The sequence below is a fragment of the Carica papaya genome, chromosome 7 (genome assembly GCF_054855325.1).
Source record: "Carica papaya isolate Zhongbai chromosome 7, ASM5485532v1, whole genome shotgun sequence".
NCBI classification, from domain to species: domain Eukaryota; kingdom Viridiplantae; phylum Streptophyta; class Magnoliopsida; order Brassicales; family Caricaceae; genus Carica; species Carica papaya.
This window is the reverse complement of record NC_142315.1, coordinates 19,413,193-19,701,550: the sequence shown is the minus strand read 5'-3', so window position 1 is coordinate 19,701,550 and position 288,358 is coordinate 19,413,193. Positions and strand designations below refer to the sequence as shown.

At 36.3% G+C, this 288,358-nt stretch overlaps 10 protein-coding genes and 3 long non-coding RNA genes across 27 annotated transcripts; 6 read left to right on the top strand and 7 right to left on the bottom strand.

Moving 5' to 3' along the window:
* Positions 1–59,798: 59,798 nt before the first annotated feature.
* LOC148253042 (uncharacterized) lies at positions 59,799–62,819 on the bottom strand. Its single transcript, XR_015813514.1, has 2 exons — positions 62,603–62,819; positions 59,799–60,236 (listed from the first exon to the last, which is right to left on the bottom strand). It is a non-coding gene; the product is annotated as an uncharacterized LOC148253042 (long non-coding RNA).
* Positions 62,820–72,337: 9,518 nt separating this feature from the next.
* Positions 72,338–73,378, top strand: LOC110808262 (uncharacterized). The gene has a single exon (XM_022033697.2). The coding sequence runs from the start codon at positions 72,479–72,481 to the stop codon at positions 73,184–73,186; it is 708 nt and encodes a 235-aa protein (XP_021889389.2). The 5' UTR covers positions 72,338–72,478; the 3' UTR covers positions 73,187–73,378.
* A 94-nt stretch (positions 73,379–73,472) lies between these two features.
* LOC110808263 (putative transporter C405.03c) lies at positions 73,473–86,338 on the bottom strand. Of its 2 annotated transcripts, none has more exons than XM_088208090.1 (8): positions 85,805–86,338; positions 76,216–76,584; positions 75,242–75,456; positions 74,793–74,857; positions 74,562–74,660; positions 74,140–74,257; positions 73,847–73,982; positions 73,473–73,692 (listed from the first exon to the last, which is right to left on the bottom strand). In XM_088208090.1, the coding sequence occupies exons 1-8, from the start codon at positions 85,883–85,885 to the stop codon at positions 73,648–73,650; spliced, it is 1,128 nt and encodes a 375-aa protein (XP_088064216.1). In that variant the 5' UTR covers positions 85,886–86,338; the 3' UTR covers positions 73,473–73,647. The 2 variants fall into 2 exon arrangements, with proteins under 2 accessions (XP_088064216.1, XP_021889390.2); XM_022033698.2 differs by having other exon boundaries at positions 74,793–74,863; positions 85,805–86,337.
* LOC110808264 (uncharacterized) lies at positions 79,525–81,252 on the top strand. 3 transcript variants are annotated; one of them, XR_015813629.1, is made up of 3 exons: positions 79,525–79,636; positions 79,745–79,876; positions 81,021–81,252. It is a non-coding gene; the product is annotated as an uncharacterized LOC110808264 (long non-coding RNA). The 3 variants fall into 3 exon arrangements; XR_015813630.1 differs by having other exon boundaries at positions 79,531–79,636; positions 79,739–79,876; XR_015813631.1 differs by having other exon boundaries at positions 79,549–79,636; positions 79,719–79,876.
* A 536-nt stretch (positions 86,339–86,874) lies between the features above and the next one.
* On the bottom strand, positions 86,875–91,321 carry MGD1 (monogalactosyl diacylglycerol synthase 1). The gene is made up of 8 exons (XM_088207827.1): positions 90,548–91,321; positions 89,972–90,144; positions 88,836–88,997; positions 88,608–88,749; positions 88,283–88,507; positions 87,840–87,902; positions 87,671–87,745; positions 86,875–87,264 (listed from the first exon to the last, which is right to left on the bottom strand). The coding sequence occupies exons 1-8, from the start codon at positions 91,061–91,063 to the stop codon at positions 87,028–87,030; spliced, it is 1,593 nt and encodes a 530-aa protein (XP_088063953.1). The 5' UTR covers positions 91,064–91,321; the 3' UTR covers positions 86,875–87,027.
* An 8,456-nt stretch (positions 91,322–99,777) lies between these two features.
* LOC110808255 (VQ motif-containing protein 33-like) lies at positions 99,778–100,692 on the bottom strand. The gene has a single exon (XM_022033690.2). The coding sequence runs from the start codon at positions 100,547–100,549 to the stop codon at positions 100,025–100,027; it is 525 nt and encodes a 174-aa protein (XP_021889382.2). The 5' UTR covers positions 100,550–100,692; the 3' UTR covers positions 99,778–100,024.
* A 17,199-nt stretch (positions 100,693–117,891) lies between these two features.
* LOC110808270 (DnaJ/Hsp40 cysteine-rich domain superfamily protein) lies at positions 117,892–119,969 on the top strand. The gene is made up of 3 exons (XM_022033710.2): positions 117,892–118,261; positions 119,345–119,494; positions 119,602–119,969. Exons 1-3 carry the CDS (start codon positions 118,043–118,045, stop codon positions 119,677–119,679), a joined length of 447 nt encoding a protein of 148 aa, XP_021889402.2. The 5' UTR covers positions 117,892–118,042; the 3' UTR covers positions 119,680–119,969.
* A 713-nt stretch (positions 119,970–120,682) lies between these two features.
* LOC110808268 (spindle/kinetochore-associated protein) lies at positions 120,683–122,756 on the bottom strand. Of its 5 annotated transcripts, none has more exons than XR_002538602.2 (5): positions 122,458–122,756; positions 122,266–122,361; positions 121,757–121,882; positions 121,397–121,652; positions 120,683–121,100 (listed from the first exon to the last, which is right to left on the bottom strand). XR_002538602.2 is itself a non-coding variant. In XM_022033702.2 (5 exons), the coding sequence occupies exons 1-5, from the start codon at positions 122,593–122,595 to the stop codon at positions 121,106–121,108; spliced, it is 483 nt and encodes a 160-aa protein (XP_021889394.1). In that variant the 5' UTR covers positions 122,596–122,756; the 3' UTR covers positions 120,683–121,105. The 5 variants fall into 5 exon arrangements, 4 of the variants coding, with proteins under 4 accessions (XP_021889394.1, XP_021889395.1, XP_021889398.1 ...); XM_022033702.2 differs by having other exon boundaries at positions 120,683–121,182; positions 121,391–121,436; XM_022033703.2 differs by having other exon boundaries at positions 121,391–121,436.
* Positions 122,757–122,805: 49 nt separating this feature from the next.
* On the top strand, positions 122,806–125,964 carry LOC110808266 (zinc finger (CCCH-type) family protein / D111/G-patch domain-containing protein). The gene is made up of 4 exons (XM_022033700.2): positions 122,806–123,039; positions 123,785–124,099; positions 124,550–124,610; positions 124,841–125,964. Exons 1-4 carry the CDS (start codon positions 122,878–122,880, stop codon positions 125,842–125,844), a joined length of 1,542 nt encoding a protein of 513 aa, XP_021889392.1. The 5' UTR covers positions 122,806–122,877; the 3' UTR covers positions 125,845–125,964.
* A 170-nt stretch (positions 125,965–126,134) lies between these two features.
* TIC55-II (translocon at the inner envelope membrane of chloroplasts 55-II) lies at positions 126,135–130,043 on the bottom strand. Its single transcript, XM_088207113.1, has 3 exons — positions 129,486–130,043; positions 127,795–127,897; positions 126,135–127,431 (listed from the first exon to the last, which is right to left on the bottom strand). The coding sequence occupies exons 1-3, from the start codon at positions 129,929–129,931 to the stop codon at positions 126,310–126,312; spliced, it is 1,671 nt and encodes a 556-aa protein (XP_088063239.1). The 5' UTR covers positions 129,932–130,043; the 3' UTR covers positions 126,135–126,309.
* A 6,259-nt stretch (positions 130,044–136,302) lies between these two features.
* DBR1 (debranching enzyme 1) lies at positions 136,303–163,607 on the top strand. Of its 7 annotated transcripts, XR_015813513.1 has the most exons (11): positions 136,304–136,521; positions 136,644–136,810; positions 137,021–137,142; positions 137,432–137,625; positions 138,203–138,385; positions 138,472–138,590; positions 145,763–145,902; positions 155,603–155,722; positions 162,421–162,639; positions 162,963–163,082; positions 163,189–163,607. XR_015813513.1 is itself a non-coding variant. In XM_022044439.2 (10 exons), the coding sequence occupies exons 1-9, from the start codon at positions 136,399–136,401 to the stop codon at positions 163,070–163,072; spliced, it is 1,278 nt and encodes a 425-aa protein (XP_021900131.1). In that variant the 5' UTR covers positions 136,304–136,398; the 3' UTR covers positions 163,073–163,082; positions 163,189–163,607. The 7 variants fall into 7 exon arrangements, 5 of the variants coding, with proteins under 5 accessions (XP_021900133.1, XP_021900134.1, XP_021900131.1 ...); XR_002540014.2 differs by having other exon boundaries at positions 162,963–163,607; XM_022044439.2 differs by lacking the exon at positions 162,421–162,639.
* An 11,618-nt stretch (positions 163,608–175,225) lies between these two features.
* LOC148253041 (Pentatricopeptide repeat (PPR) superfamily protein) lies at positions 175,226–178,740 on the top strand. 2 transcript variants are annotated; one of them, XM_088208137.1, is made up of 2 exons: positions 175,226–176,063; positions 176,240–178,740. In XM_088208137.1, exon 2 carries the CDS (start codon positions 176,366–176,368, stop codon positions 178,292–178,294), a length of 1,929 nt encoding a protein of 642 aa, XP_088064263.1. In that variant the 5' UTR covers positions 175,226–176,063; positions 176,240–176,365; the 3' UTR covers positions 178,295–178,740. The 2 variants fall into 2 exon arrangements, with proteins under 2 accessions (XP_088064263.1, XP_088064262.1); XM_088208136.1 differs by having other exon boundaries at positions 175,226–178,740.
* Positions 178,741–242,318: 63,578 nt separating this feature from the next.
* LOC110816268 (uncharacterized) lies at positions 242,319–250,377 on the bottom strand. The gene is made up of 2 exons (XR_015813337.1): positions 248,917–250,377; positions 242,319–244,864 (listed from the first exon to the last, which is right to left on the bottom strand). It is a non-coding gene; the product is annotated as an uncharacterized LOC110816268 (long non-coding RNA).
* Between the last annotated feature and the right edge of the window lie 37,981 nt (positions 250,378–288,358).

Sequence of the window (288,358 nt, the reverse complement as noted above, 5' to 3'; positions counted from 1 at the left end):
AATTCATAAGATTTTAATTTAATTTAATAGAAATAAAAATAATAATAATAATAAAATAAGGTAAAATTATTTTTGGGATTTAATTGAAATTAATTTCGAAAAAAAAAGGTGAAAATTTGGATTATGGATGTGTTTTTGAAAGAAAATCGAAAATCGGGTGTTAAAACGTAATTTTAAAAAATAGTGCCACATCAGCAGCTGTGTCAGCAGCTCCGGCCAACCAGGACACACTGCATGGCAGGGATGCTGACGTGGGAAGCCACGTGGGACGGAGACACGTGGGCGATCCATGTGCGCGCGATCGGACGGCCCAGATCCGTTTCCGCGTGCACGGACGACCCAGATCAAAAGTGCGCATGGACAGCCCAGATTTGATCACGCACGTACAGTCCAGATCACATCGCGATGGACGACCAGATTTATTTTTAGTTTAATCGCGATCGGACGGTTCAGATTAAATCATGATGGACGGCTCAGATTAAAAAGGGAAGGTTATAAATAATCGCATCCACACCCAACCTCAAACCCTAGCTGCCAGAACCCTCGTCGGAGAAGACGACCCAGCCACCGGAGGAACCGGCCGCCGCCACCCGCCGCCGCACCGGAAGATTTTTCGGCCGCCAAACGAGGTAAAATTTCTCCCATTCGCTTGTTTTTCGATGTTGAACCTCCATGTGGTCAAATCGGAGCCAAACCACCGGTCAATTGGTCGAAAAATACCGCCGAAGTCAAGCAGCACCACCGTGGGTTTCCTCAATTTTTGCCTCCGATGAGGCCCTTCCTGGTTCCTGTTCGATGTAATTTTTATACTACTGTGACCACCGTCCTTTTCTCTACAGGTTGACCGGAGTAAAACACCAAATTGCAACTCACGCCGGAGGAGCTGCCGCACCCGAGAGCTTCGCCGTTGGTAAGTCTCGGTTTTCTGGAATTTTTTTTCCCACCGAGGGCCCTAGAGGTGTTTTATCACAGGAACTAATGCAAGTTTGGCCGACTTTGGCCGAAAGCGGCTAGAAACGGCCAACCCGAGGCGGATCGCCGCCGTGGGCGGTAGCACCGTCGCCGGAGCACTGCGGAGCCGCTGCGCCAGAATTCTGAAATTGGCCGAAAAGGCCCTGGGTCTGATTTGAGGTTTTTTGGGGACATGTGCAGGTACCAAAAGTGTGTTTCAGTTTCCGAAAAAAAAATTCAAGAAATCTAGGGTTTGCCCGTAGGCACAGTGCGAGTCCGATTTCAGACTCTGAAATAAGTAAAGATCTCCCACCCTATTTTCTATTACGGCATTAAAGCTTAATAAATGATAAAACGGTATTTATGAATTAATAGATATGTATAATTAATTAAGGTTGCTAATGGAGCCCGAATCTGATGTATTTTTCGGTCAGTTGTTGTTTGATTTATTTTACAGTTTTAAATGCAATATAGTGCCTGATGTATTTATTCTATGGTCTCGTATGCATGAATCACGGTTTCGTTTATTATGGTTTGAATTATTGTGAACCCGATGTTGTGTTGCCTTATTTGGTGTCCATTATTGGTTTACGTGTTTATGTTTGATTGGATAATTGAGATTAAGAAAAATAGAAAAAGGTATATGAATTGGTAAATAGATAATGTCGATAGCCTAACTAGATATTCTGGGACATGGTGGACAGATCGGGTTCATAGGGAACCCTACCGAGAATGTGGTCTCTCATATCGGATGGGGTATGGAGACTTTATGTGTTTTGGCGCCCATACCGGACAAGGTATGGGGATGACCCATTTCACCCTCATACCAGACGGGGTATTGAGGTTTATGGTTTTGGCGCCCATACCGGACGGGGTATAGGGACGGCCCTGGAATTAAGTTATTAATGTGAATGGTTCACGTGTAGCGGGGACCCCCTATGGATCTTCATGGATACTAGTAGGCTGATAAAAGAGGAAATTTGTTGCCTGATGATTGAAATACAAAAGCATGATATGTGTTATGTTACAGAGTGTGCATGATCTTATGATGTTTATGATGTTATTGTTTCTCATAAGTTGTTTTCATGAATCTCACTGAGGTAAGTGGACAGTAAATGTTTTTACTATTGATAAATGAGTTTGTTATAAAGTATGCTCCATTGGTCGTTTTTATTTTCTACCAACCTTTACTTCTGTGACAGTGAGATAGTGTGATATCTTTACTGGGCTAGTGTAGCTCATTCCTTACTTAACCATTTCAGATAAGGAGGACTTGGTTCCCGAGCCCGTTCTGCAAGAAGACGGCGAGTAGAAGCCTAAGAATTTATTAGTTTTCCTTATAGTATTCATTCATAGTATTTCCTTTAGTAGTTTATTCTTTCATACGTTTAATTCGTTTTGGTTATTGTATAAGGGATGTTAATCATAATCTATTTTATTTCGATTTCGCACTTAGAATAAATTTATACATTTTCTTTTAATTTCCAGGGCCGTTACAGTTGGTATCAGAGTTGCGTTCCTCGGACCTGTCCCTTACACAATAATACTTAGAGGAATACCAAACTGAGAATTATTACTCAACCCTTCCTTGTAAAATGCAGGTGTAGAGAGATGAGGAGAGGGAGACCCCCACTAAACCGAGCAGCCCGAGATGATTCGCTTCGGAAAGATGTTGACAGAATATTTGAGATGCTCGAAAGGATCATTGCTGCTTAGCAAGGTCGAGAGGAGAGAAGGGAATTACCCAATCCTCCCCCACTACCACAGTTTGAGCCACCACTGTAGCGAGCGGATCCCAAGCCACCCCGGCAAGAGCCCGCTTGTAACGGCTCCAGAAATTAAAAGAAAATGTATATATTTCTTCTAAGTGCGGAAGCGAAATAAAATAGATTATGATTAACATCCCTTACACAATAACCAAAACGAATTAAACGTATGAAAGAATAAACTAACTAAAGGAAATACTATGAATGAATACTATAAAGAAAACTAATCAATTCTTATGCTTTTACTCGCCGTCTTCCTGCAGAACGGGCTCGGGAACCAAGTCCTCCTTTTCTAGAATGGTTAAGTAAGGAATGAGCTACACTAACCCAGTAAAGATATCACACTATCTCACTGTCACAGAAGTAAAGGTTGGTAGAAAACAAAAACGATCAATTGAGCATAATTTATAACAAACTCATTTATCAATAATAAAAACCTTTACTGTCCACTTACCTCAGTGAGATTCATAAAAACAACTTATAAGAAACAATAACATCATAAATATCATGAATTTATACATAATCTGTATCGTAGTACATGTCATACTTTTATATTTCAATCATCAGACAATAAATTCCCTCTTTTATCAACCTACTAGTATCCATGGGGATCCATAGGGGGTCCTTGCTACACATGAATCATTCACATTAATAACTTAATTCTAGGGCCGTCCCCATACCCCGTTCAGTATGGGCGCCAAAACCATAAACCTCAATACCCCGTCCAGTATGAGGGTGAAACGGGCCGTCCCCATACCCCGTCCGGTATGAGCGCCAAAATACATAAAGTCTCCATACCCCGTCTAATATGAGAGACCACGTTCCCGGTAGGGTTCCTTATGGACCCGGTCCATCCACCATCTTCTAGGATATCTAGTGAGGCTGTCGACTTATCCACTTATAAATTCACATACCATCCTTATTTTTCTTAGTCTCAAATACCCAATCAACATAAATATGTAAACTAGCAATGGACACCAAACAAGGCAACACAACATCGGGTTCACAATAATTCAAACAATAATTCATGCATACAAAACCATAGAATAAACACATCAAGCACCATACTGCATTTAGACTGTAAAATACATCAAACAAAAACAGACCGATAAATAAAAACGGCGGCAATCCGCTTCGGGTTGGCCATTTCTGGTCGTTTTCAGTCGTATTCGGCCAAACTTGCATTGTTTCCAGTGATAAAATACCCCTAGGGCCCTCGGTGGGCCAAAAAATTCCAGAAAATCGAGATTTATCGGCGGCGAAGCTCTCAGGTACGACGGCTCCTCCAGCACGAGTTGCGATTTGGTGTTTTGCTCCGGTCAACCTGTAGAGAAAAGGACGCTGGTCACAGTGGTATAAAATTACATCGAACGGGAACCAGAAAGGGCCTCATTAGAGACAAAAATCGAAGAAACCCGCGGCGGCACCGCTGAACTTCAGAGGTATTTTTTGGCCAATCGACTGGTGGTTTGGCTCCGATTTAGCCACAGGGAGGTTCAGCATCGAAAAACGAGCTAAGAGGAGAAATTTTACCTCGTTTGGTGGCCGAAAAATCCTCCGGTGCGGCGGCAGGTGGTGGCGGCCGGTTACTCCGGTGGCTGGGTCGTCTTCTCTGGCGAGGGTTCTGGCGGCTAGGGTTTGGGGTTGGGTGTGGATGCGATTATTTATAACATTTTCCTTTTAATCTGAGCCATCTATCATGATTTAATCTTGGCCGTCCGATCGCGATTAAATTAGAAATAAATCTAGACCGTCCATCACGGTGCGATCTGGGTCGTCCGTGCGTGATCAAATCTAGACCGTCCGCACGTGTGAGATCTGGGCCGTCCATGCGCGCTTTTGATCTAGGTCGTCCGTGCGCGATCAAATCTGGACTGTCCGCACGCGCGCACGCGGATCACCCACATGTCTCCGTCCCGCGTGGCTTCCCGCGTTAGTGTCCCTGCCACGCAGCATGTCCTGGTTGGCCGGGACTGCTGACTGGGCTGCTGACGCGGCTGCTGACGTGGCGCTATTTTTTTAAATTGCGTTTTTACCCCCAATTTTTGATTTTCTTTTCAAAAACACCCCCATAATCTAAATTTTCACCCCTTTTTCCCAAAATCAATTTCAATTAAATCCCAAAAATAATTTTACCCCATGTTATTATTATTATTATTTTTATTTCTATTAAATTAAATTAAATTAAATTAAAACCTTATAAATTAATTATTAAAATAAAATAAAATAAACAAAATTCCAAAATAAAATAAAATAAAATAAAATAAAAATAAAATAATAAAAGAAATTTTTTTTTTGGGTGTTACACTACTCCTCCACAGTACCACCCGACACCACCACCGCAGTATAATCCGGTGCCTCAGCCACATTATTGCCCGGCACCGCCACAGTATTGCCCGACACCGCCACAGTATGATCTGGTGCCCCCACTATATCAGCAGGTGCCACCACAGGGCCCCCCAGTCTATCCTCAGCCCGGCCCAGTTCCTCTTCCACAGGACCCAGCTCCTTCCCTAATTGACCCGGGCTACGTAGAGAGGTATAGGAAACTAAACCCTTCCACTTTTGCAGGGGAGTCCTCTTTCGAAGATGCCCAGTACTGGTTGGCGGAGACAGAGAAGGCTTTTAAGATCTTAGGAGTGGTTCCTGAGCAGAGGGTTACTCTTGCTTCCTACATGTTGGGGGGGAAACAGATCATTGGTGGGAGCTTAAGCAGACCACTCTGCCTATGCCAGTCACTTGGGAGCAGTTCTTAGCAGCCTTTCATGCGGAGTACCTCCCCGAGCACATCCGACATTTAAAGGAGACGGACTTTGTTCAGTTGGTTCAGAGAAACATGACGGTGTCGGAATATGCTCGTAAGTTCCTAGAGCTGGGCCGATACTCCCTTGAGACATTGATAGATGAGGGCAGAAAGGCCAGGAGGTTTCGGTGGGGCCTCTGCCCAGAGAGCAAGCAACACTTATTGGTACTAGAGCTCAAGACATATTGATAGATGAGGGCAGAAAGGCTAGGAGGTTTTGGTGGGGCCTCTGCCCAGAGATCAAGCAACACTTATTGGTACTAGAGCTCAAGACATATTCAGCCGTTCTATCAAAGACGCAAATAGTGGAGAGAAGTTTCAACACCCTTTCTCAGTCAGTAGGGAGTCACAGACCCTCAGCTCCACGCCACAGACCAGCACCCACTGCGCCTGTCCAGCAAAATAAGAGGCCCAGATCGATGATCCAGGTTCCCCTTCAGGCTCCAGGGGCAGCACGTAGCAAGATCTGTCAGCACTGCGGCAGGGATCACGGGGACCAACCATGCTATTGCCTCAACAACACCTGTCGCATATGTGGTAGTGCCCAGCACTATGCGAGGGAATGCCCGAGAAACTAGAACCAAGGAAGACCTCCTTTTCAGGGCAGGGTTTACAACCTCACACAGTAGGATACCGATGCCGACCCGGATGTGGTACAGGGTATGTATACTATCTGTGACCATATTGCTCATATTTTATTTGACATTGGTGCATCGCATTCATTTGTTTCACATGTTTTTGCATCTAAACTTAATGTATCACCTGATAAACTTAATTAAATGTTGTTTGTATCTACTGCTGGGGGTGAAACACTATTAGAAAAAGTTGTCTACAGGGCTTGTGCCGTAGAGATAACAAATAGGAAACTAAGTGTAGACCTAATAGGGTTAGACACGGGGGATTTTGATGTAATTTTAGGGATGAATTAGCTAGCGGCGTATCACGCCACCATAGATTGCTTTAACAAGAAGGTTGTATTTAATCCTCCTAATGATGAGCCATTTACAAATTAATAAAATCATTTGATACTTATTCCTTGATGGCAAGTTTCCTTAATTTTCAAGTACTTTAACCTTGCTATTTTCTCTAATTAGGCAAGCCCAAGAAGGAAATTTGTATCCAAGAGATTTCGGTAGTCTAAGACTTTTCAGATGTGTTTCCGGACGAACTGCCCGGATTGCCAGTGGATAGGAAAGTTGAGTTCACTATAGACCTACAACCAAGCACCCAACCCATTTCGGTTGCTCTTTACCGCATGAGCCGCATTGAGATGGAAGAGCTGAGGAAACAGATCACTGAATTACAAGATAGTGGTTTTATTAGACACAGTGTGTCTCCTTGGGGTGCCGAAGTCACGTTTGCTAGAAAGGGAGATGGAACTTTGAGACTGTGTATTGATTACAGAGGATTGAATAAGGTCACAATCAAGAACAAATATCCCCTTCTTAGAATTGATGACCTCTTCGATCAGCTGCAGGGTGCGCAGGTCTTCTCTAAAATAGACTTGCGATCAGGTTACCATCAGGTGAAAATAAGAACAGAAGACATCCCCAAAACGGCCTTTCGAACCAAGTACGGATACTATGAGTTCCTGGTCATGCCATTTGGCCTAACCAATGCCCCAACCATCTTTATGGATATGATGAATAGGGTCTTTAGAGAATTCTTGGATCAATTTGTTATTGTGTTCATCGATGACATCTTGGTATACTCAAAAAGTAGAGAAGAACATACTCACCATCTAACCCAAGTTTTGTAGGTCCTAAAAAAAAAGAAGCTATATGCAAAGTTAATTAAGTGTGGATTCTGGCTTGAGCAGACCGCCTTCCTAGGACACATCATATCGAAGGAAGGAGTATCAGTGAATCCCGAAAAGGTTGAAGTGGTACTTGGCTAGGAAAAGTTGACATCAGTTAAGGAGATCCATAGTTTCCTGGGAATGGCAGGTTATTATCGCAGGTTCGTCAAAGGATTCTCTAGTCTAGCAGCTCCCCTAACCTGACTCACAAAAAAAAATGCCAAGTTTGAGTAGAATGAGGACTGTGAGAGAAGTTTTTCAGAATTAAAGGAGCGGCTGACCACTGCACCTGTACTGGTTTTACCGATTGGATCGGGGGGATATATAGTTTACAGTGATACCTTCTATCTAGACCTGGGTTGTGTCCTGATGCAGCATGGAAATGTCATAGCCTATGGGTCTAAACAGTTACAAAATCATGAGAAGAATTACCCCACCCATGACTTGGAACTTACTGCAATCATACACGCATTGAAAACTTGGTACCATTATTTATACGGAGAGACCTTTCAGATCTATACCGATCATAAAAGTTTGAAACACATATTCACCCAAAAGGATCTCAACATGCGTAAGAGAAGATGGATGGAACTCCTTAAAGACTATGACTGTGATATCTTTTATTATCCGGGTAAGGACAACGTGGTGGCAGATGCCCTCAGCAGGAAAAGTGCAGGTATCTTAGCCCATTTAATGGTTTTAGAACACAGACAAATTGGGGCCACACAACAGGTTCGGCTTTAGAACCTGAAGAGAGTTGCATGTTTGGGCCGTCTGACCGTCCAGCCCGAGTTAATACAGAGAATAAGGGAAGTCCAGTCATTCGACCCTGCCCTGGTAGCCCGCAAGAATGATGCAGAACAGGGAGTGAGCTCAGAATTTTGAATATCTGCTAATGGGATTCTCCGATTCCAGGACAAGGTGTGTGTTCCAGACGACAGTGAGTTGAAGAGAGACATCATGACAGAATCCCACAGCTCGAAGTTTTCCATGCATCCCGGAAGCACCAAAATGTACCAAAGCATGCGACTCCGATTTTGGTGGAATGGGATGAAGAGGGACATAACTGACTTTGTATCTAAATGCTTGGTATGTCAGCAGGTCAAGGCAGAGCATCAATGCGCAGGCGGGTTACTTCAGCCCTTACCGATCCTGGAGTGGAAGTGGGAACATATCGCCATGGACTTCGTAACGGGATTACCCAAGGCATGTTCAGGACATGACGCCATCTGGGTAATTGTTGACCGGCTTACCAAGTCTTCCCACTTCCTAGCCATCAGGATGACCGATCCCTTTGAAAAGTTGGCAAAAATGTATATCTATGAAATAGTCAGATTGCATAGAGTTCCAGTGACAGTGGTATCCGACAGGGACCCCAGATTCACTTCTCGGTTTTGGAGTAGCTTTCAGCAGGCCATGGGAACAAAGCTGTCTCTCAGTATTGCTTTCCATCCTCAGACTGATGGACAATCAGAAAGGACAATTCGTACACTTGAGGATATGCTTTGGGCTTGCATCCTTGACTCTGGGGGCCATTGGAACGACCATCTACCCCTGATAGAATTTGCCTACAACAAGAGCTACCAAGCGAGCATTGGCATGGTTCCGTATTAGGCATTATATGGGTGCCCATGCAGATCACCGATTTGTTGGGAAGATGTGGACGACAGAAAATTGTTCGGCGTGGATTGGTGGAGGAGACCATGTCTAAAATAGTTAAAAATCAGAAAGAACATTCAGACGGCTCAGAGCAGGCAGAAGAGTTATGCGGACACCCGGAAGAGAGATTTAGCGTTTGAACAAGGCAACCGGGTGTTCCTTAAGGTCACTCATTTCAAAGGAATTAGTAGGTTCGGTAGGATGGGAAAACTGAACCCCCGATTTATTGGACCATATGAAGTGTTATTAGTACTGCTGCCTACAGACTAGCACTGCCTCCAGAGCTCTCCAAGGTCTACAATGTATTCTATGTATCCATGCTACGTAAGTACAACCTGGACCCCTCTCATGTCTTGGCTCATGAACTGCTTCCAATCAAAGAGGACTTATCTTATGAGGAAGTACCGGTTGGTATCACGGACCGAAAGAGTAGAATACTTCGCAACCTGAAAATATCATTTGTAAAGGTAATGTGGCAGAACCACTCGCCAAGGGAGGCTACCTGGGAGCTAGAATCAGACTTTAGAGCCCAGTATCCCTATTTGTTCGACAAAGAGTAAGAGATAAATTTGGGGGACCAAATTTCTTTAAGAGGGAGGAGAGTTGTAACACCCAATTTTTTTTTAATTTTTATTGGAATTTTGTTTAATTTTATTTTATTTTTGATAATTAATTCATAAGGTTTTAATTTAATTTAATAGAAATAATAATAATAATAAAATGGGGTAAAATTATTTTTGGGATTTAATTGAAATTGATTTTGGAAAAAAGGGGTGAAAATTTGGATTCTGGGAGTGTTTTTGAAAAGAAAATTGAAAATCGAGGGTCAAAACGCAATTTAGAAAAATAGCACCACGTCAGCAGCCCGGTCAGCAGTCCCGACCAACTAGGACACGCCGCGTGGCAGGGATGCTAACGCGGGAAGCCACGCTGGACGGAGACACGTGGGCGATTCGCGTGAGCCCGATCGGACGGCCCAGATCTCACTCGTGCGGACAGTTCATATTTGATCACGCACGGACGGCCCAAATCGCATCATGATGGACGGCTCAGATTTATTTTGAATTTAATCACGATAGGACGGTCCAGATTAAATCATGATGGACGGCTCAGATTAAAAGGAGAAGGTTATAAATAATCGCATCCACACCCAACCCCAAACCCTAGCCGCTAGAACCCTCGCCGGAGAAGATGACCCAGTCACTGGAGGAACCTGCTGCCGCCACCCGCCGCCGCACCGGAGGATTTTTCGGCCGCCAAACGAGGTAAAATTTCTCCCTTTGGCTCGTTTTTTGATGCTGAACCTCCCTGTGTCCAAATTGGAGCCAAACCACTGGCCAATTGGCCGAAAAACACTGCTGAAGTCCAGCGGCGCCGCCGCAAATTTCCTTAGTTTTTGTCTCCGATGAGGCCATTCCCGGTTCCTGTTCGGTGTAATTTTTATACCACTGTGATCACCGTCCTTTTCTCTACAGGTTGACTGGAGCAAAACACCAAATTGTAACTTGCGCTGGAGGAGTTGTCACACCTGAGAGCTTCGCCGCTAGTAAGTCTCAGTTTTCTGGAATTTTTTGGCTCACCGAGGGCCTTAGGGGTGTTTTATCACATTAACCAATGCAAGTTTGGCTGAATTCGGCCAAAAACGGCCAACCTGAGGCGGATCACCGTTGTGGGTGGTGGTGCCGTCGCCGGAGCACGACGGAGCCACCGTGTCGGAATTCTGAAATTGGTCGAAAAGGCCCTAGGTTTGCTTTGGGGTTTTTTGGGGATATGTGCAGGTACCGGAAGTGTGTTTCAGTTTCCAGAAAAAAATTCAGGAAATCTAGGGACTGCCCGTGGGCACAGTGAGAACCCGATTTTAGACTCCGAAACAAGTAAGGATCTCTCACCCTATTTCCTATTACGGCACGGTGGCTCTGCTGGACTTCGACGGTGTTTTTCAGCCCATTGGCCGGTGGTTTGGCTCTGATTTGGCCATAGGCGGATTCAGCATCGAAAAACGAGCCAAGAGGAAAAAATTTACCTCATTTGGTGGTCGAAAAATCCTCCGGTGCGGCGGCGAATGGCGGCGGCCGGCTCCTCCGGTGACTGGTTCTTCTTCTCTAGCAAGGGTACTGGCGGCTAGGGTTCGGGGTCGAGTGTGGGTGAGATTATTTATAACCTTCTCCTTTTAATCTCAGCCGTACATCACTATTTAATCTGGGTCATCCGATCGAGATTAAAATGGGAATAAATTTGGGCTGTCCATCGCGATGCGATCTGGGCCGTCCGTGCGCGTGAGATCTGGACAGTTTGATCGCGTGCACGCGGATCGCCCACTTGGCTCTGTCCCACGTGGCCTCCTGCGTCAGTGTTCTTGCCACGCGGCGTGTTCTGGTTGGCTGGGGCTACTGACTGGGCTGCTGACGTGGCCGCTAACGTGGCACAACTTTTCTAAATTATGTTTTGACCCCCGATTTTCGATTTTCTTTTTAAAAACACCCCCAGAATCTAAATTTTTACTCCTTTTTCCTAAAATCAATTTCAATTAAATCCCTAAAATAATTTTACCCTATTTTATTATTATTATTATTTTTATTTCTATTAAATTAAATTAAATTAAATTAAAACCTTATAAATTAAATATTGAAATAGAATAAAAATTAAACAAAAAATTTTAATATAAATTAAAATAAATTAAAAAAAATAAAAATACAAATTTTGAGTGTTACAACTCTCCCCCCCTTAAAGAAATTTGGTCTCACAAATTTGCCTCTTAGTCTTGGTCGAACAAATGGGGATACTGGGCTCTAAAATCTGATTCTAGCTTTCATGTAGCCTCCCTTAGCAAGTGGTTCTGCCACACTACCTTTATAAATGATATTTTGCGGTTGCGGAGTATTCTGCTCTTTCGGTCCGTGATACCGACTGGGACCTTCTCGTAAGATAAGTCCCCTTGGAGTGGGAGCAGTTCATGAGCCAAGACATGAGAGGCGTCCGGGTTGTACTTACGTAACATGGATACATGGAACACATTGTGGACCTTGGAGAGCTCTAGAGGCAGTGCTAGTCTGTAGGCAGCAGTACCAATCCTGTCTAAGATTTCAAAAGGTCCAATAAATCGGGGGTTCAGTTTTCCCCTCCTTCCGAACTTACTAATTCCCTTGAAAGGAGTGACCTTAAGGAACACCCGGTCGCCTTTCTCAAACGCTAGATTTCTCTTTCAGGTGTCCACATAACTCTTCTGCCTGCTCTGAGCCGTCTGAATGTTTTTTCTGATTTTAACTATTTTAGACGTGGTCTCCTCTGCCAAGTCCAGGCCGAATAATCTTCTATTGCCCTCTTCTTCCCAACAAATAGGTGATCTGCATGGGTGCCCATATAACGCCTCATATGGAGCCATGCCGATGCTTGCTTGGTAGCTGTTGTTGTAGGCAAACCCTATCAGGAGTAAATGGTCGTCCCAATGGCCCCCAGAGTCAAGGACACATGCTTGGAGCATATCCTCAAGTGTACGAATTGTCCTTTCTGATTGTCCATCAGTTTGAGGATGGAAGGCAGTACTGAGAGACAACTTTGTTCCCATGGTTTGCTGAAAGCTACTCCAAAACCGAGAAGTGAACCTGGGGTCTCTATCGGATACTACTGTTACCGGAACTCTGTGCAATCTGACTATTTTTCGAGTATACATTCTTGCCAACTTGTTCAAGGGATCGGTCATTCTGATGGCCAAGAAGTGGGAAGATTTGGTAAGCCGATCAACGATTACCCAGATGACGTCATGTCCTGAACGTGCCTTGGGTAATCCCGTTACGAAGTCCATGGTGATGTGTTCCCACTTCCACTTCAGAATCGGTAACGGCTGAAGTAGCCCACCTGGGCGCTGATGCTCTGCCTTTACCTGTTGACATACCAAGCACTTAGATATAAAGTCGACTATGTCTCTCTTCATCCCATTCCACCAAAACTGGGGTCGCATGCCTTGGTACATTTTGGTGCTTCCGGGATGCATGGCAAACTTTGAGCTATGGGACTCTGTCATGATGTCTCTCTTTAACTCACTATCGTCTGGGACACACACCCTGTCTTAGAAACGGAGTAACCCATCGGTAGAGATTCAGAATTCTGAGCTCACTCCCTGTTCTGCATCATTCTTACGGGCTACAAAGGCGGGGTCGACTGACTGGGCTTCCTTTATTCTCTGGATTAACTCGGGCTGGACTGTCAGGCGACCCAAACATGTGACTCTCCTCAGGTCCTGAAGTCGAACCTGTTCTGTGGCCCCAATTTGCCTGCATTCTGAAACCATCAAATGGGCTAAGATACCTGTACTTTTCCTGCTGAGAGCGTCTACTACCACGTTGCCCTTACTTGGATGGTATAAGATATCACAATCATAGTTTTTAAGAAGTTCTATCCACCTTCTCTGATGCATGTTGAGATCCTTCTGAGTGAATATGTGTTTCAAATTCTTATGATCGGTATAAATCTGAAAGGTCTCTCCGTATAAGTAGTGGCGCCAGGTTTTTAAGGCGTGTATGATTGCAGCAAGTTCCAATTCATAGGTGGGATAATTCTTCTCATGATTCTTTGACTGTCTGGACCCATATGCTATGACCTTTCCATGCTGCATCAGGACACAACCCAGGCCTAGATAGGAGGCATCACTATAAACTGTATATCCCCTCGATCCACTCGGTAAAGCCAGTACGGGTGCAGTAGTCAACCACTTCTTTAATTCTGAAAAACTTCTCTCGCAGTCCTCATTCCACTCAAACTTGGCATTCTTCTTTGCTAGTCGGGTTGGAGGAGCTGCTAGGCTAGAGAATCCTTCAACGAACCTGCGGTAATAACCTGTCATCCCTAGAAAACTCTGGATTTCCTTAACTGATGTCAACTTCTCCCAGCCAAGTACCGTTTCAACCTTTTTGGAATTCACTGATACTCCTTCCTTTGATATGATGTGTCCTAAGAAGGCGGTCTGCTCAAGCCAGAATCCACACTTACTCAACTTTGCATATAACTTCTTTTTTCTGAGGACTTACAAAACTTGGGCTAGATGGTGAACATGCTCTTCTCTGCTTTTTGAGTAGACCAAGATATCATCGATGAACACAATAACAAATTGATCCAAGAATTCTCTGAAGATCTTGTTCATCAGATCCATAAAGATGGCCGGGGCATTGGTTAGCCCAAATGGCATGACCAGGAATTCATAGTGCCCGTACCTAGTTCGAAAGGCCGTTTTGGGGATGTCTTCTGTTCTTATTTTCACCTGATGGTAACCTGATTGCAGGTCTATTTTGGAGAAGACCTGCGCACCCTGTAGCTGATCGAAGAGGTCGTCAATTCTGGGAAGGGGATATTTGTTCTTGATCATGACCTTATTCAATCCTCTGAAATCAATACACAGTCTCAACGTTCCATCTCCCTTTCTGGCAAACGTGACTCCGGCACCCCAAGGAGACACACTGTGTCTAATAAAACCACTGTCTTGTAATTCAGTGATCTGTTTCCTCAGCTCTTCCATCTCAACGCAGCTCATGCGGTAAGGAGCAACCGAAATGGGTTGGGTGCTTGGTTGTAGGTCTATAGTGAACTCAACTTTCCTGTCCACTGGAAGTCCGGGCAGTTCGTCTGAAAATACATCTGGAAAGTCTCGGACTACCGAAATCTCTTGGATACAAATTTTCTTCTTGGGCTTGCTCTGTACCACGTCCGGGTCGGCATCGGCATCCTGCTGTGTGAGGTTGTAAACCCTACCCTGAAAAGGAGGTCTTCCTTGGTTCTAGTTCCTCGGGAACTCTCTCGCATAGTGCTGGGCACTACCACATATGCGACAGGTGTTGTTGAGGCGATAGCAGGGTCGGTCCCCGTGATCTCTGTCGCAGTGCTGATAGATCTTGCCACGTGCTGCCCTTGGAGCCTGAGGGGGAACCTGGATCACCGGTCTGGGCCTCTTATTTGGTTGGACCGGCACACTAGGTGCTGGTCTGCAGGGTGGAGCTGAGGGTCGGTGACTCCTTGCTGATTGAGAACGGGTGTTGAAACTCCTCTCCACAATCTGTGCCTTTACTAGGACGGCTGAGTATGTCTTGAGCTCCAGTACCAATAAGTGTTGCTTGATCTCTAGGCAGAGGCCCCACTAGAATATCTTGGCCTTCCTGCCCTCATCCATCAATGTCTCTGGGGAGTATCGGTCCAGTTCTAGGAACTTAATAGCATATTCCGATACCGTCATGTTTTCCTGGACCAGTTGAACAAACTCCATCTCCTTCAGGTATCGGATGTGCTCAGGGAGATACTCCGCATAGAAGGCTGATAAGAACTGCTCCCAAGTGGCTGGTGTAGGCAGGGTGGTCTGCTTGTGCTCCCACCAACGACCTGCTTCCCCTACCAGCATGTAGGAAGCAAGGGCAGCTCTCTATTCGGGAACCACTCCCAAGGTCTTGAAATCTCTCTCAGTCTCCACCAACCAGTACTGGGCATCTTCGAAAGAGGATCCCCTTGCAATAGTAGAAGGGTTCAGTCTCCTGTATCTCTCTATATAGCCTGAATCGATCAAGGAAGGAGCTGGGTCCCGTGGAAGAGGGACTAGGCCCGGCTGGGGATAGACTGGGGGGCCCTGTGGTGGCACCTGATGATATAGTGGGGGCATCAGATTGTACTGTGGCGGTGCCGGGTAGTACTGGGGCTAGGGCACCGGTTCACACTGCGGCGGTGGTGCCGGGTGGTACTGTGGTGGAGCAGGCTCGTGCCAGGGTGGCTGGGGATCCGCTTGCTGTAGCGGTGGCTCAACCTATGGCAGTGGGGGAGGTTCGGGTAACTCCCTTCTCTCCTCTCGACCTTGCTAGACAGCCATGATCCTTTCCAGCATTTCAAATATTCTGTCCACATCTTTCCGAATTGAATCATCTCGGGCTGCTCAGTTTAGTGGGGGTCTTCCTCTCCTCATTTCTCTGCACCTGCATTTCACAAGGAAGAGTTGAGTAACGATTTATCAGTGGGTATTTCTCTAAGCATTATTGTGTAAAGGATGAGTCCAAGGAACGCAACTCTGATACCGACTGTAATAGCCCCAGAAATTTAAAAGAAAATGTATGTATTAAAAGTTCTAAGTGCAGAAGCGAAATAAAAATTCTGATTAACATCTCTTACACAATAACCAAAAATGTATTCAACGTATGAAAGAATAAACTAACTGAGGTAAATACTAGTAATGAATGCTATAAATAAAACTATGAAATCCTTAGACGTCTAATCGCCGTCTTCCTGCAGGACGGGCTCGGGAACCAAATCCTCTTGATCTGAAGTGGTTAAATAAGGAATGAGCTACACTAGCTCTGTAAAGACATCACACTATCTCACTGTCACAAAAGTAAAGGTTGGTAGAAAACAAAAACGACCAATGGAGCATAACTTATAACAAACTCATATATTAATAATAAAAATCTTTACTGTCCACTTACCTCGGTGAGATTCATGAAAATATCATATGAAAACAATAACATTATAACCATCATAAAATCATATACACTTTGTAACATAACACATGTTATACTTTTGTACTTCAATAATCATACAATAATTCTCCTCTTTTACCAGCCTACTAGTATCCATGGGGATTCATAGGGGGTCCTTGCTACACGTGAACCATTAACATTAATAACCTGATTCAGGGCCATCCCCATACCCCGTTCGGTATGGGCGCTAAATCGTAAAGTCTCCATACCCCATCTGGTATGAGAGACCACGTTCCCGGTGGGGTTCCCTATGGACCCGGTCCGTCCACCATCTCCTAGGATATATAGTCAGGCTGTCCACATTATCCATTTATCAATTCACATAACTTTTTTCCATTTTCCTTGGTCTAAATTATCAAATCACACATAAACACGTAAACCAGTAATGAACACCAAACAAACAACACAACATCGGGTTCACCATAATTTAAACCATAATAAATGAAACCGTGATTCATGCATACGAAACCATAAAATAACCACATCAAGTACCATACTGCATTTAAAACTGTAAAATAGATCAAACAATAACTGACCGAAAAATACATCAGATTCGGGCTCCATTAGCAACCTTAATTAATTATACACAATTCATGAAATACTGTTTTATCATTTATTGAGCTTTAATACCGTGATAGAAAATAGGGTGAGAAATCATTACTTGTTTCGGGGTCTGAAATCAGGTTCTCACTGTGCCTACGAGCTGTTCCTAAATTCCCTGAATTTTTTCTGAGAAACTGAAACACACTACCAGTACCTGCACGTGTCCCAAAAAAACCCCAAATTAGACCCAGACCCCTTTTTGACTAATATTAGAATTCTGGCATAGCGGCTCCGCTGTGCTCCGGCGACGACACCGCCGCACCCGGCGGCGATCCGCCTCTAGTTGGCCGTTTTCGGCCGAATTCGGCCAAACTTGCATTGGTTCCTGCGATAAAACAACTCTAGGGCCCTCGGTGGGCCAAAAATCATAAAAATTGAGACTTACCGGCGGCGGAGCTCTCGGGTGCGGCGGCTTCTCCTGCGCGAGTCGCGATGCTGCGGTCAACCTGTAGAGAAAAGGACGGTGATCACAGTAGTGTAAAAATTGCATCGAACGGGAACCAGGAAGGGCCTCATAGGAGGCAAAAGTCGAGGGAAGCCGCGGCGGCGTCGCTGGACTTCGGTGGTGTTTTCCGACCGATTAGTCGATGGTTTGGCTCCGATTTGGCCATAGGCGGATTCATCATCAAAAAACGAGCCAAAGGGAGAAAATTTACCTCGTTTGGCTGTCGAAGAATCCTCCAGTGCGGCGGTGGGTGGCGGCGGCCGGCTCTTCCGGTGACTGGTTCTTCTTCTCTTGCGAGGGTACTGGCGGCTAGGGTTTGGGGTCGGGTGTGGGTGAGATTATTTATAACCTTCCCCTTTTAATCTCAGCTTTCCATCACGATTTAATCTGGACCGTCCGATCGCGATTAAAATGGAAATAAATCTGGACCGTCCATTGCGATGCGATCTGGGCCGTCCGTGCGTGATTCAATCTGGGCCATCCGCACGCGTGAGATCTAGGCCGTCCGTGCGCGTGAGATCTGGACCGTTCGATCGCGTGCACGCGGATCACCTATGTGGCTCCATCCAGCGTGGCCTCCCGCGTCAGCATTCTTGCCACGCGGCGTGTTCTAGTTGGTCGAGGCTGCTGACTGGGCTGGTGACGTGGCACAACTTTTTTAAATTACGTTTTGACCTCCGGTTTTCGATTTTCTTTTCAAAAATACCCACAGAATCTAAATTTTCACATCTTTTTCCTAAAATCAATTTCAATTAAATCCTTAAAATAATTTTACCCTATTTTATTATTATTATTATTATTTATATTAAATTAAATTAAAACCTTATAAATTAAATATTGAAATAAAATAAAAATTAAACAAAAAATTCTAATATAAATTAAAATAAATTAAAAAAATAAAAATACAAATTTTGGGTGTTACATTTGTAACATATAAATATAAAATAATTTAATATAATTTATTTATTTTTTAAATTATATTATAAATTAAAATTAAAATTTAAAATATATTTAATAACAAATTATTAAATTAAAATTATTTAAAAATATAAATATTTTATACGTATCTACGCCAAAATCGATACTTACTAATTAATTTTTTGATTAACGAAACACACAAATAAATTAATAATATTTGTGTTAAAAATTTCTCATTAAATTTTAATAAAAAAAAATTCTCTTTTTTTTTAGTGTGCTGCTAAGTTTTTTCTTCTCTTCTGTTAATTTTTGCAATCCTCACTGGCGTGTGTGTGTGTGTATATATATATACATAAGTGATAGTTATTAATTCCTATTTAAACTTTTTTCCCTACAATTCCAAACTAATTTGGACTTTTTTTTTTCAGTACCCAATTATATATATATATATCCCATGTATAAAATCCAAGCACAACTTCCTGTATCCGTCCAAATCAATTTGGACTCGTAACATTTTTTTTTCTTTTTAACACCCAATTATATATATATATATATATCTCATATATATATATGTATATAATACCTGAATAATTATAAAAAATATATATATATAAATATAATTTTAAAATTTATAAATTTTTATTTTATGTAAAATTAGAAAAAAAATAAATTGATGATGAAATTAAAAATAATTTTAAAAAAATAAGTAAAAATTTAGGTTCAAATAGTATTTTTGAAAGAAAAATAAGAAACTGAGGTTAAAATACAATTAAAAAAATGCATCACGTAAGACCGCCCAGTCAGCAGCCCCGACGAATCGGAGCGCGTTGCATGACAAGACACGCTGATTTGGTGCCACGCGGGAGGCAAAGTTGACAATCCACATGCCCGCGATCGGACAGCTCAGATGCGTTCCCGTGCGCGTGGACGATCTGAATCCGTTTCCTCCTCAGGCGCGATCAGACGGTCGTGATTAAACGTGATGAACGGTCCAAATTTATTTTATCTTTAAACGCGATTGTACGGATGAGATCAAATCGTGATGAACGATCCAAATTCATTTTCTCTTTAAACGCGATCGGACAGTCGAGATCAAACGTGATGAATGACCCAGATTTAAGGAAGATAGATATAAATATCTTACATCACCCCGAATTCAAACCCTAGCCGCTAGCCTCCCGCTGGAGAAGAAGAACCAGTCGCCAAAGAAGAGAGCTGACCACCGCCCGCTGCTGCGTTGGAGCCACCTCCAACTGCCAAGAAAGGTAAAAATTCTCCTATCCACTTGTAGTTTGATTCCGACCACCCCCATGGCCAAATCAGAGTAAAAGGAATGACGGATGAGCCCGAAACTGCGGGTAAAGTTCGACATCACTGCCGCGGGTAAAGTCCGGTAGCACTGTTGCGAGAAAAACCTAAAATCACCTCCGATGAGCCCCTTCCCGTTTCCTGTTTTGTGCGATTTTTCCACAATTATATTCAGCATTCTGTTTTCTACAAGTTGACTAAAGAAAAATGCTCAGCCGCGAAAGTGAGCCGGTAGAGTCGCCACACCGGAAAATTTTACTGCCGGTAAGTTTTTGTTTTTTGACTTTTTTCAGCACACCGATGCCCCTTAATGTCTTTTCTTGCAAGGATGGGTATAAAATCGGCCGAAATCAGCCAAAATTGGCCAAAAACGGTTAGGTTGAAGTAAACCGCCGCCGTGGACGGTGGTGATGTTGCCGGAGCACGGTGGTGCTGGCGTGCCAGAATTCTGAAATATGCCAAAAAAGGATTTTAACACCAATTTTGAGTTTTTTGGGGTATTTTTAAGTACATGAAGTGTGTTTTAATCTCCACAGAAAAATTCAGAAAACACGGAGACAGCTAGTAGGTGCAGTAGAAAGTTCGGTATTTCGGACACCGCCTCAAGTAAAAATTCTTCACCTTATTTTCTGTTATGGAATTGAAGTTTAATTATCAATAATACAATATTTTGCATAATTTAAAAAACTTTAAGAATTAATTACAAGTTACTAATGGAGGCAGAACCGGTTATTTATTATTGTTTGTACTATTTAACCGATTTTTTGATTTTACAACTTTAAATGCATGATAATATACTGGAATTGGTAAAATGATTCAGTTGTATTTTCTTGATGCATATATTGTTTGTCTTGCGTTGATTTACGGTTAAATTATGAAACTGAAAATTAAATGCAAACGAAAAATTGATTAGTTAAGTGAATAAATGAATGGTAGCCTTACTGGATCCTGGGAGATGGTGGACAGACCGGGTATATAGGGAACCTTACCGTGAACGTCGTATCATATCGAACGAGATATCAAAAATTGGTATTTTTGATGCTCATACTGGACGGGGTATGGGGACGGCTCGTTTCACCATCATACCAGACGGGGTATGGGGATGGCTCGTTTCACCATCATACCAGACGGAGTATCGAGGATTGGTATTTTTGGCCCTCATACCGGATGGGGTATGTGGACGACCTGTTTCACCCTCATACTAGACAGGGTATTGAGGGATGATATTTTTTAAACTTATATCGGACGGAGAATAGGGATGACCGGTTAGTTGAAATGATTAGAAGTTGGTTCACGCGTAGTGGGACATCCCTATGGACCCCTATGGATACCAGTAGACAAATAAAAAGAGAAAGTTGTTATTTTCACTTACTCGAATATGAGATTATGATATTGTTGAGCTATTGTCTCTATAGGTCGGTTTTAGAAATCTTGCAACAATAAATATGTAATAAATGATTTTACTTATTATAAATGAAGTTACTTAAATTAAGAGCTCAATTGGTTGTTTTCATTATTTTTACCAACCTTCAGTTTCTGTATCGGTGAGTAGTGTGATATTCTTACTAGACTATGTAGCTCACCCATTCATTAACTATTTCAGATCAAGAGGACCAAGATCCAGATCCCAATCAATAAGGGGGTTGTGAATAGTTCACCACCTGAACTCCTTCAAAAGCTAGTGAAGGTCGTCCTAGGATGCTCAGTTATTTACTTTTCATTTATTTCTTTGATTTTTGTTTGTTCTTTTAGAAGGGACATTCTCGTAGCCCAATTGGGTATTTTAAACTATTGTGCAAGGAATGTAAACTTTAACTCTATTATTCTACTTCAGTATTCAATTTATAATTTTATGTCCTTTTAAGTTTTGGGTCTTCACAGTTAGTATCAGAGTCGTGTTTCTCGGAACCATTCCTTACAAAAAGATTTAAAAATACCAAATATGAACTATCATCCAACCATTCCTTGTGAAAAATAAGTACAAAGACATGAGGGGATGAGGTCCCTTACTGAACAGGGCAGCCCAAGATGGGTCGCTTCGAAAGATATCAATCAGTTCTTCGAGATTTTAGAGAAACTCATCTCTGCCTAATAGGTTAGGGAAGAGAGGAGGGAACTGTTTGACCATCTACCACTTTCACAATATGAGCCACCCCTACAACGAGAGGATCTAACGCCACCTCGATGCAACTCTACTCCTCCGTCATATCATCCGACACCGTAACAATATAATTCAGAGCCCCCCACCGTATCATCCGACACCGTTACAGGGCCACCCGGTCTCTCCTAAGCAACATCTAGCCCTTCTTCCACGGGACTCAGTTTTACCCATGATGGACCTGATAGAGATTGACAAGGGAGACCCTGATGTTTTTCTAAGAATGAACTGGTTAGTGATGTATCAGGCCACCGTAGATTGTTTTCATGAGAAAGATTGTATTTAAGCCTCCTAACGAAGAGTCATTTACAAGCTAATAAAAGTTTCGAATATTATTCTCCCATAGCAAATTCCTTAGTACACAGCGCTTTAACTCGGTTATTTTCTCTACAATATACAAACTTAAAAAAGAAATTTGTATTCAAGAGATCGCAGTAGTCCGAGACTTTTTGAATGTGTTTCTTGATGAACTTCCAAGACCACTAGTGGACATGGAAGTTGATTTTACTATAGACCATCAGCCTGGCACGTAATCGATCTCAGTTTTTTCTTACCGTATGAGTCATGTAGAAACGGAAGAGTTAAGGAAATAGATCAAGAAATTACAAGACAGTGGGTTCATCCGACATTGTGTTTCTCCTTGGAGTGCTGGAGTCCCATTTATAAGGAAGGGAAGATGGGACGTTAAAGTTATCTATTGACTACAAGGGATTAAACAGGGTCACAATCAAGAACAAGTACCTTCTCTAGGATCGATGACCTTTTTGATTAGTTGCAGAGTACCTAAGTCTTCTCCAAAATAGACCTATGTTTAGGTTACTATCAGGTAAAGATCAAGGCAAAAGACATTCCCAAAATGACTTTCTGAACTAGGTATGGAAACTATGAGTTTTTGGTTATGCCATTTTGACTAACCAATGCACCAGCCATCTTCATGGATTTAATGAACAGGGTTTTTAGAAAATTTTTAGATCAGTTTGTTATTCTATTTATCAATGATAACCTGATCTATTTCAAAAGCAGAGAGGAACACGCTCACCATCTGACTCAGGTTCCGCAGGTTTTTAGAGAAAAAAAGTTGTATACAAAGTTGAGTAAGTGTGGATTCTGACTCGAGTAGACTACCTTCATAGGGCATATTGTATCAAGAGATGGAGTGTTAGTGAGTCCCGAAAAAGTTGAGGTAGTGCTCGGTTGGGAGAAATTGACATTGGTCAAGAAAATTCGTAGCTTTCTGAGGATGACAGGTTATTACTGTAGGTTTGTGGAAGAATTTTCTAGCCTAACTGCTCCTTTAACTCGGCTCACAAAGAAGAATGTCAAGTTTGAGTGGAATGAGAATTGTGAAAGGAGTTTTTTAGAACTAAAGAAGTGGTTGAGTAGTACACTTGTGTTGGTCTTGTCGAGCGGGACATATGGATATACAGTTTATAGTGATGGCTCATACCTGAGGTTGGGTTGTGTTTTAATGTATCATGGGAAGGTTATAGCCTATGGGTACAGACAGGTGAAGAGTCATGATAAAAACTACCCCACCCATAACTTAGAACTTCTCACGATTATCCACACATTGAAGACTTGGCACCAATACTCATATGGGGAAACTTTTCAGATCTATACTGACCATAAGAGCTTGAAACACATATTCACTCAAAAGGATCTCAACATGCGTCAGAGACGATGGATAGAACTCCTCAAGGGCTATGATTGCAACATCTTGTATCACTCAGGTAAGGGCAACGTGGTAGCCGATGCACTCAGGAGAAAAAATGCAGGTATATTAGCTCACATAATGGTTTTAGAATGCAGGATAATAGGGGCCGCACAATAGATACTACTTCAGGACTTGAAGAGAGTTATATGCTAGCCCACTTATCTGTTTAACCTGAGTTAATCTAGAGAATAAAGGAAGTCCAATTCGTCGATTCCACCCTAGCAGCCCTCAGGAAAGATGTAGAACAAGGAGTAAATTAAGAATTTCGAGTCTCTACCAATGGGTTGCTCAGATTTCAGGACATGGTGTATCTTCTATGTGTCTTTAACACCCAAAAATTTTTATTTTATTTTAATTTTTCTTGGAATTTTGTTTAATTTTATTCTATTTTAATAATTAATTTATAATGTTTTAATTTAATTTAATTTAATTTAATAGAAATAAAAATAATAATAAAATAGAATAAAATTATTTTTGAAATTTAATTGAAATTGATTTTGGAAAAAAAGGGTAAAATTTTGGATTATGGAGGTGTTTTTTGAGAAGAAAATCGAAAACCGGGGGTCAAAATACAATTTAGAAAAATAGTGCCACGTCAGCAGCCCCAGCCAACCAGGACACGCCGCGTGACGGGGATGTTGACGATGGAAGCCACGCGGGATGGAGACACGTGGGCGATCCCCGTGCGCGAGATCGGAGGGCCCAGATCCGTTCCCGCGCGCAAGGATGGCCCAGATCTCACGCGTGCGGACGGTTCAGATTTGATCACGCACGGACGGCCCAGATTGCATCGCGATGGACCGTCCAGATTTATTTTTAATTTAATCGCAATCGGACGGTCCAGATTAAATCATGATGGACGGCTAAGATTAAAAGGGGAAGGTTATAAATAATCGCATCCACACCCAACCCCAAACCCTAGCTGCCAGAACCCTCGCCGGAGAAGACAACCCAGCCACCGGAGGAACCGACTGCCGCCACCCGCCGTCGTACCGGAGGATTTTTCGGCTGCCAAACAAGGTTAAATTTATCCCCTTGGCTCATTTTTCGATACTGAACCTCCCTGTGGCCAAATCAGAGCCAAACCACCGGCCAATTGGCCGAAAAACACCATCGAAGTCCATCGGCGCTGCCGTGGGTTTCCTCAATTTTTACCTCCGATGAGGCCCTTCCTGATTCCCTTTCGATGTAATTTTTATACTACTGGGACCATCGTCCTTTTCTCTACAGGTTGACCGGAGCAAAACACCAAATCGCAACTTGTGCCGAAGGAGCCGTCGCACCCAAGAGCTTCATCGCTGGTAAGTCTCGATTTTCTTGAATTTTTTGGCCCACCAAGGGCCCTAGGGGTGTTTTATCACAGGAACCAATGCAAGTTTGGCCGAATTCGGCCGAAAACGGCTGGAAACGACCAACTCGAGGCGGATCGCCACCGTGGGCGGCGGCACCGTCGCCGGAGCAAGGTGGAGCCGCCGTGCCGGAATTCCAAAATTGGCCGAAAGGGCTCTGGGTCTGATTTGGGATTTTTTGAGGACATATGCAGGTACTGGAAGTGTGTTTCAGTTTTCGAAAAAAAATTCAGGAAATCTAGGGACTGCCCGTAGGTGCAGTGAGAACCCAATTTCAGACTCCGAAATAAGTAAGGATCTCTCTCCCTATTTTCTATTTCGGCATTAAAGCTTAATAAATGATAAAATGGTATGTTGTGAATTAATAGATACGTATAATTAATTAAGGTTGCTAATGGAGCCCGAATTTGATGTATTTTTCGGTCAGTTGTTGTTTAATTTATTTTGCAGTTTTAAATGCAGTATGGTGCCTGATGTGTTTATTCTATGGTTTTGTATACATGAATCATGGTTTCATTTATTATGATTTGAATTATTGTGAACCCGATGTTGTGTTGCCTTGTTTGGTCTCCATTACTGGTTTACGTGTTTATGTTTAATTAGATAATTGAAATTAAGAGAAATGAAAAAAGGTATGTGAATTGATAAATGGATAATGTCGACAGCCTAACTTGATATCCTAAGAGATGGTGGACGGACCGGGTCCATAGGGAACCCTACCGGAAACGTGGTCTCTCATATCAGACGGGGTATAGAGACTTTATGTGTTTTGGCACCCATACCGGACGGGGTATGGGGACGACCCTGGAATTAAGTTATTAATGTGAATGGTTCACGTGTAGCGGAGACCCCTTATGGATCCCCATGGATACTAGTAAGCTGATAAAAGAGGAAATTTGTTACCTGATGATTGAAATACAAAAATATGATATGTGTTATGTTAAAGAGTGTGCATGATCTTATGATGTTTATGATGTTATGGTTTCTCATAAGTTGTTTTCATAAATCTCACCGACGTAACTGGACAGTAGAGGTTTTTATTATTGATAAATGAGTTTGCTATAAATTATACTCCATTGGTCGTTTTTATTTTCTACCAACCTTTACTTCTGTGACAGTGAGATAGTGTGATGTCTTTACTGGGCTAGTGTAGCTCATTCCTTACTTAACCATTTCAGATCAGGAGGACTTAGTTCCCGAGCCCGTTCTGCAGGAAGACGGCGAGTAGAAGCCTAAGAATTTATTAGTTTTCCTTATAGTATTCATTCATAGTATTTTCTTTTGTAAGTTTATTCTTTCATACGTTTAATTCATTTTGGTTATTGTGTAAGGGATGCTAATCATAATCTATTTTATTTCACTTCCGTATTTAGAATAAATTTATACATTTCCTTTTAATTTCTGGAGTCGTTACAGTGTCAGTGAGCTAAAAAGGGACATCATGACAGAGGCTCATAACTCAAAGTTTATCATGCATCCCGGAAGCACTAAGATGTATCAAAGTATACGATCCTAGTTTTGGTGGAACGGGATGAAAGAGAGGTGTTCGACTTTGTTTCCAAGTGTCTGTTGTGTTAGCAAGTCAAGGCAGAATATCAATGCCTAGACAGACTACTTTAGCCATTACCGATTCCGAAGTCGAAGTGGGAACACATCACAATAGATTTCGTGACAGGATTGCCTAGGGTACGCTCGGGACATGATGCCATTTTGGTAATTATTGACCGGCTCACCAAGTCTTCCCACTTCTTGGCTATTAAGATGACTAACCCCTTGGACAAGGTAATAAGAATGTATATCCGATAGATAGTCAGGTTACATTGAGTGCTAGCAACAGTAGTATCCGACAGGGACCCCAACCTAACTTCTCCGTTTTGGTCTAGTTTTCAGCAAGACATGGAAACAAAACTGTCCCTTAATATCGCATCCCAACCTCAGACCGATAGACAATTAGAAAGGACGATTCGTACACTGGAGGATATGCTCCGAACTTGTGTTCTTGACTTCGGAGGCCATTGGGATGATTATTACCTCTAATAGAGTTCACCTACAATAACAGATACTAAACAAGTATCAGCATGGCTCCGTACGAGGCGTTATATGGCTGCCCATGTAGATCACAAATCTGTTAGGAAGAGGTGGGTGATAGATAATTGTTCAGCCTAGATTTTGTGGAGGAGATTACAGCCAAAATAGTTATGATCATGAAGAATATCAAGACGACTCAGAGCATGCAGAAGAGTTATGCGGACACTGCGAAGAAGGGATTTATAATTTGAGAAAGGTGATTGAGTGTTCCTTAAGATCACTTCTTTCAAGGAAATCAGTAGGTTTGACAAGAGAGCGAAACTAAATTCTCGATTTATTAGGCTATTTGAAATCTTAAAAAAAATTGGTACCGCCGCCTACAGACTGGCACTACCTCAAGAAGTATGCAGGATCCATAATGTGTTTCATGTATCCATGTTATGCAAGTACAATCTGGACCCCTCTCACATCTTGGCCCACGAGCTCCTTTCACTCTAGGAGGATCTATCATATGAGGAGGTACTAGTGGGTATTGTGGACCGAAAGAGCAGAGTATTCCGTAACCAGAAAATTCCATTCGTTAAGGTTCTATGGCAGAATCACAGACATTGAGAAGCTACATGAGAGCTAGAATCAAACTTCAGAGCCCAGTATCTCCGATTATTTGATTTAGTGAGAGAGAGACAAATTTGAGGGACCAAATTTCTTTTAAGGGGGGAAGAGTTGTAATACCCGGTCTCACAATTTGGCCAAAGATTAATTTTAAAATTTAAAAAATATATATAAATATAATTTTAAAATTTATAAATTTTTAATATGAAATTAGGAAAAAAATAGGTTGAGGATGAAATTAAAAATAATTTTGGAAAAAAATGGTGAAAATTTAGGTTCAGAGAGTATTTTTGAAAGAGAAGTAAGAAATTTGAGGTTAAAACGCAATTAAAAAAATTGCGGCACGTAGGACTGCCCAGTCAACAGCCCCGACGAATCGGAGTGTGTCGCGTGACAAGGCACGCTAACTTGGTGCCACGTGGGAGGCCACGCTGGTAATCTGCGTGCCTGCGATCGGACGGCCCGGATGGTTTCCGCATACGTAGATGATATGAATTTATTCCCTCATCAGGTGCGATCGGACGATCGCAATTAAATGCAATGAATAGTCTAGATTCGTTTCTTCTTTAAATGCGATCGTACGGTCGAGATCAAATCGTGATGAACGATCCAGATTCATTTCTACTTTAAACGTAATCGGACGGTCGAGATCAAACGCGATGAACGGTCCAGATTTAAGGGAGATAGATATAAATATCTCACATTATATCAAACCTAAACCCTAGCTGCTAGCCTCCCGCTAGAGAAGAAGAATTAGTCACCAGAGAAGAGAACTGACTGCCGCCCGCTGCTGCGCTGGAGCCATCTCCGACTGCCAAAAAAAGTAAAAATTCTCCTATCTGCTCGAAATTTGATTCCGAGCAACTCCATGGCTAAATCGAAATAAAAGGAATAGCGGATGAGCTGAAAATCAGGGGTAAAGCCCGACGGTACTGCCGCGAGAAAAATTCAAAATCGCCTCCGATGAGCCCCTTCCCATTTTCCGTTTCATGCAATTTTTTAACAATTGTGTTCATCATTATATTTTCTACATGTTGACCGAAGAAAAATGTCCAGCTGCGAAGGTGAGCTGGCGGAGCTGCCGCATCGAAAAATTTCGCCAGTAAGTTTTTGTTTTTTGACTTTTTTTGGCCAACTAAGGCCCCATAACGTGTTTCTCGCAGGGATGAGAATAAAACGGGCCAAAATTGACCAAAACTGGCTGAAAATAGCCAGGCCGAGGCAAACCTCTGCCACGAGCGGTGGTGTCGTCGCTGAAGCATGACGGTACCGCCATGTTGGAATTCTAAAATTGGCAAAAAAAGATTTTTAATATCGATTTTGAGTTTTTTGTGGTATTTTTAAGTACGTGAAACGTATTTTAATCTTCGCAAGAAAATTCAGGAAATCCAAGAATCGCCAGTAGGTATAGTAGAAAGTTCGGTATTTCAGAGATCGATTGGACTAAGAATCCCTCACCTTATTCTATATTATGGAATTGAAGCTTAATAATCCATAATATGGTATTTTGTTTAATTTAAAAAATTTTGAGAATAATTATAGGTTACTAATGGAGATAGAACCAGTTAGTTATTTATTTGTCATGTTTAACTGATTGTTGAATTTACAACTTCAAATATATGATGATATACTGGAATGGTTAAATGATTCAATTGTGCTTTCTTGATATATATATATATATATATATATATATATTGCTTGTCTTGCGTGATTTACGATTGATTTGTGAAATTGAAAATTAATATGCAAACGAAAAATTATTTAGTCATGTGAATTAATGAATGTTAGCCTTATTGGATATTTTGGGAAGTGGTGAATGGATTGGGTACATAAGGAACCCTACCATGAACGTTGCCTCATATCGAACGGGGTATCGAGAAATGATATTTTTTGCGCTCATACCGGATAGGGTATGAAGACTGCCCGATTTACTCTCATATTGGACGAGGTATTGAGGGATAGTATTTTTGGCACTCATATCGGATGAGGTATAGGGACGACCGGTTAGTTAACAATGTTGAATATTGGTTCACGCGTAATGAGACATCCCTATGGGTCCTGAAGGATACTAGTAGACAAATAAAACGGCAAAGTTGTTGTTCTTGCTCACTTGAATATGATATTAGAATGTTATTTGAGTTATTGTCTCTATATGTCAATTTTAAAAATCTCGCAATGGTAAATATATGCAATAAATAGTTTTCCTTATGATAAATGAATTTACTTAAATCAAGAGCTCAATTGGTTGTTTTTATGATTTTTACCAACCTTCAGTTTCTGTATCGGTAAGTAGTATGATATTCTTATTGGGCTAGTGTAGCTCATCCTTTCATTAACTATTTTAGATTAAGAGGACGAAGACCTATATCCTGATCAACAAGAGGGTTGTGTATATTTCACCACCCGGACTTCCTTCAAAAGCTAGTGAAAGTCGTCCTAGAAGGCTCAGTATATTACTTTTTGTTTATTTCTTTGATTTTCGTTTGTTTTTTTAGAATAGACATTCTCATAGGCCTATTGGGCATTTTAAATTATTGTATAAGGAATGTAAAGCCTAAACTCTATTATTTCACTTCCTCATTTAATTTATGACTTTATTTCCTTTTAAATTCCGGATCTTTACAAATTCAATTTTAAATTAGATTTTATAATAATCTCTATTATTATAAGAACCACATATATTATATTATTATACTAATAATATAATAATAAAAACATATAAATATTAATTTCCTATTTCTAAAATAAAAATTTTAATTTGTCTCCAATATTAATTATATCATCTGTGCTATAAAAAAATATAATAGTATTTTACTTAGATTAAAAATTTTATTTATTTGATTAAATTAAATTTTTTAATTTAATTATCAAATAATTAAAATAATTAATCCATTTAATAAAAGTCAAAACATTCATTAATGTGCGAACTATAAGTTCAATACTAAAGGAGTAACAAATTAGTTAAACTCATTTATTAATCAAGGGTGGTGTCTAACAATTGTAACACCCCGAAAATCTTTGCGCTTAATTTGTAATTGTGAACCCTATTTATTTGGGCTCTAAGGCCGCTTAAACTCTTTAATTATTTAATAATTTTAATTTTTAAAAAAATATTGTATTTTGTAATTTAAATTCATATTTTCAATTTATTTAAATAATTTTTAAAATTTATATTTTTATTATTTATCACAGAAAATTTTATTTTTATCATTATTATTTTTTAAAATAAATTTTTAGAAAAGAAAGACGGAGAAAAGGCATAATAATCAGATAATAAGATAATAAATATGATTATAAAAATTTATTACTATATATTAAAATAAATTGTCAAATAATCATGTATTCAGTATATTACATGAATAATTAGATATTAAACATAACAATTATATCCTTAACATAAATTTAGTGGGTTTTTTTTATAGTGATTACAAATTTTTAGTAGTTTAACTTTATTGTTCTTTGTCTATATATTTAGTTTTAGCTGATGTATTTATTATGATTTTCTCATAACACCGATAAATATTTTCTAGTATTTTATTCACATACTAATGCTCTATAAACTTCCTTTATTCCTTATATTTGTTTTATGGTATCAGAGCCAAGTTCTGGCACTTTGGTAATTTTTTCTTTCTTCTTACATATCAAGTTATTTGTCTTGTTGGAGGAGATTAAAAGTTGTGAAGGTAAAGCCCATTTATATGCAGTATGGAGTTAGCAAATAGGGGAAATAGCTCAGGTGCACAATATGCTGTTAAGAACCTTGTAGGGACAAACTACAAGTACTGGAGAATGTGTGGACGCCTATCTTTTAGGTTAAGACCTCTGAGAATTTGTTGTTGGTGTGGATGCAACAATTTCTGCTAATATTCTAGAAAATGTTGAACCATGGAGGAAATAGAAGATTAAATGTAGCAAAACTCTTTTTCCTTTGAGGACTTGAATAAGCAAAGATTTTATTACCATGTTCATGATGTTACTTCACAAAAAGAAGCTTAGAAGACACCAAAGAGGTTGTTTTCGCAAAAGAATACCAGTCAGGTTACAATTATTGGAGAATGAATTGACAATGCTAACACATGGAGGCATGTCTATTTCTGAATATTTTTTATGAATTAAAATGATTTGTGCTGAACTTTTAGAATTAGAAGATCAATGAAGCACGACTATGATGTTATCTCATTTGAGGATTGAAGGAGTACACCTTTCGACTTCCATCAAGGGATGGGTCAATCACTTCAATATAAGAGTTTGAAAATTTATTTTCCAACCAAGAGGCTTTAACAAAGCAAATGGAAAAGAGTTTTGATTCAGATGTTGCCCTCTTCTCAAATGGGAAAAAACATAAGAAAAATTCAGCAGTTGGAAACAAACACAACGAGAAAGGATCAAGGGATGAATAATCTACTAGTGAGAGCTCACAAAATCACAAATCTATCAAGTGCTATAGATGTGGAAAAATTGGGCATATTAAAAAGAATTCTAGGGTGAAGCTTTCTAAAGCAAAAATTGCAAGTGAAGACAATGAATCACTGAATTGGGAGCAATGCTTCACCACTGAAGTAGTTGAAGAGAGGAAAAACGTTGTTGCTAAACCAGACATTGCTCAAGCTCTTTGCAACCATGAAAGCTACAAGCAAGAGTGGATTATTGATTCTGACTACTCTCATCATGTCACCAGAAATTATTCAACATGATATAGAGAGAGTTATAATAATACTGACAACTCTACTTATCTAGTAGTGAATGATGGAGTTGTGAAGATTGGTGTTGATGATACAAACATCAAACTAGATTATATTTATCATATTCCAGGTTTGAAGATAAATTTAGTTTCAGTCTCTCAAATTAAAAATTTTAGAAAGTATGACTTATTTGGGTCAAATGATATGAAGGTAATTGACAATGTGAAAAATATTTATGCTAATGTTATTTTAACTAGTGAGAAAAAAAAAATCTTTATTTGTCATGTCAACATGTGAAACTTATGTGAAAAAAAAAAACAAGCCAAATAGATAATATCGCAAGTTGACATGCTCGGTTGGGTCATTTGGGATATCAAATGTTGCATCAAAATTTTTCAAAAAGGTTATATAAATGACATACCAATCTTAATTAATGTATATGAACATGTGATTTGTCAAAGCTATCAATATGGCAAATCACATTGTCTTCCATTAAAAAAATTCATCCAGTTGTAGATCAGTTCCATTTAAATTGGTGCACACTGACAAGATAGGACCAACAAGAATGGCAAGTTACAGTGGCTATCAATATGCAATGGTAAGGGTATATGACTTCTCCAAATTCACTTGGGTGTATTTTCTGATATGGAAAAATGAAGAACTTTCCAAGTTCATTCAGTTACACAACAACGTAAAAAAGGAATTTGGCCAAAAAAATGAAGTGCTTAAGGAATGACAATGGTGATGAATTTATATCAACAAATTTCTTTCAATATTTTAGAAGAATGACATTCAAACACAAACATGTCCCAATACCCGTAAGCACAATGGAGTTGCAGAAAGGAAGTTGGCACATCTCTCTTCAACAGGTCTTACATAGTTACATGATAAAAATCTTCTTTAAGAGCTTTGGGCTGAAGCTTTTCAATGTGCTCCATGTCCAGGTAAAGAAAATTCCCCTTTCTAGATTTTATACAATATAAAGACAAATGTAAATTACTTTCAAGTATTTGGTTTAATTTACTATGTTCATATTACAAAATTTAATCAAACTAAACTTGATCTGAAAATAAAAAAAAAGTGTATTTTTGTTGGCTATGATTCATGTAAAAAAGGATGAAGGTGTATGGATACAAAAACCAAGAAGTTTATTACTTATAGAGATGTTATCTTTAATGAAATATGACCCCATTATTCAGCCCAAAAATCTTCAGTTCAAGAAGTCATTCTTGGTGGTGATCTAGAAAATTTACAACTGGTTCCTAACAGTATATTAAAAAATTCAAACACTAATTAATCTCCAACTCAAAGCAACACAAATGATGGTGAAGAACAAGTTAAACCGAGGCCTGCATAAGAGGGAAGACAACAAATTACCTCAAGATTATGAAGTTCAGGTTGATCATTGCACCATTACTTCATGTTTCTTTAATCATTGAATGAAGAGCCAGTAAGCTATGAAAAAGCCAAAAGAGATCCAAAATGGGTAGTAGTCATGCAAGAAATTGAACTTTTAAACAAAAATCAGAAAATGAGAGTTAGTTGGTACCAAAACCAAAAAATTGCAAGTCTAACACCTACAAATGAGTTTATTAGTTGAAGAAAATTGACTTGTTGCATGTGGTTTCTCTCAAAGCTATAGGCTGAAATATGAGGAGACATTCAACCTAGTTGTAAAAATGATAATAATAAAAACCATTTTTTTTTTCTTTTGTAGCATTTAAAAATTAGAAATTGTGGTAAATTGATTTAAAGAATGTCTTTCTTTATGGAGAATTAGATTGTAAAGTATATATGGAATAACCCAAAGGATATATTTTGAAGCAATATCCTCACTATGTTTGTCGACTTAAGGAGGCATTATATGGCCTTAAGCGAGTACCATGTGTTTGGTATAGCAAAGTTGCCTAATACTTTATCTTTTATGGCTTTAAAATTTCTCCCGTAAATTCTAGCTTATTTACTAAATTAGAATCAAATATACACTTAATGGTCTTATTATATGTAGATGATATGATAATTACTAGAGATAATGAAGCATAAATTTTCAGTCTAAAAATTTAACTTTCTATTCTATTTGAGATGAAAAATTTATGGAAGCCAGCTACTTCCTTGGTATGGAAATTGAGTAATCAAATTAAGGGATTTTATTTCTCAGAAAAAGCTATGTGAGGAAGCTTTTACAACATTTTGGCATAAGGAAGTCAAAAGAGAAAGCCACTCAAATGGAACCATATCTTAAATTGGTGAAAGATAAAAATGAGCCATTAAAGGATGTTAGAAAATTTTAACAACTTGTTGGTAATTTGTTTTGGAGTTTTTCTATGTGAAAAAAACTTGAGTTTTCTGTGACTTAAAAATTACTAACTTAATGCATTTTTAAATAGGTTTACACATAAATTAATCTTTTAAATAAGTTACCATCAACTAAATGATATCTAAAAGATAAACATAAACTAAAACTCCCAAAAGATAAATTTCATTAAATAAAATATACACATTGATCAAATCTAATTAAAAGATAAATTATATTCGAACTCAAACTAAAAAATAAAATAAATTATAATTTGTACATTAATCTTTAGTACTCTTCCCAAATATAGAAATTACAATATCAAATTTGTCTTGTTGGAGCACCTCTTTCCAATATGTCTTACTTAGTCTTCATATTTTACATGACTTCTCTTCAATTATTGATGCACTTCTCACAAATCTCTAAATATTAATGCACTTCCATCAATCTTCAATTAATTCTATTAAATTTTTCTTCATTTTGACTTTCAGTTGAGTCACAGTTAGATAAGGTGGCAATGGCAGAAGTTCACCATATTTTCAACTAAATCCCATAAATCAAAGGAATGTAGATATTTTTTTTTATTTTCACAATCCATAATTGATCATTTTTCCAGTGAAAATGAGAGGTGAAGTAAAAAAAATTGTTTGAGGTCATATTTATGATAAGAAACTCACTTATTTTCTCTTTATCTTTTTTTTCCCTCATAGATCCATGAACGTGAAAGGCTATAATACTATTTGTTAGAGTTTTTCTAGGTAAAGAAAATTTGAACTTCTATCAACTTAAAAATTAACAAATTAATATGTATTTAAAAAAACTTACACATAAACTAATCTACTAAAAATAATCTACCACTAACTAAATGATATCTAAAAGATAAATATGAAGTAAATCTCCTAAAAAATAAACTCCTATTAACAAAAAGATAAATATGGATCAAATCTGTAACGACCCCGGAAATCCAAAAGGAAATATATAATAATTTAAGTGCGGAAGCGAAAAAAAAAGTTAATGTTTACATCCCTTACACAATAACTTAAAAGTACTAAACAAACATCACAGAATGAATTCTCTGAAAGAAACATTAGAAATGAGAAAAGTAAAGGAAAATATAAGGTATCTAGCATCTACTCGCAGTCTTCTTGCGGATCAGGCTCGGGAATCAGGTCCTCTTGATCTGAAATAGTTAAATAAGGAATGAACTACACCAGCCCAGTAAGAATATCATACTATATTACCGGCACAGAAGCAAATGTTAGTAGAAAATCCAACCCCGTCCAGTATGAGACAACGTTCACGATAGGGTTCCCTATGAACCCAGTCCGTCCACCATCTCTCAGGATAGCTAGTGAGGCTGTCATCTTATTTATTTATCAGATCACACTCCTTTCCTATTTTACCTTAGTCTCCGTTGCCAAATCAAACATAAATACATAAATAAATAAACATGCATTCGACAATGTAATCATATCTTAGATTCCCAAAATAAAACAGTGGTCAAGTAAAACAGTAATACATGCATTTAAACCATACAATATATAAACTAGATACCATCATGCTTTTGGACTGTAAAATAAATCAACAGAAATCAATAGGAAACAATTTTCGGTTCGGGCTCCATTAGCAATCCGTGATTAATTATGCACATCTATTTAATTTGTACAAAATACAGTATTATCATTCATTCAAACTTCAAATCCATGATAGGAAATAGGGTGAGGGGTCCTTACTGGGCTGGTGTAACTCATTCCTTATTTAACTATTTCAGATCAAAAGGACCTGATTCCCGAGCCCGATCCGTAAGAAGACTGCGAGTAGATGCTATATACCATATATTTTCATTTGCTTTTCTCATTTCTCGTATTTTTTTCAGAGAATTCATTCCGTGATGTTTGTTTAGTACTTTTAAGTTATTGTGTAAAGGATGTAAATCTTAACTTTTTATTTCACTTTCGTACTTAAATTATTATATATTTTCTTTTGGATTTCCGGGGTCGTTACAGTTGGTATCAGAGCCGCGTTCTTCAGACCCGTCCCTTAGATAATAATACTTAGAGAAACACCAAAACAATGAATTATCACTCAATCCTTCTTTGTGAAATACAGGTACAGAGAGATGAGAAGAGGAAAACCCCCACTAAACCGAGCAGCCCGGGATGGTTTGCTTAGGAAAGATATTGACAGGATATTTGAGATGTTAGAGAGACTCATTGCTGCCCATCAAGGCCGAGAGGAGAGGAGGGAGCTACCTGACCCTCCCCCGCTGCTACAGGTTGAGCCACCACTGCAGGGAGAGGATCCTGAACCAACCCGGTACGACCGTGCTCCTCCACAGTACCGCCCAGCACTACCACAGTACAATCCGGTGCCCCCACCCTATCAGCAAGTACCACCACAGGGACCCCCCAGTCTACCCTCAGCCTGGCCCAGTCCCTTTTTCACAGGATCCAATTCCTCCCATAATTGACTCGAGCTAGATAGAGAGGTACAAGAGACTAAACCCATCCACTTTTGTGGGAGAATCCTCTTTTAAAGATGCCGAGTACTAGTTGGTAAGACAGAGAAGACCTTCAAGACCTTAGGGGTGACTTCTGAGCAGAAGGTCACCCTTACTACCTACAAACTAGTGGGAGAAGCAGACCGCTGGTGGGAACTCAAACAGACCACCCTGCCTGTTCTGGTTACTTGGGAACAGTTTCTAGCAGCCTTTCATGTAAAGTACCTCCCAGAGCATCTCCGACATCTGAAGGAGATGAAGTTCGTCCATTTGGTCCTGGAGAACATGACTGTGTTAGAATATACTCATAAGTTCCTGGATTTGGGCCGATACTCCCTTAAGACGTTGTTGGATGAGGGTAGGAAGGCTAGGAGGTTCTAGTGGGGCCTCCGCCCAGATATCAGGCAACATTTGTTCGTGTTGGAGCTCAAGACCTATTTGGTCGTTCTAGCCAAGGCACTGCTGGTGGAGAGGAGCTTCCACACCCTCCCTCAAGCAACAGGGAACCTCAGACCCTCAGCTCCACCCCATAGACTAGCACCTACTGTGTTTGTCCAACTGAACAAGAGGCCCAGGCCGGTAATCCAGGCTCCCCCTCAGGCTCCAGTGGTAAGATCTGTCAGCATTGTGGTAGGGATCACGGGGACCGACCCTGCTACCGCCTCAACAACACCTGTCACATATGTGGTAGTACCCAACATTATGCGAGAGAGTGCCCAAGGAACTAGAATTAGGGTAGGACTTACAATCTTATCCAGTAGGATGCTGAAGCCAACCCAGACGTAGTACAGGATATGTACACTATCTGTAACTATCTTGCTCATATTTTGATTAACACTAGTGCATCGCATTCATTTGTTTCACCTGTTTTTGCATCCAAATTTAATGTATTACCTGATAAACTTGGTTCTATATTGTTTGTGTCTACTGTTGGGAGTATGACACTATTGGGAGAAGTTGTCTACAGGGCTTGTGTCGTAGAGATAGCAGATAGAAATTGAGTGTGGACCTAATAGAATTAGACACGGGGGATTTTGATATAATTTTAGGAATGAATTGGCTAGCGGCGTATCACGCCACCGTAGATTATTTTAGCAAGAAGGTTGTATTCAATCCTCCTAATGAGGAGCCATTTACAAATTAATAAAATCATTTAATACTTATTCCTTGATGGCAAGTTTTCTTATTCGTTGAGTACTTTAACCCTACTATTTTCTTTAACTAGACAAACCCAAGAAAGAGAATTGTATTCAAGAGATTTCAGTAGTCCGAGACTTTCTAGATGTATCTCCGGATGAACTACCCGGACTGACAGTGGACAGGAAAGTCGAATTCACCATATACCTACAGCTAAGGGCCCAGCCTATTTCGAATGCTCATTACCGCATGAGCCGCGTCGAGATGGAGGAATTGAGAAAACATATCACTAAATTGCAGGACATTGGTTTTATCAGATATAGTGTGTCCCCTTGGAGTGCTGAAGTCAATTTTGCCAGAAAGGGAGATGGAACGTTGAGACTATGTATTGATTACAGAGGATTGAACAGAGTCACAATCAAGAACAAGTATCTCATTCCCAGAATTGATGACCTATTCGATCAATTGCAGGGTGCGCAAGTCTTCTCCAAAATAGACCTATGTTTAGGTTACCATCAAGTGAAATTAGGACAAAAGACATCCTCAAGACAATTTTTCGAACCAGATACGAACATTATGAGTTCCTAGTCATGCAATTTGGGCTAACCAATGCTCAAGTCATCTTCATGGATCTAATGAATAAGGTCTTCAGACAATTCTTAGATCAATTTGTTATCGTGTTCATCGATGACATCCTAATTTATTCAAAAAGTAGAGAGGAACATGCTCACCATCTAGCTCAGGTTTTGCAGGTTCTTAGAAGAAAGAAGTTGTATGCAAAGTTGAGTAAGTGTGGATTTTAACTTGAGCAGACCACCTTCCTATGATACATCATATCTAAGGATGGAGTATCAGTAAACCCTGAAAAGGTTGAAGCGGTGCTCGGCTGGGAGAAATTGACATCAGTTAAAGAGATCCGTAGCTTTCTGGAAATGGACAGGGTATAGGGTCAGCTATGTAATTAAGACTGTTAAGAAAAATGGTTCACGTGTAGCGGGGACACCGCTATGGATCTCCATGGATACTAGTACGCTAGTGAAACAAGAAACGATTATGATTTCATTTATTGTTAATAAATGTGAATTTATGATATGTTTTATGTTGCTGGTTGTCCATGAAGTTATGATCTGTACGATATTATTACTTTATAATTTGTTTTCATAAGTTTCCCAATGGTAAGAAAAATGGTAAATGGTTTTATTTTAAATAAATGTATTGGTTTAAATCTAATGCTCCATTGGTTGTTTTGAATTTTCTACCAACTTTTACTTCTGTACTGGTGATATAGTGTGATGTCCTTACTGGGCTAAGCTCATTCCTCATTTAACTATTTTAGATCAAGATGACCTGATTCCCGATCCCGATCCGCAAGAAAACTGCGAGTAGATGCTAGATACCTTATATTTTTCTTTACTTTTCTCATTTCTCGTATTTCTTTCAGAGAATTCATTCTGTGATGTTTGTTTAGTACTTTTAAGTTATTGTGTAAGAGATGTAAACATTAACTTTTTATTTTACTTCCGCACTTAAATTATTATATATTTCCTTTTAGATTTCCGAGGTCGTTACAAAACCTAATTAAAAGATAAATCCTATGAATTAAAACTAACTAATAAAATAAATTATAATTTATGTATTAATTTTTTACAGGTTAATCTATTTAGTTATCACAATACATGAGATTGCTTATTTTATTAGTGTAGTTTTCTAATTCATGCAGTGTCTAAGCAGTTCTCACTTAGCAGTAGCAAAAAGAATTCTTCGTTATGTAAAACACACGTTTAATTATGATCTTATATATAAAAGGCATGAAAAATCCTTACTAAGTGGTTTTATTGATGTAGACTGTGCTGGAGATGAAGATGATAGACATTCAATTTCAGGCTATTGTTTTAATTCAAGTTCAATAATGATGTCCTAGTGCAGTAAAAAGCAATTGGTTGTCACTTTATCTAGCACTAAAACCGAATATGTGACAAAAACTATAGCTGCATAAGAATGTATGTGGTTAAAGAGATTAATAGGAGACATGGTATCCAATACATCATCCAAATTAAATGTGATAATGAAAGTGTTATTAAGTGATGTGAGCATGGACATGAACCATAAAGAGAAGGTTCAATCTAAATAAATGGGAGGGAATATGCCAAAAATGAGATCTTATAGTCGACCCTAAATTTCTATATGTCTCCTTATTAATTTGACCACAATCTCTTTTAATTGAAGGAGGAGGCTCAATCTATCTTATATAGAAAATTAGCCTTTAATTTTTAATTTATTTTCATATGTTTTCCTCTTAATTTGGCCAAAATTTTTTTAATTAAAGAAGAATACTAAATCTCTCTTAGTTAGTAAATTAGTCTTTAATTTTTAATTTTTAATTTATTTTTTATGTAACTGCAAATTAAATTAAGAGATTTTATTTCCTTTTTATTTACTTAACTTAGCCTATAAATAAGCTATCAAGTCTTTATTATAAAGCATTCAGAAATTATCTCAATAATATTAAGAGTATTTTTTTTTAAGAGAGGTTCTTCCACCATTTTATTAAGTAATGAATGAATCTACTTATCAAGGTACTACCTTGTGATGTTTTTTCATTCTATTTCTTTCATTTCCAATAACTTTAGTTCTTATCATTTTTTATAGTGGGTTAAGTAGGAAGAGTTTCTATAGGATCAATTCTTTTGATGTCTTTAAATAAAATTGTGTGAGTTCCTGATCATGTTGATTGATATTGAGTTCCGCATCATTAAACTTGCATCGAATCTAGGTTTTCATTGTCAGATCATATTGAAGTACGTCATCACTACATTCAAGAAAAAGTATTAGACCAAGAAATTGATCAAAATAGAATTTCCACTGGTGATCAAGTTATAGACATATTTATAAAGGTTTTGGTAAAGGTTATGTTTGAAAGTTTTAGGGCTACACTTAGAGTTCTTGTTCATAAACATGCGCTAAGCGAGAGTGTCAAAAAGTAGTGCATCTTATTTATTTTTTTATATTTTATCAGGTTAAATAAATTAGTTCCTATTTTATAGAAACATGAAATCAGAATATGAAGTATCAGTTATAGATTTAATTGGGATTTTTTTGTAGTGTTTACATATTTTTAAGGGTTTAACTTATGTTGTTCTTTAATTATACATTTAGTTTGCTCTGATGTACTTTTTTGTATTTTTTTAAAGAAAAACAATAAATATTCTCTAATACTTCATTCTCATACTATTACTCTATAAACTTCATATGTTATTTTTATTTGTTTTATTACACATGTTGGTAAAGGGGATTTAAATGAAGTCAACATTGTTGCAACAAACAAACAAGTGAGTAATAGAGATATTGTGAGACTTAATAGCATTCCCAAAATCATTGTGAGTTATAGGAATGTAAATTTTCTTAGTCATTTTTAAAGAGTTGTGGGGTAAATTAGAAACAAAATTGTTATTTTTTATTGTACGCCACCTCAGACAAATGATCAAACTAAGGTAGTTAATAAGACACTAGGATCTTTGTTAAGAGCTATAATTGTCTGAAACTTAAAAACATGAGAGGATTGTCTCCCTGTAGTAGAATTTGTATACAATCGCAATATTCATGCCTCCATGAGATATTCACCTTGTGAAGTTATTTATGGTTTTAATTCTTTGACTCTTTTAAATTTTACGTCTTTGCCTTTGCAGAAAATCAAGAATACAAATGGTCATTGAAGAGCAAAAATAATCAAAACCATACACGAGAAGGTCATGCAGCATATCCAGAAGCAAAATGAGTCCTGTGAAGGAAATGTCAACACATGTAGCGAAGGAAAATACAGCAAACAAGTGAAGGCCATAAAAAATAAAGATTTAATATAAGCGGATCTTAATCAAACATGTAGTGAACGTGAATTACTACTAGAATTTTGGTATATATTAGCTTATTTATTCATTGACTAAAAAATACCTTTGTATAGGCTTTATAAAGCAACTGAAAGGAATAAAATAACAAAATAATCCGACATTAAATCTAAGTGCTACCATTACTAATAAGAAGTCATAAATTTACGAAAAAAAATATCTCAATAAATTAAGAATCAATCAAATACCCAGCTAGAAATTTTGAATCAATCTTTAACACTCCTCATTGATTCAAAATTGCAAATACCAAACAGATTTTTGAATTAGATATACTTGTCACGTGGGAGAGATTTTGTGAAAATGACAGCCACTTGTGTATTTGAACTACAGTAGTCTAATTTGACTAAACTATCCACCACAAGATCTTTGATATAATGGACTTGAATATATGCAAGTTTTGTTATTTCATGGTATACCAGATTTTTTGTCATAGAAATTGCAGTATGGTTGTCACATAAAATTTCAGTTGCTCCAATCTGTTCTTGACAAAGATCAACAAGAATTCTTCTTAGACATACTCACTCACATGCTGATAACATAGCAACTACATATTCAACATTTGATGTAACACCCAAAATACTTTTTTCTATTTTATTTTTTTTTTATTTAATTTAATTTAAATTAATTTTTGTGAATATAAAAATATTAATAATGATAAAATTGGGTAAAAATATTATTTGGATTTAATTGAAATTGATTTTGAAAAAAAAGGGGTGAAAATTTGGATTCTGGGGGTATTTTTGAAAAGAAAATCGAAAACCGGGGGTCAAAACGTAATTTAGAAAAATTGTGCCCCGTCAGCGCCACGTCAGCAGCCACGTCAGCGTCCCAGTCAGCAGCCCTGGCCAACCAAGACCTGCCGCGTGGCAAGGCCACGTCGACCCGGGAACAGGCCACGTGGGCGATCCGCGTGCGCGCGATCGGATGGCCCAGATGCGTCCCCGCGCGCACGGACGACCCAGATTTAATCGCGATGGACGACCCATATTTAATCCAAATTAAATCGCGATCGAACGGTTCAGATTAAATCAAGATGGATGGTTGTGATTAAAATGCAAAGGGTATAAATAAACCCCCCACACCTGACCACAAAAACCCTAGCCGCCAGCCCTCGCCGGAGAAGACGAACCAGACGCCGGAGGAGCCGGCTGCCGCCACCCGCCGCCGCACCGGGGAGTGTTCTGACCGCCGATCGAGGTAAATTTCATACCCCCAGCTCGTTTTCAATGCTGAGTTCCCCTGTGGCCAAATCGGAGCCAAACTCCCAGAAAACACGGCCGAAACCCAGCGGCCCCGCCGCGCCCCGCCGCGCCCCTCCTCGGTTTTTGCCTCCGATGAGGCCCTTCCCAGCCTCTGTTTGATACAATTTTTATATCACCGTGATCACCATTCTTTTCTCTACAGGTTGATCGGAGCCAAATCACCAAAACACGAACCACACCGGAGAGCCGCCGCACGCGGGAGCACCGCTGCTGGTAAGCTTCGATTTTTCATAATTTTTTGGCCCCCCGAGGGCCCTAGGGTTGTTTTATCACAGGGACCGATGTAAGTGTGGCCGAATTCGGCCGAAAACGGCCAACCCAAGGCGAATCGCCGCCACAGGAGCACGGCAGAGCCACGGTGCCGGAATTGCGATATTGGCCGAAAGGGGCCCTAGGTCTGATTCTGAGATTTTTGGGACACGTGCAGGTACCGGTAGCGTGTTTCAGTTTTTCGAAAAAAAAATTAGGAAATTTAGAGATAACCCGCATGCGCTCGGAAAGCCTATTTCGGGTCCCGAAAACAAGTAAGGATTCCTCACCCTATTTCTTATCACGGTATTAAAGTGCAATAAATGATAAAATGGTATTTTATGAATCAATAGCTGTGTAAAATTGTTTAAGGTTGCTAATGGAGCCCGAGTCTAGTGTATTTGTCGGTCAGTTGTTGTTTGTTCTATTTTACAGTTTTAAATGCAGTATGATGTCTGATGTTTTTATTTCATAGTTTCGTGTGCATGTATCACTGTTTCATTGATTATGGACTGAATGACTGAGAACCCGATGTTGTGTGTTGTCTTGTTGGTATGAACTACTGGTTTGCATGTTTGTGTGTGACTTGATGATGGTGACTAAAGAAAAAGGGATAAAAGGTTATGTGAATTGGCAAATGGATAATGTGGACAGCCTGACTAGTTATCTTGAGAGATGGTGGACAGACCGGGTCCGTAGGGAACCCTACCGGGAATGTGGTCTCTCATACCGGACGGGGTATGGAGACCTTATGTGTTTTGGCGCCCATACCGGACGGGGTATTGAGGTTCATAGTTTTGGCGCCCATACCGGACGGGGTATGGGGACGCCCCTAGAATCAGGTTATAAATGTTAAGGGTTCACGGGTAGCGGGACCCCTATGGATCCCCATGGATACTAGTAGGCTGGTAAAAAGGAATTATGCTGTTTAAAGATTGAAATGCAAACGCGTGATAAATGTTGTATTATAAAGTCTATGTGATAACGTGATGATGATAATGTGTTGCTCGTGTATTGTTTTATGGATCTCACCCAGGTAAATGGAAAGTAAACGTTTTTATGAACAAATGGGTTTATTACAAATTATGCTCAATTGGTCGTTTTTGTTTTCTACCCACCCTTACTCCTGTGGCAGTGAGGTAGAGTGATGTCTTTACTGGGCTAGTGTAGCTCACTCCTTACTTAACCATTTCAGATCAGGAAGACGTGGTTCCCGAGCCCGTTCCGCAGGAAGACGGCAAAGGGGACTCCTAAAGATCCCATAGTTATAATTGTAGTTCTTACTTTCGAGCATTTATTTTAATTAGTTTATTCCCTCATTTGTTGAACACGTTTTGGTATTGCGTAAGGGATGTTAATTGCAATGTTTAATACACTTTCGCAAATTCAGATTATTTATCTATATATATGCCTTTCCAATATTAAATTTTTTCGGGGCCGTTACATTTGATATAGATAAGGCTGTTGTTGTTTACTTCTTCGAGCTCCAACAATAGTAACTGATCAAAGATTAAAAACATAACTAGATGTGCTCTTTTGACCCTCCAAACATCTAGCCCAATTGGTGTTAGAGTAACCAGCCAATTTAAACTTTGAAACACGACCATACCATAACCCAAAATTAAGTATTCCAGCAACATATCATAGTACTCGTTTCGCAGCTCCAAAGTGATGCTTTGATGGACAATGCATAAATCTGGAAATAACTCTAACTGAAAAAGTAATATCAAGTCGAGTATGAGTAAGTAAATTAAGCCACCAACCAGACTATTAAAATATCTTGCATTTGCTTTATGAGTACTATTATCAACCTGCAACTTCTCATTCAAATTCATTGGTGTGGCTGCAATTTTGCAATTCAACATGTTACATTTTTTGAGTAAATTAGTAACATTTTTTTTTGTGATATAAAGATATCATCTTTAACTTGTTTCACTTCAAGCCCAAGAAAATAGTCCAATTTTTCTAAGTGTAACATTTCAATTTTTTCCCTCATGCAAGCTTTTAAATTCATTGATGAAAGAAAAAGAAGACCCCATATAAACCATATCATCTACATAAAGGCAAATAAACAAATATCATTTTTACCTTACTTTTTCACATAAATGTTATGGTCATTTTTACTTATCTTAAAGTCCTTATTAAGAAATAGTTTATTTTGTCATAATATGCTTGTGGAGCCTACTTCAACCCATAGAATCCTTTTTGCGGCTTATATTGTAAAGACCCCAGAATTTTAAAGGGAAATGTATATATAAGAAAAATTCTAAGTGCGGCACCGGAATAAAAATTTTGATTAATATCCCTTACACAATAATCCAAACGTACTAAACGTATGAAAGAATAAACTAAATAAAGTAAATACTAAAGATGAATGTTATAAATAAAACTATGAAATCTTTAAACATCTACTCGCCGTCTTCCTGCAGGACGGGTTCAGGAACCAATTCTTCATGATTTGAAATGGTTAAGTAAGGAATGAGCTACACTAGCCCAGTAAAGACATCATACTATCTCACTGTTACAGAAGTAAAGGTTGGTAGAAAACAAAAACGACCAATGGAGCATAATTTATAACAAACTCATTTATCAATAATAAAAACCTTTATTGTCCACTTACCTCAATGAGATTCATGAAAACAACTTATGAGAAACAATAACATTATAAACATCATAAGATCATGCACACTCTGTAATATAACACGTATCATACTTTTTCATTTCAATCATCAGGCAATAAATTTTCTCTTTTATCAGCCTACTAGTATCCATGGGGATCCATAAGGGGTCCCCGCTACATGTGAACTATTCACATTAATAACTTGATTCCAGGGCAGTCCCCATACCCCATCCGGTATGGGCGCTAAAACTATAAACCTCAATACCCCGTCCGGTATGAGGGTGAAACAGGCCGTCCCCATACCCCGTCCGGTATGAGCGTAAAAACACATAAAGTCTCCATACCTTATCCGATATGAGAGACCAAGTTCCTCGTATAGGGAACCGGTCCGTCTACCACCTCCCAGGATATCTAGTTAGACTGTCGACATTATCCATTTATCAATTCACATACCTTTTTCTATTTTTCTTAGTCTCAATTATCCGATCAAACATAAACACATAAACCAGTAATGGACACCAAACAAGGCAACACAACATCAGGTTCACAATAATTCAAAGCATAATAAATGAAACCGTGATTCATGCATACAAAACCATAGAATAAACACATCAGGCACCATACTGCATTCAAAACTGTAAAATAAATCAAACAACACCTGACCGAAAGATACATAAGATCCGGGCTCCATTAGCAACCTTAATTAATTATACATATCTATTAATTCATAACATACCATTTTATCATTTATTAAGCTTTAATGCCGTAACAAGAAATAGGGTGAGAGATTCTTACTTATTTCGGAGTCTGAAATCGGGTTCTCACTGCGCCTACGGGCAGTCCCTAGATTCTCTGAATTTTTCTCCAGAAACTGAAGCACACTTCCGGTACCTGCACATGTCCCCAAAAAATCCCAAATCAGACCGAGGGCCTTTTTGGCCAATTTTAAAATTTCAGCACGGCAGCAATCTGGCTCGGGTTGGCCGTTTTCGGCCGAATTCGGCCAAACTTGCAATGGTTCCTTTGATAAAACACCCCTAAGGCCCTCGGTGGGCCAAAAAATTACAAAAAACTGAGACTTACCAGCGGTGGAGCTCTCGGGTGCGGCAGCTTCTCCGGCACGAGTCGCGATTTGGTGTTTTCCTCTGGTCAACCTGTAAAGAAAATGACGGTGGTCACAGTGGTATAAAAATTACATCGAACGGGAACCGGGAAGGGTCTCATCGGAGGCAAAAACTGAGAAAACCCGCAGCGGCGTCGTTGGACTTCAGGGGTATTTTTCGACTAATTGGCTGGTGGTTTGTCTCTGATTTTGTAACAGGGAGGTTCAGCATCGAAAAACGAGCCAAGTGGAGAAATTTTACGTCGTTTCATGGCTGAAAAATCCTCTGGTGTGGCGGCGAGTGGCTAGGTCGTTTTCTCCGGCGAGGGTTCTGGCAGCTAGAGTTTGGGGTTGGGTCTGGATGTGATTATTTATAACCTTCCTCTTTTAATCTGAGTCGTCCATCACGATTTAATCTGGACCATCTTATCGTAATTAAATTTAAAATAAATCTGGGTCGTCCATCGCGATGCGATCTGGACCGTCCGTGCGTGATCAAATCTGGACCGTCCGCACGCATGAGATCTGGACCGTCCATTCACGCTTTTGATCTGGGCCGTCTGTGTGCTCATGAATGGATCTGGACTGTCCGATCGCGCGCACGCGGATCGCCCACATGTCTCTGTCCTGCGTGGCTTCCCTCGTCAGCGTCCCTGTCACGCAGCGTGTCCTGGTTGGCCGGGGCTGCTGACGTGGCTGTTGACGTGGCGTAATTTTTTAAAATTGTACTTTGACCCCTGGTTTTTGATTTTCTTTTCAAAAACACCCCCATAATCTAAATTTTTACCCCCTTTTTCCAAAATCAATTTCAATTAAATCTCAAAAATAATTTTGCCCTATTTTATCATTATTATTATTTTTATTTCTATTAAATTAAATTAAAACATATTATTATAAAATAAATTAATTATTAAAATGAAATAAACCAAAATAATTCCAATAAAAAATAATAATAATAATAATAATGGTTTGGGTGTTACAACTCTCCTCCCCTTAAGAAATTTGGTCCCCCAAATTTATCTCTTACTCTTGGTTGAACAAATGGGGATACTGGGCTCTAAAGTCTGATTCTAGCTCCCAGGTAGTCTCTCTTGGCGAGTGGTTCTGCCACACTACCTTTACAAATGATATTTTTCGGTTACGGAGTATCCTGCTCTTTCAGTCCGTGATACCGACTAGTACTTCATCATAAGATAAGTCCTCTTGGAGTGGAAGCGGTTCATGAGCCAAGACATAAGAGGGGTCCGGGTTGTGCTTACGTAGCATGGATACATGGAACACATTGTGGACTTAGGAGAGCTCTAGAGGCAGTGCTAGTCTGTAGGCGGTAGTAACAATCCTGTCTAAGACTTCAAATGGTCCAATAAATCGGAGGTTCAGTTTTTCTCTCCTGCCGAACCTACTAATTCGCTTGAAATGAGTGACCTTAAGTAACACCTGGTCGCCTTGCTCAAATGCTAAATCTCTCCTCCGGGTGTCCGCATAACTCTTCTGCCTGCTCTGAGCCGTCTGAATGTTCTTTATAATTTTAACTATTTTAGACGTGGTCTCCTCCACCAACTCCGGACCGAATAATTTTCTGTCGCCCACTTCTTCCCAACAAATCGGCGATCTACATGGGCGCCCATATAACGCCTCATACGGAGCCATACCAATGCTCACTTGATAGCTGTTGTTGTAGGCAGATTCTATCAGGGATAGATGGTCGTCCTAATGGCCCCTAGAGTCAAGGACACAAGCTCGAAGCATATCTTCAAGTGTACAGATTGTCCTTTCTGATTGTCCATCAGTCTGAGGATGGAAGACAGTACTGAGAGACATCTTTGTTCCCATGGCCTGCTGAAAGCTACTCCAAAACGAGAAGTGAATCTGGGGTCCCTGTCGGATACCACTGTCACTGGAACTCCATGCAATCTGACTATTTCCTGGATATACATTCTTGCCAACTCGTTCAAGGGATCGGTTATCCTGATGGCTAAGAAGTGTGAAGACTTGGTACGCCGATCAATAATTACCCAGATGGCGTCATGTCCTGAACGTGCCTTGGGTAATCTCGTTATAAAGTCTAAGGCGATATGTTCCCACTTCCACTCCGGGATTGGTAAGGGCTGAAGTAACCCGCCTGACGTTGATGCTCTGCCTTGACCTGCTGCATACCAAGCATTTAGATACAAAGTCAGCTATGTCCCTCTTCATCCCATTCCACCAAAATCGTGGTCGCATGCTTTGGTACATTTTGGTACTTCTAGGATGCATGGCAAACTTCGAGCTGTGGGATTTTGTCATGATGTTTCTCTTTAACTCACTATCGTCTGGGACACACACCCTATCCTGGAATTGGAGTAACCCATCGGCAGAGATTCGGAATTCTGAACTCACTCCCTATTCTGCATCATTCTTGCAGGCTACTAGGGCGGGGTCGACTGACTGGGCTTCTCTTATTCTCTGTATTAACTCGGGCTGGACGGTCAGATGGCCCAAACATGCGACTCTCTTCAGGTCCTGAAGTTGATCCTGTTGTGTGGCCCCAATTTGCCTGCGTTCTGAAACCATTAAATGGGGTAAGATACCTGCACTTTTCCTGCTGAGGGCATCTGCCACCACGTTGCCCTTACCTGGATGATACAAGATATCACAATCATAATCTTTAAGGAGTTCCATCTATCTTCTCTGACGCATGTTGAGCTCCTTTTAGGTGAATGTGTGTTTCAAACTCTTATGATCGGTATAGATCTAAAAGGTCTTTCCGTATAAATAATGGCGCCAGGTTTTCAAGGCGTGTATGATTGCGGCCAGTTCCAAGTCATGGGTGGGGTAATTCTTCTCATGATTCTTTAACTATCTGGACCCATAAGCTATGACCTTCCCATGCTGCATCAGGACACAACCCAGGTCTAGATAGGAGGCATCACTATAAACTGTATATCCCCCCGATCCACTCGGTAAAGCCAGTACGGGTGCAGTGGTCAGCCGCTCCTTTAATTCTGAAAAACTCCTCTCACAGTCCTCATTCCACTCAAACTTGGCATTCTTCTTTGTGAGTCGGGTTAGGGGAGCCGCTAGACTAGAGAATCCTTCGACGAACCTGCGGTAATAACCTACTATTCCTAGGAAGCTATGGATCTCCTTAACTGATGTCAACTTCTCCCAGCCAAGTACCGCTTCAACCTTTTCGGGGTTCACCGATACTCCTTCCTTCGATATGATGTGTCCTAGGAAGGCGGTCTGCTCAAGCCAGAATCCACACTTACTCAACTTTGCATATAGCTTCTTTTTTCTGAGGACCTGCAAAACTTAGGCTAGATGGTGAACATGCTCTTCTCTGCTTTTTGAGTAGACTAAGATTTCATCGATGAACACAATAACAAATTGATCCAAGAATTCTCTGAAGACCCTGTTCATCAGATCCATAAAGATGGTCAGGGCGTTGGTTAGCCCAAATGGCATGACTAGGAACTCATAGTGTCCGTACCTGGTTCGAAAGACTGTTTTGGGGATGTCTTCTATTCTTATTTTCACCTGATGGTAACCTGATCGCAGGTCTATTTTGGAGAAGACCTGCACACCCTGCAGCTGATTGAAGAGGTCGTCAATTCTGGGAAGGGGATATTTATTCTTGATTGTGACCTTATTCAATCCTCTGTAATCAATACACAGTCTCAACGTTCCATCTCCCTTTCTGGCAAACGTGACTCCGGTACCCCAAGGAGACACACTGTATCTAATAAAACCACTGTCTTGCAATTCAGTGATCTATTTCCTCAGCTCTTCCATCTCAATGCGGCTCATGCGATAAGGAGCAACCGAAATGGGCTGGGTACCTGGTTGTCGTCTATAGTGAACTTAACTTCGATGTTCACTGGCAGTCCAGGCAGTTCATCCGAAAATACATCTGAAAAGTCTCGGACTACCAGAATCTCTTGGATACAAATTTTCTTCTTGGGCTTGCCTAGTTAGAGAAAATAGCAAGGTTAAAGTACTTGAAAATTAAGGAAACTTGCCATTAAGGAATAAGTATCAAATGATTTTATTAATTTGTAAATGGCTCCTCATTAGGAGGATTAAATACAACCTTCTTATTAAAATAATCTATGGTGGCGTGATACGCCGCTAGCCAATCCATCCCTAAAATTATAACAAAATCCCTCGTGTCTAACCCTATTAGGTCTACACTCAGTTTTCTATTTGTTATCTCCACTGCACAAGCCCTGTAGACAACTTTCCCTAATAGTATTTCACCCCCAACAGTAGACACAAACAATATTGAATCAAGTTTATCAGCTGATACATTAAGTTTGGATGCAAAAACATGTGAAACAAATGAATGCGATGCACCGGTATCAAATAAAATATGAACAATATGATCACAGATAGTGTACATACCCTGTACCACGTTCGGATTGGCATCGGCATCCTACTGTGTGAGGTTGTAAACCTTGCCCTGAAAATGAGGTCTTTCTTGGTTCTAGTTCCTCGGGCACTCTCTCGCATAGTGCTAGGCACTACCACATATGCGATAGGTGCTGTTGAAGCGATAGCATGGTCGGTCCCCGTGATCCCTGCCGCAGTGCTGACAGATCTTGCCACATGCTACCCTTGGAGCCTGAGGGGGAACCTGGATCACCAGTCTGGGCCTCTTATTTTGTTGGACAGGCGCAGTAGGTGATGGTCTGTGGGGTGGAGCTGAGGGTCTGTGACTCCCTGCTGACTAAGAAAGGGTGTTGAAACTCCTATCCACGATCTGCACTTTTGCTAGGACGGCTGAATATGTCTTGAGCTCTAGTACCAATAAGTGCTACTTGATCTCTAGGCGGAGGCCCCACTAGAATCTCCTGACCTTTCTACCCTCATCCATCAATGTCTCAAGGGAGTATCGGCCCAGCTCTAGGAACTTACGAGCATATTCTGATACCGTCATATTTTCCTGGACCAGCTGAATAAACTCCGTCTCCTTTAAATGTCGGATGTGCTCAGGGAGGTACTCCGCATAAAAGGCTGCTAAGAACTGCTCCCAAGTGATTGGCGTAGGCAGGGTGGTCTGCTTGAGCTCCCACTAACGATCTGCTTCCCCCACCAGCATGTAGAAAGCAAGAGTAACCCTATGCTTAGGAACCACTCCTAAGGTCTTGAAAGCCTTCTCTGTCTCCACCAACCAGTACTGGGCATCTTCGAAAGAGGACTCCCCTGTAAAAGTAGAAGGGTTTAGTCTCCTGTACCTCTCTACATAGCCCGGGTCAATCAGGGAAAGAGCTGGGTCCCGTGGAAGAGGGACTGGGCCGGGCTGAGGATAGACTAGGGGGCCCTGTGGTGGCACCTGTTGATATAGTGGGGGCACCGGATTATACTGTGGCAGTGCCGGGCAATACTGTTGTTGAGGCACCAGATTATACTACGGCGGTGGTGCCGGGTGGTACTGTGGAGGAGCAGGCTCTTGCCGGGGTGGCTCAGGATCCGCTCGCTGCAGCGGTGGCTCAACCTGTAGTAGTGGGGGAGGGTCGGGTAATTCCCTTCTCTCCTCTTAACATTGCTTAGCAACAATGATCCTTTCGAGCATCTCAAATGTTCTGTCAACATCTTCCCGAAGCGAATCATCCCGGGCTGCTCGGTTTAGTGGGGGTCTCCCTCTCCTCATCTCTCTGCACCTGCATTTCACAAAGAACGGTTGAGTAATGATTCTCAGTTTGGTATTCCTCTAAGTATTATTGTGTACGGGACGGGTCCGAGGAACGCGGCTCTGATACCAACTGTAAAGACCCCGAAATTTTAAAGAGAAATGTATATATAAGAAAAATTCTAAGTGCAGAAGCGGGATAAAAATTTTGATTAATATCCCTTACACAATAATCCAAACGTACTAAACGTATGAAAGAATAAACTAAATAAAGTAAATACTAGATATGAATGTTATAAATAAAACTATGAAATCTTTAGACATCTACTCGCCATCTTCCTGCAGGACGGGCTCGGGAACCAAGTCTTCCTGATATGAAATGGTTAAGTAAGGAATGAGCTACACTAGCCCAGTAAAGACATCACACTATCTCACTGCTACAGAAGTAAAGGTTGGTAGAAAACAAAAACGACTAATGGAGCATAATTTATAACAAACTCATTTATCAATAATAAAAACCGTTAGATTCATGAAAACAACTTATGAGAAACAATAACATTATAAACATCATAAGATCATGCACACTCTGTAACATAACACATATCATACTTTTGCATTTCAATCATCAAGCAACAAATTTTCTCTTTTATCAGCCTACTACTATCCATGAGGATCCATAGGGGGTTCCCGCTACACGTGAACCATTTACATTAATAACTTGATTCCAGGGCCGTCCCCATACCCCGTCCGGTGTGGGCGCCAAAACCATAAACTTCAATATCCCGTCCGGTATTAGGGTGAAACGGGCCGACCCCCATACCCCGTCCGGTATGGGTGCAAAAACACATAAAGTCTCCATACCCTGTCCGATATGAGAGACCACGTCCCGGTAGGGTTCCCTATGGACCTGGTCCATCTACCATCTCCCAGGATATCTAGTTAGGCTATTGACATTATCCATTTATCAATTCACATACCTTTTTCTATTTTTCTTAGTCTCAATTATCCGATCAAACATAAACACGTAAACCAGTAATGGACACCAAACAATGCAACACAATATCAGGTTCACAATAATTCAAACCATAATAAATGAAACCGTGATTCATGCATACAAAACCATAGAATAAACACATCAGGCACTATACTGCATTCAAAACTGTAAAATAAATCAAACAACACCTGACCGAAGGATACATCAGATTCGGACTCCATTAGCAACCTTAATTAATTATACATATCTATTAATTCATAACATACCATTTTATCATTTATTAAGCTTTAATGCCGTAATAGAAAATAGAGTGAGAGATCCTTACTTGTTTCGGAGTCTGAAATTGGGTTCTCACTGCGCCTACGGGCAGTCCCTAGATTTCCTGAATTTTTCTCTAGAAACTGAAACACACTTCCGGTACCTGCACATGTCCCCAAAAAATCCCAAATCAGACCCAAGGCCTTTTTAACCAATTTCAAAATTTTGGCACGGCAGCTCTGCCATGCTCCGGCGGCGGCGATCAGCCTCGGGTTGGCCGTTTTAGGCCGGATTCGGAAAAACTTGCATTGGTTCCTGTGATAAAATACCCCTAGGGTCCTTGGTGGGCCAAAAAATTATAGAAAATCAAGACTTACCGGTGGCGGAGTTCTCGGGTGCGACGGCTCCTCCAGTGCGAGTCGCGATTTGGTGTTTTATTCCGGTCAACCTGTAGAGAAAAGGACGGTGGTCACAGTGGTATAAAAATTACATCGAACGGGAACCGAGAAGGGCCTCATCAGATGCAAAAATTGAGGAAAGTAGCGGCAACACCGTTGGACTTCGGCGGTATTTTTCGACCAATTGGCCGGTAGTTTGGCTCCGATTTGGCCACAGGGAGGTTCAGCATAGAAAAACGAGCAAATGGGAGAAATTTTACCTCGTTTGGCGGCCGACAAATCCTCTGATACAGCGGCGGGTGGCGGCGACCGGTTCCTCTGGTGGCTGGGTCGTCTTCTCCAGCGAGGGTTCTGGCGACTAAGGTTTGGGGTTGGGTGTGGATGCGATTATTTATAACCTTCCCCTTTTAATCCAAGCCGTCCATCACGATTTAATCTGAGCCGTCCGATCGCGATTAAATTAGAAATAAATCTGGATTGTCTATCGCGATGCAATCTGGACCGTTCGTGCGTGATCAAATCTGAACCGTCCACATGCGTGAGATCTGGGTCGTTCATGCGCGCTTTTGATCTAGGCCGTCCGTGCACGCGGGAACGGATCTGGGCCGTCCGATCGCGCACACGCGGATCGCCCACGTGTCTCTGTCCCGCGTGGCTTTCCGCATCAGCGTCCCTACCACGCGGCGAGTCCTGGTTGGCCGGGGCTGCTGACGTGGCGCAATTTTTTTAAATTACGTTTTGACCTCCGGTTTTCGATTTTCTTTTCAAAAACACCCTAAAATCTAAATTTTTACCATTTTTTTCTAAAATCAATTTCAATTAAATCCCAAAAATAATTTTACCCCATTTTATTATTATTATTATTTTTATTTCTATTAAATTAAATTAAAACATATTATTACAAAATAAATCAATTGTTAAAATGAAATAAACCAAAATAATTCCAATAAAAAAAATAATAATAATAAAGGTTTAGGTATTACATATATGTTTTTACCTCATTACCTTCAACTATGAATCCTTCAAGTTGGGTGACATATATCTCTTCTTGTACGTTACCAATTTAAAAATATAGATTTAACATCAAACTAAAATACTGGTCATTGTAATTGTGCAGCCAATGCTAGAATGGTCTTTACCATCTCAAATCATGCTTTGGACAAAATGTGTCATTATAATCTGCACCTTATTGTTGCGACTAGCCTTTCACTGTAAGTCATGCTTTATGTCTTTGTATGTTATCATTTGCTTGACATTTTGTTCTCAAGATCCATTTAACTCTAATGACTTTTTTGTCTTTAAAAAGATCCACAAATTCCCAAGTATTATTCTTTCGAATTGCTGCAAGTTCCTTTTTCATTGCATTTCACCATTCTTCTTTTTTTTATCACTTCTTCAAAGGTTGTTGGATCAGCAACAAAGCTTGTGCGGACTCATAAAGTTTAGTCAATGACTTGAATTTTCTTGGAGGAGTTTCATCTTCAGATGAACTTTTCTTTCTGGAATTTGATGGGTGGAGCTTGGTGAAGTTGATGAAGATGAGCTAGGTGTATTAGGAGGAATTGGTTATTGTCAACAGTTGGTAGAGCTTCATTTTTTATTGGTATTTACAACTGAATGTCATCTAATTTCTCATGCGAACTCCAACTTACTTCTTCAATAAATACAACATTACTGCTAATAATCATATTACCATTCATAGGATTGTAAAACTTATATGCTTTGGATTGAGTATCGTAACAAAAAAAAAAACTACATTTTACAGATTTTTCATCATGCGATTATGTGAATCTACTAAAAAATATGCAAAACAACAAAATATTTTCAAATGGCTTACCCAGGGTCTTCTACCACTCCAAGCTTCAAATGGTGTTTGGTTTTGAATTGCGTTTTTAGAAGACAAATTTAGCAACACTTGATGCGGAACCTCAGATCAAAAACACAATCCAAAGTTCCATATATACATTAGCAATTAGAAACTCAAAATCTTAAGTAAACCCTCCCTATTTGACATGCACTCAATAGAAAAATGAAAATTTCGATAAGTGATTTTAAAACCAAGTACAACAAGTCGTTCGAAAACTCAATCACTCGCTCTTGAAAGCTTGAAAGTTTAAATAAAAAATACTTGAATTTTATTAATAATCTGAATTGTCTTTACATAAGAGGGTGATGGCCTTTATTTATAGAGTTGACCATCCTTATTTAACTCAAACTATGAAATAAGAATTCTAATATAATTCTTAATCCTAATTCAAATTAAAAATTAAATTTTAATTAAAAATAAAACTGAAACTCTTAACTAAAAATTGCTTTAAAATTTTAGAATTAAACATAAACTAAAAGTTCTCCTCTTTGGTGGCTTCAGACTTCTTTTTGGATTCCGATTCTGTTATGTATTAGGACACCATAATGGTTGCAGCTTGTTGGACAATTCTACAGATGCTCATAATGGTTGCAGCATTATTTCTTTTGGTTTTATGTCTTTCTTCTCTTAGATTTATGTCTTCTTTCTTCTGGTTTTCTTGTGTCTGAGTTAAAGTCTTCCAGCCCACTAAAGATAATCAAGCTTGACTTTCTTAAGTTGGTGCAATTACCACGTGGGTTATCGGGAATTCTCCTCCGTTCTCTCGGCCTTGAGTCTCCCAAATTAGAACTAGGTATGGCCGAGGTTCTTCTTGCTTTCTTGGACCTGTTCTTGTTGTTTCTTGGACCTTAAAATCAGCTTCTTGGCTAATCCATCTTGGACAAGGAGATTGAAGGCCTTTTGAAGGTTATTGGCTTGTGCTCAAGTAATGGGGCCTTCCAGAACTTGAACCTTTCTTCCTAATTCTCTCGAGCCATTTTTTTAGTGAATCTTGATGCCTTCTTGATCTTCCAGGAAAGTGTCCTTCCTTGTATTTCTTGTGTCTAGGTGTACATCAACACATTTAGCTCAAAAATAATTTGACTGTCCTTTTGTTTTCAATAAGCTTCTCGTCATTTTAACTATTAGCCACTTCATTTTGATCGGGTATATATAGTGTTATTAATTATTTGTGCAGGTCTTGTTCTTTACAAAATTGATTAAATTCATGAGACACAAACTCTCCTCCTCTCTCAGAGCGAAATACCTTTATTCTTTTTCTATTTTGCTACTTAATGAGTGCCTTAAGCTTCTTGAAGGTTTCAAAAGTCTCTGACTTGGATTGAAGAAAGTAGACTCAGCTGGTGCTACTAAAATCATCTGTAAACAACAAAAAATAATGACTCCCGCCCCAACGATTATGTTTTTATGGGACCGCATGAATCAACGTGCACAAATTCAAGACACTCAGATGTCCTTCTAGATTGTCCCATGAAAAATGATGTATATATTGTTTCCAATATATACATCATTCACACCAATCTAATGAGTCAATTCTAGGCAGCTTAAATTTCATTTCCTTTTTATTTTTCCAATAATCTTGATTATTGCATTACCAATATGAACTTACCTAATAAGTTAATTCTGATTTCTTGATTCAATAAGATTTTTGAAAGCTCCTTATCTTGAAAAACTTGAAAAACACTCATAGGAACCAAAGTCCTTGAATTGTAATTTAATTCAAAGATTTAGTTTTATTGATATCTTGAATTGTGATTACAACCTAAGGACTAAAGTATTTATATAAATTTTTATTTTTTTAATTCGACTCATAGTAAAATTATATAATTATACTTTGAAATCTTAAACATTAATTTAAATAAAATTCTTACTGTAAATTAATTACATAAAAGAATCTTAATCTAAAAATTCAAGTAAATTAATAAAATAATTAATTTAAGTTTAACTAAAATTCTTCTTCTCTCTTAGTCAGTCTTTCCCTTGCTTTTTATGCTAAAAATTACTTGGAATTTGAGTATAATTTTGTCATGGAGTTTAAAAACAAAAAAGAAGCAAGAAAGGGAGTCCAACTCAGACTCAATGGGCGCGGACAGGCTATCTACATGAATCTGGCACACAAGTGCCTGCTGGTTGCGTACGCCAGGCACACAGAAGCTTTCCTTGTGCATGTGGGGGATGCGTGCGTACGGCTGTCTCCTCTCGCTCATGTGCGTGCCCCTGCGTGTGGCAGTCTGGGGCATGTGTGCGCGTATGCGTGCTTTTGTGACGTGCGGATGCTGCTGACCCGTATGCTCCGCATGCTGTTTCCATGTGGGTAAGGTCCCCGCATATACGGGTGATCCTTCCCCCTCACGTGGCTATCCACACGTGCCAAAGGAGGGTTACATACGCGACACATACTAGCCATAGATCTTTTAGGCTAGATATCTTCCTTTGGGCCTTTTCTTAGGCTTGGCATGCGATCTTGTTGCTCACCCACTCTTGGACCACAAGATTAAAAGTGTTTTAAAATCTTTTGGCCCGACTTCTTGTAATTGGTCCCAGGGACAGGTGAATTTGGCTGCCTAATTGCCCCAGTCCATCATGTGCACTGATAACTGATGCAAACAAGCCTAAAAATACTAAAGATACTCAAAAAGCATCAGAAGATGACTTGGAGCAAATTTAAAATGATGTAAAAACAAATATAGTTCCAAACCTGAAAAGTTTTAACGGACCAGTAACAAGATCAAAGGCAAAGAAGCTTAAAGAGTTGCTCCAAATTTTTACTCAAAAACATGTGGATGATGGGCTGGCCAATTGTGGAAAGTTCAAATATGAGCTTTTTGAACAGACCAAATTCGTAACTTTAATTGGATTTAAGTGATTTGGGATAATTTGGGCTTGTTTGAGTCTTATTAATAATGGATGAATAAGTCTTGTGTATGGACTGGATTAGTTGAGTTGTTTTAAATATTTTACATTGTTTTATTTTAGTTTAAGTTAATTAAACCCATATAGTTAAGTATAACTCATTTTGGGCTTAAATCTTGTCTTAGTGCTATTACAAAAATGAGCTCATAACTATATGGTGCCACAAATAATTAGTGGTGTTGGTTAAGAAGATTAGAGTTACATAATAATTACATGCCTATAATTAGCCTATTTATTATTAGAGTTACAATTGTAATTACCACATAATTAATCTAGTTATTGTGGAAATTACAATTATAGTTATTGTATTGTAACTTATCATTGATTTTTTTGGCTATAAATACCAAAGGAACTCTTCTTTGTGGACATCAAGAGTTGTAATCAAACGTTTCAGAATTGAGTTGAGAATGTTTTGACTTTCTTTTCATTTTATGCACAAGGTGTTGATTTGGAATACAATTGTTATCACTTGTATTTCAATTTTGATTTCCTATTTCAATTGTTTTTTGTGCTTATTTGGATTGGGTTCAAGAGATATCATTTATTTTTCTTGGGTTCTCTTTAACTTCTACCATTTGGGTGATTGAACAAATTTGATTCCTTTTTTTCTTATGATCTAAATTCCGTTCTAAACCGATTGAAAAGTTCTAAGATTCAAGCAAAGGTCTTGGTTCCGCATCAATGACTTTTCTTTTCTGAGATGGAACATGAAATAATGGTGGTTTGCTTGTTGTTTCTCCTTCATCATTCCCTCGTTCGTCACCGTGAGCCTTTGTAGTGTTTGGTATCACATCATCCTCCCTTCTTCGAAAAGATTCACCATCGAATCTTCACCTGCATCAAAAGGAGAAATGTCAGAAATAGTAAAAGTAGCAGACACTCCATCACCTAATTCCTCTAGGATCTAATTTAGATTTCAGTTTCTTAAGAAATCTTTCTTTTCTCATATGAACTCAAACGCAATCTCTTAATTGAAACATAACTCGTTTTCTTTCTTTATTAACACTTCAAGCATATGACTCATTTTGTTTATGAATATCATGTCGTGTTTTCTCATATATGGTTTTAATGAATTCAACTCTCAGCTGACCTTTTGTCATATATTAGTGGAGCATTGAAAACAAATGTCAAATCATTCAATTCAAATTTTTCCGTAGACATCCTGCTTCATGAGATATCTACTCCAAACATGTGTAAATTCATAATATGTGTTAATAAAAAGGCAATTTGTAGCAATTGTTATACAATCCCTTTCTACTTCTGCTTTACAAATAGTAACTCTGAACTTGTAAACAAGCTAAATTACTTGTCAACAATAACTGCTAAGTCTGCACACATTCTGAATGATGGTCGAGTTCTGGAACCTCTTGGTTTTGGTCCTGTTTAACTGCCTCTGTAATATAATAAAAAGATGAGCTACAGAGCCCAGTAAGAACGATTTAGAACTAAAAACCAACGTACTGAAATAAGAGTAAATAAATTTCTATTTTCCTCAAAACCCCTCTGCATCCATAATCCACATGCCCCCTTCTATTCTCACTCATTTCAGGCCTGTCCTTTCCTCCATTTCCTGCTAAGATCCATCCGGAAACCCTCACAGTACCCCTTTTTATTTCCTCCTGTAATCTACCCAGAAAATCACAACAACATCTGTTGTGTTCCACACCAAGTTTTACCCAGAATCCACATCAACTTCCATTTTATTTCACCCACCATTTATTTTACCCCAAACCTCCTTACACTCAAGCTATTACCCAGGCCAATTTCTTCCCATTTCGCCCTTGATTTCCTCATTCCCATAACTGATATATCTCTCTAGAGTTCCCCATCCCAATAAGCTCTTCCTCTCTTACCTGCACCTGTTTTCAGTTATTTATTTAATATCTATTTTCCCAAGTCATTCACCTATCCAGCCTGTTCAGAGCAGCAGTAAAAATAATTTGGTCTCTCTTGGTTAAAATTTATCATAACAGCCCCTAGTTTGTGTTGGATTACTTATTTCACTGTCACCCTGTTTTAACTCTCCTTTTTATTTTATTTTTCATCCTACAACCACTCAACAACTCTATAAAGTACAGGTTCACTCATATCCCTCTATCTCCAGTCACACAATTTTCTTTTTACTCCCTTGACTCCCAGATCTGTAAATCTGATTTAATAGCTTATGGGAATTGATTATTTTTTCTTTTATTTCTCTAGACTCCGATTTATTCACTTCGACACCTCCTTCAAACTCTCACACCATCTAATATCCTCACTACTTCTACTTTTTCCATTTAACTCTCTGTTATTCCCCAATCCTCACTGAGAACAATTATCTAGCCCCATCTAATTTTAATTCTTTGTAGCTACCGTTCACCTCTGTTACTTATCTCTCTCACTCCAACGATTCATACACAGTACTCTTCAGAAGCCCTCATATCCATGTATCCTATTTATCTCACAGAACCCCATTTTATTCTAAACCTTACCATGCACACGTTCTGTATTCATAAATCCATGATACATAGCTCATGTTCAACAAATACTTGTCCATTCCAGCAACATCATATAGCCATAACATACACATAAGGAGAGAAAAGAGAAACAGACACGACACTCATCATATTACATGCAGTTATACGCACACACGCCACAAACGGGTCATCACAGTACACGCAGCAAAATTTGCTGCACCATCAACCCAGGTTACACAATGACTCAATCACACAGCCTCATAACCGGCCACTCACACGCATTTTCGCATGACACAAGCACCACCCTGCTTATATTATTGCTAGATGCATAATTCCCCTTTAATAGTTATGATTTTTCTTTAGATCTCCTTCAAATCTAAAATTAACGCCAACTTTTACTGTTTTATTTATATCTCCACATGGTATTCCCGATCTGGTTATATTAGCTTAAATAAGCTCCTAGTCTCCTCTACCTGAACTTTTCCTACCGGTTAGATCTCTAATAGCTCCATTCGGTTCATAATGATCTCTCCTTCGTCACCTCCTATCTCCACTATATCTGTCCCTCATCCATCCTCTACGCTAAACTGCTTCAATATGTACGTCACCTCGTATTTTCACTCCATTAATTTTATTTACATGCAAAATACAACATTAAACTTACAATCATTTCCACTATTAACGACATAGACATTTATTCACATCTATTTCAAAATCTGGGTTTTGAAGAGCAAATCGTTTTACCTCCTTGTTCTTGAGAGACGGTGATGATGCAGTCGGCAAAATCCCTCACTATCGTCCACCGATCGGCCCTGGAAGTGGACGATCCTCTCTTTCTTCACCGATTCTTCACCAGTAGCTCGAGTCCTTCCTCTCCCCTCCAATGTAACTCGACTTCTGCTCTTTTTAAGGCCGCTGGTGAAATGATCCTGACCGTTGCCTGTTTTGGCAAATCTGAACCATCCACATTTGAACTTACTAAATCAGCATTGTGCGATTCGCCCCGTCCGTATCACGTGGCATCATCCGACCCGTCCTTCCTTCCACCACTACATTCTGATGTCTTTGGAACACTTGTCCTAAGCTGATTGGTTCGCTAGAATTTGGTTGCTGATTCACCCATATCTATAAAATTTACATTTTTGCTCCCTTTTCCTGTTCATGCTTTTTATCTAAGCCCCTCCCTTTTATGGTTTGCTGGCCAGGTTTTCTAATTCCTACTAAAAGGTCTCCTTGCATCTTATCCTATTGAAAACCAGAATTCACTAAGACATTCGATTATATTGAAATGAGATTTTCTTCTCCATTGATACATTACTTCTTTTCGCTTGAACTAAAAAGAAAGAAAAGAACTCATTATACATATATATATATATTTAGGCTGTTATACATTTTGTATTCTTAATGTTATTGTACAACCTCCCGATTGAAATACAACTCGTTTTCTTTCTTTATTAGCATTTCGGGCATATGACTCGTTTTGTTTTTAAATATATTGTCATAGTTTCTCATATATGGTTTTAATGAGTTCAACGCTCCGCTGACCTTTTGTATCATTAATTTCCTGTGATAGAATAGGTGTAAGATCTAACGGCTTTAATGAATTAAAACTATAAATTATTTCGAAATGTGAAAACTCAGTGGAAGTGTGAATGTCACGGTTATAGACAAACTCCACCATAGGTAGACAATTTTTCCAAGCTTTCAAATTTCAACTAACCACAATTCTTAAGGTGTGTTTGGATGACTTTGATGATGGTTCATTAATATATGATATTGTATTGTAATGACAAAATTACACTATATTTAGAAAGATTGTGTATTAATGTATAATAATAACAGTTATTTTTATTTGAATTGATAGAATGATAAGATTGTATATTTAATCAAACTATTTATTTTGTTCATGTCTTATTGTATATAATCATAAACAAAAAAATAAAAAGAAAAAATATAAAAATAAATATAATTATATAAATATGTATATTTAATTATATTATATATATATATGTATATATATAATTATAAATATAGATATATGTATATATAATTAAATATATTATGTACATATATCTATATAGTTAAATATACATATATATGTATATATATAATAAAATAAATAATTTTTTTTAAAAAAATCAAGTGCAATACGGTATACATATATATATGTACAATTAAATAAAAGAAATTTAAGAAAAAAAAGATATTTCATTTATATTCATATTATATATACATAATAATGATGAGGATATAAATGTAAATAACAAAAAAGAATAAAGGTTAAATGGAAAAAAAATCATCCAAACCACGTAAAACCATTAATTCATTGGTTTGAAAGAATAGGAAAAATGCTAGTTTTGATAACCACGCAACAAGTATAAAAAAACTATATTATGTGCCTAGAAATGCAAACAGACAAAGTAAAATCATAAAATTATCATACCATATATTAATAAACCATCGTCCAAACATACATTTAATAGAGAACTTAAGATTTTATCTACTACCTCAATTTGACCATTGGTTTATGGCTTTTTTTACTAGCAGTGAAAAAAAATAGTTTTGTTCCTAAATTGCCCCATAATACACGTTAAAAATGGCTAATGAACTTGACGTTCCTATTGCTTACTATGGTTTTAGACATACCATGAAGTCCACAACATCGTTAAAAAATAATTTGTAATATTTGTTACATCACCAGTCTTATGGCATACAATAAAATATGTCATTTTATTAAATAGGTCAACTACAATAAATATTTTATCATTACTCCTCTTGACCCTAGGCAATCCTAACAATCCTAACACAAAATTTATGGAAATATTTATCCGGAGTGTCATAGGTACAGGTAAAGGCGTATAAAAATCATGAGGTAAAACCCTATATTTGGTCTCTCTACATACAATACACTGACTATAGATGCATTCAACATCTTTTTTTTTATGTTTGGCTAATAAAAAATATTCCTATAGGATGTCTAGGGTTTTAGCTAACAAAAAATGTCCTGTAAGTCTCCCACTATATGTTTCTCACACTAACAATTCCGTAATAAAACAATTTGGTACACATAGTTTACCTTTCTTAAGAAGGAAACCATAATACCTATGATATTTCTGGAACGCATAATGTTCACATGCACGACAAACAGAGAAAAAGTCCTCTTCACTGCATACATCTCCTTGAATATGCTCAAAACCTAAGAACTTAAAATCTATAGTGGTAATTAAAGTGTACTTCCGAGATAATACATTAGTAACAATATTATCTCTGTCTTGTTTATACTTGATCACATATGAAAAATATTCTATGAACTTTACCCACTTACTATGATAATAGTTTAGTTTATCTTTACTTTTTAGATACTTTAGAGATTCATGATCGATATGAATCACAAATTCCTTTAGTAATAGGTAATGTTGTCATACTTCCAATGATCTTATTAAGGCCTACAATTTCTTATCGTAGGTCGAGTAGTTTAATGGTTCTTTTCTAAGCGTTTTGTTTAAATAAGTTAACAGGTTCCCTTCCTGCATGAGAATTGATCCTATACCTACTCCTAAGACATCATATTCAAGTTCAAAAGTTTTGTTAAACTTAGGTGAAGTAAGAATAGGTGTAGAACATAACTTTTTAAAAAAAAAGATAAAAACAATTTCCTGTTTTTCAATCCATATAAACTTTACGTCCTTGTTAACCAACTTATTTAAGGATGCTGCAATGGTACTAAAATCCTTAACAAACTTGCAGTAAGAACTAGCCAACCCATGAAAACTCCTTAACTCACTGGCAGTTATCGGTATAGGTCATTCCCTAATGGCTTTTACCTTTTCCTCATTTACCTTAATGTCTTGAGCACTTACTATAATTCCTAGAAAAATCAACTTATCAGTATAAAAAGTTCATTTCTTGGCACTAGTGTATAACCTTTCATTCATAAGAACCTCGAGAATATAATAGATATGTTGGAAGTGGTCTTCCAAGTTTTTGTTGTAGATCAAGATATCATCAAAGTACATTATCATAAACTCCCCCAAGAATGGGTGTAGGACATGATTCATAAGCCTTATAAAGGTTCTAGGGGCATTAGAAACTCCAAAGGGTATTACTAACCACTCGTACATGTCATACTTTGTTTGGAATGTTGTTTTCAATTCATCTCCAGAATTCATCCTAATTTGCTGATACCCACTTTTAAGATCTATTTGGTGAATATGGTAGCTCAATTAAGTTCATCCAGTATGTCATTTAACTTAAGAATAGAGTGCCTATATTTTACTGCAATTTTGTTGATGGCTCGACAGTTAACATAAATCCTTCAGGAACCATCCATTTTGTGCACTAGTAAGACAAGAACAACACAAGTTCTCAACTTTTTCCTAACATGTACCTTTTCTAACAACTCCTCCACTTGTCGTTGGAGCTCCTTTGTTTCTTCTAGATTACTTCTATAAGCAGGTCAATTATGAATTATGGCTCCGGGGATAAAATCAATTTGGTGGTCGATCCCTCAAATAAGTGGAAGGTCATTCGGGATCTCTTTTAAAAGGACATCCTCGAACTCTTGTAAAAGAGAGACAATACTACTAGGTAAAGATGGGTCGAGGTCAACTATATTTAAATAAACCTCTCTATATCGAAGTACGACTAGATTTTTCTTCTTACAGATCATTTGCCTCACCTATTTCTCTCTCGTATAAAGACTTTTTTCTTTTTCTCTTTTTCCTTTTCTCTATCTGAATACATATTAAAGGCTCTATTGAATTTAATCTAATCCTCATGTACCTCTCAAGGTGATAGAAGCATAGAAACATGCACCAAGTCGTCCTTCCATAATGAATAGTAGTTGATGTGACCATTGTGTTGAACTTGTTTATCAAAATGCTAAGGTCTGCCAAAAATCACATGACTAGTAGCATAAACACAACATCACAACATACATTTTCTTTATATTTACTGATGGAGAAGGGTACCATAACTTGTTGGGTTACCTTTACTTCCCCCCATTCATTCAACCACTGCAATCGGTAAAGGTTGGAATGGTTTATGCACGTCAATCCCATTCTTTCCACGAGCATGGTGCTTGCCATGTTGACACAATTTCCTCCATCGATGATCATACTACACACTTTGTCTTTGACTAGACATCATGTGTGGAATATGTTCTCCCTTTACTCTTGATCCTCACTCTTGACTTGTAAGTTAAGAGCTCTTCAGACAACCAGAATATTACTCGTATTTGGAGTACCTTTAATAGCCTGAGACTTAATGAAGTACCAGCAAGGGAAATGTGAGTGGAAACAAATAAATTCTCTCCCTCATCTTTACGCGAGTTTACCTCACAATCTCTCACACTACAGCTTCTTCGGTCAAGTTAAGCGTCTTAAATTTGAATCCACTCAATTGGATTTACACGTTTAATCCCAATGGTATGATAAAGGACAAACAGGTGTTTCATTTTTAAGAGGCTTGGATTAAGCACTGAAAGAAGGAATGGTGGTGCTTGAAACAACGTAGTTGCAATACATAAAATTATACATGAAACATGATTTTCACTCACTAAATGTGAGTTAATCGTCCTTTGCTTATGCAATATAATACAATAAAAGTTTTCGCGTACACCTGATAAGTAATGTAATCTTCATTTGATAAATCAAAGGTTTTGGCCACACTGATAAACGGTTAATCTTCTTTTGTTTTAGGTTTTAATGGAAATAAAGTGTCAATCTCCTTATCATGTGCAATTGAGAAATTTTTAGTTTTTAATTTTTTTTACTAATGGAAGATAACAACGATCACTTGAATTATAAAATATAGTACGAACTCAAGTGAGATACAAATAAACAAATTAGCAATAAGATGATTTAATTGCTAATTTATGCAGAAATAAGAATGTTAAAGCAATTTTAACATAACACACTCACTAGGAGTTTAGCTCTGATACCAACTCACGTGGGAGAGACTTGGAAGGATCGTAATACTCTCGAAGCCTCACACCACATATGATCAGAGGACTTTAACCACCTAATTCACCATCACTACTTGATAATTTCACCTACTAATATGGAATGCAATAATCAAGATAATTGAAAAAATAAAAAGAAAAAGGAATGACGTCACAGCTTACCCGATAAGTCAATTATGATTTCTTACTTCAACAAGATTTCTAAAAATTCTCTAACTTGAAGAAATTGAAGAACACTCACATAAATTATTGATCTCTTATCAAAGCTAAAGATTTAATTCTGTTGATATCTTGAATTGTGATTATAACATAAAGGAATAAGGTCCTTATATAAATTTTTATTTTCTAATCCGACTTATAGTAGGATTACATACTTCTACATGAAATCTTAAACATGAATTTAAATAAAACTGTGGTTGTAAATTAATTAAATAAAAGAATCTTAATCTAAAAATTATAAAAAAATTAATAAAATAATTAATTTAAGTTTAACTAAAATTCTTCTTCTCTTTGTCGATCTTCCCTTGCTTTGTATGTTAAAAATTGCTTGGATTTTGAGTAGAATTCTATCATGGAGATATAAAGCAAAAAAGGAAGCAAAAAAGGGAGCTAATTCCAACTCAATGGGTGTGGATACATTATCCACGTGCGTTTGACACATGTGTGCCTACGGGTTGCATATGCAAAGCATGCGGAAGCTTTTGCTGCACGCATGAGGGATACGCGTATGCGGTTATCTCCTCTCATTCATGCCCATTCCCCTGCATATGGCTTCATGGGCGTGTGTGCGCACACGTGCTCTTCTGTGGCACGCAAATGCTACTAGCCTGCACACCTCGCTTGTTGTTTTCATGTGGGCAACATCCCTACATCTACAGATGATCCTTCCCCCTCACGTGGTTGTCGGCACATGTGCAAAAAGAGGGTCACTTGTGTGATACATACTGGCCATGGATCTTTTGGGATGGATATCTTCCCGTAAGCTTTTTCGGAGGCTTCGCAAGTGATCTTGTTGCTCACACACTATTGGACCAAAAAATTAAAAGTGTTTTGAAATCTCTTAGTCCGACTTCTTATAATTGGTTTGGAGGCAATTGAATTTGGTTGTTTAATTTCCCAAGTCCATCTTGTGGACTGATGACTTTTCTTTCTTTGAGATAGAACGAGAAATAATGGTGGTTTGGTTGTTATTTCTCCTTCGTCAATCCCTCGTTCGTTACTGTGAATCTTTGTAGTGCCTAGATCACATCACATTTAAATGCTCATAATATAAATGCCACAATCTAGACTCACTACCTTTACTAACAACAAGGCCATGAGTTTTAGAACAAGACACCTAAAGTGAAAAAAGTTTATTTGGTGCCATGTGTACATTAACAATAACATGATCTGATTTTTTTTATTTGTAATCATACATGAACTATTATCAAACATTATAACGTGTTTACTGTCTACTATCTATAATAAAGGAATTTTACGTTACTTCAACCTTTATTTATTGCCACTGTGCCTTTGCCTTCAACTTGCACTTGTCATCACCAAGGCTTACTTTTATCTTATATGACTCGTCAAGCTCTTTAAATGAAGATTTTATTTTAGTCATAACATATATTGTCCAAAAACTAGATATCACTTGAAGTTGTAATGTCATCTTTATAGGTCATAAATAGCTTAACCTCTTTATTATCTTCTACATAATTTACATGCATTTTTTCTCTAGCAGTCTGCCTTTACATGTCCATACCTCTTGCAATTGTGACATTGAATATTGTTGTTGTGATTTTTCTACTTGTAAGTCGTATGCATTTATTCATCTTGTCCACCATTTTTCCTCTTTCTCTACCACCTTTACCATGATGTCCTCCTCTACCACATTCGCTGTTTGATGCCTTCCTCAAGTCATCTTGTTGTTTAAATGACTCCTCCATCACTTGAAAGGGCTTTTTATCACTCTTTTCATTTGCTCTATTCAATCTTGCCTTATGGCTTTATAAGGATCTCATTAGTTCATAAAATGAATATATGGTCAAGTCTTTGGACTCTTCTATAGCAACAACTACATTTTTAAAATTTTAGAGTTAAATTCCATAATACCTTTACAATAATTGTCTCATCAGTTACAACTTCTGAATAAGACCTCATCTGATTAACAATTGCAACTATTCTAGATAAAAAAAAAAAATTGCATTGATTCTCCACCTTTCATTTGCAAAGTTTTGAGATCACGACAAAAATGTTGAATTTTACCTTTGAGGAGCCTTCATATGTTGTTTGTAGGGTTGTCCATGCTTCTTTGGTTGTATTTATTGCTGTAATTTTAGAACAAAAAAAATGGATTCGTGCACAATTTGTTGAATGAAAATAGTGCGTTGGAATTTTTTTTTTGTTTTTAAAAAATATCTTTTAACCTGGTCTCTTCATCCGAATCATAATACTCATTCTCAACCAAATGTCACAAATCTTGAGAATTAAATAAAGTCTTTATTTTGATGTTCCAAAATTCGTAGCATTCACCTTCGAATATTGGGATTGATGGTTGAGTAATGGTCATTGCATTGTGCGTTGGTTTCCACGAGCCATATGATCAATCTAAAATGAATGTAGCTCTGATACCTTTTTTGTTGGTGAAGGCGGCTTAGAGGAAACTGTTGCCGTAACTTTGCTGCAACTGTAAGGAAAATACAACAAACAACAAGTGAATGCAGTAGAAAAATAAAGATTTAATATACGAAGACTTTAAGGAAACATGTAGTGAATATGAATTTTCTCACACATCAATTTGTTTATTCATCAACCAGAAAATGCTTTTAAATAAGTTTTACAAAGCAACTGAAAATAATGACATAGCACAATAATCTATCATTAAATCAAAGTGCTACCAAGCTAGAAATTTATCAGAGAAAATATTTCAACAACTTAAGACCCAGTCAAATACCCAGCTAGAAATTTCGACTTAATTTTTAATAAAAAACACGTCATGTATATATCGCCAACATGCATGCATCCACCTCCAATTGCTAGCAGCCTCCTTGGCTCTGAATCTGCTTGTTCTGGTCTCCTTGTCGTGCATCAAACTCTCTCTTCCTCCTTTCTCTCTATTGGTGCATGTATATATACACTGTTATTTTTGTTTTTCTAACCACAAATTTAATATATTTTTTTAATCTGTGTGTTTAAAAGTACAAATCTTATCATTTTTTTAAAAAAAAATCTCTTATGTATATATAAATACATACATATATATATATATATCTAAAGGAGAAGGAAGGTGAGTTATGTTTTTGACATATATGGTGCATCCATCCAAGTGTCAAAGTTAGCTGAAAATATAAAGGGTGAAAAGTTGGTGTATATAGTACATATATAAATACATACACGCACTACTCATATACATATATATATATATATACCCAACAATTTGTCGGGTATATTGTTATGCGCATCATCAACATATCGACTGTGTGCATATATATATATGTATACATACATAATAAAAAATATTACATATTATATAAAAAAATATAATATATCTTATATTTTATTTGTAAATTTATTATATTAGCATAATGTATAATAGTTCTAATAACATATATCTATATCTATATATAATATACATTACTTTTATATATATACGCAATAATAGATATACTAATATATATAATTTAATATTTATGTATACATATATTATATTTATATATAAATCTGTTTTATATATACATAAATTATATTAAACTAATTCAATTTCTATAACATTTTAATTAAACACACAGTTTGTGTTTTTTGCTTTTTTTTTTCTTTCTTTTTATATCATTTTTAGTAATAATTATTTTCAGTAAACATATAGTTTTAATTTTTTTAAAAAAAAATAACAACAAATTCTGTCAAACATTAAACAACTTTTGATTAAAAACCTTTTTAGTAGATAACTATTTTAATAAAATTTTTAAAAACAAACATCTCAAATTATAATCGTTTCAAACATTCACTAAAATGATCGAAAACATAATTTCATTCTCATCAAAATTAGGATGATAATTATTGGGGTGAAATCACTAAATTACATGAGGTAAAATCTTTTGTTATAAATGATGCATTGCACAAAAATCTACAATTAGAATGAATAAGACTTAAAAATAAGAAAGAACTTTTTTTTTTTTTTGGTAAAGTCATCTAGTAATTTACATATATCAATTATAATATAATATAAATAATTTTTAAACAATGACACGTATAAAAGTATAATATGACTACAACATACAATCTTCTATCCAAAAATATATATATATATATATTAATTATTACTTTATGCATAATAATGTACCAAGTCTTTTACATTTAACAATAATCATTAATTTTTAGTGAAAGTTCTAAAAGAGAGTACGGATGATAGAGATATATATCTCGAAAAGTTTTAATTTTAAAAATTAAAAAAGTAAAATTCTCAACAAAATATAAAATTTGAAAAAAGAATAATATATATAAATTATATCTTCTTCTTATTTTTTATGGACATGGATTACTTTTAAACTTTTTTAAGTAGGGAAGAAGGGACGCGCAAGGGTACCCGAATCCTGAACCGTTAAGGTTTCGGACCAATTTCCTGTTTCCTTAACAGGTCATTCGGTTTCGAAAATCTCAAGGCGCCAAACACATCCACAATGGAAAACGATATCAGGATCTTCAAGAAACCCGAGGTTCTGCAACTATTCGTTCGCTTACTCCACGGCAAAACCGCAGTTCTAACATTCACGGCTCCGCACGCGTTCGGTTACCAGATCAAGCAGCTAATCTTTGAGGCTACCAAGATTCCCACCGACGTTCAGCGTCTCATATGTGCCGGCTACCAGGTCGGCGACAGGGCGGTGATTTCACTCCCTGATTCTACAATTCACCTCTTGCTGAGGCTGCGAGGCGGAAAGGGCGGATTCGGATCTCTTCTGCGCGGCTCGGCCATCAGGCCTGGGCAAAAGAAGACGAACAACTTTGAATCTTGCAGAGATATTAATGGGCGGAGGCTGAGGCAGGTGAATATGGAGAAGAGACTAGAGGAGTGGAAGATGGAGGAGGAGGAGAGGAAACTGGAGAAGATCGCTGAAGAGTTCATAAAGAAGAAGACAATGAAGGGCGAGGCGGGGCAGAAGTATTTGGAGGAATACAGAGAAGAGTCGGCCAGGTGCGTGAAGGAGGTGATTTTGGCGGTCCAAGAGGCCTGTGGGAGTGGGAAGAGGAAGGCCAAGGCTGCGAGAGGGCCAGCTGAGGCTAAAAGATTGAAGATTTGGATGGGAAATAGAGAATTAGCAGAGAGTAATGATGATTCAGACGAGAGTAGCAGCGATGATGAGAAAGAAATCTGTCGTCTTAGATAATTGATAGAATCATAGGCTTAGTTTGTTTAGATAATTGATAGAAGCAGCAAGCAGATGATGTTCCTTTGTTGAAATTGTTACATCAATTGTGATAATTTGATGAAGATGATTCCACTTTCAGATAGATATACATACACATGTATATATTCATTTTAAAACAACAAAAAAACAAAAGAACTTCCACATTCCAAATGAATAGCTTTGTGCTTAGATTTGATTCTCTGTTATCTTTTACGCTAAAATATATTATGCAATACTGATATAAAATCTGTCAAAACAGGAAAACAACACAACTGTACAAGAAGCATAAGTTTATGAGTCACAGTGGCTAATACATTGCACAGTTTGTCAGTCACATTTTCCATTGCCTGGTGAGATACAACACAAGGGAGAGTCTACATGGTTCCCAATTTCACTTCTCTATTCATTCTACAATACCTACCAACTTTCACTTTCTTAACTCAAAGCTTGTCCGATATATTCGCTATAACGAAACCTGCAAAAACCTGAGCTCGCAAAACACATGTTATGAGATTCATAATACTAAGCATCTAGATAGTGGAAAGTCATTCGAAATTCAAAAGCCTCTTCGAGGTGGTTGAGTTGTGTAAACAACTCAATTATATATTGAGTTCAAGATAGAATGAAAAGTGAACATACTTGAATGCAACCAAAGATGTAGGTTGCTGAGTAGTGACGGCCATGTAAAACCATATCGGCTAACATTGCAAGGGGTATTGTCAACGATACACCCAGTGTTGCAACCAACGGAGTTGTCCAAACCACAGAAACAGCCCTGTTCATTTCACCAATATTATACTGAAAACACATAATAAATACTGAATCTATTGAGAATTTAATCTACTTGGACATGGAGGTCACAAGCCAAAACAAGGTTCAAACCCTTGTGTCCCAAGTGAGTGAGTTTATAATTTATCTCTATGACTACATACCAAATGTAGTCTGAGAAGACACTTCCCACAACCCCATTAAACAGCACAACTTCACCTACAGAAGCTGAATGTGGAAATCTGAACGGAGGTTCAATCCCTATGGTACTCAATGGCCATGCTGCATGCAAAATCAAATTTTAATCAAATGTGAACTTAACCAACAAAATAAAGAGAAAGCAGGCTGCACTCTTTCGATCACTGGTTTCAAAACCTAATTCACTTTAACATACTTTTACTTCTAAATTAGTTTATCTCCATTTTCTCTACTTATGCTGCCATAGTTAATACTTTTGACTCAGAAAGACCTAAGGATGATTTTACAGGTTGGTTTATCTGCTTTTTGAGCTTCAAAAGTCTACAAACCAGCTATTTTCTTTATATTTCAGTGAAAGTTTGATCGTGGAGGGAAAAAATCCGCTTACCAAGCCACCAAAGGCCAAAAAGAGCGAAGAGACCTATGTATCCAAAGAACTTCTGCACATCAGCCTTGTCTCCAGATCCAGCAGATTTCTTCAGGAGCACTGCAATAAAAGAGATCAATAGTTAATAATCAAGCAGGAGAACTTGAAGCAAGCTAGGCCATTTTATTTTATCAGTTCAATTGTTGGATTTGCATTCAACTGAACATTTGAAATCCTGTTAGAGAAGTCTACCTGTAAATAAGCCAGATGTCATTGCTGAAATAAGACCAAAAATGTCCCCCATGATGGAATGCTGTCTACTCCTAGGGAAAAAGAACAAGGCAAGTTTCACATCATGAAATAAATTACTAAAACTTACAGGGCAGATGAATTTTTTTGCAAAAGCAATAACTTGGATAAGAAAAGCCAAAGCAATTATCTCTTAACATAATTGTTGTTTATATCTAGTTGGATCCCCATTGTCCAAGTTGCATCTCAGCTGTAGCATAATTTTGACTTTTCCAGTTGGGCACTAGTAAGGAAAATTACCAGGACAACATTTGTTGAGCTGTCAAAAATCCTATTTTATCTGATATCATGCATTGCCCACATGCCCACATTACTTGGCATAAGAAGCAAGTGAATAACTGTTTCTTGCAGCAAACAACTAGCAAAAGAAGTTATATGAAAAGTTCACATACTCGGAGATGTTCAGCATTTCATCGGATGCCCAAGTTTTTCCAAAAGCAGTCATTGCAACACCAGCCATGCTGATAAAAACAGCAACCACCTTGCCAAAATTGATGGAGTCATGACCAAGAAGAGCTCCGAAGAAAAGTGTAAAGAGTCCTGATGTAGAAGTCAGGACAGTTGTACTTGCAACACTAGTATTTGCCAAAGCAGAGTTTGAAAAAAACTGCATGATTGAAAGTAAGTAAGCTAGAAAAATAATAACATAATTAGTAGAAAACCATTGATTGCTATGATCTTATTGAATTAGAAAGTACAAGCTTCTTATTCCTTACTCCTTGAAACTGAATAAATAGACATGAAAACCAGTTAAATGGATGAAGGTTTCCTAAGTAGTGAAAAACACTACCAAATGTATGAAAGAAGTTTTTACAAAAATAAAAATTTAATAATATAATTCAAATTATAATGTCAGTTAAATACCTCACAAAGAAATAACCTCTGCTAAATGGTAAGCATGTGCATGAAAAAGAAGTAGCAGAAATGATTATGACCTGACATCCTTAAGATAGACGGTGCCTTTCCATAAATAACAAACCTTAGTGTGGTTGCAGGAGAAAATTTCTAGTCTCTTCTCCAGTGAAAAATTAAAGTTAACATTATGGTCTCAATGGGGAATTGTCTATATGGTGAAAGTGAAACTCTATACTTGTGTTCATAGAGCCGAGCACTCATCCATTATGAAAGACCCACGTTGACGCAAGTGCATCATAATAATTCAATAACACCAAAATAGTGATCAACACTTAAAATGCATCAAACAAAATACTGATGCTATTCAAAGCCTGACTATACAAGTCCTCATCATAGTTTTTCAAGATCCTAACATCTATTCCTCATGCTGCTTGACAATACGAGAAACAAATTAAGATATGATCCAAAAGCAATGAAAGTCATCTTCCTAAGCATGAATGTAATCAACTACCTCTGTTGTAAACCATATGGGAGCAAGATAAAAACTGCACTTGGCAATTTCCCAGGAATTGGGTTCAACGTCATATTCAAGCAACTGAGGCTCATCTTCCTCATTTCTGGAGTTGAAAGGCTGCCCTTCTTCTCTTTCCCTCAGATCCTTGTCAGAAGTTGGGCCTTGCTGCAACTCATTTATTCTAAAAGGAACATCAAGGTCACTTGAAGAGATCATGATAGAGTCATTGTCGCAAAGTTTGAGTAAATCCTTGTTCAGGAAGCTGCAAATCCAATTTTTCAAAATTGCTATGGGCAGATAAACGACCATTAGGGACACACCAAGATAAGTTATTGCAAAAGGCTGTTTATACTCCATGAAAATTCTCTGCAAGAAATGAAGAATTTTAATTTCGTAACTGCTTTTTCCAGTTCAAGAAAAAGATCCATTTCCATTTCCAATTCTGTAAGTTGAAAATGAAAAGAAGAACCTTCCAATGAGTTAAAGTTTGAAAGGAATGAAGGATTCATGACCAACAGAACTCCTTCCTCTTTATTAGAAGAATTGCACTATTTGAGACCTCATAGGAAATGAAACTCCTTTATTCAAATAAGTGCACCAACATTTAGGTCAAAGAAAAAAAAACAAGAATATGTTAGCTTCCCATTCACTTCTCTGTTTTATCAGGAATTAAACACAGGAACATAAATGCAAGAAGATATTACAGCTTATGTTATTATTGATCCTCAGGAAAAATTGGGGTTCAATTAAATAGCCAGGATAGAAATTGTGAGGGATGAGCAACATGAAGCATTGAAAGAAATACTACCATCAATCTCATAATCATACAGAAATTACTTACAAGAGTCAATATCACCATCAAAGGGTAGATTTTGATAGATATATTTAGGAATGAGAAAGAATATATAGAAACTTAACTTTGGGGTTTATATAATAAAGAAGATACATGCATATGGTAAACCATACATACATGTGCTTACATGTATTTCAAAATTCATGTATCAAACTAAGCATACAGGCATCTTAACATAAGTGTGTAGTAAGAAAAGTTTTAATACATTAACATTTCTCCTTAAGAGTTTTCTTGGATATGCCTAATTTGACCCTTAATTCCTTAAACCTTCATTTTCCCAATGACAGGGTTAATATATAAACAAGTTGATCATTTGAACAAGAATGAATCCAATGAATATCACATTCCTTTGCACTTGTCTGATAGCATGACATTTTACTAGAATATGCTTGGTCTGACCATGATTAATATGATTCTTTGCCATACATAAAACAAATTGATTATCAACCTTGATTACTGTTGGATTCGCTTGAGGGTGTATGTTATGTTTCTGAGACTAGGATTTTATCACTGGGTGGTTCTCTATAATTTCTGATTATAGAATCTGTTTCTTCTCATTATTGTGATTCCTTAAACGACCTATTTTGTGAAAATAGATTACAACTTATCAAAGAGAGCGACTACCTTAGATCTCGTTAGAGAGAGCTCCAATCTTGTAGTTTAAAATAATATTTTGACTCGTATTTATTAATAACAAACATACTTTTTTTATATAAGAATTACAATTTTTATTTTGAAATCTTAATCTAATTAGGAATATAAATCTAATTAGAAATACTTTACTAAAATATTAGAAATTGTATACTATTTAAAAATCCAATATTAATGAAAAATTATATGCTATTTATGAATCTAATTAGAATTTAATATTTAGGAATCTAATTAAAATTTATTTAGGAATCTAATACTAGTTACAATTTTATGTTTACTATTTAAGAATTCAATACTAATTAGAATTTCATATTTAATTGAAATTCATCGTCTTATTTAGACTCTATAAGTGTGTCCATAACATTACTCCCTCCTACTCTTCAAGCTTGTCCTCAAACTTAAAATATGGATATAGCTGTCTTGTCGGTCTTTTTTTTGTTGTTTAGAACCAGTATCGATTCAATCTCAAGTCAGGACAGTCGTTTACATTAGTGATCATGAAGAAACAGTTCATCGCAGTTATAACACAATCCCTTCAATCTCTTTTCTATCATCTCTGCCCTTATTAGTTTCTTTATAAATAGAGAGAAAGTGTTACTAAATTATGTCGTAACATTGCTGCCATGTGGAGTTGGTATTTTCTGAACTGAATTGTTAGGCTCGGTTATGGACTAAGAATGGTCACTATAATTATGTTCAGCCATACTCCCCAATTACTATTTCCTTTCAAAAGTTATGACCATACTCATTGCGTACACAAGAGTAGTGGGTGATTACATCTCAATTTCTAAACGAAGATAATCAATCAGTCCCGCTGTGAACAAACTTACACGCATGAACCCGGATGAACTTGTTTACTCTTATCAATTTTTCTTGGAACTACTTCTGGTAGTATGCAACCGATCCCATTCGTTTCAAGTTTACCACTTCTCCCAACAAGTTACTTCCGGCTGGCTGCCCAAGTTTCAAAGAACAATAGTTTTTGAATTCAGTTCACTTAGAGTATAGGTTGTTCAGATTTCAATTGGTGGTATCACAGCTACACCTCTCCAAGCATGTGGAAGGTGGCCAATCCCACCTTATCCCTATCCAGCGTGTGTTGGTTGGCAAAAAAACTTCTCACACCAATGAAACTATATTAGAGAATCTTCATAACCATCATTGGAAAGTCTAATTTAGTGTAGTAGAGAACGACTCTGTTATTTGGAGGGTTGTTTGCATTTCGTGACTGACTTTCAATGTGAAGCGCTTGAGATAACTGTTTCTAGAGTGGTTACGGTAATATCCATTATAAATATAAACTTTGTAAAATTAATAAAATGAGGTATTTTTATATATTTTATTTTATTTCAATTAAAATGGTACCTTAAAACTAATTAAGTTTAAATTAAATAAAAAAAACCATTGAAAAGAATCAAGAAAAACTTTGAGCCAAGGGGTGGGAGTTGATCCCACCGCTTGAGGGAGATCAGATACGGTGACGGCTGCTGCAGCTAGATGTCAGCCAGCTGTCCAGTCAACCATTCATTCTCTTTCAACCAGCTCCTTCAAAATTGCAGCAAGAACACACAGCTTGGGCGTATGCGCCAAGAAAACTGGATGATGTTCCAGTTTAAAAAACTTTCTAATTCCATTCTCATTCCTACATCTTCGTCTGAAAGAAAGAAAGAAAGAGAGATTTGAATTAAGCAAGAAAACCAAGAGAAATCTAGAGAGAGAAACAAAAACCAGAAATACAGAGAGCAATCCGACCTTATTTCGCCTCCAGATAAGCTCCTCTCCTTTCTGGTACCTTATGCCTTCTTTCTTTAGCTTTTCACGGTTCCCTTTCACAGAATTAAGCTTGCAAAACACCGCAGCAAACACCAAACAGAGGCGTTCTTCTCTGCTGCACCAGAAGCGGCTCTGTGTTCGGTAAGCTTCTGTTCTTTTCTATCTTCGATTTTTGTTCAATTTCAAGTTCTATATTAGTTTAATGATGTCTTAGGATGATTAGGAATTAATTTTCCATGATAGAAACAGCCCAGAACCTTCGAATTCGACCCAAATTCGTCACCGACTCTGTACCGCTGCACAGGCGAGTTGCCGACTGTTTTTCTTGTTGCAGACATTTTCCATTCGCGAGTTTTGCATTTCGCTTCGTGCGTTAGTGAGGTAAGAGAGACAGTAATCTAGTTTATGTAAATTTGGAATTTTATAGGCGCATTTAGAAGGTGAAAATCGCATGAAATTTACCCCCAGCATGCTGTTAACAAAAACAGAGTGTGGGTGTGTGTGTGTGTGTGTGTGTTCATGCATATTTTGTGTAATTAAAACGTGTTTAAGTGTTTAATGAAGGTTGAATAATGTTTATGAATATATTTAAAGTGTTTTAAATCAATCACAAATGAAAAAAATGAGATTTTGGATAAAATGGAGAAATCTAGAAATAATTGAGATTGATTGGAAATTAAATCAAAATAAAAAAATATATATTTAATAATAATAATAATACTAAAATTAAAATTTTAAAAAAATTAAAAATAAATAAATAATTTTTTCTAAAATTTAATTAATTAATTAAAATTAATAGAATGAATTAAATTAATAAATTATTAAAATTAACAATTTAAATAAAATATAAAAAGAAAAAAGGGATTAAAATTTTAAAGTTAAAAATTAGGCGTAGAATTTTAAAATTAGAAAAAAATAATTAAAGAATCTAAAACTTAAGTTCCAGTAAATTTAGTAAAATCTAATTTGCCTAGTTTCCTTTCAGAGGAGTTGATTGTATTATGTTTGGACTCGATCAGAGTGCAAGTGCTAGTATTTGAATTCTAAGTTTAAAACTAGTGTTTAGTGTTTTTGGGATAGAAAATTAATCTATTGGATTCATATTATGACTACCGAGTAAAACAATGTGATAACATCTGGAGTAGTTAAACGATTGTATTTATTTGACGCCTATTAATGTATTTATTGATTGATTGGCGTTCCCACTCGTGGCTTTGATCGATGTCCGTATTATCTCCTTAAAAAATAGATGTTAACGGCCACGCATGTATATTTGTAAATAGTGTAACTAAATTAAAAATCAATAAATTATAATAAAACTCAAAAAAGAGTTTAGTCCAGTGTGCGTGTGTTTTGTGCTTGTGTGTGTGCGTTCTTGGAATTATTGTATCGAACATGGGCATCATGATCAAATAGATATGATTGAAATAAATAAATAATATTGTTCTTCATTAATTGTATTTAATTAACCGGTTTTAATCATGTTTGTTACTTTAATATTATCTTTCTTATTGAATTTTTTTAGAATTCAACTCAAATTCAAATCCGCTAGATGATAACTTGGAAGGCTTCCCTAAAGAGCTTGTCTGGATCCTTTCTACGACGAGTAGGAGAGAAGAGGGGATCTTTTTTGGTGTTTTGTTTTCCAAGGCTAGTTTATGCATTTTTGCCTAGGTTATCTTTACTGTACAAATAAATGTAATAGTCTTACTTGCCTCGGTGTATAACATATGTATATATGTATGCGATATTTCTTCCGCTATTTTGTCGATTAGCTCTCTTATAACTGCTTGATTGAATGTTGGTGCTGTAATTAGAATCAGGACATCATAGTTACTGCTTGCAATATCTTCTGATTATGTTCGTCTGTCACGATTAAAGCTGAACAGTATCTCTTTGAATTGTAAGGATAACTCCTGCAACTAGTTGTCCAATCATCTTTCAATATCTACGGTTTGTGCCTCGTTTGCAGCCAAGGATTCTTGGAGCATCAATAGCATATCTTCTTTTATTGCAGAGTCACTCATTATGTTAGACTCTTGATACTAATTTGTTATGTTTTCGAATCAAAATCTTGTTATTAGGCGGTTCTCTAAAATTTTTTATTCCAGAATCTGCTTATTCTCCTTATTACGATTTTTTGAGTGATCTATTTTGTAAAAATAAATTACGCCTTATCAAAGGGAGCTACTACCCTACACCTTGTTAGAGAGTTTCAATTTCGTAATTTAAAATAATATTCTGTATTTTTATTAATAACAAACATACTTTTTTATACAAAAGTTATTTATTTTTATTTAAAAACCTTAATCTAATTAAGAATATAAATTAAATTAAAAATATTCTATTAAAATATTAGAAATCCTATACTATTTAATTTAATACTAATTAGAATTCTATATTTACTATTTACTAATTCAATACTAACTAGAATTTCAAATTTAATTGAACTTCAACCTCTAATTTAACTCCTATAAATGCGTCTATAATAGTGTAGTAAATCTTCCAAAACTTTCCTTAACCATAAGGTTTGATTAATGGCTGCGGCAACAACTATGTATTCTGCTTCTTTGATTGTGCAACTATCTCTTACTTCTTATACATCCATAAAAGGTACCTCTGAATCAAGCGTAAAGACATATTCACTTGTGCTTTTAAAATCATCAAGGTATCATACCCAATCACTGTATGAAAAACCTTTAAAATTTCTATAATTTGCTTACATATAGTTGATACCATAGTCAACAGTTTCTTTAACATATCGCAAGATCATTTTTGCTAAAAAAAAATACTTCTCATCTGGATCTTGTGGGAAGCTCAATAAAACACTTTTACCAAACAAATAAATCAGATCTTGTAGTTGTGAGATAAAGCAGACTTCCCACCAAACTTCTATACAAAATATGTCATGAGTCCCAAGTTGGACATTTCAAACATGACTTGCTTTTCATTTTAAACTGCATTCTGATTTAGAACTAGCGGAGTAGCTACTAATTTGTGACTTTCCATTTTAAACTTCTTTAGTAATTCTTTTGGCATATTTTCTTTGATAAACAAAAGTACTTGATGAGAATTGAGTAATTTCCATTTCCAATAAATATGTCATGAGTCCCAAATCTGACATGTCAAACATGACACATTTGATATTTGAAATTTGCAATAAATTTCTCATAGCTTTATGTAATTAGCAAATCATCTATATAGATAGAAACAACGATAAATTTTCCAACTTCTGCAGTTTTAACATATAGAATAGACTCATTTTCGCCTCTGACAAAGCCACAATTGATAAGATGAGCATCCACTTTCCTGTACCATGCTCCTGGGGCCTATTTAAAGCCATACAGAGCCTTATAAAGTCTGTAAACATAATTCTCCTCGCCCTCAATCTAAAACCCCTCAGATTGTTCAACATACAATCCTTTCTGCAATTCTCCATTAAAAAATGTAGACTTTACATCAAGATGAAACACTTGCCATCCTCATAGAGCTACAAGTGCCCATAGTAGTCTTATAGTTTCATGGCTTACCACAAGTGCAAAGATATCTCCAAAATTCACACTATGTTGCTGAAAATACCCTTTTGACTACCAATCCTGCTTTATGTTTTTAAATGGTTCCATCGGGATGTAATTTGGTCCTGAAAACCCACTTTACACCTATGAAATTTTTTAAGACCAGTTTGTTTATGAAACTCCAGGTGTCATTATTTTCGATCATAGAAATCTTCTCCTGCATAGCTTGCTTTCATTCCTTATATTTGGCTGCCTCTTCCTATAATGAAGGTTCAACCTTCACAAAGTTGCATTTTTCATAGATTTCAGACAAAGATTTTGTCTTGAGTACATGTGATTCAGTTGGGTATCTAAAAGTGCATCAGTATTCTGTTTTAGTGGAGTGTCAAGATCAACTGAGTTTTGTATCTGCTTCAAAAAATTTTCTTCATCTCTTTCAGCCCTTTCCTACTCTCAATTCCAATTCCAATGAGCATCATCAACTTTGACATCTCTATTGACTTGAACCTAACTTGATTTCAGGTTATATATCCTATAACCTTTTGAGGTTGTTGCATAGCTTAGAAAAATCCATGGTTCAGCATTTTGATCAAGTTTAGTCCTCTTTGCTGTAGGCACATGTACATAACATATAAACGAAGGTCACTCTTGTATAGTCATCAATGAAGAGCACAAAGTATTTGTTTTTGTTGAAAGATTTGATGCTCATGGGACCACATACATCTGTGTGAACCAGCTCCAACTTTTCTTTTGCTCTCCAAGTTGACTTTGATGAGAATGATGCCTATGAGACTTTCCCAATTCACAGATGTTACATACATAATTTTTATCTATTGAGATTCATAGATATCTTGTCAAGCCTTGAGACTTCATTTGCTAAAAAGAAACAAAATTAAAGTGGCCATATCTTTCATGCCACAATAACAAATCCTTGGATTTGCTGTAAAAAGCACTATCACTTGCTGAATTCTAATTCAAAGTGAAGGCTTTATGACTCATAGGAACATGTGCAACTAAACGTTGGTTTTAATCATATATGCTGCAGCTTGCTTTTTTTTTTTTAATAACATATATGCTGCAGCTTTGATCTTTAAATTTTAAAGAAAATTTATTTGAAATCATTTGAGTAACACCTAGCAAGTTTTGAGCCAAACTAGGTATATAAAGCACATTATGACTATACTTGGTACCTTGCTTGGAACAATTAGCAATTGACCCCCTTTTGCTTCTACCATTTGACCATTTCTAAGCTTAACTTTAGTGTTGACAGACTTTACTAGGTTGCTGAACAAGCCTTCATCATACACCGTGTGGCTAGTACAACCAATGTCAATGTATCAGATATGCTTGCTTGAGTTTTGAAAAAACCTAAGAAGCCATAAGAAAATTAGTTTGTTGCTCCTCTTGTGCATCTAAATAATTAGCATGCTGTGTTTGCTCATTCTTCCCACTTGTTTGATTTTTCTTGACCTAACAATTTTTCTGTCCCCCAAACTTTTTGCAATACCTGCGTTCTATCTTAGGTTTATCTTTAAACCTTCAATCCTTTTTCAAGTGATTTATTCTTTGACATATGTTACAAGGAGGAAATTTATTTCTTCTTCTATAATTTTTTGGAATCTCTGCAGCTTTACCCTTTTCTGACCCATTATTCTTGTATCCCTTCCCTTGATGCTTCCTTTTTTGTCTAGCTTGGAATGCACCTTCAACAGTCTCATCATCTCCGAGACTTGTTTTTTGCTCTTGTACATGTAGCTTACTGATAAATTCCACAACAATTAGCTTTGTCAGACTAATGACTCCTCAATTGCTAAAATCTTTAGTTCGAACTTTGCTGGTGAGCTTATCAAAAATTTTTCAATTACTTTTTTGTCTGAAAACGGTTCTCCAAATAACTTTATTTTGTTCACAATTTCCAACAACTTTCCAGCATACTCTTTGACAGTCTCACCTTCCTTCATTTTATATATCTCAAATCCTCTTTTCAGTGTGAGAATTTTGACACTTTTCACCCTATCACTGCCTTCATACTCCTCTTTCAACTTTTCCCAAATTTCTCTAGGATTTTTATAAGGCATTACACTCAAGAAAATAGCTTCTGATAAGGCTGAGAGCAAACATGTTAGAACTATTGGCTTCTTGGCCTATTGCTCTTTCATATTTTTTAAGTTGTGCAATAGTTGGATAATCTTCAAGTGGAGCTGGTTCTCCACCACTTTCTTCTACTTCCCACAAATTCAAGGCCTTCAAGTAGGCTTTCATTTTGATTACTCACACTTGATAGTTTTCTCCATTAAACAACAGAAGTCCAGTCCCTAAGAAATTGTTTGCAAACATACTTCTGTTACTTTATGATGTTTGTTTCTTCTCCTTACAAACACTCAAGATCGTTCTCTCACAAGTCCTTAAGAATGAGAATTCTGATACCATTTGATAGATATACTTAGGAAAGAGAAAGTATATATAGAAATTTTAACTTTTCCTAGTTATATTGTGTTCAAAATTCAAAAAGAGGTTATATAGAAAATAAGATACATGCATAAGGTAAACCATACATACATGTACTAACATGCACCTTAAAATTTATATACCTATACAAGTATACATGCACTTTAACATAAATGTGTGTTAAGAAAGATCTTAGTATATTAACAAACTTCTTGTGAAAATCACCATTATCACCATTACAAAGAAGAGATACATTCTCGGATTATTTTTTTTTTTTTTGTTTGGCTAAACAAACAGATGTCGAGAATCAAAATAAAGAGAAGTTTATATAGAAAAGAAGGGTGACCTGGGTAATCTCAGCCGAAGCAACCCATATGAACACAACCGCGCCAATCAATCCTAACCCAGCGTGATATTTCCAACCCATTAGCCAGATAATACGCCCAGCACGACCAAAAACCTTGCAACTCAAAATTCCAACCCAAAAAACAAAAAGGGTAATCTTCCTTTCGCTAGAAATTTATTGTCTTTGAATATTGAAGATTGGTGTAGTGGGATAAAATCAACATGAGGCGTGTTAACTCTTTTAATCCGTCGGTGGGTTATGGGAGTTGCTGGACTTCGGTTATTTGTATGGCCCGAGTTGACCTCTTTTGCAGATAGGTTCTAAGAGAAAAAGCGAGATAGTATTGCAGGTTTCATTAAAGCTTGCACTGAAAAAACTTTCAGTTGTTTTTTTTTTCTTTTTTTCTCTGCTCACGAGTCGCAACTGACGGTTAAGCAGCGACAAGTGCGTGCATGTGTTAACAAGACTCACTCCTGTAATCCCATGCGGTGTGTGAGGTGGCGGCAACCAAGCGAAGGGAGGGGGCCATCACTTGACTCATTCATGTTTTAATTTTTTTATTTTTTTTTTTCTGAAAAAACTAAATTAAAACACTATCTTATCTTAATAAAATAGTATGTCAGAAGAAATGTTAGCCTCCACATTAATTTTTGATGAACATAACATAATATTTTTATTGTTTTACGATTGGAGTTTGGGACTTCTATCTCTTCTTTGATCTATAAAAGAAGAGGACATGATAGAAAGTAATTTTGTTAATCAATAAAATCAAAGTGTTTGATTGATACAAATAAGACAGCTTAACATAATATATATGAATCTAATCAATTCAATAATTTATTAAACATTAGATTATAAACTCTCGTTATATATCAAACAATTTAGATTTAAGAATTAAATAAATAATCATAACCTTAATGAGTTTTTAATATTCAACAAGTACAACACAAAATCTTAAGCCTATGCATATGGATTTCTGGGACTGGGGGCAGAACAGATTGTTCCCACATGCTTGTCAACCCTGCATTCTTGCACATAGATCATAATCAAAGTAAAATGGAAGTTAAAAATGAGAGAAGCTGCTTTTATTTTCTTTCGCAAGAGACCATAATCTTAGTAAAATTGAAGTTACAAATGACAAAAAGAAAGAAATTGAATTATATTTTTCCCACATATATATTATTCCAACAGAAACCTTATCAAAATTGATGCGGTTGTTAGAGCTAAGTTGTACAAGAATATTGGGGTACAAAATTTCTCTGTCTAACAAGCTCATGAAGATCATGAACAATTTTGAAAACAGCATCTGGTCTAGCTAGCTTCAGTGCATTCTGTGACATGGCCCTGAGCTCATCTGCTTTTGGACCAAACCATTCAGCAACGATGTTTGCAATTTCTTTCGGCGACTTTGAGAATTTCCCACACCCATTTTCCACCACGTAAGGTACGTTTCCAACTTCCTGTCAAATCCATACCCGAGTGCAGGTGAAAAAGAAGAAGCCAACGAAGGGTAGGGAGCTTTTACTTTTTAGTATTGAGCAAGAAAGATTTCAGTGCAGGCTATTTCAAAAACTCCAAAAGCAATATTGCTAGAATTGAAGCAGAGGACAATGACTCAAATGCATACTTCAAAGGCATGGCATCAAGTGAAAGGTTTCATCCATGGAGAATATATTTCAATGCTTATATGCAGCATCTACATTTGTGAAGACCAACTATTGTGACTAAAACCGTGCAAGATTCACCACATTATTAAATAATATAAGAGTCATCTGTTCCCTGAACAATCAACAATCCTAATGAAGTATTATGAATGAAAACGCAATTTTGCAGTAAATTTGATAACAGAGTGCAATGAAAACATACTTGTCCAGCAATGTAATCATTCAAGATTATCGGCAGCCCTCTTATCATTGCTTCAGCAATAGTCCCAGGGCCAGCCTTCCAAAAGAAAAGAAAAAAAAAAAGAAAATTATTAGTGACTTATAACGGAGATTGGAAACTCGAAACTACCATCACTGACATTAGGAAGTACCTTTGTAATAATGCAGTCACAAGCACCCATGCACTCCTCCATCTTAGTCACAAATCCCTTAACCTACATAATTAATCAATTTCAGCAACTATCCAGAATATTGACATGAGAATTTTGCAGATGTACAAGCACATATAAAAGCCAACTCTGCATCTTTTTTAATGTTTTCGAGGCATATCAAGTATATTCATTTCCAAATTAACAATTATCGAATATCAAATTAAAGAAAATATACTCTTCTATACCAAGTGGAGGCAAGCAAACAACTCGAAAATTAGTCAATATTGATGAAAACTATCATAACTGATTCCAATTCCTGGTCCTTGAAAGGACTGCGTTTAGTAAATGCAACAAAAAAGAAATATAAACAAGTCAATAAGATTAGATTCCTGACACTATTAACCTTGTACATTAACCCACTTAGTTGGAGGATTAAGTAGTACCTGTACTGGAATTTTCCAATCAATGGAAAGCAACTTGCAGGCAAGCTTCTTGTTGCGACCACATATCACAAGGACCTGACCTATTGGTTCACCAAGATTCTCATCAAACAATGTATTCCCAAGAGCTCGAGCAGTAGCCTCAATGGGCCCCATGCCTTCCCCTCCTCCCATTAGCAACACAGCAGGAAGATCTTCATCCATTCCCAGTTCTCTCCTTAATTCAACCTGTAGTTGTCACAAAGAAAATTTGTTAAAATCATTTTTTCGATGATTGGACATAAGTCGATTGACGTCAATCCTCTACTGCAGTAAAAAGTGTCCCAACCTTTGGCCGAACAGGCTTCACAAAGGAAGGTCGCACAGGAAGGCCATAAACCTTAATTTGTGAAGGCTGGAGTCCAGCTTTCAGTGCCCTTTTTGCTACCTCATTTGTTGGGCAATAGCATCTTGTGACAAGCTTATGAAACCTAATAAAGAAAAGGCACCATATAGTCAATGCTTATGCAAACAATGGATAAGATTTAAAAAATCATAAATTGCATGCAAAACTGACCACGTCGGATGGCATGTACTTAAATCTGTGACAACTGTGGTAAAAACAATCTTCTTCAGTAGACCCTTTGCCCTCAAGATACGTAGCGGAACATGTTGCATAAGTGGATGTACACTGATAATAATGTCTGGCTGGTATTTCATCAATCCTTTAGCAACCTCTCTATCCAAATACAGATAAATACAATCAGATGCAATGACACATGTCCATGCTACAGAAAACTAAATTATAAACTTCAACACTTAAAAGTTAATGTTTATTTACTTTTAAGGCTGGATATCAGTATATTTTCCCTAAATCTTCAAAAGCATAGGAATGCTAAAATTGTTACATATACTGATTTCTGTAGCTATCCTGAATCATGGTACTTTTTTCATTCTAAGTTGCACACATCAGTAAAGGACCATCCAACAGGGAGATTCAATTTAGCCTCCCTCTTCCCAATGTTCAAATGTTCTCCGATAAACAACAACAACTGGGTTGTTGTTGCCCTTTAACTTGCAACTGCAGAACCTTTCTCCTTGACCAAGTTTTGCGTCTTTAGAACTGTTATCACTAACAAACTAAACAATGCCTGATAAAGACTTAATCTCATTTCTGTTAAACAGTTCAATACATTATTTTCTCTAATCTTTTCCTTTATGACTATGTGATTCAGCAGCCAAGCCTATAATCTGTACTAATCCATAAACTAGAACATGACGTTTACAATGTCAAGTGGTTTTCTAATACAAATCAGCAACTTTTCTGCTCCTTCCAGTAGGATAGTACTTCAAGTTCACCCATAGAAAGAGAATAACGTTTAAAATACACCAGATGTTTAAGACATATCGGACAAAAAACTGCAAAGTTCAGCACTTTCTTCAATATGTCGAATAAATGAGAGACCAATCAATTGTCAAAGAGTTGTAATTTGATTAGACAAATACAAAGAACTACATCATTTGCAAAGTTCATACCATGAAGCGATATATCATCATATAATCTATTTCCGTTATATTGGCATCCTGTGCCATAGTAGTCAATGATTTTTTACATCTTTAAATGAAATGGCACTGCTCAAGAATTACAGAAGATACAGGATAGAAAACTAAATAAATAAAAAAAGTTCACTAGCAGAGAACCATAAGCCTCACCGAGCTATAAATGTTGAAGTTGCAGCAAAATTAGATTGATGAACCAAACGTGGAGCTGTTCCATAGTATGTCATTTTCCACAATGGTCCATGCTTCACCAAAAAGTTATAGCTTCTAGGCAACTGGTTGAATGGCCATGGTGTATGATCCGACCACAAATCCGTGACAAACACCTGCAACTTGCACTCTTTACACACAGAATATGATCAACAATATATAGTTATACCCCTATAACACAAACCCCTAAAACCCTTGATGTTCCAAGTGCTGCCCAAGAAAAAGAAGACAAATAAAGATAGATCAAAATCAAGGTCTTCTTACTTGTCTTAATCTGGCTGGAAAGAAAAACAAACTCAACCAAACCCATCCAAATCAGTAAAGATATTTTATCAAACGCAAAGAAACCCACCTAACCAGTAATGAGAGTATCTTAGTTAATCTTTTTTCTTTTTCATTTTCTCAGGTTTTCAAAGAGTTACAAGTACAAGAACTATGTGACTCGGTATTTTTCTCCATGCATGGTTCTCATAGTAGCAAGATGCCAACTTTTAAGAGACAAAAAGCTCCAAAACTTACCTGGTACTCATCCCCAAATTCCTCATTGAAGGTAGCCTTAATAGCTTCTGCAGAAGCTCGGTGGCCACCACCAGTATCACTCATCAAAATCAGCACTTTTTTTGGGTGATCAGCCTCGACGCCATTCAAGGGCAAACCCTCCTCCACCCAAACTCCGGCGTTGCCATCTTCTCTCAATCCATTGGTATCGTCCGAACCAACTCGAACAGAAGCGAATCCAATTGGGATCCTATCACAATGTAACCTAATGACTCTATTGAACTCACTCACAATCCTACTAATACTGGAAGAAGCATTGCTTCTGCCACTCAAACTAAGTGAAGCAGCTGTTACACTGTGCCTCTTTTTGGCGGTTGAGCCCTTAAACCCATTAAAATACAAGTAATTTGACTTAAATGAAGAGCAACCATCTGAATTTCCGGGGTAAAATCTAGCATTAAACGTAAAACCACCCAATCTACCCACGAAATCGAAGAGGGTACCGGATTCCTGAGACACAGTTGAAGAGTTATGCATGATGGGTGGTGTTTTCGTGGCAAAAGGTAAATAGAAGGGCCTAACAAATCAATCCATAGCAGTCCTTATCACGTAAGAGTAAATGAGTCGCATGAAAAAACAATCTGCAGAAGATAACAAGAAGAAAACGAGCGCGAGGAGAGAGAGGGAACATGTGAGTGGTAGATGGTTGAAATTGTGGCAGAGAAGAGAGAGATAAACGATTGAGAAAGAAGGAAATCTTGAGAAGGGTTTTGCAGCCACAGATAGAGGATTTGTTAGAGAGAGAGAGAGAGTAGATTCTGGGAATTGAAAAGAAAATGCTCTTTGGAAGAGATGGAGCCAGGGTCCACATTCAATTGGGTCGGGTTGGAGTCTTGGTTGGTTCATCATGAGGTTCGTGCTTGGTCTTTTTTTAGCGGCCACGTTCTTAGTTATCTTATGAAGTTTACCCTAATGTATTTTTTCATAATTTATTAGGTATTATCAATTGATTAAATGCTTACTACTGATTTAATCTACAAAAACATTATATTGTTTGTCAGAGTGTGAAATTATAAACATCTCTCTCTTATTTATTAGATGATATTCTACTATGATATCATTAAATATTTATATGTTTGTAACGTATTGGTCATTAGTAATTTAAAAGATTTGTCAATTAATTGTAATAATTGTGGGGGAGTAATCAAAACACAAATATATATTGAACACAATTTTGATGATTTATATATTACACTTATTGATAAACACCCAATTTTCATTCTTGCTTTCTGTTTGGGGTCACCGACATCAATAAAAATTTTCTTCTTTAAAAATTTAATATTGTGAGTTTGGTGGTGCAAAATGAAGTGTGAATTTCGTGCCGCATATGCATTTTGCAGCCCATGTGGTGAACATGCAATTATAAATTTCAACATAATATCAACTTCTAATCATTATACTTTTCATGATATAATTATATCTTAGGGCGTTTTAATTATTATTTTTAATTTTAATTACTTTAATTTTAATCACAAATTAATTATAAATTAATAGATTGAAATCAATTATTGATATAGCAAATATGTTGAAAAACCTCACAAGTAACAAGCTATTAGTAGGCTATGAAGGAGTTTTTATGATTGAATTGATAAAAAACAAACATAATATAATCTATTTATAGATGAATGTCGCAAGAGTCTTAATAAGAAAATGACTCCTAATTGACAAACAATGCTATCTTTGATAGTATTTGGACTTTTAATAAAATCATAATTTTTACGTGACATATTACACGTGATAAGAATTTTCTATTAAGAAGAGTACTCAGCAAGAACTCTTTAAAAAAGAGTGTGTAGCTTGTGTATAAGTTGAAAGATGATCATGCCTTTATATGATAATGACTCTTTATTATTTATGAGATTCAGGTTGAAATTCGACCAAAATAAGAATAGTGATTGATAAGACTTGTAGAAGAGTGATTGGCCGAGTGTCAAAGACTTTTTAGGGACTCTTTAGCTTATAGAAGAGTTATGGTCGAGTATCCAAGACTTTGTAGAAGAGTGATTGACCGAGTGTCAAAAACTTTAGGGACTCTTTAGCTTATAAAAGAATTATGGTCAAGTATCCAAGACTTTTAAGACTCTAAGTTATCGATTACCATGAGTTGTAAAAGAGTAAGAACTCTTAACAGTCGGTTTATACTAAAGTTAACTGAGTGTCCATTACTTGTAGGGGAGTGATTGACCATCTTTTCTAGTGGCTTAATTAGACTTCGCATCCATCTTTCATGTGTCTCTAAATTGGACTCAAACATTCTTTCTTTATTGATCAAATCTTGAATAAAAGCTTGAAAGATTTACTTAAGTTTCTTGGTCTCTAATCTAGTGATTGGCCCAGTAAGCATAATGATATCCTTCCATGTGGCCCATGTGCATATTGGGTTGTGTCACTTTATGCTCATCTCCATGTGGACGAGCTTCTTTATGAGTTATGTCTCGAGTTTCTTTATGAGTTGTGTCTTGATCTCTATCAAATTCAGTTGAAAACCATCAAAACCAAAACTAAATAGATAAAGGTAAAGATGATTCCACCATTATCAAAGCTACTTAAATACAATTAAAAATGGTTTCACAAAAAATGAGGAAAACAACATAACCAATCAAAGAAAATCATTTATTAAATTTATTTGATATTTTCAATTAGTTCTATTTAAACTACATAATATTAACTTAGTGATGGCAATGAGACAAGTATAAAGTAAAGTTTAACAAACTTGAACTTGTCCCACCTTTATAAAAAGCAAACCCGAACCAAGAGTAAATTTTCAATTTTTTTTTATTTTTCAGACAGACTCAAGTTTATGAATTATTTTATATGAATTCAATCTAATTATTTTATTATATTAATATAAATATAATTATAACTATATAATATAAAACTAAAAATATATTTATCAATATGTATAATAAAATTATGCTAATTATATTATCAATAAAAATATAAATTTTATTTATTAATTAATATATTTTATTTATATATTTAAATATATTTATATTTATAATAATAAAAAACTAAAACATATACTTGATCTCTGGTTCCCCTACACTAATTTTATCTAAAAAGACTGAAAATAAAATGTAATTTATAACACCCAATCCTTGGATTTAGGCTCGGGATAATCAAAATTATATTAATAATAAATTTAAAAAATTAAAATTTTAATTTTTCTTAGAGATTTTGAAAAAATATACATTTTGGGTATATCTAAAATAATTTTTAAAAGTCAAGATCAAACAGTAAATAAGAAATGACTTATTTGAAAATAAAAATAAAAAAATTGAGGCAAAACTGAAAAAAAAAAAAATGATCACGTAGGACCACCACGTCAGCAACACGGCCAATCGTCATGCACCGCATGGTAAACAAATAGATACGCATCTAGACGGGAAGCCACGCGGGCAATCCGTATGCCAACTGATCTGATGGCCCAGATTCACTCTCGCGTGCATGAACGGCCAAGATTCATTTTCCCTTCAAGTGCGATCGAATGGTCCTGCTACATTTGATCGTGTGGTTCTAATTTATTTTCCAAATAAGATGGATCTAACGGCAGAGATTGGACCATGCATCCTCGAACGGACGACCTGAATTGAAGGGGGAGGAGTATTTAAACTCTTCTTCCATCGAAACTCTAACCCTAGCCACAACTAGCCTGCCGAAAAAAAGAAGAAGAAGGGGGGCTGAAAGAGAAGCCGACTACCGTCATTGCCGCATCGGAAACCTTGCCGACATTGAAAAGTGAGTTTTTTCTTCCCTTTCGATTCGCATTTCGATTCTAAACCACCCCAAAGCCATATCGGCGCTCAAACACCAAAGGAGAAGCCAGAAACAGAGGGCGGAGCTCGGCCAAGCCGCCGCACCTGCGACCCAAAACCCCTTCGATAAGCCCGAATCCCCTTCCTGTTCCTTCTATTTTTTGACCATTGGATTCCTGACTCGTTTCTGGTGCAGGGCGAACAAAGAAAAACTATAACCGCGAAGGAGGAACGGCATAGCCACTGCACCGAAAACTCCACCTGTCGATAAGTCTCGATTTTTTCCTTTTTTCGGCCAACATGGGCCACCTAACCTTGAGTTTTGCTGGTTTTTGCATAGGACCGGCTAAAACTGGCCAAAATTGAAATGAGGCACCATCATAGGCGGCGAAGTCGGCGCCGGAGCACGGTGGTGCCATCGCGCCGGAACCCTAAGCCGACTTTAAAAAATTTTAACCCCTTTTTGGCCATTTTTTCCGTATTCTTGGGATATTTGACGTGTATTTTTGGTTTTCGTAGAAAAATCTAAGAAATTCAGGAACCGAGAACCGCTGGAAAGTGCAATGAAAAAGACGGTATTTCGAACACCGACCTAGTGTAAGAATTTCTTATCATTTCTCTCGTTACGGTTAATTAAAATCTAAATAATAATAAACAGTAAATTTTTTAAATATTGCCAACCCTTTATTAATTAATATAGGTCACTGATGGAGCTGGTAACTGATCAGTGTATAATTATCCTAGTTTATCAGTACTGCTTATTTATTGATATACTATTTTGTTTGTTTAATGCTACTACATGCACTTTAATTCATTACTTTTAATTGTTTCCTCGCTTATTAGTTTACTCAACCATTTTGTCTCTATCAATTAACTAGTTTGAATGAATGCCTTGATTTCGCATTCTTTAATTATATAGTATTAAATTATATTGTCTATTTAATTATCGTTCTATTGTCCTGTAATCATGAAATGAGATTGTTGTATGTAATTGGTGGCTACATGATGATGTGGACATATATATATTAGTTAACGTTATCAAACTAAAGGACTTACCGGGTATCATGGAAAAGAGTGTACGGATCCGATACATAAGACAAACCCTACCATGGGTGTTATTCTCAGTTGAACGGAGTTGAAAAGTCTCATACCAGAAGGGGTTGTGAAGTGTTTTATTCACGCTCATATCGGATGGGGTATTGAGGCGGTGGTATATTTGGCTCCCATTACTGAACAGGGTATAAGGACAGTCGGTTGATTAATATAATGGATATTGGATCTGTAATGGCCCCAGAAATTAAAAGGAAACACATATAAAATTCTAAGTGCGGAAGCGAAATAAAATATTATGATTAACATCCCTTACACAATAACCAAAACGAATTAAACGTATGTAAGAATAAGCTAACTAAAGTAAATACTAGAAATGAATACTATAAGGAAAACTATAAAATCTTAATGCATCTACTCACCGTCTTCCTGCAGAACGAGCTCGGGAACCAAATCCTTCTGATCTGAAATGGTTAAGTAAGGAATGAGCTACATTAGCCCAGTAAAGATGTCACACTATCTCACTGTCACAGAAGTAAAGGTTGGTAGAAAACAAAAACGACCAATGGAATATAATTTTCAAGTAAATTTATTTATCAATAATAAAATATTTTACCGTCCACTTACCTCGGTGAGATTCATGAAAACAACTTATGAAAATAATAACATTATAATATCATGAAGTCATACGCACACTGTAACATAACACATGTTATACTTTTAATATGTAAATCACTAAGCAATAAATTTCCTCTTTTACCAGCCTACCAGTATCTATGAGGATCCATAGGGGTTCCCGCCACACGTGAACCATTTATTTTTAACAACTTGATTCGAAGGTCGTCCCCATACCCTGTCCGGTATGGGCACCAAAACAATAAACTTCAATACTCCATCTGGTATGAGGGTGAAGCGGGCTGTCTCCATACTCCGTCTGGTATGGACACCAAAACATTTAAAGTCTTCATACCCCATCCGATATGAGAGATAACATTCCCGATAGGGTCCCCTATAGACCCGGTCCGTCCACCATCTCCCAGGATCTCTAGTGAGACTGTTAACTTATCTATTTATCAACTCAATCCCATTCCTATTTGTTCTTAGTCTCAATTACCCAATCAAATATGAATACATAAACCAGTAACGAACACCAAACAAGGCAAACATAACATCGGGTTCACAATAATCAAACCATAATGAATTAAACAATGCATCATGCATACGAAGTCACAGAATAAACAAATCAGATACTACACTGCATTTAGACTGTAAAATAAATCAAACAGGAACTGATCGAAAAGCATATCCGATTCGGACTCCATTGGCAACCTTAATTAATTATACATATCCATGAATTCATAAAATACCGTTTTATCATTTATTAGACTTTAATACCGTGATAGAAAATAGGGTGAGAGATCCTTACTTGTTTCGGAGTATGAAATCGGGTTCTCACTGCGCCTACGGGCAGTCCCTAGATTCCCTGAATTTTTCTCCAAAAACTAAAACGCACTTCCGGTACCTGCACATGTCCCCAAAAAACTCCAAATCAGACCCAGGGCCTATTTGACCAATTTCAGAATTCCGGCACTGCGGCGATCCACCTCGAGTTGGCTGTTTCTGGCCGTTTTCGGTCGAATTCGGCCAAACTTGCATTAATTCTTGTAATAAAACACCCCTAGGGCCCTCGGTGGGGCAAAAAAATTTAAAAAATTGAGACTTACTGGCGGCGAAGCCCTCGGGTGTGGCGGCTCCTCCGGCGCGAGTCGCGATTTGGTATTTTGCTCCAGTCAACCTGTAGAGGAAAGGACGGTGATCACAGTGGTGTAAAAATTACATCGAACGGGAATCGGAAGGGCCTCATCGGAGGCAAAAATCAAGGAAACTCGCGGCGGCGCCATTGGGCTTTGACGGTATTTTTTGGCCAATTAGCCGGTGGTTTAGCTCCAATTTGGCTACAGGTGGGTTCAACATTGAAAATCGAGCTAAATGGAGAAATTTTACCTCGTTTTACGGTCGGAAGGTGCTCCGGTGCGGCGACGGGTGGCGGCGGTCGGTTTCTCCGATGGCTGGGTTGTCTTCTCCGGTGAGGGTTCTGGCGCCTAGAGTTTGGGGTTGGGTGTGGATGAGGTTATTTATAACATTTTTCTTTTAATATGAGTCGTCCATCATGTTTTAATCTAAGTCATCCAATTGCGATTAAATTGGGAATGAATCTAGACCGTCCATCACGATGCGATCTGGGCCGTCCGTGCGTGATTCAATTTGGACCGTCCGATCGCGTACATGCGGATCGCCCACATGGCTCCGTCCCGCGTGGCCTCCCGCGTCAGTGTCCCTGCCACGCGGCGTGTCCTGGTTGGCCGGGGCTGCTGACGTGGTGTTTGAGAACTTAAAAGGTGAGTATGCAATTAACATTTTCAAGTTAAATGAATTTACCTAGAAGAAAATTAGCTTTATTGGGTATTTTACGATTTTTACCAACATTTGTTTTTTGTATCAGTAGTAAAGTGTTGATATTCTTACTTGATTAGTGTAACTAGTTCTCCCATTTTATTAACCATTTTAGATGAGGATGACCAAAATTAAGATCCTGAGCAAGCAAGAAAGTTAGTAATTAAAGGTTGTCTCCCGTTTTTTACCAGTTGCGCAGCGGAGGTCGACCACATAGGTTTTTAGTTATACTTTTCTTTCTATTATTTTGATTTTCTTCAAGAGACATTCTTGTGTAACTATATTGGGCATTCTGATTAAATTGTGTAAAGAATGTAAACCATTTATTCTTAATTATTTTTGCTAATAACTTATAAATTTTAATATTATTATTCAATTGAATTTTAGACCTTTACGCAGTTCCTTATATGAAACAAATCGGGGGCCTCATAGTCATTTTGTCCTAATAATGAATGAGCTCTTGTTTACCAAATTAATTTCACCACCTACGTGTTATTTTTAGTCAAATATAACATATCATTTTTAAAATTTTAATTTGATGAAATTACAGAAATAGCACTTGACAAAAAAAATCAAGATATTACATCTTAAATGTTAATTATGTTACTCCTAATGATTGTTAAATATATGTTTCAAGTAAAGATAGAATGAGATGCAGTGGAAGTTTGAAAATTAAAAGTTTAAACAAAGTTTTGTTAATAGAAGGTACAATAAATATCCTGAAAGTTTATTCTTCTTCATTTTTAAGTTTTAAAAATAATAATAATAATTTAAAAGTTCTCTCCCTAATTCTTGTGCAATTTATTTTGAAATTCACACTATTAATTGTTTAATTATGAGAGTAAAAATCTCATCTAAAATTATAAAAATTAAGTCCATATAAAATTGTAACTTTCATTATACATTTGTGTTGATAGAATTTTTATTTTAATTTGTAATCTATAATTCTACAAAAACTTTGGTGGCTGTACAAATTTGACACACTTGTCGTTGTGTTCACATGACTTTAAAGCTAAACGTAACTCATAAAAATATAAAAAAAAAATACACTATAAAATTCAAATTATGCAGCAAAAATATTTACGTAAAACGTGTCTTTCATGACAACTACCTGGTCCGTATTATTACTTTTATTTTTATTTGCTACAACTTCCTCAAGTATATATAACTCAATATTAATTAAAATTTATAAGCTCCATCTTATTTATTTATTATTTTAAATATTAATTTATATTGTATTATTTATAAAAAAAAAAAAAGAGGGTGAAACAGTCTCGTGCGAAATCAATGGCTGACGAGCCAAGCCTTTTTCTCATCATTTCACAGAGAAACGAAAGATCAGAGCCGGTCGTTCGTTTAGTCCATCGAAGGGTCAATATTGGACGAGAAAGCGACCGCAAACGTCAGAACAAAGACCTGTTTTCGTTGTTGTAGTCATACTCCTACGAGTTACGAGTGATGTAGATGGGGCCCACACACGTGTAAATAGCAAGTCTACGGCGGGGACCCACCCATAACGAGCGCGTAAAAGAACGCGACTTCTCTTCCGATTAATTACGCAACAGAAAATGTGTTCCTTTCACGTTTTTACTTTTTACTTAATTTGATATGATTTATTATTACATATTAAATTAATTAATAAAATTAAATACAGAAGAAGTCAAACTTCATGGTAATTAAGTTCTAACATTAAATTTAATCTTTTAAAAACACATAATTATCCAACAATATATACACATAATACATATATGTGTATAGATACAGAGACGCAGTCCAAAGAAAAAGAGTGAAGAAGCTTCTTGTGGCAAACAGTGGTGCAATAATAATTGTGAGGGAGAATTTCATGATTAAAATTAGGAAAAAGAAAAAGTCAAGCAAATTTGGAAAAAGCTTTAAACAAAATAATAAATGCCAATCATTATCCCGCATCAGTTTTACACACAGACCAAATTCATTAAACCAATTTGATAGAGGAAACAAATTAATTAATAATTACGCATTGACCCATTTTATGATCATCTACAATCAAGATCAATGGCTAAGAAAATATCCATCCTATAACCAACACAAACACCTATCGATCATCATATCAGGAAAAAGAAAAATAGATCGGAAACCCAATCAAGTCATGTATAGCTCTTTTATTGTAGTGGCAGCCAATCCATGAAGGGTGAAAAGACTAGCAATCTCGAGTTTTCTCTGTGGGCGAACTCAGTGGAAAGAGAGTCAAGAGCTCCGGCGGCTGGCTACTTCTGGGAGTATTCAAGGGGGAGGGATGAAAGTAAAAACCCTTGTCGGCGATGGCTTTTTCCTCCTCAGAAGAGGGTGATTTGCTGCTGGGACTGTGGAAGAAGAGTGAGTCGGATCCAAGTGGGGTGACGGGACTAGGAGTGGGTGAGTCAGGGTTGTGAGTTTGGCGAGTTGGGGAATCATTGCAAATCAAGCCGAGCTTGATTTCGAGCTTGCGCATGGAGTGCCTCCGTTCTTGGAGCTTGAAAGTGGAGCGTCGGGGAGCGGTGGAGTCAGCGGCGGCGGCGGTGGAGAGAGAAGGTTTGGATGAGAGCCTGGGAAGTTTGTGGGAGTCAGTGGCTAAGCCGGTGAGTCGCTGAACAAGATCCCTGAAACTGTTAGTATCTGCTTGTACAAAGGTGGTGGGAGCTGGGGATGTTGGTGGAATGGCGTGTAGATGGTGGTGTCTTTCCATCTGGAGGAAGCAAGAGAGATGGGAAATGAAATGATCATGTGAATGAGAAGGGTTATATGTGTGTGTATATATATGTATATATATAAATATGTGTGTGTGTACGTGAAGTCTTGGAATAACTGTTTGGTTTGGGAGAAAGTGATTTTTCTTTTTCTTTTCTCGGTTAGAAAGAAAGTACCTCAAAATTAGCGTAAAAAAGGTCCTGCAAAATAATCGCCATAGTTGTCATGGCCCCAACTGTTATATTTTACTTGTATAACAAATAAATTTCTTTTATGCAATTTATTTATAATTTAATGTTGTTTTAACTACGTAGTAATATCAAAATTTTAAATATAATTGAGAAAATATATTTATTTGGAAATAATGAAAGTTATTTATAAATGATACTAATCTAACTAAGAGATGATGGATTTTTTCAATGACGTTACGAATATATATATATATATAATAATAATATACATATATAAAAAAAATCTAAATACTCATTATATTACTCTTTATTTTCGATTTACCCATTAATTTTATTTGCAGAATATTTTTTAAAAAAATAATAGAATTCAACAACATTTGAACCTAAAAAAAAATATAAATTAATTTTTAAATAGCATTTTATTCATCAATATAATTTGATCAAATTAATAATTTATTCTAACACACGTTTCTAATTACTAATCCATAGACACCTTCTTTTTTTTTTTTTTTTTACTTACTTTTCTAATAAAATTACTTGAATAGGTAATATAAGTACACATATAGTCAAACCTCTCTAAATAAATTTTGCATTTTTCTTTCTTAATTCCTTTTATTTTTAGTATTGCATTTACTTTACATATTAAAGATATTAGTTTGTATGAAATTCTTACTATTATTAATTTTACACTTGACAATTACCTTGGTTTAGTTGAAATTAATATTTGATATTATTAATATTATTATATCTTACTATTAATTGTTGCAAACTTTTGAATTTTTAAATTTAAGAAACCCAATTTATCCTCTCTTTTATTGCCATAAAATTTAAAGCTAATAGAAACATATTAGGGTCATAACCTTTTTTAGAAACCTACAATCTAGCATATATTTTTCTCACATCAAATTATAATAAAAAGTATTTTTTTTTTAAACCAATACATTAAAAAAATTAACATATTAGTTTTTAAAATTTGATATATAACATTTTTTTATTATAATTTTGTAACACCCCAAAATACAATTTTTATGTAATTTAAAATTAATAAATATAATTTTTTAATTTTTTCTAATTTAATTTAGAGTAAAAATGAAGTAAAAATTGAAGAATGATGAAATTGAAAATAATTTTGGAAAAAATGGGTGAAAATTTTGTTTTATGGGTATTTTTGAAAGAAGAATCAGAAATCGTGGGTCAAACTGTAATTTAGGAAAGTTCTGTCACGTGGGACGCCCGATCAGCAGCTCTGACGAACTAGGATGCGCCGTGTGGCAGCGGATGCTAACGCAGTGCCACGCGAGGGAGGGGGGGCCACGTGGACGATCAGCGTGCCCGCGATCGAACGGCTCAGATCCGTTCCCGCGCGCACGAACAGTCCATATGCGTTCCCTCCCCACATGCAATCGAACGGTCAGATTTGAACGCGATCGGATGATCCAGATTATATCGCAATGGATAGTTCAGATTGGATCGCGATGGACGGTCCTGATTCACTCCCTATTTAATCGCAATCAGACGGTCCAGATCAAACGCGATAAACGACCCATATTAAAAACAGACGGATATAAATAACCCCCATCCAAACCAAACCCTAACCCTAGCTGCCAGACCCCCTCGCCGGAGAAGAAGACTCGACTGCCGGGAAGGAGACCGTCGCCGCATCGAAGCCCTTTTCGACTGCCAAAAAAGCTAAAAATTTCTCCTTTTGCTCGGAATTCAATTCTAAGCACACTCATGGCCAAATCGGAGTAAAAAGACCGGCCAATTGGCTGAAAAACGCAGGCAAAGCTCGACGGCGCCGTCGCATGGAATTTCACAAAACAACTCCAATGAGGTCCTTCCCGATTCCTGTTCTGTGTAATTTTTTCATTGTTGTGATCATCGTGTCCTTCTCTACAGGCTGACTGAAGCAAAACATCTAACCGCAACGTGAGTTAGAGGAGTCACCGCACCAGAGAGTCCCACCGGTGAGTTTCAATTTTTTGTGTTTTTCGGCCAACCGAAGCCCTTTAAGTATTTTCTCGTAGAGATCGATGCAGAATCGGCCGAAAACGGTCAAAAACAACCGACCCAAGGCAGATCGCCACTGTGGGCGGCAGCACCGTCGCCGTGCCAAAATTCTAAAATTGGCCAAGTGAGCCCTATGACTGATTTTGGATTTATTTGGGACATTTGTAGGTACTATTAGCGCGTTTTAATTTTCGAAAAAAAATTCATGGAACCTGAGAATCACCTGTAGCCGCAGTCGAACAATTTAGCTTATCGGACATCAATTCAAGTAAGGATCCCTTACCCTATTCACTATCATAGAATTGAAGTCTAAATAAATAATAATACAATATTTGTGTGAATTTAGAAAATGTGCATAATTAATTACGGGTTGCTAATAGAGTCAGAACCGAAAATTCTCTATTGTTTCTTTGTTGATTGTTTTACAGTTCAAATGCGTGATAGTACCTTATTGATTGATTTTATGGCTTTAAATGCATGTATGGTTTATTCTATGTGTTTATTGCTAAATCGAAAAAAAAATAAAAGTTAAACGGTAAAAATTATATGATGAAATGAATAGATGAAACGACAGTCTTACTAGATATCCTAGGAGATGGTGGACGGACCGGGTACATAGGGAACCCTACCGTGAACGTTGTTTCATACTGGACAGAGTATGAAAACTTGATAATTTGGCACTCATATCAGACGGGGTATGGGAACGGCCTGCTTCACCCTCATACCGGACAGGGTATTGAGTTTGGTAAATTAGCACTCATACTGGATGGGGTATGAGGACGGCCCATAATTGAGAATGTTAAATGAAAGGGTTCACGTATAGCGGGGACATTCTTATGAACCCCTATGGATACCCCCATGCTGGTAAAAAGAGTTACAGTTATTGTTTGATTTATTGATGATGGATATAGATTCATAAAAAGTGCTATGATTGCTGATTATACATGGAATCATAATCTGTATAATATTATTGTCTGTATAGATTGTTTTTATAAATCTCACTACGATAAGTAAATGGTAAATGATTTTTATGATTAATAAATGAATTTACTAAATTTAGTGCTTTATTAGTATTTTTGATTTTCTACCAACCTTGATTTTCTGTGTTGGTGATATAGTGTGATGTTTTTACTGGGCTAGTGTAGCTCATTCCTTATTTAACCATTTTAGATCAATAGGACCAAGTTCTAAAGCCTGAACTGCAAGAGAATTATGAGTGGATGCTAGTTTTCTTTATTTTTCATTTATTTCTTGTATTTTTTTTAAAGATTGAATTCCGCAGCCCCGTTTGGTTCTTTAAGTTATTATGTAAGGAATATAAATCTTGAACATTTATTACACTTCTGCACTTAAGTTATAATTTATTTCCTTTGAATATTTTCGGGGTTGCTACAAATTTAATTCAGAATATTTTATATTTGTTTCAAACATAAAACAGACCACCCTACCTGTTCTAGTTACTTTGAAACAGTTCCTGATGACCTTTCATGCAGAGTACCTTCCAGAGCATCTCTGACATATGAAGGAGATGGAGTTTGTACAGTTAGTCCAAGGGAACATGACTGTGTCAAAATATGCTCGCAAGTTTCTAGAATTTGGCCGATATTTTCCTGAGACATTGTTGGATGAAGGCAAGAATGCTAGAAGGTTCGAGTGGAGTCTCCATCTAGAGATTAGACAATAGTTGTTTGTGCTAGAGCTTAGGACTTATTCGACTGTTCTAACTAAGGCACAGTTACTGGAGAGGAGCCTCCGCACATTCTCTCAAGCAGCAGGGAACCTCAGGCCCTCAACTCCACCCTGCAGACGAGCACCTATTACGCCTGTTCAACAGAACAAGAGGCTCAGGCCGATGATCCAAGCTCCTCCTCAGGCTCCAGTGGTAGGATGCAGTAAGATCTATCAGTATTGTGGTAGGGATCATAGGGACCGACCCTACTATTGCCTCAACAACACATGTCGTATATGTAATAGTGCTCAAGATTATTCGAGGGAGTGCCCGATGAACCAGAATTAGGCCAGACTTCCTATCTATGGCAGAGCTTACAATCTCACACAACAGGATGCAAAAGCCAACCTGAATGCGGTATAGGGTATGTACACTATCTGTAACCATCTTTCTCATGTTTTGATTAATACTGGTGCATTGTATTCATTTGTTTCACCTATTTTTATATCAAAATTTAATGTATCACCTGATAAACTTAATTCTGTGTTGTTTGTGTCTACTGCTGGGAGTATGACACTATTGGGAGAAGTTATATACAGAGCATGTGTCATAGATATAGCAGATAGAAAATTGAGTGTGGACCTAATAGAATTAGACACGGAAAACTTTGATGTAATTTTAAGAATGAACTGGCTAGCGGCGTATCATGCCACCGTAGATTATTTTAATAAGAAAGTTGTATTCAATCATCCTAATGAGGAGTCATTTACAAATTAATAAAATCGTTTAGTATTTATTCCCTCACAGTAAATTCTCTTACTATCAAGTACTTTAACCCTGTTGTTTTCTCTAACTAGGCAAACATAAGAAAAAGATTTGTATTCAAGAGATTTCAGTAGTCCGAGACTTTCCAGATGTGTTTCTGGATGAACTACCCGGACTGCCAATAGACAGAGAAGTCAAATTCATCATACACCTTCAGCCAGGCACCCAGCCCTTGCTCCTTACCGCATGAGCTGTTTTGAGATAGAGGAACTGAGAAAACAGATCATCGAACTACAGGACAGTGGGTTTATCCGATATAGTATGTCCTTTCGGGGTGTTAGAGTCACCTTTTTCCAAAAAGGGAGTTGGGACGTTGAAGTTATGTATTGATTATAGAAGTCTAAATAGAGTCACAATCAAGAACAAGTATCCCCTCCCCAGAATTGATGACCTCTTCGATCAGTTGTAGGGTGCCTAGGTCTTCTCCAAAATAGACATGCGTTCAGGTTATGATCAGGTAAAAATCAGGGCAGAAGACATCCCCAATACAACCTTTCGAACCAGGTACGAATACTATGAGTTCTTGGTCATGCCATTTGGACTAACCAATGCTCCAGCCATCTTCATGGACTTGATGACCAGGGTCTTCAGACAATTCCTAGATCAGTTTGTTATTGTATTCATCGATGACATCTTGGTTTATTCAAAAAGTAAAGAGGAACATGTCCACTATCTAACTCAAGATTTACAGGTTCTTAGAGAAAAGAAACTATATGCAAAGTTGAGTATGTGTGGGTTCTGGCTTGAACAGACTACCTTTTTGAGACACATCATATCAAAGGATAGAGTGTAAGTGAACACCAAAAAGGTTGAAGCGTGCTCGGTTGGGAAAAATTGACATCAGTTAAGGAGATTCGTAGTTTTCTAGGGATGGCGGGTTATTACCGCAAGTTTGTGAAAGGGCTTTCTAGTCTAGCTACTCATCTGACTCAGCTCACAAAGAAGAATGTCAAGTTTGAGTAGAACGAGAACTGCGAAAGAAGTTTTTTAGAACTAAAGAAACGGTTGACTACTGCACCTGTGTTGGCCTTGCGAGCGGATCGGGTGGATATACAGTTTACAGTGATGCCTCCTACCTAGTTCTGGGTTGTGTTTTGATGCAGCGTGGGAAAGTCATAGCCTATGAGTCCAGACAATTGAAGAGTCATGAGAAAAACTATCACACCCATGACTTAGAGCTTGCTTCAATCATACACGTCTTGAAGACTTCACGCCATTATTTGTATAGAGAGATCTTTTATATCTATACTGATCACAAGAGTTTGAAATACATATTTATTCAAAATGATCTCAATATGCATCAGAGAATGTGGATAGAACTTTTCAAGGACTATGATTGCGACATCTTGTATCACTTGGGTAAGGATAACATGGTAGTCAACGCATTTAGCAGAAAAAGTGCAGGTACATTAGTCCATTTGATAGTTTTATAATGCAGGCAGATAGGAGCTGTACAACAGGTACGGCTTCAGGAACTGAGGAGAGTCACATGTTTGGGCCAACTGACCGTTCAACCTGAGTTAATACAGAGAATAAGGGAAGCTCAGTCCACTGATTTCACCATAGCAGCCTTCAAGAAAGATGCAGAACAGAAAGTTAACTCAGAATTTCGAGTCTCCACTGATGGATTGCTCAGATTCCAAGACAGAATATGTGTTCCAGGTGACAGCGAGTTAAAGAGGGACATTATAACAAAGGCCCATAACTCAAAGTTTGTCATGCATCACGAAAGCATTAAGATGTACTAAAGTATGCGACCCCAATTTTAGTAGAACAGGATGAAAAGAGATACAACTAACTTTATTTCTAAGTGTTTAGTATGTCAGCAGGTCAAAGCAGAGCATCAACGCCCATGTGGGCTACTTCAGCCATTACCAATCTTGGAGTGAAAGTGGGAACATATCACCATGGACTTCGTGACAGGATTACCTAAGGCACGCTCAAGACATGATGTCATCTGGGTAATTATTGACTGGCTCACCAAGTCTTCCCACTTCTTAGCCATCAGGATGACCAATCCCTTGGATAAATTAGCAAGAATATATATTCGAAAAATAATCAGATTACATGGAGCGCAGTTGACAGTAATGTTTGACAGGGACCCCAGATTCACTTCTCGATTTTAATCTAGCCTTCAGAAAACCATGGGAACGAAACTGTCTCTTAGTACTGCATTCCACCCTCAGACCGATAAGCAGTCAGAAAAAACAATCCGCACACTTGAAGATATGTTTCGAGCTTGTATTTTTAACTTCGGGGGCCATTGGGATGACCATCTACCTCTGATAGAATTTTCCTATAACAACAACTACCAAGCAAATATTGGCATGGCCCCGTATGAGGCGTTATATGGGCACCCATGCAGATCATCGATTTGTTGAAAAGAAGTAGGTGATAGAAAACTGTTCGACCCAGATCTGGTAGAGGAGACTACATTCAAAATAGTTAAGATCAGAAAAAATATACAGACGGCTCAGAGTAGACAGAAGAATTATGCGGACACTCAAATGAGGGATTTAGAATTTGAGAAAGGCAATCAGGTGTTCTGTAAGGTCACTCCTTTTAAGGGAATCAATAGGTTCAGCAAAATGGAGAAATTGAACCCCCGATTTATTGGACCATTTGAAATCTTAGACAGAATTGGTACCGCCGCCTACAGACTAACACTGCCTCCAGAACTTTTCAAGTTCCATAATGTATTTCATGTGTTCATGCTATGCAAGTACAATCCGAACCCCTCTCATGTCTTGGCCCACGAGTCTCTTCCACTCTAGGAGGATCTGTCATACGAGAAAGTACCAGTCGATATTGTGGATCGAAAGAGCAGATTACTCTGCAACTAAAAAATTCTCTTTGTAAAGGTCATATGGCAGAACCACACACTGAGAGAGGCTACATGGGAGCTAGAGTCAGACTTCAGAGTCCAATATCCCCAGCTGTTTGATTGAGAGTAGGAGAGATAAATTTGAGGGATCAAATTTCTTTTAAGGAGGGGAGAGTTGTAACACCCCAAAATAGGATTTTTATGTAATTTAAGATTAACAAATATAATTTTTTAACTTTTTCAAATTTAATTTAGAGTAAAAATGAAGTAAAAATTGAAGGAGGATGAAATTAAAAATAATTTTGGGAAAAATATGTGAAAATTTGAGTTTTAGGGGTATTTTTGAAAGAAAAATTAGAAATTGGGAGTCAAACTGCAATTTAAAAAAGTTCTACCATGTGGGACACCCAGTCAGCAGCTCCGACGAACCAGGACACGCTGTGTGGCAGCGGACGCTGACGCGGTACCACACAGGGGGGGCCACGCGGGCAATCCGCGTGCTTGCGATTGAACGGCTCAAATCCGTTGCCGTGTGCATGAACGGCCTAGATGTATTTCCTCCCTAAATGCGATCAGACGGTCCAGATTAGATCGCGATGGACGATCCAGATTAGATCACGATGAACGGTCCAGATTCACTCTCTATTTAATCGCGATCGGACGATACAGATCAAATGCAATGGACGGCCTAGATCAAAAGTGGATGGATATAAATAACCCCTATCCACACTAAACCCTAACCATAGCTGCCAAACCCCCTTACTAGAGAAGAAGATCCGACCGCTGGGAAAGAGACCGCCGCCACCCCCCGCCAGATCGGAGCCTTTTCTGACCGTCAAAGGAGGTAAAATTTTCTCTTTTTTTCGTAATTTAATTCTAAATACACCCATGACCAAATTGGAGCAAAAGGACTAGCTAATTGATCGAAAAACGTAGACGAAGCTCCGTGCCATCGCAGAGAATTTTACAAAACACCTCCAATAAGGCCCTTCCCAATTCCTGTTATGTGTAATTTTTCCACTGTTGTGATCATCGTGTTCTTCTTTAAAGGCTAACCAGAGCAAAATACCCAACCGCAACGTGAGCCAGAGGAGCTGCCGCACCGAAGAGACTCACCGCCGGTGAGTTTCGATTTTTTGTATTTTTTGGGCTAACTGAGGTCCTTTAACGTGTTTTCTTACATCGATTGAAGCAGAATTGGCTGAAAACAACCGACCCGAGGCGAACGGCCGCTGCGGGCGGCGACACCGTCTGCGGAGCACAGCGGAGCCGCCGTGTCAGAATTCTGAAATTGGTCAAGTGCGCCATGGGACTGATTTTGGGTTTGGTTGGAACATTTATAGGTACTATTTGTGCATTTTAATTCTCAAAGAAAAATTTAGGGAACGCAAAAATTACCCGTAGGCGAAGTCGAATAGCTTAGCTTGTTGGGCATCAAGTCTAGTAAGGATCCCTCACCCTATTCCCTATCATAGAATTGAAGTTTAAATAAATAATAATACAATATTTGTGTGAATTTAAAAAATGTGCATAATTAATTACGGATTCCTAATGGAGCCAGAACCAAAAATTCTCTATTGTTGCTTTGTTGATTGTTTTATAGTTCAAATGCATGATAGTACCTTATTAATTGATTTTATGACTTTGAATGCATGTATGATTTATTTTATGTATTTACTGTTGAATAAAAAAAATGAAGGTTAAACGGTAAAAATTGTGTGATGAAATGAATAGATGAAACAGCAGCTTTACTGGATATCCTAGGAGATGGTGGAGGGACCGGGTACATAGAAAATCCTACTGTGAATGTTGTCTCATGCTGGACTGGGTAGAGAAACATGATAATTTGGCGCTCATACCGGACGGGGTATGGGGACGGCCCGCTTCACCCTTATACTAGACGGGGTATTGAAGTTTGGTAAATTGGCGCTCATATCGGACAGAGTATGGGGAAGGCCCGTAATTGAGAATGTTAAATAAAAGGGTTCACATGTAGTGGGAACATCCCTATGAACCCCCATGGATACTAGCAGGCTAGTAAAAAGAGTGACACTTATTGTTTGATTTATTGATGATGGATATAGATTTATAAAAAGTGCTATGATTGCTGATTATACATGGAATTATAATCTGTATAATATTATTATCTGTATAGATTATTTTATGAATTCAACTACGGTAAGTGAACGGTAAATGATTTTTATGATTAATAAATGAATTTACTAAATTTAGTATTCCATTAGTGTTTTTTATTTTCTACCAACCTTTATTTACGTGTCGGTGATATAGTGTGATGTTCTTATTGGGCTAGTATAGCTCATTCCTTATTTAACAATTTCAGATCAAGAGGACCAAGTTCCAGAGCTCGAACCAAAAGAGGATTGTGAGTATATGCTAGTTTTCTTTACTTTTCGTTTATTTCCTTATTTCTTGTATTTTTTTAAAGACTTAATTTCGCAGCCCTATTTAGCTCTTTAAGTTATTTTGTAGGGAATGTAACCTTGAACATTTATTACGTTTTCACACTTAAGTTATAATTTATTACATTTAGATTTTTCCGGAGTCGCTACAAATTTAATTCAGAATATTTTATGTTTGTTTCAAACAGTAATATTTTTTTTAATGTTTAATAGAAAAAATTTTAAATAGTTAAACTATGTTTAAATTTTTTTTAAAAAATAACTTAAGAGAATGTTTTCAAATAATTATTAAATTAATGAATAAACAATAATATTATATATTTTTTTATTTTATTATTAATTAATTAGTTAGTTACTTAAAATCAATTAAACTGTTTTTTAAAATGTCTAAATAAGCTCGAATTATTTTAAATTTTTATTAAAAATGAAAATAAAAATTGTGCATTTGAAACAAACAAAAAAAATCATAGATTAAATTATAATTAAAAATATTAGAGATTAACTTACAAAAAAATCAAATTTTGATGATTAATTTACTAGTTTGCTCTAAAGAGAAAACATCAATGTATTACATGTTATTAAAATATGTACACACTTAGTTTTCTAAATAATTTCAAAGAGGATTAGTTTGAGTCTATTTGCTTTGGATTTTAATTATTTTTGTGACCTTGTTACATGGGCCAAATCCTCCAAAATGTTTAGTAAATGACATTTTCTTTAGAATTAATGCAGTAAACCAATAGTTGATTTTGCTATTACTACCATCATGATTCAAGTTTTTTAAAGCACAATACTCAGAGCTAATAATATATGCCAAAAACATTTAAATAACAAAACAAAATTCATCTAACTTTAGGATTTCGGTGAAATGTATATTTATGAAGTAATTAATAGCAAACTCTTTCACAAACTTGTGGTAATATCCTGCAATTCCCAAAAAGATACAGATCTTCTTAACCGAAGTCAATTTTTCTAAACAGAGTACTGTCTTAACCTTCTCAGGATTCACTGACACTCCATCTTTTGATATTATGTGCTCCAGAAACGTAGTCAACTCAAGCCAAAACCCACACTTGCCAATTTTGCATACAGTTTTTTTTCCCTAAGAACTTATAAAATCTGAATCAAGTATTGAACGTGTCCCTTTCTACTCTTTGAATAGACTAGGATATCATCAATGAACACAATAACGAACTGATCCATAAATTGCCCAAAAACCTTGTGCATCAAATCCATAAAAATGGCTGGTGCATTGGTTAGCCCAAATGACATAACCAGAAACACATAGTGTCCGTATCTGGTTCTCAAGGCTGTTTTGGGAATGTCTTATGCACTGATCTTTATCTAATGGTAATCCGAATGCAAGTTTGTCTTAGAGAAAATTTGAGGACCTTGTAACTGATCGAAAAGATCATCGATCCTGGGGAGGGGGTACTTGTTCTTGATTGTAACTCTGATCAATCCCCTGTAGTCAATACACAACCTTAGGAACCCATCTCATTTCCTTGCAAACTTGACTACAGCACCCCAATGAGACATACTGTGTCGGATGAACCCACTATCCTATAATTCTTTGATCTATTTTCTCAATTCTTCTATCTCTACATGACTCATAGGTAAAGGGCAACAAAGATTGACTTAGTGTCGGGCTAAAACACTATGGTGAATTCAACTTTTTTATCCACTGGTAGTCCTAATAGTTCATCAGAAAACACGTCCGGAGAATCTCAGACCACAAGAATCTCTTGAACGCAAATTATTTTCTTACCTTTGTCCTGTATCACGTATGCATTGGCTTCAACATCCTGCTGGGTGAGGGTATAGACTATGTCCTGGATAGGAGGCCTAACTTGATTTTTGATTCCGTAGACACTCTCTCATGTAGTGTTGGGCATTTCCATAGATGCGGCAAGTATTGTTGAGGCAATAGCAGAGTCGGTCTCCATAGTCCTTGCCGCGGTACTGGCAAGTCTTGCTAAGTCTTGTTGAAGAGGAACTGAATTATGCTAGGGAGCGAACATGTGACCTTATGGTGGCATCTAGTTGTATGGTGGGGTACCAGATTGTACTATGGCGGTGCTAGATGATACGGTGGAGGGGTAGAGTTGTATCAAGGTGGCACTAGATCCTTTCGTTGTAGGGTGGCTCATACTGTGGTAGTGGTGGAGGATCAGACAGCTCCCTCATTTCTTCCCTGACCTGTTAGGTAAAGATAAGTCTCTCTAACATCTTGAAGAGTCGATCGACATCCATTCGAAGCGACCCATCTCGGGCTGCCCTATTCAGTGGGGCCCCTCCCTTCCTCATGTCCTTGTACCTATTTTTCATAATAAAAAGTTGAGAGTTGGGTTATATTTGAATGATTCAAATCTTTACGTAAGGAATGATTTCGAAAAACATGGCTTTGATACCAACTATAAAGACCCGAAACCTTAAGAGAATGAATATATATTAAAATAGCGGAAGCAAACAATAAAATTAGAGTTTACATTCCTTACACAGTAAATTAGAATGCCCAATAAGGTTATGAGAATGTCTCTATTACAGCAGTTCGTAAACAAATAAATAGTTTAAAACAAATAGATAAATATCTTAGATGTTAACCTCCACTAGCTCTTGAAGGGGTCTGAGAGGTAAACTACTCACAATTTTCTTGCTGACCAGATCTGAATCTTGGTTCTATTGATCTGAAATGGTTAATGGAAGAGTAAGCTACACTACCTCAGTAAAAATATCACACTAATCACTAATACGAAAAATAAAGATTGGTAAAAATGACAAAATAACTAATGGAGCCCTTAATTTAAGTAAATTCGTTTGATATCAAAATATTATTTTCATACTTACTGTTACAAGTGTTTCAAAACTAACCTATAAGACAAACACTCATATAACATTTATAATTTTATGTAAAAATGAGTAAAGTCGGTCATTCTCCATTTTTACCTGCTTACTGGGACTCTTGGAGGTCCATAGAGATATCCCCCTATTCGCAAACCAAATATCTAGATTTGTCAATTTATCTGGCCGTCCCCATACCTCGTCCGGTAATGGGTGTCAAACACACAATTGCCTTGATACCCCGTCCGGTATTAGAGTGAACCATATCTCCTAATCTTTTTGGTGTGGGACCCCTCAGCCCCGTCCGGCTGAGGTATTGTCTACGGTAGAGTTTTTTCTATTTACCAAGTCCGTCAATCCTTTCTCAAGGTACCCAATAAACCTTTCATATACAGATCCTCATCAACAAATAATCACTAATCACCTATTAATATCTCATTTTATATTTACAGATCCATCAAATGGTATTTAAGAAAGCAGTACATTTTTTTATACCTTAACAATTAAGAAATGTAATTAGAGCCTTTATTTCGAATCAGTCAATCAAATAAAAATCACAATCAGACAATCAATAACGAGAAAATAATTAAATGTAATAATTTAAATCATACGACGGAACAATAAGCAATTTAGGCAGTATAAAAAAATAAATAGACACATAGACGAGCTTAGGGTAATCATACACTGACCAGTTTTTCGACTCTACTAGTGACATATAATTATTGTTAGAGTTTTTCTAATTTTTATAAAACACAAAATTACCAATTTATTAAACCTCCATTTATCGAAATAGGGAATAGGGTGAGGAATCTTTATCCGAATCGGTATTTCGATGCGTTGTGCTACCCATTACGCCTCCTAACGAGCCTTGACTTCCTGAATTTTTCTCTGCAAAAATTAAAATACGCGTCACGCACTCAAAAATACCCTAAAAACTCAAAATGGGTGTTGAAAATCCTTTCCGACCAATTTTAAGGTTCCAGCACGATAGCACCATCGTGCTCTAGTGTTGGCTTCGTCGTCCATGATGGCGGTTTACTTCAGTGTGGCTAGTTTTATATGTATCTCTGTGAGAAAATATTTTAAAAAGCCTCGGTTGGCCAGAAAAGCCAAAAAATGAATCTATTGGCTGGAGGGGTCTTCAAGTGCGGCAGCTCTGCTAGTTCTCCTTTGCAGTTGAGGTTTTTTCTTCGTCTAACATGCACGAAAAGGGACGATGAACACAATGATCAAAGAATCATGTGAAATAGGAAACGGAAAGCGGGGGTCATTGGAGAGGGTTTATGGTTTTGGCCGCTTCACCGGACTTTGCCCATGGTTTTTGGCATACCCATCATCCCTTTTGCTCCAATATGACCACATAGAGGCTGGAAATTGAGTTTCGAGCAGGAAAGGAGAAAATTTTACCTTTTTCGGCAGTCGGTGGTGGCTCCAGTGTGGCGGTAACGATGTCTCTTTAGAGGCTAGTCTTCCCTCTGGCTGCCTCCTCCTTCTTCTTATTCGGCTGGGTGTCAGTTAGGGTTTAGGACTGACTAAAGAGAGGTATAAATACCTCTTTTTCTTCTTATTCGGGCTGTCCATCCGCGTCGATGTGGAGCGATGAGAGTCGTCCAATCGTTGCTTGTTTAGGCCGATTGCGTGGATAAAATTGGATCGTTCATCGCGATTGATCTCGTCCGTAAATCGCGTCTAAAAAGGGAATGTATCTGAGTCGTCCGTGCGCGTATGACGTAATTAGGACCACCGGATCGCCAGGTATGCGGATCGACAGCGTGGCCTCCCGCATGGTGCTGATGTTAGCGTGTTTTGCCACGCAACGTGCTCTGGTTCACTGTGGCTGCTGACTGAGTCATCTCACGTTGCCGAATTTTCTATTTTTATGATTTTACCACTTTTTTTCAAGTTTTCTTTTAAAGACACCCAATTTATTCAAAATTTCACCCATTGTTTTCAAAATTATTTTTAATTTCGTCCATATTTTATTTTTTTTTCAAAAATTTAATAAAAATTAAATTAAAATAAATTTTTTTTATATTTATATATATTATATAAGTTTAAAAAATTGATCTCGGGACAAATTCCGAATCCAAGTGTTACGTATTATACTAAATTTAGGTTTCCATCTTCCCACATCTTATTATTTTTGAACTATAACAAAAATATTTCTAAAATATTGTACGATATATCGTTAGCAAAAAAAGAGTATGATATATAAGTATTTATCTCTAATGTATTACTACATTAATTTTGCAAATGTTTTCTCTTAGTGTTGTTTGTAAGAACTTTAACTAATAATACATCTTATAATTAAGCATCAAATGCGTCAATACTCTATGAAATATCATTATCTTATTCTAACTATGTATTTTAACTACATTACTAGTACTGTTTATACAAAAAATAACGTATAAATAGTTTTTTTTAATTGACTATAATATATCTTAATACTTCTTTGCGCATAATTAAATTATAATTAAAAATATTAGAAATTAACTTACAACAAATATCAAATTTTGATGATTAATTTACTAGTTTACTCTAAACAGAAAACAACGATGTATTACATGTTATGCATTTATTAAAATATGTACACACTTATTTTCTGAATAATTTCAAAGAGAATTAGTTTGAGTCTATTTATTTTGGATTTTGATTATTTTTGTGACCTTGTTACATGGGCCAAACGCTCCAAAATGTTTAGTAAATGACATTTTCTTTAGAATTAATATAGTAAACCAATGGTTGATTTTGCTACAACTATCATCATGATTCAAGTTTTTTAAAGCACAATACTCAGGAGCTAATAATATATGCCAAAACCATTTAAATAATGAAACAATATTCATCCAACTTTAGAATTTCGGTGAAATGCATATTACTATCTAGTCTATGAATTTAATAACTTCGTCATGTAGTATTTTAATATATTATTATTATATTTTGCTACTTATAAAGTAAATATCTATAAAATATTTAGTACTTATTTTCTCAAAATAGATCACGAATGATATTCCTCAGTTGAGAATGTTGTTTATTTCAAAAAATTTAGTACATTGTCTTAAATTTAGGTTTCCATCATCCCACATCTTATTATTTTTTAACCAGAACCAAAAAAAAAATGTTTATTTATAAAATATTATATGATATATTGTTAGCAAAAATCAGTATGATATATAAGTACTTATCTCTAATGTATTACCACACTAATTTTGCAAACCTTTTCTCTTAGTGTTGTTTGTAAGAACTTTAACTAATAATACATCTTTTAATTAAGCATCAAATGCATCAACTAGTACTTTATCAAAAAATATTATCTTATTCTAATTATGTATTTTAACCACATTACTAGTACTGTTTATACAAAAAATAAGGTATTGGTAGTTTTTTTTTTTATAAAAAATTTACATAAAATAATTTAATTTATTAATTTATTGATTATAATATATCTTAATACTTCTTTGCACATAAATAAAATAATTAATATATAAAAATACAAACATAACCTAATTATAAATAAATAAGAGAAACATATTGCAAAAACTAAAGATATTAGATTTAGATACCATAACTTGTATTTGTAGATTCCAACCGTAACTTATATTGATCAATAGCCAATTGAAGGGTGCATATGGTTAATGTATAAAAATGAAATGGACAACATTTTAATTAAAGTTAGTATAAACTTTGACAGGTTGGTGCAATCAATGTAATAAATTACAGGGGTTGAAGTTAACTAATGTATATGAATTTAATAATTAACCAATTTATTAGTGTGTGTGTGTGTGTGTGCATATATATATATATATATATATATATTTATATTAATATGGTAAGGAGTGGTAATGGGTCAGTGTCAAATCAATTAATACAAGTAATGGAATTGTGTAATTGATGTGAACAATTCTCCTTATAAGTTGACACGTAATTTTAATAATTAAATATTATTCCAAAGTTTTTGATGAACGATGGAGAGCAAATAAGAAGTTTAAAGTATTAATGTTGAAAGACCCAAAAATTAAAAATAAATAAATAAAAAATTCTCATTATTTAATTATAAAATAATTTAAAATCTAAATATAATTTTGTTTTCATTATGAAAATTGAAAGAGTAGGATTATTGTAAAAAAAAAAAAAAAAAGAAGCGAAGTGATTGGGGCAATTAAAGAAGGTTGCCTTTTTACCTCCAACTATTCCAAATTATATTCAATCTAATTATTTAATTTAATCTAAAATTTACTAATTTTGAATTAATACTACAATGACAAAAACATGCCACCATTTATTTTTTATGTTTTTGTCTCCATTCATACCTCAATTCTTCAAAATATATATATATATATATATATTTCTAATGTTCTTCCATTAGTACGATGATTATTTATTTCATAGACGAATAGGAGTTTATTTGTTTTAGATTTCCAGACGGGCCGGACTAGGCCGGTTAAATTAATGAACCCAAAACTTGAGGTTTAACCCGGCCTGGTCTGCAATTGGGTACGTAAAAGTGGGCCCATAATCCGTCCATCCTAAAGATAATTAATTAAGCTCACAGTTATCTTCTTCCTTCGTCTCTGAAAACCGGGGGATTTTTCAGTTTGGTTCCCGCTACAAGACAAACAAACCCCCGAAATCTCACCTCTTGCTACATAATACTATATGTATCTATACATTATAATAATATCTCTGTACTCGTTGCTTGTAACAAGAGGAGATGACGACTTGCGTATGCTGTAGGCCTATGACTCGACCTAAACCGCTTTACTTCTCGAGCTCTTTATCCACGACCAGACTGGTGACGGCCTTTCCCGTTGTCCTTCATTCCGCATCCGCCAGCTCTAGGGTTTCACTTGTGAGAGCCTCCGTCGTCGATTCATATGAAAGCTCTTCCGATTTCGTTAAGCGCATGGAACAAGCCTGGCTAATCTCTCAGGTAGTATTATAAACTTTCGTCCATCATTTTTAATTTATTTTAGCTTTCTTTCTAATCTCTTCTTCATCTGAATTTTATCATGTATTACCGCCTAGGATTTCTATTGTCATTTTTTGTTTACCATTGAGGTCGGGATGGTCGTTTAGGCTGTGTTTGATCGCTTGAAAATAGAACGGGAATTACGATTTGGAATCGTCTTGTTAGACGTGGAACTGTGTGAAGAGTAAAGGTTCATTCCCCTTTGAAAGGGGTCCCTGAAACCAATTAGAAGATGACGTAACTCTTTGATCAATTGGAAAATTGATGAATTGAACCTTATTCTATTCTGACGTCATTCCTAATTTTCAGTTAGTTGATAGGTAAAATTTTAGTAATCTATGATTCACAATTGAACCAACTCTGAGTTGGATTGTATTTGTTCTCGCTTGTGGCGGCAGGACTACAAATCTACCTGTTCCTATTTCAAAGAATCAACAATGTTTAAGAGTTGATATGTCAATGGATGTGATCTGTACGATGTCTTATGGCCTAATCCTGTTTTAATTGCTCCTTATGTGAAGTTATTATTACCTAGTTGGAGGTGCCCAAAATTCATGATCCTTTTAGCTTTCTGGCTTGTGCCCGAGTGGCGATGGGTTGTGGACTCAATATGCCTTGGGGTTGTCTGGTATCTTCAAGTTAATTGGCAAATGACCACAGACGTAGTTTCAAATATATGATTCAGTCGTAATCAATAGGTGGCTTGCTCAGAAAGTCAATTTCATCGCAACAAACTGCAGTATCCTTCGATCATTGGTCTTGTATACCTGTTCGGTGATAGTAGTGATTATCCTTTTTTATCAGATGTGGATTCTGATAACCATTCTTGTTAGCACTAGTTGTAAATGTTGCCTAGATTGTGTTTGATTGTTGATTTATTGATAGTAGATATATTGTTTTGTAATAGGCCAATGCAAGAATATGGACTCCTTATTGCTTATTATGATTCTTTTTGGAACTTGGGGTTGATTTGTTTTCATCTACTACTCAAAGAAACGAAGATTCTGCTCTCTTTGAGTTTTCACTTATTCATATTTCTTTCAGCAACCGAGGCCTGTTGCATGTTCTTCTTGCAACTCAAAGGGGCATGTTGAATGCAAATGGTGTGGCGGTACAGGCTTCTTTATCCTCGGTGATAACATACTCTGCCAAGTCCCATCTAGGAACACAAGCTGTGTAATTTGTGCCGGAAAGGTATAACAAAACCTTCAAACTTACAATCACGTTTCCTTCCCTGCCCTCAACCTTCAAACTTGAGATCAAGCTGAAATTAGAGGGTAACAAAAGTATGATTTTTCCAGGGGTCAATGTTCTGTTCCAATTGCAAGGGAACTGGTTTCCGAGCCAAGTGGTTGGGAGAGCCACCGATTTCCAAGTAGCAAAAGAGTTTTTTGGTGCTGTAAAGTCAGAAGTAAAAACCGTACAGGTCTTTGAAGCAACATCTCATTAAGTTTGATTTATTCTCCATTTATTTTGTGGAAAATATGGTCAAGTGTTTGAATAGTCATAGATCTTTTAATCCGGGAGTACAGATCGGACTTTGCATTATTTTTGTTGTAGATTTGAAAAATCACATCATTATACGTGAAAACATTAACATGTAGTGAATTCTTGAAACAAAGGTACATTGATTGCTTTCCCAGGTCTAAAATATGTTTGTAGTATCTAACTTTTGCTGCGTATTTGTGGGAGCAATCATCTATGAACTTGAATGCTGTGTTATTCCATAGATTACGCCAGCAGCTGCCAGCCAAAAGCCTAATATATGGAATGGTAATAAACTTAACAAGGATAAATAATTTACTTGTTTTAAACCATGCAGATAAGATAAGAATAAAAGACAGTAACGAAAAATAAAAACCCTGCAATTATCATTTATTATTTTTATTTTCAAATTCTTAGCTGTGGATAAAAATTTATATTTTTAAGTTTTTAGTCCCTAGAAGGACTTTGAAAATGCATTTGAAACAATTTTGTAAAGTTGAAGGAACAAATTGTTAAAAAAGGAACAAACTTACAACATAACCAATAATTCAGCAACTAAATAATTATTTACTCTAATATATATTATTAACATATTCATAAATTTCTTCATAGATTTTATTAGTTGTCTCGTCTACATTACTGTATATGTGTTTCCTGCCCTTCACAATCCTTTTCGATATGTTATTTACAGCTCATGGTGTGTCATCTATCGTGCAATGCAAGAATGGCACGGTTCTTCAATTGGCATACATGAGCTAAAATTGTGGGCGGCACATAAATTATCTCTAATGAATTGAATCTATTATACATGAGAAATCTATGGATTCCACCCGCGGTACCCAGACAAAGAAAGCTACAACAGAAATTAGAGATAAACTATAGTGATCTTGCATCACATAACTAAATCTACAAAATGCTCATATACAGGACCTGTCTTCTTGTATTTTACATGGTGACAATCTCATTAGACAACAGCTTGGGCTAAAATCAGGACAAGAGTTCCTATTAGCTGTGGGGGGTTCAACATGTTGGATTCAAATTCAGTTTAGAGTCCCCTTGGTGTGTCTCCAAGTGAATGTCAATGACCAAAAAAATCTCATCCGATAACAGCTAATACAAGTAAGGTAAGACAAGTTTTACAAACTTAAGCAATATAATAATCAGATTTTTTGTTATTGTAAAATTCTAGAACCTTGAGATATAACAATTTTGCACCCAGAAATACACCTTGGGGAAGTTGTTTAGTTAGTCTGAACTATGGCTGAGAAAAGTAACTTATTTATGTCTTCAGAATCTGAGTCATGCTCTTCGTTCCCTGCATCAATAACAATATCTCAAAAACAGGCAAAAAAATAAAAATTGTACTCGGGGCCCAGATAGCTTCTTCGAGTGCCAGTCTGTTGAAAGAAAGCTGAAGTTACTACCATTTTATATGTAGGAAACTTTACATGCACAACTGTTTTGATTATATGTGTGAAATTACTATCTTCAAGCTTGAAACTTTCACAGTCCATGGACGATGATCAAGAAGAATGATGTCCTTTAACCAATTAACCCCAACAGAAAGAGAACTGCAGAAATAAATTGTTAAAGAGTGGTGTGCACCTCTACCTGTTCTTGATCTGACTTGAGCTGTCCATTCATCAATAATCTGCATAAGTGAGCCGGAGAGGTGGGTGAAGCACTTTCTTTTGAAGCATTGGCAAATTCATTGGTGTATGCATGTGTAACAATGAATGGAATGAATACAAGAGTATGAGAAAAATCTAGGTTATTGTTGGCAAAGCAGTAGCTATCCAAGTAACATCTCTCCTTATGAATTTGCTTGCAAGCAAAGCCTTGCCATTAGCTTAATCTTGGTTGCCTGCTGGCAAATGGTGCAAAGCTTCAACACCATTACGAAAATGGGCAACCACAAAAGTAAACACTAGATTGAATAGTGAATGAAAAATATCTCTAAAAATGTTAAACCTGGTTGAAGCTAGCAAATGCAGGATCATCTGCATCACTTGTGGTGGGAACATCCAACGATGCCTGCATCCGCTGCAGTATGCTTCTGTTTCCAACAAGAGTTGTTCGAGCCTTGTCGATCAACTCCTGCACATTAGCAAGATGTACATTATAAAACTACAATTCTAATCTAAATTCAATTCTCTTTCGCAGAAGTGCTGAAGAAGTTGTTAAATAATTAAGATTTAAATCTTATTAACGTGAGAAAGGACTATCAGATTCCATAAATCGAACATCAAAACATAACTAACCACGTATATTCAGGAAGAAGTAATGAACTTCTCAAACTTATGCAAGTTTACACCCATAATAATATAACTAAAATCTCGTATATTTCGAATTCCTAACTCTGGATTTCTTATCAGCTCTTATTTTTAGTGAAAAAAAGAAAAAAAAAAAACTTAAATTACCAAAATTGAAAGTACATTTTCTCAGAACCAAAACTAACAGTAAAGCAGGTAAGCAGGAACCTGTTTGGCTGATAAAAGTTCACGGCATTGCTCTTTCAAGGTCAGAACATCTTCCTGTACCTTCTTTATCCTATATAACAGCTTCATTGGATTTGCCTACCACGAACAACTCACCCTTAAAGTTCACTTGCAAAAAAGAGATCCCGAACTGAATTAGAATTTAAAGCGTAATCAGAAATTAGGTTCGCTTACATTATTAGGATAAATTTGCTGAAACTCCTTCTCCAGCTTGTAGTGAACCACAGAGAGATCATGGTTCGCTTTGGTGAACAGATTCACCAAAGTATCCATAGCTTGGTGATGATTCTGTTGACGAAGGTGATGATCCATCCTCCGTCGCTCTGAAGTAACTTTTCTCTCCCTCCTAGGGTTTCTTTTTTGTTAATTTTAGATTGCAGATGATATTTTCCCGCTCCTGTTAACTTTTGGTTTCCCAGGGACTAAAGAAAAAGGCGTTTGGCATTTGCTGCTCTTCACGAGATATGCACGTGACGTTGATTTATCCTTTCTTTTGTGAAACGACGTCGGATCATCTTGTTCGGTATAACATTTCTGCCTGTAGAGGATTTCTTTCTTCTTCGGTGTTGATCTCGCTCATCTGCCAAAAGTCGAATGGATCCTCTCTCTTCCGCGCAGGCAACGGGAAGCGAAGTTGAAGATGAAGAGAGAGCTTTAGAGAATCAGTTAGAGCTTCAGTTGAAGGATCAAAGAGACTCTCTCGCTGCCATTAGTGATGCCCTTGCTTTTGACCCTTCCAATCCCGAGCTCCTCTTGGTACTCATCTTTTGCTCGCTCACTCTCTCTATCTCTACATCTCTTTTCTGAATAAGGTTTCTTGGTAGCCGAACAACTTTTTACGTTGTCTTTCCTTTCTCTTTAAAAAAGAAAAAAATTATTTTCGAGCGCATCTCTTCTTATCTTTACGTTTTCCCGTGAAATTTTATACATTCTTTCATTTTTTCTTTTTAAAAAAATTCTGCCTTGTGATACTATCATTACTTGATGAAATGACTAGATAAAAACATCCAATTTAGATTTGTGGCTAAACATTGTGGGATTAATTCAAACCTGCACTACTGATATTTTGTTTCTGTTTTTTTTTTTTGGTGAAAAAAATTATTCTACTGAAAGAATCGGGTACTTGCCTTAAACTCAATCCATCTTTGGTCAGCTGATATTTTAGTGTTGAAACACAACCTGAAAATATCCTCTTGTTCCTCTGCAACTTCAGTTCTATGGCATTGTAGCTTTATATATACGGTTCCTATCTATATAAAGCAGGAATCTTATCTGCTGAAACCCTTTTCTTTTTCTGGGAGAAAATTACGTGTTTTTTATGGCGGGAAAATTATGGAGGAAGGCTTGTGCTTGGGTTATTTGATTCTCCTCTAAGCTGTTGAGGAAAATCACTGAAAAGAGCTGATGAGGAGCTCCTTCGTATCCTGTGTTCTTTATTTTTACAGTTCTGCTTCTTCTTTTACCCTTTTATTGACGCATTTTTTTTATGTGGTTGTGATAGGTTCATGGAGAGCTTGTTCAGGCGATCAAAGATGCAGAGGAAGGGCTTCTTCATCTTAAAAGAGCACGGCTGTTGCGAGAAGCTGATTCTGCACTGCATGTTTGCCATCACTCTGACGAGAACGTTGAAGTTGAGCCCCTTGATCCAGGTGATGATGTTGAACCAGAGCCCCTTGGGGAGCAAACCTATTCTATTGGATCAAAATGCAGGTTCCGTAATGCTGATGGACGATGGTATAATGGTCAAATTGTTGGATTGGAAGGCTCTAATTCTGCGAAGGTTTCTTTCCTCACACCTACATCGGAAAAAATGATGGTGAGCGTGGGTTTTTCTTGGCCTTTCTACCATTTTCATGGATCTGCAAAGATCCTTTGTATCTTCTAATTTTGTCCATTTATATATTCTGATGAACTGGTGTATCAAAATTATCAGTTGACTTCAATTGGATTTGGTTATACATATGGATTTCTGTTTATTAGACACTTGTTGACTCTCCTTTGTTATTTGATTATGAAAGCTAATCTTCTATTTTGTTAAGCACTGCCACAAGGTTTCAAAGTGCTTGAATTTTTTTTTTTACTCATATGTAGCTTTCTTTTCCTAACTATTTTTTACTACTCTGCTCACTTGTATGAACTAGATTTTCTTTGGCTGAGAGCACAAAGAATAATATATTAAATTCTAATCAAGCATGTTTTATCCTACCGAATGTGGTATTTATTTTCTCATGTGTCAGTTAACTAATGCTCGACCACCCTAGTGCAGATTTGCAAGTTCTTTCTTCAACAAAGATGTCGATTTGGCGGTAGCTGCTGCCTGTCACATGGTACGATGCAATAGTTTTTATAGCAGGCTATGCAAATTGATGAAGACAATTTTGGCACCATGTTTTTATCTCGCATTATCTAAAGAACTACGACTACCATATCCAATATCTAATTTTTTCTTGAGCAAACAAAATCCAATATCTATGATGATGCAAGCGTTGTTGTGTTTTTTATTTTGGCATCATGTAGTTTCTAGTACATCTAAGCTAAGATAGATTTATATGTGCAGGAGTTGATGTCCCACTATCATCCTTGAAGAAGTATATCCCAATTAAATGGGAGCAGTCAATGGTAGGGACCAGCATTTGGGCAATTTCAGATGGTAAAGCTGGCATTTGGAGAGAAGCCGAACTTGAATCATGGGATGATGAAGTCAAAGTAGGGAAGGTTGTTTTTCGACATGATGGAAGCTCTGTGAAGCTTGGGGTTGGAGCTATGACGAAATCTGAGTATGCTGAAATAAGCGATGAAGATGAAAGTGATTTCAGCGCCAAGCAATCTGAATCTGATTCTAGTGACGATGAGGAAGAGAGTTCACAGGGTTTAGGTTTTCTTGAGAGCACTGCCCTACAGAGGGGTATCCAGACAGAAACTACCATTTTCGCAAAATGGGAGAATCACACTCGAGGAATAGCTTCCAAGATGATGGCTAATATGGGTTATCGGGAAGGAATGGGTTTAGGTGCATCTGGACAGGGGATGGTTGATCCCATCTCTGTAAAAGTCCTCCCACCAAAGCAATCACTTGATCATGCTCTAAAATCTCAGAATGATGTTGAAAATAAAGAAGAGAATCGAGGGAAGAAACGCAGTAGAGGTGGTAAGAGAAAGCGTGAAAAGAAGAATGCAGCAGCAGTTAAGGCTGCAAAAGAAGAGGAAGAATCAAGACCAGATGTTTTCTCTCTCATCAATAACCAACTTGCCATGCATCATGAAGCTGTGAATGGTGGTGGGTCAGCAAAGAAGCAGCAAAACAATGGTTCAGGAGAGGAAAAGAAGGTTGATAGACGGGCTCTGGTTGCCTATGATGATGAGGTAAAGGAATTGAGAATGCGAGTTGAGAAGCTTGAAGATATGCTAAGAAGAAACAGAAAAGAAAAATTGGTTTATGAGGCTGCGATGAGGAAGTTAAATGAAACCCGGAAAGCATTGGCAGAGGCTGAAGCAGCTCATGCATCGGCATCAAATGCAGTTGTCAGCAGAGAAAAAGAGAAAAAATGGCTAAAATTTTGAGACACTAAGATTTATAAATATAAATTTCACCATAGTGCTGAATACCTGTTGTTTTGACATAATGTATATTTCTAAGACCCGGTGGAACTAGAAATATATTATATAGAATTAGTTTATGCATATTGGTTTATTTCCTACAAAAGCTTTTCGGCTGCGTGGGATTTCTTCCCAGATTTTACTATGGCCCAATAAGTTGCAAAAGAGGGTAGTTGTCTCCAAAAAAGAAGATACAGTAGAGTAAAACAAAAGTTCTACTATCAATTTGAACATGTTGAGATATCTTGAGCCTCTGCTAAAATTAGGGGGTTCTATTCCCACATTATATTTAAGACAACTGACCTGGTAAAAAATGTCAAGATAAAATTAAGCACACCTAAGCTTGTAAGAGTAACGCACATATACAACAATGGACGTCTCTTGTTTGCCTCAAAAAGAATGTACATGTATAAAATATCTTATGCTAGGTCATAATCTCCTGTGTGTTCTTATGAAATTTGTTGTGTTCATGGCAATAGCAGTTGAGCACATATAAACCCCACCCAGGCACAGTGCTGCAGTCCCTAAAAGGAATGACTTCCATTGCCTTCCTGATGCAATAATAGCCAGAGCAGCCAACACCAAAGCCACCTTCGAAAGAGTTTCTTTCCATGCAGTGAAAGCTTTAACTGCCTTGCTGCAACTTCTGCAATGGATTACATGCCTGAAGTACCTGTTCCCCAAATTAGGAGCGTGCATGGACCCAAGTCCTCCCTTGGCCGGAGCAGATGCAGAAAATCCAGCAACGAGCCCGGCTGGGGCATGCTCTATCACTGCAGGTTCTTTAGGCAGAGATATTGTGCTGTGCCCGAAATGATATGGCATCCCATGCCCAACTCTATCCATCCATTTCCTGTACTCAGCAACCCAAGTATCAGAAGACTTTAAGTTCAGGTACAGCTTTTTGGTGGGCACTTTTTCTCTCATCAATACCTCATTTTGGGACGACAAAAACCCCATGTCTTGCTCGAATACCTTGCTTGCATTCTGATGTATGTACCATTTAGGTAACATCTTCACTAAAGGATTTCGTTTTGTCGCCCCAAATCTAACAATCAGCATAGATTTCCCTTGTCCAGTTGGTCTACAAAGAAACAGGCCTGAAAAGTAATGTGTTTCTCCATTATTGTCAACAAACTCTCTGTTATTTTGAAGAACACATGGTGCTTGGAAGTGTAAAAAGTTTGGCATTGACCCATCTTTCTTCTCCCTACCCCACCAGCCTGCAAATCCTCTGTCTGTACGCTCAGTCACCTGGAAAACAAGTGCCTCTGCTTCTTCTCTTTTGGCTGACCAGTCTGTCCTGTCATGTGATATCGGCACATGGGCTGGATCCATGAGGTTTTCAAGGAGGATGGAGTGATCGTATGGAAGCTCATGGATTGTTGAAATGTCCTGAAACCCTGGTCTGGCAAAGTTTTCGAACCAGGGTAGCTTGTCTGCCTCTGGCGGTGTATTGACTGACATCCACACCCACACAACTCCTTGAGATTCTTTCACTTCATAAGTCTTCAAACATGCTTTTCGAGGAATCTTGGCATCTGCAGGAAGCTGTTGACACAGGAAAATTATCAACACCAGTAACTGATGAATCTGGATTCTTGATTTTTTCTCCTTAAATGAAAAGTGCCAGTAAAATATTAGCCTATTAGGCTCTTTCCACAGATCAACGAAGGTTGTAGCTCTTTTCCGTTCCCACATTAGAAGAATTCTAATGCATTTACATCAGGACCAAAGCATAGTAAACTCCATAACTAGAGTTACTTAATTGTAGGAATACCATACATACGAGGCAATTCGAACATCAAGCATGATCAAAGCCAAAAATTGAGCTAGAAGCTGGAAGAGTGACCATCAAAACAAGTAGAGTTTTGATACGATAAAAAGGTAAAGCAAGTAGACTTGAGGGTGGACCTGAGGTATCTTGACACATTTGCCATCAGCACCAAATTGCCAACCATGGTACAGACATTCTAGTCTCCCATCCATCAACTGACCCTCAGATAGCTTAGCTAACCTGTAATTAGCAGAGACTAGCATTCAGGTCTCCTTGAAAAAAAGATACACATGAATGCAGGTATCGAAAGCTCAATGCATATACAAATGGCTACAAAAATAGGTAGGATTTAAGTCGCAAGCACACAAAGGTAAGAGCAATATTTTGGAGTTACCTAGAAATACAGAGGCTTTTCTACATCAAGAATCTCGTTCTCTTTCTTTATAAAAAGTAGACAACTATTACAGACAGTATAATGTACCTTAACAGATGCACTCTCTTGAACATCTGATTTGGGAAATAGCACTACCATGTATAAAGAACTAATTTCCTACATTACATGCTACGTTGTCTTTCTAATTTTATATTATCTCACATCAGCTAATAGTAAAAAAATTATAGGTATTTAGCCGATATATAACAACCTTTCGCGCACAAACCGACTTGTTAAAGCATGTATTGAAAACAGACCGTTCATTTCTTATGCTAAAAGTAATTCCGATAGAAGGGGCATAGCACAGGATTGACTTGTAATTCCATAAGAAACTAATTGATTTTGTTAATTATTTCAAAAAATTTAAGTTGATAAGAAAAAGTCCAATATATTATTTATACTAGGTTGCTTTTGAATTCTATTTTGTTAAATTTGTAGTTAATCTATAGTCTTAATTTCATATTAATCTTAATATAGATAACTAGTAAATAGTTTGTTGTGCCCTTTTGAATTCTTTGATTTGTAATTCGATACTTATCAAGTTAGAGATTGAATTCCTACTATCATAAAATTTCAGAATCACATGGTGATAACTCAAAAGACTATATACTATGGTGTAACTTTACATATTTCAAAATTTTAATGGTAATAACTCAAAGACAATGCATCATGATGTAGTTATCGATATATATACATATATATATATATGTACACGTACATATTTATACTAACATGGTAATTATAACTAGGAAATGGATTAGACATTGGATAGAAAATAAATTGAAGTGTTTGAAAAATTCACACCAAAAGACAAAAAAAAAAAAAAAAAATTTAGGTTTAGAGAGAATTTAAAATGGGACTACAATAATATCTTCCAAAACTTCATGAAGTTGAATTTTTAGGCTCTTGGAATACAAGTGTTATCTTCCATTCTTGAACTAACTTCGATTATCTAAATAAATCTCATAATAAAAATTTAATTGTTCCATAACTAAGCCTCTAAATTGCTTGAATTGTTCATGAGTTCTCAAAGAAGCAGAAAAACATTAATTTAAAGTTACGGGCTCATGCTGTTCAATCACATAGATGTTACCTGAGGTTTACAAATCACAGGCTACTTCTAATAGATGATACTACAAATCACTTGGGGGATTTTTATATTAATTTTACAGAAGGTTTGTATTAATTTAATCATGCGAAACAAACTGTTTGAGTGAGCAAGTATATATATATATATATATATAGGTATACACGTCTATTTTTGAAGACATTAAAAGAAAATTATGATAAATGGATTATCTTCGACATAGCCTCTCACCTTACCAAAAAAAAAAACAGAGGAGAAAAATAAAAAAGGAACATGAGAGAAAATGAAAAGAGAGAATGGCAGGTTACCTGTGGGGACACCGATCTTGATAACAGTGAAACACACCGGTTTCATCTTTGTACAAGACGATCTGCTCGTCAAATACAGTGAGACCAAGAGGCGCATCGTCCGGTACATCTTTGGCCAAGTACAACGGGTACCATTCCTCCCTCCAATCGTATTTCGCCACGGTTCTCTCCTCTGAAGACTCCTCCTGGATAACGGGGCCCAGACCACCCCAATCACCACCGTCGACTTTTTCTCTGGTTTGATAAAGTGATGGAGCACTAGTGCTGCTCGTATCCGCCGCTGCACGGGATAATTTGATGCATCTCCTCCTGATAATTCTATGGCTGATTGCTTGTGGTGTTGAATGAAATGAGTATTTGTGGTGTGAAGTTGTTGTTGCAAGGAAGGTTAGGGATGGAGGAGTAGTGATGTTGCAAAGGGGTTGGCAAAAAGTCGTCGTACCCATGGCTGCTTACGAGCAGCGAAATGTTGAAAAGGCGACTGTAAGGAGGAGCAACGACGGGAAGAAAGTCGAGGAAGAGAAAATGTAAGATATTTAGATAATTAAATAATAATAAATAAATAAATAAATAAAGCAATTCTCACCATTTTAGTTTCATTTCGAACAATATTATATAATCTAGAAAATGTAAAAATTAAATGAAAATTCTAATTTTAAATTTTAATTAAATGGATAATGCACATTTTTCACTATTTTGTTGCGTGCACGGATCTGTGTCTCGCTATTCCTTGAACGACCCGCAGTTTATAACCATGTCTGAGAGTGACCCCTCAAGTTATTAATGTAAAATAGAATAATATTGTAATGAAATTATTATTTAATAATTACTTATAAAATTATTGTAATATTTTGTTTTAATCATTTTAAAATTGGAAAGAAGATTAAGTTAGAAATACTTATGACTATAACATTTATTGAACTTGTTTAAATATATTTATATATTAATTAAAATTATATATTATTCCAGAATAATTATTTTAATTAATGAAATTATATATGTTATATATTATAATATCAAATTGTATCTATATTATTTTAATTTCATAGAATTATAAGATTTTGTTTTTTACTATTCTAAAAATCTCTGGATCATCAAAATTACTTTATAATTTTTTATACCCAATTTTCTTAAAACATTAAAAATTTCAAATATGGAAATCACTCAAGTTATTAATATAAAATAGAATAATATTGTGATGAAATTATTATTTAATAATTAATTATAAAATCATTGTAATATTTTGTTTTAATCATTTTAAGAAAGAAGATTAAGTTAGAACTAATTATGACTAAGTTAAGAAATCAGCTAGCTTAATTTTGGGTTGATCAAGCTGGACACCTCACAGCTTGTATTTTCATTGATTGAATGTTAACAAGAATGTTACAGAATTTATAGAGCTTTGGCTGCTATTTCCAAGGTGTTAATCCATACAAGAGAAGGAAACAAACAAATAAAAATATTCTGCTGAGGGTTAGACTGAAAATGCAAAAGATAAAGAAGGACATCAGCGTCTCTGGCAGGAAGGGACGATTACAGTTCCAGTTGTCGCCCATACGTGCTTTGTCTGGAAGCAAAGTGCTGAGTTGGATTGCTGACTGGGATCATTTGTTGATCTGGACAAGTTTGCACACTTGGCTTCTTAAGATCATTGATAATGGTGATCCCTTAACAATTCAATGTTCTTTACATTCCCCCTCAAACTTGTTAAGGGAAGCGGCCACCGAACCAGGCCAAGTTTCTCTCTAAAATACTTAACTTATGCTTGTGACAGTGCCTTGGTGAAACAGTCAGTAGTCTGATCGCATGAAGGCACATATCTAATGTCGAGAACTCCTCTTGTCACTATGTCACGAATGAAGTGGACATCTACTTCGATATATTTGGTTTGTGAATGAAAAATCAGATTGCTTGCAAGGGCTGTAACGCTCATATTGTCACACCAAGCTATGGAGGCTTGTGGGATGACAATATTTATTTTTTTGAGCAAGGACTCTAACTAAGAAATTTCACAGGATAGGTGAGCCAAAGCCCTGTATTCGGATTCGACACTTGATCTTGAGATAACGTTTTATTTTTTTGAGCTCCAAGATATTAAATTTTTTTCGAGATAGACACAGTAACCAGAGGTTGAGCGACAATCATCTTTTGAGCAAGGCAGTCTGCATCAAAGTACCTGACGATGCTTAATCTGCTACTGGGTTTGATATGAAATTTGATATTAGTCGTTCCTTTTAGATACTTAAGCACTCTCTTCAAAGCTTTCATGTGATGGTCGGTTTGGTTTTTGCATAAGCTGACTGAGCTTATTGACAGTAAACGATATATCTGGCCTTGTTTGAGTTAAGTATTTGAGAGAACCAATTATTTTCCTGTAAAGGGTCGGATCAGGCAACTTTTCTCCCTCTTCTGCTGATAAATTACTTCCAACCATTGCTGGGGGGTAGGACATAGTTTTGAAGAGTACATATTCTTTCGTTTGAGGAGTTTTTCAGTATATTTTATTTGGGTGAGGAAGAGTCCAGTTTCATTACGCATTACTTCAATGCCGAGGACTAAATGAATATCACTAAGGTCCTTCAGTGTGAATAAGATGTGAAACTGACTGATAAAACATTTTTTCAGGCTTGTTCCCTGTAACAATTTTATCGTCAATTTAGATTAATATGAAGATTTTAGTGGCTTCAGTAACAAAAAAGAAGGGAGATGTATCTGCTTGTGAATTTTTGAATCCCCATTTGAGTAAGGTGAATTTGGCCTTGTCAAACCAAACTCTTGGAGTTTGCTTGAGTCCATAAAGTGCTTTGTTGAGTTGGCAGACATGATTAGGATGTGCAAAGTCTTCAAATCCTTCAAATTGCTTTATAGACATTGTCTCTTTCAGTTCCCCATTTAGGAAGGCATTGTTCACATATAATTGTTTGATGTGCCATCCATTTGTGACTGCCACAATTAGCATAACTCGGAGAGTTGACGCCTTAATCACTAGCCTGAAGGTCTGGTGAAAAGCAATTCCAGGTGTTTGATGAAACCCTTTGGCGACTAATCTGGCTTTACACCATTGAAAGCTGTCATCTATATTTATCTTGATTCTGTAGACTCATTTGTTCCCAACAAGATTCATTTTAGGATGATAAGGAACCAATTTCCAAGTTTGATTGTTGCTAAGGGCAATCATTTCTTTTTCCATTGCTGATTTTCAGTGATGATTGTTGATTGCTTTTGTAACCGAAGTGGGTATGGTGAGGTTATTTTCCTTTATTGCTCTGAATAACTGAAAATCTTATGACAAATTTCTTAGTCTAAAAATTCTGGCTTGAGCTCTAGTCATCATCTGGTGCCTATGAGCTTCAGTTAAAGTGCCATCTATTAGCAGTTCTTCCTCTTCTATTTGTTGTTGCGATACCATGTTTTGATCAAGGAGATTCTGGTTCACGTTAAGAGATGTTATTGTCATTCGTGTTGTTAGCAGGAGAGTCTCTAAAGTAGTAATGAGGTGAGGTCTCCACCGCAGGAAAAGATGCTGGTGCTGCGGCTTCAGAGATGTCTCCGCTATTTCAGCACCCAGAAGAAGGTGAAACTAGTGGGAGGTAAGAGGACACATTGAACCATAATGGTAGTATGATTCTAGAGGGTACTTCAGGATTATGTATGTTTGTGAAGCCATGGTGAAAAGGAAATTCTAATTCATTGAAAATAATATTTCTTGACACAGATTTTGCCAGTGGAACTAAGACATTTATATCCTTTGTGCAGTGAGCTATAGCCAAGAAAGACACACTTTGTTGAGTGGAAAGAGAGCTTGTGATTCTAGTATGGTCTCAAGTAAGGAAAGCAGGCACAACCGAAGGTCTTTAGCTGTTTGTAGTTGGGTTCCTTGTGATACAGTTTTTTAAGATGTGAGGTATGATTTAAAGTGGATGTAGGCATTCTGTTTATGAGGAACACAACTATTTCAAAAGTATCAAACCAATATTGTAGAGGAACTCCCGATTCAACAAGGAGTTTGAGAGCTGTTTCGGTTATGTGTCAGTATTTCTTTTTAGCTCGTCCATTTTGAGTAAAAAAAAAAGGGCAAGAATATCTGATTTTTATTCCATTGTTTTGAAGAGTTTGAGTTAATGTAGTGAATTTCCTCCCATATCTGACTAGAGCCATTTTATTTTTTTTTTAAATTGGGTTTCTATTTGTTGTTTGAAAAGGGTAAAGACTTGATGAACGTTCGATTTTTGTTTGAGTTGATAGAGATAGGTAAAGTGATTGTAGTCATCTATAAAGGTTACACAGTACTTATGGCCCCAAGGTGCAATGAGAGGGGAAGGTCCCCAAATGTCGATATGGATAATTTTAAAAGAGATGTTGGCATGCGACGAAGACAGAGAGTAAGGAAGAGAATGAGACTTACTTAGTTGACATGCATCACAAAAGATATTTTCATTGAAAATAAAGGATTTACATGATTCTAAAATAATAATTAGAATTTTTTATGAAGGGTGTCCCAGTCTCCTGTGCCGTATTTGTAGTTTTTTTATTCAGGGGTTCGGACACTATCAAATTTATTTTTGTTAGTAATCAAGGCTTGACAAGGAAGATAATGAAAGACAGTTGGTTTCGAGGAGCCCAAGTAGTATAGACCATCTTTAAGCTTCCCCAACATCAGCATCTTCCCGGTGGCTTTGTCCTTCACAAAATAACAATATGAGTTAAAAATTACTTCAATATTGTTAGAAGAGGTGAGTTGAATATACTCAGAAGGTTTTTGTTGATTTTAAATACATGGAGCACTCTGTTTAATGCTAATTTTTGGTTTTCAAATGTGTAAATATTTACCTTATCGATGTGTTTGATAGACAATTTTTCACAATTTTCAATCATCAGACTCTCATTTCCTCCATATGCTTGTTTGGATTGCAGGATGTTTGTGTCACCTGTAACATGATGATTAGCACCACTGTTGGTATACCACACTGGGTTTTCAAGGTTGGCTTCGGTGGAGACAGAAAAGGCTGAGCTTTGATGGACTTTTGTGGAGCTTTCGAAAATGGCTCCTATATAGCTATTATCATAACGATAGTAGCAGTGAGTGACAGTATGCCTAATTTTGCTGCATACCTGGCAAATTGGTCTGGAGTTGCCGTCGTTTCTTCCTCTTCTTCTCGTGTTGTAGTGGCCTCCTCTGTTGAGGTTGTTGTTTTGTCCACCTCCTCTGTTGGTTGGTTGAGAAAGGGGAGTTTTGATAGTTCTTGTTGCTTTTGATATTGGAGAAGTTTGTTAAAGGTCGACCGAGGCTAAGATTAGTCATTGTAGAGTTGAGTTGTTCGAGTCTCCTTTTGTAGTTTAGCAACCTAGACTGGAGCTCTACCCAACTTATGCTTTCTTTCTTTGTGATTTAGCACACTAATGGGTTGTATTCAGGAGAATCCAGGCTAGTAAGTATTTGAGAGATGAGATCTTTTAATGTTACGGGATGACCTACTAATGCAAGGTCGTCCGAGATGCTCTTTGTGGCTTTCAAGTATTCTTTCATTTTTAGGTTCTTTTTTTGTATTTTGATAAATTCTCTCTTGTAGTAGATCATGTTTGCTCTTGTTTTGATGGTGAACAGGTCTCGGATGACATCCCAAAGTAGCTTTGATGTTGTGTACCCCATTAGTTCGTAGGCTATGTTTATTTCGATTGAGCTGTAGAGCCACCCAAGCAACATCTGATCTTGGGTGAACCAATCTTCAAAATTTGGATTCACTGTTATTTCTACTTCGGTGCTCCCCTCCACCACTTTCTTTTTGTATTCAGGCAGGCTTGGTTTGGATCTTGTGATGAAGCCCTCAAATTTGTTTCCTTTAATGATTGGGAAAACCATGTTTTTTCCAAAGAAGAAAGTTGTCATGGTTAAGCTTCAGTGTACACATTGAGCTCATTGCATTGTTGGGTAATGTTTGAATTCCTTGAGGTGTTGGGTTGAAGTTAGAAGAGTTATTGTTCTCTCATGCCATTTCTATTGGCTCTGATACCAAATTAAGAAATCAGCTAGCTTAATTTTGGCTTGATTAAGCAGGACATTTCATAGCTTGTATTTTCATTGATTGAATGTTAACAAGAAAGTTACAGAATTTATAGAGCTTTGGCTGTTCTTTACAAGGTGTTAATCCATACAAGAGAAGGAAACAAACAAACAAAAATATTTTGCAGAGGATCAAAACCGAAAATGCAAAAGATAAAGAAGGACATCAATGTCTCTACTAGGAAGGGACGATTATGGTTCCAGTTATCAGCCATACGTGCTTTGTCTAGAAGCAAAGTTCTAAGTTGGATTGCTGATTGGGATCATTTGCTTATCTGGACAAGTTTGCACACTTGGCTTCTTGAGATTGCTGATGATGACGATCCTTGAACAGTTCAATGTTCTTCATAGACTATAACATTTATTGAACTTGTTTAAATATATTTATATATTAATTAAATGTTATATATTATAATATTAAATTGTATCTATATTATTTTAATTTCATAGAATTATAAAATTTGTTTTTATTATTCTAAAAATCTCTTGATCATCAAATTACTTTACAATTTTTTAATACCCAATTTTTTAAAACATTAAAAATTTCAAATATGGAAATATATCATAACTATAATTTTCAAATATTTTCAAATTGTCAATTAATTAAAATCACTTTGATGTTTGAAAGGATTGCAAGCGATTACCGTCAATCCCATAATTCTTACTTGAAGTGCTTCTGAGGTTGAAAGTCGTATGGCTCATACGACATCGTTTTGTAGACTTAATTCGTGCAAAAACACAAAAGGAAAAAGAAAAAGAAAAACCCAACAAAAGCAATTAACTTGTAAATTCTACTGGTCTTATCGCTGCAAATTTGTAGTTACAGCAATTGCTGCGCCAGTACTACCGAAGATGAAGATTGCAGTGGAGGGTTGCATGCATGGAGACCTGGACAAGGTATACAAGACGATTCAGTACATGGAGCAGATTCACACCACCAAAATCGACCTCCTTCTCTGTTGCGGTGATTTCCAGGTGAGAAGTTGTTTGTTTCCCTGTCACCGCAATTTTTCGACCAGTTGGTGCAATTTTTTTTTTTCTTTTGGTGCTTGTCGGGTTTTTGTTTTCGAAAAGCAATGAAACTAATTTTCGATTAGGCAAAACAGGCTGTGAGGAACGAGAGAGACATGGAAAGCCTAAGTGTACCCTCGAAATACCTGGCTATGAAGTCATTCTGGAAATACTACTCGGGTCAAGAAGTTGCGCCAATTCCCACCATATTCATCGGCGGGAATCACGAAGCTTCCAATTATTTGTGGGAATTGTAAGTGAAGTTCAACTTTTGATTATAATGTTGTATTTTTACCCGCAATATTTTATTTTGTTCGCTTTGGAAATGCCAATTGGATTTTGAGATATTGCAATGTAATGACAGTTACCATGTCAAGGATTCAGGTTACAGTAACTTTAGTAGATGATAAATTTCTAAATCTATCTGTATGTGCCGTTAAATATTGCTTCGGTGTTTCCCTAGGTATTATGGGGGATGGGTAGCACCTAATATATACTTCTTGGGGTTTGCTGGAGTAGTAAAGTTTGGTAACATCCGAATTGGTGGACTGTCTGGGATTTACAATCAGCGCCATTACCGTTCAGGTAGGTATATGTCAAGATGTTATTCACTTCTCTTCTTTCTTGTTTCATAATTTAATTTTGAACGAATCATTTGTTAGATGTGTGCATTTATACATTAGCATGAATGATCATCGGATGGATGTTGAAATAACCATATTCTACGGCCTTCTTTGAGGCTTTTAGTTCCACTTCAATTACATTTGCTAAATTGTCCTATATTTCTCAAAAGGAAAAAAAAAAAAGATTTTCTCTATTTATGTCTCCCTGTTAGCTTTTGGTACTAAAGTAAATTAGATTTCATTTCAAACAGGACACTTTGAGAGACCACCTTACAATGAGAACACTGTTAGGTCTGTATACCACATTCGTGAGTATGATGTCCATAAACTGCTCCAAGTTGATGAACCGATTGATATTTTTCTTTCACATGATTGGCCACTTGGCATCACTGATTATGGGGACTGGAAGAAACTTGTTCAGCAAAAACGGCATTTTGAAAAAGAGGTAAATATAGTATCTTAAGATATACTGATACAGTAATGAGCTTTGATGACTATACCCCTGCCTCAGCCTGCAGAATTTACTTGTTAAATTGTTGATATGTTTTGCATCTGGATGTGGAAGCTAAGATTCATACTTCAGTTGATGTGCCCATCACTAGATCTTATTTTGAGATAGAACTGTATAAAGAATTTTCGAACTGTAGAAGTCACTTGGCCTGGATTGACTCATCTGATTTAAAGGCAAAATTATGAATTTAATTGTGTAGAACAGAGAGGAGGAAGCATTTTTCTTTCTATTGCTTGTATATGTTCTGTGAAGCAATCTCTTAAGTAATATGCCTCCTTATGTCCAGATTGTTTTCTTAAAAGAATGGTGGAGAAAATTCTATATGCATCTAAAGTTGAAAATGCTGTTCCGCGACTTCTGTCATTGAATAGTTTAAAATGATGTAAGGCATTGTTCACTAAAATGACAAAATCTTGCGGGACTTTGATGTGTTTTACTCCACCTATTCAATAACAAGTTGATTTATCAGTGACTTACAACAGCTACTTTTGTGGTTGAAAAATGCACTTAGATTCAGGAAAGAACTCTTGGAAGTAAACCTGCTGCCCAACTGTTGGAAAAACTGAAACCCCATTATTGGTTTTCTGCTCATCTACACTGCAAATTTGCAGCTGTCGTTCAACATGGAGAGAGTGGGCCTCTGACAAAATTTCTGGCACTTGATAAATGCCTTCCTGGCCGCAAATTTTTACAGGTAATTCCTGTAATTATTTTCCTCTGTGGCCATATACTTAATTCTTGTGATTATAGGTAGCTAAGTTCATCGACTTTGTTACTCAGATTGTGGAAGTTGAATCAGAGCCAGGACCTTATGAGCTACAGTATGATGAAGAATGGTTAGCCATAACACGGAAATTCAATTCTATCTTCCCACTGACGAGGAGGAATGCAGATTTTGGGTGTGTATGTCTCTGCAAACACTTCATGACAGTGGCACTTTTATATACCAAGTGATGTAGGATGAAGAGAGATTAAAGATACAACTTAAATAAATTTTATTAAGAAACAAAAACTTGAAGCTCTTGCATCTCAATAATCAAAATATATTTGAATAATAATAATAAGTAGTCTATCTAATAAATAAGATAATATACCTTATTTATAGACACCAGATTACATAAAAAATAGGAAATCTAGAAAATCTAGTAAAATAGAAAAATAAGTTAAATATATAAGGAAACTAGGAAATCTTCCTATTTTCTTTTAGTGTAAACAAAGAAAACCTAAAATAAGAAAATAAGTTAAATGGAAGGAATTACGAAATTAGGAAATCTCCCTATTTGTTTTTATCATAAAACTTTCCAAAACGTTATAAAGGAAAATTAAAATTTCCTATTCCTTTTAGTGAAAAAAAGAAATTAAAATTTCCAATTCGATATAGTGTAAAATTTCCCAAGACTATTGTTCTCCTTTATCGGTTTTGCATCATTCTCACCCATCAGAGAAGACGACTCGAACGATGTAGACTAAAGATGCCACTTCAAGAATTTGGATCAAGTGCACATTTTTGTTCCTCAGAAATCCAAGAATTATCATAATTTGGATGCCCAAGCCAATTTAATTAGATAAAGGTGAGTACCACCATTTGGAGAAGAAACAAAATATTCATCAAGAATAGCCTCAATCTCTTGTAGTTGCGATAGGAAAGGAGCCTTAGGCAACTGTTTTCCCGTAGGAACACTTGAAGAGGACGAGGCTCAAAGGTACCTAGATAAAGTGTTAAATTTTTCACTTTTAAAATAGGATTAATATCCACATGAGTGGGCAAATCAATCAAATATGCATTAGATCCAAGAGGTCGAATGACGTGAAAAGGGCCAAGGGCTCTGGCACATATTTTCTTGACACAATTTTTAGGATATTGTTTAGGGCGGACACGAATCATGACACTGTCACCGACATGAAATTCTATAGATTTATGGTGCCAATTAGCAGTGAGTTTATAATCTATATTACTCAAAGCAATATTTTACCTAATCTCGGCATGTAAATCATGAATGTGTATAGTAAATGATTTAGTAGGTTCAGAAATTTTACTATTGGGGGGGGGGGGTGATCTACTAATAGAGTTATTAAGGCAAATTTAGTAATTGATAAAACCAAGTTCCAATTATCTTGTTTCTCCCCTACCAAACTTTAGATTAAGTCACCTAAGCTTCAGTTGATCACTTTAGTTTGACCATTAGTTTGAGGATAAACACTAGACCAGAATTTTAAAGTAGTTTCGCATAACTTCCAAAAGTAACTGACAAATTTAACATTTCCCTTGGACACAATGGATGAAGGTAATTCATGAAGTTTAACAACTTCACGGAAGAACAACTTGGCAATATGGGAAGCATCAATTGCTTTACTATAGGGAATGAGAGGGGCCATTTTTGAATATTTATCAACAACCAACGAAGCTGAATCATGTCCACAGGTTTGTTTTGGGCAAGCCAAGATCAAAATCCAACTTATTTCTTGCCAAGGTTTATGCAGAATGGGTAAGGGGTGTCAAGGCCAATGTTTTTTTTTTCTTTATTTTTCCTAATTGACAAGCACGATGCTAAGACACTACTCTAGAGATGTCTCGCTTCAAGGAAGGTCAATAGAACCTATCTTTTATGAGAGAAATGGTCTTATCACATCCCAAGTGACCTGCAAGGCCAAGAACATGCATTTCCCAAAATAGAAAGTCTCTGAGGGAAGTACAATGGATACATAATGGAGTCGTGCTAAAGAGATAACCATCATGAATAACAAAGTCATATGGTTCCAATGATTTCCCTCCTGAATCTCCTTATAAATTAATCCAAAGTCCGAACAGGTGGAGTACTCGTCTTTCAATTTGTCAAAACCTGTTACTTGTATGCTCATGCTGTTAAGGATAATGGAGACTCTACTAAGGGCATCAACCACCTTATTCTTAATACAAGAACGATGTTCCAAAACAAAATTGTGTTCTCCTAAAAAATTTATCCACCTAGCACGCATTGATTTTTTAATTTCTTTTGAGAATTAAGTAGCATAATGCTAAGTGATCAGAGTATAGAGCAAATGCTTGTAGAAGAAGATAATACCTCTGATGATGAAGAGATTGGACCACGATATGAAATTCCTTATCATAATTAGAATATTTTTGCTTAGCTTCATTGAGTTTTTCACTAAAGAATGCCACAAGATGTCATTCTTGACTTAAAACTCCGTTAATTCTAATGCCAGAAGCATCACATGTGACTCCAAAGACCTTAGAAAAACCAGGATGTATTAAAACAGGGGCTTGAGTCATTTTCTCTTTAATATCTCTAAGGGCTCCAGAGGTTGCAGTTGTCCATCTAAAGTCTCCATTTTTTAAACAATTTGTGGTAGGAGCCATGGTAGAACTAAACTCTCTGATGAATCTCCTAGAAAAGGTGGCTAATCCATGAAAGCTACACAATTCAAAAATAGTTTTTGGCTCTGGCCAACTAAATAGCCTTAACTTTGTTAGTATATGCTTAAGTCCTTGTTTTAGAAATGAAAAAACCTAGAAAGAGGACACGTTCTTGCATAAACGTATTCCTTTTCAAATTAGCATAGAGTTTAGCATCTCTAAGGGTGCAAAAAACTTGTTGTAAATGTTCTAAGTGCTTGTTTTGGGTCTTACTGTAAGTCAATATATCATCAAAGTAAACAACAAAGAACTTCTCAATATGATGGTGGAGGACATGTGTCATGACATTCATGAAGGTACTAGAGGCATTATTCAATCCAAAAGACATGACCAACCACTCAAATAATGCGTCTCGGGTCTTAAAAGTTGTTTCCACTCATCGCCAGATCTAATGTGCATTTGATGGTACTCACTATGTAAGGTTATTTTGGAAAAGCAACAAGATCTTGCTAGCATATCTAACATATCCTCAAGACATGGAATTGGAAATAAATATTTAATAGTGATAATGTTAATGGCTCAATTGTCCACATGCAATCTCTATTTTCATCGTTTTCAGGGGTGAGAAGGGTGGGAATAACATATCCTCAAGGACTAAGACTGGGTCAAACAAATTCTTTTTCAAGAGATCTTCCACTTTTCTATTTAATTGAACACACTCTTTTGGATTGATCCTAAAATGTGGAAGGCTAGGAAGCTGGGATTCAGGAACAAGATCAATAGCATGTGGGATTTTTTGTCATAGGAGGTAATTCATCTGGTAGTTCATCAGAAATGATATCAAAAAACTTTTCCAACTATTATATAATTTCATGAGGCTCCCCTATGCTAGCACATTAACTTTTGAGGAAGCATGTGGAGCTACCACAACAATCCAACGTTAACTATCCACTATTTCTTTCTCAAACTCCTTTTGGTTTAAAAGATACAACTTGATAGAAATAGGTTGGGACACTGGATTAACCTCTTTACTTGTGTCCATCAGTTTAGTTGGTTTGAGGATAATGTTTTTGCCTAGTATTTGAAGACGTAGGTTTTTCCCCCTGCCATGATGAATCACATCTCGATCATATAATCATAATCTTCCTAATAACACATGGGCCACGTCAATGGGTAAGAAATCACAATAAATCTCATCAAATAATCACTCATTTGAATTGGTAGCAATCATCTTTGGGTAACACGTAGGGTCGTTTTGTTTAACCAAGCTGCCTTAAAAGGGTAAGGTAGATACTACATTCATGGTACTACCACCATCAATAACTAGTGTGCACAATCTGGGTCTACATTTTATTAAATGAAAATTCTAGTCCACTTCCATTTATCATTGTCTTCCACCTGAGACAACACACATCTTTCAATGTTAGCATGATGTGCAATAACCTCAAGAGCATCATCTTCTCCGTCACGTGAGTATTCTGTAGGATCGATTATTTGGTTCTCGTATTCAAGTGGGACATAGTATTCTTGTCCTAAGTTACGGGTACGTGAGTACAACGAGAGGCAATATGTCCTTGCTGTTGACAATTATGACATTGGATACACGACTCACGAGTTTCTGTAGAAGAGTCCCTAGGACGAGGAATCATAGAATTTGTGGCTGTAAGGTGAGGGTTGGAGATACTAGCTTTATCATTCCTATGAATGCCGACTCGTATCATTGATCGAGTTAGTCGTGGTTCTTGGTAGTTTGTACGGTGGACTACAGGATTCCTACTGTACTTCTCAACTTCTAAAGCTCTAATATGTGCATCTTCCAAAGAATCAGGGGAGTAGTACTTTCTTAAGGTCTGCCCTAAGTCCATTGATAAATCTAGTAACAGCAAGTAGGGTTCTTATTCAAGGCCACACCTAAGAAGTAATTCTTTAAACCTACACATGGAAGGTGGGGAATGGAGAAAAAGTGAGGTTCTGGCAGGATGAATTGGTGGGGATTTTCAAAATGAAAAACAGATTCCTTAATATCTACAATATTGCTAGTGAGAGGGATATTACAGTGGATAAAGTGTATGAGAATGTTGGTGGGGTAGGGGGTGGGGTGTACAGGTTAGAAGGAACTTGCAGGATTGAGAAATTGATGAATTTTGTAATTTACTCAATGTGCTGGCAGAAATTAACTTGGATAATCAGAAGGATAGAAGGATATGGAAGTTGGATGAGAAGAATGGATTTTCGGCGAAGTCCTATTACAATTTGATAATCAACAAGGACAACTGGAATAACATGACAACACCACTTAGACAAATCTGGAAAGCTGCTGCCCCCCTAGAATGACTTTTTTTGCTTGGGAAGTCTCAAGAGAAAGTATTTTGACTATTGACATGTTAAAGAGGCGGGAAAACATTCTTGTTAATCGGTGTTTCTTATGCAAGGCTAATAAGGAGACATATGACCATATCTTATTATTTTGTCCGGTTACTCATAGCTTATGAATGTCGGTGTTCGGGTTGATGGGAATGAGATGGGCTATGGTAGGTAATGTAAGTAAGAAACTATAGGCTTGGGCTGGTCTTTGTAAAAAGAAAAAAACATTTATTTTTTATTTCACTTACTATTTTTTGGGTGGTATGAAAGGAAAGGAATGCTAGAGCTTTTAAGAGAATAGAAACGGACTTTGTAAACATTAAGAAAGGATGGTTTCATACTTTTGGATCCACTTTACTGGGTCATGACATATTACATTGTGAGGACTTGGGGTGCGTCATTGACCACTTAATTGATATGTAAGTAATCTATGTAACTGGATGGTATTCCCTTAGTACTTATGTGAATGATAACACTTTCATCTTTTATTTCAAATTTTTTTTTTTAAACCTACACATGTGATTAATCACTCACAGTAGGAGTCCACTGTTTAAGATTAAGTAATTGGTCAACCAATTGTCTCCTGCAGTAGGTTGGTAAATACTTTTCTTTGAGCTTTGTTTCATCGTACTCCATTGAGTTATGAGGGGCCCCTCTAAGCACTCACAATTGAGTTGGACAACTTGCCAAAAACTTTCTAGCTGACCCACTTAATTTCATCTTAGCAAATCAGACTCTTTCTATGTCTATCATCTCATACCATTTAAAATAATCCTCCATACTGACTAGCCAATCTAGGAGATATGAGGATATAGTTTACCATCATAGCTAGCAATATCTCTCTTGACTCGCTTGGTAATGTCAGAGATCTTTTCACTCTCGTGTTTAGATTGTTGGTGATTCTTTCCTCCCCTAAAGTCGGAATGGGATTGTCTAGTTTGTTGAGAATGCCTAGGCTTATCTCTAGGTTGATTGATTTTATCCTCATCATGGCCTGACGCATACAGATGAAGGTCATGGTGAGAGTCTTTTCTAAGCTTTAAGGGCTGACCCATTCATTTAATCTCGTACTGGGAGAAATTAGCTTGAACATATGAATGTTAATGGCCCCATGCTTGAACAGATAAATGTTCATGTGCCCCATGCTTTTTAAGAGGGAACTCTAGATTCTCATCAATTGTGAATTTGCTTTTTTCTAATATTTGAATTTTGTTACTTAGTTCCATGACAACTAATTTTAAGGTCTCAATATCATTAGATTTTCCTGTCATGATTTAAATAAGGTGAATGAAAGAAGGATGACCAGAAAAGATGATGCCAAACAAAATGTAAGAAAGTACTGAGAAAACTATAGTTGCTGAAAGTAATAATGCTATTAACTGTTAAGAATGCACAATAAGGCTCAAGATTTTTTTTAAATACATGTTAATGTGTGTGTTATTTTATTTCTTTTTTAATTTTCAGATGAAGGTACGACTATGAGAAATATAGGTATAATGCAAGGGTTTTATTTGTATATTTGAAGGAGTAGATTTGCCTAGTCAATTTGAAATATTAATCTAGTTTCAATGTAGAAAATCTTACTTGTATGAAGAAACTTCAAGCATAATCTGTCCCAAGTTCTCCAACAAAATTGCAGAAGCTAATGCCAAAAATTTTGGGAAGAATAAATCTACAAAAATTTAATAAACAGCTCCAAAAGTGCCTTAGATCCTTACACAGCTTGCTGGTGGTGCAGTGGGCAGTAGGTTTGTGTTGAGAAATTTGGAAAACATGATGTATGATTTTAAGCTCTGATACCAATTTATATGGGCCAACGAGAATTTGAAGATAAAATTTAAGGAAATTTTATAACGAACAAACCTTGGAGATCTTGAATCTCAATAATTAAGACAATATCATAATATTTGAATAATAATTATGAGTAGTCTACTTAATAACTAAGTTAAGGTACCTTATTTATAGGTACCAAAATGCATAAAAAATAGGAAATCTAGAAAATCTAGTAAAAATGAGAAAATAAGTTAAATAGAAGAAAGCTAGGAAAACTTTCTATTTCTTTTTATTGTAAAAAAAGGAAATCTAAGATAGGAAAATAAATTGAAGTGGAAGGAATTAGGAAATTAGGAAATCTTTCTGTTTACTTTTATTATAAAACTTTCCAAAACTTTGTTTCTATTATAAAAGAAAATTAAAATTTCTTATTTCTTCTAGTGAAGAAAAAGGTAAATTAACATTTCCTATCATGTTTAGTGTAAAATTTCCAAAAACGATTATTCTCCTTTATTGGTTCTACATCACCAAATTTTGTATCCTTCTACAAGCTCAAAACTTTGTGTTTTGATGTAACAGAGGTACAGAACTTGAAATACAAGATTGTCGTCGATGGATCCGGAGCAAGATTCAAGTAAGAGGAGCCACGCCATTTGAATTTGTACCAACAGTTACACCTTACAATCCTTCTGAACCTGTTTCAGATGCATATGTTACTGGTAATACTGAAGAAGTAGTGAAGTGTCACCCTTCAAATGTTTAGTTGTTGTCTTGTTGCTCTATCCTCTTGTTTATTACATGATGTGATGCATATCCTCTTAAGCATGTTCAGTAGAGTAGAGGCGAAAGTTGAGATGTGTTTAGCTGTTCTTCATTATGGCTCTCCCATTTTTATAGGGTTTTCATTAAGCAGCACTTTACAAAACAAGAGGACTCTTAGGCTTTCCCAGATTTGACAGGGCTGGCAAAGCCAGAAGCTTTTCTGAATATCATGGAAATTTATTCACTTTTTGCTTACCACTCTTAACTGTAATGTGATAGGTTTCAATCAAAGCTGTAAATTTGTGAAATAAGTTTTCTGCTTAGGGTGAGAAGTAACCACGAAAATTTGTTCATGAATGACCGACTTCATTTCTGCCAAATGCTAGGATATATATACAGAAGAAAATAGTAGACTCATCCAGGAAAAAAACATAGCTCTACTTCCATGTTTTCCTGCATGCGCATTCATCAGCCGCACGTTCCAGTAGTTCTGGTGCTCTAAGTTCTTCTATGCGCATGTTCAGCAGTTCATCTCTTTCGTGTGCACAGATGTTCAAGTAGTTCCATTATCCTCTCCTTAGTGTGCTCATTCAAGCGGTCCTGTGTTCTCCCTCATGCGCATGTTTAAAACCACTTCATGCATGTTCAAGCAGTTTCCTTTTCCTTTGTGTACACACACATTCAAGGCAGTTTCATTCTCTTTTAAAGCTATTCTCTTCAGTTCCATAAATCTAGGATTCTTAATGGCACACGTTGGAATTTTCTAGGCTTATCAATGCTCCCCCTGTAAAAGGAACCTTGTCCTCAAGGTTTAATTTGATAAACTTCTGTTGTAGTTTTTGAGCGTTTTCCCAAATGACATCCTCTACTAGAAGTTGTTTCCATTTGACCAGATTTTCTTCAACAAACTTTCTGCATATAAGGTTGATTCACGGCCTTTGCTTTGTATTATCTCATGTTTGAGCTTGTGTAGTAAATAAAGCAGCAAGACAGGCTGCCAGCCACTCTTGAAAATGTATCTGCAACTGAATTTTCTTTACCAGGCTTGTAGATAATCTCATATTAAAACGCAACTAACTTGGACACCCATTTCTGTTGTTTTGGAGTGTTAATCCATTGCTTTTAAAGATATTTAAAGCTACGGTGATCTGTCTAAATGAAAAATGTTCGGCCCATCAAATAGGGTCTCCAAGTGTGGACAGCTACAACAATAATTAGTGTTTCCCTAGCATACGTCAACCATGATATTTTTGACATGCTCAAGGCTCGACTCATGTAAGCTACGGGCTTTCCCTATTAAGTAAGGACTGCTCCAATTCCATCAACAAAAACGTAAGTCTAAATAACAATTGATTCATCAAACTTAGGCAATGCCAGCGTACGTGTGGATGTCATGGCTTGTTTGAGGCTTTCAAAATCAGTTTTGGCTTTCTGCATTCCAACCGAACTGTCCATTTTTAAGTAAAGTGGTGAATGGTTGAGCCAAAATCCCATAATTGCCGACAAACTTCTTAACCTGTAAGTCCTAAGAATTCACTCAACTCTGTGATATTAATAGGTCTTGGCCAGTGTAGCATTCTTTGTATTTTTTCTTGGTCCACTTTTACTTTTTTAGGAGTAATAATATGACCTAAGTATTCTAGTTCTTATTAGCCAAATTCGCATTTCTTAAATTTGATAGAAAATTTGTGCTGCCTTAAAATTTGAAAAGCTTGTCGTACGTGTTCAAGATTCATGACCCAATTAGGGGTATAAATCAAGATGTCGTCAAAGGACAGTAACACAAATTTGTGAAGATATGGATAAAATATAGAATTTATGATAGCTTGAAAAGTAGAGAGGGCGTTACAAAGACCAAAAAGCATTACTAGATACTCATAATGACCTGGGTACGAAATGCAATTTTACGAATATCAAATGGATGTACTCGAACCTGATGGTAACCGACCGTTGGATCTCATTTGGTGAAGAAGGCCGCCCATGTAACTCATCAAGCATGTCATCCATGGTAGGAATTAGAAACCGATCTTTTATGGCCACTGCATTGAGAGTGTAGAAAATGTTAGAATAAGGGTAGTTACTCTTTTTAGACAGACGGAATGTCCACCATCACCACGAGAAATTGGTTACGTTTGTTGCTTATTTTTCATTTTTCTATTTTTTCTCACACCCTCACATTTGGTGTGACATTAGGGCAATGAGTGCCTATAAATGACACCTCACCCTCTCTGTTTTAAGCAAGCAAGAAAGAAGAGAAGAATCTCTCATTTTATCTCTCTCAAACTCTGATTCTACTAAAATCTTCATGGTATCAGAGCGCCTCTGATCCAGAAATCTCCTTCCGCTTGCGCCAGATTCTTCAATGGCCACGGATTACCGAAACTCTCTATCACCTGAAGTTATTTCGGGTACGATCTCCCCAACTCCATCAACACTGGAATGGTGGAGCAACATTCATCGTTCATCACCAGCCATCGACTCAATGGCGATAATTACCTCCAATTGTCAACGTTTGTGCGACTATTCATTCGAGGGAAAGGACGCGATGAATATCTCACGAGAGAAGCTCCAGAACCTCCATCGAATGACCTATATGCTCGAACTTAGAAAATCGACAACAACATGGTAATGTCCTGATTGCTAAGCTCTATAACTTCCGAAATCAGTGAAAATTTCCTCTTGTACGAGACAACTCACGAAGTTTGGGAAGTTACTCGTGAGTTTTACTGCAGCCGCGAAAATATCTCAGTAATTTTTCGAAGTCGAATCCACCATTTACGAGGTGCTGCAAGGTGAGCTGAACGTTACTTAATATTATCTCTCTCACCCGCAACTGGCAGCAGCTCGACGTCTTTGAAGATCATCAATGGAGCTGTCCAGAAGATGTTAAGAAATACTGAGAAATTGTGGAGTAGAAAAGAATTTTTCGGTTTCTCATGGGGCTCAACAAAAGCCTGGATGAAGTGTGGGGCCGAGTTCTAAGCATGAAATCACTGATGGGTATTTGTGAGGTCTTCTCTAAAGTTCGATGAGAAGAAAGCACGAAGAAATTGATGTTGGGAGAACCTCAGTCGACTCAGCTGAGTGAGAATGCTTCTGCTCTTACTTCTCGCGTCTCTAATTCTTGTGGAAAGAAAGGATTGTCCGTTTTGTGAGTTCTGCGAAAAGCCAGGGCACGTTCGTGAGAAGTGCTAGAAGCTTCATGGGAAAACAAGAGAGAAGAGGATCACTGAGACACCTCACAGAAACTTGGCGATTTCGGAAGAGCCCTCTGTTTAGCCCGAGAGTGCTCCCTTCAGTTCAGAACAAATGGAGGCACTGGTGAAACTTTTTCCGTCGAAAATGGGAAGTCTGGGTAATTCCTCTGCCTCTGTTGCCCAAAAAGGTAAATACCCATTTGGTTTATTAGCATGGTTCCATAAAAAACAGATTTTGATTATGGATTCTGGGGCATTTGACCATATGACAAGAAAGTAGTCATTGCTCGGTGATTATCTTAAATGTAAGGAAGATTTATTAATTAAGATTACTGATGGTTCAAGTTCTAGAGTGACAGGAATTAGCTCCATAAAAATATCATCCTGCTTGACACTCAATTCAGTTTTTTATGTGCTTAATTTGGATTGCAATCTATTGTCCATAAGTAAATTGTGTAAAGACATGAATTGTATGGTGAAATTTGACAATCATTCTTGTGTATTTTAGGACTTGGTTTCGGAGAAAATGATTGGCTATGTTAGGATGGATTCAGGTCTCTACTATCTTGCAGTTGACCTACGTACATCAAGTAAACAAGCTTCTAATGCTGTATGTGTTAAGTCGGTTTCTATAGATTGTTCAAATGATGATCACACAGTTTTGTTATAGCATTATCGATTAGGCCATCCAAACTTTTTGTACTTAAAGTAATTATTTCCTACTTTATTCAAGAATAAAAATTCACTTTCATTTCAATGTAAAGTGTGCCAATTTTCAAAATACATTTGCAATTCTTTTCCTAGTATCCATATAAACCCACACAACCATTTGCTTTAATCCATAGTGATGTTCGGGGACCTTCACGAGTCAAAACTATTATTGAGAAAAAATTGTTTATATCTTTTATTGATAACCATACTAGAATTACCTGAATCTTTCTTATGAGAGAAAAGTCTGAAATGACCCAAATATTTCAGATGTTTAATATTATTATTCAAAACCAGTTTTATACCACAATAGAGATACTGAAAACCGATAATGCATGTGAATACTTTGAATCCACCCTAGGAGAATATCTTAATAATCAAGGTATCCTCCATCAAAGCTCTTGTGTATACACCCGACAACAAAATGATATAGCCGAACGAAAAAATAAACACATTTTTTAAGTTGCCAGATCATTGATGTTTACAACCCATGTTCCTAAATTTTTGTGAGGTGAAGCCATTCTTACTGCTACCTACTTGATCAATCGAATGCCCACTCGGATATTAAATTTCAAAACTTCTTATAAACCTCTCCTTCAGGCATTTTCAAAATTTCATGTTTTAAACACTATCCCATTGAATATATGTGGCTGCACCGCTTATGTTCACATTCAAACTCACCTCAGGGGGAAACTTGATCCAAGGGCTCTTAATTGTGTGTTTGTTGGTTATTCCTCAAATAAAAAAGGATATAAATATTTTTTCCCAGTTACTCATCGTTTTTACAATACTACGGAGGTAACCTTTTTTGAGAATTAACTATTTTATCTCACAACTAATATTCAGAGGAAGAATTTCACTCAAGAATATTAGTTATAGGATATAAGCCCTCTTCCACCTCAAATCCCGTTGACATCTTCCCAGAATATTCATATCTAGGAAACCACAGAAAACCCAGAACCCACTACAGATACTAATGACATAGATATTGATGGCACATTACCTGTAAAAAGTAAGTTACGAGTCTATAAAATGAGAAATAAGACTCAAGATAGTAGAATTCCTGAATCAACCACGCAAAGTCATGAGTCAACTCCTGGACCGAGCACTCATAATACTACAGGTAATGAAATTTATGACTCAGTGGTTAATATTGACACTAATGCTGAACTTCCTATTGTTTTGAGAAAAGGTGTCCGGTCTTGCACCATGCATCCTATACAAGATTATGTGTCATATGACAAGTTGTCTCCTACATATAATGCACTTGTTAGTAAGTTCGATAACAATATTGTCCCAGGAATTGTTCATAAGGCACTTGAGTCTCAGAATGGAAAGCCGCAATCCAAGAAGAGATCACAACGCTTGAGAAGAATGAGACATGAGAATTATCTGATCTACTTTAAGGGAAAAAGCCTATAGAGTGCAAATGGATCTTCACCACAAAGTATAATTATGATGGAACTGTGAGTTGTCATAAAACTCGTCTTGTTGCCAAAGGCTTCATTCAGTCATATGGGATTGACTATCAGGAAACTTTTGCCCCAATTGCTAAATATAACACAATACGGGTTTTATTCTCCTTGGCCTCAAATCTTGATTGGCCTCTTCATCAACTGGATGTAAAGAATGCTTTCCTCAATGGAGATCTAGAAGAAGAAGTTTACATAGAAGTCTTTCTTGGACTTAGCATTGGGTCTAAGAAGGTATGCAGATTAAAAAAGGATTTCTACGGTCTTAAGCAGTCTCCGAGGGTATGGTTTGAGAGATTCTCCAAGAGCAGTGAAACAGATGGGATATATTTAGTGTCAGTTTGTCACACTTTTTGCCAAAAGCAGTGCCACGGGGAAAAAATCTATCATAATTGTATATATTGATGACATTATCTCAACAGGTGATAATGATGAAGAAATTCTGGAACTCAAAAAGTTTCTAACCAAAGAATTCGAGATCAAAGAACTTGGGTTGCTTCGATACTTTCTTGGGATGAAAGTAGCTTGATCTAAGAAAGGTATCTCTGTTTCACAACGCAAATATGTTTTACATCTTTTAAAGGAAACAAGTATGCTTGGTTGTAAACTTGTAGGAACACCGATGGAGTCCAATGTCAAAATTGGTCTAAAAAATGATAACAAACCTGTTGATAAAGAGAGAAACCAGAGACTTATTGGCAAACTTGCTCATACCATACTTGATATCAGTTTTGCTGTGAACACTGTAAGTCAGTTTATGGCTGAACAAACTGAAGAACATATGAGTGTCATTTACCGGATTCTGAGGTACTTAAAGATGACCCTTGATCAGGGGTTGTTCTTCTAGAAAACAATAAATAGAGACATTGAGATCTTCACTGATACTGATTGGACAGGATCAGTGACTGATAAAAGATCAATAACTGGCTATTGTACATATGTGTGGGGCAACCTAATCACTTGGCGAAATAAGAAACAGTCAGTTGTATCTAAAAGTAGTGCTGAAGTTGAATTGAGGTCTCTTGCTCATGGAATATATGAAGGTGTATGGCTGAAGAAGATTCTATCTAAACTAAGCTTTTGTATTTCTAATCCTATGAAACACTGGTGTGACAATTAATCAACCATCAGTATGACCAAAAATCCAGTGCATCATGATAGAACTAAGCATGTGGAGATTGATCGTCATTGCATTAAAGAAAAAATAGAAGACAAGACCATTACCCTATACTATGTTTCTACTGATCTTCAGACTGCTGATATTCTTATAAAGGCACTACCAACAGAAAAATTTAATAACATTGTATCCAATCTAAGATTACTCAATATATATGTAACATAGATTGAGGAGTGTAGAAAATGTTAGAATAAGGGTAGTTTAGTATTTACTCTTTCTGAACAGGTGGAATTTCCACCATCACCACGAGAAATTGGTTACGTTTGTTGTTTATTTTTTCTTTTTCTATTTTTTTCTCACACCCTCACTTTTGATGTGACATCAAGGCAATGAGTACCTATAAATGGCACCTCACCCTCTCTGTTTTAAGCACACAAGAAAGAAGAGAAGAACCTCTCATTTTATCTTTCTCAAACTCTGCTTCCATTAAAATCTTCAGATAGCTCTATGATCAGTGCAAAAACATCATGTACTATCTTTTTTTTTTAACCAATAAGAAAGAAGATGGAAAGGGACTAGTACTGGATTGAATAAGGCTCAGGTTTAATATGTCATGAACTTGTTTTTTAGTTTCAGCCTTTGAAAATTTATCTAAAAAAATCAGTCTTTTTAAAATAGGCATACTTCTTTTCTTCCTTGCAATTTTCATCTCTTTCAAAAACTTTTTTTTTTCTCTTTCAAAAAAAAAAAGGCATACTTGTAGGGTCTCACACTGATAGACTCAGTTCCTTCTTTAAGATTGATGTGGTGGTCAATTTCTCTTACTGAAGGTATTTGTTTTGACTCTTGAAAAATGTCTCTGAAATCCTGCAGCAATTGTTGTATATCTGATGCAATTTTTTTCGACAAAATTCTTGTCTCACTTAGCATACAAACAGCAAACATAGAATATCCTCTGCATAATTCTTTTGTCACCACCTTTATAGACGCCAGTTTAATGGGCTAAGTACCTATTCCTTGCAACTTCTGGACTTGATTATTCCATCAAAATTCCATTATCATTTTGTTTTAATCACAAGTCACTATTTCCAATTGCTCTAACTATTGGACTCTAACACCACATCCAACCCACTCAAGGTAGAGTATAAAAAGTAAGGGTGAATGGATTACCTCGGAACAAAATATGGATGTTTCTGAATCTTCCTTAGCACTTCATTAGCTTCTCATTTGCAAACTTTCACATTGAATGACTTGGTTGGTATTACTGGAAGTTGCAGTCCATTAGCAATGCGTTCACTTATGAAATTATAGGTAGATTAGCTGTCAATAAGGACCGGTAATTCTTGATTCCTAATCTTGACTATGATCCTCATGGTTCTGGATGTTGACTATCCCGTGAGAGCATGTAGAGATATTTTCGATCCATCAGCCCATTTCTTCTTCATTTATACTGTCGTCTCTTCCAGAAGTAAGAGTTGAGGTCTCTGGTATTTGTGAGCTTTCTCATCACAATTAAAACAGAGGTCTTGAGCTCGTCATTGTTGGATTTCATCCCAGGTAAGACGTTTCACGTGAGCGGCAATTGTTGTGTTTGTTTGGGAGACCAAGTTGGATTGTTCATGATTCACTCTTACTAGCCTTTTGAACTTCCACTGGCGCAAAAGTTGATCATCCTACATTCGTGCTAAGCTTACAGCTTCCTTCAGTGACTTGGGTTTGAACACTAGGATTCCTTTCGCAATTTCCTATTTAAGGCCTCCCATAAATGTTCCCACTAAAGTCCCTTGTGTCCAGCCTTGCACTTGATTCCCTAGCTTCTCAAAATCTTTATGGTAGTCTCGCAAGGAACCCACCTGGTTCACTTTTGATAATGCTTCATCAAAGTCTTCATTCTCTGTTGGTCCAAACCGAGCCCATAGTTCTTCCTCAAAAACTGCCCATGTCACTTCCCTTCCTTCTTCTTGTAAGCGTAGCGGCGTAACCACTCCACCATTGATTTGCTTCGCCTTCAAGATGGAATGAAGTCAATGGTACTTCTTGAACTCGGTCGTGCCTTGGTACTCAAATAATTGTTCCACTCTGTTGAACCATTCAATAGGGTCATCTCCTGCGTATTATAGAAACTCAAGCTTTGCCAATTTGGATGGAAATGTGTGTCTCCCCTCATCCATTTTCTCTATGAATTTCTCTCGGTTGTGGCGAGAATTGAGCATTATGGTTGTTGGTGTTGCTGCTCAACCCTTCTTTGTTTGACAGCAGAGCTTCCGTGAGCTTGTTGAGAGTGTCTTCCATTTTATGAAACTTATCGGCAATGCCAAGCTCCACCTGACTCACACTGTCTTGAAGTCCTCCTAGGTCCACTCTTCAATTTGTTCCTTATTGGTTGCCATTATGAAACTAGCTCTGATACCAGTGATAGGTACCGATCAAAGCTGTAAATTTGTGAAATAAGTTTTCTGCTTAGGGAGAGAATAATCACGAAAATTTGTTCATGAATGGTGACTTCATTGCTGCCAAATGCTAGGATATACATACAGAAGAAAATAACAGACTCATCCGGAAAAGAACATAGCATTGCTTCTATGTTTTCCTCGATGCATGTTCAGCCACCCATCCCAGCAGTTCCGGTTCTCCATGTTCTGTTGTGCGCATGTTCAGCAGTTCCTCTCCTTTGTGTGCACGCATGTTCAAGAAGTTCCATTGTCCTCTTCTTCACATGCATGTTCAAGCAGTCCCGTGTTCTCCTTCGTGCGTATGTTCAAGGTCTGCTTCATGCATGTTCAAGCAGTTTCCTTTTCCTTCATGTGCACACATATTCAAGGTGTTCTATTCTCCTTCAAAGCAGTTCCTTCCAGTTCCATAAGTCTAGGATTCTTAAGGGCACACGTTGGGTTCTTCGAGCCTTATCATAATAAAAAGGAAATATTCTGTTTGAAATTTAATTCAGTTTTAGCCTAACAAATGCAGTCTAATAATTATATAAATTAGTAGGGAAGTTGCATTGTAGTTTTAGGCTGGCAACTTAAATTGTTTGTCTTTATATATTTATCATTTTTATTGGTTTCTGATATGTAGGATATCTATTTGCAGTTAAATAGACAAAGCTCTAGAAAATGTATCAGAACATTATCTGGATTTTTATCTCTCTGCCAAACCTTTGCAGAAAATCATCGAAATCCTCAGACAGAGTCTTTGTTGCAATTTCTGGAGCTTCCATACGTTCTTAATAGCACATCAGAAGCAAGGGAGCTTAATAATAGTCCTGGTTTGCTAACTCCAAAAGGTAAGATTTTGCAACTCTCTATCCATGGTAACTGCAGTGAACCACTCTCGGTTTTGTTTTATCTTTCTTTGACAACAAGATTTGTTTGTAAACCATTGGGAGGATTTCAGGACCAGCAACCCAGCAGTAACCAGCCACAATTAGTTTAATTAATGTTTAATTAGTTAATCCTGGATTAGTTACAAATTTGTCCTAGGATTGTATTGGCTCTAGCAGATTTGTGTTCTTTTCTCTGCTTTTCTGCAGATTTGCTTTACTTTTCTATTATAGCTTTTGGTTGTGTTTTGTTTTACATGAGTAAGGAATGGTAAAAAAGGCAATGGAAGGCAAAATGAGAAAATAAGAAACATTTTACATAAATTTCATAACAGAATCAGCAATGATTCTCTATTTTTTCTCTACTCTCTTCTCTCCTATTATTCTTCTCTTCTTCTATTTTGCTCTTCTTTTTTCTCGACTCTAAATGTAAGCCCTAAATTTCTCTTTAACCAGATTCAGGGTCTAAAGATCCTAAAAGAGGACCATCTATCCCCTCAGCTTGATTGCTCTTGTGACAAACTAAATCTTTCTGATCGTTAAACATTAAATCTTTACTCCTCTCTCTCTCTCTCTCTCTCTTTCTCTCTTCCTTGATATGAAACCCTGGACTCTACAGTTTCTCCTTCTTGAACACTCCGCACCTCTCCTCCCTTCACTCGGCCAGACTAAAAAGAAATTCCTATGAGGCCGACCCACTTGTGGCCCCTGATGTCGAAGGATCAAAATAGAAAATTTTTCTTGATTGACAGAAAATCCTTCGACGTCGTTAGAAATGGAAGACACCTTGATGGCCTGAGAGTTTGTGAAAATGGAAACGGATTTAGGGCTTCTATCTCGCTCTTAAAACAGAGGTTAAGTGGCTCATCGACTGTCTAAGCAATTTTTACTGATATAAAGAGGGCATCACTTGGGGAAAGAAAATTATTGGAATCTCTCGCACATCTATCTGGCCCTTTGCCAGAACTGGAACGGTAGATTCCTTGTGCTTTCAGAGGAAAAGTGCAAAGCTTTCAGACGAATCTTTATCCCAGAAGTTTACCAAGCTGGTGGTTGGTGGCGGCTAATGAAATAGGTGTTTGAGCTAGCAGATGTTCCATTAGTACACCCAGAGAAAAGAGCTTTTCCCTTTAAGTTGCACCTTCCTTTTGACTCCCCTTGTAGTCTGACAATGTCTTCTAAGTCTTTGATGGTTATCTGCTGTCCTCACTGCAAACATGGCATCACTATCGAAGTTTCAGCTGACAAACGAAAAACCTATGCTGAGATGCTACAGTCAGGAGCCGTGCCAATCTCTCGAGTAGGGACGATTCAACCCGACCCGTCTATAACCAACATGGGTTTGAATTCAAATTGCCCCTTTTTCGAGCGGGCTATTGCTAGAGAAAACTCAAAGAAGCCCAGGCCCAGCATCGGTGAAAAATCAGAGGCCCGGAGAAGAGAAAGGTAGTTGGATTGTGCAGGATGAGCTGAGCAAGAAGGTGAAAAAAAGGAAAAGCCCAAGCATAAAGTGGTGGTGGAGGCCCAATAAGAAAAATTCCCTGACTAGGGCTTTTCCATCTCGTTTTGAAAACATTCTTGGCCCATCTGGCGCTTCAAAAAACATGCCTGGCTCGATTATGGCTCTTCCTACCCGCTCCGAAGACATTCTTGGCCTGTCTGGAACATCTAAAAATGTCGAGGAATCTTCCGATTCCTCAATGTTTTCGGGTGAGACAATTGTTAGGGTTTCTTCACCCTCTCCTGTGCAGGGCTCTTGTAGTGAAGATGAACTTCTCTCAAGAACAATGGATTCGGACAACACCCACGAAATTCAGGGTACTATAAATGTAAGCATTTCGGGTGATGAAGTGAGCAACTCAGGGGAAGAAATGAACACCCTAGCCCTTGTCGATTTTGAAGATGGAAAATCTCCAGAAGGTAAGTCCAACCTTTACGCTTCCTCTAATCTGGAGCTTGTAATCTTTTTGGAGCCTATTTTAGGCAAAGTCCAGTGCTGTTTTCCAAACAGTGTTGAAAACTCCCAGGATGGGATTTCTGTTGTAGAGCAGCTAACCCATGCAGAATGTGTCACATTCGAAGGACTGGAATAGCTTGTTTTCTATCTTTTTTCTGAGGTTGAGAAGCGAGTCAATACTAAGGAGGAAGCCGCTACTGTTAAACCAAAGAAAAAACAATGGGAGGGTGGAAACAGGGAATTGAAAAGACTTCAATCATCAATCAATTATGATGCCCGAAGTAAGAAATCTGCTGGGTCGGGGGGTGAATCGTCCATACAAAGATGTTAGGGAACATCTTCTCATGGAATGTGTGGGCCTGAATGATGACAAAAAAGGGCATATCATCAGAGGTTGTTTAAGTAGATGGAAGCCCATGATTGTTTGCCTCCAGGAGACCAAAATGGAAGTAATCAAAGATTCAATCATTAAGAGTCTACAGAAATATTAAAGATGCTGGTTGGTTACATCTTCCTGCCTCGGGTTCTGCCAGGGGTATGCTGATTATGTGGAGCAAAAACTGCGTTGAATGTATCAACACCTTTGTTGGTGAGATCACTGCCTCTTAAGTTTGTTAGTGATTCGCAGAAGATGGAATGGTGTTTTGAATGTATGGCTTTGTGGAAGGAATTGTCTGATTGTCAAGCTAGATGGGGAAATTTGGAGGTGGTGGGTGGTGATTTTAATATGGTTTTAAAGAGGGAGGAGCACTCTGGTAATCAATTTTCTGATTCCATTGTGAGGGAGTTCAATGAAAATTTGGATCTCTTCAACCTAACTGACATGCCTTTATCGGGTGGTTACTGGATCTGGAGCAATCAGCAAGCATCTCCTTCTTTCTCCAGAATTGATCGCTTCCTACTTGATCCATCCCTTCTTCTAAAGCTGTCGGGTTTATGTTAACAGGTACTTCCCAGATCCATTTCTATCATTTTCCTATTTATTTAGTTGATAATGGGATTTGTTGCGGTCTAATTCCATTCCGTTTTGACAATCAATGGCTAAAGGTTGAAAGCTTCAAAGATATGGTTAGGAAGGTCTAGAGTAGTGTTGATGTGTTGGGAACGGCCAATTTCAAGAATGCATACAAGCTTAAAACTCTAAAAACTGCCATCAAGAACTAGACTAAAGAATTCGGTCTATAGGATGAGAGAGACATTAACAACATTATGGAGGAACTTGCCAACTTGGAAAACAGAAAAGACTCCTCGGGTTTGGGGGGAGATGGCAGGGATAAATTACCCCTGTTGAAGACTGATCTGGTTAATAAACTCCACATGGAGCCCATTACATGAAACAGAAATCTAGGGAACGATGGCTTAAGGATGGGGACAAAATACTAAATTTTTCCACTGCCTGGCAAACTATAGAAGAAGGTCTAATTATGTTGAGAACCTGTGCCTGGATGGTGAGATCTTGTCTAATAATGAGACTATGAGAGAGGCTGCAAAAATCTTTTACCAGAGGCTGTACACCGAGGAGTTCTCCCTACCGCCAAAGCTGGACAATTTACATTTTGATACTCTTGATACGCCCAGTAGGGAGTCACTGGAAGTTGAATTTACTGAGGATGAGATTTTCACTGCTCTAAAAAGCTGTAATGGGGATAAAGCACCCGGTCCTGATGGTTTTAATTTCAAATTTTTGTTGAGCTTCTGGACATTGATTAAAGATGATGTGGTCAACCTTTTCATGGAGTTCCATAGGGATGGGCTGTTTATTAAATCACTGAACTCTACTTTCGTTGTTCTCATACCCAAAAAAGAGGGGCCTCAAGACTTCAAAGATTTCTGTCCCATCAATCTTGTAAGTAGCATGTACAAATTAATATCGAAAGTGCTTTCTAGAAGATTGGCAAATGTTCTCCATCTGATTATCGGGGAAAACCAGCATGCATTTGTCGAAGGTAAGCAGATTTTCGATGTTTTTATGATTGCCAATGAATTGGTAGATGATCTAATTACTCAAAAGAAGAAAGGAATTATGTGTAAACTTGACATGGAAAAAGCCTTTGATCATGTTAGCTGGAGCTTCATTGATTACATGCTACTTCGTTTTGGTTTTGGGTGCAAATGGAGAAAGTGGATCAGCATCTGCATTTCTACAATCAGTTATGCAGTTTTGGTGAATGGAGGCCCCTTTTTTTCCATGCTTCTAGGGGTATTAGACAAGGGGACCCCTTATCCCCTCTTCTTTTTATTATTGTGATGGAAGCACTCAGCAAATTATTAGTGAAAGCTCAGGACCTACATTTTATTGAAGGCATCTCTTTAGGGAGTGGGAATGAACATGTTGGAGTCACCCACCTTTTTTTTGCGAATGATTCACTCATTTTCTCTTAAACTTAAGATGTATTCTCCTCTGTTTCCAGGCTGTGTTGGGGCTCAAGATTAACCTTGTAAATCTGAAATGGTTGGCTTTGAAGTGGGGAATGATGTGGGTTCTCTTGCTCAAGTTATGGGCTGCCAGACAAAACTATCCCTATCACCTATCTGGGATACCCACTGGGTTTGAAATCTAAAGACAAAAGAGGCGGGGAACCAATTTTAATCTTTTTGACAAAAGGTTTTCTAGATGGAAGAGGGGTTTTCTCAAGGGGGCAGGTTGACACTAATTAAGAGTACGTCTTCTAATCTCCCTGTTTATAATCTTTATGTGCTCACCATTCCTGTTCAGATTGCAAAACAGATCGAGTCAATACAAAACAGATTTCTCTGGGGGTACTCAGATAATAAAGAATGTATCACCTTGTAAACTTGGAGGAGGTTAAACGACCCATGAGATTGGGAGGGCTGAGGATAAGATCCATCACCATTATGAACAAAGCTCTTCATGGTAAATGAGTATGAAGATTTTTAAGTGAAGATGATAGCCTGTGGAAGAAAATTATTCGAATCAATTGGAAGAAAAACGGCAACGACAGCAATATAAGTATTTCCAGCAGACCCCAGGGTATCAGTGCATGAAAAAATATAATGAAAATGTATGATGTGATGCGTGACAATACTAGGTTGGAACTCGGGAGAGGAAACAAAATTAGTTTTTGGCATGACATTTGGTGTGGTGAGCTTCCCCTTAAGCTCAGATTCCCCAATATTTTTGCCATTGCACGTATTAAAGATCTGATGGTGTGTGATGCTTTCTGCTCTGAGGGGCAATATGTGGTGTGTTTCCTTTCAAATCAATCTGGAAAACCAATGCTCCCCCTAGAATCGCTTTCTTTGCATGGGAGGCGGCAAAGGAACATATCCTAACTATTGACAATTTGATGAAAAGGGTAGGATACTAGTTAACAGATGTTTCCTTTGCAAGAGAGATGCCAAAAGCTGCAATCACATCTTACTTTGGTGCCATTTCTCTGTCAATCTTTGGTATCTTGTTTTCAGCCTAATGTGTATTAGCTGGATTATGGTAGGCTCTATTAGTAAAGAGCTCTTGGCTTGGGAAGGCTTATCTCCTAAGTCTCCGGTGGCACGTCTCATTCCATTAACTATTTTTTGGATTCTTTGGAGGAAAATGAACAATAGAGCATTTGAGGGTAGGGAAGACTCATTTATAAATATTAAAGATAGATGGATGCATTATTTTGGCTCTATCTTTTTAGGACATAACTCAGATACTCTTGACGACTTGTGAGTAATTATAGATATGCTCATTGACTTGTAAAAATTTTTGTGTATAGGTGGCACTCCCTTGGTACCTTTTAATATATTTCTCCTCTTTTGTTTAAAAAAGAAAAAAGAAAACTGAATCTTTCTGACATTAGCCAGCATATGGCAGTCTTCTAGTTGTATTTGTTCACTAGAGTTCAGTCGTGCCTACATTGGAAAAGTGTTGGTGAATATTTCATTGAAAACCGTTTTCAAATGATGCTTGAATGTGCTTTTGGGGAAAGTTCGTGGATATTTGCTCCACAGATTGAGCTTCAACCATATTTTGAAGCCTCAACAAATTATTCTTTCCTTATCGACTCTTCCAATCTGAGCAGCCAGTAGCTAATTTTTGCAACCCATCTAGAGCAGCTTGAACTCAAACTGGGGAATGCTCTTTAGCTAACTGGTGGGCTCATGCACTTTGGACACCCTAGGAAATAAGAGGAAGTAATTGGTTTAATCTGTCTTAAACACCCGAAAAAATAGTGGGAAGTTATTGGTTCAAATCTGATATAGGATGTACATATTTCTGCAGAACTTCTGTCATAATTTAAAATTTGCAGCGCATATAGATATACCAAAAATGGAACGTGAGTACTTGATGTTATCTTTAGATGGAACATCTAATGCAATGATAAGTAGTCACTAGGGGAATTGCCATGTCTTACGACCAAATCATTGGAGCGGAATGTTTACTAGGATGATTAGCAGTCAGTGGGAGAACTGCCATGTATTATGACACATCATCAAAATAAATTTTCTGATAAAGTCCATTTCCAAGGAAACCCCGGCAGAAGAGGGAAGAGACTTCCCAGTCGACTCTTCTGGGTCTCCCTTGGAATCAGTGGGAATTTAGGGTTCTTTTAAGACCATTTAAGGCATTAGTTTATGACTCTACATTTGCTTGTATTTAAATTTTATTTCTAATTTTGAAGTTGGATTGTGTATCCTGGTAGCCTAAGTAGGGATCTAATTCTAATAACTTTACTTTACTCATCCATAAATCTTGTAGGTTGTGTCAATCGACTTAGAGATATCTATAAGAAGACGGGAGGTTCCATGGGCTGACAGGTTCATAAATCAAGGAAGCAGGCAGCTAGCCTGCTCCAAGACTTCATGGTGTCAGGCCCATTGACCCGATCCCAACTCTGGGACTGTGAGACAGTGTTCCTTTGGGGTATAGGCTTGATTGGTTGTTTCTCTTTATCAACACGCAGATGACTATTCAAGCGTGAGTCATACCAATCCTTTAGCAACATGACTGACTTTTGCAATTGACATTGTTTGTTCTCCTTTTTTAAACTAACACATTATTTAAATTTTGGCCCAATTCCCAGCCTTGTGTATTTAAATGCTTTCGAGCTGCCAGTTAGCCCGTTGAGTTTTATTTGGGATGTGAACTTAAAATTTTTTGCAGTTTCTCCTCTTTTCTATGGATCAATTTCTTAATATATATCAATTTACATGTTTGTGTTTGATGATGTTGTAGGATTTGCAATTAGGTTGTGGGGACTGATAAGTTTTTTGTGCATCCTCAAATTAATGTAAATACAGGTGTAGGTTCAGTGAATTATAACAATGAGGAAATACCAATTGACGAGGTGGATGACTTGGAAGAAGCTGAAGAAACAGATAGGGCAGAATCAGAGAATGAAGATTTGTGAAGCCTTTCCGGTCATAGTTTCATACCTATCAACTGATTATTATTTCTAGATTGTGGCCTTATTCGGCTTGGATAAGATCTGCCTGTTAATACATCTTTGAATGTTAACCTCGCCAGTGGCAGTGAAAGTTACATCTAGTATTGATGGTCTGTCGAGCTTCTGGGATATGGGCCATGAAATCATCCTTGTGTGTTACAAGGAAGGTAGCTGGTTGATTGTCAACTGGCTTTGCCCTTGCTGCAAGGAGGATAAAGGTAATGTGCATTAAGAGTCAGTTTGGTAGAGAAGCATCTGTAACACTTTTGGAGGAAGATTGATGTTTTGATTTGTGATGTGATGACACATACAAAGAATTTGGAGGGAACAGATCTCTAATGAATCATGGAAAGATTTCCATTTTTGTTAATTATCTTTTTTCGGCACCAGTTGATCGAGTTCAAGACATCTTTGATGTAGAAGCAATTCAAATAACGCTGCAGGATAATTTGATCTAAAACCTAGAAGAACTAAATTGAATTTTCGATTTTGATTGATCTATCCATGTGTATCTCAAATTGTACTGATAATTTAGTTTGGGCTTCACTGTCCCTTTTTTTTTTTTTTTTTTTTTTGGGGACAATATGAAGATAAGACTTGAATTAATATATCAGTTTTATCAGTTTAATTTGTGTTTTAATATTAAAATTTAGATTAGAAATATTTGTGGTTTCATCGATTCAGTATAACTGAAGTTCAGTGATTATTTTCTTTTAAGTTTTATAATGGTTAATTTAAGGACATAATATATTTTTAGTTTAGGTGATTAAGTTTCTAATCCTAGTTCTCAGAATAAAAAAAAAAAAAAGAAAAGAAAAGAAAAAGCCTGACATGATGAAAAACTCAAATAATTTCTTGTAATATTATTCTTCTTTTTTTTTTTTTTTTTTTTACCGTAAACACACATATTATCTTCTTTTTTTTTTTCTATTTAAATAAAAAATATTTAAATAACTCTCTCCAACGTATTATTGTTAAATAATGTCGGAGAATTTAAGTGGAGCCAATCTTTCAACGTATTAATATATCAGCTCCTTTTTCCCCCAACGTTGCCCGCCATATTTTCTTAATCAGCTCGCAGAACACCTTCACCTGGGAGAGAAGCAGAGAAGTTGCGTGAAAGCCCCAAATGTGGCAGAAAAGGATTCAACCACCGAGGGTAAGAAGCAGACCAGGTAAATTTAAGTTGAGCAGAAAATTTCTTTATATATATATACACTATGTTTGTGTATATATAATTAATTAATGTACATATATTATATATGTATATGTTTACATAGTGTGTGGATGTATTATATATATACTAATCTGACTCAAATATAATAAAAAATATTTAAATTGGTTCATATACTACAAAATTTCATTTTGCTATTTTCGTCTATATATTTTTTTAAAATTTTATTTTAATTATTATCGATTGATAGTATTAATGAAGATAACATCTAAACTCATATTAGACATGTGACATAATTCGATTTTTTTTTTCTAACGTAAATATGTTTTATTCTTGCAACAAAAATTGGTTCAACTAAAAAACTCAAATTAGGTCAATTAAGTCCAACCCTAAATTCCCAAATTACTGAGTCCATCTTCTCCAAAACCATTATGGAACCTCTTGTTTATGCTCTTCTTTTAGTGGTTTTTCCTTGTCGTGCTCCTTTTGGTGGCTCCTTCTCTGGTGAAGAGTAATAATTGCCTTGAAATTGTTCCCAAGCTTATATCTCCACCCACCCACAAGTAACTTGTGACATTCTCAATACAAATTAAGGTATAAGGGTGCTAGATATAAAAACAGATTACGAATACATGATAAAAATTATATGCAGCAGAGCAAATTATTACAAATCTTTTACTAAAATATATGAATTTCAATTAAATATATATACATAACTGAGGTTAGAATGACAACAAAATACAAAATATCAAAATACAAAAGGATCACTTTTTTCACTATGCGATTGGACTCATTGGAGTCTAAGAATAATCATACACTCAAGGTTTATGGATCTACGAGATCCTCATACACTTCAAGGAGAAGATCAGCGATCGGTTCCTCACTATCTTCCTCATTTGGAGGGGAAGACATGGAAATGGTGAGTTGCATATACTCAATAAGGAAAATAATATTTAAATAACATTGTAAGATTTTAAAGGTGAATAATTATGTTATTAATATCTACCATCAGGTCATGTTAGGGTCATTTCTTACTTTATAAAAATAATTTATTTATTTAATAAAACATCATATTTGTGATATCATAGTCACAATAATCAAATCAAATCATACTTAACAATGGAGAAAATCAAACAAATAATAAAATGCTCAGATTTTCATGTTATACTTTGTGAAGTCATTTCGACTTCAATATTTGAGGACAGATACATATTTCCGACTACCTATGTGGAATGACCAGATTAAATATAGAAAATGACAATTTACTCAGGCACATTTTCAGCTTACCAAACTACAGTACGACCTATGACCATGGCCGTACCGACCATAGTAGTCTTATCAGATATTCTATAGTTACGACAGTACTTAGCCAAATGTGACTCCTAACAGATATTCGCATCACTACTTTCGTCAGAGAGTACACTGTCATTTACAAGGAGCGATTCACTCACGTCTTTCTAGACCAGATGGGGGAGGAAAAAAAAAATACCACAGAGATAAAAAGCCTAACGAGACACATATGCATTATGGATGTCAATATAGATAGTTATATTTTTCGAATCATTCATGCTCATTCCCCTTCTTTTTTGTTTTATTTTTTATATTTTTTTGACAATATGACTGGATCCATGTTATTTAATTTTATATGCAAATCATCAAGTACCTATAGATAACATGCTTGAAATCAACAACAAATCATTTTATTGGAACTATTAAACACAAAACATGTAAGCACAAAACACAACTTCATACTTTTTTATTATATTTAGAAATGATCTTTAAGATGTTTAAAGAAATACTAAATTTCTTACCGAAACTTTGAAGTCTTTCCTACACCTTTCTTCTTCTTCTTCTCTCTTCTCTCTCTAGATCACTGCCTCTCTCACCAAGCTCTTAGAAGATGGAAGAATGAAATGGAAGTTATGAGAAAATGGAAGAAAGGGGTCTCTATTTATATAAAATGGGGACCATTGGGTTTGCACCAAGTTGTAAAATCTGGTGAAGAGAGAGAAAGTTGAGTGAAAAATGAGTGATTTGACACGACGCGATGACAGCGCGAAAAATGGAGGAAAAATTCTACCTCCAGCGGCAGTTCTCCACCCAAGGCGGTGACACACTACTTGAGGTAGTAGTGCGCCTCACCAGGCCACGTGCTGCAGGCTTAGCTTGCCGGCACTGGCCTATCCTACTGTGTGCAGGAGCTATTTTGCGCAGGCCTACTGCACAGACGGCGCACGCACAATGCGCGGTGCTTGGCCCTGTCCGCACGCGATACAACGCGCGCGCAGGACCAGCCCTGCACCCCACGCGGATGAGACATACGCACAGTGCACACATCCTGCACTTGGTTGCGTTGCCTATGCAGGCGAACCTCACTTGCAGGTGTTTTCTCGCGAAATTTCTCCCATTTTTTCGTTTTTTCCTTAAAATTATTTTTTTAATAAAATAAAATAAAAATAAAAATAACAATAATAATAAAAATAAAATAAATAAAATAATAAAATCAATATAAAATTAAAATTACGAATTACGATATAAAGCTATGAGATAAATTTAAATAAGTTTATGTGGCCTTAAGTTCCGAATAAATAGTAGTTTTCAGGTACAAATTTAGTGTGGTAGTGAGCGGGGTGTTACATCCCCCCCCACCTTAAAAAAATTTGGTTCTTCAAATTTGTTTTGAATAGGTCAGGGAACTTCTCTCTTATCTCACTTTCCAACTCCCACGTCACCTCTTCCGGAGTATGGTGCTGCTACTGCACCTTCACCATGGGGATCATTTTGTTGCATAAAACTTTGTCGGTCCAACAAAAATTTTTCATGGGGATTTCCTTGTAAGTTATGTCAGCTTGTACCTACGTCTCATCGTGAGGAATGATATGAGAAGGGTCAGGGTGGTACCTTTTGAGTATGGAGATGTGGAAAACATCATGTACACCCACAAACTCTCGAGACAGAGTAAGGTGGTAAGCTATGGGTCTAATATGCTCCACGATCTGAAAAGATCCCACATAACAGGAGCTTAACTTTTTTTTTTTCGAATCACATTTTTTCTTTGCAAGAAAAAACTTTAAGGAAGACTTGGTTTTCAACAGCGAATTCCAAAGGTCTCCTACGATTATCGGGTAACTAGTCTGGCGACTCTGGGCGGTAGCCAAGTTCCTATGGATGATCGTAACCTTCTCAATAGTCTCTTGGATGAAGTTTGGTATCAAGTGATGCTGGTTTCCAACTTTGCTCCAACAAGTGGGAGAATGACAAGGCTTATCGTACATGGCTTCATACGGAGCCATGAAGATGGCAAAATGATAACTGTTATTATAAACAAATTCACACAGAAAAAGATACTCATACCAGTAATCGCCAAAGTCGAGGAGGCAAACATGCAACATGTCTTCCAATATTTGTATAGTGCGTTCAGACTGACTATCAGTTTGGGGATGATAAGTAGTGTTGAAGTACAATCCAAATCAAAGTGCTTCTTGAAAGTTGTCCCAAAAGTGGGAGGTGAATCGAAGGTCTTGATCAGACACAATAGATGAGGGAACACCATAGAGTCGAATAATTTCATCGACATAAAGGCAAATTAATTTGCTAGAGGAGTCAGTGGTCCTAATGGGTAAGAAATGAGCGTCTTGATTAGTCTGTCAACGATGACTCAAATAGTATTATGACCAGAACAGGACTTGGGCAAGTTAGTGACAAAATCTATGGTTACATACTCCTACTTCCATTCCAGAATCGGGAGGCCCTATAACAAACCACCAAATCTCTAGTATTCTACCTTAATTCTCTGACAAGTAAGACATTAGAAGACGTAGTTAATAATATCCTTCTTCATTCTTGGCCATCAGTATTGGCGCTTCAGGTCCTGGTACATCTTGGTATTTTCGGGGTAGATGGATAATTTGGAATCATAGGTAGTCTTAAGAACATCAATCTTGATAGTGACAGGGATCCAAATTCAATCTCGAAATCAACACAACTCATCATATGAGAGTCTGAAATCATAAAACTCATCATAAAAAAATTTACTCAAATTATTGGTGATTTCTTGGTCTGTGGATTGCGTTTCCCAAATCTTCATGAAAAAATCAAGTAAAGCTCGGATATGAGCGAGATAGGTACCGTTTCCATAGTAGTTGAGGCAGAGTGTCTCCATAGTATCTACTAACTTTTAACTGGAGGCCATAGTTTAGGCTAATACAACAGATTCCTTTTGACTCAGTGCATTAGGGACTACATTCTCTCTACCGGGATGATAGATGATCTTTCAATCGTAGTCCTTTAGGAGGTCCATCTAGCGTCTTTATTTTATGTTTAACTCTCTCTGCGAGAAAATATACTTTAAACTTTTATGGTCAGTATCAGTTTTAAAAGTTTGACCAAATAGGTAATGATACCATATCTTCAAGGCAAAAGTAATGGTTGCCAACTTCAGGTCGTAAGTAGGATAGTTCCACTCATGGGGTTTCAGCTGTTTGGATCCATAAGCGACTATTTTATAATGTTGCATTAAAATGCATCCCAAGCCAATATGAAATATATCATAGTTGACCTAAAATCTTCTAGTATTGTCAGGGAGGATCAATACTGAAGCAAAGGTAAGACGATACTTTAATTTCATAAAGCTTTCACCACATTCGTAATCTTAGACAAAAGGTATACACTTTCAAGTGAGTCAAGTCAATAGAGTAGCAATCTTAGGAAATCCATCAATGAATCGTCCATAGTAACCTGTCAAGCCAAGAAAACTAGGTACCTCAGCCACATTGGTGGGCGGATTCTAATTGATCACCGTTTTAACTTTGACCGAATCTACGAAAACTCCTTCACTCGAAATCACATAACCAAGAAAGAAAACTCGAACCAACTAGAATGAGCATTTCCTAAGTTTAGCAAACAGTGGGTTTCGACGAAGTGTCCCCAGCACTTCAGGCAGGTGGACTGCATGTTTTCCCAGGTTCTTGGAGTACACTAGGATGTCATCAATGAATATGATGACGTATTGATCTAATACATGTTGGAAAACCCTGTTCATGAGGTCCATGAAGGCAGTAGAGGCATTAGTTAACCCAAACGACATCATCTTGAACTCGTACATGTCGTATCTATATCGAAAAGTGGTCTTCAGAATATCTTTTTCTTTAATTCTCAGCTAGTAGTATCCCGATCTAAGGTCGATCTTGGAGAAAACTGTGGCTCATTGTAATTGGTCAAAAAATCGTCAATTTAAGGTAGGGGATAGTTACTTTTTATCGTTACTTGATTGAGTTCTCGGTAGTCTACATATAGTTTGAAGAAACTGTCATTCTTTTTCACAAATAACACCAAAGTGCCTTAAGGGGAGTGATTAAACTTCTTACCAAAAAGCTCAGAAAGCTGGTTTTCTAGTTCTATGAGCTCAGTACGACTCATGCGATAGGCATGTTTTAAAATTGGTTGGGTTCTAGGAATCAGTTCGATAAAAAATTCTCTCTCTCGCGAGAGAGGTAGATCGGGTAATTCGACTGAAAAAACTTCTAAAAAGTTGAAAGCAATGGGAATATAATACACAACAAGATTAACATCCATGTTCCTGTTTATTCAATTATTATGGAGAAAATAGATTTTTATTTTTTTCGGAGTTTGCAAGGTTACAACTTTACTTTCACAATCAATAATTGCCTTATATTTTTCTAATCAATTCATTCCTAAAATAACGTTAAACCTTGAGAAATTTAACAGTATTAAGTCTACAAATACTTCTATTTTCAAGCTTTTATCTTATAATTTTTATATATACAATGAGTTTCTAATAATCCCCTAGAGGGAGTCTCTACAGTCAATATTTCTTTTAAATGTTCATAACTAATATCAAATTTACAAGCAAATGTATAAGAGATAAAAGAGTGCGTAACAACTGTATTAATCAAAGTTTTAGAAAGGTATCCTGAATAGAAAACATCGATAAAAGTTTTAGTAAAAGTATCCTGAATAGAAAACATACCCTGGATAAGAACATGAGTGGGGAGGGCATCGGGTTCATCAAGGTGGTACATATGACCCTAAGCTACAGGTCTAGCCACGTCCTTCGAGCTAAGGGCAATCCTTTATAAGACGTTAGGTGTTTTTGCACCGATAGTAGATGTGATTGATACGTCAACAGGGTAATTCACCATGCAAACGACCATAATAGTGACATGGTTGGGAAGGTTGGGCAGGCTATCTAGTAGCGGAGGTAGAGCAGAGAGAAGGATAACTCGGGTTTGTTTATTGAGGTGGCTACTTACTGGGTCGAACAATCTTCTTCTGGGTTATTGGGATTATTTTTGTTGGGTACGAACTTGAGCAATGTGTTGGTGCCTAACAATGATAAGGTCTTCGGCCAACTGAGCATGTTTTAGTACCTCAGTGTACGAGCTGGGTCTTAGCATTGTAGCTCGATCATAGATATCGACATAAAGCCCTTTCAGAAACTTTCTACCTTTATGACTTTTGAGGATGACCATTAGAAGAGCAAACCTAGATAGTTAGATAAATCGGGCTGCATATTGGATAACCTTTAGATTTCCTTGGTAGAGGTCCTGAAATTCCTCCTCTTTTTTTTCTCGGACATAGACTGAAAAAAAGTTATCAAAGAATGCATCCATGAAAACTTCCTAGGTGATAAGAGTAGGCATGACTTCTTTCTTAAGTCGTCACTAGTATTCTACTTCATCGATTAGCGTAAAGGCTGCTAGAAAAATTTTGTGTTCCTCGGTTAGGTTTAGGACAGAGAAAAAATTCTCTATTTGCAGGATCTATACTTCGGTTATTAAGGGGTCAGGGCCACCTTTAAAGTGTGGCGTGTTAAGTTTCCTAAACTCTACTATGTTGTAAGAGATAGACCTCTCGGCTGTTCGGTATTCTGGGGCAGGTTGCTGATAAAGGTTAGCTTGGTTATATCCTACAGCTGCAGTCAATCTTTGGATAGCTCGAAAGCGTTTGATAAACTCAGCCCTGGTTGGATGGTCTTGGGTCTCGGGTCTTTCAGTACGTTCTACGAAAGGTCTCGCTTGCATCATTTCTACAAAAGAAAGAAAGATACGAGTTGGTGGTCTAATTTGGAAAAGATGACTTATTTTCCTAGATATCTTAAGGGTCTTTCTACCTACAATCTCAGTTGTGAGTGATTTGGTCTGCGTAATTACTCTGATACCATTTGTGACATCCCCAATGCAAATTAAGGCATAAGAGTGTCAAATACAAAAACAGATTATGAGTACATGATAAAAATTGTATGCAGTAGAGCAAATTATTACAAATCTCTTATTAAAATATATGAGTTCCAATTACATATATATATATATATATATATATAACTGAGGCTAAAAGTGACAATAAAATATAAAATATCAGAATACAAAAGAGCAAATTCTTTCACTATGCGATTGGACTCATCATAGTGCAGGAATAGTCATGCACTCTAGGTTCATGAATCCATGGGATCCTCATATACTTCAAGGGAAAGTTCAACGATCGGTTCCTCACTATTTTCCTCATTTAGAGGGGAAGACAAGGAAATAGTGAGTTCTATATACTCAGTAAGAAAAATAGTATTTAAATAATGTCGTAAAATTTTAAAAGTGAATAATTATGTTATTAATACTTACAATCGGGTCACGTCAGAGTCCTTTCGTACTTTTTAAAAATAGTTTATTTATTTAAGAAAACATCATATCCATCATATTATAGTCACAACAATAAAATCAAAATTATACTTAATAATAGAGAAAATTAAACAAATCATAAAATACTCAGATTTTCGTATCATGCTTTGCGAAGTCGTCTGAATTCAATCTTTGAGGGTAGATACGGATTTTTGACTACCCAATTGGAATGACCAGATTACATACAGATAACGATTAGTTTTTCAGGTACATTTTTGACTTGTCAAACCATGATACGACCTATGACCACGGTCATACTGACCATAGTGGTCCTATAAGATATTATATAGTCACGATAGTACTTAACCAAAGGTAACCCCTTACAAATATTTGCGTTACCACTCTCGTTAGAGGATACACTGTCATCCACAGGAAGCGGTCCTCTCATGTCGTTTCCGAATAAATGGCGGAAGAAAAAATAGAAACTCCTCAAAGATAAAAAGCCTAACAAGACACTTGATACATTATGCATTTCAATATAGGTACATATATTTTTCGGACCATTCTGGCTCATTCCTCTTCTCTTTTTTTTATATATTTTTTTGACAATATGACCAGATTCATGTTATTTAATTTTATATGGAAATCATCAAGTGCCTATAAATCATATAGCATGCTTGAAATCAAGAACAAATCACTTTATTAGAACTATTACATGCAAGCACAAAATACAACTTCGTACTTTTTGATTTTTCTAGAAATGCTCCTTAAGATGTCTAAGAAAGTACTAAATTTCTTATTGAAACCTTGAAGTCTTTTCTACACCTTTCTTCTTCTTCTTCTCTTATTCTCTCTCTAGATCACTCTTTCTCTCACTAAATTATTAGAAGATGGAAGAATGAAATGGAAATGATGAGGAAATGGAAGAAAGGGGTCCTTATTTATAGAAAATGGAGACCGTTGGATTTACATCAAGTGGTGAAATCCAATGAAAAGAGAGAAAATTGAGTGAAAAATGAGTGATTTGACACGACACGATGGTAGCGCAAAAAATAGAGGAAAAATTCCTCCATCGACGGCGATTCTCCACCCAAAGTGGCACACCGCCCAAGGCGATGCACGACGCCTAAGGGGGCAGCGACACATTGCCCAAGGTGGTAGTGCGCCTCACCAGGCCAGTCATGCACTTTAGGCCTAGCCTGCAAGCGCCGATATTCCTTGTCATGCATAAGGCGCTGCGCACAAGCCTATCCGCGGACGGTGCGCGCATAGTGAGTGGTGCCTAGCCTTGTCCGCACGCGCGGACTAGCTTGTCTGCGTGCGACAAGACGTGAGCGTAAGAGCTGCCCCACGCCCCACGCGAATGAGACGTGCGCACAGTGCACACGTCCTGCGTTTGGTCGCATGGGTGAGCCTCTCCCGCAGGCGTTTTCCTGCGGGATTTCTCCCCTTTTTCCGTTTTCTCCTTAAAATTATTTTTTTAATAAAATAAAATAAAAATAATAATAAAAAATAAAAATAAAAATCTTAATAAAAATAAAATAAATAAAATAATGAAATTGGTATAAAATTAAAATTACGAATTTAAATCACGAATTTAAATCACGAATTACGATATAAGGCTACGAGATAAATTTAAATGAGTTCAGGTGGCCTTAAGACCCGAATAAATGGGAGTTTTTAGGTACAAATTTGCACAGTGGTGAGCGGGGTGTTACATAGCCAATCTATATATAATATTATTAAAGTGAAGAACGATGACAAAGAAGATGATGTTGTTGACAATGAAGAAAATATAAAAGAGAAAGAGCAAGAGATGTGGGACGTGATAAGGAGTCCTATATGAAATCTAACAATAACTCCATTTTGGACAAAAACGACTATCAACATCTCATTGTTTGAATTTAAATATGCATCAACCATTGCAAACCATTTGGTAGAGAAGACTGAGGAAGAAATAAGAATAAATGGAAACAGAGTTACAAGTATAGAAAATTTAATGGTTATTTTAAATGAGAAAGGAAAAAAATGGGGAGGTTACGAGGGTAAGGAATGATGTAGATTATAATAGAGGAAGTGGCAAGCCCAGTTTCAATCAACCATGGTTATTCTGATGCTACTATCACTAGCCTTATTTTTGTTAGGTTACCTCTTTAATTGAAACCCTAGTTATTATACACATCACAACTGTGAGTGGGATAGAGATGCAAGCTTAGAAAGAACTTCATGACAATTATTGTTGTTCGTTGGAGAAAAAGCTACCAGAGGAAGAATGCGAATAAGAGAGTCGAGGGTGGTTTTGAAGAAGATGGGCTCGATAATTTGGGGATCTATGTTTAGAAGATGGACTCGATAATTTTTTTTTTTTAATCTCGACCTATTTTGTAAAAATAAAATATATCCACATTAGATGCAATGTCATTGGATACATGAAATCGATGTTGAAAATGACTCAACTAGATTGTGTCATGTATCCAACCTAGATCTACGTGTTACCTCTACTACCACCATTAATAATCAAACTAGATTGTGTCATGTGTCCAACTTGGATCTATGTGTTACCTCTGTTACCACCATTAATAATTAGTGACTGGAATAATTTTTTTTTTGAAAATATAAGGACCAAATTAATAAAAAAATAGTACATGAATAAATTTAAATATTTTAAAATAATATTGGGATCAAATTAGTATTTTGGTTACTTTTTATTTTACTCAATCAAATTAGTATATGTATATATATCTAATTTATCCATCTAGCGTGCGCACACACATATATAGGGACAGAGGTAAGTTTATGATTTATATATAGTGTGATCTCTCTATCCATTTTATATATATATATATATATATATATATGCGCGTTAAAGTACCAATTCGGTCCTTGTATTATTGTAAAATATTTAAATTGATCTCTATTTTTTTTTGCTATTTTTATCATTATATTTTTTAAAAATTTCTATTTTAGTCTCTGATCGTTAACGGTATTATTGTAGGTTCCACGATAATTTAGATTAAAAACATAGAACACTCAAGTCATGTTGTTGCCTACCTCAAGTGTTACATGTCCAATTGTGTAGTACCTTACATTTTTTTTAAATCATTGCACATATGAAATAGTCCAAGTATAAAAAAAATCACACTAATTTGCCATCTTTTAACCATGAATTCCTAAACTCAGAAATTGTCTTCTCCCAAATGTTCTTGTTCTAATCTCCTTATGGTTGCTTTTTTTGCTTGTCATAGGTTGAAAACATAATTAGATTATTTATAATTAAAAGAGAGCGTAAATAGGGACAATTAACCACCATAAGAAGCCACTAGAAAGAGATGGCAAATAAGCCACCACAAGGGTGCAAAGTGGTTTAGAGAAGTAGGCACCACTGCGAGAGTGCAACAAGGGACAAGAAGGAGATGGACTTGATGATGTTCGCCAATAAAGAGCCACTAGAAGGAGCACGGTAAGGGAATCATTATTCACCAAAAGAAGCTAACAGAAAGAGAGCGAAAATCAGCCACCACAATAGTATCAGGTAGTTTGGAGAAACAACAAGCAACGTGCGAGAAAGTGCGACGAAGGACAAGGAGATGAATTTATTTTCAATTTACTATCTTTTTTACTTCTCAAAAAACCAAAATATCTCGGGAAGAAAGCAATTAAAAGTGGCTAGATTTATTATCTTGTGTGGTTTTCAATTTAAACATTGATAATAAATCTTCTAAAAAAAATAAAATATCCTGAAAAGAAATGAATTAAAAGTGGATTTTGAAAAAAAATATTAAGATTATAAAAATAATATGGATTCTCGCAAGAATTGAATTTAATAAAATCAGTAATATAATTTTTATTGTCATTTTCCATTTTCACTGTCTTATTATTAGTTGTGTGGGCGTGTTTTAAGTGCTTACAAAGAGTACCATCACTTTCCTGCTATTCTCATAGCAGTTCTACTGATTCGAATGCAGCTGTGATTATAACTTTAGACCTCCAGAAGTATCGATGTAAATTAATTTTTATAAAGAAAATACAATAAAAACTACATTATTAACTTATTATTGGGCACTTTTTCCATAAATTGATATGGTTCCTTCAAAAATTGCTGGGGTTTCATGGCTGGCGGAAAGGAATGATGAAAGCTTAGTTCAGACAGGTAAATTTTCTTCTTAATTCTGAAGCAGAAGATAAAGGAACCATATCTCTTAGCCTATCTTACTTTGAGCTCTGCTTTTTAAGGATCATTTATCCATTCAAATAATTTATGGTTGTTACATATGAATGAGGCCATTGAATTCACTTATTGAGAGCTCTACGTATGCGTTTTACAAGGTTTTGACAACTCATTGTTGCCTAATCAAGTTTGGGAACATTTCTGATATTTACGCATTGAACAACATATTGAATTCGTACGCAAAATGCGGACAACTAAATTTTGCTCACAAGCTGTTCGACGAAATGCCCCACAGAGACACTGTTTCCTGGAATACGATTATTGCTGGGTATGTCAATTTTGGGAGATTCATGACGGCATGGGAGCTTCTAAAATCCATGAGGAGATATGCCTTTGATGTCGATGGGTACACCTTTGGCAGCATACTCAAGGGGGTTGCTTCTGCTTGTCGACTTGATCTCGGACAACATGTGCATTCTATGGTTATCAAGACGTGTTATGAGGACAATGTGTATGCAGGGAGTGCTCTTGTGGATATGTACGCAAAATGTGGGAGGATTGAGGATGCGTATCTGATTTTTCAAGGGATGACGGCACGTAACACAGTTTCATGGAATGCTCTGATTGATGGGTTTGCTCAAGTAGGTGATCGAGTGACTGCCTTTTGGTTGCTGGACTGTATGGAGTTGGACGGCTTGAAGCCTGATGATGGCACTTTTGCTCCGCTTCTTACTTTGCTTAGTGATGCTGAGTTTTATAAATTAACAATGCAAGTTCATGGTAAAGTTAAGAAACGGGGGTTGGAATTTTATAGTACAGTGCTCAATGCTATGATCACTTCATATGCTGAGTGTGGTTCTATAGAAAATGCAGAAGGCATGTTTGGTGGTGCTGTTAGCTCTAGGGATTTAGTTACATGGAACTCTATGCTAGCTGCATACCTGGTTCATGAGCGAGAACAGCTAGCATTTGAGCTTTTCCTTGATATGCAGAAACTTGGTATTGAGCCTGACATCTACACTTATACTAGCATCATAAGCATTTGCTTTGAAGAAGTACATAATAGCCTTGGCAAATCCTTGCATGGATTAGTAATAAAAAGGGGGCTTGAGAAATTGGCTCCAGTCTCAAATGCACTGATAGCAATGTATTTGAAGTCCGATAATAAATCCATGGAAGATTTGTTCCGTATTTTTGAGTCCCTAGAGTCAAAGGACCGCGTTACTTGGAATTCAATCCTGACTGGTTGTTCCCAAAATGGATTTAGTGAGGATGCTATAAAATTCTTTAGGCAAATGAGGTCTTTGTTAGTAGAAACTGATCATTATGCATTTTCAGCTGTCCTCAAATCATGCTCCGATTTAGCTACCCTTCAGTTGGGCCAACAGGTTCATGTGCAGGCAATTAGATCAGGCTTTGAGTCAAATGAATTTGTTGCCAGTTCATTGATTTTCATGTACTCTAAGTGTGGTATAATTGAAGATGCTCGAAAAGCTTTTGAAGAGACTCCTAAAGATTGCTCAATTATTTGGAATTCAATTATTTTTGGGTATGCACAACATGGTTTAGGTGATGCTGCACTTGAACTCTTCTTCCTTATGACTGAGAGAATGGTGAAGTTGGACCACATAACCTTTGTTGCAGTCCTAACCGCATGCAGCCACATTGGCTTGGTAGAAGAGGGCTGGAAGTTTCTGAACTCTATGGAAGCTGACTATGGCATTGCACCACGCATGGAGCATTATGCATGTGCAGTTGATCTTTTAGGGCGGGCTGGGCGCCTGCTTGAGGCAAAAGCTTTGATTGAATCCATGCCATTTGAACCCAATGCAATGGTATGGAAAACATTTTTGGGTGCATGCAAGATTTGTGGAAACATTGAATTGGCAACCAAGGTCGCACGATTTCTGCTGGAGCAAGAGCCTGAAGAGCATTGCACTTATATTTTGCTTTCTAATATGTATGGCCATCTTAGGAGATGGAATGAGAAAGCCAGTATAACAAGGCTGATGAGAGAGAGAGGCGTCAAGAAGGTACCTGGGTGGAGTTGGATAGAGGTTAACAATAAGGTGCATTCTTTTAATGCTGAAGATAGATCACATTCTCATTGTGAAGAGATATACTTGAAGCTTGGAGAACTTAAAGAAGAAATAAAGTGGTTAGATTCTACTGCTAGTTGGGAGGCTCTGTATTGTGATTTCAATAGCGTATAGCATATTCTACAAGGTTGTTTTCTTTTAGGCACTGGATGGTTGTGAGATCTGGAAAACCCAGCCGGGTAGAAGGTCAAAAGTGTCAAAAAGGGAGAGGTTAAGGAGCTGGAGTACTTTTTTTTATTTGGTACAAGAAAAGAGGCACAGGGAAAGAAAATTAAGAAGATTGAAATTTTCTTTTTTGCATACACAAAGTTATAGTCCTCTTAGAGGAACTGGAATGAGAAAAATAGGAGATTAGTCATTAAATGTTTTTTCTTCTCATTTTCTTATTCTTAGAGATTATCATTTGTTTTCTTTTTGCATTTACATTCTCTCTCTGGAAATTATTAGGGCAAAGGACCAAGATTGCTGTCAAATGGCTTGCACATTTTAGGTATTACTGTAAATAAAAGGTGCATGTAGAGATGTTTTTCCATTATCTAATAATTTGTTCTTATTTGAAAGCGGAATAGTAAAAGCTTGGATATTTATTAGGTTTAAATTTAAAATATTCATTGATGGATTCTTGGAGAATGAAAAAATAAACAATCAACATAGAATACAAATCAATATGTGGAGAGTTAACTCAACGAGAAGTTGATTTGTTGAAGTAGGTCATATATCTTCTGAGTGAAGAATAGAGCAGGTGTTACTGTGGTAGGAAAGGAATGGCTTGCACATGTTCTTCTCTGTTATTTAACAATGATGTCTCAAGTTATAGTATATTATATCTAGTCTGTGTGTGTATATATATTCTTTTGTTAATCTAATATTAGCAATTAAACTAATTTAGAGAGCATTTGATTTAGTTTTTTATCAGGTCAAACATAATTTAAACTAGCTTTTAAATACTTGATAATTAATGAAGACCTTATAAGCTTTATAGCTTGATCTTGGAATAATATCTTATGGAAGTTGGTAAATTTATTACAACCTTCAGGAGTGTTCACAAACTCCTTGGAATAAGTTTTCTTATTATAACAACCCAATCAACTTACCAACCACAACAAGCTGTTGGATTGCGTACCAATTATAATCAGCACATGAATGTCACAAAGTCTCTAGTTGTTGAACAAAAAAATGGATTGAATTTTAAGCTCTTAGGTTTTAGGATGGGATGGTCCTGCTACACTATATATATACATATATATATATGAAGGACACACCAATTCCTCTTACTGATATTGCCTTACATTATTCTTCTGTTGATATTGTTTCTTTGGCAGGCAGTGACACTGTTGAAATTGTAAGACCATTTCCTCTCTTTCTATTTCTTTACTCTTGCTCTTCCTTGTCTGCATGTTGAGGTATTGTTTGCTTTTAGGTATTGTTGGCTTTTATATTTGAAGATTTTGAGAGTAGGAAAAACTCTTTTTTTCATCTTATCACATCAATGATTAGTGCCTAATTTTATAGGTAAAACAGAAGGCAAAAAACAAATTAATAACTTTTCCTAGCAAATGACAGCTAGTATTATGTTACGGTGCCTGGTTATCCAACAAAAATAAGAAAACAGAAAACAGTAACAGTAAATATAACTCATTCTTAATATTTCTATACTCCCCCTCAATGTAGATTACGTAAATGTTGAGTAAGCTTAGATTGGATATCAATTCGTTGAAGGGTCCTTTAGGAATGCTTTTGTTAAAGTATCTACAGTTTGCTTACTAGTAGGAACATGGAGTATTGTAATGGTTTGATCTTCAATCTTCTCTTTGATGAAGTGGCTATCTATTTCTACATGTTTAGTTCGATCATGATGTACATGATTTTTAACTATGCTGATTGTTGATTGATTGTCGCACCATACTTTCATGGGAGTAGTAACCGAGAATTTTATTTCCATTAGAATCCTTTTTAACCAAACTCCCTCACATATTCCATGAGCAAGTGATCGAAGTTCAGCTTCTGCACTACTTCGTGACGCAACAGATTGTTTTTTGCTCCACCAAATGACTAAGTTTCCCCAAATATAAGTACAGTACCCAGATGTAAATCTTCTGTCAGTTACAGAATCCGCCAATCTGCATCTGTGTAAATTTTAATATTCCTGTTCATTGTTTTCTGGAAAAATAGTCATTGTCCTGGAGTCTTCTTAAAGTATCTTAGAATCCGATATACTATATTCATATGATCATCAATAGGTTGGTTTATGAATTGACTTGCAGTACTTACAGCAAAACTGATGTCAGGTTTAGTATGAGCGAGATAAATAAGTTTGCCCACAAGTTTCTGATATCTTTCTTTATCAACTAACTTGCCATTGGTTTAAAATCCAACTTTTATAGTCGTTTCCATGGGTGTTTCTGCTGGTTTACACCCAAGCATCCCTGTTTCTTTCAGCAGGTCAAGAACATATTTCCGTTGTTACATATATATTTCCTTTTTAGAACGAGCAAATTCCATTCCTAGAAAATATTTGAGTGCTCCAAGATCTTTTATCTTAAACTCCATGGCAAGAAAAGTTTTGAGTTTCTGAATTTTCTCTATGTTATCATCTGTTAAAATAATATCATTAACGTAAATAATTAGGATCACTTTCTTACCAGAGGCACCATTCTTGACAAACAAAGCATGATTAGATTGACATTGCTCATAGCCCATATGTTTGACTGTTTTGGTGAATATGTCAAACCAAGCTCTCGGAGATTATTTTAGACCATAGAGTGCCTTTCTGAGTTTGCACACTTTGTGAGATTCATATGTGGTCTCAAGACCCGGAAGGACTTCCATATATGCCTCTTTTTTCAAAATCACCATTGAGAAATACATTCTTTACATCCAGTTGATAGAGAGGCCAATCAAGATTAGAAACAAGAGAGAATAATACCCAGATAGTGTTGTGCTTAGCCAGTGGGGCGAATATCTCCTGATAGTCTATCCCGTAAGACTGAATAAAGCCTTTAGCCACTAGACGAGCTTTATACCGATTCACACTTCCATTAGGATTGTGTTTTGTAGTAAATACCCATTTGCACCCCACTTTATGTTTTACAGGTGGAAGTTATGTCGGTTCCCAAGTCTTATTCTTTTCTAGAGCCCTAATCTCTTCTTGAATAGCGCCTCTCTACTCTGGTAGTGCAAGGGTTTCATGAATTGTTTTAGATTCAGTGAAGCTGCCATCAAGCTTACTTACATATGCATGATATTTTGAAAACAAGTTGTTGAATGAAACATAATCTTGTATAGGGTGTCTCGTACAAGATCGAGTTTCTTTACGCAAGACAATAGGTAACTCAATATCATGGTCAGTAATGGTAACAGTATCAGAAATTGTGCCTGAAAACTCATTACCTGATGTATTTTTACTGCTTAGAACTGGAATAGACTCATGACAATGTGTAGTTGGTTCAGAATCTTTATCAACTGGAGTTTTGTTTCTCCTGGTATAAACACGTAGCTCTTTGTTGATAGTAATAGATACAGGTTCAGGTTTAGACTCTTTGATACTGGTTTCAGAAAAATTTAATGAGGACTCGAAAATAGTGAGGGGAAGAGAGGTGAGAGATGGTGTACAGGTTATAGTAATAGGTGCAGATTCAGGTTCAGACTCTTTGATACTGGTTTCAAAAAAATTTGATGAGGACTCGGGAATAGTGAGGGGAAGAGAAGTGAGAGGTGGTGTACTTATATCCTATACTTGATATTCCTGATTAATACTGTCCCCCTAAATATTAGTAGTGGGATATAATGACTGGTTTTTAAAAAAAAAACATCTATAGTGTTGTAGAAATGATGGGTCCTGGGACAAAAATATTTATATCCTTTTTGACTTGGTGAATATCTAACAAAAACACATTTAATGGCCATTGGGTCAAAGTTTACCCCTGAGGTGAGTATGAACATGGACATAGGTTGAACAACCGAAAACTTTGTAAGAAAGAGTATGAAGGATATGAGATTGTGGAAAGGCCTTTAAGAGTGTATCATAAGGTATTTGAAATGCGAGAGTTCGGGAGGACATGTGGTTTATCAAGTATGCAGCAGTGAGAACAACCTCTTCCTAAAGAAATTTTGGAATGTGTGAGTAGTGAACATGATTAATCGGACTACTTCAAGAATGTGTCTATTTTTTCGTTTGGTTATGTCATTTTATTTTAGGGCATTAACACAGAAACTTTGAAGAATAATACCGTGGTCAGAAAAATATTGGCTCAAAATGGTTTCAAAGTATTCACACCCATTATCTTATCTCAATACTTGAATTTTAGTGTGAAATTGATTTTGAATCATAGTGTGAAATTTTTGAAAAATTTGGCCAACTTTAGATTTTTCTTTCATGAGAAAGATTTAAGTAATTCTAGTGTGGTCATCAACAAAAGATACAAATTATTTTGTCCCAGTGATATTAGTAACCCGAGATGGACCCCATACATTACTATGGATTAATGAAAAAGGTTTTGTGAGTTTGTAAACTGAACTGAGAAATGAATTTCAAATATGTTTGGACAGTTGACATATTTTGCATTAAAAGGAAATTGGATTTTTATTTCGAAACAAAGTAGGAAATAGCTTTTTCAAGTACAAAAAATTAGGATGTCCTAAACGGTAATGCCATAACATGATGGGGCATTCCCTATTTAAATTGTTTACATATTCAGAATTAGTACATACTGCATGATGAGTTTGTCTACTAAGAGAAGAGTTGTCAGCTTGCAGTATATAAAGACCCGAATCTATACTAGCATTGCCAATCATCTTTCCCGAGTCCAAGTCCTGAAATTCACACAGTTTAGAGTTAAATATAGCTACACAATTCAAGTCCTGTAATAGTTTGCTTATTGACAGGAGATTACAATCCAAATTTGGAACGTATATTACAGAATACAAAATTAACTTGGCTGACAGTGCAATTATTCCTGTTCCTTCGACTTAGGAACTAGAGCCATCAACAATTTTAACTGAGAATTTACCTCTGCACTTACTGTATTCCTTAAATAGTGAGATATCCCCGGTCATATGGTCGGAAGCACCCGAGTCAATAATCCACATTCCCCTTTTTGAGGAATAAGCTGAGAGACCAGAAAAATTACCTCTGGAAGCATTACCGAGAATCATATTGGGAGAAAATATTTTCTGAAGGAGGCTGATCTGTTCAAGACTAAATAGAGGACTTTCAATAGGAATGGCTACAGTTGATTCCTCCTGAGTTGAGACAAAATTGCCCCGATGAGTCTCATGCTTTGGTGTCTTCTTTTCAGTTGGCCTCTCGTGAAGCTTTCAGCATCTTCTACGAATGTGCCCAGGTCTTTTATAGTATTCGCACCATGGCCGTCCCTTCCGCTCAGTCACCCGACCTATGAGAGCTACACCAGTCTCGAGTGAGAGAGAACTGCTTTCAGCAAGGTTAGGGCTAAGTTGCGATTCACCCATCATCACCTTCTTCCTGCTTTCTTCACGTCGCACCTCAGAGAATACCTCTCTAATGTTCGGGAGAGATTTGGTTCCAAGGATGCGTCCTCTTACCTCGTCGAGATATTTGTTCAATCCGAAGAGGAATTTGAATATTCGTTTCTTTTCCAAAATACTTAAGAATCTCCTGGCATCCTCGGAACAACTCTAAGCATGTTCCTCAAAAGTGTCAAGCTGCTGCCATTTTTGGGTAAGAAAATTGTAATATTGAGTTATCGTCTTTTCTTCTTGGCGCAAGTCGTGAAGACTTGCTTCGACTTTGAAGATGACGAAAGTATTATCACGAGGGGAGTAGAACTCACGGGCTGCGACTCAGATATCGTGTGCAGTCTCATAAAGGAAAAAATTTTCTCCAATCTCGATGATCATTGAGTTCACCAACTAAGGCATAACAAGATTGTTTTCTACTTTCTATGCTAGAGCATTTGGATCATTCGCGGGAGGAGGTGAGAGCTCTCCAGCGAGGTATTCGTCCCGGCCTTTTCCTTGGATGAACATTAACACAAAGGACGACCATTGTAGATAGTTACTGCCATTTAGTTGATGGCCAGTAACGAAAGAAGGAGCTCGATCAGCGAGAGCATGACTGTCAGACACCGGAAGATAGGAGCCCAAAAGGACTTCGGGCGGAAAAGAAGTTTGTTCATCCATTGCCTATTGAATGCAAGAGGGATGCTGAAGAATTTGGATCAGGTATGCTCTGATGCCATGAAAATTTTGAGCGTAGGAAAAACTCCTTTTTTCACTTTATTATATTAATGATTAATGCCTCATTTTATATGCAAAACAGAAGAGAAAAAATAAATTAACAACTTTTCCTGGCAAATGACAGCTAGCATTCTGTTACGGTGCCTGGTTGTCTAACAAAAATAAGAAAACAGAAAGCAATAACAGTAAATATAATTTATTCATAATATTTCTATAATATTGATTCATGAACATAGTGGTGGGCCTGTGTTTTAAATCCCAGCATGTAGGAGAGATGGAAGGGTTTCTTTAGCTGTATATTTTAGAGCTCATATTATTGACACAAGTTTCCCAATGGACGAACTAATCAATGTTTTATCCTCTAAAGATCTGTTCCTGGAAGATGTCATCGTTCTCTTGAGTATATAAATTGCCCAAAAGTTGTATATTGAAATAAAACTTTGATGAAATTTTTATTGACAACGAATCTCCTGTGGACGAAATATTGAGGAATGACATGGACATGTAGCTTCTGGTTGACTTTACAGGAGCTTACAAAATAAAATGAGCTTATATAGCGCATTTAGTGATCTGGTTCGAGGAAGATCCGAAAGGAAGCGTGACATTATTAGAGATGTTGATAGTTCTTGCATGGATGAGTTTATCAAGAAATGCTCATCAGGTGCAGGCAATTTTGTAATGTCAACAATGACTTTGAAACACTATTTGTGTTCGATAACCAATATTACCAAAATTGTTTGGTGCGAAAAAGGTTGTTCCAAACAGATTTAGTTCTTTTAGTGATGAAAGAACTGGGATATAACCATGGAATCATCCTTGTGCACTATAAGGAACATTGCCGGTCGATTGTCAGCTGGCTTTGCTCTGCTGTGAGGAGGATAAAGGCAATGCACATAAAGAGTCAGCTGGGTAGAAAAGCCTCTTTGACACGTTTTCTTAGGAAGATTAATGTTTTGACTTTTGATTTAATAACACATACAGAGAATTTAGAGGGAAAAAATCTCTAATAAATCATGGAAAGATTTCCAACTTTGTTAATTACCTCTCTTAGCATCATTGATTGAGCTCAAGACATCTTAGATTTAGAAGCAATTTAAATAAAGTTGCAGGATAATTTATCCAAAACCTAAAATAACTAAATTGAATTTTCGATGTTCGATATGCATATACATGTATCTCAAATTTACTAATGATTTAGTTTTTTTTTATTATCTAAAAAAATTAATGAGAGATATGAACAAAAGTCTTCGAGAAAACTAGTGTTTTCTGAATTATATGAAGCTAGTAAGCAAACTGCGAATCCATGGGTACTTGAACCCGAGTATCTAGGAAAAAGCAGAATATTTGATGGAAGAACGGGAGATCCTTTTGAATAGCCTGCTATAATAGGGAAGCCTTATATCTTGAAATTAATTCATCAAGTTGATGATAAAATACATAGGTGTTCCAGTGGACATTATGCACTTGTTATACAACAACCCCTTAGAGGCAGGTCCAAGCGAGGGGGTAGCGTGTAACACCCAAGTATTTTTAATTTTATTCTTATTATTTTTATTTTTTTTTTATATTTGAATTTTTTAGATTTTTATTTAATTTAATTTAATAAAAATAAAAATAATAATAATGATAAAATTGGGTAAAAATATTATTTGGATTCAATTGAAATGGATTTTAGGAAAAATGAGTGAAAATTTGGATTCTAGGGGTGTTTTTGAAAAGAAAATCAGAAACCGGGGGTCAAAACGTAATTTAAAAAAGTTGTGCCACGTTAGCAGCTCCGGCCAACCAGGACACGCCGAGTGGCAAGGAAACGCTGACACGGGACGGGCCACGTGGGCAATCCGTGTGCACGCGATCGGACGGCCCAGATCCATGCCCGCGCGCACGGACAGTCCAGATCAAACGTGCGCACGGACGGCCCAGATTCACGCGTACGGACGGCCCATATTGCATCGCGATGGATGACCCAGATTTAATCCCAATTAAATCGCGATCGGACGGTCCAGATTTAACCTTGATGGACGGTTGAGATTAAAAGATAAATGGTATAAATTACCCCACCCACACCTGACCACAAAACCCTAGCCACCAGTGCCTCGCCGGAGAAGAAGAACCAGACGCCGGAGGAGCCGGCTGCTGCCACCTGCCGCCGCACTGGAGAGGTTTCCGACCGCCAATCGAGGTAAATTTTCTCCCCCTGACTCGTTTTTCGATGCTGAGTCCGCCTATGGTCAAACCATCGGCCAAACGGCTGAAAAACCCAGCCGAAGTCCAGGGACGCCGCCGCGAACCCTCTTTGTTTTTGCCTCCAATGAGGCCCTTCCCGGCCTCCGTTCGATGCAAATTTTATACCACTGTGATCACCGTTCTTTTCTCTACAGGTTGATCGGAGCCAAACATCAAAACGCAACTCACGCCGGAGGAGCCGCCGCACCCGAGAGCACCGCCGCTGGTAAGTCTCAGTTTTTCGTGATTTTTTTGCCTACCGAGGGCTCTAGGGTTGTTTTATCGCAGGGACCGATGCAAGTTTGGTCGAATTCGGCCGAAAATGGCCAACGCGAGGCGGATCGCCGCCACAGGCGGCGGTGCCGTCATCGGAGCACAGCGGAGCCGCCGTGCCGGAATTCCGATAATGGCCGAAATGGGCCCTATGTCTAATTTGGAATTTTTTTGGGACATGTGCAGGTACCGGTAGTGCGTTTTAGTTTTTCGAAAAAAATTCAGAGAAATTAAGGACAACCTTTAGGCGCACTGTAGAGTCGATTCCAGACCCCGAAACAAGTAAGGACCCCTCACCCTATTTCCTATCACGGTATTAAAGCTAAATAAATAATTAAACTATACTTGTGACTTTATAGATGTATAATTGATTAAGGTTGCCAATGGAACCCGAGTATGATACAATGTTGGTCTGTTGTTGTTTGATCTAATTTTCAGTATTAAATGCAGTATGATGTTTGATGTAATTATGTTATGGTTTCGTATGCATGAATCATGGTTTCTTTTATTATGGTTTGTATTATGGTGAACCCGATACTGTGTTGTCTTATTTGGTGTCAATTATTGGTTTACATGTTGTGTATGATTGGATGATTGAGATCAAGGAAAAAGGCAAAAAAGTTATGTGAATTGATGAGTGGATAATGTAGAAAGCCTGACTAGATATCCTGAGAGATAGTGGACGGACCAGGTCTGTAGGGAACCCTACCGAGAACGTAGTCTCTCATACCGGACGGGGTATGGAGACCTTATGTGTTTTGGCGCCCATACCAGACGGGCTATGGGGACGGCCCATTTCACCCTCATACCGGACGAGGTATTGAAGTTTATGGTTTTGGTGCCCATACCGGACGGGGTATGGGGACGGTCCTGGAATCAGGTTGTAAATGTTAATGGTTCACGTGTAGCGGGGACCCCCTATGGATCCCTATGGATACTAGTAGGCTGGTAAATGAGGAAAATATGTTGTTTAATGATTGAAATGCAAAGGCGTGGTAAGTGTTATGTTATAAAGTCTATATGATTTCATGATGATGATAATGTTATTGCTTTCATATGTTGTTTTCATGGATCTCACCGAGGTAAGTGGACAGTAAAGGTTTTTATGTTAATAAACGAGTTTGTTATAAATTATGCTCCATTGGACTTTTTTGTTTTCTACCCACCTTTACTTCTGTGGCGGTGAGATAGTGTGATGTCTTTACTAGGCTGGTGTAGCTCATTCCTTATTTAACCATTTCAGATCAGGAAGACGTTGTTCCTGAGCCCATTCTGCAGGAAGACGGCGAATGGGACGCCTAAAGACTTCATAGTTATATTTATAGTTCTTATTTCGAGTATCTCTTGTAGTTAGTTTGTTCCTTCATATTTTGAGTACGTTTTGGTTATTGTGTAAGGGATGTTAATCAAAATTTTTATTACGCTTCCACATTTGAGATTTTTAATACATACATTTCATTTAAATTTTCGGGGTCATTACAGTTGGTATCAGAGCCGCGTTCCTCAGACCCATCCCTTACACAATAATGCTTAGAGAAATACTCACCGATAAATCGTTACTCAACCATTCTTTATTAAATGCAGGTGCAGAGAGATGAGGAGAGGAAGACCCCCACTAAACCGAGCGGCCCGGGATAATTCACTTCGGGAGGATGTAGACAGGTTATTTGAGATGATGAAAGGATTCATAGCTTCCCAACAAGGGCGAGAGGAGAGAAGGGAGTTACCTGACCCTCCTCCACTACCGTAGGTTGAGCCTCCGCTACAGTAGGCTGATCCCGAGCCACCCCGGCACGAGCCTGCTCCTCCACAGTACCACCCGGCACCACTGTCGCAATACAACCATGTGCCCCAACCACGGTACTACCCGGCACCGCCACAGCACAACTCAGTGCCCCCATCATATCAGCATGTGCCACCACAGGACCCCCCAGTCTATCCCCAGCCGGGTCCAGTCCCTATTCCACGGGACCCCGCTCTTTCCTTGATCAACCCGGGCTATATTTAGAGGTACAGGAGACTGAACTCCTCCACCTTTGTAAGGGGATCCTCTTTTGAAGAGGCCCAGTACTGGCTGGCAGAGACTGAGAGAGCTTTCAGAACCTTGGGAGTAGTTCCTGAGTAGAGAGCTGCCCTTGCTTCCTACATACTGGTAGGGGAAGCAGGACGTTGGTGGGAGCTCAAGCAGATCACCCTGCCTACACCAGTCACTTAGGAGCAGTTCTTAGCGGCCTTCCATGCGGAGTATCTTCCTGAGCACATCCAACACCTAAAGGAAATGGAGTTTGTTCAACTGGTTCAGGGAAACATGACAGTATCAGAATATGCTCGTAAGTTCCTATAGCTGGGCCGATACTCCCTGGAGACATTGATGGATGAGGGCCGAAAGGCCAGGAGATTCCAATAGAGTCTCTGCCCGGAGATCAGGCAACACTTGTTAGTACTAGAGCTCAAGACATATTCAGCAGTCCTAGCAAAGGCATAGATCGTGGAAAAAAGCTTCAACACCCGTCCTCAGCCAGGAGGGAGTTCCCGACCCTCAGCTCCGTTCCGCAGGCCAGCACCTACTGTGCCTGCCCAACCAAATAAGAGGCCCAGACCAGCCTCCTCAGGCTCCAGGGGCAGCACGTGGGAAGATCTGTCAGCACAATGCACAGTGTACAGTGTGTCCCCTTGGGGTGCCGGAGTCACTTTTGCAAGGAAGGGAGATGGAACGTTGATACTGTGCATTGATTACAGAGGATTGAATAAGGTTACGATCAAAAATAAGTATCCACTTTCCCGGATTGATGACCTCTTTGATCAGCTGCAAGGTGCACAGGTCTTCTCTAAAATAGATCTACGATCAGGTTACCATCAAGTGAAGATAAGAACATAAGACATCCCCAAGACGGCCTTCCGAACCAGGTACGGACACTATGAGTTCCTGGTTATGCCATTTGGGCTAACCAATGCCCCAGCAATCTTTATGGATCTGATGAACAGGGTCTTCAGAGAGTTCTTGGATCAATTTGTCATCTTGTTCATCGATGATATCTTAGTATACTCAAAAAGCAGAGAAAAACATGCTCACCATCTTACCCAAGTTTTGCAGTTCCTTAGAAACAAGAGGTTATATGCGAAATTGAGTAAGTGTGGATTCTGGCTTGAGCAGACCGCCTTCCTAGGACACATCATATCGAAGGAAGGGGTATCAGTGAATCCCGAAAAGGTTGAAACGGTACTTGGCTGGGAGAAGCTGACATCAGTTAAGAAAATCCGTAACTTCCTAGGAATGGCAGGTTATTACTGCAAGTTCGTTGAAGGATTCTCCAGTCTAGCAGCTCTTCTAACCCGATTCACAAAGAAGAATGCCAAGTTTGAGTGGAATGAGGACTGCGAAAGAAGTTTTCTAGAATTAAAGAAGCGGCTGACCACTGCACCCGTGCTGGCTTTACCGAGTGGATCGGGAGGATATACAGTTTATAGTGATGCCTCCTATCTGGGCCTGGGTTGTGTCCTGATGCAGCATGGAAATGTTATAGCATATGGGTCCAGATAGTTAAAGAATCATGAGAAGAACTATCCTACCCATAACTTGGAGCTTGTCGCAATCATTCACGCCTTGAAAACCTAGCGTCATTATTTGTACGGAGAGACCTTTCAGATCTATACCGATCATAAGAGTTTGAAACACATATTCACTCAGAAAGATCTCAACATGCATCAGAGAAGGTGGATGGAACTCCTTAAGGACTATGATTGTGATATCTTATACCATCCGGGTTATGGCAACGTGGTAGCAGATGCTCTCAGCAGGAAAAGTGCAGGTATCTTAGCCCATTTGATGGTTTCAGAATGCATACTAATTAGGGTCACGCAACAGGTTCGACTTCAGGATCTGAAGAGAGTCACATGTTTGGGCCGTCTGACAGTCCAATCCGAGTTAATCTAGAGAATAAGAGAAGCCCAGACAGTTGACCCCGCCTTGGTAGCCCACAAGAAGGATGCAGAACAGGGAGGGAGCTCAGAATTTCGAATCTCCTCCTATGGATTACTTCGTTTCCAAGACAGAGTGTGTGTCCCAAATGACAGTGAGTTAAAAAGAGACATCATGACGGAGTCCTATAGCTCGAAGTTTGCTATGCATCCAAGAAGCACCAAAATGTACCAAAGCATGCGACCCCGATTTTGGTGGCATGGGATGAAGAGAGACATAGCCGGCTTTGTATCTAAATGCTTGGTATGTCAGCAGGTCAAGGCAGAGCATCAGCGCCCAGATGGGTTACTTCAGCCTTTACCGATCCCGGAGTGGAAGTGGGAACATATCACCATGGACTTCGTATCGGGGCTACCTAAGGCACATTCAGGATATGATGCCATATGGGTAATCGTTGACCGACTTACCAAGTCTTCCCACTTCCTAACCATCAGGATGGCCGATTCATTGGACAAGTTGGCAATGATGTATATTCAGGAGATAGTCAGATTGCATGGGGTTCTAGTGACAGTAGTATCCAACAGGGATCCCATGTTCACTTCTCGGTTTTGGAGTAGCTTCCAGCAAGCTATGAGAACAAAGTTGTCTCTTAGTACTGCCTTCCATCCCCAGACTAATGGACAATCAGAAAGGACAATTCGTACGCTTAAGGATATGCTTCGAACTTGTGTCATGGACTCTGGGGGCCATTGGGACGACCATCTACTCCTGATAGAGTTTGCCTACAACAACAACTACCAAGCAAGTATCGGCATGGCTCCATATGAGGTGTTATATGGGCGCCCGTGCAGATCACTGATTTGTTAGGAGGAAGTGGGCGATAGAAGATTATTCGACAAGGAGTTGGTAGAAGAGACTACGTCCAAAATAGTTAAAATCAGAAAGAACATTCAGACAGCTCAGAGTAGACAGAAGAGTTATGCAGATACTCGGAGGAGAGACCTAGCGTTTGAGAAAGACAACTGGGTGTTTCTTAAGGTCACTCCTTTCAAGGGAATTAGTAGGTTCGGCAGGAGGGGAAAATTAAACCCCCGATATATTGGACCCTTTGAAATCTTAGACAGGATTGGTACTGCTGCGTACAGACTAGCACTGCCTCCAGAGCTCTCCAGAGTCCACAACGTGTTCCACGTATCCATGCTACGTAAGTACAACCCGGACCCTTCTCATGTCTTAGCTCATGAACCGCTACCACTCCAAGAGGACTTGTCTTATGAAGAAGTATCAGTCGGTATCACGGACCGAAAGAGCAGAATACTCTGCAACCGAAAAATATCATTTGTAAAGGTCGTGTGGCAAAACCACATGCCCAAGGAGGCTACTTGGGAGCTAGAATCAGAATTTAGAGCCTAGTATCCCCATTTGTTCGACCAAGAGTAAGAGACAAATTTGGGGGACCAAATTTCTTTAAGGGGGGGAGAGTTGTAACACTCAAGTATTTTTAACTTTATTCTTATTATTTTTATTTTTCTTTTTTTGTATTTGAATTTTTTAATTTTTTATTTAAATTAATTTAATTTAATTTAATGAAAATAAAAATAATAATAATGATAAAATTGGGTTAAAATATTATTTAGATTTAATTAAAATAGATTTTGGAAAAAAAGGGTGAAAATTTGGATTCTGTTGGTGTTTTTGAAAAGAAAATCGGAAACCGGAGGTCAAAATGCAATTTAAAAAAGTTGTGTCACGTCAGCAGCCCGGTCAGAAGTCCCGGAACCAGGACACGCTGCGTGGCAAGGAAACGCTGACACGGGACGGGCCACGTGGACGATCCGTATGCGCGCGATCGGACGGTCCAGATCAAACGTGCGCACGGACGGCCCAGATTCACGCGTATGGACGGTCCGGATTCAATCAGGCACGAACAACCCAGATTGCATCGCGATGGACGGTCCATATTTAATCTTGATGGACGGTTGAGATTAAAAGGTAAAGGGTATAAATAACCCCACCCACACCTGACCATAAAACCCTAGCCGTCAGTGCCTCGCCGGAGAAGAAGAACCAGATGCCGGAGGAGCCAGCCGCCGCCACCCGCCGCCGCACCGGAGAGGTTTCCGACTGCCAATTGAGGTAAATTTTCTCTCTCTGGCTCGTTTTTTGATGCTTTTTCCACCTATGGCAAAACTGGAGCCAAACCATCGGCCAAACGGCCGGAAAACCCAGCCGAAGTCCGGCGATGCCGCCGCGACCCCCCTTTATTTTTGCCTCCGATGAGGCCCTTCCCGGCCTCCGTTCGATGCAAATTTTATACCACTGTGATCACCGTTCTTTTTTCTACAGATTTATCAGAGCCAAACATCAAAACGCAACTCACGCCGGAGGAGCCACCGCACCCGAGAGCACTGCCACCGGTAAGTCTCGGTTTTTCGTGATTTTTTTGCCTACCGAGGGTCCTAGGGTTGTTTTATCGCAGGGATTGATGCAAGTTTGGCCGAATTCAGCCAAAAACGGCCAACCCAAGGCGGATCGCCGCCGCAGGCGCAGGAGCCGTCGTCAGAGCACGACGGAGCCGCCGTGCTGAAATTCTGATATTGGCTGAAAGGGGCCCTAGGTCTGATTTAGAATTTTTTTGGGACACGTGCAGGTACCAGTAGTGCGTTTCAATTTTTCGGAAAAAATTCAGAGAAATTAGGGACAGCCCGTAGGCGCACTGTAGAGTCGATTCCAGACCCCGAAACAAGTAAGAACCCCTCACCCTATTTTCTATCACAGTATTAAAGCTAAATAAATAATTAAACTGTACTTGTGACTTTATAGATGTATAATTGATTAAGGTTGCCAATGGAACCCGAGTCTGATACAGTGTTGGTCTGTTGTTGTTTGATCTAATTTTCAGTATTAAATGCAGTATGATGTTTGATGTAATTATGTTATGGTTTTGTATGCATGAATCATGGTTTCTTTTATTATGGTTTGTATTATGGTGAACCCGATACTGTGTTGTCTTATTTGGTGTCAATTACTGGTTTACATGTTGTGTATGATTGGATGATTGAGATCAAGGAAAAAGGCAAAAAGGTTATGTGAATTGATGAGTGGATAATGTGGACAGCCTGACTAGATATCCTGGGAGATGGTGGACGGACCGGGTCCGTAGGGAACCCTACCGGGAACGTGGTCTCTCATACCGGACGGGGTATGGAGACCTTATGTGTTTTGGCGCCCATACCGGACGGGGTATGGGGACGGCCCTGGAATCAGGTTGTAAATGTTAATGGTTCACGTGTAGCGGGGACCCCCTATGGATCCCCATGGATACTAGTAGGCTGGTAAATGAGGAAAATATGTTGTTTAATGATTGAAATACAAAGGCGTGGTAAGTGTTATATTATAAAGTCTATATGATTTCATAATGATGATAATGTTATTGCTTTCATATGTTGTTTTCATGGATCTCACCGAGATAAGTGGACAGTAAAGGTTTTTGTGTTAATAAACGAGTTTGTTATAAATTATGCTCCATTGGACTTTTTTGTTTTCTACCAACCTTTACTTCCGTGGCGATGAGATAGTGTGATGTCTTTACTGTGCTGGTGTAGCTCATTCCTTATTTAACCATTTCAGATCAGGAAGACGTTGTTCCCGAGCCCATTCCGCAGGAAGACGGTGAAGGGGACGCCTAAAGACTTCATAGTTATATTTATAGTTATTATTTCGAGTATCTCTTGTAGTTAGTTTGTTCCTTCATATTTTGAGTACGTTTTGGTTATTGTGTAAGAGATGTTAATCAAAATTTTTATTACGCTTCCGCATTTGAGATTTTTAATACATACATTTCTGGGGCTATTACATAGCGAGTATGAGAAGTGGAGGTTTGGGCTCTAAAGGGATTTGGTGTTGCTCATATTTTACAAGAGATGCTTACTTATAAATATGATCATATTAGAGCTCTCCAAGTAGTACTTGGTACTACGATCATTGGGGAAACAATACCTAATCTCGAGAATGCTCCAAAATCTTTTTGATTACTCGTTCGAGAAGTATGATCTTTGGCTCTGGAACTGAATCATTTCCTTGTATCTGAGAAGAACTTCCAGAAGATTAATAGGAAGGAAGTTTAATCGGAATGAATCAGAATTTGTCTTCTATGATCGATCAGTATAAACATCAACAACTCCAAATTGGATTAGTTTTTCCTCAACAAATAAGTACTTGGGGCAATAGAATCCTATCTAATGGAGAGATAGTTGGAAAGGTGACAAAACCCTATACTTTTCATTACAAAACTAATAAGTTGGAAAAAGATGGATTATTTTGTGAAAGAATTTTTGGGTCTATAAAGAGTGGAACTTGTGCTTGTGAAAATTATCGAGTGATCGGAGATGAAAAAGAAGACCCAAAATTTTGTGAACAATGCAGAGTTGAATTTGATACGAAGATATCAAATGGGATATATAAAACTGGCATGTTCAGTAACCCATGTATGGTATTTGAAATGTCTTCCTATCTATATTGTGAATCTTTTAGATAAACTCCTTAAAGAATTAGAGGGCCTAGTATACTGTGATGTGTGATTTGATTGAAATTATTATTTTATAGATTAAGAATGATAAACTGTCATCCCATTCAATGAATTTGGGATGCCTTGGATTTGACATGTCTCTTGGGAGGAGTAACATGAAGCTTAGAGTTATGGGTATATTCAGTATTCTCCAAAAAAGGGGATTGGTCTATGGTCGATTTAGTAAAAAATAAATAGAAATTTCTAGTTGTACCTCGTGAAAAACTCTTATTTCTTTTTGTGGAATTAACCATTCCTCTTTTTTTTAGAAAGAAATGCAATTTTTTTTTTTTTTTATGTTCAACAAAACAAGGAAACAAATATGTCATGGTTGCAGGAGTCTAGACATCGCATATAGGCTTTATCGCGGCATAACCATCGAGGTGATGCAGGATCTAAAAGATCGAATAGAACGATACGTAGACAAATAAATCCTGTATGAATTCTATGGCACTCTTTTCTTTTAAGGGGATTCGACATTCGAAGGGAAGTAGACTACTCAAAAATTTTACATTTCATTTCTGTCGTATAATTGAATAAAAATAATAATATGAACCCACATATATTTGCTTATGTTATATCATTTTATTCTCATTCAGTTCTTAATATTAATTATTGTATTAAGTTAAATATATGTATCATTATGATGTATAACTGAATAGTATAATTAAGGCTATATTTGGAATAATTTTAAAGATATTATTGAATTCAATTATAAATTACACTTCAACTGGGAGATTTTGTATATATACATATATATTAATCTAGTAAGACTTACTAGATTACATATATGAATTCCTTTATAACTTACACATTAATGAGGAGATTATATATATATGTATATATGTGTGTATATATATAAATTTAGTAAAATTTTAAATTCAAGAAATCTCATAACAATGGAAGACTCGCGTACGGGTGACGTTTAAAGATTAATAATTTGATATTTTCCCAACATATATATATGTAGAGTAATTTAGTAAGACACGTATAAACTAATGTCATTTAATTAGAAGATAAACATGTGTTAGTCAATTTGTATGTCAAATATATTTATTGTTACTTTTTTTTTTCTATTTAAATTTTTTTATACTTTAAAAATATTTAAATAAGACTCTTCAATTAATTGATATCTTAAAAAGTATGTCACCTGTCGAATAAGAATTTGAGTGGAAAATTTTTTTTTCCCAAAATTGCATGTCCTGTTGGTTAAATGCAGACGGCCACCATTTCTATACTATGTGTATATATATGTGCCGGATGGATGAATTATATATACATACACACTAATTTGACATGATTAGTCAGATCCTGCATGAACAAAATTAGACGACGTACATGCTCCTTGTGCTTAGTCAATTCCTTTGACAGAATTACATGAGTCCAATTATGCCCTCTAATACCACACACGCATATATGTATATATACATGTAGATGTTGTTAACAATAATAAAGAGACATCACGTATAGACAGTGCAGGTGTAACACCCACCAAAACCTTTTTTTTTTAATTTTCCATTTTTTATTAATAAATATAATTATTTATTTATTTAATTTATTTTCTTATATTATATTTTATTTTAATTAATATAAAAAAAGACAAAATTTATTAAGAATTAAATTAAAAATAATTTAAAAAAAAATAGATGAAAAATTGAGTTCGCAATGTGTTTTTAAAAGAAAAATCAGAAACCAGAGTTAAAACGCAATTTATAAAAAATTTGTCACGTTAGACGCTTGGTCAGCAGCCCCGACCAACCAGGTCGCACCAAGTGGCAGAGGTGCTGACACGGGAGGCCACGCGGGGGGAGCCACGTGAGCGATCCACGTGCGCGCGATCGAATAACTGAGATCCGTTCTTGCACGCACGAACGGCCCAGAGTGAATTGCGCATGGGCAGCCCAGATTGGATCGCAATGAATGGTTCAGATTCACTCCCTATTTAATCGTGATCGGATGGTTCAGATCAAACGCGATGGACGGTCCAGATCAAAAGCGGATAAGTATAAATAACTCCATCCGCACCCAAACTCTAACCCTAGCCGCCAGAACCCTTCGCCGGAGAAGACAACCCAGCCGCTAGGGAGCCGACTCCGCCACCCGTTGTTGCACCGGAACCCTTTCCGACTGCCAAAAAGGGTAAAAATTTCTCTTTTTGCACAAAATTCAATTTTAAACCCACTCATGATCAAATCGGAGTAAAAGAACTGGTCGATTGACAGGAAAACACCGACGAAGCCTGGCCCTAGTTACTATTTTTGGAAAGGATTTGATGGGTAAAAGTGAGCTGTTTTTCATTGTGCCTTTCCATTTTGGGCAGGGCTTCACTAAGCCAGTTTTTTTGTTTCTTTGTTAGAACAACCACATCTTTTCTGTAAAAATATAATTTAGATAAAACTATGTGTAAAATCTGATTATTTACTTTCACCATTAACAAAAAAATTAGATTAACAGTCAACAAGTTTTCCTATAGATTATTGATCCACTATAAAATATTACGAATTGAAATCAAACTATAAATTTTTATGTACTTTTAATAATAATTTATGTGTCTCCATATATTGATTTATTTAAAAAATTAATATATTTACATTAATAAAAAAATTAAATCAATAAATATTTTTATGTTCACTTACCACTATTATTATTAAAGAGTTTCTGAAAAAATAAATATTATTATGTTAAACAATTATGAAGCGAAGAACGTTTCATTTTTATTAAGAATGTGGGACAATTAATGAATTTAAAATTATTATTTTAATTTCTTTCTATTAAAACTTGTAGAAAACTATTTGGAACTTCATGATAAAACTTAGGTTAATTTTGTAAAAGTTATGTTTAATTTTATTCTTTCATATAAAAAAGATAAAAATCGAATTATAATTAGCATAAAGAAATTTAAAGTAAAAAATAATAATAAGTAATAAAATTTTCTTAAAAAGTTTAATTATATTTTAAAACTAATATGAATCTATAACAATTAATTAGAAATGAAGATGTAAAAAAATCTAATTTAATTATAACCATTTTGGAGGACATATTCTGTGTATTTGTTAAGATGTAAGAGTCAATGTAACAATGTGAGAGTCTAAATAAGTTGATGACAATGAAAGAGGTGAAGTAGCAAATGGGTCTAATTGATGAAGTAAGAGAATAATTAATTTAAGTTAAAAATATTTAAATTATGTAAATAGTTTAATTAGTAATAAAGTTTTTTTTTTCAATTAAAGTAACTTTTTACTGTAATGACAATTCTAAATATTTATTAATTATTTAACAAAAAATTTAAATCATAAATAAAGATAAAAATATGCATTAATTTATACAAGTAGTCAAACATGATGTGATTGATAACAAAATAAGATTGTTAGATAATTTTTTTTAATTAACATGATTAATAATTATTTTTATTTCTAGAAAGAATGTAAGGGTTGAGATACGAGAATCTTGTTGTGATAGTTTGAAAATACCACTGAATTAATTTTTTATGTTTTATATATTTAATTTAGTTTTTTTATATATTTGAAAATATATACTAAGGTTAAGAACATAATTTAGAATCAAACAGAAAAAGAATGAATTATGATGAAAGAGTTAGAATAAGCATGAAGAAGTATGAAAAAAATGTAAAAACCTTTTAAATGATTTGTATAATGAAAAGTGGTAACTTTTAAATGAAATGATATAACGAAAAGATGCAACTTTAAGATGAAATGATATGTAAAAAATGATAACTTTTAAATGAAATGACGCAACAAAAAGTGATAACTTTTAGATGAAGTAACATGTAAAAAGTGGTAACCTTTTAAATGAACTGACATGTGAAAAGACTTTTTAGATAAAATAACATGTGAAAGTTACAATCTTTTAAATAAAATGATATGATGAAATGTGACAATTTTTGAATGAAATAGTATGACAAAATAGTGGTGACCTTTCTCTCATGGCTCACCACTCCTATAAATAGGGGATGGGAGAAGGGAGGAAGAGACATTTTGAATGAGATAAAATAGTGAGAAACACAGAGGTGAAGAAAAAAGAAGGCGTACGAGGTGTGTAATTTTTGAGAGTATTGTGAGGTTTTAAATAAAAATCTTGAAAAAACTCTATTAAATTCGTGAGAGTGAAAGAAGAAGAAGAGAAGAGGAGGAAGGTTCTACGGTCAAAAGAATGTTATAAATCATTAGAAATGTAACTCTTTTTTTAAGTTTTGAAGTTTGGTTTCTCTATAATTTTCGGGATTAGTTTTTGAGTATTGTGTTAGATATTTTTGAGCAAAACATATGAAAAAAAATCATTCCAAAACTCTGCTAGATTGAACTCTGCCGAAATTAAGATTATGACTGCTAATCACCTAAGGTAAATAGATATTATAGATTCATAACATATGTAATTTTGAAGTATTTTACATATTTTCAATATAAAAATATGCAAGTGTTTAATTCATCTTTTGTATTTGCTAAATAAGTATTTGTTAAAATTTTATTTTGATATAAGTATTATTTTACTTTATGTTTGTTAAATATGATTTTGATATGTGTGCATCTCTCATTATGGAAAGGAGTTGTTCTGGAAGCACTTACATTATGCTAAGTTTTAATGTGACCATACATAACCGTTTTGTGTTAAGGTGTATGGGGAAACAGTTTGATCGGCGTACTTTAACCATTCTGTATTTGGGGGATAGTAGTGTTTCAAAGTACTCATGTATGTCATTTCGTATTCGGGTATATGTGGAACTAGTGATAAGTATATGTGTCTCGCATTGTATATGATAACTGATTGATCCTCTATAATAATGATGAAGTATATAACAAAACAATTATGAATATGTTTTTTGATTTGTGCATTCTTCTTTTGATTCATATCTGTTTTGAAAAGATTATATGATATATATTTTGTTGTGTGTAAAGAAACTATATATTGCATGTACTATATTGTGATTTCATAATATCACTTATTATGATATTTCATATCATCCCCCTATCACCATTTAGATACTAAAGATATCGCTGTAGAGTGAGCCGTGATACGGAAAAAAATTTTAAAATTAGACCATGAGATTAAGATTACTGTTTTGTACTTTTGTTTAGAAATGTAATTAAAAAAATTTAGAACTTTGTATATATGTTTATATTTTACATTTAAGGGATGTAATGTTTATGTGATTATGTTATAATTAATAAAATTAAGTTATTTTACTTAATTTGAATTTATGTGATTTAAGTAAGAATGCTCCGGTCATTACACTACAAGACGGGATATACTATGTAACATTTGTCATATCCTCGTGCGATATAGGTCTATTCACTATGTATATATAAATATATTCACTAATTTCAATCTTAAAAAAAAAAGACAAACATTTTCACGTATTTAACATGTGCTTGTTCCATTTGTTATATTAATGTAGGCATGTTTTTCAACTGTTATATATATATATATGTATATAATTTGCAAATTTTAATGAGTTATTACTATTATTATTATTATTTATTAAATTTGAACTAGATTTTCAGTTTGTATCATAGTCTTAAAAAATTATATATAATTATATAAAATAAATAAATATTATTTATATAAACAAAAGCTTTATAAAAATAAAAGAATTTTTAATAAAAATGTAAAAAAAAAAAAAAGAATTATCACATCTTATTTTTTGTTGGAAAATCAGCAAAATGAATGAAGTGTAAAAATAAAAAATTTGTAGGGTGCACAATTTTAGAAGTTATGATAAATTAAAATTTTAAAATAATAAATATTATAAATATATTTGTTGTTAAATAAAAATTGAATTTTATTTTTATATTTAAAAACTCTAAATATATAACTATTATAAATGTTATTAGTATAGTTATCTTTAATAATAAATATTATACGTATATGATTAATAATTATTTTTATTTTTAGAGGGAAGGAAGAGGTTGAGACCGGGGAGATCTTGTCATATGGTCTTGTTTGTGTGTAGATGTATTGACTTTGGTGCTTCACTTTTGTAAGTAGTATATTTATTTAATTAAAATTTTTACCACATTTATCATAATTCATGCATGGTATATGTGTGTATATATATATATTCACTATTTTTTATTTAATTAAAAAATAATTATTTTTTCAAACAATTATGAAATGAAAAAAGTTTCATTTTTATTAAGAATATTATGATATAAATAATCATTAATAAGTTTTTAAATTATTGTTTTAATTTCTGTCTATTGAAACTTGTAGAAAACTAAATGGAAGTTTTATTATAAAACTCATATTAATTTTGTAAAAATTATGAGTTTGAGATAAAGAAAATAAAGATTGAATAATAATAAGCAAAAACGATTTTAAAGTAAAAAGTAATGAAAAATGATTAAATAATAAAATATTTTAAAAATTTTAATTATATATTAAAACTAATATGAGAAGTTAATGATAGTTCAAGTGGTAGTCTAAAATTTTTCAATATTTGCATGTCATAGTTAGCTTGATGGAGATGGTCATCCAATCTTCTTAACGAGCTCTTACAACTTCTCAAATTGTGTTGGCATTTATACTAATTTTTTTTTTCTTAAACCTTTTAAATTATAACAGCATTTATATTAATTTTTTTCTTTTTCAACATTTTAAATCGTGTAAACATTTATACTAATTTTTTTCCTTTTCAACCTCTAAATCATACATGTATTTATACTGGTATTTTTTTTAATCATTTCAGATCAGGAAGACATCGTTCCCGAGCCGGTTCCGCAGGAGGACAACGAAAGGGACGCCTAAAGACTCCATAGTCATATTCGTAGCTTTTACTTTCAAGTTTCTCCTTTAGGTAGTTTGATCTTTTATATTTTGTGAGCACGTTTTTGGTTTTAGTGTAAGGGATGTTAATCGAATTTTTAACTTCGCTTCCGCATTTGATATCTTTAATATACATTTTATTTTAAATTTTCAGGACCGTTACAGTTGGTATCAGAGCCGCATTTCCTCGGACCCATCCCTTACACAATAGTGCCTTAGAGTAATACTCACCGATATATCGTTACTCAATCATTCTTTGTGAAAACGAGTACACGGGAATGAGGAGAGGAAGGCCCCCACTAAACCGAGCGGCCCAAGATAATTCCATTCGAGAGGATTTAGACAGACTATTTGAGATGGTGGAGGCTCTCGTAGCTGCCCAGCAAAGGCAAGAGGGGAGAAGGGAGTTACCCGGACCTCCTCCGCTAGCGCAGTTTGAGCCCCCGCTACAGCAGGCTGATCCCGAGCCACCCCAGCAGGAGCCTGTTCCTCCACAGTACCACCCGGCGCCATAGCCGCGATACGACCCGGTACCACAGCCACGGTACCAGCAGGCGCCGCCACAGCACATTCCAGTACCCCCACCACATCAGCAAGTACCACCACAGGGTCCCCCAATTCACCCTCAGCCGGCCCCAGTCCCTCTACCTCGGGACCCCGCTCATTCCTTGATCGACCCCGGCTTCATAGAGAGGTACAGAAGACTGAACCCTTCTACTTTTGCAGGGGGATCCTCTCTTGAAGAGGCCCAATACTGGCTAGCAGCGTATCACGCCACCATAGACTGCTTTAACAAAAAGATTGTATTTAATCCTCCCAACGAGGAGCCATTTAGGAGTTAATAAAATTATTCAGTACTGATTTCCCCTAATGGCAAGTTTTTCTTAATTCTCAGTGCCTTAATCTTGTATTTTCTCTAACTAGGTAAACCCAAGAAAGAAGTTTGTATCCAAGAAATTTCAGTAGTCCGAGACTTTCCAGACGTATTTCCGGATGAACTGCCCGGTCTACCAGGGGACGGAGAGGTCGAGTTCACCATAGACTTACAGCCAGGAACCCAGCCCATCTCGGTAGCTCCTTACCGAATGAGCCGCATCGAGATGGAAGAGCTAAGGAAACATATCACTGAGCTACAAAACAGTGGTTTCATTAGACACAGCGTTTCCCCATGGGGTGCCGGGGTTACTTTTGCAAAGAAGGGAGATGGAATGTTGAGACTGTGCATTGATTACAAAATGATAAACAAGGTAACAATTAAGAACAAGTACCCTCTTCCCCGGATTAATGACCTTTTCGATCAGTTGCAGGGTGCACAGGTCTTTTCTAAAATAGATCTACGATCAGGTTACCATCTGGTAAAAGTGAGAGCAGAAGACATCCCCAAGACGGCATTCCGAACCAGGTACGGAGACTATGAGTTCCTGGTTATGCCGTTTGGGCTAACCAACGCCCCGGCCATCTTTATGGATCTAATGAACAGGATCTTCAGAGAATTCTTGGATCAATTTGTCATCGTGTTCATTGATGATATCTTAGTCTACTCAAAAAATAGAGAAGAACATGCTCATCATCTTGCCCAGGTCTTACAGGTACTCAGGGAAAAGAACTTGTATGCAAAGTTGAGCAAGTGTGGATTTTAGCTCGAGCAAACCGCCTTCCTAGGACATGTTATATCGAAGGAAGGGGTGTCAGTGAACCCCGAAAAGGTTGAAGCGGTACTTGGTTGGAAAAGGCTGACAACAGTTAAGAAAATTCGCAGTTTCCTAGGGATGGCAGGTTATTACCGCAGGTTTGTCGAAGGGTTCTCTAGTCTAGCAGCTCCTCTAACCCGACTCACAAAGAAGAATGCAAAGTTTGAGTGGAATAAGAACTGTGAAAGGAGTTTTTCAGAATTGAAGAAGCGGCTGACTACTGCACCCGTCCTGGCTCTACCGAGTGGATCAGGAGGGTACACAGTTTATAGTGATGCCTCCTATCTGGGCCTGGGTTGTGTCCTGATGCAGCATGGAAAGGTTATAGCATATGGGTCTAGACAGCTAAAGAATCATGAGAAGAACTATCCTACCCATGACTTGGAGCTTGCCGCAATCATACACGCCTTAAAAACCTGGCGCCATTATTTGTATGGAGAGACCTTTCAGATCTACACCGATCATAAGAGTTTGAAGCACATCTTCACCTAGAAGGATCTCAACATGCGTAAGAGAAGATGGATGGAACTCCTCAAGGACTATGATTGTGACATCCTATACCATCCAGGTAAGGGCAATGTAGTAGCCGATGCCCTCAGCAGGAAAAGTGCAGGCACCCTAGCCCAATTGATGGTTTCTGAATGCAGGTCCATTGGGGCCACGCAGCAGGTTCGCCTGCGAGATCTGAAGAGAGTCACATGTTTGGGCCACCTAGCAGTCCAACCCGAGTTAATCCAAAGAATAAAGGAAGCCTAGTCAGTCGACTCCGCCCTAATAACCCACAAGAAGGATGCAGAACAGGGAGTGAGCTCAGAATTTCAGATCTCTGCCGACGGATTGATTCGCTTCAAGGACAGAGTGTGTGTCCCAGACGACAGTGAGTTAAAAAGAGACATCATGACAGAGTCCCATAGTTCAAGGTTTACCATGCATCCAGGAAGTACAAAAATGTACCAAACTATGCGACCTCAGTTTTGGTGGAATGGGATAAAGAGAGATATAGTCGACTTTGTATCTAAGTGCTTGGTATGTCAGCAGGTCAAAGCAGAACATCAACGCTCGGGTGGGTTACTTCAGCCTTTACCGATTCCAGAGTGGAAGTGGGAACACATCACCATGGACTTCGTATCGGGACTACCCAAGGCACGATCGGGACATGATGCTATATGGGTAATTGTTGACCGACTCACTAAGTCTTCCCACTTCCTGGCCATCAGAATGACTGATCCTTTGGACAAGTTGGCAAGAATGTATATCCGGGAGATAGTCAGACTGCATGGAGTTCCAGTGACAGTGGTATTCGACAGGGATCCCAGATTCACTTCTCGGTTTTGGAATAGTTTCCAGCAAGCTATGGGAACAAAGCTCTCTCTTAGTACTGCCTTCCACCCCCAAACTGATGGACAATCAGAGAGGACAATTCGTACGCTGGAGGATATGCTCCGAGCTTGTGTCCTTGACTCCGGGGGCCATTGGGACGACCATCTACCCCTGATAGAGTTTGCCTACAACAACAATTACCAAGCAAGCATTGGCATGGCCCCATACGAGGCGCTATACGGGCGTCCGTGCAGGTCACCGATTTGTTGGGAGGAAGTGGGCGATAGAAGATTGTTTGGCCCGAATTTGGTAGAAGAGACCACCTCCAAGATAGTTAAAATCAAGAAGAACATTCAGACAGCTCAGAGTAGGCGGAAGAGTTATGCTGATACCCGGAGGAGAGACCTGGCTTTTGAGAAAGGCGACCGGGTGTTTCTTAAGGTCACCCCAATCAAGGGAATTAGTAGGTTCGGCAGGAGGGGAAAATTAAACTCCAGATATATTGGACCCTTTGAAATCTTAGACAAGATTGGTACCACTGCCTACAGACTTGCACTGCCTCCGGAGCTCTCCCGGGTTCATAATGTGTTTCATGAATCTATGCTACGTAAGTACAACCCGGACCCTTCTCATGTCTTGGCTCATGAACCACTCCTACTCCAAAAGGATTTGTCTTATGAAGAAGTACCGGTCGGTATCACGGACCGAGAGAGCAGAATACTCCGCAACCGAGAAATATCATTTGTAAAAGTCGTGTGGCAGAACCACTCGCCCAGGGAGGCTACTTGGGAACTGGAATCAGAATTTAGGGCCCAATATCCCCATCTGTTCGATCAAGAGTAACAAGGCAAATTTGGGGACCAAATTTCTTTAAGGGGGGGAGAGTTGTAACGCCCGGGAAATTGAAGAAGGAAGAAAAAAAAAAAGGCCACGTCAGCAGACCCAGTCAGCAGTCCCGGCCAACCGGGACCTGCCACGTGGTAAGACCACGTCGATCTGGGACGGGCCACGTTGGCGATCCGCGTATGCGCGATCGGACGGCCCAGATCAAGCGTCCGATCGGACAGCCCAGATGCAATCGCACGGACGACCCAGATTCAATCAAAAACGGACGGCCCAGATTAAATCAAAATGGACGGCTGAGATCAAAAGGCAAAAGGGTATAAATAGAACCCCCACACCAGACCACAAAACCCTAGCCGCCTGCCCTCGCCGGAGAAGACGAACCAGAAGCCGGCCGCCGCCACCCGCCGCCGCACCGGGGAGATTTCCGACCGCCGATCGAGGTAAATTTCATACCCCCGACTCGTTTTTCCACGCTGATTTCCCCTGTGGCCAAATCGGAGCCAAAATTCTGGCCAAACGGTCAGAAAACACGGCCGAAACCCAGCGGTGCCGCCGCGCCCCTCCTCGATTTTTACCTCCGATGAGGCCCTTCCCGACCTCCGTTTAATGCAATTTTTATATCACCGTGATCACCATTCTTTTCTCTACAGGTTGATTGGAGCCGAATCACCAAAACACGAACTTCACCGGAGAGCCGCCGCACCCGAGAGCACCGCCGCCGGTAAGCTTCGATTTTCCGTAATTTTTTGGCCCCCCGAGGGCCCTAGGGTTGTTTTATCGCAGGGACCGATGCAAGTGTGGCCGAATTCGGTCAGAAATGGCCGAAAACGGCCAAATCGAGGCGAATTGCCGCCGCTTGCGGCGGCGCCGTCGCCGGAGCACGGCGGAGCCGCCGTGCCGAAATTGAGATATTGGCCAAAAAGGGGCCCTGGGCCTAATTTGGGATTTTTTGGAACACGTGCAGGTACCAGTAGTGCGTTTCAGTTCCCCGGAAAAAATTCAGAAAAAATTAGGGACAGCCTGTAGGCGCACTGTGAAGCCGTGTTCGAACCCCGAAACGAGTAAGGACCCCTCCCCCTATTTTCTATCACGGTATTAAAGTTCAAAAATGATAAAACGGTATTTCTTGAATCAACGAATGTGTGAAATTGCTTAAGGTCGCTAATGGAACCCGAGTCTAGTGTGTTTGTTGGTTAACTGTCATTTGGCCTGTTTTACAGTTTTAAATGCAGTATGAGGTTTGATGTTTTCATTTTATAGTTTCGTGTGCATATTTTACTGTTTTACTGATTATGGATTGAATGACTGAGATATTGATGTTGTATGTTGTCTGTTTGGCATAAATTACCGTTTTGCTTGTTTGTATGTGGATTGATAATGCTGACTAAGGGAAAAGAGAATGAAAGATTATGTAAATGGGTAATTGTATAATGTGGTCAGCCTGACTAGATATCCTGGGAGATGGTGGACGGACCGGGTCCGTAGGAAACCCTACCAGGATTGTGGTCTCCCATACCGGACAGGGTATGGAGATCTTATGTGTTTTGGCGCCCATACCGGACGGGGTATGGGGACGGCCCGTTTCACCCTCATACCGGACGGGGTAATGAGGTTTATAGTTTTGGCGCCCATATCGGACGGAATATGGGGACGGCCCTGGAATCTGATTTCAAGTGTTAAGGGTTAACGGGTAGCGGGACCCCTATGGATCCCCATGGATACTAGTAGGCTGGTAAATGAGGAAAATGTGTTGTGTAACGATTGAATTACAAAAGGCTTGATAAGTATTATGTTATACAGTTCATATATGATTTCATGATGATGATAATGTTATTGCTTTCGTATACTGTTTTATGGATTTCACTGAGGTAAGTGGATGGTGAAGGATTTATTATTGATAAAAGAATTTGTTGTAAATTATGCTCCATTGGTCTTTTTGTGTTTTCTACCCACCTTTACCTCCGTGACAGTGAGATATCGTGATGTCTTTACTGGGCTAGTATAGCTCATTCCTTATTTAATCATTTCAGATCAGGAAGACATCTTTCCCGAGTCGGTTCCGCAGGAGGACGACGAAGGGGACGCCTAAAGACTCCATAGTCATATTCGTAGCTTTTACTTTCAAGTTTCTCCTTTAGGTAGTTTGATCTTTTATATTTTGTGAGCACGTTTTTGGTTTTAATGTAAGGGATGTTAATCGAATTTTTGACTTCGCTTTCGCATTTGATATCTTTAATATATATTTCATTTTAAATTTCCGGGGCCGTTACATAAATAGTGCCAGCATTTATACTGTAACTTTTTATTCAACCTCATAAATCATATTAGTAGTTATATTAGTTTTTTATTCATTAATTTCTCAAATCGTGTCAACATATATACTAATTTTTTTTATACTCTCAAATTGTGCCAGCATTTATACTAGTTTTTTCTTTTTTTAACATTCCAAATTATGCAATTATTTATACTAATTTTATTTTTTTCTTATTTAACCTCTCAAATCGTGGCAGCATTTATACTTTTTTTTTTTTTTTTAAATTTCAACATCCCAAATTATACAAGCATTTATACTAGTTTTTTTTTTTCTTTTCCAACTATCCAAATCATGCCAGGATTTATTCTAGTTTTTTTTCTTTTTCAACCGTTCAAATCTTGCCGTATTTATACTTAACTTTTCTTCTTCAACCTCCATTAGAGATAGTCTCGGGAAACCAAAGGCCAATCTTGTAAGTACATCACGTTTTTCAATGAATAATAACACCATTTTCTCTCTTTATTTAAAGCTTATGTGTTTAATTTAATGCTTTAGCTCAGCCCTTCACTCTGACCTCCATCCTCATCTTCCCTGTACTTAAACATAGCCAAGTTGCAGTACATTTATTAATATATGGCTTTCTTTTAGGGTCTGATACATGCAGAGGTTGATTTGTTTGTTTGTTAAGCTATTTTTGGCTTTCCATTAACGAAGCTCGATTTTATGAATATTTCAATTGCTCTCTCTTATTGCTGCTTTTGTTCTTTTCTTCATCGATAGTTAATTTCTACATAATTCATCGTCTTGATCTCATCTTCACCCACCATACTGATACTTGCATCTTCTCATCTTTTCCTTATTAGAATAAATTTTATTTTTTAAAAAAATATTATTTATTGCAACAGTTAAGAAAGAGCAACACGTGACACCATGCCATGTTGTCAGGAGAATTTTTTGCTATTAAAAAAATTATTTACTCAAATCATTTACTGCTTCAATTGATGAAAGAACAACAAATAACATTTATGTATATGTTTATTGAAGTTTAGTGATCAACTAATTCATACGAACATAAAAATATTTGGAAGAATATTTTATTGCCATATGTGTAAAAAGGATCTGTGCATCTATCGACTATCAGCAAGCCACATATATTTATATATATATATATATACATATAATAAACGCATATATGTATCTGTTTACTCTGCAAAATTAAACCTTGATATGTATTCACATCATATCACGACATATATATATGTGATACTGGACATGTTTTTACAGTTTTATTTATTTCAATTTTTACCATGAGAAAATAAAAGATTGTGGCATTTGTGAGTTATTTTCTTCTTTAACCCCCTAAATCAAACCAATAGTTATACTGGTTTTTTATTTATTTATTTTTTAACCTCTAAAATCATGATAGCATTTATGATGTTTTTTTTTCTTTAAACTCCCAAATCATACTAACATTTATATTAGTTTTTTCTTCTTTAACCTCCCAAATCGTGACATCATTTATACTAGTCTTTTTTCTTCTTCAACCTCTCAAATCGTGACAGCATTTATACAAGTTTTTTTTTTTTTTTCATTCAACCCCTAAATCATGATAACATTTATATTATTTTTTTCTTCAACCTCCCAAATCTTGCTAGCATTTATTATGATTTTTTTATCCTTCTTCAATCTCCCAAATTGTAACAACATTTATATTAGTTTTTTTTCTTCAACCTCCAAAATTGTGCTAGCATTTATATTGATTTTTTTCTTCTTCAACATCCTAAATCGTATAAGTATTTATACTAATTTTTTTCTTTTCAACCTCTCAAATCATTCATGTTTTTATAATGGTGTTTTTTTCTTTAACCTCTAAAATCGTGCCAGTATTTATATTAATTTTTACTTCTCCAACCTCCGAAATTCTGTCAGTTTTTATAATGGTTATGTTCTTATTCAACCTTCCAAATCATACCAGTATTTATACTGGTTTTTTCCTTCTTCAACCTCCCAACTAATACAAGCATTTATATTAGCTGTTTTCTTCTTCAACCTCTAACATTGTGTTAGCATTTATATTGGTTTTTTTCTTCTTTAACCTCCTAAATCATGTCAGCATTTGTATTGATTTTTTTCCTTCTTTAACCTCTCAAATTATACCACCATTTATACTAGTTTTTTTTTAATCTTTAAAATCGTGTTAGCATTTATACTGATTTTTTTTTCAACCTTTTAAATTATGACAATATTTATACTAGTTTTTTTCTTCTTTAACCCCGTATATAGTGCCAACATTTATATTGGTTTTCTTTTTTCAATCTCGTAAATCATACGAGAAGTTATACTAGCTTTTTTATTTATCAATCTCTCAAATCATTTCAACATATATGCTGATTTTTTTTCTTTAAACTCTAAAATCGTGACAACATTTTTACTTATTTTTTTCTCTTTTTCAACCTCCCAAATTGTCCCATTATTTGTAGTGGTTTTTTTCATCTTAAACCTCTCAAATTGTGGCAATATTTATATTTTTTTATTTTTCAATATCCCAAATTATACAAGCATTTATATTGATTTTTTTTTTTCTTTTTTAACCTCCCAAATTGTACCAAGATTTATGCTATTTTTTTTTCTTTTTCAACCTTTCAAATTGTGCTAGCATTTATACTTATTTTTTTCGTCTTCAACCTTCATAATCATGCCAATATTTATATTGGTTTTTTTCTTCCTCAGCCTTTTAAATCGTTAATGTAACACCCAAAAAAAAAATTTCTTTTCATTATTATTATTATTATATTGTATTATTTTATTTTAATTTAATTTATTCTATATAAATATAATTTAGTATTAATAGAATTTAATTTAATTGAATTTAATTTAATTGAATTTAATTTAACGGAAATAATAATAATAATAAAGGGTAAAAATTATTTAGAGATCTAATTGAAAACAATTTTGGGAAAAAGGAGTGAAAATTTGGGTTTTGGGGGTATTTTGAAAGAAAAATTGGAAACCGGGGATCAAAACATAATTTAAAAAAGTTGTGCCATGTCAGCTGTCCGGTCAGCAGCCCCGGCCAACCAGGATGCGCCAGGTGGCAAAGACGCTAACGAACGGCTGAGATCCGTGGGCGATCCGTATGCGCGTGATCGAACGGCTGAGATCCGTTCCCGCGCGCACGGACGACCTAGATCAAAAACGCACACGGGCGACCCAGATTGCATCGCGCACGGACGGTCCAGATTGAATTGCGTACGAACGACCCAGATTAAATCGCGATGAACGGCCCGGATTCATTCCCTATTTAATAGCGATCGGACGATCCAGATTAAAAGCGATGGACGCTCAGATCAAAAGTGGATGGGTATAAATAATCTCATCTGCACCCAAACCCTAACCCTAGCCGCTAGAGCCCCTCGCTGGAGAAGACAGCCTAGCTGTTGGGGAGCCGACCACCGCCACCCGCCGCCGTACCAGAGCAATTTTCGGCCGCCAAACGAGGTAAAAATTCTATCCTTTGCTTAGAAATTGATTCTAAACCCACCTATGGCCAAATCAAAGCGAAAGCACCGGCTAGTTGGCCGAAAAACGCCGCTGAAGCTCAGTGGTGCCACCGCGGGGTGTCTTAATTTTTGCCTCCGATGAGGCCCTTCCCGATTCCCGTTCGATGTAATTTTTCTACCGTTGTGATCATCGTTTTCTTCTCTACAAGTTGACCGGAGTAAAACACTCAACCGCAACATGAGCCGGAGGAGCCGCCACACCGGAGAGCCCCACCGTCGGTGAGTTTCAGTTTTTCACATTTTTTCGGCCCACCGAGGGCCCTAAATGTGTTTTCTCATAGGAATCGATTCAAATTTGGTTGAATTTGGTCAGAAACGGCCGAAAACAGCTAACCCGAGGCGCAGCGGCGCCGTCGCCGGAGCACGGTGGAGCCGCCGTGCCGGAATTCTGAAATTGGTCGAGTAGGCATTGGGTCTGATTTTTTGGGTTATTTGGGACATCTGTAGGTACCGTAAGCGCGTTTCAGTTCCCAAGAAAAAATTTAGGGAATCCAGGGACTGCACGTAGGCGCAAAAAAAATCTAGTTTTTGACGCCAAATCAAGTAAGGACCCCTCACCCTATGTTTTATCATGGAATTAAAGTCCGAATAAATGGTAATACTGCATTTTTGCAAATTAATGGATATGCATAATTAATTAAGGTTGTTAATGGAGTCCGAAATCAGACATTATTCTCTGTCGATTCCTGCTTGATTTATTTTACAGTTTAAATGCATTATGATATCTGGTTTATCTATTCTATAGTTTTAAATGCATGAACCGCTACTTACTTCACTACTGTTTGATTTTGGGAATCTAAGATATGCTAGCTTTGTTGGATGTACGTTACTTGTTTATGTATTTATGTTTGAGTTGGTAACGGAGACTAAGGACAAATAGGAATAGGATGTGATTTGATAAATGGATATGATGACAGCCTAACTAGATATCTTGAAAGATGGTGGACGGACCGAGTTTATAGGGAACCCTACCATGAACGTTGTCTCATACCGGATGGGGTATTGAGGATTATTATTTTGGCGCTCATACCGGACGAGGTATGGGGACGACCCTGTAATTAAGATTATTAAGGGGAATGGTTCACGTGTAGCGGGGACCCCTATGGATCCCCATGGATATTAGTAGACTGATGAAAAAGGGCAATTGTTGTTTGATAATTTGAATATAAAAGTATGATATGTGTTATGTTACAGATCATATATGAATTCATAATATTTATAATGTTATTGTTTTCATAGGTCATTTTTATAAATCTCACTGTGGTAAGTGGACGGTAAATGGTTTGATTATTGATAAATAAATTTGTTTAAAATTTGTGCTCTATTGGTTGTTTTTGGTTTTCTACCAACATTTGCTTCTGTGACATTGATATAGTGTGATGTCCTTACTGGGCTAGTGTACCTCATTTCTTATTTAACCATTTCAGATCAGGAGGACCTTGTTCCCGAGCTCGATCCACAAGAAGACGGCGAGTAGATGCTAGATGCTTTATAGTTTTCTTTATTTTTCTCACTTTTTCGTATTTCTTTTAGAGAACTTATTCCGTAATATTATTCAGTACTTTTAAGTTATTGTGTAATGGATGTTAATCTTAATCTTTTATTTCGCTTCCGCACCCAGATTATTATATGCATTTCCTTTTGAATTTTCGGGGCCCTTACAATGAAAGCATTTATATTTTTTTTTTCAACCTCCTAATTCGTGCTAGCATTTATATTGGTTTTTTTTACTTCTTCAACCTCCTAAATTAAAATAGTATTTATAGTAGTTTTTTTCCCCTTTTTTAGCATCCAAAATTATGCCACCATTTATACTGGTTTTTTTTCTTCTTTAACCTCTCAAATTGTATCAGCATATATATTAACTTTTTTTTTTCTTATCATCTCAAATCTTACCAACATTTATACTGTCAGCGGAGATATTGTAATATCCTCTTGTGTGTATGTGTGTAAGTCTATTGACTTTGGTGCTTCACTTTTTGTATGTAGACAACATGCAAATCGATTAATACAATACTATTGATGTTTCTTAAATTTTGGTGATATTTATTATATTATGGGGAATAATTTATGTGGATTTTATTTGTATTTATCATAAGAATATTTGATGTATATCCTAAAGAGTTTTTGTTTGTGAAAAACTCTGTTAGTCTTTCTATAAATAAGTTTTTTAACCTATTGGTGATGTACTCTCATATTATATAATGAAATACTTTCTTGTTAGTTTTGTCCATGGATGTAGGCACACTACTGAACCACGTAAAAATTTTGGGTTCTTTTCTTTATGCTTTTACTTTGGTGTGATTGTGCATGCTTTAGAGATTAATTTTTCCAATAAGCGGTATCAGAGCCTGGATTTTATGAGAAAACTAGCTAAGAGAGAGAGAGAGAGACTGTACATATATGATCTGATCAAGCCCCATTACAGATCGTATTAGAGAGAGGGAATAGAGGCAGTAGTAGTTGTGGGTGGCAGATTATATCCAATATGCACGAGGAGTGGTGGTTTTTCAAAAATGACAAACCAACATCATGTGTAGCCTGAAACCAGAAGGTCTGCAGGCGGCAGCGACTAAAGGGGGACTCCAGAAGCTCATCAGATCTGCAACGAGGAAGAAAGACTCGCAGACAGTTCTGTTTTGACTAGAAATAAGAGAAGAGGCATGCGATTTGATCGGGTTTGTGTTTGTGCACGACAGAAAGATGGAGAGAAGCTAGAGAAAGCTATCTGTGCATGAAACCAAAGTTAGAGCGGGAGAATGCGCACCAGAGAAGATGAACCAATGTGGTAGAGGCTGAAGTGTGTAAAGCTCGATTTAGGGTGTTTTTTAGCAGCTTCCAACACGTTTTCATTGGATCCAGCATAGATCTGTGTGTTTTTCATCAGATTCGTTTTCATCAGACGAACCAGTGTGATATTCTGTGTGTTTTTTGGTGGTGGCGACCGATAACCGATGGCGGCACGTGACAGCTCCTACTGTCGTGCGTGTGATAGTGTGTGGAGGCATGTGTGGTGCTATGTGGTTATGTACGGTGCTTTTTTGTGTAGTGGTGACTCTTTGTGAGTGGTATTTTGTTTTTTGACAACATTATTTCTCTCTATTTAATTTTTGGTACACGGTCTTGGATATAGATGACATCCGCAAAGTATAAGATAAATAAGTTTGAAGGTGGTACGAGTTTTAGTCTGTGGAATATTAGAATGAGATCATCCCTAGTTCTACAAGATTTATGGGGGCTAATTAAAGAAAGATATCTAGAGGGTATGAGAGAGTAGGAAAAGGCAAATTTGTAGGATAAAGCCTTATGTGCAATTTTTATGAGTGTGAATGACAATATTCTGTAGAAAATTGTTGAATAGATTTTGGTTTCAACTGTGTGGAAGAAATTGAAAGAGTTATACTCTACAAAATCGCTGATAAACTACCTCTATCTAAAGAAAATGTTGTACAGTATGAAAATGAGTGAATGTATGTCCATTAAACGACATCTTAATGAGTTAATTCTTTAATTATAGACTTGAATAACATAGATATTAAGATTAAAAATGAGGATCATACATTGATGGTACTGTGTTCATTACCATCTTCTGATGAGACTTTTGTTGATACTCTACTGTATGAGAAAACTAATATTTTACTAGATGATGTTAGCAATGCAGTAAAATCAAAAGAGTTAAATAAGAAACTTACAGAGTATAGAACATAAGGAAAAAGTTTGATAAGTAGGGGAAGAACACATACAAGGGGTAGATCAAAGTCTAGAGGTAAATAGGAAAACTGTTTTGAGTGTAGAAAAAAAGGCCACTTTAGGAGAGATTGTCATATGCTAAAGAGATGAAAAGAGTAAGAGAGTTATACTAATATAGTTAAGATGGATAATTCTAATGATAGTGATAGCAATGTTGGGGTATTTGTATATATGAATTTAGATCATAGAAAAAATTCCTGAATTCTTGATTCTGGTGTTACATTCCACATAGACATTGATTTGCTACTTACAAGCAGATGAGTGGTACTGTGTATATGGGAGATGAAAATTCATTATCTGTAGCTAAGATTGATAAATTTCAGATTAAGAATGTTTGATCGTGTTATCAGAACTATTGAGTGTTGGCATATTCCTCAGATGAAGAGAAATCTAATTTCTCTTTCTACATTGGCAACTCAAGGTTATAAATATTTTGTGGAGAATGATACTCTTAAAGTATGTACAGGCTCTAAGATACACATGAAAGGTAGTTTAGAATCTATATTGTATGTTCTTCAAGAAAATATAGTTTCAGAGAAAGTTGTTGTAGCATCAGGAAGCAGTAATCAGAATCAGTTGTGACATTTACGTTTGGGTCATATGAGTGACAAGGGATTATCTATTTTTAGCAGAAAAAGTTTATTGAATGGATATCAAGAAGAAGTTTTGGGTTTCTGTGAACACTGTGTGTTTGGAAAATAGACTAAAGTGAAAAAAGAAGGTAGTGCACAAGGCTAGATGTAAGTTAGATTATGTTCATTCTGATTTATTGGGTCCATACAGAGTTCTCTCTAAGAGTGGATTTTCTTTGTATTTATCCTAGAGATATTTGATATATATTCTAAAGATTTTTTGTTTGTGTAAAACTCTACTAGTCTCTTTATAAATAAGTTTGCTAACTTATTGGTGATATACTGTTAGATTACATAGTAGAATACTTTCTTGTCGGTCTTTTCTACTTTTTGATAACTACTGCAGCTGCAATGGACAGGATGGGTATGGGTTGGAAAGAAGGAAAGAGCGCAGTCTCCACTCATTGACTTCAGGACAACAGCTCCCTAACTGACTTTGACTTAAAAGCACATCTGGCCACTTTCAGTTTCCGATTGTGGAGTTGTAGGTGATAGGCGACGATTGGGAATGTTTTTTTATCTAAAGTTGGTCCCAAAAAAGAAAGAGCCAGCCAGATTGAAAGCGAAGGGAGTTGAAGAGAAAGCTTCTGTAGATGTGGGCACACTGCTGAACCACGTAAAAATCTTATATTCTTTTCTTTCTAATTTTACTTTGGTGTGATTGTGTATGCTTTAGGGATTAATTTCCCCAATAAACACCAATTCCTATCAAGAATTCAAGCAGTCATAATGATTAGAAGAAGAAGAAAATGAAGAAAATAGAATTTGATGTCAATGATCGTCGTTAATTATCTTTTTATAAGAATATTCACAATTTATTTTCTTAGTGTAAAATGAACCAACTATCTATTGAAAATGATTAAAAATCAACCACCAAAATTGAATGAGTCAAAGTTAGTTCTACAAATTTGCAATATATATTTGTTGTAGTTTTCCTCAATGTTGTTCCTATAAATTTACTGTTAGTAGGTAATAGGATATCTACAGTTTTTACTCCAAGTGTTTTGATTTGTTAGTTACATGTATAACATATATAAAGGCTGCTTACTTTACTTTAAGAGATGAATGAAGATTAGACTCCTTTCTCTTCTAAATTTGCATTTTTAACTGTCTTCAGCTTTAAATTTCTAGTCAACATATTTTGTACTAAAGCATCTGTTAAAGGATCCACCATTGACATCCTCAATCGTTATTGAAATATCATGACCAAATTCCGTTGAACTAGTTATGGGAAATGCATGAGTATAGGAGAACCTCTCAATCACAATTTTTATAAGTCTCCAAGGAGATTCATGATCAAATCCATTTCTCGCTCAATCTTTAACTGAAGGCATGATGACAACGATTGGCTTCTTCTAAGAACTGAACTGGAATAATGAAACTTTGGCTATTAGCTACTTGTTTTAGTGATTTGGAAAACAAGCCTCTAGAGCCACGAAAAGTGTTATCACCCTTTTCACTAGCTTGTCGGGATTCCAATGAGTTCACAATAAACTTTATCAATTGATGGTGGAGGAGCGTTGGTGTTCCCATTATTAGAGGAAGACTTGAAAAAAAATAGCTTCTTCATTTGTGCTCGAATAACTAACTTCAACTTACTCATGAAGACATGTCCTCAATTGAGGTTTTTATAACAATCTCAGAGGAGATGGATCTCCTGCACCTTTTTGTTAATATGAAGTTATCGAGATAAATCGCTATTATCAGTTTACCTCACACCCCCCACTCAACTCTTTCAGGGTACTTATAAGTTAAAGATAGTTTCCTCTACATTGTTCTCCTTCTAACGATCAAAAATGAAATCACCGCTTCAATCTCATTAATAGTGAGATACTCTTTACTCAGAAATTCAAAATCAAAAGAAACCAAAAGAAAACTACAAGCAAAATTTAAGGGGGAAACGAAAAGGTGCCATACCAAAATGTTGAGAGAGTGCAAAATAAAGAGAGAAGTGCAACACCAGAGTGGTTCACACAAACCTTAAAAATGGTAGTTAATGGTACAACAACCTCATTTAAGCCTTTTTCCTCTGTTCAATGGTGAGAGTTACGAATTTTGGAGCATAAAAATGAAAACTTTGTTTATGTCTCAAGAATTATGGGAGCTAGTGGAAAATGGATACAATGACCCAAATGATGAGCAAAGGCTTCGAGAAAATAGAAAAAAAGATGCAAGAGCTTTATTCTTTTTTTAACAAGCAGTTACATATGATATTTTCTGTCGAATTTCTGCAACATCTACTTTTGAGGAAGCTTGGAAAATTCTCAAAACAGAATTTTAAGGGTTATTAACGACAATTACCATCAAAATAAATCATGGCAACACTAAACTTTTAACTAATGTGCAATTCATTCCTAGTTTGGCTTATAATTTGTTAAGTGTTTAGAAATTGATGAATAATGGATATAGAATCTTGTTTGATAATGACTCATGTAGTGTTGATTATAAGAAGTCAGGTCATGTCATCATTAATGGTCAAATGTCCGAAAATAAAATGTTTCCACTTAAAGCTTTTAAAGTTAATGATTCTGCCTTTGTTGTTAGAAAAATTGGTGAATCTAGATCATCATATCTGCATTATGGACATCTGAATGAGAATCGATTAATTCTGTTAAGTAAGAAAATATGGCTAATGGGTTACTTAAGATTGAATCTTTTGAATTTTGTGAAGCTTGTGTTTTGAGAAAACAAACAGAAAATATGTTCTTGTGGGAAAATCATGGAGAGCTGGTAGTTATCTTGAATTGGTGCATGCAAATTTATGTGGACCCATCAATACCAAATTGTTTAGTGGGAGTCGGTATTTTTTATTGCTAATTGATGACTACAGCCGTATGAATTGGGTTTATTTTCTCATATCTAAATCTGAAACTCTTGTCACTTTTATAAAGTTTAAGTCATTGGTAGAAAATCATATTGACAGTTAGCCGTTGGTGGGTATCGAATCCACCAAAAATAAATTCCTAATTAACCAATAAAATAATATTGTAGTAGTGGTAAGTAGGGTCGAATCCATAGGGACTTAGAAACTAATATTCTTCAATGACCAACGAATAAAAAGCAAACAAAAGGGGATTTTTATAGATTCAATATAAATGCAAAATATAAAATAAGAAAGAAGCAAAGTAATATAAATCGAACTCTTGGCTATAAATTGAGGATTGAAACAATATAAAAAAGATTTCTAGTTGATGAAATAGTTAACTCCACTAACATAATTGATCATAGATGAAAGGATTCATTTTACTCAAAATATGAAAAATCAGTTATAGTTGTCGGAAACGTTCTGACAACCAATCATTCCTTATTTATAAACCAACCAAGAAATTTTCATTAGTTGGTTCTTCGCTGCTAAGCAGTCCTGAAAACATCTATAGGATTTAACTTGTCAACAGCCTTAAGAGATAGAAGGACCTTCTTTAAGTTGCTGGATTCATCCGTGTGAACCAGTCAACTAGATTACTTACTTCCTTAGTGCAACACTAATATCTACTTGGTGTCAAAATCATTAAAACAATTAACGATTTGAGGGGTTCGGCTAGCTGCTTGTAATTCCTCTTCTCGTATGATGGGCCACGTTCAAACATATTCAAAAAAACAAATATATATAGATACAAGAAGTAAATAAATACCAGTTTTGAAATAAAACTCAAATTAATTTAATTAAATCTCACAAATACATTGTTAGAGTTTGCTAGATCTATCAAATAGGAAAAAGAAACAAGTTAGTAACTCATGGTGGTCTTTAATACAAAATGAGTTCTTAAATATTAAAGAGAAGAAAAGAGATGAAAGGAGATGAAAAAAAGGTGCGAAATCTTTAGTCGTTGCTGTCAGTGGCGTCGGGAAGAAGGTGGATGTCGATTCTGCTGCCGATTCTGCTGTGCAGCTCACCTTTTATAACTAAAAAGGCTAGGGTTTCTTCTTTTTTTCTTGATTGTATATATTTCCTCAAAATTTGGCATATTCCTAGCTTTTCAAAATGATTCCCCTTGATTTTTTATCCTTAAATCTCAGTCAGCACATGATCTTTTCAAATTTAATAAAAAATGTGTGTTTTCATTTAAACCAGTTACTGTGCGCGACCCTTAGCCTTGGCCAAGGCTAAGTTATTTGGGCCGAACTTGCTGTTCACTGCTGAACCCAAGCCTTACCCAAGGCTTGTTTCTAAGCTGATGGTTCTTTTCATGAACTCTTTCATTTTTCATGTTGTTTTTCCTTGTTTCGTCCTTATCTCATGTCATGCAACAAAATATAGAAAATATATTGGATTTGATAGCATACCACAAAGTTTAACAACTCAAAAGTGGGTGATAATAATGTCATTTTTAGGCACTATCAAACTCCCCCACACAACACACACTACACACCACTAATTCTCATCTCCTCACCTCTAACCAATCCCAATCATTTTGTCACAACTTGCATGTTCTATCTATTGCAAAAATAACCAATACTAGTAGTCTGCAGGATGAGTTTCAGGGAACCACACCAATGAATAATCACTTTGACTAATATCCAAACATGACATGAGGGAAAATTATAAATTTTATCACACAAAAAGTTTAATTAAGAAGAACAACAAATACCCAGTAGAACATCCTCCAAACTTGTCTAGAAATAAGGATTTCATAGTATTGGTTCATGCTAAAAACAGAAAACATATTAGAGGCCAATATTTTTACTTAAAATGTCACTAACCTTTTGACACGAGTTTAGACATTTGTAATGAATGCACCCAGTTACTCAGTTAGTACTGATTTCAAGTTTTGTGAGTGCATTTTACGCTCTATCTCACATACCAAATATGTTTTTAGTAATGAGTACGTTTTATGCTCCATTTTGCCCATCACATGCTAGCCAATTTGTTATATTCATCCAAACTTTTTTTAAAATTCTATATATGAACCATATAATTATAGGCACACAAATCTGGACAAATTATAGTAGGATTCTTTCTAAGTATTGACATTCATTCAAAAATAAGAGAAAATTAAATTTTTTTTCGAATAGGCAATCCCCAAACAAGTCATTCTTAAAAATACATGATCAAATATAAGTATTGAAGGTGCGAAAAGGTGAAAAACAAGCTGCAATTCCTAGGAGATGGTTATAAGTGCAATTTGATTTTCAAAACATCCCATTTGAGTTATTTAGAAATAGTAAAGATAGTTGTGAAGATTTCAAGCAAAAAAATTATTGGAGGTGTATATGTGGTGGGACAAAAATTAGGCAAGATCTAAATACCTAAAATGATATGGCGAAAAAAAAAAACTAGCTACTTAATATGCATAATGCATAATGCCTCTCCCCTATACTTAAACTACACATTGTCTCCAATGTGATGCAAAGAATGAGTAATGAAATAAAATAAATAATGAAAGGACAGATTGACCCCCCTGGTTAATTGACTTGGAAGTGGGACATACTGAGAAACATCAACTAGTCTTGAGGCGAGGGATGATCTTCACATTTTGAGCTACTGACTTGGGTTAATTCCTCTTGTGTGACATGTGGTTCAGCTTTTGTTGGAGGCGATTCTGTTTGTTCTTTTCCTTCGCTAGCAGGTCGTGGCCGTATGTTTTTAGACCGACCATGCTTGGAGTAAAGGAGATTTAGTTTGGTAGAGGTTGTATGCAGGGAGAGGGAAGTGTGAAGTCGGTTCGATAGGAGAGGGAAGTGGGTATCGGCGATAAGTGAATAGGGTAATATAGGCAACTTGGTCATTTGAGGTGTTATGGCAAAATAAGTAGAAGAGGTTCTAAGTGGCTGTGGCATAAGCCTTGGGCAAAGCTTATGCAAACATCTAAGATTAAAACCCATAAATTCTGTGCGTGCCTCCTCCATTAAAAAGTTGAAAGTGATCAGAAAAACTTATAGTCAAGAAAAATAAAGAAGATAATAGAAAAAAAATGAAAAATAAAGAGAAAAAAATGAAATGAAAATTAGAAAATCGGAAGGTCAACACATGATACATTGCTCATTTGAGGTTTAAGTGCCTCTAATTTGAACACCATATCTTGTGGATTCTTATCAACAACAAGATCATTTCTAAAATTTTTAAGCTGTTCACATCAAAATCATTAGAAAGTATAATGTTCAGTTTATCATTATGGCTTGAATTAAAATATTTTTGACTTAGAGGACCTATAATATCTACATCATACACACAAGATACATAAGTTACTTCATATCATCATAAACATTAAATTTTGCCATTTCTCCATCAAATTCCATTGTGTGTGTACTATCCTGCACATCTATCTTCATCTTGGTGGTACTAAAAAAATGTCTTCCTAGAAAAATATCAGAGAGATTAGATGATTTATCATCTTATATATCTAACAAATAAAAATTAACAGGAAAAATGAGATTATCAACTTTGACAAACACATCCTCTAGAATCCTTCAGGATAAACAACAGATCTATTACAGCTAGCTGAATTATAACAACTATTACTTTTAATAGACCAGTATTTAACCTTGAATAAATGGACAAAGGGATTACATTTATTGATGCTCCTAAATCACAGAAGGGTTTTTTTATTTTTAAAGTGCCTATCTTGCAAGAAGTAGTAAACATACCTTGGTCCTTGCATTTGACGAGTGGTTTTTTCTGAATTATAGCTAAAACATTTTTTCCCACACTTACTCTTTTATTGTAGCTCAGATTTTTCTTGTTGGTGCATAGCTCCTTTAAAAACTTGACATATTAAGGTACCTGTTTAATTGTATTGAGTAAAAGAATGTTTACCTTAACCTTCTAAAAAGTTTTTAGGATCTCTTTCTCTTCTTTTTCATTCCTTAATTATGCAAATCTTTATGGAAATAGTGGAGGGATTTTAAATGGTGCTAATTGGTCATAATCTGGCTTTATTCCATCACTCTTGCCATCAACTACAGCTTCTGATTCTGTACTTTTCTGTAAGCCTTATCCAATGCTGAAATTTTTTAGGAGTTATTTACCACTTCTCAATGTGATAACACTTATATTTTACCTTTGATTGACCTCGATTTGAGATGGTAATTTGCCTTAGGATTCCAGCCTACTCATAAATACTACTAATTAGCTCACTTGGATCTCCAAAGTTTGAATGCTTGCTCTTATTTCCTGTTGAAATTATTGGGTACTAGTAGCAAGTAATTTAATAAATTCTTCAAGAGCTTGTTTTGGAGGTGTTGGTTGTCGTTGTGGATGTGGTCTTGACTGATATTGTTAAAAATTTTGTTACCTTACTCCATACCAAAGTTAGGATGATCCCTCCATCCCGGGTAATAAGTTTTAAAAAATAGGTCATATATACTTTGTGTTTAACTGAAAAATTCTCTTATGGCATCTTCTTAAAGTGCAGGATACATGTCTGTAGGATGATCAGGATGCGCACAAATTCCACAAACCCTTGCTTGAGGGTTATTCTCTACAGTTATATTTTTCACCAAATGAACTAGTTCAGAAATTTGGGATTCAAAAGAAGAAATACTTACCTCATTCACTCTTCTTGGGGTGTCTGGTGTGTTACCGAATTGCTGTGAGGTGGCAGCCATGATTGCTATCAAATCTCTGGCTTCTCAAGGTGTTTTGTTATCTATGGCACCACTACTAGTTGCATCAAATATTCTTCTTTTTGTATGTAGTAACCCTTCATAAAAATAGTGGATGAGAGACTGTTCAGAGATGTTATGTTGTGGACAACCGCACACAACTACTTGAATCTTTTTCAATAATCATGGAGGCTCTATGACTTTATTTGTTTGATTCTGCATATTTCTCTCTTTATTCTAGTAGCCCTGGAGGCAGAAAAAAATCTGTCAAGAAAATTTTTACCTTATCAGTCCAAGTAGTAATCGAAACAGGAGTTAAATAAAACAACCAATCTTTAACTGCATCATCTAAAGAAAAAGAGAACACTCTCAATTTTATTTATTCTTCATAAACTTCTTGTGGCTTCATGCTTGAGCACACAATATAGAATTCCTTGAGATGTTCGTGCGAGTCTTCATTCTCCAATCCTCGAAACTTTGCAGCAAATGAACCAGCTCAAATTTTATCTCAAACATAACTTCCAAGGCTTGATAGGTGATGCAAAGGGGCTATTGGTTGGTAGGTGGCGCTGCCAACTCTCTCAATGTGCGTTTTTCTTCCATTTGTTTTATTTCTGCTTCAGTTTTGATTGTTTTATTGTTTTTTTCAAAAATTGTACTTTGTTGGCACATCTTCCTTTTTTAACTTGGTTTGTTTCTTAAGGCTCTTGGTAGTTTTCTCAATTTATGGATCCTAAAGAATAAGTTTTTTCACGATCAAACCTAGTCATAAAAAGGGAAAAAATCAAATTAGTTGCTACAATTCCCTGACAATGGGGCTAAAATTTGGTGGGTGTCAAATGCACCAAAAATAAATTCCTACTTAATCGATATAACAATAATGTAGTAGTGGTAAAAATGGTTGAATCCACTGAGAATTGGAAATTAATTTTCTTCCTTCACCAACGAATGAAAAACAAACAAAAGGGTTTTTTTTTTTTATAGATTCAATATTAATGCAAAATATGAAAGGAATTAAGCAAAGTAATATAAACTGAATTCTTGGATACAGGTTGAGGACTAAAACAATTATAAAAAAGATTCCTAGTTGAGAAAATAACTAACTTCAGTAACGTAATTGATCATACATATAAGGATTTACTTTTCCCAAAATATGGCAAATCAATTATAATTGTCGAAAATGTTACGACTACCAATGATTCCTTATTCTTAAACCAACCAAGAAATATTTGTCAGTTGGTTCTTTGCTACCAACCAGTCCTGAGAACGTCCACATGATTTAACTTGTTAACGACCTTGAGAGCTAGAAGGACTTGATTCAAGTTGTCGGATTCATCCACGTGAACCAGTCAACTAGATTACTTACCTTACAATACAACACTCATCGCTACTTGGTGTCGAAACTACTTAAACAATTATAGATTTGAGGGTTTTGGCTAGCTACTTGCGGTTTATCTTATCGTATGACGGGCCCATTTCAAACAGATTAAAAACAACAAATATACATAGGCGCAGGAAGTAAATAAATACTAGCTTTGAAATAAATTCAAATTAATTCGATTAGATCTCATGAATATATTGCTGGAGTTTGGTAGATCTATAAACTAGGGAAAATAAACAAGTCAGCCATTTATGGTGGTCTTTAATATAAAACGACTTCTTGAAGATTAAAGAGAAGAAAAAAGATGAAAGGAAATGAAAAAAACGTGGGAAATCTTTAGCCGCTGCTGTGAGCGGCATTGGTAAAAAGATGAATGCCAATTCTGCTGTGCAACCTACCTTTTATAACCAAAAAGGCTAGGGTTTCCTCTTTTTTTCTTAATTGGGGTTTTTCCTTGAATTTTGGCATATCCATAGCTTTTCAAAATGATTCCCCTTGATTTTATTTTCTTAAATCTTAGCCGGCACAAGATCTTTTCAGATTTAAAACAAACGTGCATTTTCATTTAAACTAACTATTGTGCATGACCCTTAGCCTTGCCTATGGCTAAGTTGTATGGGGCAAGACCTGCTATTGATTGCTAAACCCAAGCCTTGCCCAAGGCTTGTTTCTGGGCTGATGGTTTTCTTCTCGAACTATTCCCCTTTATATGCTATTTTTTTTTTCTTATTTTATCATTTTCTCCTGTCCTACAATAAAATATAGAAAATAAATTAGATTAGATAGTATACCACCAATTTTAACAACTTAAAAGTGGTTGGTAATAATGTCGTTTTTAGGTACTATCAGCCGTATCAAGTGCCTATGAACTGAAGAGGGGGTGAATTTATTTCTACTAAATTTAATGTTTTTTTGTGAGGAATGTGGCATTCGTAGGGAGCTTATTGCACCATACACACTAGAGCAAAACAGTGTTGTTGAATGGAAGAACTGAGTAATGGTAGAAATAGCTAGAAGTTTGCTAAAAGCCAAAGGTCTTTCTAATTCTTTTTAGGTTGAAGCAGTTGTTAACAGTAGTGTATATTTTGAATATCTCTCCAACAAGGGTTGTTATGAACAAAATGCCATATGAAGCATGGAATGTGAGAAAACCACATGTAAGTCACTTAAAAGTTTTTTGTTGTGTAGCTTATGTTTTAATTAATTCTCAATCTTGCCATAAACTTGATGAGAAAACTACAAAATGTATTTTTGTTGGTTATAGTTCTCAATCAAAAACATATAGGCTATATAACCCTTTTAGTGGCAAGATTGTTATTAGCATAAATTTAGTTTTTAATGAGGAAACAAAATGTAATACCCGGGGTCAAAAATCGGCCTGGGATAATCTTTTTTATTTATAAAAATTATATAAATAATTAATGTAATTTTATTTCAATATAATTTTTTTAAATTTTGAGAAAAAAATGGATTAGGGACGAAATTGAAAACAATTTTAGGAAATAAGGTGAAATTTTGAATCTGGGGGGTATTTTTAAAAACAAAATTGAAAACAGGGGGCTAAAGTACAAAAAAGAAAGTTTGGCCATGTGGGACGGCCCAGTCAGCAACTCGAGCAAACCAAAGCATGCTGCATGGTAAGTAGGCTAACATCTATTCCATGCAGGAGACCACGCAGTTGATCTACGTGCCTAGGCAATCCGACAGTCCAAATCGCATCCTGGGCATGCAAATGACCCATATGCATTTCTTCTTTAGATGCGATCAGATGGACAAGATTTATCGTGATGGACGATGTAGAAATTCCACACAATCAGCTTAAACGAAAAATCATCGAACAACCCTCTTTGCTCCTTGTATCCCCGAACGAACGGGCTAGATCGACACGAGATGGGTATTTAAACATCGCATCATAGGAGAACCTAACCCTAGCTTCCCAGCCCTCACTAGAGAAGAAGAACCAGACGCTGGAGAAGGAGGCCGAATCCCTGCTACCGCCGTACCGGAGCCACCGCCGACTATAAAAAAAATGTAAAAATTTCCCTTTCCACTCGAAATTTAATTCTAAGTCTCCTTGTGGCTATATCAAAGCAAAGGGATAATGAGTGAGTCAGAAATCGTGGGAAAAACCCAACGGAGTTGCCGCGGCCAAAACCCTAAAACCCCTCAGATGGCCCTCTTCTCGTTTTCCCGTTTCACACGATTCGTTGACCATTGTGTTTACCGTCCCTTTCTGTGTAGGTTAGTCGAAGGAGAAACCCCAGCCGCAAAGGAGAACCAGCAGAGCCGTTGTACCCGGAGACCCCCCATCGATAGATTTGTTTGTTTTTTTATTTTTCTGGTCAACCAAGGCTTCCTAACGTATTTTTTGCAGGGATACATGTAAAAAAACGACCAAAACTGGCCAGACCAGGGCGAATGAATGCCTTGGGCAACAGAGTTGGCACCGGAGCACAGTGACACCGCCGTGCCAGAACCCTAAAATTGGCTAGAAAGGGTTTTCAAAACCAATTTTAGATTTTTGAAGTATTTTTTAGTATGTGACGAGTATTTTTGTTTATGCAGAAAAAATTTAGGAAACCCGGGGCTCGTTAAGAGGCATAGTGGGTAGTATAGAGTTTCGAAACACTGATCCAGGTAAGGATTCCTCACCTTATTCTCTGTTACGGTAAATTGAGACTTTATAATCAATAATTCTGTGTTTTGTGAAAATTAAAAAAACCTTAACAATAATTACAGGTCACTAGTGGATATGGATGGTCAATGTACGATCGCCCTGGTTTACTGTTCATTTCTTCCTATGTTGTTTAATATATTTACCATTTCATTGTGTGCATTAAATTGGTAGTTTAAAATGTGTTTTTGATTATTTAATTTATTTGGTTTCTCCTATACTGTTTATTTGGCTATCTGGTTACTTAGTTATTTGGTTATGTTAAACTGTATTGCCTGCTCAGATACCATTTACATTAATATTTGAATATGTAATGAGATGTTAGTATGTGATTAGTGGTGGCTTGGACGATGAGAATCTATATATATGGAAGCTTACTAGGCACCCTAAGAATGGGTAGACAGACCCGATATATAGAAAACCCTACTGTAGACATTATCTCAGTCGGATGAGGCTGGAAAATTCCATACCGAAAGAGTTTGGGAGATATAGTTTACCTCATACCAAACGGGGTATCGAGGTGATGAAGTTTGGCGCCCATTATCGGCTAGGGTATGAGGACGGTTGGGTAAATTAAAAAATCTAGATATTGGATTTACGAGTAGGGATACATCCCTATAGATCCCCAGGAGTCCCAGTAAGCAGGTAAAAAGGGGAAAAGACTGATTTTACTCTATTGTACATGAAATTATAAATGTTATATGGGTGTTTGTCTTATAGGTTGATTTTGCAAAACTCATAACAGTTAGTATGGAATAAATGTTTTAATGTTAAAGGTATTTACTTAAATTAAGGGATCCATTAGTTGTTTGTGATTTTTACCAACCTTCATTTTCTGTATCAATGATTAGCGTGATATTCTTACTGGGTTAGTATAACTCACTCTTCTATTAACCAGTTCAAATTAAGAGGACCAAGATTTAGATCTTGATCAGTAAGAAGGTTGTGAGTAGTTTACCTCTCGGACCCATTCAAAAGCTAGTGGAGGTTAACCCCTATGATATTTATCTATTTATTTTAAGTCATTTATTTGCTTCTTTTTACAAGCCGCTGTAGTAGGGATATTTTTGTAGCCTTATTGGACATTCTAATTTCCTGTGTAAAGAATGTAAATCCTAACTCTATTGTTCGCTTCCGCATTGATAATATAACTTTGTTCCCTTTAAGTTTCGGGCTTTTACACAAAATAGGATTAGGGAGGTGCTCAAAATACCAATTTCATTGTTGTTGATTCTTCACCTTCAAATTCAGCAAGCTCCTCTCCCATAGTTAGTAATTCCTAAAGTCCAGTCAGCTCAAATTCCTCAAGTCCAATTACCTCTAATTCCTCCTCATCAAGTGAAACTCCTCTAAGGAAATTCAGGTTATTGAGGGAAATTTATGCATATGGTTCTTTTGCTTTGTGTGTTTCAAATCCATAATTTTATGAGAAAGCTGCACAAATACAAGAATGGCACAATGCTACAGATGAAGAGATTGTTAGAATATAGAAAAATCAGACTTGGGAATTAATTGATTTACCTAAAAAAAAACATGTATCGAGCTTAAATGGGTGTTCAAAACTAAGTACCAAATTAATTGCAATATACAAAAACATAAAGCTCGACTTGTAGCAAAAGGACATGCTCAGCAATATAGCATTGATTTTGAAGGAACATTCTCACCAGTTGCTCACTTTGAAATAATAAGGATATTGCTTGCTTTAGCTGCTCATTTATCTCTTTTTAATTTAATTTAAGATATATATATTATATATATGCAATTATTAATTCTCTTTCCTTTTTAACAGGGAATCACAGATGTCAAGATGAGGAGGATGAGTGAATAAGGGATAGCTGACAAAATGTAGGGTAGTTGGCGTAGGGCAGTATACTATAAAAGTAAAAACCAATTGTGGTCCATGAATTACATGTAATGGTTGGCTTAGACCATCGTCAACCACTACCACCCAACCCAATTCAATGAAATCATTTAATAAACATAAAACATTTATTACTATTATACCCATTAAAAAAAAAAAAAAATGTCTACATGGTGTCGTGTGTTGCAGTAAATTATCTTTTTCTAAACCAAAATTAGTCCCTACTGGTGAGACAAATTGAAAAGATAAATTTAAACTGAATATATTTTTTATATATTTAATTAACATGATTTAACAAATATAAATATATTTAAAAAATGTTTTCATCTAAATTAAAAACCATTTACTAATGAAGTAAAATTTTTCATTATATTGTAATCTAAGAAATGTGGTGAGCAAAAGACATTTTTCAGAGTAGAAAAAAAGAAGAGGGAAGAGGAATCCCCAAAAATCAGGCTTTAAGGAGCTGCTAGAGAGAGCCTCCGGAAATCTAAGGCCAAGTTTGCAACTACATCATGCTTTTCCAATAAATAAAAACAATTCCTCTAACACCATTCTCTCTCTCTCTCTCTCTGTGCAAAAGCTTCCCCATTTAACTTAATGCTTTAGCTTACTCCTTTACTTTCACCTTCTCTGTACTTGAACATGGTTAAGTGGCAGTACATTTATTAATATCTGGCCTTCTTTTGGGGTCTGATACACAAAAGAGGTTGATTTGTTTCTTAAGATGTTTTCGACTTTCCATCAATGAGGTTTGATTTTATGAATATTCAAACTACTCTCTCTTATTGCTGCTTTTGTTCTTTTCTTCCTCGATAATTAATTTTTACATTGGTTTTTTCTTTTTTAACTTTCAAATTCGTGCCAGCTTTTAGGTGGTTTTTTTCTTTTTTAACATCTCAAAATCGTGCCAGCATTCATACTGATCTTATTTTTTCTTTTTCAACTTTTCAAATCGAAACATCATTTATCCTGGTCTTATTTTTTCTTCAACTTCTTAAATCGTATTAGTATTTTGCTAGTTTTTTTTCTTTTTAATCTCCTAATTTGTGCCACCATTTATTTTGTATTTTTTTCTTTTTCAATCTTTCAAATTGTGGCAGGATTTATTATTATACCCATAAAATAAAGAAATATCTACATCATAATGTCATGTGTTGCAATAAATGATCTTTTTGTAAAACAAAATTAGTCCTCACTGACGAGACAAATTAACAAGATAAATTTAAACTCAATTTATGTTTTATATATTTAATTAACATGATTTAGTAAATATAAATATATTTACCACATATAATTAATTTAATTATTTATGTGTATTTTGTTAAAGCAGTTAACATATAATTAAATAATTTATGTCTACATTATCTATTATGTTTTTAACTATTGCATGTTTGATAATTATTGGAATAAATTTGTTTGGTTAAAAATATTAAAAGTTTTAGTCGCTATTATATACATTATGTATAATATATTTGATTATATTGGATTTTATAGTAATTAAAATAAATTCATGTAATTAGTAAATTTTAATTTATATAATATTTTATTTATTTGTATAAAAATGTGCATTTAAATTTATAATACTAATATATTTATTATTTATTATGATTAGTATTATTTTAATTGACATAAAATAGAGAAGACTGCAAAAATTAATGGTAATGGTAATAATATAAATAGAGTTATTATTCATATTCAACAAACATATGTTTTTACATATTAGATGTTTTATATAATATATGCAGCTCAATTATATTTCGATTCAATCTCTCTAGTGAAGATATTGAATGAAAAACACAAAAATAAATAATTAAGGAATTACTCCCAGCAGAAGAGATTCAATAGTTTATGTTTTCCAAAAATTTTCTCTTACTTTTTACCTTCTCTCTCATGGAGACCCAACATTAGAGTTGTGCACACTTCTCAGCCCCATTAAAAGATTGGACTGAATTGGGTTGTTTGATTCAATTCCAACGTGTCCAATAATAATAAAATAAAAAAATTCAACCTCTCAAATAGTTCTAGAATTTATACTAATTTTTTTTTTCTTTTTCAACCTTTAAAATTATGCCATGTTCTTCTATTTTACCTCTTACTCATACAGTTTGCTTGCATTACTGGTGGTCAACCCTTTGATTACCCAACTGCAAAGTTCTCTACTTCATAGACAGACAACCCATCTGTCAATCATTTTGAACACTTCATAGATGGGTTAACGATGCCAGTAATTCTTCTCAGAGGAAGCTCTGAACCAAGCTTTGCTTGTGGTTTCTTTTGCAATGGAGATTACAAGACTTACCTCTTCGCCATCTTCATCGTTTAAAATAGTAGTTCTAACATCTCTCTGGACTTAGGATTCCCAAGAGTAGTCTGGTCTACTAACATAAATAACTTAGTTAGAATAAATTCAACCTTAGAGCTCACTGTAGATGGAGATTTAGTCTTGTAAGATGCTGATGGATCCGATGTATGGTCCACGGGTACTACCAATAAGTTCATCATTGGCTTGAAGCCCATCGAGATGGGAAACCTTATGTTATTTGATGACAGGAATGACATAGTCTGGGACTCCTTTGGCTGCCCAACTGACATTTTTGTTTTAAGGAGAATGTTGATTGAAGGAAAAATAATAACTTTTAGTGTTTCGTCTACAAATTGGACTGTTGGATGTTTGTACTTAGTTTCTGTCCCTAGCCAAGGCTTGTTTGGTCTTTTCATTGAGATCGATCCTCCATTATCTTATTTTGAGAATAGAGTTTCTAAATGCATTGTAAATAAGAGTAAGAAACCAAGTTATGTTAAGTTTCTAAATGAAAGCTTAACCTTGTTCCTATTTTACTCTGAACCAAATGATTTAGATCACTGTATATTTTTCCCCCACGTCATCTGCTTAATATATGAAGCTAAAATATGATAGCCACTTGTGGGTTAACCAACCAAGACCGGTAAGAGCGCATAAGCTGATGTCATTTATATCACGAACCATACCCCGTTTTATAGAACAATGACTGTAGCATACTTACCTAAATTTCATAAACTCGAATTAAGTAAAATAACTTATATTTATTAATCATAACAGAATTGTAGAAACGTTACATTCCTTAAATGTAAACATAAACATATCCTATAAGGTTCTAAATTTTCTTTCTTACATTACAAAATAAAAATACGAAATAGTAACCTTAATTTTCGTACCTAGCTTCAAAAAATTTTCTTCATATCACTGCTCATTTTACAGTGATATCTAGAGGGTGATAGGGGGATGAGATAAAATATCCAGTAAGCAATATTATAAAATCATAACATAATGCATGCAATATATAATTTTCTTAATACATAATAAAAACATATATTATATATAGTTTCTAAAAACATATATACGAATAAGAAGACGAATGCATAAACTAGAAAACATATTCATAATTTCTTCGATGTATGCTTCTTCACTATTACTGATCGTCAAAAAGTTACCAAACATTATGTGTAGACTAACATACTTATCACTAGTTCCCTATGTACTGGAATATAGAGTGACATACCTTGAAACACTGGTATCCCCGAACACAAAATGATCTAAGCATGGATATCACATTGATTCTCCATACACCCCAACACGGAACAACATGTATGGTTACATACTTATCATTTTGTCAATACACTCGAATATGGAACAACATTTATAGGTACACTGAAACCTAACATAATGTAGATGCTTTCAAAACAACTCATTTCTATAATGAGTGATGCATATGTATCAAAACCAAATTTCAAAAACAAAAAACGAAATAATATTTATATCGAAGTAAAATGTTAACAAATACTTAGCATATATGAAAGTATAAATAAAATATTTTCTAAAAATATTTAACCCATAATATCACAACATCTACTTGTATATTTTTTTACACTAAAAATACGTAAAATACTTCAAAACTACGTAGGCTAATGAATCCATAATACCTATTTATCTTAGGTCCCGAGCAATCATATTTCAAGTCTTTACTTTTATTTATCGCTTTATGTGTCCACTCGGATAGAGTCTCCTATTATATTGCTTTAATTTTCTTGAGGAGCATGTAATCTCAATTATGGCAGAATTCTAATTTTATTTATGACATTTTTCCTCTCAAAAATTTGAAAGATTTCTGGGATAATATTTGTTCATTTTATTTACTCAAAAATATCAAACACAATACTCAAAAACTAGTTCCAAAAATCAAAGAGAAACTGAAATTTAAAACTTAAGAAAAATCTTACATTTCTCATGGTTATATAATCTTCTTTTGACCGTGAGCCTTTTTTTTTCTTCATTTTCTTTGTCCTCACAAATTTAACAAAGTTTCCCAAGGTTAGTATCTAAGAAACCTCACAATACTTTCACAAGCACACTTTGTACTCCTTCTTCTTCACTCAACTATATGATTCTCACTATTTTTCTCCCATCCACAAGGCCCTTTCCTCTATTCCCCATTCGTACTATCTTTCTATGGACAAGTACCTTCCTATAAACACATTCAAACTTTTGGTTGTTTATGCTATGTACATGACAGGAATCAGGATAAAAATAAATTTGATAGTCGGAGTTGAAAGCGCATTTTAGTTGGGTATCTATTTAGGAAGAAAGGTTAAAGGTTGGATGATTTTAAAAATGGAGAATATTTTGTTTCAAGAGACGTTGCCTTCATTGAAATAGAGTTTTCATACACCAATAATATTGTAGATTCATCCCTAACTGAGAATGATGTTATAAATTACTCAGTAGACAATGAGGAGTCATATGTACAAGATGATATGGAGGAGCAGCAAGCTCCAACCTCGGATGAGGAATACGAGGTGAATATTAAGATGGGTAATTATGCGGAGACGCATATTGATGTGAATACTAGAGTAGGACAGAGGGGTATCAACATGGGAGGACCTATGGTGTTTAATGAACAACTTGGCAAGATTATGTGGTGCACAATATTCGAGTAAGCCCCTCAGCAGGTTCCTCTTTCCAATCAAAGTCCTCAAATACACTCTATTTGATAGCACATTATATGAATTATGATAGATTTTCTATGTGACACTAGTTTTTTTTATGGTAGCTGTTACCACAGGATATGAACCTAATACTTATGTGGAGGCATTAAAGGATGAACGCTAGAGAGAGGCGATGAGAAAAGAGGTAGAACATAAACAGTAAAAGAGTTGCCCCCCTTGAAGAAAGCAATTGAGAATAAATGGGTTTACAAAATTAAATAATATTTGGATGGAAGCACTGAGAGATGCAAGGCACACTTAGGTATCATGAGAAACAATCAAATCAAAGGTATAAATTACAATGAGACTTTTGCCCTGACAGCAAAGATGGTCACTGTGCGAATGTTTCGCGCCAGTGTAGCTGCGAGAATGGGGAATTACATCAGATGAATATACATAATGTATTTCTACATGGTGAGGGGATGAAGATATATATGACAATGCCACTTGGTTTTATTTCCTTAAAATCTGATAAAGTATGCAGACTTCAAAAGTCACTATATGGTCTACAATAGGCTCCCGGGTGCTGGTTTGCCAAGTTAGGATTTAAACAATCATTTTTTGATTACTCACTTTTTACTTATAGAGATCAACATATTTTACTAAATGTTCTTGTCTATGTTAATGATTATATTTTATCTAGGAAAAATAATACGTGTGTAAAAGTTTAAAGATTATTTGAGTAGGTGTTTTCATATGAAAGATTTGGGAATACTAAAATATTTCTTGAGAATTGAAGTAGCACGAAACTCAAAAGGAATATTCTTATGTCAAAGTAAGTATGCACATGACATCATTTTTTAGATGGGTCTATTGGGAGCTAAGTCGGCTAGCACTCCTCTTGAACAAAATCATAAATTAACACTTACTGAGAATGCTAATTTAGACAATCCTGAACAGTATAGACACCCGATAAGGTGCCTAATTTACTTGACGAGTATGCAGCAGCCAAAGGACAAACACTGGGAAACAACTTTGAGAATTGTTTGATATTTGAAAGGAAATCCCGATCAAGTTATCCTCCTGTGTGTTGATTGCAACCTGAAACTGTATGTCTATTCTGACTCTGATGGGGCAAGTTGTCCTTTAATAGGACAATCATTGACTAATTATTTTTTTATTTTGGGCAATTCACTAATTTCTTGTAAAATTAAGAAGCAATAGATATTTCTCGCTCTCCAGCTGAAGTAAAATATAAGTCAATGACAACCACGACTTGTGAACTAAAATGGCTGAAAGGATTGTTGTATGCTCTTGGTGTGATGCATTCAGGACCTATGTGTTTGTATTGTGACAGTCAAGTGGCTTTGCACATAGCTGCTAATTTAGTCTTTCATGAACGAACAAAGTATATTGAAATTTATTGTCATTTTGTACGTAATAAAATACAAATTAATAATATTCAAACCAAATACGTCCACACTTCTATGCAGCTTATAGACATTCTTATGAAGGCTTTAGGCAAGTGACAATTTGATTTTCTTCTTTGCAAGTTGGGCATTTGGGATCCTCATGCTCCAACTTGAGGGGAGTATTAGAGAGATTCTAGGCATGGTCATGATCATGATCTTCTCCTTGACTTTTGGATTGTGACATTTTTCTTAATTTTAGGCGTTATCATAATCATTTTATTAATTGTAAATATTCTCTTATTATATTTCTTCTCTATATATACTCACCACTCATGGGAACAAAATAACAAGAAAAACTTATGTCCCAAATTACTTGATCTTCTCAAAGACAGCTCAATTATTTGGAATTCCATCATTTTTGGGTAGGTGATGCTGGACTTGAACTCTTCCTTATGACTAAGAGAAAGGTGAAGTTGGACCACAAAACCTTTGTTACAGTCCTAACCGCATGCAGTCACATTGGCTTGGTGGAAGAGAGCTGCAAATTTTTGAACTCTATGGAAGCTGGCTATGGTATTGCACCACGCATGGAGCATTATGCATGTGCAATTGATCTTTTAGGGCAGGCTGGGCGCCTACTTGAGGCAAAAGCTTTGATTGAATCTATGCCATTTGAATCTAACGCAATGGTATGGAAAACATTCTTGGGTGGATGCAGGATTTGTGGAAACATTGAATTGGCGACCAAAGTCGCATGATATCTACTGGAGCAAGAGCCTGATGAGCATTGCACTTATATTTTGCTTCCTAATATGTATGGCCATCTCAAGAGATGGAATGAGAAAGCTAGTGTAACAAGGCTGAGGAGAGAGAGAGAGGCGTCAAGAAGGTACCTAGGTGGAGTCGGATAGAGGTTAACAATAAGGTGCATTCTTTCAATGCTGAATATAGATCACATTCACTGTGAAGAGATATACCTAAAGCTCGGAGAACTGACAGAAGAAATAAAGTGGTTAGATTATACTGCTAGTTGGGATGCTCTGTATTGTGATTTTAATGGCATACAGCATATTCTGCAAGCTTGTTTTCTTTTAGCCAGGTAGAAGGTTAAAACCGTCAAAAAGGGAGAGGTAAAGGAACTGGAGTACTTTTTCTTTTTTGGTAGAAGAAAAGAGGTGAAGGAAAAGAAAATTGAGAAGATTTAAATATTCTTTTTTGCATATACAAAGTTACAGTCCTCTTAGAGGGACTGGAATGAGAAAAATAGGAGATTAGTCGTTAGATGGTTTTTCTTCTCATTTTAGTATGCTTCAAGATTATCATTTGTTTTCTTTTTGCACTTACATTCTTTCTCTGAAAATTATTAGGGCAAAGGACCAAGATTGTTATCAAATGGCTCACACATTTTAGTTATTACTGTGAGTAAAAGGTGTGTGTAGAAATTTTGTTCCATTACGACCAAGAATAAGTTTATAATACTTGTTGTTCTTTGAAAAAAGAGTCTGACATGATGAAACACTCAAATTGGGAATGATTTGAATATAAATAATTTCTTGTAATATTCTTTTTTTGTTCGTTTAAACACTTATATTACTTTTTTGTAATATTCTTGTGATACATTATATGTATGTATATATATATATATGTGTGTGTATGTCTACGTATAAGAAAATGACCTTTGTCTCACTGGTCCAGGCGTACACAGCAGACGCAGTTTTTTATCATCCCTTAAAAAATGAAACGGTGCGTTTTGATACTTGACACAATCGGGTTTCGGGCTCGCAGCCCATTCAGCATGGATTTTAGCCTGATAACAGGTTGAATGTCACACAGCCAGCTTATAAGATGATGAAGTTGTAACCTTCTTGACAAAGGACATGATAGGAGGGAAAGATTGGTTTAGATCACCCATTTCACAAGACTCATAATATATACACTCTGGATTTCAGTTTTACAACCCATTCTACTCTTTTCTTTCATCTATTAATTGAAGAAGAGAGCATTGCAGTGTGGTAATCAAAAGTAGAAATGAGCTCTCTACTTCATGGACAATCAACCCATCTGCCAATCATTCTGAAGGCTTCACAGATGGGTCAACGGTGCCAGCCCTTCTTCTGAGAGGAAGCTCTGGACCCACCTTTGCTTGTGGTTTCTTCAGTAATGGAGATTGCGATACTTACCTCTTCGCCATCTTCATCATTCAAACTAATAATAGTTCCGAAATCTCTTCCGGCTCAGGATTCTCAAGAGAAGTCTGGTCTGCTAATAGAAACAACCGAGTGAGAATAAATTCAACCTTGGAACTCACCGTAGATGGAGATTTGGTCTTCCAGGATGTCGATGAATCCGAAGTATGTTTCACGGGTACCCCTTATAAGTCCGTTGGTGCTGGCTTGAACCTTACCGAGATGTGAAACCTCGTGCTATTTGATGACAAGAATGATTTAGTATGAGACTCCTTTGAGCCCCCAACTGACATTTTGGTTACAGGGCGTATGTTGATTGAAGGGAAAACACTGACTGCTAGTGTCTCATCTACAAATTGGATTGTTCAGGGATCCCAAGCTGCAAACCAGGGACCTCTTCTTTTGGTCACATCCACGCTTTTCGCGTCAAAGCCTCAACCAATCTTCGGTTTTTTCTTCCTCAAACAGAGGGCTTGAGGTTCCTTTCTTCAATTGATGCGTCTTCTGCTTTCATGCAATTTTGGTAAGCTTCGGGTCAATGGCCATTCACAACTTATCCTAAAGCTCCCATCTTCCCTTTTTCTCTTATGGCTTCACGTGAAGCTTTGGCTGCATTTCTAAAGTCTCCTTTTGGTGCGACGTCGAATCACACTGTCAGCATTTTTGTTTTCACCTTCGACTTGTACCATCACGCAGCCTGGGCCTTCCTTTATCTGTTTTTGGTAGCTGCAGGAGGAAAACATAAAGCTTTTCAAACGACGCTGTTGTGAAGGCAGATTAATTACCTGGGCTGGGTCTTGTGCACGTTTGAGCCGAAGCTTTCAACTGTTTGGGCTCAGATGATGGGTTAAAAGGAAATAAAAGGGAGATGAGAGGGCCTAGCCTTTTTCTTCTTCTTCTTTTGTTTTTTTACTTGTTTTGGTGCATTAATACAGACATTCTTTCACATATATTTTAACTGAAATACCTTTTTACCAACGAGAATAATTCTTATCATTTTTAGTAATTTTTAATTATTTAATAAAAATTTTAAATCATAAATAAAGATAAAAAGCATGCAATAATTTATAAAAGTAATCAAAGATGATGTGATTGATATCAAAATGAGAGAGAGAGAGAGAGGTAATTTTTTTTAATTAATATGATTAATAATTGTTTTTATTTTTGGAAAACTGTTTTAGAAAGAAGGAAGAGGTTGTCATATCCTCGTGTGTGTGTAATGCATGATACACAATACATACATACATATATATATATATATATATATATACATACATATATGTTGTTCAGGAGACAAATTCATATAAAAAGTTAATGAAAATGCATGAGGGCTAATGAACATAAAAGGTAAAACAACCTTTGGCTAGCTTTATACCATGTTCTCAAATAAATAAATAAATAAATAAATAAATAAAAGAAACTAAATCAATCCTACTAACTGGAAAAAATATGTGAAGGGAGATAAGTCGTCTTGCTGAAAATTCTTCAATGGATCCCGAATCTGATGATGAGTTTCTCAAACAAGCTTCTATTTTTGTTTTTGTTTTTGTTTTTTAATCTTTGCAGAGTGTAATAAATACCTTTGTTTCTTTCTTGTTCTTTTTCCTATTCTATTTTTTATTATTTTTTTCTTTTTTGTGATTATATAAATATATATATATATACATACACATATATATGTATATATCAAATATCATACACTTCCATTAAATGCATTTCATAGCCTAGAGCCACTTTTGTGAACAAAAGAAAAGAATAGAAAGAACGAAACCAATTATCTAATTATTTTTTCTCAGCTCAAAACCAATTATCTAATACTATATTTGTATGTATATGTAGCGGATGGATAAATTATATATATATATATAATATTTATGAGAGCAGGTAAAAAGAAATTAGATGATAAAGTCAGACCTGTGGAAATTTCAGCACCCCCTATTAATTGGTCAGAAAAATAATAAATAAACAAAAGCCATGTTAAATTACTAAAAAAATCTAAAAACAAAATCTCATTTCATATGTCATTTCATAATTAGAAGATTACAATCTGTATGTGCGTGCGTGTATATAAGCATGATAACATATATGCGTGTATGTGTGTGTATATAAAGCAGTGATGACGTATATGTGCATGCGCTGTACATGTGTGTGTATATAAGCAGGTTCTGGATATATCAAGTGGTGGGAGAGAGAGAGAGAGAGAATGAAGCGGATTTCCATCAGCCTCTGCATCTTCTCCTTCCGCTCGCTGCTACTCTAACCATACCAACACCATTGAAGTATACTCTCCGCTCCCGGAAACTATTTGTACCAGTTCGGATTTTTCTCAAAAAAAAAAAAATTTAAATTTTCATTAACTTTATCATAACTGTATTTAACAATTTAAAATATTTTAAAATAAATTTACATTAAATTCAAATTTTTTAAAAATAATCTATCATTATTTAAAAAATAATATAAATTAAATCTCTTAAAAAATAAATTTTAATTAACAACATAATTTTTTTTAATAAATATTTTTAAATCTAAATAAAAATAAATCATATTTAAATTCAAATTAATAAATAAAATAAATTATAATTTTTACATTTATTTTCAACACTCTCTCATGATGTCAAAATTATAATCATCAAATTTATTTTGTTAGAGCACATCTCTCAAATATTTTTTATTTGATCTTCATATTCTGAAATACTTTTTTTTTTAATTATTGATGCATTTATCACAAACCTTTGATTATTGATGCACTTCTCACCAAATTTTAAAGAATAGTTTCTTCTTATTTTTTAATAATATTTGTTTGCTCATTCTTTAACTTGCAATTTTTTTTTGTATATATCTAAATTTTTTATAATAAAAATATTGTAATTTACCTTTATACCAACAATTTTTTTTCATCATGATTATTTTTCTCGTGTACTACGCATGGTGAAAATTTTCTTCTCTTTGATATTAATGAAGATTTGTTTGACATCGTGGCGATGAAAACTCTCTTAATTATTTTTTCACCTCTCACTACTCTTCTTTACTCTATGGCCTGCAAAACATTAATTAATTCAACAGTAATTTTAGAGAGACATTTAGAATTTTCAAGTGATAAAATTTTTGACTCAAACTTTTCTGTTAATTCATAAGAATTTTTTTAACAATTTTACTGTCGAAAAACTTTTCACCAAATAATCTAATTTTGTTAACAATTGTCATGAACTTATTAACATATTCATTGATTCTTTCTGATTCTTTCATCATTTAGATCTCAAATTCTATCTTAAAATTCCAAACTTGCATCAACTTGATTTGGTCATTGCCTAAATACTCAATTTTAAGAAAAATTCATCTCTTTTGAAATTTCACAAATCATGATGCTAGTGAAAATTATTTCATAAACTGAAAAGTACAAGTAAGTTTTTGCTTTGTACTTCTTGAATTTTTCTTCATTATAACTCTTTAGTTAAGGTCCAGTTTGATGAGATGGCAATGATGGGAGTTCACCATCATTTTCAACCACATTCCACAAATTAAAATGCATTTTCACAGTCCATAATTGATAATTTTTTCTTGTAAAAATGAGAGGCGAAGTTAAAGGAAAAATGTTTAAAGTAATATTTGATATATGAGACTTACTTGTTTTCTCTATATAATTTTTTTTTCTCACATATCCCTGACCAACAAAGCTTTGATACCTCTTGTTGAAATTTTTTTCGGAAAAAAAAATTTAAATTTTTATTGACTTCACTCTCTCCACATTTAACAACTTAAAATACTTTTAAATAGACTTACATTGAATTGAAATTTCTTAAAAATAATCTATCATAATTTAAAAGATAAATATAAATCAAATTTATTAAAAAATAAACTTCAATTAATAATATAATTTTTTAAAATAAATATATTTTAAATCTAATTAAAAATAAATATTATTTGAATTCAAACTAATAAATAAAATAAATTATAATTTCTACATTTATTTTCAATACTATTAAATGTCATTTTCTTAATTATATATATATATATATATATATATATCCTTATCTATCATCTCTCCCTTTTCCTATATTAATTTCTCTCTTCAATTTCTTAATATTTTCCCAATTGAAATCTCCATATATCTAATGATAAAGAGTAAGTTTAAATATCTCAAAAATACAAATTAATTATGGTTTGAAAGGATTCAGGTTTTAAGAGGGAATCATCTCTGCAAGTGGAGTACAAATGTTCCAACTATGGCCGAGATACTTCATCGAGATAAAGCTCCAGTCAAAATGGATTGGTTCCAGGATCAATGACAACACTATAATCACAACAACACTAACCCACTGGTAGCCCAAACAGATTCTACTAACCTACCGGTAGAACATGGCAGCATCATTGGCTCCGGTAACTACATCGTTTCTGTTGGACTTGGAAGTCCGACCAAATATTTATTGCTGGAATTACACATCCGAAGCGATCTGACCTGGACCCAATGCAAACCTTGTGCTTCTTGTTATCACCAGAAAGATCCAATTTTTTTGTCTTTATCCTGCAAAGCTACTTGTTTAGTTACTTCTGATGGGTTTTGCTATTTACATACTCAAATTTTTTCATTGACCGGTAATGCTAAAGAGAAGGAGAAAACTTTCTATAACTCTACTTTATGACAAAATGCTCTTATCGAAGTTAAAGATACTCTTAAGAAGAAGGGTAATAGGACTGCAGTAATAAAAACTTGAGTATGTAAATAGCAAAACCCATCAGAGGTGTTTCAGAAGTATCTAAATGAAGCAGCTTTGCAGGATAAAAACACAAAAAATTGAATCCTTCTGGTGATAGCAAGAAGCACAAGGTTTGCATTGCATCCAGGTCAGATTGCTTCCGGTGTGTAATTCAAGCGATAAATATTTGATCGAATTTTCGAGTCCAATGGAAACTACGTAGTTGCTAGAGCCAATAATACTGCCATATTCTACCGGCAGGCTAGCAGAATCTGTTTGGGCTACCAATAGGTTAGTGTTGTTGTGATTATAAGTACTACTATTGATCTTAGAAAGAATCCGTTTTGACTTGCCCAAGATCAGCTTCTTCTTCAGCGGCAGTGTAGAGGTGAAGATTGCACAGATGGGGATCTTGCATCTCGTTAAGCCTGAATCTTCACAAGTGTATCTAACGTTTACTTATACGTGAAAAGTTAGTAAACAAGATAATTTTTAGTACTGGAATTGTAACATCTCATTTATTGTTTATGATTTAGTTAAAATAAGAATTTTAAAAAAGAAATTATCTACTTTTTCTCTATTTTTTTTTTCATTTTCAAGAAAAAAGTAAAAATTATAGAACTTAGCCACAAAAGATTTGGTATGTTGTTCTATTGGTCTAGCTTGTCTGTAATCCTAATGTTGTTTGTATGGTTGTTTTTGAAGCCCAGGAAAATTCCCGTAGTTAATTGAGAATTTTTATCAGAACATCACGTTTGGGAATGAAAACTGTATTCGTTTGATTGTGCCCTTTCAATAGGAACCCAGATGTGAGAACATTTTGGACGAAGTTAATAACTTGGGTAGTTGATGAAATGCTAAAGGTGTTCGATAGAATAAGAGTCCTGATGCTCTGATAGGCCAAAACTTGTTTATTGTTGCATGAATTTCTTGTAATTGCTGATGTTAAAAGTTAAAATCTCTAGCTATTAACTGTTGGAAGCAAAAGCTTGATGTTTTTGTGTTTGTAATTTCAAAACAGAGAGAGAATAATACAACAATTTAAATATGAATGTGTGGGTCTGCAGTAGAAAAAAGAGAGCAAAAAAATGTACAGGAAATGTAGAGAAAAAATGCAAAAGAGAATACAACAGAGTGAGAGACAGCTTCTGAAAAAGTGAACTATATATATTGTAGTTCATTAGCCTTGCATATATATAGCATTTTTAAGGGAAGATATTTTGTTACATCAAATACAAGCTGTCAGCAAAAAGTCAAGTAAAATACATCATTTTGTTAACCAAAACAAGCAAGAGTTGCTGATTTTCTTGCTTCAAAACATGCTTTCCCATTCCATTCAACTATCACTTACTAATTAAAGCAGAATAAAGAAAAAATAATCATAATTTCCTGACTTCAGCAATCACTGTTCAAGAAAAACTCAACTGCTAACACTTCTCTTGAGTTTTCTTTCGAACAATCCAAGTTTGGTTCTCTAAGTCTTAAACCGTTCCCTTGGCAAAGCTTTAGTTAGGACGTCAGCAAGTTCTTCCTCTGATTTGCAATGCCCTAAATGGATCTCTTGGTTCTTCTCAGCTTTGTGCAAGAAATGAAACTTAACTTTTATATGCTTATTCCTACCATGTTGCAAGAGAATCTCTCCAAGATCTAATATAACAAATTATTTCATCATCAATTGTTTAAACTGCTGCACTATCTGCTTGAAGCCATACAATTTCTTCTTATACTTGTATACCATGTCAGTCTTTCCATCAACTACAAACCCCTGAGGTTGTTCAATAAAAATCTCCTCCTGCATAGCAAGCTGCTACTCCTTGTACGTCATAAGTTCTTCATAGTTTGTTGGTTTAATTATGGTCAAATTGTACCTTTCATAATCCTCTACTAATAACTTAGTTTTTGTGTCTAGTGTGTCTGCAGTTGGATCATCAAATTCTGCAAAATAAAGTTGAACTTTTTCAACAGTAACACTTTGGGAACTTGAAGCTACAACAATTGAATCTTCTATGAGCTTTTTTACTTCAACTTGTTTTTTATTCCAATTCTGAAATATTGATTCATCAACAAGCACTACTCTTTTGCATAAACTTTAAAGAATCAACATCATCATGGGTAAATCTTTTGTGCTACAAACAAGTCAAATCATCCTTGGCAACAAAACATGTTGATTTACATATTTCAGACCAAACACATAGTTATTCTCATTTTTCTTGATATTTGTTACTAATATATTTGTATGATCATAAATAAGGCAGTAATCATTTTTTAACAAAATGGAATAACCCTTATTCTGTATTTGAGCAACACTTAACAAATTTTGCTCTAAACCGGTAATAAAGAGCACATCGGTTATGAGTTTAATACCTTGCTTTATTTGAATTAGTATTGAGTTTTTTCCTTGAGCTTCCATAACTGTCCTATTGCCAAGTTTCACTTTAGTTTTGCAATTAACATCCAAGTTGTTGAACAACATACGATCCTTGGCTATATGGCTTGTGCACCCACTGTCATCATATTAGAAATCACTTTCACTCACACAAGATGTCTCAGTTATCATGAAAAGATAACTTTTCTGCTGTTCATGGTTCTCAGCAAAATAGACTTCCTGTTGCTCAAGTGGTTGCTGCTGTTGTTGAGGTTTATTCTTTTGCTATGATGCTTGACTTTTTCTCTTCCAACACACATTCTCTAAATGACCATACTTTTTGCAAATCTTGCGTACATACTTTCAACACTAACTCTCAGGATGATTGGATTTACCACAACTTCCATATGGGGAATACTTTCTTTTTTCTGATGAATCTTCTGAACTCTGTGGCTGCTTCCCTTTACTTATTGAGGATTGACCTTTATTTTTTGAAGTTAAGATCTCAAATTTGTAACTCTACCTTACTTGAAAAGCATTTTCAGTAATCTCATCATTTCTGATTGAAAACTGTTGTTTTATTTGAGGTTGAAAGAAACAGAGAAAGAAGAAGGTGCAGAGCTTAAACTTTATATTGATGCAAAACTATTTATTTGATCAGCAGTAGTGCATTTAAATAGCAAAAATAGAGAATAAAAACGTGATTCTAGGAGAAATCTACAAACTAGGAGCCATATTATCAACATCCTCAATACTAGATCTGCTTTATTGATTGAGTCCAACAAAGAAAAAAGTCACGTGCAGTTCAAAAACACATTTTAACACTCCTCCTTGCTTTTGGAACTGCAAACACCAATTCTTTGCCTTAGAAGCTCGAACTTACTGATGGGAAGAGGCTTTGTGAACAAGTCTGCTAGCTGATCTTCAGACTTGCAATAAATTAGTGTCACTTCTCTATTTTGCTGCACCTCTCTCAAAAAATAGAGCTTGATGTTGAAATGCTTGGTTTTCCCATGAAACACTGGATTGTTTGATATTGCAATGGCTGCTTGGTTGTCAACAAAAATTTTAGTGTTTTATTTTTGCTCTATGTTTAAATCACACAAGATTTTTTTTAGCCATAAAACTTGATTTACAGCAGCTGTTGCTGCTATAAATTCAATTTCTGCAGTAGATTGTGCTATAATCTCTTATTTCTTGGAACACCAGGAGAAAGCCCTTGAGCCTAGATTGAAACAATATCCTGAAGTGCTTTTCATATTATCAACTGATCCAGCCTAATTACTATCCGAAAAACCACACAGCTTGAAATTTTTACATCTTTTAAACTTAACTCCATGATCAATAGTACCTTTGACATACCTTAATATTCTTTTTCCTACAATTAAATGCAATTCACTAGGGCAATGCATAAATCGGGATAAGAGACTTACAACAAATAGAATGTCAAGCCTTGTTGCAGTGAGGTACATCAGACATCCAATCAAACTCCTGTAATAACTTTCCTCAAATTTATCAGCTCCATCTTCCTTAGTTTCTCCTTTTGATTCTTTGGCGTGCTTACTGCCTTGCATTCTTCCATCTTAAACTTCTTTAGGATTTCCTTTGTATATTTTTTTTGACCAATGAACACTTCATTTTTTCCTTGTCTGATCTCCATTCCAAGAAAATAGGTCATGAGACCAAGATCTATCATTTCAAAAACCTGCATCATCTCCTTTTTGAACTCTTCAGCTAGCTTTGTATTATTTCCTGTCACCAGAAGATCATCAACATATAGGGACACAATGAGTGTGTCATTATCTTTATGTTTCACATAAAGAGTGGCCTCAGATAAGCTTTTAACAAAACCAAGACTTATCAAGTGCGCATCTATCTTACTATACCAAGCTCTTGGTGCTTGTTTCAAACCATAAAGAGCCTTTTTGAGCAAGTAGACCTTGTCTTCTTCACCTTGCTTCACAAATCCTTCAGGCTGCTCTACATATATCTCCTCCTGCAAGAAGTCATTTAAAAATGCTGATTTGACATCCAGCTAAAATACTTTCCATCCCATTTGTGCTGATAATGCAAGCAGCAACCTGATTGTATCTAGCCTTGCCACAGGAGCAAAGGTATCAGAATAATCAACACCGTATAGTTGAGCATACCCTTTAATGACGAGTCTGGCCTTATGTTTGTTGATAGAGCTGTCTGCATTCAGCTTTGTTCTGAACACCCATTTGACGCCAACGACCTTTCTTCCTTCAGGTCTTTTAATCAACTCCCAAGTTTTATTTTTTGTAATCATAAACAGCTCCTCCTCCATTGTTTTCTTCCATGTTGAATCCTGTACTGCTTCTTCACGATCGTCAGGTTCACAAATTGCCACATTACATCTTACATAGATGTCTGAAATTGACCTTGTACCTCTAACTGGAAGATCATCTTCCAGCTCTTCTTGCCATGAATCTGCTAGGTTCTCTTTAGTAACAACACTTCTTGGTTCTTTTGAATAGCTATCTTTCTTCTGCAAATTTTTCCAATCCCATTGTTCATCCTCATTAAAGTGTGCATCCCTACTGATTGTCATTTTTCTGTTTAAGGATGATACACCTTGTCAGCTTTAGAAACTGAACTATAACCCACAAAGATGCCTTGAATTGTTTTTTGGTAAAGCTTGTCACATTTTACCTATGACACATGAACAAAACATACACAGCCAAATACTTTAAGAAAATTTAGTGAAGGCTTATACCCATACCAAGCTTCAAACGGAGTTTTATCTTCTAAAGATTTGGTTAGAAGTCGATTTTGCAAAAATACTGCTGTATTGGCTGTCTCTGCCTAAAACGTTTTTGGTAGCTCTTTCTCATGCAACATACATCTGGCCATCTCCATTACCGATTTGTTCCTTCTTTCGGTAACTCCATTCTGTTCTAGAGTGTATGGAACAGTAAGTTGATGTTCAATGCCAGCTTCTTCGCAAAATAAATTAAACTCTACTGAAGTGTATTCCTTTTCATTATCTAACCTCAACGCTTGAATCTTACAGCCACTTTGATTTTCTACCATTTTCTTGAAATTCAAAAATACACCAACATTTTCTGATTTGAATTTCAAGAAAAAAATCCAGCACATTATTATGAAATCATCAATGAAAAGAATGTAGTAAAGACTACCTTGTAAAAATGGCATTTTTTGAGGTCCAGCAACATCCGTATCGAATAAGCTGTAGTTTTTTGGAAGCTCTAAGTTGATTTTAAAAATGGCAACCTATTCTGTTTACCATATTGGCAGGCAGTACAATCTGGCAAAATAATTGTCAAGCTCTGGTAGTCCCCTTGTCAAGTCACTTTTCTACAATCTTAACATCCTTTGAAGATGACAATGGCCAAGCCTCATATGCCAAATTTCTGTGTTGCTAGCTTTGGTGAAATAAGCTATCTGCACCTCCTAGGTTCATATGAAAAGCTTTTACCTCTCATTTTAACCCTTAAAATTTTTTTCCGAGATGCATCAAAAACAAGGCAATGGAAATCTTCAAAGGATACCTTAAATCCTTTTTTTAACAACTGATTAACACTCAATAGATTTTGATGAATTTCAGGTACATAAAGGACACCAAAAATTATTTTTGTACCTGAGCTGGTTGTAATTGCAACAGTTCCAATCCCTTTTGCAGGTAGATAGCCTCCGTTGCCTATTTTGATCTTCTTGATTTTTGAGGGCCTTAAATCTTTGAAGAGAGTTTTATCAAAAGTCATGTGGTTTGTACAACCACTGTCAATCAGCCAACCTTCTGAAGAACTTTTTAGTTGAAAAACATGTCACCACAAACATCCTATCTTTTTCTTCATCAGCAACTTGAGCAGCTTCATCTTGGTTCTGGAATTTATTATTGCGAACCACAGCTTTATGTCCATCCTGACCACATTTGCTACATTTGGCATCTGGCCTTCTCCAATATTTGAAAGGTGGATGGCCTATTTTACCGTAGTGCTGACAAGGTGGGTAGTTCTTTTTCCAATTTCTATCATTGTTGCAATTCTAGTTGTTTACAGAACCTTCAGAAGATGTCGCTTGTGTTTTTTTGTCAGTATTCTTCTTGGTTTTTTCAGCCATCAGGTGCTTGGCTGGCAGAGCTCCTTCAACAACACTTTCTTGCCTCATTAACCTCCTTTGATCTTGAGCTTGCAAAGCATTTAGTAGCTCTACCAAAGTGATTTTGAAAAATTCCTTTGTATTTTCCAAGGTGGTAATGGTAGCTTCATATCTTTCTGGCATAGTTACAAGAATTTTTTGAACAATTCTTGAATCTAGAAATTGAGTGCCAAGCAACCTTACCTTGTTTACAATGCCCAATAATCTGTTTGAGTATTCTTTGATTTACTCAGAGTCTTTTATCCTCTGCAGTTCAAATTCCCTCAATAAATTCAGCACCTGCATGCCTCGAATCTTTTCATCTCCTTTTTATTCTTCTTTGAGATAATCCCAAATCTCTTTTGCAGATTTAAGAGACATGATCCTTGTGAAGATATTTGCTAAAACAGCCACAAAGAGAGTTGCCTTTGCCTTGGATTTCTTGGTCTTCTTCTCCTTGTGATTTTTCATTTGGGCTATGGTAGGATTGTTTGACAGCGGAGCGACTTCGTAATCTTCTTCCACGGCCTCTCAAAGATCTAAAGCCTCAAGGTAAGCCATCATTCTCACGGCCCAGAGTTGATAATTCTCACCATCAAATACTGGAGGAGCAATGTTGGAATAGCTGGTTTCACTCTCTATCGTAATCATAGATCCCTTAAGAAGAGAGCTCTGATACCAATTTATTGTTTTATTTGAAGTTGAAAGAAACAAAGGAAGAAGAAGATGCAGAGCTTAAACTTTATGTTGATGAAAAACTATTTATTTGATCAGAAGTAGTACATTTAAATAGCAAAAATAGAGGATAAAAACGTGATCTTAGGATAAAGCTACAAACCAGGAACCATATTATCAACATCCTAAAGACTAAGTCTGCTTTATTGATTGAGTCCAACAAAGAAAAAAATCACGTGCATTTCAAAAACACGTTTTAACAAAAACCTCTTCTCCTGAGCCTATAGTTTACTGATAAGTTTAACAACAGTATGTTTCTTAAAATCGCATGTTTCTTCTATCATAGACAACTTTGATTCAAACTTTCAGGGAGACTAAATATTATTTTTTCAACCACTCTCTGATCTTTGAATTCTTCTCCAAGCAGCCTTATTTGATTAACAAGATTCATAACTCTTGTAGAATACTCTCTAATACTCTCTTCTTTCAGCATTCTCAATAACTCAAATTCTATTTTCAGAGTCAACAATTTTACTCTTTTTACTTTAGAACTCGTAGCATATTCTTCCCTCAAATAATCCCAAGATTTTTTGGCTGTCTTGAAAGCCACCAGCCTTGGAATATGTCATCAAAAACTGCAAAATGAAGAATTAAAAGAGCTTTGAAATTCCTCATAGACCCTTCTGTATCTTGCCTAATCTGCGGTAAAGTGAGATTTTAGGTAATGGAACTCTTACATACTCCTCCTCCACAACGCTCCATAGATCATAAGCAAGAAGAGAGACTTCTATTCTCATTGCCCAATAATCATAGTTCTCCCCTGTAAATATTGGTGGAGCTGACAAGTTGACATTTGAAGCCATTTGAATTACTCACAACTCAAGGCCTTTAAAGAATACTGCTCTGATACCACTATTGGAAGAAAAAACTTGTTGTTTTTATGTTTATAATTTCAAAACAGAGAGAGAATAATACATCAATTTAAATATGAATGTGCGGGTCTCCTATGAGAAAAAAGAGAGCAAAAAAATGTAGAGGAAATGTAGAGAAAAAATGCAAAAGAGAATACAGCAAAGTGAGAGACAACTTATGTAAAAGTAAACTATATATATTGTAGTTCATGAGCCTTACATATATATAGCATTTTTAAGGGAAGATGTTTTGCTATAGCAAATATAAGCTGTTAGAAAAAAGTCAAGTAAGACACATCATTTTGTTAACCAAAACAAGCAAGAGTAGCTGATTTTCTTGCTTCAAAACATGCTTCCCCATTCCTTTCAACTACCACTTACTGACTAAAGCAGAATAAAGAAAAAATAATCATAATTTCCTGACTTCAGCAATCATTGTTCAAGAAAAATTCAACTGCTAACATTAACCAAGGAAGAGATTGACTTTCACCAATTATTTCTAACATATCTAAAATGCATTTTTTTTTTGTTTAAAGTAAAGGGGACGATATATTCTAAAGAGTAGCCATTCTGTTGTTCCTATATTTCCACCCTGAAAGAATATTAATATAATATTATAAATTATTATAATATACTAAAGAACTAATGCAATGAATAATATAATTATTCGAGGTACCTTAATAACATGTCGAAAGTGTACATCTTTATTTAAAGTAAAATATTTGGGAAATGATACTTATTTATATGATAAATTAAGATCAATGGGAACATAAAAAATTTATAACATGAAATAATAAAAATAAGGTCCCCAAAAATATTTGAAGTACTCTAGAATGGCATGTAAGCATAAATAATTTTAACCCATGGAAACAATTCAGTAACTTGCCTAGTTATTTATATGAGGTACTCTAGAAAATTTAAGATTCATGTTAAAGAAAAGCACAATGTATTGATTCAATCACCGAATGGGACTTATGAAATTACTAAATTAATTTGGTCAAAAGTACCCAAGAAAAATAAAACAAAAGAAAAAGAGTTATAAAAATACTAACTCAATTCAACTTATTAAATTATTTGAGGTTTTCAAAAATTTTCTCTTTCTTTAGAATCATAGAGTGCATGAGTCCATGAGTTAAGCCAGTTATCTTGAATATATCTATTTTTGATAAAAACTAATTAGTGTGGAGAGATCATCTTATTTATTAGGACTTGTAGTTGGTTAGATAGAATTTTGGCTATAATTTTTGAACTTACAATACACAATGAGATAGGTCTATATCGATGTAGAAGGTTAGAACATAGATTTCTGGGAATTAATGTAATATTTGTTTGTTTAAATGCTCTTAGAAAGATACACAGAACAAGAAAAGGATTGAACATATGCTATGATGTCTAATATGAGTGGGTTCTACTATGCTTTATTGAAGGAAGCCACATGTCATCAGAACTGGGAACTTTATGGGATCCTATGCATTGTAAGGCTTAGAGATTGCACTAAGTTGTTCATTTTTTCGTTGAGTGAGAATTTTATGATAAAGGGATAAGAGAAAATGTGCTCAGGTGGGTTGTGAGAAGGTTTAAAGATATTTATAGTACGATTTGAAGCACATCTGTACTGCATGTTGGTCAGTTAGTTCTTTACCTTATCATTTGTATCATCAAGATATCATTTTTACTCTTTCTAATTGTGGCTTTGTCACACTTAGTGACACATGGCAAAATTCTGCAAAAATTATCATAAAATGGGTAGTCACTAATTTGTTTAAGATGAGATTAAACAATTAAAATGTGCACTAATCTAATAAAAGAAAAACTAAATCTAGAAAATAAAACCAAATGGGAAAGAGGCAGGCGCTCATTTAGTGATATATGCTTTAGAAAATGACTAAATAATAGGCACCCATTTTGTTTAAGATGTCCATACCCCGTTTTATAGGATAATGATCGGAGCATACTTACTTAAATAACATAAACTCGAATTAAGTAAAATAACTTAATTTTATTAATCATAAAAGATTCACAGAAGTGTTACATCCCTTAAATGTAAAACATAAACATATGTACGAGGCTCTAATTACTTATATTACTAAACAAAAGTACGAAACAATAACATTAATATCAGACTCTAGCTTCAGAAATTTTGTCTGTATCACTGCTCACTCTGCAGTGGTATCTTCAGTATTTAGAGGGTGATAGAGGGGTGAGATAGAATATCCTAATAAGCAATATTATAAAATCACAGTATAATACATGCAATATATAGTTTCTTTACACACAACAAAACATATATCATATAATATTTTCAAAACAGATACGAATCAGAAGACGAATGCACAACTCAAAAAATAAATTCATGTTGTATACTTTTAGTTACCATACATTATGCGTAGGTACAGATATTTATCATTAATTCTCCATGTACCTAAACACATAACGACATACATTAGTATCTTGAAACACTGCTACTCCTCGAACACAAAAAAGTTAGGCATACAGATCAGACTCTTTCCCCATACACCCGAACACATAACGGTTATGTGTGGATACACACTTATCACTTTGCCAATACACCCAAACACATAACGGTTATATACAGGCAAATTGAACCCTAGCATAATATAGGTGCTTTGAGAATAATTTCTTTCTATAATAAGTGATGCACACATATCAAAATTACATACAAAAAATATAAAGCAAAATAATACTTATATCAAAGTAAAACTTTAACAAATAGTTACTTAGTAAATACAGAAGACAAATTAAACACTTGTACATTTTTATACTAAAAATACATAAAATACTTTAAAACTACGTAAGCTATGAATCATAATATCCACTACCTTAGGTCCTTAACAGTCGTAGTCTTAAATTCGTGAGAGTTCCAGCTTTATTTATGATTTTTTCCTCTAAATAATCTGACAAAGTTTCGGGATGATTTTCAATCATTTTCTTGACTCAAAAATATCCAACATAATACTCAAAAACTAATCCCAAAAATTAAAAAGAAAACAAACCTCAAAACTTAAAAAAAATGTTTACCTTTCTAACGATTCATAACCTCCTTTTGACTGTGAACCTTCTTCCTCTTATGTTTCTATTCTTCTGCTCTCACAAATTTAATAAAATTTTTCCAAGGTTTTTATCTAAAACCTCACAATACTCTTAGAAATCACACACTCCGTACTCTTTTTTTTTCCTTCACCTTTATGATTTTCACTATTTTTCTCTCATCTGGAGTGTCTCTTCCTCACTTCTCCTATCCCCTATTTATAGGAGTAGGGAGCCACGAGAGAAAGGTTGCTACCATTCTGTCATACCATTTTATTTAAAAGTTTTCAACTTTCATCATATCACTTTATCTAAAAAGTTATAACTTTTCACATGTCGTTTTATCTAAAAGATCTTTTCACATGCTACTTTATCTAAAAGTTGTTACTTTTTATGATGTCACTTCATCTAAAAGTTATCATTTTTCACACATCACTTCATCTAAAAGTTGTCACTTTCCGTTATATCATTTAATCTAATGTTACAACTTTTCATTATACCACTTCATTTAAAAGGTTTCCACATTTTTTCATGCCTCTTCATGTTGATTCTAGCTCCTTCATCTTTATCTATCATTTTTCTGTTTAAATCTAAACTATATCCTTAACCTTATTATATATTTCCAAACATATATAAAGACTAAATTAAATATATCAAATATAAGAAATTAACTCGGAAGTATTTTCAAGCTATCACATTTTCCCTCCTTAAAAAAGAAAATTGGTCCTCCAAATTGAACTTACTAGTAGTCATAAAAAGATGCAGGTATTTGGTCTTCATTTCTTCTTCTAGCTCCTGCGTGGCTTCTTCAGTCGAATGATGCTGCCATAGTACCTTTACTAAGGAGATTACTTTGGATTGTAATATCTTTTCTTTCTGATCCACTATCTACACAGAAAGCTCAATGTAGGATAGGTTGTCTTGAAGTACAAAGGGTTCATATCAGTGTAGATGTGATTGATCTAGCTGATATTTCTTCAGCATCAGCACATGAAAGACATTGTGTATGTTGGCTAACTCAGGTGGCAATGCCAAACGGTAAGCGACAACTCCCACTCTATCCAATACCTCAAAAAGTTTGATAAATTTAGGACTGAGTTTTCATTTCTTTTCAAATCTTATGATCTATTTGATTGATGAGATTTTCAAAAATACATGGTCGCCTATTTTGAATTCTAAATCTCTTATCTGATTGTCGATATAACTTTTCTGCCTACTTTGAGCTGTCAAAAGATGTTTTCTAATTAATTTCACCTTCTCTGTAGTTTCTTCAACCAATTCAGGTCCAACCAATTTTTGTTCCCCAATTTTTTCCCAACAAATAGTTAATTTGTAAGGTCTTCCGTACAAAGCCTCATAGGGTGCCATTTGAATACTAGACTGATAGCTTTTGTTATATGCGAACTCAATAAGAGGTAAATGATCGTCCCAATTACCTTGTAACTCAATGATGCATGTTCGTAACATATCTTCTAGAGTTTGGATTGTCCATTCTGATTGACCATCTGTCTAAGGATGGAAAGTCATACTAAAGGATAGCCTGATCCCCATAGTATTGTATAGACTGGTCCAAAATCTTAAAATAAAGTGGGGATCTCGATTGGAAACAATTGTGATTGGTATTCCATGTAATCTAACAATCTCCCTGATATAGAGTCTAACTAACTTGTCCAGTGGGTCATTTACTCTGATAGCCAGAAAATGAGCTGGCTTAGTTAATCTATCAATGATAACACAAATAACATCATGCTAGAATCTTGTTTTCGGTAGACCCACCACGAAATCCATGGTAATATATTCCCATTTCCACTCTGCTACCGGCAAGGGCTAAAATAATCCTGCTGCCCTCTGACGTTCAGCTTTTACTTGTTGGCAAATAAGACATTTAGAGATGAACTCTGTTATATCCTTCTTCATCCCACTCTATCGGTATTTGGTCCTCAAGTTCTAATACATCTTAGTGTTGCTAAGGTGCATAGCAAATCTAGAGTAATACACTTATTCTAATATCTCATTTTTTCAGGTTGTTATTATTCGACACATATGCTATGTTTTCAAACCTCAATACATCATCTTCTGATAATCTAAATTCTGGCCTAAGTCCTTTACTAACATCTTCTATAATTGACTTCAAGGTAAGATCAGACTGTTGAGCTTCTCTAATTTTATGAACCAAAATGGGTTGTACTTTTATATTAATTAGGTATCCTCTTGATCTCTTATGTCGAACATTCAGGTTCAACTTCTGGAACTCCTCTACAAGTCTCAACTCTGAGGCCATCATGCAGGCAAGAGTACAAGTACTGTTCCTACTAAGTGCATCTACAACCATAGTGTCTTTTCTCATATGGTATAGAATCTTATAATCATAATCCTTAAGTAAATTCATCTATCTCATTTGCCGTATATTAAGTTTTTTCTATGAGAATAAATACTTTAAACTCTTTTGGTATGTGTAAATCTTGAAACTTTCACCATATAGATAATAGCGCAAGATCTTTAAGGCAAAAACTATAGCAGTCAGTTCTAAGTTATGGGTAAGATAGTTTTGTTCATGATTCTTTAATTGTCTAAAACCATAAGCTATCACTTTTTTTATTGCATTAACATATATCCCAATCCTTGTTTTGAAGCATCGTTGTAGATAAAGGATCCACCAGTACCGTTAGGAATAGTCAATACTAGAGATATTGTCAACCACTTCTTCAATTCTTAGAAATTTTATTCACACTTATCATTCCACTCGAACTCTGTGTCTTTTCTAATGAGCTGAGTTAGTAGAGTAGCAATCTTTGAAAAAATTTCAATAAACTTCCTATAGTATCCAGCTAGACCAAGGAAACTTCGGACTTCAGTTACTGTTGTAGGCCTTTTTCAGTTTACTACTGCTTTTACTTTCATTGGATCTACTGATATTCCATCCTTTGAAACTATATGTCCGAAGAAGACAACCTCCTTTAACCAAAACTCACACTTCTTAAACTTGGCATACAACTTTTTTTTCCTAAGTATCCCAAGCACTATTGCAAATTTCTCTGCATGTTGAGCCTCGCTCCATGAATAAATCAGTATATCATCAATGAAGACAATGTGAAATTTATCCAAGAATGGTTGAAAAACTCTTTTCATCAAATCCATAAATGTTATAGGAGCATTTGTTAGACCAAAAGGCATGACTAAGAATTTGTAATGGTCATACCTAGTTCTGAAAGCAATCTTGGGAATATCCTCTTTCTTAATCTTTAATTGATGGTATCCAGAATGTAGATCAATCTTTTAGAATACTTGGACTCCTTGAATTTGGTCGAATAGATCATCAATACGAGGCAACAATTACTTATTTTTTATGGTAACTTAGTTTAGTTTCCCATAGTCAATATAGAGTCGCATGTTACTATCATTCTTCTTCATAAATAATATAGGAGCTCCCTATGGTGTTACATTTGGTATGATGAAATCCTTATCCAATAATTCCAATAATTATTTCTTGAGTTTCTCTAATTTAACTTTTATCATTTGACACAGAGCCTTAGAGATAGGACTTGTGTTCGAAATTAAGTCAATGAAGAACTTGATCTCCCGGTCTACAAGTAGACTTAGAAAATCTTCTGAGAAAACATAAAAAAATTCCTTCACCACTGATATCTATTGTAGATTGACTTCTTTAGTTTTATTCTCCACTATGTAAGCTAAATACCCTGAATATCCCTTCTCAAGTAATCGTTGAGCTTGAATGCAAGATATGAGACATGGATATTGAGGATCCTTAATCCCTTTGAATTTGAAGGCCTTGTCATTGGGAATATTAAAAGTCACCATCTTTCCATGACAATCTATATTGGCATGGTACGCAGCCAACCAGTCTATTCCTAATATGACATCAAAATCATGTATATTTAAGAGTATGAGATCTACTAATAACTCTCTGTTAGTAATTTTCACAATACATGCTCGACATACTATACTAGTGGTCAAGTCCTTATTGGCTGGGGTAGAGACAACTAATATATAATCTAACGGTGATTGTTCAATATTTAGATGCTGAGCAAACTCATGTGATGTAAAAGAGTGAATAGATCATGGGTCTATTAAGACCTTAGCCAAGATACTAGAGATAGTGAACATACCTTGGATCACATCTTGGGAGGCTGCAACATCTCTCTTTGTAACGACATATACTCTTCCTTGAGTTTTTGGCTTGATATGTTTTTTGCTGATAGGACACTCTTTGATGTAATGTTAAGTACTACCACATCTGAAGCATCCATTTGTTAGCTTATAGCAGGTTCTGCTACCATTGTTCTTTCTATAATGGGGGCATATCTGCTCTGACCCTTGTGTTGGGACTATGAGGTCCGTATTTTATCTTTTATTAGGTTGTTGTGGCTCATAAACATTCCTCTTAATGTTTGGTATGAACGGTCAAACTCGTTGGATTTGTTGTGGGACTAGGCTTGTATCCTCTTCTGCAATCTGGGCCCGTTCTAGTGTTTCTTGGTAGTCATTAATCTTCAAAATGGAGATTTTATCCTAGATCTCTTGACGTAAGCCTCTCTAAAACTTTATGGCTCTTAGGCTTCCATCTGCTACTAAGTTGGACACAAATCGAGCCAGCTCTATAAAAATTTTTGTATATTCTGCCACACTCATATTCTTTTGCTTTAATTCTAGGAACTCCATTTGCTTTTTATTTATTATTAAGTAAAAATTAAATGTATTTTTATATTTAAAAATTCTAACGAGATAGCTGTTACAAATATTATTAGTTTAATTATATTTGATCTGTTATACATACATATATTGTTACTTTAATCAAAATATATAGATATTTGTTACATATATAATCAATTTGGTATTTAAAATATAAGAAATATTTTAAAAAATAATATATCATGCAGTCGCTGCATAATCGATTAAATTTTTAAGCAGGACATTATTTTCTTTTAAATTATAATTAAATTATGTAATCGGTTAAAGTTCTTTTATATTGAAATAAAAATAAATTTTTATTTTTAAAATAAATATTATTATATTTAAAAATTATTTAACATATATAAAAATATTTCAAGAAAATGAGTGGCAAATTTCGATAATAAGTTCTAAATGGTTATCAAAATTGAAAGTCATAACAAGATGTTAAGTTAATACATATGAAACTTCTAAACAAAAAGCTAGCTCCAACATCTCACTCGCCCACATACTCTTTGTACTTCAGTTCCTTTAACAAAATTACATGAGAGTCCAATTATGCTCTCTTATATTTATATATATATGTATATGTATATATGGAGTAAAGCTTCAAAAAAGTCTCTCTCTTTATTAATATCTCCATTGAGTATATATACACATGTATATATATATATAGTGAATCTTAAAAAAATCCCCTTTTTTTCTCTCTCTCTATATCTATTTTATAAGAAATTCTCTCAATTTTTTTTTATCTCATTTCAGTAAAATTAGTAAATATATGCACACAAAACATACAAAACTTATATCCTCAACTTGAGTTCAGGAATATCTAAATTTTTGGTTTGGTGATTCTTCTTCACTTCCATAAAAGTAGAGGTTGAAAGAATCTGATGACATTTATGTCTGCGAGCGCCCGCGTGTATATAAGCGGTGTCTCGGTCCAAAGTTTTATCATGTGGTGGGAAAGAAAGAAAAAGGGATAGAGAGAGAGAGAGAGAGAGAGAGAGAGATAAGGAGTGAGGGGGATTTCCATCAGTTTTGTAAATTTAGTAAAAATTAATTAGAATAGTTGAAAGAATATGATGACTATATGTGCGTTAGTTAAATATATGTATGTTCTTTTAATTTTACACTAAATTAAATTCTTGAATAAAAAGAATAATATGAACCCACTGACATTTGCCTATGTTATATCATTCTATTCTCATTCAATATTTAATACTAATTATCATATTAAGTCAAATATATGTATGATTATGATGTATAACTAAGTAACATAATTAGGCCTATATTTGGAATAATTTAAAAATATTATTGAATTCATTTACGAATTATACATGGAACTGTAAGGTTATATATATATTAATCTAATAAGACTTACTAGATTACTAAATATATGAATTCATTTACAACTTACACATCAATTGGGAGATTGTATGTGTATATATAATGACCCTGAAAATTCTAAAAGAAATAAATTATAAATTTAGTGCGAAAACAAAATAAATAGTTAGGGTTTACATACCTTACACAATAACTGAAAGTACTAAATAGGGCTTACGAAAATAACTATTCTAAAAGAACAATTAATAACCAAGAAAATAAATTAAAAATAAACAACTGAACGTCCTACTCGCAATCCTCTTGTGGATCGGGCTCTGGATCCTGGTCCTCTTGATTTAAAATGGTTAATGAAAGAATGAGCTATACTAACCCAGTAAGAATATCACGCTACTCACTGATACAGAAATGAAGGTTGATAGAAATCATAAAAACAACCAATGGAGCTCTTAATTAAGCAAAATCGTTTATCATAAATAAAATCATTTACCGTCTACTTACCGTAGCAAAATTTCAAAAACAACCTATAGAGGCAATAACATAATACATATTATAATTTCATATGTAAGCGGTTGGGAATAACAATTTTCTCTTTATCAGACTACTCGTATCCATAAGAGTCTATAGGGATATCCCCACAATGTGTGAACCTTTTCCTTTAATATTTTTAATTAATGGGTTGTCTCCATACCCCGTCTAATATGAGTGCCAAATTACTAAACCTCGATATCCCGTCTGGTATGAAGGTGAAACGATCTGTCCCCATACCCCGTCCGGTATGAGCGCTAAATTATGAAACCTCGATACCCCGTCCGGTATAAGGCAATGTTTACGGTTGGGTTCCCTATGTACTTGGGCCGTCCAGCAACTCCTAGGATATCTAGTAAGGCTGTTGTTTCATCTATTCACTTAATTAAACAGTTTTTTTGACTTCGTTTAATTTTCAGCTTCTCAGTTCAACTATAATCACATGAAGCAAGCAATACATGCATTCAAACTATAAGATCAATCAATAAGGTATTATCATGCATTCAAACTGTAAAATAAATCAACAAAATCAACAGTAAATAATTTCCGGTTCTGGCTACATTAGTGACCTGTAATTAATCATGGATATTTTCTAAACTGCTTAAAAATACTGTATTATTATTATTAATTAGACTTCAATTCCATAACAGAGAATAAGGTGAGGGATTCTTACTCAAATTTATGTCTGAAATGCCAACCTTGTTGACTGTACCTACTAGCGGTCTCTGGGTTCCCTAAATTTTTCTTCGGAGATTAAAACACGCTTCAAGTACCTAGAAATATCTCCGAAAATCTAAAATTAGTCTTAGGACCCCTTTTTGGCCAATTCTAAAATTCCAGCACAGCAGCTCCGCCGTGCTCCGGTGACGGCACCGCCGCCCGCGACAGCGGTTTGCCTCGAGTCAACTATTTTTGGTTGTTTTCGACCGAATTTGGTCGATTTTGTATCAATTCCTGCGAGAAAATACGTTAAGAGCCTCGGTTGGCCGAAAAAAATCGAAAAAATTGAAACTCACTAGTGGCGAGGTTCTCAATGCGGCGGCTCCGCCAGCTCACCTTTGCATTTGGGTGTTTTGCTTCGGTCAACCTGTAGAGAAGAAAACGGTGATTACAATGGTGGAATAATTATGCAGAATAGGAATCAGGAAGGTCCTCATCGGAAGCAATTTTTACAATTTCCCACGGCAGCGCTGTCAGGCTTTGCCCGCATTTTTTGGTCAATTCATCGGTCTTTTTACTTCGATTTGGCCATGGGGATGTTTAAAATCGAATTTCAAGTAAATTTTTTTTTTACCACTTTTGGGTGTCGGAAGTGTCTCTGGCGTGGCGGCAACGGCGGTCGACTTCTTTTCGGCGGCTAAGTCTTCTTCTCTTGCGCCGGGGGGGGGGGGGGGTTTGGCGGCTAAGGTTAGGGTTTGATATTAAGAGAGTTATTTGTATCTGTCTTTTTTTAATCTGGACCGTCCATCATATTTGATCTGGATCGTCCGATCGCGATTAAATAAAGAGTGAATCTGAACCGTTCATCGCAATTTAATCTGAACCGTCCGATCGCGTCTGGGGAAGGAACGGATCCAGACTGTCCATGCGCGCGGGAACGAATCTGGATCTTTTGATCGTGGGCACGCAAATTGCCTGCGTGGCTTCCCGCGTGGCCTCCTGCGTGGCACCGCATCAACATCCCATGCCACGCGGCGTGCTTCGATTCGTCGAGAGTGCTGATTGGGCATCCTACATAACACAATTTTCTTGAATTGAAGTTTGACCCATAGTTTCCGAATTTCTTTCAAAAATATCTCTAGAACAAAAATTTTCACTCTTTTTTCTCAAAATTATTTTCAATTTCATCCTCCATTTAATTTTCTTCATTTTTACATCAATTAATAATTTAAAAAATAAAAAATTAAATTTTATACATTAAATAAAAATTCAAAAATTTTATTTACACACTAATTTTAAACATTTTAAAATTAATTAAGGGTATTACAACTCTTCCCCCCTTAAAAGAAATTTGGTCCCTCAAATTTGTCTCTCTCCCACTCAATCAAACAGTTGGGGATGTTGGGCTCTGAAATCTGATTCTACCATAGGATCTTAACAAAGAAAATTTTCCAATTACGGAGTACTCTGCTCTTTTGGTTCACAATACCGATCGATACTTTCTCGTAGGACAGATCCTCCTAGAGTGAAAGAGGCTCGTGGACCAAGACATGAGAGGAGTTCGGGTTGTACTTGTGTAGTATAGACACATAAAACAAATTATGGATCCTGAAAGATTATGGAGGCAGTGCCAGTCTGTAGGCAGCGGTGCCAATTCTATCTAAAATTTTAAATGGCCCAATGAACTGGGGGATTTAGCTTCCCCCTCTTGCTAAACCTACAAATTTTCTTGAAAGGAGTGACCTTAATGAATATCCGATCGCCTTCCTCAAATTCCAAATCTCTCTTCCAAGGGTCCGCATATCTCTTTTGCCTGCTCTGAGTCGTCTGAATGTTCTTCCTGATCTTAACTATTTTGGTTGTAGTCTTCTCTACGAGATCTGGGCCGAACAGTTTTCCATCACCCACTTCTTCCCAACATATCGGCGATCTGCATCGGTGGCCATACAGCACCTCGTATGAAGCCATGCCAATACTTGTTTGGTAGCTGTTGTTGTAAGTGAACTCTGTCAGGGGTAGATGGTCATCCCAATGGCCTTCGAAGTCAAGAACACAAGCTAAGAGCATATCCTCAAGTGTGCAGATCGTCCTTTCTGACTGTCCATCGATCTGAGAGTGGAATGCAGTACTAAGGGACAGTTTCATTCCCATGGCTTACTGAAAGTTAGACCATAATTGAGAAATGAACCTGGGGTCCCTGTCAGACACTACTATCACTAGTACTCTATGTAATCTGACTATCTCCTGGATATACATTCTTGCTAATTTGTCCAAGGGGTCGGTCATCCTGATGGCCAAGAAATGGAAAGACTTGGTAAGCCGGTCAACAATTACCCATATGGCATCATGTCCTGAGCGTGCCCTAGGTCATCTTGTCACAAAATCCATTGTGATATGTTCCCACTTCCACTATGGAATTGGTAATGGCTGAAATAGCCCGCCTGGGCATTGATGCTCTACCTTAACTTGCTGAAATACCAAACACTTAGAAACAAAGTCATCCACATCTCTTTTCATTTTGTTCCACCAAAATTGGGATCGCATACTTTGATATATCTTGGTGCTTCCGGGATGCATGATAAACTTTGAGCTATGAGCCTCTGTCATGATGTTCTTTTTCAACTCACTATCACTTGAAACACACCCTGTCCTAAAATCTAAGCAACCCATCAGTAGAGACTCGAAATTCTAGATTAACTTTCTTTTCTGCATCTTTCTTGAGGGCTGCTAAGGTGGAATCGACAGACTGAGCTTCTTTTATTCTTTGTATCAACTCAGGTTGAATAGTCAGGTGGGCCAAACATGTGACTCTCTTCAGGTCCTGAAGTCATACTTGTTGTGCGGCCCCTATTACTTTGCATTCTGACACCATCAAATGAGCTAATATACCTGCACTTTTTCTACTGAGTGCGTTGGCTATCACATTGTCCTTACCCAAGTGATATAAGATGTTGCAATCATAGTCCTTGAGGAGTTCTATCCACCTTTTTTGATGTATGTTGAGATCATTTTGAGTGAATAAGTGTTTCAAACTCTTATCATCGGTATAGATCTGAAAGGTCTCCCCATACAAGTGATGGTGCCAAGTCTTTAAGGCGTGGATAATTGTAGCAAGTTCTAAGTCATGAGTGGGATAGTTTTTCTTATGACTCTTCAAATGCCTGGACCCATAGACTATAACCTTCCCATACTGCATCAAAACACAACTCAACCCTAGGTAGGAGGTATCACTATAAATTGTATATCCACCCGATCCTCTCGGTAAGGCCAACACAGGTGCAGTAGTCAACCATTTCTTTAGTTGTAAAAAACTTTTTCACAGTCCTCGTTCCACTTAAACTTGATATTCTTCTTTATGAGGCGAGTAAGAGGAGCCGCTAGGTAAGAAAATCCTTCCACAAACCTGCGGTAATAATCCGTCAACCCTAGGAAGCTACGAATTTCCTTGACTGAGGTTAATTTTTCCCTACCAAGTATGGCTTCAACTTCTTTTGGATTCACTGACACTCCATCCTTTGATATGATGTGCCCTAGGAAGGTAGTCTGCTCAAGCCATAACCCACACTTACTCAACTTTACATACAACTTATTCTCTCTAAGAACTTGCAAAACCTGAGTTACATGACAAGCATGTTCCTCTCTGTTTTTTGAATAAACCAAGATATCATCGATGAATACAATGACGAACTGATCCAGGAATTCTCTAAAAATCCTGTTCATCAAGTCCATGAAGATCGCTGGAGCATTGGTTAATCCAAATAACATGACCAAAAACTCATAATGTCTATACCTGGTTTGAAAAGTTATTTTGGGAATGTCTTCTACCCTGATATTTACTTGATGGTAAACTGAATGCAGGTCTATCTTGGAGAAGACCTGGGCACCCTGTAATTGATCAAAAAGGTCATCGATCCTGGGGATGGGGTATTTGTTTTTTATCGTGACTCTGTTAAGACCTCTGTAGTCAATACATAACCTCAACACCCATATTCATTTCTTGCAAACGTGACTTCGAAACCCCAAGGGGACACACTATGTCGAACGAATCCACTGTCCTGCAATTCATTGATCTATTTCCTCAGTTTCTCCAGCTCAACATGACTCATGCGGTAAGGAGCAACTGAAATACGCTGGGTGCCTGGCTAGAGGTCTATGGTGAATTCGACTTCTCTGTCTACTGGCAGTCCAGGTAGTTCATCCAGGAACACATCTAGAAAGTCCCCGACTATCAGAATCTCTTGAATATAAATTTTTTTCTTGAGTTTGCCTAGTTAGAGAAAGCAGCCGGGTTAAAGTACTTAATAATAAAAAAATTTATCATAAGGGAACAAATGTTAAAGAATTTTATTAATTTGTAAATGACTCCTCATTAAGAGGGTTGAATACAACCTTCTTGCGAAAATAATCTACGGTGGTGTGATACGTTGCTAGCCAGTTCATTTTTAAAATTACATCAAAGTCTCCGATGTCAATTTCTATTAGGTCCATACTCAATTTCTTATCTGCTATATCTACGGCACATGCTCTGTATATAACCTTCCCCAGTAGTGTTATACTCCTAAGAGTAGACACAAATAACACATAATCAAAATTTTCAGGTAATATATTTAATTTTGATGTAAAAATATGTAAAACAAATGAATGCGAGGCACCAGTATCAATTAAAACATGAGCAAGATGGTTATAGATAGTATACATACTCTGTACCATGTCCGGGTTGGCTTCTGTATCCTACTGAGTGAGGTTGTAAGCCCTACCCTAGATAGGAGGTCTGGCCTAATTTTGGTTCCTCGGGTACTCCCTTGCATAATGTTGGGCGTTACCACATATGCGGCAGGTGTTGTTGAAGCGATAGCAGGGTCGGTCCCCATGATCCTTGCCATAGTGCTGACAGGTCCTACCGTGCCCTGTTGCTGGAACCTGAGGGGGTCATCAGCCTGAGTCTCTTGTTCTGTTGAACAGGTGCAGTAAGTGCTGGTCTGCGATGTGGAGCCAAGAGCCTGAGGTTCTCTACTGCTGGAGGGAAAATGCAAAGATTCCTCTCTACTAACTTTGCTTTGGCTAGAACAGCCGAGTACGTACTAAGCTCGAACACATATAATTGTTGTCTGATCTCAGGACGAAGACCCCACTCGAACTTTCTTTCCTTTCTACCTTCATCCATCATGCTCTCAGGGGAATACCAGCCCAACTCTAGGAACTTCTGAGTATATTCTGATACAGTCATGTCACCCTAGACTAAGTGTGCAATCTCCATCTCCTTCAGATGTCAGAGATGCTCTGAAAGGTACTCTGTATGAAAGGCTGTCAGGAACTGTTCTCAAGTGACTAGAACGGGCAGGGTGGCCTGTTTGAGTTGCCACCAGCGGCCTACCTCTCCCATCAGCATGTAGATAGCAAGGATGACTCTTTGTTCAGGAATCACCCCAAGAGTCGTGAAGGCCTTCTCTGTCTCAACTAACTAGTACTTGGCATCTTTAAAGGAAGATCCTCCTGTAAAAGTAGATGGGTTTAGTCTTTTATACCTCTCAATGTAGCCTGGGTCCATATTGGGAGGAATTGGGTCCCGTGGAAGAGGGACTGGACTGTGCTGAGGATGGACTAGATGGTCATGCGGTGGTATTGGATGATATGGTGTCGGTACCAAATTATACTGTGGTGGTACTAGGTGATGCAGTTGGGGCACCGGGCCATACTGTGGTGGTGTCGGGTGGTACTGTGGTGGGACACTGGATACTATAGTGGTGTCGGGTGATATTGTGGAGGAGCAAAGTCGTACAGGAGTGACTCGAGATCCTCTCGATGCGAGGTAGCTCAACCTGTGGCAGCGGGGGAGAGTCAGGTAGCTCTTTCCTTTCCTCCCGGGCCTGCTGGGCAGCGATGAGTCTCTCCAGCATCTCAAATGACTGGTCAACATCCTCTCGAAGTGAACCCTCCCGGGCTGCTCGGTTTAGTGGGGTCTTCCTCTCCTCATCAATCTGTACCTGCATTTCATAAGGAATGGCTGATTGATAATTCATTATTTTTTGTGTTTCCTAAGAATTTTGTGTAAGGAATGGTTCCGAGTAACGCTGCTCTGATACCAAGTGTAACGACCCTGAAAATTTCAAATGAAATAAATTATAAATTTAGTGCGGAAGCGAAATAAATATTTAGGGTTTACATTTTTTACATAATAACTGAAAGTACCAAATAGGACTTACGGGAATAACCCTTCTAAAAGAACAATTAATAACTAAGGAAATAAATTAAAAGTAAACAACTGAACGTCTTACTCGCAATCCTCTTGTGGATCGGGCTCTAGATCCTAGTCTTCTTGATCTAAAATGGTTAATGAAAGAATGAGCTATACCCAGTAAGAATATCACGCTACTCACCGACACATAAATGAAGGTTGATAGAAATCATAAAAACAACTAATAGAGCTCTTAATTAAGCAAAATCGTTTATCATAAATAAAATCATTTACTGTCTATTTACCGTAGCGAAATTTCAAAAATAACCTATAGAGACAATAATATAGCACATATTATAATTTCATATGCAATCAGTTGGAACAATAATTCTCTTTTATCAACATACTGATATTTATGGGGGTCCATAGGGATGTCCCCACAATGCATGAACCATTTTCCTTAATATTTCCAATTAACGGGCCGTCCCCATACCCTGTTCGGTATGAGCGTCAAATTACTAAATCTCGATATCTCGTCCAGTATGAGGATGAAATTGGTCATCCCCATACCCCGTCTGATATGAGTGCTAAATTACCAAACCTCGATACCCCGTCTGGTATGAGGCAACATTTACGGTTGGGTTCCTTACGTACCTTATCCGTCCACCATCTCCCAGGATATCCAGTAAGACTATTGTTTCATCCATTCATTTAATCAAACAGTTTTCCGACTTCTTTAATTTCTAGCTTCTCAATTCAACCATAATCACATGAAGCAAGTAATACATGCATTTAAACTAGAAGATCAATCAATCAAGTATTATCATGTATTCAAACTATAAAATAAATCAACAGAATCAACAGTGAATAATTTCCAGTTCTACCTCCATTAGTGACCCATAATTAATCATAGATATTTTCTAAACTATCCAAAAATACCGTATCATTATTATTAATTAGAATAAGGTGAAGGATTCTTACTCAAATTGATGCCCGAAATGTCAAACTTGTTGATTGCGCCTTCTGGCAGTCCCTGGGTTCTTTGAATTTTTCTTCGGTGTTTAAAACGTGCTTCAAGTACGTAGAAATATCCAAAAAAATCTAAAATCAGTGTTAGAAACCTTTTTTTGGCCAATTCTGGAATTCCAGCACGATGGCTCCGCCGTGCTCCAGCGACGGCACCACCGCCTGTGGTGGTAGTTTGCATCGAGTCAGCTATTTTCGACCATTTTTGTATCAATTTATGCGAGAAAACATGTTAAGGGCCTCGATTGGTCGAAAAAAATAAAAAAAATCGAAACTCACCGGCAGTGGAGTTGTCCGATGTGGCGGCTTCGGCGGCTCACCTTTGCGGTTGGGTGTTTTACTTCGATCAACCTGTAGAGAAGAAAACGGTGATTATAATGGTGGAAGAATTATACATAACGAGAATCGGGAATGGTCTCATCGGAGGTAGTTTTTGTAATTTTTTACGACGGCGTCGCCGAGCTTTGCCCGTAATTTTCGGCCAATCTGCCGGCCTTTTTGCTCTGATTTGGTCATGGGGGTGTTTAAAATCGAATTTCAAGTAAAGAAAAAAATTTGTACCTCCTTTGGCGGTCGGAAGTAGCTCTGGCACGACGGCGGCGACGGTCGACTTCCTTTCCAGTGACTGGGTCTCTTCTCCGGGAGGGGGGGGGGGGGGGTCTGGCGGCTAGGGTTAGGATTTAGTGTGAAGAGGGTTATTTATATTCGTCACTTTTTAATATGGACCGTCCATCGAGTTTGATCTGGACCATCCGATCGCGATTAAATAGGGAGTGAATCTGGACTGTTCATCGCGATTTAATCTGAATCATCTGATCGCGTTTAAATATAAAGTAGATATGGACCGTTCATCCCTTTTAAATCTGATCGTCCGATCGTATATGGGGAGGGAATAAATCCGAACCATCCGTGCGTGCGGGAACGAATCTAGACCGTTTGATCGTGGGCATGGAGATCGCCCGCGTGGCATTGTGTCAGCGTCCCTTGCCACACGATGCGCTTCGGTTCGTCGGGGCTGCTGACTGTCCATCCTGTGTGGCACAATTTTTTTAAATTGCGTTTTAACCTCTAGTTTCTGAATTTTCTTTCAAAAATACTCCAAAAACTTAAAATTTCACATTTTTTTTTCCAAAATTGTTTTCAATTTCATCATCCATTTAATTTTTTTCATTAATTAATAATTTAAAAAATAAAAAATTAAATTTTATACATTAAATAAAAATTTAAAAAATTATGTTTATACACTAATTTTAAATATTTTAAAATTAATTAAGGGTATTACAGTATATATATAATTTTAGCAAAATTTTAAATTGAAAGAATCTCATGACAATAGGAAACCCGCCTACGGGTGACGTTTAAGGATTAATAATTTGGCATTTTCCTAATATATATATATATATATGGTAATCTAGTAAGACAAGCATAAGCTAGTGTCATTTAATTAAAAGATAAATATGTGTACTGGTTTTTTCCTTCTTCAGTTCTCCCAAACCAAACCAGCATTTATACTTTTTTTTTTTCGTCTTCAACTTCCTAAATCATATAAGCATTTATGCTTATTTTTTTCTTCTTCAAACTCCCAAATTGTGTCAGCATTTATATTGGTTATTTTCTTCTTCAACCTCCCAAATCGTGCCAGATGGTTTTTTGCTTCTTTAACCTTCCAAATCATGCCAACATTTATACTGATTTTTTCTTATTCAACTTCCCAAATTGTGCCAGTATTTATACTATTTTTTTTTCTTTAACCTCTCGAATTGAGAAATTATACTAGTGTTAAAGAAGAGCATTTATACTGGTTTTTTCTTCTTCAACCTCCCAAATTCTGCCAACATTTATACTCTTTTTTTTCATCTTCAACCTCCCAAATCATGCCAAGATTTATACTAGTTTTGTTTCTTCTTCAACCTCCCAAATCAAACTAGCAATTATACTGGTTTTTTTTTTCTTTTTTAACCTCTCAAATCGTGTTAGTATTTATATTGATTTTTTTTTTCTTCAACCTCCCAAATTATGTAATCATTTCTATTGGTCTTTTTTCTTCTTTAGTCTCCTAAATCTTACGAGCATTTATATTAGTTTTTTTCTTTTTCAACCTCTTAAATCATGACAATATTTATACCAATTTTTTTTGTTCAACCTTCCAAATCGTACTAGCATTTATTCTATTTTTTTCTTCTTCAACCCCCCATATCGTAACAACATTTATACTTTTTTTTTTCTTCTCCAACCTACCAAAAATAAATAATAAGGAATTAATGCCAGCAGAAGAGATTTAATAGTTTATGTTTCCTTATGAAAATTGTTTTAATCTAAATTAAAAGACATTTATATATGTATATACATTTGTAATGGCATTATCTTTGTTGGGATGCTGACAGAGTACCAAAAAGTTTCTCTTACTTTTACCTTCTCTCTCATGGAGACCCAACATTAGAGTTGTGCATACTTCTCAGCCCCTATTAAAAGATTGGACTAAATTGGGTTGTTTGATTTAATTCCAATGTATCCAGTAATAATAAAAGGAAAAAAAATTCAACCTTCCAAATAGTTCCAACAATTATGCTGTGTAAGATCCCACATTTACACAAACTCAACATCTTAAAAGTATTCATTCATCCATTTTATATCGACTATTTATAACCTAACATCAAATGAGATTTTCCACTAAAACAAAACTCATTACAAGAAATTAAAATATGATATGTATAGCCTTTCATTCATCTATTATCTCATCAGTGTACGTCCTACTGTCTCCTCCAATGTATACTCATAGAAGACTATATTTCTCAACCTAACCACATTAAAAATCCTTTCTTTTCAGCAGCTAATCCCACTTGACATGCAGTAAATACATCAAACTAGAAGAAGAAATATACTAGTTATTAATCCATCCAAAGTGTAATGTTAGTTTGTGTACATTTTGACTCATGGCTAGGCTCCAAATGCTCTTAGATTTGTTCCTGCTTAACTGTCTCTGTAATATAATAACGAAATGAGCTATATAGCCCAGTAAAATCAATTTAAAACTTAAACCAACATAATTGAAATATATGTAAAAAAATTCCCCCATTTTCCTCAAGAACTTCCCCCTCCCTCAGTTTTGCTCAAGTCTATCTAACTCTCTATCCTCCACAACACCTATCCTATTCTCCACTAGGTACCCTTTTATTAAGAAAAATTCATAACAGCAACTCCCAACTTCTAATCATGTCTACAACTTCTTTATTTTTTTTCCTTCTCATAAATTCTCTTTCTCTACCTAGGCATTTTCCTGCATTCGTCCCTTCTAAATTTTCATGTCCTATATAATTTAATGGTGCATACAACCACTCCCAACTTCTATTCTAACTTGCACCTCCCTGTTTCCTTTCTCATAATTTTCTCTCTATGTTTATCTTTCTCAACCTTTCCTCTACTCCTACACTTATCCTTCTCGATGAACCTAGTAAGTTTGCTCTCTTCTCTATTTATTTCACTCTTTCTCTGCCCCTCCCTTCTCCTACACTACCCCATCTCAAATAGACCCCAACCAGTTTGCTCTCCTCTATTAGTCCCACCATTTTTTAGCCTCTCCCTTCTCCTACACTCATTTTGTATCTGGCAGACCTGTCAGGTTGTGATCCCTCAGTTTCCTCTCACTTGGTCTCTCCCTTCACCTACACTCCTCCAATCTCAGGTAAACTCGTTTGGTCTATATTCTCTCTTCTTTTATTTCTTTTCCCATTCTAAATGTTCCACCTCTTTAAATCATTCCCATCCCATGCAGTCCTATCTCAATCAATTCAATTTCAAAGCATTCTCAATATTTATTTGCACATGAATTGTTAATATTTCATTAAAACCCAATTACTTGGTTCCACCACACACACACATTCATAACATTTTAGTAAATGCAAAATCAACAAAACATCACATGTAGTCATTATTAATGTATTTCACACACACTGTGATAGCTTGAAAATACCTATGAGTTAATTTCTTATATTTAATTTAGTTTTATATGTATTTGAAAATATATAATAAGGTTAAGGATATAGTTTAGAGTTAAACGAAAAAATGATGGATGAGGATGAAGGAGCTAGAATAAGCATGAAGAGGTATGAAAAAAGGTGAGAACCTTTTAAATGAAGTGGTATAATGAAAAGTGGTAATTATTAGATAAAATGACATATTAGAAAATGACAACTTTTAAATGAAGTAACATGTGAAAAGTAGTAACTTTTAGATGAACTAACATCATTAGAAAATGACAACTTTTAAATAAAGTGACATGTGAAAATTGGTAACCTTTTAGATGAAATGGTTTGTGAAAAAGCCTTTTAGAGAACGACAGGTGAAGAGTGGTAACCTTTTAAGTGAAGTGACATAATGAAATATGATAATTTTTAGATGAAATAGTATAACGAAATGGTGGCAACCTTTCCCTCGTGGCTCCTTACTTATATAAATATGGGATAGTAGAAGGGAGAAAGAGACATTCTGATGAGAGAAAAATAGTGAAAAACATAGAGGTGATGGAAGAAGAGGAAGTATGAAATGTGTTATTTTTTAGAGTATTTTAAGGTTTCAGATAAAAATCTTAGGAAAACTTTGCTAAATTTGTGAGAGCAGAGAAAGAAGAAGAGACAAGGAATAGGGCTCACGATCAAAAGGGGTAAGCTTTTTCTTAAGTTTTGAAGTTTGGTTTCTCTTTGATTTTTATAATTAGTTTTTGAGTATTGTGTTGGATATTTTTGAGTCAAGAAAGTGACTAAAAATCATTCCAAAACTCTGTCAAATTTTTTTAGAGAAAAAAGTCATAAATAAAACAAGAACTCTGTTTGAATTAATACTATGACTGCTAAGGACCTAAGGTAAATGAATATTATGGATTCATAGCCTACGTAGTTTTGAAGTATTTTACGTATTTTCAGTATAAAAATGTGCACGTGTTTAATCTGTTTTCTGGATTTGCTAAGTAAGTATTTATTAAAGTTTTACTTCAATATAAGTGTTATTTCGCTTTGTATTTTTGAAATGTGATTTTGATATATGTGCATCACTCATTATGGAAAAAAGTTATTCCAAAAGCACCTGCATTATGCTAGACTTCAATCTGGCCATATATAACCATTCCATATTCGGGTGTATTGGCGAAGTAATAAGTGTGTACCCATACATAACCATTTCGTGTTTGGGTGTATGGAGAAACAGTCTAATTTGTGTGCCTTAACCGTTCCGTGTTTGGGGGGTCACAATATTTTAAGGTATTCATGTATGACGTTTCTTGTTCGGGTACATAGAGAACCAGTGATAAGTATCTGTGCCTACACATAATGTATGGTAAATAATTGATCTTCCATAATAGTGATGAAGTATATAACATGAATATGTTTTCTGATTTATGCTTTCGTCTTCTGATTCGTATCTATTTTGGAAATATTATATGATATATGTTTTGTTGTGTGTAAAGAAAGTATATGTTGCATGTAATATGCTGTGTTTTCATAATATTGCTTATTGCGATATTTTATCTCACCCCCTATCACCCTCAAGATATTGAAGATACCGCTGCAGAGTGAACGGTGATATGGAGAAAATTTCTGAAGGCTAGACTCTAATATTAAGGTTACTGTTTTATATTTTTGTTTAGTAATGTAAGTAAAGAAATTTAGAGTCTCGTACATATATTTATGTTTTATATTTAAGGGATGTAACGCTTCTGCGACTCTTTTATAATTAATAAAGTTAAGTTATTTTACTTAACTTGAGTCTTTTATGATTTAAGGAAGTATGCTCCACTCATTACCTTATAAGACGGAGTGTGGTCCATGATACACACACAAGTCGTAAATTAACACTAAAACTTAGGCATAACATAATTTTGCAAAAACACTATTGAACTCATATCAAAATCAGTTCTGTGGCCTCATAAATGGCAACACATAACTACATACATCACCCCTGTATAGATATTAATATATTTATTCTGGCAGTACTTTTATTTTAGTCAACCTATTTTTCTTGCACCCCTCCCTCAAATTCTATAATGTTTTACCTATTTCAATCGATATCTTCGGTAACCATCCATCTCCCTACCATTTCGACATTGTCACTAATCAATTCTTTTGTTTCCTACTGTTTTATCATTTTTATTTTCTTCATTTCCCTTCTGGTTTTATTTTACCATTTGTCTTTTGTTTTCCTCTCATCCTCTCCCTTACCCTTCTATTCCCTAAATCCACTGTAAATTGTCTACAGTTTAAATGCTATTATTAACCATATTTCCCCTAATTCAACTTCTTTGTAGGCCCTTAATTACATCATTATTTCTTCCTAGTATGTGTACACAATCTCATCATGTTCCCTTATGAGATCTCCTACTTTGTTTTCACTAATTTGCATTTCTCAAGTCAGATTCACCACTAAACTTCCATATTTAACTAGACTAGAAATCATACTAGCTCTTCATGAATTCATTACCCTCAACACCATCCCTACAACAAGGCTTCTTCCCTCCTTTGCAAGATTGACAACTTCCACTTCCCATCCACCATTTACCTCAAATTCTCTCTACTATTTTACTTCATAAAATATCTTACATCATCATATCAATTCACAAGACATGCACATAAGGAAAATCACAAAAAAATTGAAATTCACAATATATGAAATTTATTTATACGCATTTCTAATTCAGGTTTCAAGAGAAAATTGATCTTACATTCCGTTGGATGATTCAACTATTTTTCAACCTAGCCTTCACAAAGATCACCATCCTATTTCTTTTTTCACCTCTCTTGCTTCACGGTTCTGTTTCCCTCGTTCCTTCTCTTCCTCTCCACAACTCTCTCTTTCCTTAGGTTTTTTTTCTTTTTTGTGATCCTTTTCCTATTTATAGTAATCTAGATTAAATATGTGATACCTTGAAAATACTCCCGAGTTAATTTCTTATGTTTGATATATTTAATTTAGCCTTAACATGTGTTTGAAAATATATAATGAAATTAGGAACATATTCTAGAGTCAAATGAAAAAATGATAGATAAGGATGAAGGAACTAAAATAAGCATGAAGAGGCATGAAAAAAGATAGAAACCTTTTAGATGAAGTGGTATAATGAAAAGTTGTAACTTTTATATGAAGTGATATAATGGAAAGTGTCAATTTTTAAATGATGTGACATATGAAAAATAGTAACTTTTAAATGAAGTGACATATCAGAAAGTGATAACTTTTAGATGAACTAACATATGAAAAGTAGTAACCTTTTAGGTGAACTGGTATGTGAAAAGACCTTTTTGATAAAACAATATGTGAAAAGTGGTAACCTTTTAGATAAAGTGATATGATAAAATATGATAACTTTTAGATGAAATGGTACGACGGAATGATGCCAGCCTTTCTCTCATGGCTCCCCACTCCTACAAATAGGGAATGGGAGAAGGGAGGAAGAAACATTCTTGATGAGAGGAAATAGTGAGAAGTAGAGATGTGAGAATAGAAAAAAGAGTAGAAGTTTGTGATTTTTGAGAGTATTGTGAGGTTTAATATAAAAGTCCTTGGAAAAAATTTGCTAACTTCGTGAGAGTAAAGGAAGAGAAAGAGAAGAAGAGGAAGGCTCACGGTCAAAAGAAGGTTATAAATCGTTAAAAAGCTAAATCTTTTTTTAAGTTTTGAAGTTCAATTTCTTTTTAATTTTAGGGATTAGTTTTTGAGTATTGTGTTGGATATTTTTTAGTGAAGAAATTGATCAAAAATCATCACAAAACTCTAATAGATTTTTTAGAAAAAAAATCATAAATAAAGTCGAAACTTTATTGGAATTAAGATTATGACAGCTAAGTACCTAAGGTAAGTGGATAATATGGATTCATAGCCTACGTAGTTTTAAAGTATTTTATGTATTTTCAGTATAAAAATGTGTAAGTGTTTAATTTGTCTTTCATATTTGCTAAGTAAGTATTTGTTAAAGTTTTACTTCACTATAAGTGCTATTTCGCTTTGTGTTTTTGAAATATGATTTTGATATGTGTACATCACTCATTATGAAAAGGAGTTGTTCTGAAAGTACCTGTATTATGTTAAGGCTTTAATGTGGCTATACATACCGTTCCATGTTCGGGTGTATTGGCAAAGTGATAAGTATGTACCCGTACATTATCGTTATGTGTTCGAGTGCATGGGGAAACATTCTGATCTACGTCCTTAACCGTTTCATGTTCGGGGGGTAATAGTGTTTCCAGGTACTCATGTATACCGTTCTATGTTCGAGTATATGGAGAGCTAGTGATAAGTATCTGTGCCTACGTATAATATATGGTAACTGATTGATCCTCCACAATAGTGATAAAGTAAACAACGAAGCAATTGTGAATTTGTTTTCTGGTTTATACATTCGTCTTCTGTTTCATATCTGTTTTAGAAAGATTTTAGGATATATGTTTTGTTGTGTGTAAAGAAACTATATATTGCATGTATTATGTTATAATTTTGTAATATCACTTATTAGAATATTTTATCTCACCTCTCTATCACCCTCCAAATACTGAAAATATCACTACAGAGTGAACGGTGATACGAAGAAAATTTTTGAAACAAGACTCTAAGACTAATGGTACTGTTTCATATTTTTGTTTAATAATGTAAGGAAATTTAGAGGCTTGTACATATGTTTATGTTTTATATTTCAGGGATGTAATGCCTCTGCGACTCTGTTATGATTGATAAAGTTAAATTATTTTACTTAACTGAAGTCTATGTGATTTAAATAAGTATGCTCCGATCATTACTCTATAAGACGAGATATGGTTCTTGACAAAATATAGGTTGCCGAATTTAGAGAATAAATCATCACCGTTAAATTTTTTTTTTTATCAAAACAACACTATTTTGAGGTCTCTTAAAACGACATTATTTTTGAGCTTTTGGTGTCTAGTTCTTTTTTATTATTATTATTTTGAAGCAGATGGGTCGGGTTGCTTACCTCGGCCTGTGTGTTAGATACTGGTTTTTTTCTTCTACAACCTCTTAAATCATGCCAATTTTTACGGTATTCTTCTCTTTTGCCTCTTACTTGTATAGTAAGATTTCATTATTGGTGGTCAACCTTTTGATTACCCAACTACAAAGCTCTTTACTTCATAGACAAACAGCCTATCTACCAATCATTCTAAATGCTTCATATATGGGTTTGTGGTGTCAACCATTTTTCTTATAGGAAGCTATGAACCAAACTTTTTTTGTGGTTTCTTCTATAATAGAGATTGCGAGACTTACCTTTTTGTCATCTTTATCATTCAAACTAATAGTAGTTCTGACATCTCTCTCGACTAAAGATTCCCAAGGGTAGTATGGTCTACTAACAGAAAGAATTCAGTGCAAATAAATTCAACTTCTGTTCATTACAGATGAGGTTTAGTCTTGCAAGATGTCGATGGATCTGAAGTATGGTCCACAGGTATTGCCAACAAGTCCGTTGCCAACTTGAACCTCACTAAGATGGGAAACCTTGTGTTATTTGATGATAGAAATGACATAGTATTTTAGACTCCTTTGGCCACCCAATTGATGTTTTGGTTTCAAGCCAAATGTTAATTGAAGGGAAAACACTAACTACTTGTGTCTTGTCTATAGATTGGACTATTAGAGGTTTATACTCAGTTTCTGTCATTAGCCAAGGCTTGTTTGGTCTTTTCTTTATGACTGATCCTCTCCACTCTTTTATTTTGAGAAAAGAGTTTTTAAAAATGTGTTGTAAATAAGAATAAGGAACCAAGTTATGCTAAGTTTCTAAATGGAAGTTTAGCCTTGCTCCTATTTCACTCTGAACTAAACGATTCAGATCACTAGATTTTTCCCCCACTGTCATCTGCACAATATATGAAGCTAGAATCTGATGGCCACTTGTGGGTTAACCAACAAAGGCTAGCAAGATGCGCATAAACTAATGTCATTTAATTAGAAGATAAATATGTGCGCTGGTTTTTTTCTCTTCAACCTCCAAAATCATATAAGTATTTATATTGGTTTTTTCTTATTTAAACTCCTAAATCATACCAGTATTTATAATGCTTTTTTTCTTCTTTAATTGACTAAATCGTGCTAGCATTTATATTAGTTTTTTTTCTTCAATCTCCTAAATCATGCCATCATTTATATTGATTTTTTTTCTTCGACCTTCCAAATTATGTTAGCATTTATATTGATATTTTCTTTTTCAACCTCCTAAATTATACTAGCATTTATACCTTTTTTTTTTCCTTCAACCTTCAAATCATGCTAGCATCTATATTGATTTTTTTATTCTTCAACATCCTAAATCGTACCAGCATTTATACTGATTTTTTTCTTCATCAACCTTTCAAATCATAGAAGCATTTAAACTGGTTTTTTCTTCTTTATCTTCCAAAATTGTGCCAGCATTTATATTAATTTTTATTTCTTCAACCTCTAAAATTTTGCCAGTGTTTATTTTCATTTTGTTCTTATTAAACATCCCAAATTGTTGATATGGCTTAAATTCTGATAGTTTTAATCATGAAGGTATTTTTGTAATTATCATAGGAATTAATATTATGTGTATTATGAAAATATAAACAAAACCCTAGAAGCCTCCTTATATATAGGTTTGCTAACCTATGGGTGTTGTACTCTCTTTTGATCATAGTGGAATATTTTTTTCGCTGGTCTTACCTGTGGATGTAGACACACTACCGAACCATGTAAAATTCTGTGTTATTTTCTTTTTAGCTTTTATTTGTGATTGATTGTACATGCTTTAGGGATTATTTTTTCCCAACAAGTGGTATAAAAGCTCAGGTTTGAGCTAGGTTAGGGAGAGAAAGTAGATTGGTAGCCACACTTTTTATTTTATTTTCTTCCCCATAGACCAGCAGTGGTGATGATGGGAGCTCAGTTCGGTGATGACGCACAGCGACCGGTGAAACCAAAACAATGGCGCAGTTAGATTTGTCCAGGCGTAGCCGCGCGAAGCCCAATGATGAAAAAGTCGCGACTAGCCAGAAAAGGAAGAAAAAAAATTACATGACCAGCTCGATTTCTTTTTTGTTCTGCGCTATCGAAGGAAAGAGAAGGTTTTTTGGCCTTGTCTGTGTACGAAACAAAGCCAGAGATGGAGGAAACACATCGAAAAAGATGAACCAGTGTGGTAGCACCAGGTTCGAGCGAGGCCCAATTTTTTACGTTCCCGGTAGTTCTTCAGCTCGTCTTCACTTGATCTGTACCAGATTCGTCGAGTCACACGGTTCTGTGCCTTAATTATATCGAGTGACAATGTAAATGGTGAATGAAGGTTTGAAGAATGGAAAATTTTCTTATACTTGTCTTCATTTCATTCTTGGTGGTGATACAATTTATAGAAAATAAAGTAACAAAAATAATAACTTCCTAACAAATTTATGGGAAGAAGGAATTGCAGAAATGGTTATAACCATTCTGAGATTCTCTCCACTAGGCAAAACAGAAAAGAAACTAATTTATTTTCCTATATTTTCTACACTCCTCCTCAATCTAGTTTATATAGATGTTAAGTAAATCTAGATTGGATACAATGTTATCAAAGGTTCCTCTTGGTAGAGCTTTTATTAGGATGTCCGCAACCTGTTGACTTGTTGAGAGATGCATAAGGGTTATAGTTCCATCTTCCAATTTTTCCTTGATAAAGTGTCGATTGATTTCTACATGCTTGGTTCGGTCATGATGAATTGGATTCTTGGCCATGTTAATGGTTGATTGGTTATCACACCAAACTTTCATAGAGGTACCATCATAAATTTTCAGTTCTACAAGTATCCTTTTCAACTACACTCCACATATTCCATGAGTAAGTGCTCGGAATTCAAATTATGCACTGCTATGAGACACAACAGACTGCTTTTTACTTCGCCAAGTTACTAGATTTCCCTTAACATAGGTACAGTATCCTGATGTAGATCTTATGTCAGTTACTGATCCTGCCCAATCAACATCAGTGAAGATTTTAATATCCTTTTTTTTCTGTTTTCTGAAAGAACAATTTTTGACCTGGAGTCATCTTTAAGTACCTCAGAATTCGATATCCGTCATATACTTCTCAGTTGGTTGATTCATGAATTGACTCACTGAACTAACTGCAAAACTTATGTCAGGTATGGTGTGTGCTAAATAGATGAGTTTGTCAGTCAGTCTTTGGTACCTTTTTTTATTAACCTTCTTATCACTGATGTTGAATCCAAGTTTTACAGTCGGATCCATAGGTGTGTCAGCAGGTTTACTTCCGAGCATTTCGGTCTCTTTTAGGAGATTAAGAACATATTTTTGTTGTGATACTGAAATTTTCGTTTTTGACCGGGCTACTTCCATACCAAGAAAGTATTTTATCATTCCAAGATCTTTAATTTCAAACTCTTTATATAGGAATTCTTTAAGTCTCTAAATTTTCTCAATGTGATCTCCTGTCAAAATAATGTCATCTACATAGACAATCAAGATAGTTTTTTTTACCTGAGATGCAGTGTTTAACAAAAAGTGTATGATATGATTGCCATTGCCCATACCCTTCTTGTTTTATTGCTTTTATGAACCTGTCAAACCAAGCTTTTGGAGATTGCTCAGACAATATAATGACTTTTTGAGCCTGTACACTTTTTTAGGATCATTAGTTAATTCAAATCCTGGTGGGATTTTCATGTATACTTATTCTTCTAGGTCACTATTCAGAAACGCATTCTTTACATCTAGTTGACAAAGTGGCCAATTAAGGTTAGAAGCAAGTGACAGTAATACCCGAATTGTATTATGCTTGACTACTGGAGCAAATATTTTTTGATAGTCTATCACATAAGACTAAGTAAAATCTTTTGCTACTAGGCGAGCCTTGTATCGATTTATACTCCCATCAGGATTGTATTTTGTTGTAAAGACCCACTTGCATCCGACCTGACGCTTTCCTATGGGCAGATCAATTAACTCCCATGTCTCATTTTTTTCAAGTGCTCTAATCTCTTCTTGGATGACAACTTTCCATTCCGGTATTTCTAGAGCTTCATGAATAGACTTTGGCTCTGGTGAATTACTGTCTAGCCTGCACACAAAGGTATAATGTTCTGAAGACAACTTACCAAATGAGATATAGTCTTATATCGGATGTTTGGTGCATGTTCGAGTCCTTTTTCTCAAAGGTATAGGCAATTCATTGTCAATATCAGTAGCAGGGATAGATGTCTCTTTACCTATAAATTTATGAGTACCTAGAGCAGGAATTTATGGCAAGGCTTGTCTGATTCAGGTGCCTTCCCTCCTTGGTTTTTGTTCCTTCTAGTGTAGACACATAACTCATTATTTGCAGGAAGTGTGTTTTCTGTTCCTGACACTAGTTTAGGTTCTTTCTGTGTGGTTTTTGGTAAAGTATTAGTGATAGGTTTAGGTTCCAGTGGGGATGAATAGAGAGGAGGTATGCTAACATCCCACAATTGATATTCCTGAGTAAAGTTCTCCCTCTGAATATCATTTGTGGGATAAAAGGGTTGGTTTTTAAAAAATATTGCATCCATGATGTTATAGAATCGACATGTACTCAGAACTAGACACTTATATCCTTTCTGATGGGCAGTGTAACTAACAAAGATGCATTTTACAGCCTGTGGATCAAGTTTTCCTCGAAGATATGGGTGAATATGAACATATGCAGAACACCCAAAAACTTTGAGTGGTAGCCTATTTAGGATATGAGATTCAGGAAAGGTTTGTGAGAGTAATTTATATGGTGACTGGAAATTGAGAATACGGGAAGGCATCCGATTTATCAAGTAAGTGGCAGTGAGTATAACCTCTCCCCAAAGAAATTTTGGGACGTGAGTGGTAAACATGATTGAGCAGACAACCTTCAGGATGTGTCAGTTTTTCCTTTCAGTTATACCATTTTGTTGTGGAGTATGGGCACACGAGTTTTGGTGAATAATGCCATGATCAGTGAAATATTTTTTAAGAGAGGTTTTGAAATATTCACATGCATTGTCGAATTTTAAAACTTGAATGTTGGTATGAAATTGTGTTTAGATCATGGTATTGAATTTGTTGAAAATAGGTCTAATCTCAAATTTTTCTCTCATAAGGAATATTCAGGTAATTCTTGTATGATCATCAATAAAGGATATAAATCACCTAATTCCGGTAATGTCAGTGACTTGGAAAGATCCCCATACATCGCTATGAATTAATACGAATGTTTAGAAGATTTATATGGTAAACTAGAAAAAGAATTATAAATGTGTTTTGAAAATTGACATACTTCACATTGAAATGAAATAAGATCTTTATTCTTAAACAGTGAAGGAAACAACTTTTTTAGATAAAAAAAATTTGGGTGCCGTAATCGATAATGCTATAAGATGATATTTTGGTCATTATCTGAATGACTTATAGAAATAGAATTTACACATACTACATTTTGAGTTTGTCCCTTAGAAGTGTATACTTGAAGAAGGTATAGTCCTGAAATCATCCTAGCATTGCCAATCATCCTCCCCAAGTCCAAGTCCTGAAATTCACACAAATTAGAGACAAATTTAGTAACACATTTCTGCTCTTCACAAAGCTTACTCACTGATAACAATTTACAATCTAATTTTGGCACATAAAAGACTAAATGAAGTGTCAAATTTGGAGATAAAATTACAGAGTCACATTCAATCACTTTGGAGACAGACCCATCAACAATTTTAATCAAAATATTTTCTTCAGATTTGCTGTAATTTTGGAGCAGTGACACATCTCCAGTCATATGATTCAATGTTCTAAAATCAATCACCCAAACCTGCTTTGTTGAACAAACAGATAAACCATGAATTTTACCTTTGTGTGCCACTGATGCATTGATGGGAGGCTGATAATTTTTTTGGGTCAAAATTTTCTGAAGTGCTTCTAGCTGTTCGGGGTTAAAGGGGCTACTCTCTGCAGAACTCAGAGAGGCTTCTCCAGCAGATGTGTGATTGCCATGGTGATCGGTTTCTAGTATGGGCGACTTTCAGTCAGCTGGTTTTCCATGGAGTTTCTAGCATTTGTCGTGGACATGGCCATGCTTTTTGCAATGGTCACCCCAAGGCCGACCTTTCTTCCCCCTCGGGTCCTGAGTTCTCATCGAGAGTACAGAAGCGTTTTTAACAGATTGAATGAGTTGCGTATTACCCACCATCACTCTTCTTCGACTTTCTTTTCGTCGAATCTCGGAGAAGACTTTGCGGATGCTAGGTAATGGTTTGATGCAAAGCACCCGCCCTCGGACTTCATCAAGGTGGCTGTTCAAACCCAGCAGAAATTTGAAAATACGTTTCTCCTCCACAAATGACCAGAAATTTCTGACTTCCTCGGGACAGTTCGATCTCCTTTCTTCGAAGGCGTCCAGTTGCTGCCAGCTGCGAGATAGAAGATTATAATACTGAGTTACATTTAGCTCACCTTGTCTCAGTTCGTGAAAAGTGGACTCGATTTCGAAGATAGCTGATGTATTTTTCTTGTTGGAGTAGAGTTCTCGTGCTATCTCCCAAATTTCCTGCACAGTCTCGTAGAGAAGGAAATTTTCTTCGATGTCGGGCGTCATTAAGTTTACAAGCCACAACATCACCATACTGTTGTCAATCTTCCATATTCGAGCATTTGGGTCATTCCCCGGTGGAGGTAAGAGTTCACCAGTGAGATACTCTTCGCGACCTTTGCCTCGGATGAAGAGTAATATTGACGATGACCACTGAAGGTATTGCTACCATTTAGCTTATGCCCAGTGAGGAGTGATGAGGATGGTTTAACCTAGCCATGACTGGTGGGAGAAGGATGTTAAGAGCCCGATGAAATTTCAGGTGGAAAAGACGGTAGTTTTTCCGAGGCCATTTTTTACTACGGCTCAATCAGGATGATTCTCCTGGATCAGAGTCGCTTTGATACCATGAAGGTTTGAAGAATGGAAATCCTCTTCTACTTGTCTTCATTTCATTCTTGGTGGTGCTGCAATTTATAGAAAATAAAGCAACAAAAATAACAACTTCCCAACAAATCTTCCTAATAAATTTATGGGGAGAAGGAATTGTTGAAATAGTTATAACCATTCTGAGATTCTCTCCATTAGGCAAAATAGAAAAGAAACTAATTTATTTTCCTATATTTTTTACAGTGAGTTTAATGATGTGTCCAAACGGTGTATCACCGAGTATGGTGGTGTGTGTGTAGCCATTTACAATAAGTGTCATATAGTAGGCATATGAGTTTCTAGTTATGTCATGGGAATTTGAGAAAGTGGTGCATGTTGGTTACTAAGAATTAGAAGACAAGAAGACTGAAGATATTCCTATGGCATCCTTTGTCATATGAGGTTTAGAGTTTTATAAGGGTTAGGACTATATGAAGTCTAGGAAATTACAAAGCTTAGGAAACATTTAGAGAAGGTTAGGTTGAGAGATAAAACGTGTGTGCATGTAGGAGATAATGACAAGAAAATGGGGGAGTATGGTATTTCGAAGTCCTAAAGATAGGAGTTGCATAGATCAGAATTTGATAAATTAAAGATCAAGGAACTATGGCATCACTCTGAAGCCAACTAGAGATGATGAATAAACAAGGACCATAGTCAAACATAGAACACCAATGGATACCAACAGAGACTTAAGCTACTATTGAAAGGATTAACCCTACAAGGACAAAAGAATATGAAGTATAAATATGAGCGATAAGTTCCACCTTGGTATAAAAGCAGGAATGACATAAACCAATAACTAATGAAGATTATAAGCAGAACTTTTAGACACATAAGTGACATGTATGGATCTTTGGAAAAATACTTTATCTAAGTTTACTAGAAACTAGGAAAAAAGAAAATAAATATTTAGATAACTGGTCATATCTTTCGAACCTCTTTATATTGTTAACCCCATAAGAGGCTGGCCATTCCTTCTAACAATGACATTGTCTGCAGTAAATCGAGGGCTGACCTATTACACTTGTTATGAAGGTGAAGGTATATCCGACCCCAAAGGAAAATAGTAGAAAGGGAACCTTTCTGTAGACATACTCTAACCACTAACCATTAACGAGATAACTCCAGAGTATAGCTTCTGCTCCCAAGTTGAAATATAGAGGAGGTATGTTATAGGAATATACTAGGCAGATCCCTAAAGTCGATATTATCAAATTAGGAATTGATGCTTGAGAGATCAACTTCCAAACTAATGGAGAATAACCGATAATATGACGGACGCGTGAGTTTTATCTTAAGGCTATATTTAAGAATGATCACTTTGAATCTTTGGGAACTAGAGGTGTAGTACCTAACTCCGAAAGGGTGAAAACGAGTAGGAAATGTAATCAATCTTAGCAAGATTATTATTCGAATCCTCTACTAAAGATTCCTAATGATTTTCAGCAATAATAATGATGGAACCCATAATTATGTGGTAAAGTATTAAAGAGACTATTGGAAGAATCTGATCAAACACTAAGAAATTCTAGAAATCATCCAAACTTTGAGGGATTTAGAATCGCACTATGACTCAACTAGGAATAAATTAATCAGGAATCAAGTTGCTTGAGTAAACGAGAAGAGGTTTGGGTACCAAAACATTGCTTCAAATTTTTTAAGTAAAGTTCTGAAGTAAGAAAAATCTTACTACTGATGGATTGTTATATATGAGTACGAGCAAAATAGTTGTTTAGAATTCCAAGTCATTGGAATGATGCATATGTTTTAGTGATAATTAAATATTATACTAAGTAAAAGTTACAAAGGATATTTTTCAAAATATTCATGTATTAAATATTTAAAACTTGGAAAATAAATAGTTTTTATTTAGATATATGAATGTTGGAAAAGATGTAAAGACAATATGGTGTTGAGGTCACTTAAGTAATTAGGAACTTAATCTTGTGGTGAATAGAGAATGAAGTGTATATTGCTAAGAGACTATTCATGATGATCATCAAACAAAGATGGGATGTCGCTAGACAGTGTTGGATAGTGATGAAAATTGCATGACTTATTGCTGAGAGATACTAGACTTTAAAGAAGTTTAAGGTTCAACATAATCCAAAATAATAGTCGTTTGTGAAGATTATATATATTTTTAAGAGAATCTACAAATGAAGTATCATTCAATCCCCTTAGGCTTCAAAATCTCTGAGATTGAAAATGACTATTTATGAGGTACTTCATGGCAAACCTTGTAGATCACTGAGATTGGAAAAAAATGGAGAGAAAAAGACAATTGATCAAGACCTAGTAAAGAAGAGACTCCCACAAAAATCAGTGATTAGGAGAAATCTCTAGTTTGTACAAAAGAAAAAAAGATAAAGATAATAAATTTGGAGAACCGAATTTTTTTAGGGAGAAGATTGTAACAACCCAGAATTTTAATCTCGAGACCCCAAGGAAAAAGATAATAATCATAATAATGAAATCATTTAATAAACAATAAAAATCCAAATAATTATAGTAAATTAAGATAAGTATGTCATGGGGATTAAATTGAAAACATTTTGGGAAAGATTAGGGAAAAGTTATAAATAAAAAAGGACCAAAAATGAAAGAGAGTGGGCAATTTGGAGTTTAATTGTAAATTTCAGAAGCTTCTGACACCTAAGCGGTTGAGGTGTCTCGAGGGACCAATCAAAAGAAGCCGTGCAGTTCAGATGTGTAACAATATATTGGATGGACTGATCCTGCCACCCCTGCATTTCGTGGCAGATCAGACTGTGTAGAATGAATGTTAAGGTTGGACGGCTAGATCTGATCTCATTCAATGGCCTGGATTTAATAGTTGCCACTACAAAAGGTCGCATTCTTCAAAAAAAAAAAAAAAAGAAAGAGAAAACCTGATCTATTTGAAAATCATTGCCGCGAGGAAAAGAGAAAGGAAGGGAGAAAAACTCTAGTTGTGCAGATTGGTTGACGGTGAAGGGAGTAGAGGAGGTGACATTCGAAGGGTGAGAATAGAGGTGAAGGTGTTGGTAGTCTTGTTATGATCAAATGTCATCACTGCAACCAAAAGGTAAGTAAATCCACTCCCTACAGCTTAGATTTAGAAATTTACATACTAAATTCTGGTTATGGTACATTGTTAATCGGTTTGAAACGAGCTAGAAATTAAGAGTGAAGAGGAAGCTCGGTGGACAAGACACTTACTGTAAGAGTAAATCAGAAGAGAGATCGAGCAAGGGTGGGTTAGTAGAAGGGAGAGATTAATCAAAATAATGAGCAGATCGGAAACAGAACTAGGGATTTCAGGATTGAATGAAAGAAATGGAGGGATACTGGTTCCATTGGTTGAGCAAGATATGCAAGGGTAAGGGTTGAATGACATATGTAGAAATTGAGGAAATAATTGGGGGTTAAGGTCGACGGGTATGATTAGAGAATGAAATCAAATAAATGAGAGTTGGGAAAAATGATGAACAGAAATCTGGTTTATTAGACGACTAAGTGGAAAGAGGTTGTATGTGTGAAATACTAGATTTGTGATCGAACATGGACTGAATGCTGTAAGTTTCCATTTATCGGTAGGAAAAGAGAAAAATTATTTGTACGATGAGTGTGTGTGTGTGTGGTCGGGTTTCTGGCCGTTTCTGAAAAAGGGCAGTGAATTGTCGTGCTCCATAGAGGGAGCGATTTATTGTGACATTTATGGCCCAATAACAGGTCGAGGGGTTGATGCCTTGGAGAATAATATTAACTGGTAAATGCATGTGCTACTGTTTCATGTTTTCCAGAATTAATGTGATTATCAATTAAATTTTAAAGTTTCTGTTACCAGTATGAGTGGGTTGTTAATGTTTCTGGTTTCTGAAATCAAGATGCTGGAAAGTTCTATTCGCAGCCAGAGTGTGTATGAAGCCGATAGTATGGAACAGTGGAGTGTAAACTG

Bases quoted from the DNA above. Each gene is read 5' to 3' on its own strand.
- LOC148253041 (XM_088208136.1), top strand. From the start codon at position 176,189: ATGAGGCCATTGAATTCACTTATTGAGAGCTCTACGTATGCGTTTTAC.
- LOC110808263 (XM_022033698.2), bottom strand. From the start codon at position 85,885: ATGGGTTGGAAATATCACGCTGGGTTAGGATTGATTGGCGCGGTTGTG. The intron at 74,864-75,241 runs GTATGTGAACTT...CTTTTTCCCTAG, and splicing joins GAAATGCTGAACATCTCCGA to GAGTAGACAGCATTCCATCA. The intron at 73,983-74,139 runs GTATGTAGTCAT...TGAAATGAACAG, and splicing joins GTCTTCTCAGACTACATTTG to GGCTGTTTCTGTGGTTTGGA.
- LOC110808268 (XM_022033702.2), bottom strand. From the start codon at position 122,595: ATGGATCATCACCTTCGTCAACAGAATCATCACCAAGCTATGGATACT. The intron at 121,883-122,265 runs GTTCCTGCTTAC...GCTAATGTGCAG, and splicing joins AACTTTTATCAGCCAAACAG to GAGTTGATCGACAAGGCTCG. The intron at 121,437-121,756 runs GTTTAACATTTT...TCACTTATGCAG, and splicing joins CATTTGCTAGCTTCAACCAG to ATTATTGATGAATGGACAGC.
- MGD1 (XM_088207827.1), bottom strand. From the start codon at position 91,063: ATGCATAACTCTTCAACTGTGTCTCAGGAATCCGGTACCCTCTTCGAT. The intron at 88,750-88,835 runs GTCAGTTTTGCA...TTTCTTTATTAG, and splicing joins AGTACATGCCATCCGACGTG to GTTTCATAAGCTTGTCACAA. The intron at 87,903-88,282 runs GTACTACTTAAT...TTAATTATGTAG, and splicing joins ATTGGAAAATTCCAGTACAG to GTTAAGGGATTTGTGACTAA.
- LOC110808270 (XM_022033710.2), top strand. From the start codon at position 118,043: ATGACGACTTGCGTATGCTGTAGGCCTATGACTCGACCTAAACCGCTT. The intron at 118,262-119,344 runs GTAGTATTATAA...TATTTCTTTCAG, and splicing joins AAGCCTGGCTAATCTCTCAG to CAACCGAGGCCTGTTGCATG. The intron at 119,495-119,601 runs GTATAACAAAAC...TGATTTTTCCAG, and splicing joins GTGTAATTTGTGCCGGAAAG to GGGTCAATGTTCTGTTCCAA.
- TIC55-II (XM_088207113.1), bottom strand. From the start codon at position 129,931: ATGGGTACGACGACTTTTTGCCAACCCCTTTGCAACATCACTACTCCT. The intron at 127,898-129,485 runs GTAACCTGCCAT...TGCTAATTACAG, and splicing joins CAAGATCGGTGTCCCCACAG to GTTAGCTAAGCTATCTGAGG. The intron at 127,432-127,794 runs GTCCACCCTCAA...CTGTGTCAACAG, and splicing joins AATGTGTCAAGATACCTCAG to CTTCCTGCAGATGCCAAGAT.
- LOC110808266 (XM_022033700.2), top strand. From the start codon at position 122,878: ATGGATCCTCTCTCTTCCGCGCAGGCAACGGGAAGCGAAGTTGAAGAT. The intron at 124,100-124,549 runs GTGAGCGTGGGT...ACCCTAGTGCAG, and splicing joins CTACATCGGAAAAAATGATG to ATTTGCAAGTTCTTTCTTCA. The intron at 124,611-124,840 runs GTACGATGCAAT...TTATATGTGCAG, and splicing joins TAGCTGCTGCCTGTCACATG to GAGTTGATGTCCCACTATCA.
- LOC110808255 (XM_022033690.2), bottom strand. From the start codon at position 100,549: ATGGAAAGACACCACCATCTACACGCCATTCCACCAACATCCCCAGCT.
- DBR1 (XM_022044439.2), top strand. From the start codon at position 136,399: ATGAAGATTGCAGTGGAGGGTTGCATGCATGGAGACCTGGACAAGGTA. The intron at 138,386-138,471 runs GTAATTCCTGTA...TTTGTTACTCAG, and splicing joins CTGGCCGCAAATTTTTACAG to ATTGTGGAAGTTGAATCAGA. The intron at 138,591-145,762 runs GTGTGTATGTCT...TTGATGTAACAG, and splicing joins AGGAGGAATGCAGATTTTGG to AGGTACAGAACTTGAAATAC.
- LOC110808262 (XM_022033697.2), top strand. From the start codon at position 72,479: ATGGAAAACGATATCAGGATCTTCAAGAAACCCGAGGTTCTGCAACTA.